General features: G+C 37.1%; 1 protein-coding gene across 1 annotated transcript; it reads right to left on the bottom strand.

Annotated features, from left to right (window-relative positions):
- Nucleotides 1–76,693: 76,693 nt before the first annotated feature.
- On the bottom strand, nucleotides 76,694–249,241 carry LOC150108756 (pikachurin-like). Its single transcript, XM_090390518.1, has 14 exons — nucleotides 249,151–249,241; nucleotides 148,700–148,816; nucleotides 137,789–138,355; nucleotides 131,795–131,990; nucleotides 119,154–119,298; nucleotides 118,569–118,752; nucleotides 114,303–114,428; nucleotides 112,949–113,186; nucleotides 103,431–103,659; nucleotides 95,895–96,075; nucleotides 81,770–81,848; nucleotides 80,771–81,001; nucleotides 79,432–79,535; nucleotides 76,694–76,842 (listed from the first exon to the last, which is right to left on the bottom strand). The coding sequence occupies exons 1-14, from the start codon at nucleotides 249,239–249,241 to the stop codon at nucleotides 76,694–76,696; spliced, it is 2,637 nt and encodes an 878-aa protein (XP_090246644.1).
- Between the last annotated feature and the right edge of the window lie 39,117 nt (nucleotides 249,242–288,358).

The following is a 288,358-nucleotide window of genomic DNA, read 5'->3' as shown; positions in this document are numbered from 1 at the left end:
TAGAATGGGACTGACCTTTTGTATGGAAAATCGTATCAAATTCCTTCGAAGTTTCTGATGCGTTTAACTGCTGCCGAAACTAATGCAGTCCGCTGCTTCAATTTTGCCTCCGAGCTGCTCAGTATGTCGACTCTCTAACCAACAAACTGTGAATATGAACACACTGTAGCTGGTCCGAGACTATGACCATTCGGATTTTCCAAACCTTTACTCCGCCCGCCATGCTAATATACTATACGGTTACGATCTTTTATATGTGGATTCACAGTAAAAAAAAAGCACCATTATTTGAGATCTTGCAGAAATGGCAATAGAAAGTGCTGAACATAAAGCGCGGTTAGTTAGAGAAGATTCTATAGTCGATTTGCTGTTAAAAATGAAGTACATGATTAAGCTATTCAGTTCAGGAATGCAAAAGATTAACGCTTTAACTTCGAATTTCTTTAGTATTAACATACTCACGGAACCACAGTAAGTATTAACATACGGAGAAAATACGGAACCACGATAAACAAGGATGCACGTGACCTATAATGCATCCGTACTATTAATCTATTTATAACATACGCTGCAGTCGTTAAAGAGAGTAATGGATCCGAAAACAAAATAATAGAATTCTTGCACCGTTATATCATTCGTGGATATAGCAATTGTCCATAAAGTATGATTTTGTCTTTTTGATTTCATCTGTCTAGAGCAACGTGAAAGGAAATGCGCCAAAACAACATAATAGGTTATGCATTGTTGCCAACGTGGCTAAAAAGAGACTGCCTGTATTCGCAATATTAAATGTCTAGATGGAAATAATATTCTTCGAGATGCATTTCAGCAGACTGGCTTACTTTTCTTCTTCTCCGTCCTTCTTAGGTCTTAAGCCTGTTTTTTTTTTTTTTTTTTGTGCCAACATTGCAACCCATCTTTCCAGGTTTTTTTGCGGTCTTTCAAATGGGCTTCTAGTACTTGGTTTTCTTTTTCTATTCGTTTAATTAGTGTTTCTCTTTGCCTTCTGTCGATATGCTTTTGCCATATTTTTCCTGTTTGTATTAATAGCTGCAGGGCGCACTTATTTTTGTATATTTCATTTTAAATGTGTTTACTTGCGTTTTTTCTACGCTTGTAGACAATTCTCAAACACCTTTAATTTCCGTCTGACCTTTAGCACTTGTTTCATAGAAGTTAAAAAGGTCTCGTTGCAATATTTAGATTTTTATTCCTCCCCATCGCTCTGTTTGCAAATTCAGAAATCTTGTTGGCCCAAAGCGTTTGCTCTTTTACTTTTATTTTCTGTTGTTCCTTTGGAGTTCATCTTGAATTCATGAATATTTAAAATTCGTCACTTGTCGATTATTTTTCTGTTTATTTTTAGCTTCCACCTGATTTGTTCTCAACTGATCACGAGCGTTTTTTATTATTAATTTTCGTATTTTATTACTGACAAATATGTTGGAAACGAAATACTTGTCTTTGTAAATTATCTTCTGTGTCTGCTGCCATTACTAATGCGTAGCAGATTAGATGTACTGTATTATTATACATTTTTATTTCATTTATCATATTGTCTCTTAGTTCTATTCTTATTTAACATTAAAATGTTGAATGATTTTAATTGTCAATTTTAACGAATCTTTCCCTCTCCCCCCCCGTACTTTTAACTGCATTTATTCGCTGTGGCAAACAATGTAAACGTCACAATTAGAGGAACTCGTGCGTGGTTTATATGCCAATCAGGATAGCCATATCACTCCTTCATGAATCAAAGGCACGTGCGTTTGTTTTCACATGCAAAATGGTGCGCTATGCATGTGTAGAATGTATGATAGAGTAAGCTGCTTGTATCGAAATAACCAACAGAACTCAAAAATGATTTGAACTGCAAGTTGGCTTAGAGTCGTTTAAATGATTTGCACCGATGAATATTTGGAATATCTCATCAGCAGAAGATTGATACTTTCTGCATTATGAACAAATTAAAGTAAACCAGAGAAATGAATAAGTGCATTGGTTGAACTTTTGTTTTTCATTCTTTTATTCTAAAAGACAAACTGCATTGTCAAAATGCTTTTTGTTGCTTTGCAGCCATGGTCTAGTTGCATTCTTCTGTTGAAAGTCCCCAAAAGCAAAGTATTACCATTAATCAGTTTTGCTTCTCCCCTATAATACTGGATAACGTCTGTTAGAGTGTGCCGCAAATCATCCTTCCGAACGTGCTCCTGCAGTTTACTCGCAGTTCCACACCGAAACTCTTAAGATAGGTAAGCTGATTTATATCTCTTCGTCTGCAGTTTTTCCACGTTCTTTATAGAGATGGTGTTCTTAGCCTTATGAATAATCCATTAGTGAGAGATTCCATCAGTAATTCTCCTCTCTTTGATATACCCCAGATAAACGATATAAATGATGCACACCTATCCGAAATGCGCAGAATAGGATCTTTGTTTTTCTCTCCCCATCCAGTTTTTTTTTTCCCAGCACATCTCCTACTTTTGTGCATTTTAGATGTCTTTAAAAACAGGACCTTTTAAAACGACGCATGTGATTTCTATAATGAAAAATACTAAAAGGCTATTCCATCATCTTATTGGTATTTTTATGAAGAATTTTCCCCGTTAATTTGGCAGCATTCATAATGATTAGAAGCGAACTCCGCCAATTGGAAAACCTTTTTTAATAAATTATAATCCAAATCATTCCATCCCTCTCTCAGAAGAAATAAACACAGTTACGAGAGATGTAACGACACAAAACCTTAACAACTCATGAAATAATTCTACAACAGGACACCTCCGGAAATATTACACAAATATTTTGGTTCAGTTGAGGGAAATACACCCCTTAATTATTTGCAGTGAAAGGAAGCATCAATGCAAATCACCCGAACGCAAATTTTGGATGTTTATTCAATATTATTCTTTGCATTTGCTCATTCTGCTCTAGTGGATTTTTCGTAACGAAAATGTTACCAAATCGACTCCAGGGTTGTCAGAAATGCTATGCGCACGCTTATCTTATTGCATATCTTTCCATCCAGCAAACGAAAATTAATTGGCTTATGCAAGATGTTATTGAGAACGTTCCCAGTTACCTCTTTGGGTTTTGTGTGAGTCTAATTTGCAAAAGACCGTAAACCTGTCGTATACGTTGAAGTGCAATAGACAGGGTAAGGATTAGATAATCAGAAAACCTTGTTCTGCATAACGGATACGAAACTTTTCAAAGCATTTCAAGCCTTCACACGGAGGATGGTGGTCTCACACCGATCGATGAAAATCATTTGTCGCCAATATTTTCACAAGATATTCAACATTATACTACAGTGGGATTCGAAAGCCTATTGCTTTGAGAACGAAGACGCTTTCGCTTTGCTTACCGAGGCCAGCCAAGTTCTACTTTTTAATTTATTTATTTTTGCATTTTGTAGCTAAACGGTGAGATTTAAACTGAAATGAGACCAACTTTTAGGGGCTACCAAATTTCCATGACATCCGCCCAGTGAAATTGGAAGCGAAACAAACAAATGGAAAAGGGATGTTCCACGCATGTTGCGAAACGCATCTAACAAGTTCGATGATTCTGGAAACGAACTGTTAATGAACGATGGCTGTTGCCACTCTACGACAGGTTAAGACGGGATTTAGTACCAAAAGCTTATTTGAGCTCGCGCAAGTCCATTCTTAATTGTTGGCTTGTTCAGCACAATTGTGGATGAATTGGTAGCGCATCAGTAGGCTTAGAAGAATGAGACGGAATATCCATGCGATCTGTTTTACGGATGCCAGTTCGTCAGGCATGTAGGGAAGTCTTTAAAATATTCACTATTTTTTTTTGGGGGGGGGGGGATAGTGTCTATCTGCAACATGAGTCGTTATCTTGCAGGTCCGTATTACGGAAAAAAGGTAGCTTGTGATCTGGATTCCTCAGGAGCTAAAAACGAACGACACATCAGAGAAGTTTCATTTTTGTGCACTTTTTTACTTTCTTTTATTGATTATTTCCGAATATTTACGAAAATTAGGCAAATTACATTTATATTTAAGATTTAATTATGAAAAAAATTCTTCTTTTCTGCAATCAGTTTTATTTCCAAAATATGAAACCAAATTTTAGTTGTTGTGTGCAGCAACAGCATTTTAACAAATGTTAAAGATTTCAGCTCGACTAGAACCTCTGTAGCTCAATCGGTTCGAATATACGGCGCAAATAACCTTCATAAGGGCTTTTCATCTGCAGGTGATCTCTCCGGTGATGTCTCCCGAAAAGTCTAATTTTTCACCCTCCAACCAGGGCAGAAGAACGCCCATCAGTTAATAAACCTAGAGGACTGTGAGAATAAGGATTAAACAACTTACTCCATCGGATTTGGTTTCGTAAGCCTGCATGCTGCAGTCAAATCTACCAGTAAACTTAGAAGAGAATCATTAACATAGAAATGAGAAATATTTTAAATATAAAAAATGAGTTTACAATTTCATCCATTGACAATTATTTAATTCTAAATTTCTCGCTTCATCAACCAGTTGCTGAGGACCATTTTGCGCATTTTTAACCTTAAGAAAAAAATATTTTTGATTATTCTTTTTTATTGAGTTCATCCAAGCGCAAGAAATACTTGAGCAGACGTACCTGGTCAAGTATTTCTTGCGTTTAATCATCTCCTTATTTTGTTAGATAAATTCAACAAATCACAACCAACAGATTCTCATAACTACCTGGATACCTTCACGAGCCAAATTAATTTTGTTTTGAATCCCTTCGATTCAGGTAGCAGCCAATAAAAACGTAGGCAAGTTTATTTAATCCCATATGGGGGGGTCTCAACAAAAACTTGTATGACGGGATCGTGACTTTTTCTCCTACAAATGAAGCTGCTTTTAATTAAACCTACAAACTGCTGACAAAAATAATTCTTTAACTTTAAATGCCAACCAGAGTATCCAAATTTTTGTATTTGTTAATTTTTTTTTTAAGTACATTCTTCTTACAATACATTTTGTCGAGTGGGAACACACACACACATCAAAATGAGATTCTCATTTTCAAACGGAGAAAATTAAATTTTTCTTCTCCATTTTTCATTGAAATTTCCCCTTTTTTGAATCAAAAGTTCGATTTCCCAAGATTTGTTTCTAAGAAAATGCTCCAAATTAACGACTTCCATTTTTCCACATTTTGTTTTTGTTTTTCCGATTTTTAACAGAGTTTGAGAATTTCATGACTTAAACTGAGCGGACTTCAACTGAATGACGCAAATGGAATGACATGCGAATTCCCATTCCCATAAGATTAACCAGTATTTCTTTACAATGCACGAGATATCAGCAGTCCCTTGGAGATGCGACCAAACTCGTTCAGCAAAGAAAAGCTCAAAACAAAGAGCAGCGTGATCGCCAATTCCGAGCACTTGCGACAAAATCTTTTAAGGTTATGACGCTGATGATTGATTGATTACTGCTTTTTACTGTTAGTCGCATCAGTTCTCCAGCGAACTTTTGACGCATCTTAAAAACTTCCTTCGCTGCCAATAAATAAAAGAAAATAAAGGAGGTGACACTTAAGTCGAAACTTCACTTGGAAAGACAAATGCTTTCGAAAACGTTTATACCAATCGACGCAGGAATTTATTGACGTTTACTCTAAATAACAATCACCGTAAAATTCTTTTAGGTAGGGGAAGCTCACGTGCGATGTATTCAGTGCCGATTGCAACAATAGCTGGAATCGAACCCAGTCTTGTAGACTGGGAAAAGGAAACTTTGTCCGCTCGACCACTTAGTGTCCAAAATGTCATTCATATATCCAAATGACATTCGATATAATTAACACTATCGCGCGATAGTATAAGAATTAATTCCTGGGATTTCATTACATTTATTTTAATACCTTCCCGCACTGTGGTTAATATAATTAAACCGTGAACATAATTAAACCTCTGTTTAATTATGTTCACGATACGATTGTTTGTGAAGAAACAATTAAATAGAAGTCGTGTCTGTGCTATGGCTGTTATTGCGTTATTAGCTACTACGTTCCATTGCCGACGGACGAGGATCAAGTTATAAGAGCCATTGAAGATTCATCTGAGATGACCGAACAGGGCTGGAAGAGAATTAAGTCCTAATGGTACGACAACAGCACAGTGCAGAAGACGAGGTGACAATTTCGGAATAGATCGGATTATACCAAATGAGTCATTGGTTCGAATATTAACACAAATTTCCTATCGGCAGTTAAATTAGCAGCTCTAACAGATAGATGGCGTGTCTCCGAACTATGATTCCTAAAGTTTATTCGTTTTTAATCTTCGTTTACGGCTATTCCTGTCGTCCGAAATTGATGTCGTTAAAATAATATTTTTTTTCTTTTCATTAACCGTTTTGAATTCTCGTTATTTTGTTACTGAATTTTGTTTTTCGACGTGTCATCTCTGACTTTATTTCCGGATGCTCTTTCAGCTTTTGATTGACAAGAGAGAGAGAGATTCGCCTCTTTTGAGGCGCTCTTTAAACCGAGAAATAAATCAGGTTTTAACGATTCATCGCATTTAACCCAACCAGAAGTTCATAGATTCCGACATTTATACAAGTGGGAGTTTTTGCTCATTTTAAGCAAATAAAATTCTTATTTATAAGAATTATCGATGTCAACCACACTTCGATCTCGCCGATCATTAAATACGCGAACGGTTTCCGCGTGTACAAATGAAATCACCTCGCGGGTGTTGGTTTCTCGACTGCAGAATTTTAAAGATGTGCTCCAATGCCCCAGAGAGACAGACAGAGAGAGATTTTGTTGCTTTCAAATGCCAATGTTTGTTGCGTTTCCTATTACTTTTGAGCATTTATTGGATAATTTTTCTTTAGTCGATATTCTTTAGCATATTTGTTTTCCATTTGATTAAAGATTTTGAAATTCTTTTCGACCAACCTCATTAATTCATTTTTAAAACAGCTTTTTGTGCTGCCTTCTTACATCAAAATGATGAAGAAGACCGCTTAGCAGTTCACTTTAATTTAAATGAAGCGCCTATCAAATCCTCCTCGTGGAATTGCGCGTTTCCTTCGAAGTTATATTTTCGCGTAATAATTCTAATTTTCATTGTTTAACTGAAACCTTTTAGCAACAATTAAAAATCAAATTTTATGCAATATTTGGATTTCTGAAATAAAGCTTCACGTGGCTGCAATTATATGATTGCGAAAACACTCTTAGTAGAAGTAATAGCATTGTAGATTGATGCTCTGACTTTGTATGTGTAGTTTTTTTTTTTTTTTTTTTTTTTTTAGTTCTTAGCCTTTTTCTTTTTCAGCTCACAAAATATGGCAAGCACCCATCAAGAATTTTCAGATATGTTTCTAGACAGTTTCTCTTGTAATATAAAATTTTAATTAGTAAATGAACAATTAATTTATAGCCTTATGGACAGGAAATGCAGGTGCAGCTTCATTTTTAATAAACTTGTTATTACATATTCGTAATCAGATTTTACACTTTCATCGCTTACCTTAAGATCTCCGTATATTATCATAAATAGCTAAGAACATTTCTGAAGCATACATTTCGTTGTTCTCATTTCGATGCCCATAAAATTATAGTGTCCGCGAGGTTAGCCTAGTGGCTTTGCGCTTCGCAACCCTATGCCTGGGGTAGGAGTGTCCTGGGTTCTATTCCAGTCGACGACGTGAGGAGCTTAAGGATCTTCCTCAGCCATAGCCAAGTTAGCCGGTTCTGGGAGTGGACAGCAGGGTTTTTTCTGCCAGTTTATCTAAGGTTTTTCATCCCGCAAGCAGACAAACCGGTTCCGTGAACACACGTCATGGGATATAGTACGGCAAGGAAGGCAACGGGAAACCACTTTGCTCATAATCATCTCCCTAGATGGTGGCGTGCATATAGCTACCCCTAAACAGGCGAAAGGCTGTAACCACAACAACAAAATTACATCGCAAGCTATGACTAAATATTGTGCGACATGTTCAGCACTTGTGATAACTCTTTAAGTCCTCGCTTTGATTACTTATTTTTAAAACGATTCCAAATATGATTCGAAGAGCCTCTTTTGAATAGAAATAAAAGGCTGCTTCTAAGGAATTCAATTTTCGAACTATTATTATTATTAATGACAATAAAAACGAAGATTTCGTTATTAGCTGGACTTTGTGTGATGCTATCAAGGAGACGAGTTCTGGTTTAAGAATCGCTCCACAGCAAATGTTTAGGGAAAGATAGAAAGGATATCGAATTGGACAAATACATGGTGAAAATCCTACCATTTCTGTAAAAGGCAGAGAAATTGGCCTTCTTATTTCAGACGTATTCAAATGTCCCTCGCCTCCTAGGCAGAATTCGAACCGAAGTCTTTCCAACTAAAGAATACGATAAGAATGTGCTTCCGAAACGAAAACGGTCTGCATAACCTTTTGCCCCCCCCCCCTCTCTCTCTCTCTCTCTCTCTCTCTCTCTGGTTGGATGAGAGGACAGCGTAACCGATCTTCAAGCAGTAGACTTGGTTCATATCGCAATGAAGAACAGATATTTGTGAATGATTTTAGGTGATACACAGTTTTTCTCGTCCGCTATGAGCTCACCTTATTGGAAGTCAAAAGCGGCTCGAAATAGTACCATGGGGGGGGGGATTGGATGTTAACCGTTACACGAACACAGTAATAAAATGTAAGATAGATTTTACCACCTTTCGCCCGTAAAATGGACAAAAAATTAGAAATGAACAAAATAGAGGGTTTTTTAAAATTTAATAACAACTAAACAAGACGGCAAAGATTCCTAGCGATGCGCAGATGAAAAATTGCGTGTGTTGTCTTTCTCTCACAAGGAGACAACAGAACACCCCCCCACCCGAGTTTTCGAGCACGCTTCATCATTTCTCCCACAGTTCGAGCACATTAAAACCTCGCCTATCCACGATTTCAGTATTATGCAGCAGCACATATAAAGAGCGATGCGTTTGTGTGCCAATCACATTCAGAAAAAATCCTGAACGAGGCGTTCAGATGATTTGGAAGTTTTACTTTTGATGTAAATTCATCAAAATCTTCATGTGTTCATAAAGTTCAACTAATCATTGTACATTTTCGATAATTTTGACTGCGGTGATTTCAGCTTAAGACATCGAATAGCCTTGTCATTTATGTTTGGCTTTTCGGCTGCATCGCATTTTTCTAATTGATCATCGATCCAAAGTCTGTGCTTCTGACACTACCGTAGGAGGTATTTCCTGTCACCGTAGATGAGAGACTGAAACGATCTCACATCGGCTGATGTGCTGTTTATTCGGTTCCTGACATCGGGAAAAAAAAATCCGGTGCTTCTTGAAATCCTTGGAAATGACTTTGGTCGTAGAACGTCTATTTACGAAAGAAGTTTGCATAAGTCAATGCCAAAATATATATATGGTGGAGTCAACGTCTTAAGACATCGAACGGCCTTATCATTTATGTTTATCTTTTCGTCTGCATCATATAGTTGTAGAAGATGTGCTGAAGAACCGGGGTATCTTCTGCGGTCGTTTCTCCCTTTAGTGATATCCCTCGCGATCCTCTCTAATTCACTGAAAATCTTTGCCCCTTAAATCCTCATGATGGAGGCTGCTTATGTGTTTTTGTAACTACGATGACGTGTAAAGTAGCCTGTAACTGGTGATGCCGTTTTTCTCTACTGAATGTTTAGCCGTAATAATAATATTTCCCGGTTTCCTTGACAATTGGTACAGCATGTGCGAACGTGTTATGTAGCCAAGAATGAAATACGCATAACTCAATGGTACGGTGCTCGCCATTGCTTTCGAACATTCTCTATTCGAATCCGATTTACTCGAACGATATGGGAACTACTCATTCAGTTTGGCGGAAGCAAACGAGAGTGTTAGGAGGAAAAGAAATTGCAAACACGAACAGAAATAGGAAAAAGAAAAGATGTTGTCCGTAAACAGGCAACCATAGAAGGCGCGAAAGCTCTGGCCTGTACATAATCAATACTTCAGCGAGCAGTTTTCTCATTTTAGAAGAAAATCCTAGAAGAGTTTCTAACAATTTTTAGAACGATTATTTAACAAGTTCTCTACAGGCCGCTAACTCAAAGTTTTTATGCATTACGTTACTTACATTTTGCGAAAACAGCAATAAATCTTTGTTACTGGTTTGGTGCTTATTATTTATGTAGCATTCAAAAGAGCCCCCGCTTATTACCACACCGCAACGTTTTATTTCTCTTTTTTTTCTTTCAAAAACTGAGCCTGAACTTTAACAGTTTTCTGTTCATTACTACCCAAGCAATTAAAATAGATTTCCCAATCCCATCAGAAGCAACTTGTCATCGTAATGAGTTTCGGCTTACCCTACTGAACTTTTCAGTCATCAATAAATGCCAGAAAATAAGAATTTCATATCGGTAAACGCGGCCTGTACCCATTAGGTATTGTAACGGTGTCTCGTGAGCTCTCCGCAGAGCTTTCTCATTAATTCGCTCGATCTAAACGAGGGTGACTTGAAAAACGGTGTTCGACTCCCACCTTAATGAGGACGAGAAAGATATCAAAGGACTTTACAGACTGATGTCAGGTATAACGGCGATTATTCATTCTCTTTTGTAACACAATGAATTGGCTACGGCTTGACGTTCACTACAAGGCTAAGCTAATGTGTTAGACATTAGGTGGGAAGCACTGGCAAAACCACGCGAGTAATCCGAAAATTGAGAATGTTTGCCATTTAAAAATAATGAAAGAATAAAACAGAATCTGCTGCATATCTGGTATGAACATCTTTCAATTACTGTCGAGTTTGTCACCGACTCCAGTACGATTATGAAATATAATTCGCTAATTATATGAAAATATACGGTAAATAAAGGTATTAAAATTCTAAATTCATTCCTATAAAGCCCTTGGTCACAACCTCTAGTTTGTGGCAGCCAGAAGGAAATCGTTATGAGTTCCATTCTTGCCACTAGAGAAACTTTACCGAGCCTTTCTTTTTTTACTGTCCCGCTTCCTAGTTAGTCGATCTTGGGCGCCTAGAAAACTCTGTTGAAACGTGGATTTTTAATTATACAATTCAGGAAAAACTGACCGTAGAACTCACACCGTTTCAGATAATAATACGAGTTGGGGTTTAGCATCCTGAAATAACTGAACTGTGCTAACGTACTACAAGTTAACTAACCAACCTCTCATGTATGGGCCCAACCTTAAAAAAAGTGTAAGCTACACATTCGCCCCGATGGCCTTAAGTAATCCCGGCCATGGATTGTCGAAGGCAAAAGACCAACTGCCTGCCAATTTCCAAAATTCATTCTTTTGGGGAATAAAAAGAAGGTGTAGTTTGAAACAAATGTCATAATCTTCCCTTGCATGCGCTGCTCAATGGCCTGTGACGGTGAAGCAACTCGACGTTTTGGTCCTATTCACAGAGTGCATCACGACTGTCAGTCACGTGTGTTATTCTAGCCTGCTTGCTTGTTCTTCCAGATGAAAATCCTAGTTTCGGGACGAAACATCCTCTCTCTTTCATAGGGCACTGGCTAACTTCACCTTCTGTTTAAAAGTCCTAATGAAAGTTCTTTGCATGCTCGACAGTTGTAACCGAGGTCTTTCAAACAAACAGCATCGTTGAAACCGACTTGGGCCACGGAGACTCGAAACAAATGTCTGAGATATCAAAAATGATTTTCCTAAATTCATAGACCACCCTTCTATAGTTCACTGAAGTATTCTCTAGTTAGAACCACCTGGGATTAAATTTTCATAAGGGGGGGGGGGGGGTTCACAGAACATGAGTTTGGCAGGCTTACATAAAAGTAAGGATTTCTCTACGCAAACTCATTTTCATTTTAAAAAACAATCGAGTAGGTCAGAGGAATGCACGCGGTTTGAAGCAGAGGTGGCTCATAAATTTAATTAGATCGTAAATAATAATAATTGTGTGTGTGTGTGTGTGTGTGTGTGTGTGTGTGTGTGTGTGTGTGTGTGTGTGTGTGTGTGTGTGTGTGTGTGTGTGTGTGTGTTAAGGGCTTTCAACTGAAGTTGAATTAATCGTTCTCATACAGAGATAACAGAATTTTTTACTCCCTGAAACCCATCAGTTTTTTTATCCCGCAAATAAGGATAATTGGCCAGAGAACATACGCAGTTAAGAGGCATACATTGGCCTAACCGCTTTAGTAAATGCTTTAACTATAATTACGAATAACTGGATCCATTTGGCAGTTGTTTCAGCCTGTAACTGGCGAATGCAGTTCTGGGATTTAGAAGGTCTTGTAGATAAGCTTATACGTCGGTTAGACACACTCGTAGCTTCTAATTTTTTTAGGAAATGACAAAGTAAACTAGATTATTAATTAAAAAAACTTTACTATATTTCTGCACGAAACGTTTCCCGCTAGGGGCACCGTTTAGAACTCTAGGAACGACTTCTTCTATTGCCATTCTTCAGCCTCATTTGCTTAGTGCGAGTGCCTGCGCGCACACACACACACACACACACACACACACACACACACACACACACACACACACATCATTGTTTTGGGATCCTGAAGATGGCAAACTTTTAATTAAAGTTTTTATAATTAATGTTCTAGTTTACGTTGTCATTTCCTAAAAGATTAGAAGGGAATTAATAAAGGAGTTTATTTCTTTTCCTGTTAATCCTAGAAGGCTGATTTGCACGCATACGATTATCCCAGAAGGACCAACTTATGAAAGCAAGTCACATGACCCACATTTTTTAATACCGTACAACTCATTACGCTTCCTTTTCCTGATAAAAATGCGCTTTTATGATCACAGGTAAACGATTCTTCCTCGTAATGTAAAATGTCTTTCTATATCACGACGAAACAATTCCACTCTTCATTCCATTAAACATGTCAAAAACGAAACCCATAACATAAGGACAGCAGAGATTGCCGCTTTTGAATTTCTCACAAATAATGTTGTATATGCAAATTTGAATGTACAGTATTTTCACCGAAATGAAATATTAAACTGTAGCAAACACATTTCACTATAAAAGTAAATAGGCATCGGGTGGGTCTACGTATGTAAGCTTCGTATGAATATCGAAGAAATAATCAAATTGTAGCAAAAATGGGCTGTTCACAATAGATGCAAAAAAAAAAAAAAAACTGAAAATATCATTAATATTACATCACCATTCCAGTTTTACAAAAAAAAAAAAGAAAAAAGAAAAGAAAAAACTTTCGGTGACCAGGAGGTAGCTTTTAGATTTTATTTTAAAATTCCAAACTGCCTTCTAGGCAAAGTTCTTGTTTGTCCTCTTGGATGGATGCCAAACAGAGACGCATGTAAATGACATCGCAATTTTCATTTATGGCAATTGATTATCAGAAAAGAAGTTGGGTTGGGAAGGAAGAGGAAAACTAGAAACGAGCAGTCTCTTAGAAGTGCGTGTTTGTCCTGCTGCTTCAAATGGCAGTTTTAAGTTTCAAGAAAAAGAAAGCTTTTCTTTCGAGTTCAGAAAAGAAACGCTAAGTGTTTGAAATTCTCCAACTATTATTATAATAGTTACAATTAATTGCAATTATTATTTTAATTAATTGTAACATTATGTTACAATTAATTACTTCCAATTTCTATTAATCCGTTTGGTCAAACAGTTTGTTGGGCAAATGAAACAAAGTTATATATATATATATATATATATATATATATTTGAAGCAGAGTGACGTTGCTGGCTTGATGTGTAGATCAGTGTTTCCATATTTGGTCTGCTAAATTACTCTTACAAAAAACTCCTTTAATTCTATAAACTTAGAAGTTCTTTAGAACACACCTTTTCGTTGAAAGAGAGGTGCTCAGCGACCCATTAGGTTTCAAAATAATAATCCCATTGAATTGTTCCCAAATGAAATATCTCATTTTTGGGCCATGCAGTTAGCGTTAGTTTGAAGTTAGATTACTCTTATTCACAAATAAGAGTTCACAAATAATACTCTATGGAGAGTATTATTTGTTAACTTTTGCTGTTTAGATTAGCAAATGCCAAACTTATACTTTATCCAAGCCAATACTTGTTTAGAATGCTTTTAGATACGTAATACCGTACTTGACGTTTATTTTAACAATCTACTACCAAATTAAAAAAAAATTCTGCTTTTAATGACAAAAATAATAAAATCCTTTCAGCACTGATTCATGTTCATCCAAACGTTTATCACAACAGTAGCTAATAATACTTCCATATACAAGCGTGGCTTTTTTTTTTTTTTTTTTGTAAACTGCACGCGAGTTATTTCTATAGATATTGTTCTTGAGAAACAAGACGTAAGATAAGACATCATCCTTAAAAATTAATGCACAAGAATATTTGGTAGTTGTGACCATCCCAAGCCTTCCGTAGATCGATCTGATATCTCTTGATTACGCCGCTCTCTATGGGGGGGGGGGTAATATAAAAGGGCATTTTCGGTGAAGATCGATTCTATCTTGCTGAAAAAAATGTTTCCTTAAACCAAATACCCAAAGAAAGGAAAGTCATGAAGGGAGGCGGGATAAATAACGATATATATTCTCTGTCATCACAAAATAAACGGCCTATTGAAACAGCATGCTACATTATACATTTAAAAGGCTGCGATCGTCCGACTTGAAAATTCCTTCGAATTCTCTGCTTGCATCCATTTCGACCAAAGCGAACTCGGTCAGAAGGAAAACCTCAATTAAATGCAGTTCGATGCCGATGCGTTAATCATAACCTTTATTCTGTTCGTTTGAATTCTTCATGGAAGAAGATTTTGTTGTTTTAAAAGTTTATTGTGAATTGTTTTGTCAAGAAGAAGACCTAATTATTACAAATACGTGGCTCGAGCTTCCAAACAGAAGACTCTGCACATGGAAATCTGCACAAAACAATAGCAACAGAATAGTCAGATACCAAATTGATTACATCTTAGTCAATCAACGTTTCAGAAGTCGTGTAAGGAGTGTACAGACCTATCCTAGAGTTGATTTTGGTTCGGACCATAATCCACTAGTAGCAGAACTCAGATTGAGACTAAAGAAAATCCAGAAAGCAAAATGGATGAAAAAAAAAACTAAATTTAAAAAACTAAAATAGAAAAAAAATTAAATTAGAACTCAGAAAAATTGCTTGGAACTCCATTGATGACGAACTAAAAGTGAATGAATTATGGAAGAAACTAAAAGAACTATTAAAAATAAGTACAGAAATACTAGGTTATGGTACATCTCACAAGCAGAAGGATTGGATGACTGCTGAGATCTTATCCCTTATAGACCAACGTAGAATGCATAAAGATACTACAAAATATATATATAGAGAGAGATAGAGTCAAAATAAAATAAGCTAGATGAAAGAAAATGTAATGAAAGTGAGGCTCTATAAAAAAAACATGATGACTTCAATCTTCGCAAAAAATTAAAGAATTCTCGGGATTGATGAAAAAACAACACCCCCCCCCCCCTCCTTATACGTAGAACTAATGAAGGTGAGATAATCCCACTGATTTTCCCTTTCAGTCGTTTCCGACCGTAGGTGACTTCGTAGGCATTACCCACAAAGTATTCCTGGTGAGATTTTTACAGGATAGTTCACCATTGCTCCCCCCCCCCCCAATTTTATTCGGGCTTGGGGCCGACATATGGCTGGGACGTATTCATGACTGTAATCCATGTGTAATCCATGTGTATATATGGGGCCGGTTTGCCTGTTCCCGGGGGACGAAAAATCCGAGTTTCCAGGTGAAAAAAAAAACCTACCTCCGTATGAGACTGGTTAACTTGCCTTTTGTCGAAAGAGACCAGATAAAGGTGCTCACGTCATCGACGGGAATCGAACCCAGGTCTTCGTCTATTCTGACTGAACTACGGAGGCTCTAGAGATAATCTATAGATAATCCTAGACACATCTAAAAAAAGAACAAGTTTGGACTGAATACGTTACGACATTTTCTGGTGATAGACAAGACTTAACAAATTCAAGGAATACAATCATAGGCCTATCTTGAAGTCTGAAGTAGTAAAGATCATGAAATTATTAAGAGATGGCAAAGCACGTGGAACGGATAAACTACCAGCAGAAATGATTAAACTAACTAATGATATTAATATTGATAATAATTGTAAAACTATTCAACAGAATTTATGACACTGGTAAACTACCCTCTGACTGGATAAACTCGATCTTCGTTGAGTTCATTGCCTAAAAACCTAATACCAAAACATGTGATGATTTTAGATTGATTAGCCTAATGACAGATTCTCGAAATATTCCTAAAAAATGATTGATAACAGAAATGTGACGATCTCATTAGTGAAGCTCAGTTTGGTTTCAGAAATGGCCCAGGAACAAAGAGAAACACTTTTCTGCTCACTTACGATCTTAGCACAAAGATGCAGAAAAACAACAAACGGACCTTAATATTTGTTTTTATTGATTTTGAAAAGGTCCAGGATGATAAACTCATAAACATCTTAGATCAACTAGGCCTAGATGATGAGGATGTTAGAATCATTAAAATCCTTTACTGGGCCAGACTGCATCTGTCCTAATAGAGAACATCAGGACAAGCAATATCAAAATTGAAAGAGAGATGAGACAAAGATGTCCACTTATGTTTAACATCTGCTCCAAGTACTTCTCAAGACCTTAGAAGGAAGGAAGGAGTAATCATAAACAGCCCATTAATAAATAACGTACACTACGAAGATGCTGCTGCTTTAATTACAACAAATAATCAAGATCTTCAACTACTCTTGGAATGTGTCAATAAAAACAGCACAGAAATGGGCCTAAAAATTAACACACAAAAAACAAAAAAAAACGAAACTTATGATGGTAAGCAACAACCCTTCGATAACAGCTGACGTAATTCTAAATGGAAACAAAATCGAACAAGTGAACAAATCCAAATACCCGGGATCCTGGCTAAATGAAAGTTTGGCCCGTGAAATGGAGATAAGATGAAGAATTGAAATTGCAAGCCAGTCCTCTATTGACATGAAACCCAATTTATGTAGCAACGACTTAAACATTGAAATTCGAGTAGAAATGATAAATGCAACATGCAGTTATTCAGGTTTTACTATGGAGGTGAAACATGGATATTAAAGGCAAATACCATAAAAACGAAAGTGGAAACTTTTAAAATGTGGATATTTAGAAGGATGCACAAGATACGATGGACAGAAAAGGTGAAGAATGAAGACGTACTGAGAAGAATAAACAAAAATCGAGAATTAATCAATATTGTGAAAAGAAGAAAAGCTGCCTGCTTAGGACATCTAATGAGAAACCAAAAATATAACATTCTCCAGGTAATATTAGAAGGTAAAATCAACAGAAAGAAAAAACCTGGAAGAAGAATAAAAATATAAAGACCGAAGTAAATTTGCAAAGGTGTAGCTGAACTCCGTTAGGAAATAGCACTTAAAGAAGAAGATTGTGAATTGATGCGTTTCAATTAATTTGAGAATTCTTTATGGTTCAGGAAGAAGTCGTACTATACATGATAAAATGGATTTTATACTTTGTGCTCTTCTCTCTCTCTCTCTGTGCGTGTGCCACTTGTCTTTCACATTACGACAGAACTGTATCTAATTATTTATGGTTGTATTCTTTTCATTCTCTCTCTCTCTCTAGAAAATGCATTTTATGAGGATAAATCAGAAAGTAGTAGATTTCGATCATTTTCACAGCTCACAGAAGCATGATATTACGGGAGAGGAATTATTTGCAGCATACGAGTCGTATGCTGCAAATAATTCCCGTATGTTGTTAACAATGTCCACTCGAATGAATTTTCTTCAAACGAAATTGTGTTTACGAGCATAAGCCATGTGTAAATGCAGAGTAAACAACGCACCGGAATTACATATTTCATAACCACCACGCTTTTGTATTCAATCATGTTTTATGCAACACCACCGCAATATATACGATAATAATATCTAAAAGATATCGAAATGGAAAAATCAAAATAGAAAACGTCCAGGGATTCATTTTATGCAAAATTATTAAGTAACCTAGGAACATTACTGTACTCGCTAGAGGGCGTGATTTACTGTAAAACATTGCCAGTCTGGAATGTAAATTAACTAGATCTCGTAGATAGATTGCTTACCACACATACAGACAAATTTAAAGATAACCAATATCTGAACAATAAAACACAATCTACTAGAGATACTTTCATGATCCTTAGTCATCTGAATCGACATCTGTAATTACTAGTCGCTTCCTTCACCATTCCGTGTCTTCTTGTAAGGTTGAAGATTTTAGGGAAGCTGCCTTCATCGATGCTTCTCAAAAATGGTAACATAGAGCTATTTAAATCAGACGATCGATGTGATTAAGTATCATCTTTTTTGAAACAACTTTTATCTGACCTGCTCTATAATACTGGGATCAGTAACATGACTTCTGGTGTGTAAAATTGTCAAAAAAAGGCTTGGCTGCTCTGGCGTCACTTTTGAACCGAGTAAAGTGCGAAATTTGACTGTTGAACGTATTTCTATACTTCATCAAGGCAATTATTACCATGGAGATCTAATTACAGTTTAGGAAAGCAGTTGATCGATGTAATGGCTTTGTGCATTTTTACATGGCAAAGGCACGAATTTCTACGTCTTTCTTTCTTTCTGTATAAGAGTATTTTACTCTTTTTTCACCTCAGTGAGATACGAACAGATGTTCGAAGGAAAGATACACGCGTTATGTTTTGGTTTATAAAGAAATAAATTTGAAAATATTACAGATGCCGAAGTTCATATGATAATTTAAAAAACAGCCGAACATACTTTTAAAAAGCTAAGCAAGCTCCATTAAAAAAATAAAGAAAATCCAAGAACGGATAATTTTACTTAAAAAGTCGTAAAAAGATTAAAATCGGTAAGGCATTCGTAATTTGTTTTAGCAGAATGTCAATTATCTGCTTCGTTTACTTATCTCCGACTTACCTGTAGGCTGCTGGATCTTTTTTTATTTATTTATTATTATTATTATTTATTTATTTATTTTTTTTTTTTGAAATTTATAAATGCGGCATCTGTTAAACTTTGGTTAATCTTGTAATTTTTCAATATAAGTTGCGGCATCTCATTTTCTTTAATACAAGCGACGGTTAATTATGCTAATAAAACACGTTGCGAAATCGGTTATTTAATAAGAAAACATTTCTGCAAGCTAATGAGAAAATCTGTCTGTAATTATTTAAATTAGGTAAAGCTGTCGTGGAAAGTTTTTCCGAGTTTCTTGAATAGCGATACTCAACCAGATGAAAATTTAAAATGAGTATGATTAAACTAAGTAGAAAATATTAGATCCGATGATATGGTAATCATTGAGAGACTAATAGTACTAATTCACTCGTGATATTCACCCTAATTGTGTTAATGCGGGCTCCGAGCTTCATCATATTTCATAAGAGAAGGGACCATTCTTTAAAGATGTTTTAAAACCCAAGAGTTCCAGCATGAAATGAAATAGAGGGTTCTTATACTTAATAGTTTTACATTTCTTTCTTTCCAGGAATTTCTAGTGGAATTCTTATTAGATTTTATGAGTTTTCGCTCATCCTGAAGTTTGTGCGTCGAAGTGAAAATCACGTTGTGAGGCCGAAATTGTTTTTATGGCAAACCAGTTCGCGAACGGTTGGAAATCTGTAACAAGCTGATGAGCCATCTACGAAGAAGGATTTAAATCAGCGATGCCGCTCTAGAAACGAAAAGAATATTCCGCTTCAAACTTCCAATAAGAAAAGTTTTTATAAAGGCATACTCTGGTCAAAACACGTTAAGTTCCTGTCGTACAGTGAATTTCGTCGTATTACGAATCACTGCCTTTTTTTTTGTTTTCACTTACGATGCATGTAAAAATTTAATAATGTTTTTAAGGAGCTCTATATAGGTATATGACGTAAATAAAGCACATATTTACGTCAGATACGCAAACGATAAAGTTATTCTTAATATCACAGCTTAAGGAAACAAATACGTTAACCCGTTTAGTCATCAATATCTACACCATTGAAAGTTTTCCAGTTACGGATAAAAAAATAATAATAGTTATAAACAATTTATAATTCACGTAGAAACACACACACACACACACACACACAGAGGTGGGGAGAGGAGAGATATAGCGATCAGCGACAAAATACGAAAACAGCTTATCGGTTGATTCTCTGGCACGTCACGTTGCTATAACCGTCGTATGAGCGAATGCAGCGTCGTATAAATGAGCACTGGCTACAATTAAAAACAGTCGTATCAGTGGATCGTCGTAAAGCGAAGCGAATTCAAGTGCAACTGTCTTTCTTTGAGTCTTCTTGCTGTTTACAGGAATGTGGTGGGGTAGTTTAATTTTTCTCCTGCCTGGTTTTAATTTTGGTAAATCCGTTTGATTCATTTCCTAAAACGTTTGCTCTCCAAGCCAGTCAATCTTAGTTCTTCCTTTTGTTTGCTAACTCATAATAAAAAAAGTTCAAGAAAGCCATTAAGTTATGTATACTTTGATTTGAAGTTTCTTTGGAAAGATGAGCATTTTTATTTATTTATTATTTTTTTTAATATTTAGAAGTTTGGTCCCTACAGACTAGCCTAGATTTATTGTTTTTATACAAGAGGGAAGAACATTTGATAACATTTAGGAGTGGTAACAACAGCTCACAAATTGACTACATTTTGACTAGAAGAAAACATCTTAGGGTTGTGACAAGTTGTAAAGTAATTCCAACAGATCAAGTAGCACAACAACTCCGACTGCTGTGCGCAGACTTTAAAATAAGATCGAAGATAAGAACTTCTGGATGCCATGGGATGAAGACAATTAAGTGTGTTCGCTTAAAAGAGGAGAGTGTGAGGAATCATTTTAGGGAGAGGGTGTTAGAGAGGACTTCGGATGGACTGGAAAGTGTACAAGATTGGTGGAAACATAATTCAAAAGTAATCCTGAGCTGTGCAATCGAGGTGCTTGGTGAGACATCTGGAAAGATTAGAGAGCAGAAGGAGGGTTGGTGGTGGAATAATAATGTACAAGTGGCAGTGACAGCTAAGAGGAAGGCAAAGCAGAAGTGGGATGAGTCAAGACTGGAAGAGGAGACAGAGAGGTGTACAAAGAGAGAAAGCAAGAAGCCAAGAGAGTTGTGGCACAGGAGAAGGCCATGGCATATCAAGATCTGTATGATCAATTAGAAACAAAGGAAGGGCAGAGAAAAATTTACCAACTAGCGAAATGTAGAAATAAAGGCAGCAAAGGACATCTTAAATGTGAGGCAGATCAAAGATGCTGAAGGAAGAGTATTATGGAGGGATGTGGACATAAGAAACAGATGGAAAATATGCTTTGAGGTACTTTTGAATGAGGAAAATGCAAGGACTCACAGAGGAGATGGGCAGCCTTCTGAGGAGATGGTGCAGAACATCAGTAGAATGGAAGTGACGGAGGCCATGAAGATGATGAGGAATGGAAAATCGGTCGGCCCCGAGAGAATTCCTGTGGAGGCATGGAAGGCACTCGGGGAAGAGGGAATTGACCTGCTGTGGGACCTGTTCATGAAAGTTTGCCAACAGGAAAATATACCCGAGGAATGGAGGGAGAGTACTCTTGTTCCCATCTACAAGGGTAAAAGGGATGCACAAGACTGTAAAAATTACAGAGGAATAAAGTTGATGTCCCACACAATGATGATCCTAGAAAGGGTTCTTGATGGTCGATTGAGGAAGGATGTGGAGATTGCAAAGGAACAATTTGGCTTCATGCCTGGTAGATCAACAACAGATGCTATCTTTGGGTTACGACAGATGATGGAAAAATATCGAGAGAAACAAAGGGAGCTACATCTGGTATTTATTGATCTGGAGAAAGCATACGATAGAGTGCCAAGGCAAGAAGTCTGGAGGTGTCTGAGGGAGAAGAAGGTGCCGGAGAAATATGTCAGGTTGTTGCGGGAAATGTACAGAAATGTGAAGACAAGTGTTCGGACCTGTTTGGGACAGACAGAAAGTTTTCAAGTAACAGTTGGCTTGCATCAAGGGTCAGCATTAAGTCCGTTTCTGTTTAATATTGTGATGGAGGTGGTAACAGAGGAGGTGAGAGAAGATGCGCCTTGGACAATGTTGTATGCAGATGACATCTTGCTGTGTGTAGATTCAAGAGAAGAAGCGGGAACTAAACTGGAAAGATGGAGAGAAGTACTGGAAGAGAGAGGTATGAGACTGAGCAGAAGTAAGACAGAGTATACAGAGCGTTGCGCAGTGGACGGTGGCGGCTAGGAGACAGACCTGGAGCTGGATGGAAATGTCATCAGGAAGGTGAGAGACTTAAGATACTTAGGTTCGACAGTGGAAGAAGATGGAGGAGCTGAGAATGAAGTGGGATGCAGGATACAAGCGGGTTGGAGGAACTGGAGTGAGATGGCTGGAGTGTTATGCGATAAGAGGGTACCGATCAATCTGAAAGGCAAAATTTATAGGTTTATAAATTTTGTAAGACAGTAGTGAGGCCAGCTATGACATATGCTATAGAAACTGTGGCCCTGAGGAAAAATAACATCAGCAGGATGGAAGTAGCAGAGATGAGAATGCTTAGGTGGATGTGCGGTGTGACCAGAAAGGATCATCTGAGAAATGACTATGTCAGGGGAACAGTGAAAGTTACGAACTTAGGAGCGAAAATACAGGAGGCAAGGTTGAGATGGTTTGGTCATGTGATGAGGAGGGAGGACAAATATGTGGGAAGAAGGGTCATGCAGATGGATGTGCAAGGAAGGCGGAAGCATGGGTGGCCAAAGAAGAGATGGAGGGAGCTGGTAGAAGAGGACTTGAAGATGAAGAACTTGGATGTGGTGACAGCCCAAGACAGGAAGGTGTGGAGGAGACTAATTAGAAACAGTGACCCCACTTAAGTGGGAGAAGCTGCAGAAGAAGAAGAAGAATAGTTTGTTCATAATTTAATCATCCTGTGATTATAATGCCTCCATAATTAAATTTTTGACCAATTTATTTCCTTCCACTTCCAATTTAGGTTCTTCTGCATCTCTACTTATTGTTTAGTTTTATATCACTAAAGTTTTTCTGTATTGCGTAGTCCTTGCTGTTATGTAGGTTTTCACTCATATTGAAATTTTTTTTATGTAAATAGCATCTGCGTATTTTATATAAGAGTTATACGTTTAGAGATATTCTCGGGTTTTCTGGGATTGATTCTTTTACCACTTCCTTCAGCCATAGAATAAACAAATATATTGGGTACGGACATCCATGCACGACACCTCTGTCGACCAGGCTAACATTTCAGAAGTTTCATATGGTTCACATTTTATTGTTCATTGGTATTTACTCATCTCTTTTATTTTTGTTTAAAAATTCTCAACAACTCATTCCTCCTTATTGAATCAACGCTTCATTAAAGGTTGTGAAGAAGCAACAAAGATTTGTATTCTTTATCTACATCAATTCAACGATGCCGGCCTGGTTGGCCAAGTGGTTAGCGTATCCGCTCTTCAGCCGAAACGCTGCGGGTTCGAATCCCGCCGTGGGCATGGATCTTTGTGATTGTCTGTGAAAGTGGTGGTGGTGGGCGGTAGCTCATGCTTTAATTCGTCTTTGCATAATAATAAAAGTTGTTGTTTCATATTCCTGGATACACTTGAAGATTTCACAAATACCTCCATCCCAGTGAAATCTGAACCTTATCTTTTAGCACCACATTTTTCCCATTTCTCCATGCGCGTTTAGACTCAACGGTCTGTCACAGCTATTGAGCTACTTGGATTCTCTGAAATCCTATCAATCGTACTGTATAGTGTATCATGGATGTCAATTGCGCGTGATTTTCCGACCTGCTTGCATGTTTCGCAGGATTATTTTAGCAGTCCGAAATGTTGGCTCAGTATTCCCCCCCCCCAGCAATTAGGATGAAAACTTATTTGGAAAATTCACATAACAGATAAATAATAAAGGCAGAATATTCTTAAATTTTATATTTATAAACAGTTTCTTTCCCTATCACGGAAAAAATGTAAGAAAAATGTCTTATTTTGTTTTTTGTCATATTTAACAACACAGGTAGATGAATTCTGTAAAAGGCATTTATATTTATGTTGCTGTAATTGACAGATAGTTGTGTTTATTCTACTTTCTCTAAAATTGATAGAAATCTGCGGACACTTTCATACGATGATGTCAGCTGAAAACAGATATTGAAAGGAGAGAGAGAGAGAGAGAAAAGAGTGTGTTGTGTGTGTATGTGAGTGAGTGTGTTTAGACTGACTGAATGAATAAGCATGATGGAGACACATATTCATTCGTTGACAGAGAAGCGAAGTTTGCATAACATTTGCGAGTTTAAAAGAAAGAAAGAAAGAAAGAATGATAATCGCTTGTTTTCCTTACCTTTCGCATGAAAGTGATGATTATTTGCTAGAGAAAGAGAATAAGCTACTTTCAGAATTCGGAAGAAAAGAACAAAGCCGAAGGAAACACGACACAAACATGCAATCATTCACCCCCCCCTCCCCGCTGTTAGTCGAGTAGCTCAACATTAAGTCATGCGGAATCATTAAGGAGAAGATGCGTGTTCCCCGAGCTAAGTGTCTTCTTAAGTTCTTGGTCTTCTTTTTAAAGAAAAGCAAACCGGATGGATGTAATTTAAAGGGAAAGACATTCTCAGCGAACAGAAAGTGAAACGGGATGTCTGTTTGCGTCTTAAGCGAAAAAAGAGTTGAGTTGGTCATTATTTTTCCGATTTTAAAGTTTTATGAGATTTGTATCGTTTAGCATCAGTTCAAATAATAATCATTGCCGAATGGTAACAACAATCCAAGTAGCAGATGTCTTCCTAGTTTAGCACTCTTTTCTATTTGTTATGTTCTTCTCCTTTCACAAAAAATAAATCCCATAAAAAGAATGTTTTGAAACGTGAGGCGTTTCGTTTTCAAGACGCGTTTCCTTTTTGCGTAGGCAGAGGATATCCGTTGGATTTTTGCGTTCATAAATTTTGAATGTTCTTAAAATAAATAAATACCGCACAAATAGTATTTTTTCTTCATTTTTGAGTATGAAAAATGAGTTTTGTAAATTTATCCCCAACTTAACAGCTGTGCGAAAGAATAATTTCCAGACGAAATTACTTCATAAAACGAGCAGGCAAAAACAGGAATTTAATACAAATGTTTACATCGTTCTTAACGGAGGTTCCGCTCTCACAACATGACGTCATCATGAAATATCTGATATATACTTCCAAGGAGTGTACAGAATAAGCACGACATGGTTATGTTTGCATTATTACTAACTTCATATCAACAGTTTTCTTCGAAATTATTTGTCTATTATCATATCTTCATTTCGATCATCTATCACTTCTAACAGCATCAATCCGCCTAGATCTTGATCTTCCTCTGGGTCTGGTTTCCAGTCATCCTAGAAAAAAAGACGCGTTTGCCAACGATTCACCTCCCACTCTTTCGTACTCGTACCCCTTCAGGTTGCCTTTGCTCACACACACACACACTTGAAGGCAAAAAATGTCAAGCCCCCTCCATATCTCCATTGATTCTGTCATTTGTGTTCACTCTTCTAATTTTTCTCGGATATTTGTGGTCCGTCTCGAATCTTTGATGTTATTTCTAACCAAGCTGTCATATGAAGTTAAAATAGATCTAAACACACCCTGTCTTGTGCTCTGCTGATTTAGTCTTTTGGATAATCCGTTTCTTTATTCCGTGTAAATTTATCCAGCCAGCTTTGCATCGTACCACCTTCGTTATCTATTTCCAAATTTAATTTGTCATCCTCACTAAAAATTTTGCCTAATAAATAAACCATGTTACGTGGTAAATGACGAGAACGGTGGATGATTTCCACGTTCTTTCCTCTTAAGTAGAAAAGTTTTTACTTTTCATCTTTGTATTGCTGATTTTTATACCAAATTTATTACAGAAGTTATTCAATTTAGCTAAAGAGTTCTGAGAATTTGTAATGAATTATTTCGGAGTACGTCATCTACATAAAGAAACAAAAAAGAACTAACTACTGGTTTTCTACGGACTAAGTGCCACCTTTGCAGAATGGAGGGTATTAGAACTTTCTGTCTTGCTTACTTTCATTTTTTTTTTCGAAGATGCAACATAATTCACACATTAACATTCTTAAATAAATTTTGGCATTTGTTACAATTCAAGGAAACTAATTAATTTTGGCTCATTGCCTAAAGATCCTTTCAGAAATTTTCCGCAATTCTGTACAAAGTGCGGAGCAGTCATCATCTAGCACAAAACACGTGACTCGACTAGTACTAAGCTATGGTCATTTCCAATCTTGTCCTTCTTTGAGTATGCAACTGTGTATGCCTTTTAAGTGGCTAAATAAAGTTAGCCGAAGCTATCAAAACGGTTATATAAATGTGAAGTTCACGTAAAATGAAATGTATATAAAAACTTAAATATTTAGTTTAATATATAAACTTCATATGATATCTATTACTCCACGTGTTTTAAACCTGAAAATATCCACTGGAATACCATTAACAACCACACAGCAAAACACTACATTTATCTGCAATTGTCTGATCGCCATATCCCAAGATATATTTCAAATATTTAACTGAAATTTGGCACTTTTAAAGTTCCTTAGTAATGTTCTCAATTACTAAATACCAAATTTCTAGAAGGTAATTTCTTCCCCCCCCACACACAAATTTACTGGGTAGAAAGATCATTTTTTTAACATTATATTTAGGAGTGTTTGTGTGAATAACTGCAAGGGGAGTGTGCTTTATTTCCTAATTTTAAAGTTTATTATTTGTTTATTACGCACACTACAATGTACAGTAAAGTACATTGTAGTGTGCGTCATGGAGCGAAGCACAAAACAATGTGAATGACCTTAACGAGCGTGATTACGCTCGCTGCAGCATGTTTGAAATGTAGGCCTTCGCAGAAGGAGACTTTTTGGAAGAATAAAACTGGAGAACGTGTTTAACGAAAGTGTTTCGTGAGCGAATGTCAGATGTGTGAAGAGAATAAGAAGAGTGATAGCGGTGATGCTGTGCGCAGGAAGAGGCCCTCATTGTGGCAACACCAGACTTGGATGGTGCACCACGACAATGCGTAGGCTCACGAGTCGCTCCTCATCCTCTCATCCTTATATGGCAAAACATCCGTTGCGCCCCATCCATCCTATTCTCCCGAGTTAGCCCCAGCAGACTTTTTCCTGTTTCCCAAACTTAAAACCACCTTGAAAGGAGATCGTTTCCAAACCATAGAGGAGATTCAGGAAAATGCGATAAGAGAACTGCGCGCCATCACAAAAAGTGCATTCCAGGAAGCATTTCAACTTCCTGGAACGCACTGTTCCATTGGAAGAAACGTTGAGAACGGTGTATCGCCAGTAGAGGGGACCACTTTGAAAGAGAAATGCTTAAAATGTTGTAAAATGAGCAATAACGTCTTTATAGCAAAGTTCGGTCTTTTTTTGAACACGCCTTGTATGTAGAAGGCGTGTTCGGTCTTTTTCAAAAACGTCCGAACTTGTAGCATTTGTAGAGTTACAAAACAGGTGGTTGTGACAAGCTGAGGAGTCAGCTTTCAGCAGAGCCATGGGATAAGAATTTGAAGGGGGGAGATGTTAGTGGTGCATGGGAGGTGGACAAGAAGTATTTGAAGAAAGCAGCATCTGAAAGTACACCAAGAATCAGAAGTATAAATCAAGTAGTAGTTACAAGAATGAAAAGCTTCATGAAGCAGGAGTTGCACAAAGAAAAGGTTGTGGAGGGATGATAAAGTGGATATGAATCTGATGATTTGGATTAGAAGGTAACTGATGGACAGATATCAAAGAGTAGCGTATGGAGGAACTGATCAGCATACCCATAAGCAGTAGAAGGCGCAGGCAAGAAGAGGGACCGGTATTCTAAGGAAGGTCAAAGCTAATTATGAAAGAAACTAGCTGATGAGGCCAAATGAAATCCTAAGAAGTTCTTTCACTATGTGGCAAGTAAAAGGAGGATTGACTATGGAGGGATAATTTTAAAAAGTCCTTATGGTGGGGAGATAACAGAAACAAACCAAAAAGTTGAATTACTGAGTGAATATTTTGTAGGAGTGTACCATCTAAGTGGTGACATTGCAATGACAGATGCGACATTGACTGATAGGAGAATAGAGGTTGAAGAAATGGAGGTGCGTAAAATATTGAAGAACCCCAATACGAACACAGCCATTGGAGTAGATGGCATATCGCCCCCTATATTACGAGAATGTGCAAGAAAAGTATCAACTTTTCTGACCAAGCTGTTTAATTTAAGCTTCTGTACTGGGAGTGTGCCGTTGGAGCGGAAAGAGGGCAAAATAGTCCCCCATTGCATAAACGACGCTCCAAACAGGAGTAGCAAATTAATTACAGGCCAATCAGCATCTCAGTAGTGGCAGTTAGGGTATTGTAAAAATTGGTGGAAGACTAGATTTAGGCCTGGGTAGATAGGAATAAGATACTCTATAAGGGAAAACGTGGTTTTGTGAAGGGAGGGCTTGCCTTAGTAAGTTGATTACTTGTTATAATCAAGTGCGATGGAGTTGGATGGAAGGGAAATGGCTACTCGGTGATATTTGTAGACTTTACGAAAGCATTGACGAGATTCCACATGGAACTCTATTACATAAATAAATGGGAACAAATGCGGATGGATATGAATCTCATGATTTGGATTGGAAGGTGGCTGATGGACAGATGCCAAAGAGACGTTTATGGAGGAACGGAGTCTAAGAGAAGGCAGGGGTCAATATTTGGTCCTCTGTTGTTTAATATGTACGTCTATCAATGATATCGGGAATGATTTTCCAGGAAATATTCAGATTTGCTGACGATGCTAAACTGGGAAGAGCAATGATAAATGAAGGTGATGCAGAGATCCAGTAGGAAGACTTAAACGGAGTAGCAATATGAACAAAGGCAAACGGCTGCCAGTTTAATGCAGCCAAGTGTAAGGTGATGCACTCTGGGAAGAGAATAGAAGCTGTGTACTATACTGATGGAAATGAACTACAGAAAACTGAAGATGCCAGGGACTCGAGTGCGATTGGACAGGGAGCTGAAGTTTAGAGTGCATATTTCGAAGGAAACCAAAATAGTACATCAAATTACGTGGTTGTTGAAGAACACATTAACGAGCAGTGATAGAAAGGTTATTGCTCCCTTATATAAGACTTATGTCTTATATAGGGAAACAATACAGACTAATATATAGACAACATAGACTAATAAAGCCACATCTGGACTACTGCGCACAGATCTGGACTCCCAGATTCCGTGTAAATGAAGTTCTGGAGAGGATCCAGAGGCGAGCGACAAAGATTGTGGCAGTTCTGTGGAATGCTCCATATGATAATAGATTGATGGTCTGTAGGCGTCAATAATTAGTGGACAGGCGAAAAATAGGCACGACAGAAGCATTTAAGTTATTAAAGGGGTTTTATAGGACTGAAGACTTTTATCAGTACATGGCGAGAACGGAGAGAACAAGGGTCACCAGTGGAAGTTGTATAAGAATTTGGTTAGGAAGGGTATTAGAAGTAGATCTTTTGCTTGGAGGGTGGTGAATGGGTTTCCAGAGGTGGTTGTGGGGGCTTCATAAGTAAATGAGTTTAAGGAGAAGTATGATAGGTATTGTGTGAACGCTGGATCATCCACGATGAGTCTTCTGACTCTATGGAGACACGGTAATAATAATTTATATGCTTAGGAGCTTCAGCTGTAAATTCAAAACAACAAATTCTATTCTTCTGGAAAACAATAATAACGATTATTATTTTCATATTTAATTCTTCTGAATGATAATAAAAGTTTCTATTTCGAGTCTTTCAGTTCAGTAAAACCAAACATAATTCATTGTTAATTTATGCTTTTATCCAATTATTATTTCTGTAAATGTCTTCTGCGCAGCATCGAGCAAAATGCCGCTGTTTTGATTAAGTGTTTCCCAGACGGACGTTTTGGTTTACCCTTTCAAGTTTCTGCGAAATTGAAATCAACATTTTGGAAATCGACTCGCGCCTTCTCCATGCAGTTCTCTTCTGTGTGACTGGCATGCACACATCACTCTGTGGACAAAGATGATTAAATAAATATTTTCACTTTATTTTTTCTAATAAGAAGTCCTAAATGTTCTGCCGTGGCGAAGCAAGAAAAGTCATGTTACAGAGGCGGAATGTTTTCCTATCTAATATGAAACGTACATCAAAGACGGACATTTTCCAGAAGGTTTTATCGATCCCAAAATGTCGCAAAATTATGTTTTAGAAGTTTATTAATTTTTTCCTTTTTAAATACGAGATTGCGTTGCAAAATATTCCTTTGGAAAAAAATAATTTAAAATGGAAGTTTTATCCTATTATCGTTTCTTTGAAGGCATTCCCTCTACGAAGTGAATTGAAGTCTGTCCTGGAAATATTTATTTTTCGTGAATCGAATCGAGCAATTTAAGTAAACAAGATAATTTCGCGACTTGATCATTAGCATTGCGAGAAAGAAAATAAAACCGCTCTGATGTGAAGTTTAATTTAGAAAGAGAGAGAGAAAGAGAGACATGTTTTTTGCTTACCATTAGCGTTCTTGAGGCATCACTTTTCTGCGCATTAATAGCTCGGAAACGGAATGCGCTGCTGTCTCGAGGAAGTGGAAGCCATAACGGTCCAACCAGAGCGGTGCATCGTTCAGTTTTAAGTTCTAACTTAAAACGACAAAACGACTTCGAAGGGTTAGAGGATGTGGAAATACAGTAAAAGACGATAAGGTGACGAACGTGAGTAATGAGGGAGGAAAGGCAGAAGAGTTGCAAATGAGAAAGTACGAAAGTATAGGGGAATAAAATGAAATATAAAAGGAAATTTTAAAAAAAAATATGAATTAAAATTTCATTATTATTTATTTGCAAGAAAACCGCAATGAAACAGAATCTTCAAAACGGTTGAAATATTGATTCTTCAGGTCTTTAAAAGATTCAAATATTTTCTTCAGATTTGTTTCTTAATAGATCTATCTTGGCCTGCAATAATCTGTGAAAAGTGTGAAAGCGGCTTGTTTTCGTTTTATTTTTCTGTTTGTAACTTTCTTAAATCCAATAACTTCTATTATTGTTTCGTTTCGTTTTTATATTGCTAATAAAATATTACATTTCTGTTCATATCGTATGAAATTAAAATAACGTGTTACGTAAATAAAATTAGGTTTTCATATTATAGAATAAAAATCTAAGATTGTCTTCAATTTGCACGCAGAAAATCCCTCGGTGGATGAATTGATCTCTTTTTAAAAGATCAATTTATTACGGATTCAATAATCAATTAATTAATGAATTCATCTTTTTTTGTGTGTGTGCCTCATAGCCCAAGACAAAGCATTTTGGAGCATCCCCCCTTTCGATGAAAACAGTAAAAGTATTCTTCAAACCTAAGCCAAGAAAAATTTTAAAAAATAATGAAAATGCAGCCATTTATAAACGTAAACAACAAAATTCTTCTGTATGCCGACGAACCACGAACAACACTGAATTAATCGAATTCTTTTTTCTCTTTTTAACATTCAATATTCGCAATAAATCTGTCATATGTGGAAATACGTTTCTTTGAACAAAATGTCGAATTTTCTGTCCTGGAAGAAGTTCTCTGGACTAATATTTTCAAATGAATATTTAAATATGTATTTTTTTAAAAATTAATTGATTTATTAAAAATTAAGATTATATCTTTACGGTAATAGAAAGCAACATTTTAAAGTTTAAAAGTAAGCCTTTAATAATTACAGGTCCTGGGCACAGGCTTTGTATTCGTAGGCTTATGAGAGCCGTTGAGTTTTTAAAAGAACAAAAAAAAATCTAAATTCTACGTCACTATATGCTAAATTAATGCGAGAGAACGAAAAATATTTATTTTAATGCTTTAAATCCTGTTAGTGTGGGTTACTCACTCACTCAAGACGTAATTAGACCAACACGTTATTATAAGTGACTTAAAGCATTACGTCATCTATAATAACGTAAAAAAAAGTCCTTTTCGAAAAAAAGTCCTTGGGAATTTCCCCAAGGACTTTTTTCTTGGATGTGATTACTTTGTGAAATTACGTTTCTTTTGCCAGCGGAGTCTTCGTAGTTCAGTCGGTTTCGACGATGCTCTTTGGTTGGAAAGGCCTGGTTCGAATCCCGTCTAGGGACACGAAGAACCTTGATCAGAGCTTAAAGGAATTTGCCAATCTCATACGGAGTTGGAGGGTTTCCTCCGGTCAATTCATTTTTTTCTGTCTCTCAAAACAGACAAAACCATCCCTGTAAATTCCCACGTATCTTCTTCTTCAACTCATCCATCCCTTGATTGGGGATCACGGCGAATTAATGCAGCCAACTCGTCACTCTTCTGATGCATCCCGCATGCCTGTAGTACTGTGTGTTTAGGAGACCGGTTTACTATTTTGAGGGAGACGAAAACCCCGAGTTTTCGGAAGAAAAACCCTCTACCCCAGTGTGAGACTGGCTAACGCAACATTTGACATGCTAAAGGTTCCGAACGTTATGACAGGAAAAGATTGTGATTCGGAGGCTCATATCTGCATACATAAAATCCGTATCCTTAGGGGGATTCAGCAGTAGAATAGCAAGCCGGCTACATTAAATTGCCTAAAACCCTTAATCAGGAGACTAAGCCCGGAAGGGAGAGAATGGATGGTTTTTCAAATCACGTGCCTTTTTGCTATCAGTTGCTTGATACGTGTTAAAGCCTTAATAGATTGTTATTGAAATACTGCGCAGCTTTTTGAATAAAGAAAGTAGCTAGAGAGTTCGCGCACAATATCTGCACTCATGGGGGAGGCATCGTATTTATTACCTTTCTTCGTACTCTTAATTAATCACATGACTGAATGTCCAGATGAATATTTGAATAAGCGGAAATTGAAAATTTGCAAAGATAAATTATTCATAAGATCAGGTAAACACTCTGAGTATCGACGGAATTTATTTTCATCTTTTATTTATTTAGTAATCAAACCCTATAGAATCATATAATCAGATTACCCCATCACTAAAATCGAAAAAGAAAACAGACTTTCATTTTAAAAATTGAAATTTTCTTCAGCAAACAAAAGACGCCAAAGTTGTTTCGCAAACAGCCGATCGAAACTCTGCTTCGTGAGGGAGAGTGCGCCGCAGTTTCTTAGGACACATCCGGAGATGAAAGATAATCGAGACGTAGTAGTCGCCAGCGACTGCCGAATCCCGCTTCGCACAAATATGTTGTAGTAAAAAATACGAGCCGCACGACGATAGCGCTCGGAGAGTACCTTGTAGTCATCCTCTTGATACTCAGATAAAGTTGGCTTCTGAGTGTGGAGAGCTCGATTGGTTCTTCTTCTTTACTTGATAAATCTTCCTCTTCATGACGACACGGAAACGGGTTTCGAATGAAGTCCAGCTTCGACATTCTAAAAAATTGAACAAAGATTTTTGTCAAGGATGTTCCTGTATTTTTTCGATTATATGCTGGAAAATGGGAAATGATGCGATCGTAGAGATTTAAAAACTTTCACTGTTTAACATTTAAGAGCGGTGTTTTCAACTTAGTAGAGAGAAAGAAAGAAGGATTTATTTTAAAGGGAGCTATGCAGGCGTTTCTTGAATGATGTGGGGGATGAGACGCATTTGTTGCAACATTAGTGGCTGTCATAAGTTTTTTTATTATTATTTTGCAACTTCAATCCCCAAATCACACACACGCACACACTTTTTCTTTTTTTTTTTTTTCAATTGAAATTTGAAATCGCTATTCCTGGATGTATCCTTTCTGTTTCGGGAGTATGAGAGCTGATTACATTAAAATCATCGCTGTCATTAATATCTGGATAGGATCTTTAACAGGACTGCAATTTTTTATAGTAGCTGTATTGAACCTACGTAGCTCAATTGGTAAAGATGAATCCTTGGATTCGAAAGACCAGGGCTCGAATCCTGTCTATGATATAAAGAACCTTTATAAGATCTTTTTAATGAAGTGGTGATGCGCAACCTTTCCATCGGTAAACTTGGGTTGTTCGTCCCTACAAAAAGGGAAACGGGCTGCTTGAATACACTGGTCTACAAGCATGAATACTTACCCTAAGAGGATGTGACAGACGAGTCGCGTCCTGCTGCAATAATTCGCTGTAACCCCTAACCAGGGAAATCTAAGGTAATTAAGATAAATCTCTTAGATAAGGTAATTCTTCTACAATCGCTCCGCCTTTAGGGACGGAGCGATTGTAGAAGAAGACGTAGTAGTATTTGTCTTATGCCATCTGAAGTGGCATTATGCATTAAGCTTAATAGCTTGTTGCAGTCTTTTATATAAGTTTATGTATAAATCCAGCGCTTTATTTGTCAAACAGTAGGTTTATATATAAACTTATAGAAATGGCTGCAACAAGCTATATTAGGACTTGTTAGGACGGTATAAACGTAAATAATAATAGAGGACTAAGCTCTGTCGCTACATTTGGTTATACTAGTTTGCAGTGAATTTCTAAGTTATCTGCCCAGCTTGTAGTGTGTACCTTGTTTTGTAGGGAAAAACTCCCACTTCTTTATGAGAGTGACTAACTCATCTTCAGTTGAAAAGCTGTTATAAATGTTCCTCGCGTCTTATGCCTCTAAATGGTTTCCAAATAAAAGGCATCGTTAATATGTTTTATTTATATTCATTATCTGTAAATTTTTTTTTGGAGGTAGATTTCTATTATTTATATTTATTCTAAGATATCTCCACCCCCTTCCAATCTTAATAACGTGAACAAATAAGCTGAAGGGATTATCGTTACCTATTCATGTACAATGGCGAGTATAGAATCACTTGTATCTCCAATGGTTCTTATTTTAGACAAAATGATAGATCAATAGCTTTCAGGATAAAGAAGAATTGCTGTAAGGGCTTTTCGTTAAAAGTGACTTCGTTGTCTCATACAGGGATAGTAGAATTTGTTTTATTCAGAGAAGGGTTTTTACATTCCAGAAAACAGGCAAATTGGGCAGAAGAACTCTTCGAATACTCTTCGCTTCATAACCGTAGTTGCTTCAGCCATAATGCTAATCAAAACAACCCAAATCCTACCTGAATCATTTGCAAAAGATTCGGCGCAATTAAGAAGAGTGATCACCTTTGTGGCGTCACTAAAGTTGGGATTAAACGACTCAGCCTGGACAGGTCATATGCATTTCTTTGTGTGTATCTGGAATTTTACACCACTGTTATCAGGATGTCATTGCTCGTCATGATTGCTTGCCTATTGGGTTATTCAGTAGCATTTAACTGGATAGAAGGTTTTAGTGTCACGTTAGTGTCACTAAAATCTTCTATCCAGCTGTGTGTTAACGAATTCTATTAAAAATATTTGAAAACCATTACCTGACGTCAGCAAGTGTCCTGAAACAAGAAGTGGCACTTGGGACTTTCTCGGCTGCTGACAGGTGTTTCTCGAAATGCAACTTTTGTGTCTCTAAAGCGGAATTCTTGTTATGTTAAGAAAAATGACATCGGCTTTGGACACGCATCACAGAGAGTCATATTCTCCTTGTGATGTGCGTCCAAATGCCGTTCTAGTTTATTAGATTTCATGCTCTCTGTGTACTTCACCTGACACACTACAATCTTCTTTTATTTTTCATTTCTATGCTTGCAAATCCGAAAGCCGATAAATTATTGATCGCACTTGCTAACTCGATTCAAGCTGCGCATTTGTACGTTCAATTACTTGAAATCAAAGTGACTTATTAGATTTCTTTAGTGAAAACAAAACATAAAACCCGAAGGTGAGTAGTGGACTAAAGTGCTTAGTTTCGTCGACAGGTTCTTTGTCAGCACTGGGTTATATCTTACCGTCTACAAATCTACTTTTTGCAGAAGTACGTCACTTCGTTTGTAACTAATGAGAGAGAGAGTTTATGAATAAAAATAATAATGCCTAACACGAACACTACCCCAGTACGAATGTCTTGATTTTATTTAAAATAGCAATACCTGTTTTTTGTTTGTTTGTTTGTTTGTTGATTCTTCTGCCTGAAGTCGGATATTTTCTAAGAAACAGACTGGTAGAGAATATCAGTAGTTTGTTAGAAACGCCCGACATTATTTAACATTTTACTCCACATGATAGTGGAATATTTTCTATACAAACCCATATCTGGTCTAACTGATTAGATGGAGAGTTTCTCTTTGATGGCGTTTACACAGTCAATTTAAATACATTAAAATCATTTACGCAGTGAATATTACTATAAAGTGAGATTATTATTATATATATATATAGATAAATTATAATATATATATATATATATATATATATATATATATATATATATATATATATATATATATAAGTGATAATAGTTAATCATTTATTGTTTATTAATTATAGATGTCAGTTATGTATCATTTATTATTTTAATTTAATTTGGTATTAATTAAAGTGATTAATTATTATGAATCGTTTAATTATTTTATAAATTATTTTATAAAATGGGAATATATATATAAATATTAAATAAACGTACTCGTATAAAATTAAGAATAACACTAGGGGGCGCTGTAATCGACTTTGCATCTGAATTGTTAAGATTCTGGTAGCCATCGCTTGAAAATCGTTCGAATGTCTGTTAAACTCGCAATGAAATATATAAAATATCATTTCAGAGAACATTTTGCGGACAAAACCGACGAACGTGATCTCCTTGGTCATCAAAAACTAATTCTTCGTTTTGGTTTCCTCCAAGGAAATTTCCCGAAGAATAATTTTTCGTCGAAGGCAGTTTTATTTTGCTGCGAAACGTTATTTGCTGGACACCCCTGAGATAAGTTGGGCATTATAACTCCACAATTAGTTTCGGATATTTCTTTTTTCTTTAAAGAGGTGGCTTATTTAGATGTTTTTATCTGGTTAAGGGAGTTATTTGTCTTCATTAAAGGAAAGCTTACGTTTCTGTGGACGATAAACCTCAGAAAATCTGCGCATGCTCGTCTCTTCGCGAAGGAAACAAACACGCAATGAAGTATTTGTATATTAAGCCATTAGCAGTGACCAGTTCAGGTTTGTTGGGGGTTTATTTTAAAGAAAAAAGAAACGAATATGATGACTTGTGAAAGTTCCAAGTAATGCTAATATAATTTGAAAGAATTTCCAAAGAGCAACATAGAATTTAAACATTATAGTAGAACAGTTTGGAATGAAAATATCCATCGATAAAACCAAAACAATGACATTTCAGGAACAAATTATAAGTAAAATAGTTATTAATAATAAAATAATAGAACAGATAAATATTTATCTTGAGTGCATATATCATGTCGAATTAAAAACTTAAAAATCTTTACAGGCTTCATAAACAGAACTCTCCGCGATGATCATAAAAAGCTTAAAAATATACAACACCATCATGAAATGACGGAGAAATTAAACCCAAAAGATAAACGAAAAAAGTGAAACGAGATTCGTGAGGATAACACGAAAGAGACATTATTAGACCAAAAGAGAATGACGAAATCTTAAAAATAAACTAAATAGAGGAAAAACTAAGTAAATACAAAGAAAACTATATAAACATGTAAACCGAACTTTCAACCCCCGATAAACAATTGAACAAATAAAAACCAGAAAAGAGAAGACCGAGTAGACCTCAAAAGAGACTCTTACATTAAAACTATGACCGGAACAGATCATAAATGTCCGTATTTGACGTTATTATGACGAAGATGATCGGATTGTTGTGTCATTATTACAAGATTTAATTCATTTTGAACGTGATGTTTCCCATAGATAAAAATGAACGATTTTCTTAAATAAAAGAGAAGTAATTTTTTCCCCTGAAAAGAAATGTTCAGAAATAGCAGAGAACGTGTTCATAGGAAAATAGTAATAATATTAATAGTATTAATAGTAATAGTACTTGCAGGCTCGTTAATGCTCACAGCCTACCAAGTATTATTGGTTTTCGTAAACGTTTAGCAAGATATTTTGTTGATATAATATGCTATAGATTTATAACAGACAAAATTCAGTAAAAGGTTCCTTTTTTTTTCTCATTATGCTACAAATACCCAAACTGGGAATTTTTGAGATGGTCGGATTATTGCGTGGCACCACGCCATAATTAACCCTCAGTAGCCTGCAAAAATACGACAATGTTTGATGTGCAGTGCGTAGCCTATTTGAAAGTTAGTGATTTTGATTCTCACTCTTTGGTGATTGCTTAAAATTAAAAAGTTGCAATACTCGGCGTTTCACGATCTGGCTCCAGTTAGTGAAAGAGTAAAAGATACCATTCAGGAATAAACTGTTGCCAAGAAACGAACTAATCGTATTTAAAATTAATGAAAATCATTTCCTAAAATTTAACAGCGAACTAAAGGAATATTAAATAATAAAAAGACCGACAGACAAATCGATTAGAGAATAAATACAAGCGATTAAAAACGAGCAGATTTAGTGGTAGCTGCAGTACTTCGTGGATCAGTGTCGCGTGAGGTGGTCCGACGTGATAATTTCCAGAACTTCACGGAGGTGAATAATAATTTTAAAATAAATAATTAAAAATGCATTTTGTGTAAATCGATAATCAACCGAAGCACTTCACTGTGATCAACACCGAGTTCTTAAATACACATTTCTTCACTACTGTTTACTAAATAATAACAGTGAATAGCTCTCTCTCTCTCTCTCTCCCCTCCCCCTTCTGTTTGTAGCTTGTCCTTGCCTTGCAATCTAGGTTAACCGTGTGCTGTGTTTTTTATCGAACACATTTATTCCCTTTAACGACAAAGTTTTGCTGAGGTAGTCGATCGAATATCGACAGTCTTTGTTTGTATTTCGGATAAATCTGGCTGTTATACGTGCTTGCCACATTTTTTGTTATTTGTTGCAAACCACAGGAAAACTCGAGATAGGAGTTTTCCTGTGGTCGGTGGCCATAATGTACTGACCTTCAGGATCTGAGCAGCCCCGAAAAAAAGAAAGAAAGAAAGAAAGAAAGAAAGAAAGATAAATAAAAAGCTGAATAGAATAATAAAGTAAAAAATCTTGAATTAGAGAATTATAAAATAGACTTCGTTTTTAATTACTGTTATGCAATTCAACACAACACTTAGGCTATTCAAAATATTTAATCTTTCCAAACTTCTGCATCTTCTCTGTTCCTCCCCCCTCCATTTCCGTTGACCCAAGTGGAGTAATGAAAGTTGCTTTACAGCTCTCTCAAAATAAAACGACATCATCATCAGAAACCATACACTCGTTGGTATCATTTCTTCAGTTAATCTTTCAATTGCTCCCAGTACAGTCTTAATGATCGTGGGTTATGGAAGGCATTATTCGAAGTGCAATACCAGTAAATTACTTCCGGATCGAAACACCGCAGCTACAGTCGGTAAACTGTGGAATGAAACTTATATTTAATTTTTTTTTTGTTTTATTTATGTTGTCCCCCCCCCCACGTAAATCTAATTCCTATAAATAAAACTTAAATTAAAAAAAAAAATCAGCTTGCTTAAAATTTCGCACATCTCAAAAAGTATTTTTGAGGAATATTATTTGAACTCCTGTAGGGAACCCGAGTATAATATACGACACATCCCTGTAGTATTCACTGACGTATTTAAATAATCCCCGATGTGTTAAAGCAATCGGAGGAGAGCTTTCCCCGTGTCATTTACAGTCTGCCGCCCAATGGCACACACTTGGCGGAACTAGATAAGCTCGAGAGGATGTTGCTCAGCGTCAGAACTAGGTTAATGACAGCAATCAGGAACCAAAGGATTAGTTTGGTGTTACACGTCGTTAAACGAGTCATAAGCTTGTTCATAGTTCTCCGGTTAGGTAAAGCAACCAACCACATTTGCACAAATAATACATTCTATCGCTTCCCTCGAAACCATCCAAAATAAATATTTGCAAGGTGAACATTAATAAACCGATTCAATAATTTTTAAATGAAGGCATTTATGAACTAATGCACTAATGACGTTTACTGGCCAATTCGCTGGACGCCAAAAATATAAGGGTTAGTAAAGATCCACAATTAACTTTCTTTCAAATATAGCTATAGAATCACACATGTATCACGATAAAAATTAAATTTACTATGCAGATAATTTGTCTTACGCATCGTAAGATATCATCAGTACAAACAACACCAACAACGAATTTGAAAACAGAAACATTAGATCTCATGCGTTAAATCTATGTATGCAATCTCTTGTTCGTTAGTTAAAACTATTGGACTGACAATAATTTAAAATAGATTAGTTAAAAATAAAATGCAAGCGATTACGAATTTATTTAATACAGTTGAGAATAACAATTTCCCACTCTTTTGGAATAGTGAGGCAGTTACGATTTAGGTTAGGGGTCGATGAAGTAGGGCTTCAGCACTTTCTTTGTATAAACGTTCATTTTTATATATAGATCTACGTAGCAGTTTGATGTTTTCTCATTGGATCCTCTGACTAGTGTTTTCAATTCCATGTTGTGCCAGGCTACATTTGCGAGGTTTCCAGTGGCGACTCGTGGCTTGAAATCGTAGGGGTGCTGCAACTTTCGAAATATACATACACACTGTAAGTACAGCGTATACGTGTTTGGATAAAATATCAAAATTATGGTAAAAATTTAAAAAAAATTAAACGTGAAAAAATATTGTTTATTATTGATAAAATTATAGTTTGATAGAATACAAAATTACTTAAAAATTACTATAACAAATGTTATGGATTTAATTGTGATGTCCAAATATTTAAAGAGACGGAGTAAACACGATAAGCACTACGAACACTCTACTACTGGCGCAAACGGCATATAAACAACAGTGGAACTGCGCGACGGACAGTGCCGCATTATGCTAATAGCCCGCATCTCACTATGACGTGCATATGCTTGCGCGCGTAGCAATATGACATTGTGGTAAATACAGCGCTGCTAGCGTCCTTCGCCCTCCTAAGTGCTACGAGATGGATTTTTATTATTTTTTATACAAAATAAGAGAATTGTATAGGATTGCTGATTATAAAATTAAATATTACAAGCAAATATTAATAAATATATTTATATATCGAGAAAAATTGGGGGTGCTGCAGTTCCGCAGTGCCTATGCACGAGGCGCCCCTGGAGGTTTCATAAACTGGATTTAGTCTTTGATGTTCAGAGATACGTTTATTGACAGATCTTCCTGTTTGACTATAGTAAGACAAGTTGCACGAACATGGCACTTTGTATACAGCAGGTAGCATTAGTGGTGTGAGTTTGTCTTTTGGAGAAGGTAGCAGGTTATGAATTTGGCTGATGGGTTTATCAATAGCGATGAGTTTATATTTTTTTCATAATTTTTGCCACCAGTTCAGAGATGCCTTATATGGTATAGGAGTCCTGTACTGGGCTGCTGTATAGGAGAGCGGTTAGTTATTATTTTTTTTTGGTGGGGGAGTTATTCTTGGATTATAGTATTTAGTCTTCTTTCATATATGTTCAACCAGAGTGACGGTTATTATCTGTGCATTGTGTGTAGTAAAGATTTATAGAGATATGGTATAGTAATTCACACTAATCAGCACATACGAGTATAAATATTGGCTCAAGTCCACTTATAAAGAAATAGAAAACTTAAATTTTAGTTTGATATCGGATATTAGTTTGATTTCTAGTTGGGTTGGGGAATATCCATAATCACGTAATGTTCTTAGAGAGGGAGAAGAAGGAACGTAGTTTTGTGTCCAGGATAAATAGGGAAGAAAACTCCTCACAATTAACCGAATAAAATTTCGATTTAATCTCCTTTTACAAAACTGAATTCTCATAATATTTCTATGAACACTTTATTGTACGGGAATAAGACTCCATTCTATGAATGAATCTACCCTTATTTGCTTGTTTGGTAAACAAAATTGTCACCGCACACTCAAGAGCCAGAGCATTATGGCCAACCAGACTGCACTATTGGCCAGAAACAGGTTGGTCGTGGCGGTATTATCCTGGTATGTGGATTGTTCTCGTGAACATCACTGGGGTCTACCATCTCCATTGAACTTCAACACGTTGACCACAAATTCTTATAAAGGAATGTTTCGGACCAGGTATTGTCCTACAGGGTAACAACGTAGCCCGATGGGTTTAACTTTTTCCAGACAACGCCCCATGTCAGAAGACTATCACTGTGCACGAATAGTTCCAAGAGCGTATTGAAGCATTCCTTGTGCTCTGCCGGTTGTCGTCAGTGTCTCACTCGGTCGATGATCTCCGAGACGTAATTCTGTCTACTTGGTGCAGAATACCTCAGGATACTTTCCTTGGTCTAGTAGAGTCAATATCAAAAGGGTGCAAACGGTTATCTAGATTATAGGAGACCCGACACACGACTAGGTAGATGGTCACAGCGTCTTGGGTCATGAATATATTTTGAATTCCGAAGCATTAATATGGACAGATCAATATGTTATTAAAAATATTAAAATACATTTACAGTCGGTTACTATAAGAATTTTAGTAGTTATTGTTTATTTATTAATTTAAGCTATTAGACAAAATAAATTACTAATAAATTGTTGCAAACCACAGGAAAACTCGAGTAACTGGTAGTACTTTTCTTAATGAAATTTATGATTTCAGAGAAAAGGGGTTACCTAACATATTCTTTGAAGTAAAAGAGTTACGGTAGTTTGGAATTATGGCCAAAGAAACTAAGATGAAGAAACCAGGATGAAGAATATAAGTTTCCTCGAACGCTCTACAGGTTTTGCAAGACAGGGCGATAATAAAATCAGAGGGATGAAATATATGTTTGGGCTATGGGTAATTTTATAGTTTGTCTACCGTTGAGAATTAAATTAATGATTTAGATGAACCATTAAAATTAATGAACCAACAATCATTAAAAAGGATGGGAAGAGAAGAGCACGTTTCATGTCTGGTTCAGCAAGATAAAAAAAAAAAATCAGAACCAGGGTATGAATTAACTCATTAGCAGCTGCTACCCTCTGAAGTGCATCTTTTGTTGAATGAAATTAAAAAGATTGAGGTTTCAGAAGGATAGAGAAGAATAAGTCTTGTTGGGGAGGTCAATAGCTGGTAGTAAGTAGAGTGAATATAAAGATTCAAGTGAATACAATGAAGAAAATGCTGGAAGACTTCAGGGCTGATTAGGCTTGTGAGTTTATTTAAGAAATCTACGCACAGATATTAGTTAACTCTAATTAATTTTAGGGTCATTAAACCATGGAGGCGTACATCGCTGCTACGAAGCACGATAATGCGTTTCACGTCTACGACCTAAAGATGAAAGCCCAAGTCCGACGAACCGTGCTGTGATGATCAGCTTCAGTCCAACAGAACGCTCCGAGAATGAACTCCTCGACGCTACATTTTGAGAGCGAAAAATAAAGAAAAGAAGAAGGTTATAAGCTCTGAGAAACAAGGAACACTCAGAGAAGTTTACCTTAAGTAGGACGCTATTAACGACTAAATCTCGGTGAGATTTAGTCCTTAAACACTGACGAGCTGTTGAACTTTCTGGGAAGGAAACAGCCAATCTAGTAATTACTGCTGTTAATTCTATCACTTCCATAACTGCTATTAAATATTAATGTAGACAGTTATTAATAAGATTATATAAAGTGGTTTACCTCAACAGAGGCTGTCAGAATTTTCTTAAGAGTCTCAATGATCAATCGATTTTTTTTTTTTTGTTCAACTTGGTAAGAATATAGATTGCAATAATTTCACACAAAAACAATTTCACTAAAATGCGTGTATATTTAAAAAAGAAAAAGATTTATAAAATTTATAGCAAACATATTATGCAGTAGATTATGAGAAGCTATTCAGCTACTCCGATTCTCTTCGAAATATAACTATAGCTTTTCGTTGAACTATATTTTTTGTTCTGAATGGTGGTTATGTGAGCAATAGTTGTCTGTTCAGCTTTCTACGTAAGTAGAAAGCTGAACACCTACGAGGTGTTCAGCTATGAGGTGAACACCTATGTGGTGCTGCTCGAATTCAGTTACTCACGGATGTGGGTTTTCCTTGGTGTGTTTTAGATAAACGCTGCAGATAATGCCTTAGTAGCAAGAGAAGATTATTCGTGTCTTCTGACTTATCGAGTTGGTCTCATAGGATAATGTGTTACAGTACTAAAGGGCAATATCCAGGGCATATATGGTAATCGCTTTCTTCTGCAAGACAGTTCAGCTGTATGTCGTCCGCAAAAGTGGCAGAAATCTGACTCTCAGTCGAAATTCACGAACCTTTTTTTGAAGTATGCTTAATTTTATGCCTCAGCATCCACTACATGTCTACCTCGGGATTTCGTTTTTATTTATTTGTAAGGGAGATCCCATTGGAAGTTGAGTGACATGAATAAGTATGTAGGGAAGGAAATGGACACATGCGTAAAGAGTGAGGCTCGATGTACTGACGTGAGAAGACGTTTTTTTTTATCTTGAATTTGATGGTTTATCATTTCTGTTATTGCAGCTCACATTCTTTTCCAGTTCTGTGTAGGTAATAAAGTATTGGCTAGTGTAGTGGTACTCATTAGGGTTCTTTTCAAAAATGGATGAACTGTAAAATCATTTGGAGGATTCTGAGTCCTTTGGCAGATTCGTTCCGAATCGTAAAGAGAGTTTGCATAGGTTTGATTTGTTTGAAGATGATCCTGAAAGATATTCCATTTTTGAGAGCCTAGACGACACCTGCACTCCATTATTGAGTGATTTATACTTCTTCACCGTGCACATTATACTGATGTGTTATGATGTGTTATAGGTACTTCTTCATCTGGTGCGTTGGATATGTATGTATATATATTATCGGGCTCCCACTGGCTACCGAGCGTGTCCTCCAGGTGACAGATAAGGAGAATTCCTGACTACCATCTGTTGGATATCAGGGCAGCTCTGAATATATTGAATAAAGAGCAGTGAACCAGTGGGTTTGGGACTGGCGATCCCATGTGAAAATATTGCCATTCACCAACACGCGGTGTGCGCCAGCGTGGTGGATTATGGCCCAGTCTTCCAAGATAAATCAAACTGGAATAAAATGGCCCTCGTTCCCCAGAGACCAGATTGTTATGACCTATTGCAACAGGCAGTTAAATATGAAGACAGAAAGTGCTAAGAATATCTGATCACGCTGCCATTGAAAATAGACCTTGCAACTTTAAGCTGTAGGACTTCATTTTCATAAGCTGTGAAGCACGTCTAACTGAAGAGCTAAAGCGACCTGAAATGGAACATTCTTGGACTACATGAAGAAAGACGTAATGGTGAAAAAATTCTTCAGTATAAAAATGGAAATATGCTGTATTATAGAGATCAAGATAAGGAAAGAATCAGTGGAGTTGGATTCATGATTAAAAAAAAAATAATAAAGAACAGCATAATAGAATTTTACAGTAATTCTGATCGAATTACTGTAAAAAGATACTCTCAAGATCATCCAAGTCTATGCACCAACAATACGTCATACTGATGAAGAAATTGAAGACTTGTATTATGATGTATCCCAACTTTACAACAAAGCAAAAAAAAATCATTTCAGAATTGTAATGGATAATTTAATAAGTTCATGAACGTTTACGGGCACTCTCATCTTCTTTTTCGACAATTAAGAAATGGGCTGCAGAGTTTAAACGTAGCCGTACCAGCCTTGAAGATGATCCACGTGAAGGACATCCAAAAAGTGTAACAACACCAGAAATCATTGATCAATTGCAAGATATGGTATTGGATGACTGGCAAGTAAAAGTGCTTGAAATTGCTGAGACTATACACATTTCAAAAGAAAGTGTAGGATGTATTTTGCATGAAGCCTATTAAAAAGCTTGCGCAAGATGGGTGTCGCGCTTGCTCACAGCAGATCAAAAACGCACTCGTATGAAAATCTCTGAACAGTATTTAGAGCGTTTTAACAAGAATAAAACTGATCTTTGCGTCGATTTATTACTATGGATGAGAATTGGATCCACCATGACACACCAGAATCCAGATGGCAGTGAAAGCAATGGACAGAAGTCGGTTGTTCAGCGCCAAAGAAGATGCTCCATTAGCAGGAAAGATCATGGCATCATTGTTTTGGGATGCTGAAGACATTTTGTTTATTAATTATCTTGAAAAGGGTAAAACAATAACCGGAAAATATTATTCCGATCTTTTAACCAGACTAGACGAAAAAATTCGTGAGAAAAGACTGGGTTTGCAGGAAAAAAAATCATCTTTCATCAGGACAATGCACCTGTTCACAAAGGTGTTTTGGCAATGGGAAAATTAAGGGATCTACACTAGGAATTCTGGATCATCCACCATGTTTCCCAGATTTAGCTCCTTCTGACTTCTGTCTCTTCCCAAAACTAAAACTCTTCCTCGCTGGTCAGCGTTTTTCTTCGAATCAAAAGATGATTGCAGCTTTAGAGGGATATTTTGCAGATCTTACTGAGAACCACTACAGGGACGGGATAATGGCGCCGGAGCATTGCTGGAATAAATGTATGAGTCTTAAGGAAGATTATGTTGAAAAATAAAAATAAGTTTGAAATTATAAATTCGTTTTTTCATTGTTAGGCCGAGAACTTTTCAGACCACCCTCTTATATATATATATATTACTCCAAAGCATCAGAGAGAGGAGTACCTATAAAACATCAGTATAATGAGTACAGTGAAGTATAAATCACTAAATTATGGAGGCCAGTGTCGTCTAGGCTCTGAAAATGAAATAACTTTCAGAATCATCTTGTGTGTGTGTGTGTATATATATATATATATATACACAAGAAATTTATTTCTTGACATATCCATATATATATCCACAGCACTATCCAGTACATTTGTTTCCTACGTGCATGGAACTGAGAAGGAATACCTACTTTTGTTTACTTATAAAAGAATTTTGCATACCAAAGGAAAGAAAAGTGAAGGAAAAATCACACTCAAGAATTACTTCAACACACCCAATAAATGCATTCTTATGGGTGGTGAAGCATAACCATAAATGTCACCAGAGTAAGGGGTGAATATGTCTAGAATGGATATATGTGTCTGGAATAATAAGAGGTGCCAAAAGGCAAAGAATTTTCGTAATTTACGAATTGTTAAAGAACAATTTTAAAAATCTTAAAATATTTTCTGATGTTCAGATTCTGAATACAAATAATTATTTCTGATTTATTCGGTGAGTTCAAAGTATTCCACTGCAGTGTTATAATATGTAATTATTACAGTTACACGAATAGAAATAAATTTATCTGAAAATGATAAAGGCAATTTTTTTAAGTGACGTTTTGGAGGAAAAGAGGGTTCTTTTCCCCTCCATAACATAGGGAATGGCTAAATGTTTTTTTCTATTTTTAATTAAAAAAAACTATGACATCCTAAAGACGAACGCTATATGTTTTAATAATTGTTTATCAGTAGTGCGAATTGTCTTTAACTGAATAATAAAATTAGACCGGATATATTGGCCGAAGATTTCAATAGCACATTAAGCCGACTAGTTTCCTAACGCGTCTTTTGAATTTGTATAACGTTTAGCACTCATTTATGTTTTTTCTTGACCTGTTTTAAGCTGTTTTTTATCACCTTATGTATGCCCAGACGAAGCCAACAGTCAAGTTGGCGAAACTAGTCGGCTCAATGTGTTATTAAAATCTTCGGCCAATATACCCGGTCTAATTTTATTATTGAACTAAAGTCGGTGGTCGAAAAAATAGAATGATAATTTACTGAAGTTCGTGTCTCCGCTTCCCGCTCTTGTAGGATATGAACACAGCAATATAATTAATTATCATTAACTATAAAATTAGTTATTTGGCGTAATAATGTACAGGAGTACATCAGTTTCGAATAAAATCATTTTTGCGAACACTTCAGGTATTACGCAAATAACAGCATTCGCAATTTGTAGCTCAATGACAACAATAACTTGGCCAATACCTGTCAATTACATCAACAAGGGAATTAATTATCTATTTCACTATTATTGATAGACGATTATCAACAACGTTGTTCTCTCTACAACGTCCCTATCGTACAGCACGAGCTTTGATTGAGTAAGTTTCCAAATTCGGCTCTTATGGGAAATCGATCTGTGCGAGGCTTTCTGTGATCCTCGGACAAATCATTGAGGAACTATCATAGATTTCTGCAAATATAACCGACCGCTTTTTTATTCATCTTCATTTATTCCTTTTCTTCATGTCATGTGCTTTGTTTGCAACATAATTAAAACTCTCCCTAATAGATCGCTTAATCGCTTCTGAGATTTCTGTGGATAAAGAACACGTGAGCGTCCTATATTTATTCTACTTAAATCTAGGATTAAACAGTAACCCAGATTATTTAAAATACGATAAAAATGTTGTATTATGATGACTAGCGACGTGCGAGAAGAGCGGCCAAGATCTGCGCGCGTCAGATTTTTGATGAAAGATGAACCAACCTGATGTTGGAGCACGCTTGGCTTACAACGATATCGTACCTAATTTAAGACGGGAGTTTTAGACTGTAATAAATTTAGAAGGATAAGTCTTAGAACTCACACAACAAAAATTCTGACACAAATAATTTTGGAGAGAATTAAGAGTAAAATAGAAAAAGAAATGAATGAAGAACAGTTTGGTTTCCGACCCAACAGAAGAACTAGAGAGGCTATAACTTAAGAATTATTGGGGAGAAAACACTAAACCAATGTGGAAAGGAGTTTTGGGGGTTTCTAAATTTTGAAAAGGCATTTCATATTCTATTCTAGAAAATATTGATATTGACTCGTATGATTTGGAAATTTAAAGAGAATGTATTGGACACAAACAGTGTCAGTATGTGTAAATGGAGAGGAAACAGGAGAATTCCCGATGGAGAGAGGAGTTAGACAAGGATGTAAGTTATCATTTAACTTTTATGGTAAACAGATGCTTAGAGAGGCACTTGAGGAGGTAGAAGAAGGAATAAAAATAAATGGAAGAATCATCAATAACTTTAGGTATGCGGATGATGTAGTGGTGATGGCAGAAAGCGAAAATGGATTACAACAAATGGCTCAAATAATTGAAAACTCCTGTAAAGAGTACGAACTAAGGATTAACACAAAGAAACCAAGATAATGATAATGGGAAGAAAAATAGGAGATAATGCAAAGATAAGATGTGGAGGAAAGATTTTAGAAGTGGAAAATTTTCAATATAGCTGGATCTCAGAGTTGGACATTAGAAATAGAATAGGCAAAGCTAAATCGGCATTTATGGAAATGAAGAGAATTTTAATAAATAATAATATTAATGCATTGGAAATGTGGTGTTATAGAAAGATGGAAAAGATTGGCTACACAGAGAGAATATCAAATCAAGAAGTTTTAAGAAGAGTCGGGATGGAAAGAGCACTGCTCAAGAACCTTATGCAAAGAAAGAACAGCTTTGTAGGACATCTTCTGAGAGGTTTCTCAGGACATCTGACAAGAAGCATATTACAAGGGAAAGTTGAGGGGAAGAGAAGACGTGGAAGGCCAACCAAAGAGTGATTTAATGACATCGCGGAATGGACTGGCTTAAGAATGACTCAGGCGACAAACAGACCGAGAGAAATGGAGAAGATCGGCTGTCGCCCTCTTGCTAGAGGATGCTACCGGACGAAGACGACGAAGATCGTACCTAAAAAAGTTTATGCTGTAATTCCCCAGGGCCTGTTTCTCAAAGTATTCCATAAAGAAGTTATCTAAAAGCGGAGAAAGTGGCGAGCCCGTTGCTGGGCCTTCTTTCTGCTCGTGGAATTCGTCTTGAAATTGAAAGACGATGTTGGGTGCAGTTTTCAAATCGCATCGCAGTGTCAGCGGAAAGAGTTCTTGTAGTGATCGTGTAGTTTCTGTTCGATGTGCTGTACACTGGTGAACAGGTTCACCAATTACGTCGTTCAACAATCCATAGGACTACTACAAGAACCATTTCCACCGGACACTGTAATGCAATTTGAAGACTGCGCCAACAATATCGTCTCCCAATTTCATAGAAAAAATTATTCGAAAATATTATTCGGATTATAATTTAACGTTGTCAAAGGCATCGTGTTTTTTTCGGGAGCGACGGATATATTGATAACCGGGATGACTAGAGAACTCAGAGCAGTTTTAAGCTGTTCTGTATGCAAAGAATTATAAGTGTCTGATTGAATTATGTGCATTCGGTCATGCGCATGCGCTCCAGCAGAATGATATTCATTATTACGTTGAAGAATCATTCGTAGATCTATCTTCGTTCTCGTGTTAGGCTCAATGATTTTCGTATAATATTTAACATCGTATTAAAAGTTATAATTTCAGTTTTACTTGCAAGTGAATTGCTTTAATGACCAAATTAGGGAAAACCAAATAACGTCTTTAGTGCAAATGCTGCGATAATCAACTGCGTTGATGTCGTGACGCAGAATGCATTCATTTGAAACCGAAATTAAAAGGATGAATTTTAAAGAATCCCAAATTCCTAATTTTATTAAATTCCCCGCAGCGGAGTTTAGTAAATCTGCATCCTTGCAGTTCGACCGAAGAAAATAATAATAATAATAAATTCATTCGAACATTTTTGGAAGAATTCCAAATATCGAAATTTCGATGAAATTCGTCTGGAATTTAAAAAATAACTCGCATACTGAAGGAGATAAAACGAATCCAATATATTCGTTTCCTTCTGTCGAAAGAAAAAACCAGCTTTCCCTGTGAAATGTTTTGGGTGGGTTTTCTTGTTGAGACAAAGCAAGTCCTCTCTTATAGATGACTGTATAGAAATGCGCCTTCCTAACTGACAGGATGCAACACACGCCCCTGTTAACTTGTCACTTAGAGTTGGGCATGCCTATAAATAATTGTGTTCTCTCTCTCTCTCTCTCTCTCTCTCAGTGTGTGTGTGTGTGTGTCATGAAATATTGCTGCCCTAGTTGTACCAAATGGAAGGAACAGCGAAACATGCCTCGTATTTTGGAGCAAATGTGGAGAACATTTAATAGTACATAAGTAAGTCAGTCGTAGAATAATGTGGGCATGTTCGAAGATGGAGAGAAAATAACTGGTTACCTTTTCAGATATAACATGAAACCGGATAATCAAAAATGTACTTCATTTGAAGTAGGGGGTTTTTATGTTAAGATTTCGATCTTTTCCTTACTTATGTATTTCGCCTTCTTTAACAAATGAAGCGAATCATCATCATGCGTACGTTCGTTCTTATATTTGTTTGGTATACGTATGGCACCCCTATGGCATCTTTCGTTCTCCCTTAACGGATTTGGAAATCTAGCAGTTGGAATTTTCGCTCATATTTAATTTAAATTGGATCATTTTAATCTCAAAATTCTGCAAAGGGATTCGAAATAATAATAAAACAAATTGTATAATACAAGCGGGTTTGCAGTGCATAAGCTAAAAGCGACTTACGGTTAATTCGCAGTAATAATGATGACATCGATATCAACGATGCTATTGAGAAAAGTATCTTTCGGTGATTATCTCGATCATTTCCACGGTTCTTGTTATTATTTTCGTCTACCCTAGACACCTCTAAGAGCCAGTCAGAGACCGTTTGGGTGTCCCTGATTCCTCGAGTGTGTGAAAATTTTACTTTTGTTTTCAAAAAGTCGGTTAGAAACAATTAAACTAAATGGAGCAACATAGTTGCTCCATTTAGTTTAAAGTTTAAAGATAGATCAACATATTTATTGAAGCTTTTATCCTTTTTGTATGGGTTATACTGTTTCTGAAATATAGTTGGGTGTTCTCCTTCTTCGCACTTCAAGGAAAAATGTTTCTCGAACGTCAAATGAACTAAATTAACAAACCGTTTAAATTGCTTCCAAAAAAGTAAAACGAAGTTCGAAGATGAATAAATGACAAAACAGTTCATACAATTGTCCGAACAATTTTCTCTCTCTCTGCAAATTGAGAGAGAGAGAGAGAGCAATATGGAACGGGTTTTGGAGCAGGTAAAAATAAAATATAAAAAAATAAAATGAACAAGTTAAGGAGACAGCTCCAAATGTTATGTATCAAATTAAAACTCGTCGAGCAATTAATAAATTTAGTATGAGTAATATCTACTTGCAAAGTACATCGATCCAGGAATCCTTTTTAACGATTCGCTTTATACAAATGAGGCAGCACATCCGTTGAAAATTTAGTATAAAATCTCTTTTCAAAAGATCTTTTATCCTGTTTGCACAGAAAGCGTATTAGACCAGTTTGTTTACAAAGACAAACATGCTCTGTGACATCCGATGCATTCTTTGTCTCAAAATGGTCTACCCATAAAGGTCTCAGTGCTTGGCAGTGTACTAATAAAAGCAGCTTTACAGACTATTTGGAGAGAAGTTCGTGTCTTAATTGGTGCGGAGTTGTGGAAGCTAATGGCGAGACCAGATTAAGAGTTTCTCAAATGCAGGGAATTCCATGATTGGTTCCTTGTTTCGGACTGATTTTTATTTTTACACTTAATTTTATGTAATCCAATTAATTCGCTAATAATAGACGATTTATAGACACTTGGATAGACGATGATGTCTTTTATTGGCTTCCGGAACAGCTTGTACCAAAGGTTATGTTCCACACACACACACCGCAACCTTTCTTTGAGAAACTCCTATGTGTTCCGAAAAAACGAAGCTTGGTTTATTGGAAACCATTTTAATGGGCAGGTTATCTCTTTATTTATATGCAAATGCATTCTTCGAACTAAAAATATTTCAATTCTTTTAAATCAGCTGTCTTATTCACTTTACTCTCATTGAATAATATGTGCTCTGCTTAACCCAGACATGAGCTTTAGTTTAGAAAAACTTCTCGCTCGGAGCGCGAGTTCAAGTTCTCTAATAAACCGTTTTCCTATTTTCCTGAGCATTCGTTGCCTTTTGTATACGACGAAGTCAGCTTTGTTAATACTAGTAGAACTTGCGCTATCAAGCGGAGAGTTTAAATTAGAAATTTCTATCAAATTTTGTTAAGTCACTTGCAAATGATTTTCAACTTCCTTTACGTTATACACAGATTAAAAACTTATTCAATTAAGCATTTAGCAACTTTAGAAACTCCGTATAAGAGTTTTCCCTCCTTATATTGAAACGTTAGTCTCGGATTGCTCAGGAATTGTATGAAAGTGGGAATCGTTACTTACTGTTGATGAAGCTGAAACTTTAGTCTCAGATTGCTGTTGATGAAGCATCTGTTGATATGTCTCAGGACGTGATGCGTCTTAATCTAATTTTCTTCGCTTTCGAAATTAGATGTTAATTATTGCTGTTTGCTGATAAAAATCGCGACCCAGTGAACAGCAATTTGCTGAATTGTTACGTGCATTGAGATGGCACGAGTTTCATCGCGAGCAGTATACTTACACGCTATTAGTCGAATCTTTTTAGAAATTACTGGTCGGGTCAAACGGAGTCAAGGAATGTAATAATACATAATTTACATAAAATAAGTTTCGGAAGACAACCTGCAGTTGGAGTGGAAATCTCTTTCATCATTTATAACGAGTTCACATAATGGCTTCCTCCCCACCCATTCCCCGGCGAACAGCATGAGCTCGCGTCGAGATTAAAGCACGGTTTTCTACTACAAATTACGCACACTTCTTTATCGTACGTGAGTTCTACTTAAAAGGATATCAGAGCATGCGCATAGGAAATCTCGATACCAAATGACTGAAATAATGCAAATCTTAGATTTGTTTCCATAGCAACCTCTTCTCTGTTGAACAGAATATAGTACAGGTAAGAATTATAAGGAAAGGAAAATAAAAATAGGAAATCACTTATTAATGAAGATATCATTAAGAAATGATTTTATAATCCAAGTTCTCTTGTTTGTTTTGCTATTCTTTGAAATGTTAAGTGCTATTTGACGCTAATTACCACATAGACGTGAGGAGATTAAACAAACCTGTTGTATTCGTTTAAATTAGTTTCAGACTAAGTGATTTCGTAACACCTCTCTTGCCTGGGAAAGACCTTCAAAGTCGTTAGCACCAAGTTTATCGGATCCTTTCCACACACTGCTGAACATGGTCTTAAGATAGAGATAAGATTTTTATCCTCCGTAAAACAGACAAACCAATAAACACACGCGAACAGATCACCTTGGTCTGTTGACTCATCAACATCTTAAACAGATGTTAAGAGAATTTGAAGATGATGATTTAAAATAAGACAAATGAAGTTATTGATCTTAATAGTACGTTAAAAGAAAGAATAACCAATATTATTTCTTTATATATTTCTGCATAAAAATCACCAGTAATCCAGAATTTCTGCTATTTGATATTGATAATGTGAGCTGCACATCTCAGGGTGCGCACACCTTCGTGCGAGCAATAATTCTGTCAGATTATTCTCTCTGTAAGCTCCAGACGAGTTTACTATTGGATTTCATACTATCTGTTTTTTGATGCCATCCATTATGTCGGACGGATGGAACCAAATGCCACGCCACCACACGCGGCGCCGATATGCACCAAATGGTGTAATCTCATAGATTTTGTAACGTTTTGTGTGGTGAGGATTGGCGCATCCAACCCGATATTAAAACGTCGATCAAATCTGGGGGAACCTCGATACCTTCTCCTGTATCGGTCACGAGTAGTACAATCATTATAGCACGATTGCTGCGCCATACTCACGTGAAAAAACAAACACACAAACATCTGAAATAGAAAAAAGTAATAACAAAATAAAGTCAGAACGAAATAATTAAATAATAGTTTTCGCAATGTATCTATGTAAAGCATACGCATGTAGTTTGTTTAATCCTTGGAGAATAATTCTAAGAAATAGAACGTCACGTCCTCCCTATTATTAACCTTATTGCATAAATAAATAAAGACGCCCGCTGCTCTTTTGAACTCTTTTTTTGGAAATGCAGTAGGAAGACAAGTTCCATCATCACGGATCATGCGCAGTATTTTCATAGACGCTCTGTTTTCGAAAAGCAATTGATTTCCCTCAACGAATGTCGTCCATTCGGAAGATTTGTTTTCAAGGAATGGAATTGATGTTTTTCGTGATTACCGTTGCTGCAGTGATCGTTTGGTTTGTAAAGCGCCCTCTTGATCGCTATTCATTCAGAGTTATCTAGTAGAGCGCTGTGAGGGTCCCTTTCTTATTTTGGAAAACAAAGAAGTCTTCATACGTACCACTCAATATGGGGGAGCGATTCCAGGCGATACTTATTTGAAAATGACTTCTACCACTGCTGTCTTGTTCATATCTGTTTTCTTAATATTTATATTTCTTCCTTCTTTGCATCTGTGATACTGTTTTCTTGTACTTCGTTTTTACTCGTTGATGCGACATTTTTTATTTTCATCTGAAATTGTCGTTAATATTATTTTAAAAAATGTTTTATTATTTGGATTAAAATTCATTTTGCTCTGTTTGTTTCGGGCGAATTATGTAATCGCCTAAGCCGGACTTTCCCTCTTCCCTTTATCTGAGGGAGGGGGGGGGGCAGATGAATGGAACTGCATGATCACGTGTGTTTGAAGTTTTCGTAGTCTGTCTGTACTCACTTCTGACTGCATTATTAAGCCACTTCCTCTTCGAACCCTGTTTCTGTACCATCCTATTTCTCTAATGAGAGACAAAAGGTTAATGTTTACGCAACAACGAACGAATGCCGCTCTTGGCATTCCGCTGAATCAAATATCCATTCTGTTGCTGCAGTTTTCTTTTCATTGTACTGCTTGAGGTTTCTCTGTTTCCTGAATACCGCCAATCAAGAACATCACTCTTTCGTCGTGCATGTCATTCAGTGATATTGAGACAATGCAGTCACGATAATCTTACCAGCGAGCATTCTTATGTTTCCTTCCCCCCACCCCATTCACATTCAACGCTGAAATAACCTAAACAAAGTCTTTGCAGTTGTGACAAGATAAACTTGTTCTGCTCCAGAAAAGAAGGGGTATCTACTAATTATTCTCACTCGAATAGACTCGTAATGCATCAGAATCACAATTTTAATATGTTGTTTTATGTAATGATAATCTTAATATATTTGTCTTTTTCAAAATGAAGGTTTTATGCGCTGCATTCTCTTACATTTCGACTACATAATTTCAGCTAAAATAAGGTACACGTGAGAGATTAGATGGATTTCATACATGATCACCTGATAAATTTATCTTTAAGGCACTATTGCAATCCTATTCACCTGATATTTATTGATTTTAAACTTGATAAAAGACAGCTTTTTGGGGAGAGAGAGATGTTCTTTGTAAGGCAGACAGGCAGACGGAAGCTGTAAGAAAAATATGGGAAGAAAAGACAATACCGGATAAGAGTAGCGATCTATAAAACAGTAAGGTGACATCTTGGGGTATGCTACGAAGAAGCGATTTTTCAAACGGAAGCAACAACGCTATGGTAGGAGATAATAAACAGAGAAAGAGTAGGAAATAATAAACCGAGCTAAGAGACAGTCCAGGCTCATGCAAAGAAATGGCACACACCGACATATTTTTGATACATCTAAGATAAATACTTGAATGTTGTTTTTAAGAATCTTCGAAAACCAACGCTGCTATAGAGATGAGGAAGGGGGGGGGGTGGACTAGTTTTCCATTTGTAATAAATTCAAAGTTCAGAATTATTGCAAAGTTGGTTAATATCATTATTCTTCACCGTATTTGAACTGCGTGTTTTCAGACTATTTTTTTGTTAGTTTTTCTATTTCCCAGTGTGAAATAACACTTTTGTTATTATATTATGCGTCAAAGAATATTTTCCCTTTCATCCTGTCCGATGATTGACATTTCCTACTTTCAGTGAGGAAGTTGTCAATGCGCAAGATGTCCATTACGTGTCTTTTCCAATTCTTTGGAAAGTGAATTGTTTTCCGTCGACTCGCATTAATAACAAAGACACAGACTAAAGGAACTTTGAATATGGGCACACGATGCGGTCATATCCGCATACACACTTGTTATGCTTGTCTGAGCCGTCTGGGAGGTTATGAGATTTTGTTGCGTGTCGGAATCTTTCCAGACACCATCAATAAAATATTCTTATTGTCTGGTCGTGAATTAAAAAGCCCTTCTTTGTATGAAACAGCTCACGTCGACTGTATTAAAGATCTAGACAGTTTCATCTTTCCCATTTCCAGTAAAGTTCAAGAGAGGTCAGCGATATTTTGAACTGAGAGTCACACTGGGTTAGGAATATTTCCGCTGTCTTGATTTCTTATATAAATCTTAGGATAAGAATTCATAGATCACCTACGTGATACTGAATATCTATGGGTGGATGAAGGTAAATGAACTGGACAGCGTGTTGGATTTTTCTTGCCTTTTTTATACGTCCACAACAGTTAAGAAATCGCACGGTAAGAAACTTATAAAGATGACGTTCCAGCTCTTAACTTTGCCTATTCAACTGTTTATCTTCGTTTTCTAATGTCATTATGGACTGGAGTCACCATCATCCAGATACACTAGATTATGATTACTGAAACAAAACCTTATACTTTCAGCCAAAGAACGCATCATCTTAATTTTTCTTGCTCATTTCCCCACTGAATTGTCATTTGCTCTGTTTTTAAACTGATAACATCATGACTGGTGCGGAGAACATCGTCGCCAGTTTCTTGTAAAATATTTGGCGAAATGTTGCAGAATCTTAACAAAGTGCACAGTTCTGTTTTATTCAAACCACACTCACCAGAAAGATCTCTTTTTGCGCCTGAAACGTCAGTCGTATTTCGATTTAGGGACAACGTAGTTCATGTTGCCTTTACTTCAATGGGTGTTTGATTGGAATTTCCACAAAAATTCTTTCACGTTTAAGCCACTGGTTACACGGTAAGTATTGAGGGGTACATTTTACATAAACCCGTTTTTCAGAGTTGGAAAACGAACTTATACAAAAGTTTAACTTTTGTAAGTTAAGAAATTTCGTGTAAAATTAGGATTTCATTATATAATAATAAATTATGAAGAAATATTAGATTTTTTATTAATTAATAAAACAAACGAAATAAGATTGCGTATCAAAATACGATAGCCAGAGTGAGCAGGTAACATTTATTGACGATGCCAAAATGCTAATCTAATGTGGTGAGGAACCTGGAATCGATTTAATGTTAACTGTAGGACACTCGCGGAGTATTAAAAGACAATTACGAGCATTGTGGAGTAGCCAACCACCCTGGCTATCCATTTCTTCCCTTATAAACATGTATACTTCTTAGAGAAGTACACATATAGATTTACTTATGTCGATGTAATAAGATCTAAATCGGGTTTAGTTCGGCCTCTAGGGGGGGGGGGATACTTGTGAGCGATAACCGCATGTAGCGCTTGTGTCAATTCTTTTTTTACAGGGTTAGCTGGAATAAATACTTCATCACAGCTGACGAACAAGCGACACAACGTAATAGCGGGTTTGTACAGAGCAACGATTGCAGTTATCAGAGGGTGAATGAGGTTCGCTTATTCCTGCCGCAAAACATATGTGATCTTAAGCGTGCACAGAAGACATACTGGACTCATGATTAAGAAGGAATAATGCGTTTAAGCGTACGAGGACTGACCAGAAATATCCAAGACAGAAGGTTTGTTGTAGAGAAATAGAAGCGCATGCGAGTTACTTCTCCTCCCGAATGTACGACCTCCTCCATTCCACCGATTCTTACTTGGGTTTTTCCCATCTCATAAGGGTGATTGGGAATGGCTCGCAGCTTCAGTTATACATCAGCGATGGCTTGAAATCAATCAGGAGGAGTTTTTCATCTGAAAGTAAGAATAAAAATAAAAAACTTGGCTAAAGCGATCAGCTGGCTGTTGCAACCTTGATACGTTTCCGTGACGGCGTCGCTAAACTCGCAAGAGAACTTGAACTCATCCGTCTCACAATTCGAGACGGAGGAAATATACTCGCTCATCGGATCATTGAAGATTGAATCAAAGTGTAGTGTCACCTTTTCCGGTAGGTGGCGTCAGATGCGGCTGATATTTGAAATGGTTGCTATGGTTAATAGTTTCCCTACAAGAAATTCTCTCTCTCGACTGTTTAAATTAGCCATCGTATATTATCACGTGCCCGTCCGCGCGGTTAGCCTAGTGGCTTTGCGCTTCGCAACCCTATGCCTGGGGAAGGAGTGTCCTGGGTTCGATTCTCGTCGACGACGACGTGAGGAGTTTAAGGATCTTCCTCAGGCATAGCCAAGTTAGCCGGTCTTGGACGTGGGAAGTAGGGTTTTTTCCGCCAGTTTATCTGGCGTTTTTCATCCCGCAAACCGGCCCCGTGAACATACGCCTCTACAGTCAAAAATATATCCTCCTTCCCCAGCGGCAGACCAGGCGACAGGTCGGTTGGGAGTGGTACTAACAAGAAGTCGCATCTAAGTAAGTAACACGCGGACCCTGCATAGAATAACGCGTAGTGGAAGAAGAAGAAGAAGATATTATCACGTGTCCAAAAGAAAAAAAAAGCCAGTATTTAAAAACTCATTCTGTGAAGCGAACGTTCTGAGGAATTGTCGAATTTCAGATAATAGACCGAAGGATTAATTCGCGAAAGGTATTCCGAACATTGAATACATCACTTTGCAGTAGAGTACTCGTCATTAACTTTCAAAATATTTGAAAGAAAGAAAGAAAAAGCCCGATGTTCTTTTCCTTCAATTATTTACAAAATCTTTTTTGTTGCTCTCTGGAGATCAACTAAAAAAACTTTTACTTTTTCAAAACTTTTACTTTTATGATTTTATTAGATTGCATTGGGTTTGAATGTAAGTTGAATTTTATTTTAAATTCGTCTTCATTTATTCCGAGCGTCTCTTTTATTGACTTACGACACTTTAAAAGCAAGAAAGCGACCCTACAAACACTCGCATGTTGTGTGGATTCTGCTGGTCCCTGAAGTTCGCGTTATTTGTTCAACAAACATTATTCGTGCTGCATTCTTAAAAGAATTTATTTTTTCTTTTTGGTCTTGCCCAAAGGAGGCGGTCGCTAAATACTTAGAAAAGCCAAGAAATGAGCAGCTCATTCCACTTCCTTACACACTTAATACATGCTGAAGTCTTCAGACTTTTCTCTTGAGAATTTTGCAATAAAACAGATTTTTTTAAAGTTTTGAATGTAACTGCGTTTTAAAAGGGGCAAAATATTCTTCACAGTGCATCGAAGCGAACCCAAACTTAATTGTTAAGCAAAAACTCTTACTTGTTATGATTTCCAAATATCGTTAACGATTTGATTAAAATCCTTATTTACGAAATAAGGGCGCTTTTCGTTTTATAATCCATTTTATATGACTGATCCAGGAAACAATTACCAGACTATGGGAAACGTGGTATTAAAAATTGTCACGTTCTTGCTTGGTCGGGCTGTGAATAAACAAATGTGTGGGACCTAATTTGATTCGTTTATTGTTCCGTCAGTATGCATCTTATTTCGAGTCTTTTTTCTTGATGAATTTTACTGAAATTCGGTATTTAAATCCTTAAAAATTTCTCAAGCCATCTTGATGCGATTCATTCTGATTATTTGCGGAGACAAAATTTGGTGAAGCAGTTCAAATAATAGCGATGGAAGACCAATTCGTTTTGCGTGGAAGGAATAAATGCAGGGAAGTTTTCCTCGTAAGTCCATTCGTCGGAAGGACGAATTCGGTAACTCAAAGATCAGCGAAAGCAATTGGGAACAGCTGAGACTTTCGGGATTCAGTTAACGTAGCAAATGAAACACTCAAAAGGAATGCATTTCTTAGGGGATATATTTTCGCGCGTGTATAACGACACTGCATTACTCCGTCACGCTGTCCTCTCTGATGAGGCCACTCTCGCGTTTCTTGTAAGATACACGACGAAGTTGTCTAAGTGGAAAGGCACACATTTCGCTAGACCAGAGCGCGATATCTCAAAGCAGAACGTGTCGCGTTCCCGCACTTCACATTACGTGACTTTTCTTCGTGGAAGTTGCATTAACAAGACCTGAACATAATTAATTAAGCAATTCTTATATTGCAAGGATGCTTCTTTCGGAATAACGAAGCCTCACCACGTTATGCACAAGCGAAATTTTACCTCCTTGATTAAAAATATTTCCAAACATGTAGAGGGGCCGTATAGCATGCCATCGGTTCATAGAAACCCTCGTGTACTAAATGCAAGTAATGGAAATAGCTGAGCTGCGAGTGCTCCTTCATATTTGTTACACGACTAAAGGAGCTCGTGTGGGATTTACTGAAAGATATTACAATAAACCACCACACGGATGCCCCTAGTTGGTGACGTTCTGTATCTGTAAGGGGAAAACTCCGTAATTTATCCCTGTTAGTCTATAGAATATATATTTTGTTATTAGATTGTTTCTTGGGCTTCCTGCATAACTTGCAACTGAAGAAGTTATATCCTTGGGCTTCTTATATGTGTCTATCAATCATTACGAACAAGTGTCCGCGTGGTTAGCCTCGTGGCTTTGCGCTTCACAACCATATGCCTGGGGAAGGAGTGTCCGAGGTTCGATTCCCGTCGCCGACGTGAGGAGCTTAAGGATCTGCCATAACCAAGTTAGCCGGTCTTGGGCGTGGAGAGCGGTTTCAAATATCAAACAAATTTCATCCCGCAAAGCAGGCAAACCGGCAGTGAACACACGAATCTACAGTCATAAATACTTAACCCCCCATGAGGGGGGGGCTCAACTCGCCTTAATAGGGACGGGGGGGAAAGGGAGGAAACTCCATATGAATAAATAAATAAATTAAACTCTAACAAGTTGGTTAGTAGAAACTAATTCTTTAAACCCTTAAAGATCATTTATTTACAAAGCTTAAGTTCTCTTGACGAATTCTGTTGCCTTACTCTTAGTCAGATGATTTATTTACTTTGAACTTAAATTTGACTAATTTTCATTTCACAATCCAATCTCAAAACAACATTTTTTTTTATGCGCAAGAAGGACCTTTCACATTTTAATTTTATGAAGGACCTTTTTTCACATTTATCACGAAAAGATTGAATTCCGTAGGAAACATAAGATGGCGGACTGTTCCAGAGGGCAGCAGTGGAAGGGATGAACGAGGAGGAGGAGAAATTTGTTCTGTGAGTTTGGAGGTGCACCTTGCGGGAGTGCTGATTAGTTACTGAACGCGTTTCAACTGGTTTGACAGAGTCAGGATATTATTGATCCTAGTTCTCATCCTGAGAACCTGCCTGAAAGTGAAGGAAATGTATCGGTGAGTGGGGATCCTTGATCAGCCTTTTTCTGTCCAGTATCCGTAGGGAGCTCCTGGGGCACCATCCCAGATATAGGAGCGGTCGGACGGACTTGGGATTTATATAAAGTTAGGAGTTTGGAGTTAAAGTAACGTTTAGAATGAAAAAGAAAACATAATTTTTTCGAAGCAGAGGAGAAAATATTTGTAATGTGTTTGTGTCAAGAGAGAGATGTGAAGTTCCCAAAAAAGATAAATCTCATTATGCTTGGGGATTTGATGTTGTGAAAAGCAAAGCTAGGAAAGATGCGGTTCTTCTTTTTTGTGTGATATAAGACAGAGTTGTTTGACTTGCATTGAAATTGACCAGATTATCCAAATCCCACTGATGAATGTTTTAGAGATTTGTATTTAAGATCGTATTGGTCAGGGCTGTGAAGATTGTTGTGATTTGTGCATTGCCAGGTTTGTCATTAAGGGAGAAACGCAATATGCTGTCATCAGAAAAACTGTGTAGTATGTAAGTCTGCTGGAGTAAGTCATTTATACTTAGAAGGAACAGGATGGGAGAGAACAGAGCCTTGTGGAACCCCTGCATTGGTCGTATACTTAGAAGATAAGCAACCACTCACCATCACTCGAAATGTACCACACAATTACTTTAAACTTCCAACACTATGACTTTTATAGTCAATGCGTCATTGACAATAAATGATGGGTCATCAAGGAAGAAAGATTTCAGCACAGCTGAATCATTCTTATAATAATACTTTATTTTCATCCGTGCTGTTCTAAAACTGTCCATGGTATCATGGTTCCGATCTTTTGTTCTATATTTTATTTATTTATTATATGTTTATTTTTATTTATTTCCTTTGCTTAATACTCATCTGGCAACTACCTTTCAATATGAAAACAAACCCATGTCCAACCCATTCCAAATTGATTCCAAATGGCTACTAATATGAATTCCGCCACTGTCCATCCACAGCACATCTTACCAACATTACCCATCTATATAGACCCAAGCTATGGAAAGGTTTGGTCCTGTGTGGTCGAGTCTAGCACAAAGACCTATTTATCAAATTACCATCATATGGTCTATTATCCTCCGATTCTCCTTTGCAACTGGATTGCCAGTTTCCTCTTGTGTGTCATGTGGATGGTTATCTATCTTCAGAGTTATCCAATAATGGAGTGTCTCAAGTCTATTCTTCTATTTCTCCTATTCATAAATGACCTTCATTATCGAACCTCATCTCAAATCCTCTCTATAATTTTGAATATGATAATACACTCCATTTGCCTTCGTCCTGTTTATTTGACAACCCTTGCAGCATATTTCAAACTGCGATCTTTTATAATCAGTTCCCTAAATATTGGTTTCCTTGCTATATTTCGGTGGGACGATGATAACATTGTCAACTTCACTGCTGCCAATACACAATTCTGACTAATATCATGCAAGAAAGACACACACACACACACACACACACACACACACACACACACACACACACACACACACACACACACACACGTTACCTCTTATAACCTTAAATCTCTTGTTGGACCGACTTACATCACTAGATTCTCGTGGTGTAAGTCCTTGTTTCCACATCCACATCCTTGTTTGTACCCAAAATCTCATAGATGAACTTTTATCCTTTGGAATTCTACCCAGTACTTTCATAGATGCTGTTTTGTCGACCTGGCTGACAAGTCCTCTTTCCCTTAAACTATCAACACAACAGCAGATGTCGGTCCATTCACTGTCCAGGTTGAACCAAACATACTTAACCCACATCCAGTTCTCTGATGCTGTTTAGAAATAGTTTTCTCACACAGCTTTCTCTCAAGGACTTACAACCTTCAGTTGTTCATATCAACAGATTTCTCTTTATTCTTGACTACTTTTCCACACACGGTGCTGACGTGATGTAGATTTTGAAACATCTCGTGTGTTTACGTGAGACTGATATAAACAAACGTTTGATATTTATTTAAAAAAAAAATTGGAAGAGCTTTGCAAATAAATTTTACAAACGTTTTATAAAGAAATAAAATCAACTTCTGAACGCAAAACTCATTCGAGAGAGAGAGAGAGATACCTTCGAAAGATTTGATCAAAGACCAGAAAGAAACAAAGACTGAAAAACGAACAAAAACCAATCCCATCACTTTGTGTTGTTGTCTCTCGAAACTCACGAATATGAAAGTTCGCATTTGTTTGCAGGCAAATATTTATTTTGATCCACCTGCCCGCGGCAATCTGATGCACTTTTGCCTGATTCCCTTTTCGGGGATGTGAACTGCTTGAAGGAATAAAGACGTTTGTTGTTCGATTTAACACGAATTGATTCCACGGATCGTGAAGAGATTCACGTTGTTTGGAAACGGGCAGGCTCACTTCAGATAATTTCTCTTTTGGTTGTAATTTAGACGATGCTTGAGATTTTAAAGGAGTCAGAAATAAGTGAACAGATAGTTTATCGTTGTTTCCCTTTAACAACAAAGAGTTAGAATTTCTAAGAAGTGTCTGAATTCTAAAGGAAATTTGTTGCTAATTTTTCAGTCAGTAACAAATTAGCTTCAAGCGCAGCGCTGCTGATTGAAAAATCAGCAGCACACTGAAGAAAATGAAGAAGGACTTTCGAAAGTGAAGAAAGGCATTTCAGCTTGTTGTTATGTGATTAATATCACGAATGCGATTCTGAAAGAAATAATCAAGTGAATGGAGGGGGAAGATGATGGCGAATATTTCCCGTACCTTTTGAAAATATTACTCGTCTGTCATTTATCTTCGACAGACAGAGTGTCACTCGTAGATAAATGTTCGGCATGTATAACGAAAAACAGAAACCCCGGGATTATATTTCCGGCCCCAAATAGAGGCACGTGCTTTCGAAACAACTTGCTTCCCTTATCTTCTCCAGAAAGAAAAAAAATGTGCTGCTTTTTTATCGGTGAAAAGTGGATTATTCTTAAGAGCCACGCAAAAGTAAATGCAACATAAAATACTTCCACAAATAAAAGCTTTGCTGATAAAATGTTATCTTATAGGAAAATCATACACTGCGTTGCCAAATTATTGGAACACTCGCAACAAAGGAGGAACACATGACACAAATGAAGGATAGCATTTTGTGAGGATGAGCATAAGGTGTATTTTTGAGATTCCGGCACAGTTTATTACGGAGCGTTTTACGAAAACAAAGAGATCAAATGGAAATATCAGAGCAGAAGTTCGTCTGACCACGAATCGTCACGTTAGAATTTAGAGCACGCGGTGTCAAGATGTCTTGAGTGATTGGGATGCAATTTTCTCGCAATGGCTCGCGAGAAAATCTTCTGCACAGTCATGCAGGATGTCAGTGAGCGAACAGATCTTATACATTCTTTGGTTCATGCGAGCCACTGGAATTCCAAATACGAACCTTTCCAGAAAGAAAAAAAATCATAATTTTAATTTTTTTTTTTTTTTTTATGTTGGGCCCATACACCGGAGGTTGGTTGGTCAACCTATAGTACAGTAGTGCCGTGTATGGGTGGTGGGTTGGGAAAGGACGAATTTGTTTACATTTGATTTGAATGACTTTGAATTGTATTCCTTGGGAAACACAGCAGGTGGGAGACTGGTCCACAGTGCAGCAGTTGCAGGGATGAAGGAAGAGGAAAACAAACTTGTTCTGTTTGTTTCTAGGTGTACTGTGAAGGGATGTTGTGCAGCAGCTGCACGTGTTCCAATGAGCTTAGCACTGAGCGGGCGAATTATTGGTGATATTTCCGATGAGCATTTCCCATGGAAATACTTGTAGAACATACTTACTGCGAAGACCACACATCTGTGTGAAAGTGGTGGGGGGAGAGAAAGAGTTGGTAAGGGATGGATCATTGATAAGTCTAATTGCTTTCCTCTGTATTGAGTCGAGCATTTTGAGAGAGCTTTTTGGGGCTCTCTCAAATGGGGCATATGGGGCCCACCCCATATGCGAGAGCAGTATTCAATAGTTGGGCGGATTTCTGACTTGCATAACGTTAATAGCTCTTCGGGGGTGAAGGAACGTCTTGAGCGAAAGAGAAATCTTAGTTTTTTGAGGCTGACGATGCAGTGTTTGAGATATGTTTGATGCGAGGGAGATTCTTAATCTTATTGCTTCAAAGTAAGTCCAGAAAACTTTGTGAGTGACTTATGAGTTGCTTTTGATCACCAAGTTTAAAATACACACAACACACGTTTTCTTTGTGATGTTTTGGATTAGTTTATCTGCAGGACACAACCGTGAAGTCCATTAGCCTACCAAAAATCATAGGGTACATGAAAATACAAACAAAATACGATTCCTCCAATCTTCATCGTCGGGACAGCACATCATTATTTTATGGTGTGTGCCCTCCAGGGGCTTTTTAAATATGGAATTACCTTTTTAGAACTCAATTCTAAAAATGGATTTTATCCTTTACTGATACCTTCATACTTTTAATCACATTTGACCGACATTTCTCTCTCTCTCTCTCTATCTGTCTGTAGAGAGAGAGAGAGAGAGAAATTTTCGTTTTATTATTAGTTTATTTTTCTTTCTGCACTCCATCTCAGTGGCCAAAATATTATAGTTGACACATCTCTAATGCTAAATGGGATTCGCCAGTATCGTGTGAATAAATTTCTGCAAGCGGCTGATGTGTTATAGGTTTTGCAGTTTCTCCTAGAGAGAATCGATGTTTTAAAAATTAATAATAATAGTAGATCCTGGCTATAATAAAGTAAAGTAAATCCAGTTCAATGAGTAAAAGATGACTTATTGAAAAGACTGATTTTAGATATGGTAAACATGATGCCACAGTTGGTCAAATAACCGCGCGACAGCAGCGGAGTGTACTTTGTGCATACACCATTCGTCGGACATTGTCTTCAGTGTGGTAACAGCAACAAAAGATCAGTAAGGAGTTCAGTGCTGTCGAACAAATGAAGCAGTTATAAGCGTGGGCGGCGAAAAAATATTATTATTTGACACTATAAGAGTGGTCGCGCTGATTTCCTGTTAATTCATGCTGACGGAAGGATTGGAGTGTAGCAATCCAACAGTTTTTTACCAAGTGAGAGAGAGAGAGAGAGAGAGAGTCTTGGATACGCTTTCCTCGCACTCTTTAGGTCTCTTGATTTCATTAGAGGAGAGGGCTGAATAGTGCCACCCACCTAAAAACCTTTTCAAGTGGATAAAGTAGATCCTGTTCAATAAACCAAATCAATTAATCCTGACCATTTACTTTCTGGTGTGCGATGGCTCTTCCAAAAGGCGAGCAAGGAAATGGAGCACGCGTCAATTTCCTAACTCAAGGAGGCGACACGAAGCGTATCAAGATTGCTCACGGTGGTCTAAATCGCTAATAGACGGCATCTCTTTATTATTACTAAATTTGCGCTTAAAACGTGCTGTTCTCGTAATCTTTATCTCAATCATTCATTCATTCTCTCTGTCTCTCGTCGTTCTTCATCATCCAAATGCGCTCGTTGTTTATAATTCCAGCCAAGACTGACTGAAGATGAAATCGCCCATCCCGGAACTACGTAGATGGAAAATGATTACTGAATTACTAGTGGATTATTCTCATAATGTAAAACGCTTAAGTTTTCCAAATAACTACCATTTGAGTCATCATAATATTTTATTATTTTTCTCCCGTTCTCCACATCTGCCGTATCTAGTTTCGTCTTTCTTGCGCAATTCTCTTGTAATTCATTGTAAAGTTTTAGATATTTCGCTGGAGCTTCGTCTTAAAGTATTCTTCGTTCCAACGTCGCAAACGAGATGCGAAAATAAACGGAAGGCTAATTGCTACTGACCTTTAACTTTATTGCAATAAATGAGAGTCAATTTCTTGTTCTTTGATGATTATCAGATGAAAAAGCGCGATGCTGTATTACCATATGGATATTTATTCTTTAAAAGTGGGGAAATTTCTGTTCTTTTCTCTATACAAATAAGATCTTAAGAAAGTTTACGAAGGCCTGACACCATCGGTTTAGTTTTACTTTCTTTTCATTATTGTTTTTCCTCTGATATGATAATCTGCAATTCGGAGATCTCGTGGGTGATCTCTTTACACTGAACTTTTCTAACCAGCGTGAAACAAGTATTCGTTTTTTCTGTCCAAATAGCGAAGTAAATCTAACATTCACTCCTCTTATATGTGATGCAAAAATGCAAACTGCCATCTATGAGTCAAAAGCTGAACCATTATACCTACTTGGACAGATGAAGGTAGGCAAAGCTGCTAAGTGGAAATAATAAAATAACAGGAGGTTGACGACGTCAGCAAATCAAATCTAATAAAACAGCTCCATTCCAAATTGGAAAATAACTGAATTCGATTCTCGTCGTCACAACAGGAATATGAAACTTTTCGATCGAAGGCGATTTCATACGGAGGCAGCAGTTTTTTTTTTTTTTTTTTCCCTGCGTACAGGCAAATTGGCCACCAGAACACAAGCAATTTACAGTCAGAAATACTGTTTGTGGAACGGTAGGCGGCGCTGTGTATTGATGGCAGTACCGTGCAGATGGACGATTAAGTAAAGGAGGCAACGAGTTGCAGTGGAGGGGTGTGCCCTCCCGCAATAAGCACTCGGAGGTGTCCTGCAATAATAATCACTGAACACGTGTTTTCTGCGAAGTGATTTTGGTTTAATTTCTTGGCTCGCAGAGAAGATTTATTAGTTTTGAAAAATTAAGGTATCGTTTTACAGAGAATCGTGTTTGTAGTTGTGAAATATTGTGGGGGGCGTTAAGGTATAGGAGGAGTTGTAAAAGGCAAAAATCAGGAATGAGTGGATAAGAATCGGATACTGTAAAGAAGGCAGCACGGTTTAATGAAGGGGAGGTTATGCCCCGGTAATTTACTTACTTCTCGTGAAACAGTCAGTTGAATAACGGGAATGGCTGCAAGATGACACCACTCGACTTTGTAAAGGCATTTGACAGCGCACCACGCGGAACTCTGTTATGTAAATCGAAGCAATGGGTTTGGATATGAAGCTGATGAGTGGATAAAATGTGGTTAATGGACAGAAATTAGAGAGTAGCTTAGGAAGAAACAGAATCGATAAAAAGGCTTGTGATTAATGGCGTGGTTCTGTAGTCGGGGGATACTGCTATTTGACTTGCACATTAATGGCGTAGGATATGATCCGAGGAGATAGATTCATTGCTTGTTGCTGATGCGAAACTGGGGAGAGCTACAGTTAATAAGTTTGATGCAGATATCTGGCAGAACGATTTCTATGGCAAAGAATGGGCCGTCAGTTTAATGTGGCAAAGCGTGAGGTTATATTTGGGGATGAAAAGATTACCAACTCTGTACCGCATCATTGATGGAAATGGGCCGAAAGAAATTAACGAGGTCAGGGATTTGGGGACACTAGTGGATTAACTTTCTTGGATTATATTGCAGAAGTGGATAAAATAGCTCACAGGGTTACCCGATTATCTAAAAACACACTGCGGTAAAACACACGACCCCACCCGAACTATTTTGCATAAAACCCGAAATTCTTGGTAATGGGAAGGAGGCGGAAAGACTCCAGAGGGGAGTGGAATCTGTTGTCACAGTCAGTCGCGAGTATTTCGTCAGTGAACGAGTTTATTGAAAACTATGACGGGTATGACAGGTGCGCGTGATGATCAGTATTTGATTTTCCAAATGTTAGTGGATCTTTTGCGCTGAATCTATGAACTCCGTGTAGGTTCTCCAATAGTAATAATAATAATAACAACATTAATAATTATTACAATCGTAGAATCACAGGAGAGAGAGAGCAGCCAAAACAGTTCCTTAAAGCCCAGCAGGAACGAATGCTTTTCTTTTTAGTGGAATTCTATTTCGGATGTCTAAACGAGCCGAGTGAGAGCGATGCGTAGAATTAGCCGGCGGTATTCGACATCGGCGGGAAAACGATGCTGCAGCCGTTCGTTAACTGGGTTGATTATTTCGGTGAATTTATGGCGGATTTACGTTAATAAGTTGAGCTAACGGGGTTGCGGTTCGGCTAAATTGGTGCCTGCATTAAATTGTAATCAAGATCGCGATTAGAAAAACGACGATGTTTGAAATGTGACGCACAATTGTTTTTTCTGTGACGCCATAAACCTTAATTTATTGAGGGAAAAAACAATAGTTTACGTATAACAGTTTCCTCTTTTAATATATTTGCAAATTTTGAAAGTTTCGTAGTGACGAGGTCGACAACATTTTGCTAGACGGATGAAATATTTCTTAATCAAGCGAATCTTAAGACGATGAACAAAATACGCCGCCCACAGCTCCTTTACGTAAACAAGAATCCAATAACGCAATCACGTTATCGTGCTAAGGACTAAGTCACAACGTTGTTCCGCGTGATCACAACATTAAGGTGTCTTCTTTGTTAATGTATAAGATCTCGACGTCTCCAAACCTCCGCATCGTCCCATGAAAAATACAGGGGGATTGACGAAATTCGCTGCTCTTGTGGCATTTGCTACGTAGGCCAAACGGGAAGGTCTGGGGAGATTCGCATGTCCGAACACGTAAAAGACATCGAGAAAAGAAGACAGCATCGATCAGGATTAGCCTCCCATACAACTCACAGGGGCCATTAAATAGTTTGGCAAGAAACAAAAATGTCTTATATTGATCATAATTGTTTTATAAGACGGTTTAGAGAAACTTCGGAAATGCTATGCCCCCCCCCCCCCACACACACACACGATGTAATAAAAACCAAGGCTTTACTCAAAGTTCAAACAGCTGCGGACCTGTGACATGACACGAGTGCCACAGAACGTCATGGCAACAATTAACATTGTTCCAACAAAGTAATTAAAAGAACGGTTTTTTTTTTTGTTTGTTACGTATTTGTATGCGCCAAATGTGAAGCTCTGATAACATCTGCTTTGTGTAATTGTTTTTTTTCTGGTCTTTTTTTATAAAAGTTTTGGAATTCTTTATGATGTAAGCCCGAGAATTTACGAAACTTGTTGGGTTATAGTGTTTATTTTATTAAAATTGTTATATGTTAAGAAATGTGTGGTCTCAATACTATCGAAAATTAACCGAAGAATTGCTACACCAGAGGAACTTTTGCATTCATATATTTTTTCCTGCCATCGTCTTATTATTGTATTACTTAAAAGACGTAATTCCAAATGTACTGCATTTAACATAACTAACTAGGAACTTGATTAAAAAAAATGATCCTTCCTTACCAAATATATAATGTGAACAAATATTTAAATTTTTTTTATTTCATTAAACGATAGTCCTTTTGAATTGATGCATAATTAACGATGTTGACCATTGGGTTTTGTTGCTTTGTCATTGTTATAAAAATGATAGAAAATGTAATTGTTTTTAGATAATTTAACTATTGTTGCACTTCGTGATATAAAATAACTTTATTTTTTTCTATTTTATTTATTTGAAATTTTGCCAAAACAACAGAGAAGGATTTATTAATTACATTTCCTTAACTGGAATGTTTCAAAAATTCAGCAAGTAATAGTAAGTTGTACGTTTGAAATGAGAAGTGTCAAAAGCAAATCGGATATCACACTCCATTTACAGTTTTAATATCCATGAACTAATAGCTTATTGTAAATAAAAATATAGAGTTATAGTCACTTGATTTTGAAGCTTTAGTTGTTAATTTACTTCACTTCAAGCAGAAATTTAATTAACTTCGAAATTGACAGAAACAAGCCACACGAGCCAGTATTCGTGTACGACACTAATGGAATTAAATCTCAAACGCTTAGCAGTTAACGATTGAAATAAATCGTCTGCCATGTTATACGCAACAAAATAGTATTTTTTTTTATTTTGTTTTATGCTTCAAGCATGAAGAGACTTTCACGTGAAGGCTTAAAAGGATATGATTTAAAAATCGGTTTTAGAAGGATTCTGTTTTTCGTAGAATAGGATAATTTTCTGATCTTTGATTACTGATATTAAACTGACATCTTAAAGGCATTGTCTAAGGCGGCCATCACAATAAATCTTCCGGTCCCTCCTTTTTTAAATATATCAGGGGGGAAATCGTTCTCACTATGGTTAGATGCATCTCCCGTACATGAAAACAATTCGAACATGAGGAAGCTTATTTAGAAAGGAACTGAGAATATTTTGCCAGCCCTTCGCTAGATCCATCTCATTTTTTTATATTTACACCTATTACTATTCTCATAGATTCCTTCTTGCTTTTTTATTTGGTTATGTATTCGAGTTTAAGTCCTAAACACTCTTCAATAGTTTTAATCCGATGGACAGAATCCTGCTTGGAACGTAACCTCGACAATTGTGAAGGGTAGTCTGAATCTTGAAGGTTCACACTTATGGAGATTTATAATAGCTAACCTCTTAGATGAAGACGATTGGACTCGCTGCGTAGTTCAATTCGTTACGTGTTTGAACCGTGTGAGTCGCCGTGTATTTTTTCTGTCATCTCAATTCGCACCTGTAATAAATCTTCTTCTGACGACTTTCGTGCCTTACGATATGACCCACATATCGTACCTGCCATCGACTCAGAAATCTTTATGCAGATATCCGTAAACCTCCCTCACGTAGCGTATATGCAAAAGAATTGGTGACGTGCGTCACCACGTGTTCTAGGCAACTATTTAAGAACGCTGCTGGTCAGTAATCGCCAACAGCGTTGATCCCAATGGGGAAAACCAGAGGATCTTTTTGAGTTTTGAACAAAGGACTTATTGTGAGTGCCCTTCTGGCTGGAGCCACGATTTTGACAACAGCAGAGCTGACTGGTTTCTCGAAAGGTGACATATCGCGGTTGTTTAATCGGTGGAAAAATAACCAACATTGATTGTCTCAGAGGGGTAACTGTGGTCCTAACAGGGTCTGTCAGGAACGAGGTATGCGTAGGAATCGAAGAGGATCGGTATTAAATGTGTTCAACAGGATCCGTCCAACACGGTATTAAATAAAAGTTTCTAATTCAGTGGCCGGAATGCGTATTTTTCTTTTCTTATTATAAATTTCATTTCAGCATCTCCAAAACGTCTTCATTTCTGCTGTCCAAGAGATGCGCTTCTTCTCAAATGCACCAAAATCCTTCTACTTATCCTTCTTGTTTACTGCCCATCGTTCTGCTCCATAGAGATAAGTAGAAAAATTAAAATAAGTCGACCAAATTATCGATCTAGGTTTTTCTTATTTCTCTTTATTAATATGCTTTTCATTTCATTAAACGGTCCATTCTCCTCCAAATCTCTTTTGCATCTTCTGTGATTTAAATAAGTGGAGGATTCAACGTGTTCTATAATTTGATTTTCTACTTTGATTTTTAACTTCGGTGTTTAATTTTTCTCTGCTTTCTGTCATAATTTCAGAGAAAGTTTTTGGAATTTGGTGCAAGGACTTATATTTTACTCGATGTTTATTTTGCTCTGTTAATTTTTGCAAGTCATCCTCTTATGTCATTCTTGTGCGTTCTTTTCTTTATTAATTTCTTCATTTCTTTTGGAGAATCACATGCTTTGTCATAAAACAAACATCTTTTGACATTTTTAAGCTTCTTTCTCGTGTCATTCTGATACTGTATCTTCTTCATGTAGCTTCCTCGGTGAGAGGGTGCAGCACTACGTCCTTCCAGTTCTCTCTGTTGGTGGCTTTCCTTTTTGTTTCTGCATAGCCATGTGATCCTGTCCATGATCTTATATCTCTTCAAGCCATGTCCTTCGTTTTTTGCCTCTTGATCCTTTTCCCATAATTTTTCTTTCTAAAACTGTTAGTATCCTTTGTACTGCTGAACCTCTCAGTACATGTCCTGCCAATCTCATCTTTCTCCGGATCATTTCCTGTAATAAAGATCTCTGTGTCTCATTCTCTGTAGGACATCTGTATTTGTCACATGCTCTGTCCATGGGATTTTCAAAGCCCTCCTATAGCACCTCATTTCAAATGGCATTATCTGTTGCCTTACTCTCTTCTTGAATATCCAGGTCTCACTTCCATACGTCAAAATTGACCACACCAATGTTCTTACCATTCTTTTCTTTGTCTCGATACTCACAGAACTTCTGAGCAGGTCTTTATATTTCCAGAATGCATTTTTTCCAGTTTCATTTTGTTGACAAAACCCAATTAGCCTCTCAACTCCGTAATGCTAATTGAGCTTATAACACAAACAACGAAATAATGAGCAAACAACGGAAAAGTTTCGTTTATAGAATATCAAGAAAAAAAAAACAAATCACTAGTCTACTATGGTCAAAGACATGCAGTTTTGCAAAAACTTTTATAGCTGTACCGTTTCAAATGAATCTTTTCTGATTTTTCTATAAATATGCTTTGCATTTCACTGTTTTCTGGATGTTTGCCTCAGAAAGGCTTAAAAATAAATCAGAAAGTCCAGAATTTATTTCAAAAACTTCCCAACAATTGGAATAATTTAAGAATATAGGATTAACATGTAATTTTATTTTCTCAATAAAAGTTGTCAGCGCTTTTAATGAACAAATCTAGTCTCTATAAAAACTAATGGAAAATACTAAATAAACATGAACATGAAATAAGTTATGCAAAGTCAGTTCTTCACTTAGGTTATACATAAATACATTAACATTTACATACAGTTTTAGTTTTGCTTCATAAAATTAAAAATACTCAGCAAAACGTTTGCAGAATTCTGTTTTAAAATATTTTCTTTTTCCCCCTCAATTTTACTAATATTAACATTCTTTTGCCACACCAGGCGACAAATATTTAAATATGTTCCAGGCTGCACTTCTTTTTCATGTTGAAGATTGTCATTGGCTATTTATGTACAGTCAGCGTTTTGCTGATGTTATAATTTTGATTGTGACGTAACACAATAAACACTCAAAAGACAAAGTTAAATAAAAAAAAATGATCATTAGTTTACAATGCTCTTTCCTTTTTCCAATATAATTCTAAGTCTACAATCACGGAAGACAAGAATAGAGATCACGAGCTCAAATTTCAATATGGCGGATTACATGATAATTTCATTTTCAATCTGTACAAGAAACAATCTTTACAGGTTAGATTAAATCATACAATATTAAACCAATAAAGAAATACCGGATGCATTTGACTATAAATTTCAAAGAATTATTGTAATTTTCGTTTAAATTTGGGAGACATTTCACTATTATAATGGACATTAGTTGAAAATATAATTAAGCCTAAAAACCTCTTAGTATGAAAACTCATTCTTGTAGCGAATAAAAACATATATTTATTTATCATTGCTATAGCAGAATTCAAAATGTTCACTTGATGTTATTGAATGACGAGATTAAATGTGCACTAACAGATTAACATGGGTTTCTTTTATTAACTGCTCCGACATTATCACAAAATACCCCAAATGGTATTCACTTTGATCTCAGTAACACGTATGAACGATGGAGAGGAACAGTGCTAAGCGGGTGTGGAAAAATATGAACTTTTATGACTGCTATTCTCTCCATGAACAAATGAAACTCATTTTAAGTTCTTAGAAGAGGAAATGAAGACAAAATTTGCAGAACTGATATGCAATTTTAGTTGTTCTTCGAGATATTGTGAAACTTTACCTGAAAAACATTTAGTTATTCGAATTAAAAAAAAAACTTGAAACGATCTTCTAGTTGACGTTCACATACAAATGAGTAGAAACAGTACAGACTTGCGAGTGGGGGATGGGTAGAAGGATGCAGAAACAGGCAGGCTAATACAATTACCAGTGAAAGACGTAGATGTGCAGTGGCAATACTTTGGAACTTCGTTTCCCCCGTTTTTGCTACATTTACACAGATTACTCGAAAAGTTTATTTTGCAAAAATAATTTTGGGATATTTAACAAAAACGTACATTTTAATGTTCGTATTTTGAGGAGTTTTTCTTTTGAAATACATATTTCAACAGTTTCAATTGATTAAGTAAATTTACATGGTTCCTATTCTAATTATTAATAGTGAAAATTATAAAAAAAAGAACATTTTTTTTAAAACTTGGTGACAACAGATCGGTGTGTGCGTGTGTGTGTGTGTGTGTGTGTGTGCGCGCTCATTACAAACAAACAACTTCCCGAAGTTAACAAAAGGGATCGCTTGGTATAACATTCAACACTGCCATAGGTCATATTTAGGGAAACTAAACATTTAAACGCACAATCGTAACAACCAACCGGAGCGTTTATAGGAAACATTTTCAGAAATATTGTGATATCTACAAAAAGACTATTTGAAGAGTCGTCAAACACCCAATAAAACAAACAAGAAACACGTAGTTAGGGTGACGTATATCTAGTGATGTTAATATTTCCTCTACAGGTCCCTGAACCGATTCAGGTCACAGTACAGTTGGGTCCCTTGAAGTTGCATGATTCCCCCGTTCCTGCCTTGCGGAAGGAGGTCGTCTGCCGTTAATATAAAACGCGAATCTGTTGCTGCTCCGTTGGAGTGCTAGAGGCAGGGTCGAATGTTGATTCCTGTGTTGGCCTCGCTCACCAAGCGCACGCGAAAGTCTGATGCCAGAGTGAGGCTCGTGAGGCATCCAAGCAGTCCTGAGAGGTTGGCCGTCACAGGATGACGCACTATACGTGGAACACCCCCTAAAGAAGAAGAAAACATCATTAAACGTTATAAAATAAGTTGCGATTTATTTTATCATTTGTATTTCAGTTAATACTATACTCATAAGCCAAAACATTATAACCACCTGGTTTGTTTTCGACCAACAACACCGAATGGTTGGCCAGTGGTGCTGGTAAGACGTAATTCTCATGGATCCCCTCATCACCTATAAAATACACCTGAGGTGACGCGAAAGAGTTCCATCTGTCTCTGAGTTATGTAATACTTAGCCCACCGATATTCAAACTTCCAGCTGAAAGTGACTGTTAAAACCTTTTATGATACATCGGTAAAAATCATAAATCGAAAAATAAACGTTCCTACAAGTTATCCACTCGTATTTCTGCTTAAATAATCGAACTCTATAATCGCTCTTTAAAGTGAAGTTTTGCTACCATCAGAAAGTGGGAGGGGAATATCGGTGGGCTAAGTATTACATAACTCAGAGACAGATGGAACTCTTTCGCGTCACCTCAGGCTTTTACTAAGCAAGATGGAAATTGTCTTCGTATCAAGAATTCTTCCTATCAAGAATTGAGCATATTTCGGCGTCACTTGTCTTTCCATCTTGTAACTGGCCTTCCAGTCTCTCTCTCTCTCTCTGGTCTATATTCATCCACTTCTTTTGGTAGCAGATATCTTTCTATCTTCTACAAATGCTCTTTCCTTTTCTCTCTGAATTCCTTGATCTAATTCTTTGTATCCTTTAACCGTTCTTTAAAATCTCATTTCCGCTTCCTTTAATTCACGTTTCCTTTTGACATGTTTCTAAACCATATAATACTACAGCGGCCATTACTTTATAAAATTTAAGCTTGATTTTGTTTTCTTATGTGAACTCTTTAAAAAAAACGAAAATGTCACAAAAGAAGGGTATTTAGTTTATAATATCAGTTCATTCATAAAGAAAATTTTCAACTCAATACGGTTATGGTGTTTTATTGCTCAAATCTGTTGATTTTTTCCCCCATTCACCTATCATAGAAACGTGATAACACGTGCATAACTTACTTTGCCATCTCTGCAAAGCTTAAATAATAAATAGCAAAATAAATAAGTATTAAGTGCCTAAGAAAAAACGACCAGAAAGTTATTTATTGTTATGAGCCTTGCAAAAAAATCATTTATCTTTGTAAAGCCATTTGGAAGAGAGCATTAAAAATAACAAGCAGATTGCTATTGCTTGCCAGATTTCTACTGCTGAGGGAGAAATTTGTGTGTTTGATACAATTCATCATGGAACCCTCATTGGAAATAAACACGACTTTTTCGCCATTGTTATAACACATTTAAGGCGCATGCCCGACATATTGTTGATGCATTGCTCTTTTCATTGGATTTGAAGTGACTTATCAAAATGCAAACTGTTGCTTGCGTTTATCTTTTTAACTGCAGTTCAATGCAAAGCCACATTAACAAAACTTACTATTCATGAAGATGCTGTCTTATTTTAACGTCGTTTTAAGAACATAACTCATTTTTATGTGTGTGTTTGAAAGAAAGATAAAAGATAGACAATCAGGAGGAACATTTTGATCGATAGTGCACATGAAATTGTTTATGGCGAAGTTTAAGCTAAAATGCTGACTGCTAAATGAAGTCCTTGCATTTATTGTGAATTACGAAGACTTTGCTTCATCCAAATGGAAGCACGTGAAAAACATAGTATGGATTATCGTGAAGTGGTACTTTACTGTGAGATGTTCTCCGTAAAGATTTTTTTAATTTCCTAATAAATAAACATTGTGTGAAGAGATTGAATGGTTTTTTACGAAAAAAGAAAAGCTCTGAGTTGAGGCAGTAAAAATAAATTGCTTTTTTTTAAAGTAATAAATTGTCCTTTTTTAGTCTTAACTGGGTCTGCGTAATCTCTACTTTTCAGTAGCTCAGTGAGTACAGACGAAGACCTTTGGTCGGAGAGACCTGGGTTCGATCCCCTCAGTGACACGAGGAACCTTTATCTGGTCGCTTTTGACGAAAGGTGAGTTAGCCGGTCTCATATGAGGCAGAGGGTTTTTCGTCCCCCAGAACAGGTAAACCGGCCCCGTGAACACACACGGATTAGAGTCATGAATACGTCCCGGCCGTATGCCGGTCCCGAGCCCGGATAAGATTGGGGAGGGGGGGGGGAAGCAATGGTGAACTATCCTGTAAAAGAACAGTTTGTGGGCAATGCCTACAAAGTCACCTACGGTCGGAAACGACCGAAAGGGGAAAACCACCACCACAATCTCTACCCCTCCCACACACAGCCTCTCAATCGAACTATACTGAACTATTGTACGTTATAAGCTGCATCAGTTTGGAAGACTTTGATATTGGATTATCTTGTGATGATAATTTTCTATTTCTAAATATCCGATCCAATTATTTTGTGTTTATTTATACAATATGAGGACGTTAAACTTTTAATAAATGTAATCAGGTGGTCATTTGAAATTAATTTTTAAAACGCACGTAATTTAAGGATATTTTACATTCATAAACTCAGACTGTTCATTATTAAGAGAAGAAAATGGGTGCACACGAATTACAAGAGAAAACGAAACGATTGGAAATCGCATTACCTAGATACAGGCCTCCATTAACATTCAGCTCCTTCAGCGGGCCTGGAGAGAAGCCAGACATTACTGGACCATTGTCGACATGAATCGAACCGTGCCGAGATATCCTACAAATATAGACATGAGTTATTGGTAAACTTTTCATAAGACAATGAATCTGTTATTTACATAACGGACTTATTGTTTACGGTTGAGAGCATCATCATCCCAGAAAGATAAAATAACGCATGTAACAAATGGTAAACGAATTGTCAGTTTATCAATGCAGTTAATTTGCGTATTGTAATTAACTTCCCTTTTCCATCGCATGAACTACTCCCAACCAAAGTTAATGACAGACAGAGTCTCCGTTTCGGCCAACAGAGATACAAAATATACAGGAATGTTAATTGTTGACATAATACTGATTCAGATGCTGGGTAGCATTGACCTGAACAGTAATTAACGCATGATGCCAGCGCCGCAGTCCTCTTGGCTCAGGAACCGGACTGAAACTACTCCATATAACCAACATAATCAACTTATATTTAGTTCGTTCTCAACTGCCTAATGGATTAGTGGAATTCCTGTTTCAACCGTTAGTTTGCAGTATATTACGTAGTGTGAAACCTATTGCTATCACTTTAAGGTAGATATCGCGGGTAGCATAACTGAAAGCAAGGTGCCAGAATTTGAAAGGGTTCAACGTTCCGTTTCATTTCTTCCTAGTCTGGGTTTTTTCGGTTTTTGTCATCCGTCTAGGCAAGTAAACCGGGTCAGAACATGTAATTAACAGGATACCAGCTTCGCAGTATTAATTGTAATTCACAATTAAAACCAAACCAAATGCTTCCCCTTAAGCAAATGATATCTACCACCCTTTCTGACTTGAAAGGATCCGATTTTAAACGCGCAAGCTTTTCTTCAAATCTCCATCTTCGGTCTCAAGTATTAATTCTTCAAAACCTTTTAATGGCAGCTGAGAACCACTCACTAAGGTAAGTTTATTGGACCGGTCAATGAGTTTACGTTTGAATGGATGAAATACTTAGAGAATAATTTCTGAGAGAGGAGTGGGATCCATTCAAATTGCTTAAGGTTGTTTTTATCAGATTTTTAAACCCCCCCCCTCCTCTCTCTGTCTCTCTCCCCTGTCACAAAGTTCCACATTTGTAAAATAACAAATTTCTGATCTGTCACCCGCTCCCAAAGTACCGTCATTTATGAAACGAAATCGAGATGTCGTTTTTTTTTGTCAAATTTTGTCACTCATTTGTCAAAACCACAAAGGTAGCAGCATAATCTCTTAGTTTTAAAAGCAATCTTATCACAAGGCACTTGTTATTTTGTTACGACGACTCACCTCAATACTTTAAGATTGTGCCACTGACCATCGTCCAGCCTGGTGATGCCGTACTGGATGTTGGCGTCACCCGAGCCCAAGTTGTAATGCAGTTCCAAGTAGCCATTCCTCAATAACACAGCGAAATAATCACCCGAAGACGTCATTTCTCTGTTTCCTGTGAACAAAATAAGGCCATTGGGAGCTAAGGAGCGGAATTGAAGCTGTACTTCAAGATGTTTTCCTTGCATTCTGTTTTTTTTTAAAAGAAAACTTTTATTAGGGAAGAGAAAACGAACAGCACTGTAACAATAAACAACACAGATACAATGTAGAACCACACGAATTTGTTTCACTGTAATCTGCTATTAATAATTATAATGATAATTATGAATCATGATAGAAATGTGGTTTCCTTAACTATTACAACTCCACAGTGGCTAAAGATTATCGGATAAGTGTAGAATAACCTCAAAGATTATTCTACATTTGCCTCAAAGAAAAGTGTAGAATAATAATAAAAACTGGTTATGCATTTGCATGAGTCTTTTATTAAATTTCGGACGCATAAACGGGGTCGTTAGATTCCAGCTAATTACAGAAATTCCAAAATTTTCAAGTAAGGCAATCAAACATTGCATGCTGGTTTTTCCTGTCGTGACGAGCCTTATAAATTAATTTTATTTTAGAGAGAATTAAATGTCTTATCGAGCATTTAATTAGATTTATATAAAGCCACGTTACTTTTCTCTTTAGCTCGCTATGCTTAAATTGAAACGTAGCTGCTCATAAATCGAATTAAACGCTCTAATAAATCCGGTCTGCGAAATCTGTCGTATGAATTTTCCCAGGATGGGATGTCTATTTTAGCTGAGAAATCCTATCATCCCAGTGTGGGATCGGCTAATTTACTTTTAAGAAGCTCAAGGAAAAAAGACACCTTAAATGTTTTCAATATTTTTCACCTTAAAGCGCTTAGAACAAGCTATGGCGTGGAAAAAGAAACGCAACTCGACTTACCTGCTTAAAATTTCCTCTTCGGCAAAATGTAAATAGCTAGAACCAGAAAACATCGGCTCAGAAACCATATCGAGCACCGCTGTAAAGAAAATTAATGGAGTGTTTATGCTTTTCGCGAATTCTAATATGGCCATTAACTAAAACTTCACATTCCGTAAATTGCATCAAGTAAATGGACAAAATAACTACTGAGAGAAATCCGTCAGTTAATTCAATAAACAAAACAGAATTAATAATCACACGATGGAAGATATATCTCAAAGAAATCCTTATTTCCTCAATTAAACCACAAATTCTCCTTAGACTATCGTAAAACACATTATATTAGACCATCGAGAATCCATTTTAGGCGAGCAACTAATTTCGAAGCAAATAAGATTAGCACTCCATAAAGCACACCCCGATAACAACTTCGTGACTAAACTGCATATTTTAGCTTACGATATTAATTTTAGTTTTTGTAAGTGCAATTAACGCAAGAGTCGACGATAAAATAAGCGTTAAAAAATCTTGAAAAGCGAGGCATGGTGGGATCTTCATCGAATGTAAGATGAAATCCGATTTTACGAAACGTTTATGATCCGAGAAAATATAAATGAAACTAAATTAGCCTGCTCGTCGAACCCGATTTCCTGCCCGATTTTGCTTAACTTAGAATAAAATATTTATTTGAGAGAGCTTCATCGATTCAATGTTTGAAGAGCTATTCGAGGAAGGGATTAATTTTTAAGGTAGAAACTGCTCAAGTTCATCGTAGATCGATTTGAGAAGAGCGTGCAGGTGTCGCCTCTCTATTGTTAATTAACGAAATGAAGAAGATACTTCTTCTTTTGAGGAAGCAAAGAAATGCGCACGGAAAGAAATCTTGACAAATCTGCATTTTTCTGGGAATTTTTGAATTGTGGAGTGTGGCTCAGTAGCACGTGGATCACTGTTAGTATAAATAATTAGGGACAGTGGCTAGACATCCTCCTCGCGTCCGTTTCGTATTTTGTGAGATGAAACGATGAACCGAGTCAGGTAAAGATGAGGCCCGTGGGTGACTGTTGTATGTCGTGCCGCGGGGATGGTGGACCACGAGGTGCCTGTAGATTCAGAAAACGATCGCTTAAGTGGAACGGGACAAAATAAAACTGTTTCCTGACTAACATTTCTGCTTAAAAATTCAATAAAGTAAACCCTCTGTTATTCTCCAAAGGAAGCAAGTAGTTCGAACCAGCTTTCTGAGGACCCATCGGCAGCCACGATGGTGAGTCCAAGCTGTCAACCAACTTTCCAGGAAAGTATGGCGGATAACTGCTGTCATCTCCTGGGTCTACATCATAACGCTCGTATTATTTTCTTTTCAGTCGACTGTTTGAGATGCGAGAATTAAAACCCGAGTGTCTGTGAGGGGGAGAAAAACCTGCATGCGTTTGCCAAAGATCGACTAAGTCGGAACTGGCAGAAGAAGCGCTATGGAAGCAAACCCCATTTCCCCAGGACTACACGTGCACTCATAAGCTTGAAAGTATTAATAAAAGTCTATTCTACGATTGCTTAAAAAATGTGGCGGCTACCAAAGCAGTTCCCATTCGTTCGAAACTTACTAAAAGGACATGAAAGAACTTCGAAATAAAACGAGTCCCTTTACTTATGAAAATGCTAAAGTTTCGTTTTTCTTTGGTTTTTTACCATGGAAACATTTTCCCCTCCCCAACTGCATCAGTACCTTGGCCTGAAGGTTGATTTCTTTAAAAATGGGGATACAATTTCCTAGCCTAGGCGAACCCCAAGAAACAACAAAATTAGAACTTGACGAATTTCACTGCATAATAAAAACCAGGCACATGGCAGCTAGCAGTTGACTTCTTTTGTAAACGTTTCCTTGTCACAAAGAGTAACGAGGTGCACAAAATATATTTCTTTATCTCATTTCTTGAGTTTTTTGTTTTTTGTTTTTACTTTAGAGGTTTCATTAACTTATTTTAACCGAATATCTAACAACTCATAGAACTGTGGTCAAAGATTACTTGGTATTGTTCACCGTGTTAAGTATCGATTTCCCAATCGATCAGCCTTTATATACAGCACGTGAATGTAATTAAATAGTTCCGAATCCAAAACACAAAGCACGCGACCTCAAGCGGACAAACTTTTTCACCCACAGAAAGTTCTGATGCATACGTTTTGCTTTGTGCGTTTTCACTGCGGACATGACGTAACAATGGGAAAAAACAATTGGGATGTCTACAACAGTATGAGGTGAGGTCGATTTTTATCGAAATATTTTTATTTTTTCTGAAAAGATGATAATGAATACCTGGTAATCCCTACTCTTCCCCTCGACGTAGTTCCTTCATAATCTGATGAATGGAGATTGTGCCATTGCTGTTAGAAATGTTTGCAAAATATTCGTTTTGAATTCGAAAAAAGTCACCTTTTTTGGAATCGTGATGATGCCATCGAATCCTCTATTTGGTGTCAACTTCATCATCATCATCATCATCATGCGTATCAAGGATTTAGGCCTAGCATGGCCTGTTCCTATTAGAAGTCATCGCTGAATCCTTTAAGAGGACGTCCTGGTTTTCTTTTTCCTAATGGCTTGTACTTTAAGGCTTGCTTTGGTAATCTTTCTGTTTTCATTCTTTGAACGTGTTCCATCCATCTATGTTTATATTTTTTAATTTTTTCTATTACTGGTTCTTAGTTTAATTCTTTTTTTTTTTTTTCAGAATAATTTCTTCGTTTCTTTTGTGATAAAATAGGGTATACTTTGCAGTTTTTCTCATAAACTTCATTTCTGCTGTTGTTAATCTTTGTTTGTCTTTTTGTTTTTTTTTTGTCCAGATTTCGCTTCCATACATTAAGACCGGTAGGGCTAATGCATTGTATACTTTTAGCCTGGTTTGTTTTTGAACTCGGTTTGTTTTAAATATTGAGTTAATTACACCTGTTATTTTTAAATATTTCGCAATTTTTACATTTATATCTTTTTCATTTTCATTTGGTGTCAACTTTAGGTTTGAAAAAAAAAGTCCAAAGGTTTCGAACACGCACAATAATAACTTTAAAAAAAAGAAAGTTATCTCCACCCTACAAACAAGATCTTTCTCGTTTGAAGCAGAGTGCAGTTTTACAAATAAAATACACTTTCGCTGACCAATTCAGAAATGGCTGTTTTAAGCAGCTGACCGTTACAAAAGCAGTCACCGACTGGGACGTACTCTGCTCCTCTAGCGTTTGGTCTCCAGTTTGCATCCTCATTAGCCATTTACGAATTATTTATCTGCAAAAGAAAAGCAAATAGATTTAGCGAATCCATAGATTTCCCACTGGGAAATTTTGAATCTTTCATGCATAGTAGTTCTATAAACTGCAAGTACTTTTTTTTGCACAGCATTTCTAAGAAACTTGATCGTCACTCTACCTAAGAAGTTCCATGGCATGTGGAAATATATCCGATACGTCGCAACGCATTTGAGCTGAATAGGATTGTTGGATTTTGAGAACGTAAAGCGCGAAAGAGGAAAAAAGCATGAAGCGGAAAGAAAGATGTCATATATTTGGTTCAGTGTTTTGTTTTATGTAATCTCCCGAGTTCCGATATTGTTCCGGTATTAAATGCATTTCTCACGAGGTTCGCTTTTTCAGATGCTGATCTTAAAACATATGGAACTTTACCGATTCCCTTTTATCCTGGTCATTCATCTCTTTAAGGTTGTTGTTTCCTCGAAATCCCATCGCATACGAGGCAGAGGAAACATTTCAAACCAACGAATTCGGAAATGTTTCAAAATCTTTAGACGGTATTACGAGCCTGTTGCTTTCATCGTTCACTTTTAGGCTTAACATTAATGCGAATTATGAGGATTTTAAATAGCTATTATTATTATATTTCTTATTAAATATTATAATAATTATCAAAGTATACGATATAAGTAGACTAAGCCGAGACCGTTGAGATCATTCACTACTTCTGTGGAATTATCCTGACCAGCTAACGTAGTGCCCGAGAAGTTTTGACGACATCCGATATCGTATTTGAATCGACGAACCTCCTCCAACAAAGCCGAATAGTTGTTTTCCCTCAGAAATGCAAATAACGCATCTCATTCGTATAAAAAACGGTTTCATTTAATAGAGTTTTATGCGACTTTCCACAAGAAAAGTTGTGACCCTATAGTAGGTGAGATAATCGGCCTGCTGTAGAGAGGGCAAACACGGAATTGAGCAAGCCCACTTCAGGCACGCGATAAACACGCAGTTGCTTCATATCAGATAAGGGTTTTTACAAAACATTTAAAGAGTTTTTCCAGTGTCTCCTGCCACAGTGGGATTACAGTCGGAGATCGAGCACGCTGCCCAACCAGGTTGGCAGCGTGCTCGATCTCGATTTCCCACAGAAATGAGGAATCGTTTCTGTGGGGAAAAGGAACCATTCTTTTCATTAACCAGTAGGATTTAGATTATATTTGTATTCATTAAAATTCTTTATACTCCATTCAGTATAGGAAGGAAAAACTTTTACCGCGAGCATATCAATAAAATGTCGAACTTCCGTATTTACTTTAATTCGTTCTTCATAAAACTGGTGATTGGTTTCCTCCGCATCTTCTTTTCCTCGTTTTATTTCTTTATGGATTCTCTTCCCCCCCATCTCTCTCTCTCACTCTCTCTCTTGTCTTCTATTTTCTTAGTGTATGCCTAGCGCACGCATACATTGGTGAGAGAAAGAGACGAAAAGGTATTTCTCTATTAAGAGGATTAACATTTCTCTTTGTAATTGAACAGAGCATTTCTTGGTCTCATAGAACGAAGAAAAGCACCACGTACATAATAAATGGATTTCATTAGCATGCGTGTTATGTTTGCATGCCTGAAATACGTGCTTTTAAGATTATCGAGATGATTCTGCTAAGAGGAGGAAGCATTACCTATATCAACAGCTTTTGTCGTAACCCTCCCCCGCATCGCGAATTCCTTTTGAAGTCCTGAATATTAAAAGATAATTAAATAATTTAGGCGTTTCTAAGACCTTCATAAATTCCTTCATCGAAATGAAGATAAAAAAAAAAAGAACTTCGACTGAGGGAATGTTTGCTTGGAATTTGAAAGATTTGCTTACATTTCAGACTTCTGCTCACGCTCCTCTGCCTCAACAAATTTAACCTGTTCTGAGAAGACATTAAGCTATTCGAGTAGAGAAAACGCACGTAGGAGATTCTTTTCAATCGTAATAATATTAATGGAACGCCTCTCAAAGTTAGTAGTGTTTGTTTTCTTTAATTGCAGTTCCTTTTGTTTGCATTTAATAAAATGCACTTGATCGTGATTTTTTAAACAAAGGCAAGAATTATTCCATCGTTATAACGATAACAGTGGATCATCCGAACTGCTTTCAAGAAGAGCACGCTTGGCAAACAATCAAATATTCTCTTCTTATAGATTTATAGCCATAAGCGTAACCTGTTCAAAAGTTATAAAACTGCAAGGGTACTGCTTACCGGACACCGTCTACTAACATGCAAGTTGTACAATAATGAAAAAGGGAAAAACATACTGTGCAGGAAAACAAAGATTGATTGATATCCGCCACTTACTTTAGTGACAACAGCGATTCTTAGATGGAGGTTATACTCCATCAACGATAAATTTTACATGGATGAAAGAAGTTTGTGTCCCTCTTCCTAGGCAACAGTAATTTGGCTTCGGCTGGCTTTGATTTGAATTCCACTGGGATTTGTTGAGCTCTCCTGCAGTGGAACTTAAACGTATCTTCCATAGAATGATTTCGGCTGCAGCTACATTGAATTCTAGGAAACCGACACATCGCAATGTAGAAGTGTATTTTAAAACTTCTGGATTCACTCATTAATTCAAGTAGGACTATTCTTCGTCTCACCCTGTTTCAAGTGGTTGTCTGCAGAATTATTTACATTTCATTCTAGCGTTGAGCTGCCGCCTGAGTGATTGCGATTTGCTTATGAGGAGCATCCCTCCCGATACAAGTGGGATTTTTAAATAAGATTCAAACTGTAGCGCGTTGTGGAAGTTATAGTAAGAAATCCCTGTTTTCACAAAGATAGGAAAGCAGTCATTTGGTTGGTTTCCTGCCTGCGCGATCTTACTGTTTTACATCACTTCAGATTCTAGTCAAGATAAAACTCTCCTTCGTTGTTTAACAATAACTTTTTCAGCATGAATATGTTACAGCGCAGCTTCCTCATCATCTCTTTCTCCTTTCCTCTCCGGACGCTGTTCCTCATCCGAACAACTGCTAATCCTCTACGAATTCAACATCCATCCTGAAATGGGTCAACGTCTGGGAAGATTCTCTTGAACGCTGCTCTCGAATCCGTTCAACAGAGAGCAGCTTTCTGGCACATACGTTCCCGCACGAGCATTTGTGTTGCGACAAGTTAAGAAAGGTCACGAGGCATGTTATCTACTGTTTGCGCATGTTCTCCATCCTGTGTCTTCTGCAAAGGTAAATCCTCGAATTTCCACGAGGTAAAATCCATGGCGATGGTTAAGACAGTCCAACTGAAGATGAAAAAGCCATTTTTACATTTTCATCGCCCAGATGGGATTCAGTGCGTGTGTCCGCCTTGAGGGAGGAGGAAGGATGAGTAGACTAAGTGATTGGGACATTAATAAGGAATGAGTTGCGATAATACGTGCGTGTTGCAATGAGGATCAATTACTGCACGCGGTTCACACCTTTTAGTCTTGGGAAAGTTATGAACGGGAATGGAATTTGATAAACGGAGGATTGTTTCAAATTAATGGGAATTCACCTGGAAATTGAAACGGTTCGGACATTGTGAAGGGGAAAAAAGATTTTAGTTCGCCCTAGTCTTGCAATAAATTTTAGGATTCGAAGAGTTCTTCGCATTTAAAAGTAAAAAGGGATTGTGCTAACAGGAAACTTGGGAAATGGTCCTCGCAGGTGTAAATTGTTTCTCTCGCATTCTTGGTGATATTTTTCAACGGTTTGCTTATTTCATTTCCTATAAGTTGGGAGTCAAAAAAGGTACAACGACATTCCGTTCTTTTCGATTGTTATTTCCGGAATTTCATTTTCATTCCGCACAAAAAAGAACAAATGAACCCATTCTTGCTATTTCCGTTTCTTCGTTTATTTATTTGCACTGATAAACTTCTGAGAGCTTTTCGAAGTCACATCGAAGTAAAACTAACCAAACAGAAGTAAAATAATCTTTGCGGTTATTATTATTCTAAAAAAAATGAAAGCTGCTGTTTGTAAGCACACCGAAAAGCAAAAATAGGAACGTTTTAACCTGTTGTAATCCGTGAAGAGGCTGAAGTACTCGACGAAACAGCAAAACCTCCAGCAAGAACTTATTCCTCGGGTTGACTTCAGAAATGGCTTCATGAAGTGATGCTAGACTACGGGTGGACGAGAAATTTAAATACTCCACGTGTCTGACATCGGGAGGGGTTGGAAGATTCAACCAATAGCAGAAGAGCTTTTAGTAGAGACCAGAATAATACGTAAGAGAAATTTCTTTTAGGAATGGTAAAAGTTCACCGAAAGTTTTGAGAAAAACGACGCGAATTGTGGCAATTCCAACTTGGCGCAATTTGCGATATGCAAGAGAAAACATTTGCAGCGTACCTGCTGTTTAGAGGAACTCCCTCATGCGTTAGCCACAGAGATCGATACCTTTACAGTGAAAACGGGAAGCAGCAAACATTTTTTAACGTCACTATCATGGACGGTCGCTGCCTCTTTCCTTCCTATCAGCTTCGGGAGTTTTTTTTTTGTTTTGTTAATTCGTTTCTTTCGGTGTTTGTTTTGGACTATTTCCAAGGCTTCTTACTGTGATTACGTTAACGTACCAATTTTTATATCACTGCACCGTGACTATTTGAATTCCCCGTATAACAATGAAGGAAATATCAGTAGTTATTAGTCACATTGCCATGGCGTAAACTTTGTTCGGTAAACAAACTAGAATTTCTAATTGAGGTCAGTATTTCCTGAGGAAAAAAAGCAGGGTCGTCTATATCCACTTGATACATCACTGTTTGTCATTTTTCACTCGATGTGAAGTGATTTATCGTGCCTAATATCATAAAATATGATGGACTAGTGATGGACTATTTGAAGCAATGAGACGCTGTGCATTTTTTCTTCAAGAAAAAAAAATCTGAATTGATAAGCTAATGGCTTACATATCAGATGTTGCCAAATCGAGTTCTGTGGCGATCAGATTTTTATTTATAATATATTTTCATTATTACTCTAATCACTGCGTATAATAAAAGTTTCTTTTATCGACTAAGGCGGATGTGACGTCACGCTTCCGTGTTTCATAGCAACAGTGGATTCTGTTCATGAGCAGTTTCCGATGTTATTCAAAACAGGACGTCGATAACTTAAGTTATTTACGGGTATATTTAGTTATTTTTTACTCGAAGACTGATGATTGCAAGTAATTTACATAGAATCGAAACCTGTCAAGTCTAAGTTAGTAATGCTGATTTCAAAGATAATACACTTTTTTTTTAAAGACAATCTTATTTTGTCTTTAAATAGCTCATCTCTTTCTTATGTGATTGAGCATAGCTGTAAATATTTATCAGTTTCAATTTTTTTTAAAAAAAACCAATAGCAATCTGCCATGTTAACACGCTAGTATTTTCGGAACTACCTTTACATCTCTTTTATATGCTGGTGAAATCTTTCCTTCTGATATTCGGTCACTGGACCAACATACTTACAGAAATACACTTTTCCGGCGCAAGAAATGAACCTTCTCGCTCATATTCGCATTTATTTTTTCCAGTTTTCTGGAGCATAATTTCAAGTGTACTTTGGAAATCGGGATCTTTTGGTTCCGAAGAAATTTTTCTTACATTTTGGAAATTAATCATCAGATGCATCAAATACACGTGCTGCCCAACCACATATCACAATCTGATTGGCCGTCAGTAAGTTCCGATCTGAATCCGCTGGACTTCCAATTGTGGTCGGGGCTTGAGAGAGGAGCCTGCAAGAAATAGCATCGCCAAGCTAAAGGTGGATTTGGAGCGAGCAGTAGCAGCGATTTCGTCGGATGTTGTGCATGCCGCCATCGATACGTGGTCTCGCAGACTTCGGGTGTGCGTTAAGGCAATTCGAACATCGAGTGCTGCTACATGCAGTTATACACGTGCGTGGTTTGTGTGTGCTGAAAGCTGTAAATGATTTACTGATATATTAATGGTTTATACGCTGTTCATGTTATAGTAGTATTTATGGCTATTGTTCAACTAATCTTTATTCATTTCTTAGAAGGGGTAGCAAAATACTTTATTTAGATATATTCATGGACGATTAATTTTGAGACTGAAAAGAGAGATTCTTGTATCGCTGCTTTCTTTTGCACCCTTTCTACTAATCCCTATTATACCTGATGAGACGACGGGCTCTTCTCCCCAGGTCTAGAATGTTCTTCTGTGGTACCATTTTTACAATCAAATCCAAATTGTGAGCGGTATAAGCGTGTGGGTGAGCTGAGGGTATCGCATAAGAAGAAATTTTCTACTTTACGGATCGAACAGTACTTTTCATGCTACTTCAATTCTCCAATGAGCAGGAGGTTAGGATGATGGCTTGACATGGGATGATGAAATTCATCTACCACGTAAAAACATTTCAAAAGCACATCTGAACATGCAGACTGTTGGTACACCCACTCGACAGAGGCTGATGGAACATTCCGTAATAAACCGATTATCTAATTTGGCAGTATTGAGCACGTGTTATGTGTGTAATGCATTTAAAAACAACTTTTAAATATTAATAAAAATAAAAATAATGGGAGAGAATGAATGATAAGGAGAAGAAAAGCTAAGAAATATATATATAATAAAAAACGATTTCAAAACTGATACAAAATGCCCAAAATAAACGATCCATACGCAAAAATTCCGATTCATTTATTGTTCAAGAATATAACGAGAAATGTTCTACTTCGAAATGCATCTCTTTAGGGTTGTGTGCTGTCATTCCCGATAATTTTTCGTCGAAAATCGTCTAAAACAAGGTTTACGCACAAACTTTGTTAACGGCTCCTTTCATGCATACAATGAATATTAAACTAAGTTATGCGTACATTCTGTACAGGAAGAGCGTTCAATTATTCACACTACATTAACAAATAGCTTGCTTGGTGTTCGGATTAAATCACGTAATTAGCTTACTGCGATGACGCATCTGCACGACGATGTGATTCTACTGCGTTATAACTACGAAGGTAGTCGCTCGGTGATCATTCATTCGCAGCGCTAAGTTTCGTATCGTTTGAAGTTCGTTTGCTTCGCAATATTCTCAACAAAGAATTCTATTTCTTTATAGTTTTCGAAATATTGGGTTGGGGGATCGACGTTGAGTGGACATTAAAGAGAACGAATACCGCTGGGTCTGTTGTGTAACTGTAGGGGGCGCCAGATGACAGAGCGGCGCTGGTATTTCTAATACGACGTATTTCATAGTGAAAACAGCTGCGCGGTTAGAAGCGAGGGGGACAGCGAAACCATCTCGTTAAAAATAAACGATATTTTTGGAACGCAGCACGCGTGCCAAAAAATTAGTTGGGTCATTAATTGCACGTTTTTTTCGCGTGTGTCTGCTTTTTTAAGAAAACCCTTTCTTTTCAACTGTCGCGCGTAATTCTAGTTCTTAACAAAGAAGAGTAAACAGATATTCCGGTGGCTGAAACAAACATTTCAAATATCGTAGTGGATGCATCGATATTCCGATATAAAGATCGATCCTTTCTGGAAAATACATTTTTCCTGTACTTTTTTAAACGAGAGGGCGCAACTGTTCGATGACGAGAAGGCACTTCGTAACAATCGTCAAGGTGCGATTCTCTCCTATTTTAGGGGGAAAATATTTTGAGAAGGGTTTAATTTTTATAGCAAAGTGCAGAATAAAAGAAGATTAAGCTCATGTCTGAATCGGCTGTGAAACTTTTTTTTTCCTATCTAGTGGCAGAGTTTTTAGCACGTGAAAATTGAGAGGCAATTCTGCTCCACGTTTACTTGCTAAAATGACAACTGCAGAATTACCTCAGTTCACGTGATATTTTCCTCGACTCCATCCATCGCCAAGTCCTTCAAAATACGGAGGCGCCATCTTTCGACATTTATTCGATGAATTCCATGAAATCCCACTCCACACGCAATTTTTCCAGAAATGAAATAGGGCTTCAGTCTATTTTTCTTTATTTGTTTCCCGCAGTTAGCGGTCGTCATTTTAGCCTTCTTTCGTCGACTTTTAGATGCTACTTTGTTTATGGTATTTCTTTGGAGACTTGCACCGATCGGGATCGGATTAGTGAAACTGCTCGTTGCCAAGTTAAAACAAGCTTCTTCCGTGCTATCTACTGAATGCGATGTCGCCATTATTCATTTGATCACGTGGATTTCGTTCATTCTGCCTATTTAAATACAGAAAATACTAATTCACTTCTGCGCAAATCAGTCGGAGTATCTCGATTGGCTTCGTCGAAATAATTTTATATTACTGAGAGTAAAGGAATTGAAGATTGCATCGACAAAACAAGTCCAAGAAAATCGTTTATGAGGGAGGGGAAGAGAAGAACTGTTCGAGAAAAAGACCAAAAAAGTCGAAGAGACTAAACAACGTACGTCATGAGGGGGAAATGTGGTCTTAACGTTTGTGAGGCCGATTTGCTTTTGAAACTGCTATCAGGAAAGACATCTTCAAGGAAAAAACTTTATCCTGGATGAATTGGAATACGAAACCCAAAAAGCTGTTGTGATGGTGTCACAACATTATGGAAATAAGAGACGATCTGATATGAATTTCATCTAATGTATCTATCAATCACAGTTGGCCTTCTGCGTTCACTCAATCTCAAGCTAATTTTGCAATCGGTTTAGTGTTATCTTCGCGAATTTCCATTCCCAACTCACACGCTTTCACTTTATTTTCCAGTCTCAACATCCTATTTCATCTTGTTGTCCAGTTTTATTCCCTCTTCTTTTGAATATTTGTTTTCTGCACTTTTTTTACTTCTCCACGATGAGTTTTCCTCTTTTCTTCAGAAAATGCAAATTCTTCGCTCTTCACATTTTTTTTTTTGCTGCACTTTGCGTCTAAAATGTAAGATTTTCCCCTTTAATTTGATATCTAAAACGATTAAACGATGACAGCATTAAATGAATATTTGAGCATTAAAATCTTTGTCATTTTCACAATCTGATCAGAATCCTTGTACTATTTTATTTTCCAGAATTCGTCAGATGCTCAGCTTTTGCAAATAATATTTGTTATTTTAATTATTAAAATAAAGTAAAGCGGAAATAAAATATAAAATCCATTTAACGGGGATTATTGGCGGGATAGCTTTTCATTAAAAAATGCAAACGTGTTATGTTTAGAACGAAAATAACGAAAAAGTACTACACAATCAACTACGATGTATCCAAGCAGAGTAGCCTAAGTATCCATCCGCCTTTTGTTTGAAAGATCTAGGTTCGAATCCGGTCTAGAAGGCAGGCACAAAAAACTGTATAAGAGATGTTCAGTTTAAGGGAGGTTAACTCTCAAAGAGGTGGAAAGTTTTTTGCCACTCGCAAATGCGGGTGTTTATCCCGGAACACCAGCGATTCCAACATAATCCCAAAGGTCTCTTTTGTCTTAGTTGCTTTGAAAGTGAACAATAACCACAGCGTAATTAAACCTGCATCATATTTGTTTATTGCGCTTAAAAATCAGACAAATGATGACATATTTTTCTGCTGTTTTTTTTCCTTTTCTTTTCCCCCTTCTTGGATAATTTTTGGTTTCCGTCACCCGCAAACAATATAGCTTCAGGTCATTTTTTTTCTTCGTACGTTGCGATATCGTTGTTCTTAGACCAGCGCTTCGGAAGCATCCCTAGCAGCATTGTACATCTGCGCTTTTTCATTTTTTCCCCTTAGGATAAAGAACACGGTGCCAGTGCGACTTATTTCTCGCACTACAACACAAATTTGCTGAGGATGTGAGGGATTTCTTTTAACTTTTTTTCCCCCGGACATGTCTTTCTGCGACATGTGGAAGCAATTTCGTGTCCAACTATGATATTTTCTCTTGCTGCACGTGTTTCTCCACCCATCCGTCCATCAGTAGCGAGGTTATCAGCGATACGAAATTTCACATAACGTTACCACCGTGTGCAAGGTTTTTTTTCTCTCCTCGGACACAACCTTACAAAGATTTTGACATAGGAAAAGAATAAGTCAGAATCATAAATATCCTAAATAATTCTTTGGCTGCTCTATTTTGTGACTCACATTCCCGGCTGCGTAGCCATGCTTTTACTGTGAACTCTTATAAATTTGCATCGATATTGACACCTAAATAATTGGTTGTCATCGAACGCACAATAATCTAACGAGATATTTTGTGTTGAGAGGAACGAAATGGTAGTAAAATTATATTGAGAAAGATATGCGGAAAAAGTGTGGCAGTCATCTGAAATTTCGTATTCATCTCGTACTAGTTCTTATTTTTAAATTTGCCTTTTATAAGCATCGTCAGCAGACACAATTCGAGATATTCTGACCGAAGTTATTTCTGTAATTTACTATGGAATAACATGGATAGTAATACGTTTGTTTCCAACTTATTGCATATTCCAATAAGTTCCAATAACGGCGCTCGTTTCATGAATGTGCTAATTGAAATAAGGTATAAAGTTTCGTGATGAATTGCCAACATCATTTATTCTAGTTTTCCATTACATTTCCCGTCATCCTTTGCTTCTAATGAGAATAAGTAAAGATCTTCCTTCCTTTTATTTTTTTTCCAAAACGAAAGTTGAAAACAGAATCTACATGTCAATTTTCCTCAACAAGATATGAAGTACAAAATAAATAAATAAAAACGACAACATGCGAGAAAACGATATGCAATAGATTGAGATGACTTCCTATATTAAAAAATAAGTTTTAAAAATCTGGCTAGGTTAAAAAATATAGCAAATAATCAGAATTTAAACTGACTTCATTGTTATGTTTTTATTGCAAAGGACAATTTTCTGTTCACAAATCGTTTTTATATTTTTGAACACATTTTACGATTAAAATTTATTTATTATGACGAGTGCGTTCCTACCTTTCTCGCAATTGGTGCCCGTGTATCCTAGTAAACAATGACAGTAAAAAGAATCAAATTTCGGGAAGCAGGTGCCGCCATGCGTGCAAGGGTTGTCTAGGCACGGGTGATTGCAGTTGACGATATTTACTCCAGACAGCGCCTGTTCCAGCAACTTTACAGGTCTTCCATTAATCGATACCTATTTTGAAAAAAGATTGTATATTGGACATCTTTTAAGAGCCCTCTTAACGGCGATAGAAAAGCACTACAAATATATTCATAGTTAAGATATACCAGGAAAAAAAAAACTGAGGAGAATTTGAAAGAAAGTAATTAATTTTTTGACGTATGAGTATTCTCATAACGCAGGCTATGACGTACTTTCATAAAAGGAAAGAAATGTTTTTCGTCGACCTATCTTTTTTATGTTTATACGAGACCTTTACCGTAACTTCTTAAGGTATGTAAAGTTTCTTTAGAATAATAATAAGTGAAGTTAATGGCATGGTTTTTTCTTTAAAAATTTCCCCATCCTCTCTTTCATCATCCGCTTAGTCAGCTGCAGGCGAAGATACATCACCTCTCCATTGTCTGGCTAGATGAGTGTAGACTTAAACAGTCTAAAATAATATTTTTTCCGTTGCTTTTAGACATTTACGTGATACACATAGCACATTGCTGTGTATCACTTACACAGCATCTGGTAAGCATCTGGCGTGAGCTTTATTAAGCTAAAGGGATGACCGACAGAGTAATAATATGCGCTGTCTGTTAACATCTTCCTGAAACTATATTACAGTTATTATAATAATAATAATAGGAGGTAAAATGTATATGGATGAGGGATGGGTTGATTACGCTCTACTGCAGTCATGTGACATTCTTTTCAGTTCTATTAAATAAGTCATTTTGCCTCTTTACAAAGCTTTAATGCGATCGCACCTGGATTAAAGTGCGCAATTTTGATCTCCTGGTTTCGTAGCCATAAAAACAAAGCTGTGGAAAGGGCGAAAGGAAGAGTTGGAAAGATCACAACGGGATTATGGAATGCTCAAGGCGACCAAAATTAAAGTATCCCAGTTTAAAGTCTTGTGGAGCGCTATTCAGTGATCTAAATGCTGCAAACCACTTTCTTTTTCTCTCAGATGTCGCACGAGGTATTCCTGAAGGTGTCGCAGCATTTGGATCACTGGATGGTGCTCGCTCCAGAAGGCCTTAAACAGAGAGAGTCTTCAATTGTGATCGCTCTGTGGATTATGGGGGGGGGGCAGATTGAGATTGTCTCGATATACTGATGTCCCTGCTAGTGTCTTTGCAGACACTAGAAGAGAGAGAGAGAGAGAGAGAGAGAGAGAGAGAGAGAGAGAGAGAGAGAGAGAGAGAGAGAGCTGGATGATGTGATAGAAGCTTCCTAATGAGTGTTATAAGATATTATCTTTTTCCTTATAAGGAAGGCGAAGACAGAGAGAACACGGTGACACTCAAGTTTATGCGCGTTTAAGGAAGGAATAAGATGGACCGAGACGTTTCTTTCACGGGGGAGTCCGTGATGGAACAGTTTGAAGTGATGAGTGGATTTTGTGCGATTGAGTTTAAGAGAAGGTATGACCTTCTTAAACCGGCGTAAGTGATATGACCTCCTTCGATGACCTCCCCGGAGGTCTGATAATGATCCACAGTTTTATTATAGCAGAGCAGTGTTGAAATCAAATCCTACAGAATATATTAAAATGTAAAAGGAAAAGGTTTTCGCTGTTCTCTCTTTCTTTAAAGAAACGAGAGTTTCATTTAAGAAAAAAAATGCCTATTTTTTATCGTTTATTTATTGAAAGATGGTGGTGGTGGTAGTTTTTTCTTTCTCTCCGACAAAATACGCCGTTGAATATGCATGAAGAAAGATAAAGAAACGAAAAAAATATAGAAATAAAATCCAGGGCATTAGTGACGCATAAAGTAATCACTAAGACATTCACTCACGTCTACTCTTTGCATCCTGTGAAGAAAATATTTGAAAAAATGTTTGCACTTATTGAGATATAAAAGCAAAAATACACAAAGGATCAGAAATAATTAAGTGTTTAATCTTCTTTCTTCGAGTTTCTGGTAGTCATCTTATCACTTCGTGAGTAAAAGAAAAGAGTTAATTGTCTTTGCAATCACCTGAAACATTACATCGCTAGCAGTAATAAGATTAAAGAGTGGTATTGTTTAGCGAAGTTAATGGAACTAATATAATTGTTTCACGGAGGAAAATTTTACGTCTAATTGCTGCAAAACGTTTTCTTATTCAGCAAAGAATGCTCGCAATAATGAGCCTTTCGGTTTGTTGGGATTGCGAGTAAAGTTGGGCCTTACTGGCTGATTCTACTTTTCACCGCAAGATATTGAAATCGATAATTAATTAAAAACAGAATACTGTTTCCCTGTTCGGAGTCGCTGCAAACCGATATTCAGGTAATTACTACGGCACTTTGCCGTAATGGCTTCCTGTTTGCGAAAACAATGTGAATTGGGAAAAACTTTGTCGATTCGAGTGTGGCATCGGCAAAGCAATGACAAGACTACAAGAAGATACTTTTCTTCGATGCAAAAATACGTGAAGTCTGTGGGATGAACAGGAAATTTGAAGAAACATCTGCCATTATGAAAATACTGTGAGTAAGAAGCAGTTTTGATGGCCAAAATAAATGCTCCCTTGATTTTTCAAGGGTTTAATGAAGGTGCACCGTGCTAACCTTTCCTGTATGAAAAGCAGACTTCGGCGCGCATAACCGGCTAGAATATTTTTCCTTCTTTTTTTGCAATCAAAAATTAAAATTCTATAGGAATCGCGTTTCCAAAGTGTATTTCCTTCACTAACTCTGACAATGCACCTACTAATTGAAAGTGGATCGCATATCTGTGGTATAAATTCCGCTCAAAAGTAAACCGTTTGGAAGTCATGTTGAACATCTTGCTAACGAACGAGGTCGGGTCCTGCTGACGTTGTTGATATTAAATGGTGAAGAATCTTGACCATGGATTTTCATTCAGAGGTAAGTTAGCCACTCTTGTATGTAAATAACAGGATTATTTTCTCTCTGAAGTGACATTTTTTCCCCACCGGAAATTCAGTTTTTTTTTGTTCCCCTCAAACAGGCAAACCCCCAGAAGAACATACTCAATTAACTCTCATAATTCACTGACGCTACATCTTTAGTTTCTTCGAGGGTAATTAAAAAAAAAAAATGTTGTTCACGTACTGACGTAGCAAGTTGTGGATAGCACCAGTCGACTCATGTTACAAAAGTCCAGCTGTTTGTTGTTTCATTTTTCATTTTTTTTTTTTTCAGGTGCATTTCCAGAACTTTTGAAAATAACATTAAAAATCGAAAACTTTAAATTGTCATCGTGAATTGCTATAAAACGAGTAAGAAATAATTATAATAATTATTACATTTCGTATCATTGCAAATTGAAACAGAACTGTTTAGGACTTTTGCGCTGTCGACAGTTTATTTCCCTCGTAGCCTATAATTCTGTATCGCTTCGAATCGTTCTGTCTAATTTTAATAATCAATGTTATTTTAATAATCAATGTTATTATATATTTTCCCAAAAGAGTCTAAATGTGAATGGCAGATTCACCAACCAAACTGATTTTGCTTCGCTTTTAATCAAGATTTGGGTATTTGAACATCGAAAGGATCGTGATCGAGTGAAATGTTCATGGAAATAAAGCGAAAACAAACAGAAACCCAACGAGAAGTGGCGTCACGTAACACCGAGGTAAACAGAAGTTTAGATTCAGAGTGAGAAAAAAAAGGAAGCTTTTTGTTTCAAGTGTGCGGAGACGATAAGAGTCAAACGATGTTCCTGTTGTCAAAGCATAAAGGCGTCGGCATTAATATAAACGCAATTTATTTTCTTGTTTCGGTATTCTTTAATGATCGAATAAATGTGGGTCCGAATCTCTAAAGGTAAGATATGATGTTAATCAGATTTCGAAAGCGTCTTGTATTAAAGGGTTCTTGGTTTGCGCGCTTCTAAGGAATTTATTGCTCTCCTTTACCTTTATGAAACAGTAAATTTATTCCATTGAGTATCCTTGAACAGCTACTTATTACGAGCAAAAGCCCTTGGGATTATGCAGAAGTACTTCGTTTCCGCTGTCACCGAAATTGTATCTTTGCGTGTCGAATATCACGCGAAATATCCCTCCCGTTCACGAGAGATAAAAAAAAAAAAAAATCGATAGACTTGTTAGGAGTGGGACAGTGTTGATGACAACCGCTCAACGATCAAAATGGCATCTGTTACGATGGCGGAGCTTCTTTTACGGCGCAGGTCAAAAGGGAAATACATGCGGAGCGTTTTCATTTTAGATTGAACTTGTTTTTTTAAATGATTCCGTAGCAAGCAACGTACACGTGACTTCGTTCATTTCTTTATTTTCATTTTTTAAACGATCGCATAACATTCTTCCGTTGATTCGGTAAGCGATTCTATAATGTTGTGAAATATTTGCCTTAAGAAAAAATGCGCCAGCGCCGACTAGCGCTGTACTTCGTACAGGAGTTTATTTTAAGGAATTTCAAATTCTTAAAGAAAAACAAAATAATTTCAGTTTCACTTTTTCGAGGGTAAAGATGTTCAATGCGTTTTGGGGGGAAAGCACGTATTTTGTTATCAGTAAACGATACGAGCAAAAATAAATATCCAAATAAATGACCATTTTCTTCGAAGTTTATTATTAAGCAAACATGAAATATTCAAGTAGAAGTGTAAAGCATTGGATTTTCAGTTTGAAGTCAGAAAGAATAAAAAAAAACATCAAAAGCGACAATGCTGTCCCTCTCTATATAATAAAATAGTTTCGCAATATGCTTCCTTGTTTCTATGGCAATGATACGTTAAGTGCGTCATGTTTCTTAATATAACAATGAAGGTTTTTTTCGACAATGTCCCTGTAGCTCTGTGAAATGTCGTTTGTCGTTTGAAACGTCGCATACTGCTAGACCGCCAGATGAAAGACCATTGTACGTTAGATTATACTCTCCCACTACAGGAACATTTGTAGACTTTTTTCCAGCTGGTTTACTAAATTACTCGATCATTGTCACAGGAAATAGGGTTTTCCTTGCTGAAACTAAGGTTTTAACAACAGCGCATTATATATACGAGTATCCCCGATATACGAATATATCTTTGGGTACCCCATCGTATATATTATCTTGTTCTAGAGACCAAACATAGTTTTAAATTCCATCTCAAGTTTCTACAAGTTTAGTTCCTGACAATAAATTATAATAAAAGCAATATTCTGATTTTCATCCTTATTTTATGACACTTCCCATAATGCCATGCGTTATATGAAAGGCGTCGTATAACAAGAACGTGTGTTTCTGTAACCGATTTGATGGTACACAATAAAGTAAAATTTATTACAAATCTGACTTTCGTATCCTCAAAGATTTAGACCGCTTTCTTTTACTCTTCGCGACTGGTCGTCTCAATCCGGGCATGGAAAGCGATCTTCTACTCTTTCGAAGATAATTTCACAAAAGACTTTTTACGTTTCAAAATTTCCCGAAATGTAAAGATTATCGAATTTGAATAAACTAACAAAGGATTTGTGCTTCGTTGCTTAAAGCTTTTTTTTTTTGTTTGTTTTATCCAAAGAGAAAGAAAGGGTGTTTGATCCCATTCGCTTTAAGTGCTTTCTCGTAATCCTGTTACTTATTTTATCGCGCATTTCTTGTATTAAAAGATTCTGCGTTTTTTGTACAACAGAAGGTTTTAATATTACTTTCATTAACCCTCCAAAAAAGAAGCGAAAGTAAATTGTCTTGTTCTCGATTTAAATGTAGTCATACCACAAGAAGTCTTGAGATTAATATGCCATTATACGTAAGTATTTTGCTTGTCTGCTGAAAAATAAGTATTTCTTTCTTTTCGTTGTCTTTTTCAAAAATAATGCTTTTCTCGGTGTCAGCTGGTGATTTGGTAAACCATAAACGCAATCTTTAAATAGTAAAAACAGATCAGAGGTGATTGGAATCGACTGCGTAACGAATTTTCATAAAAAAAAAGGATGGACCCAGGAATTATCACGTGGTCTGGGAAAGAGAGCAGTGTCAGAGCTTGGGATGTCATAAAAATGTGTTCTAAACAGATTACAATACCATCGTAATGATGCGCAATTATCTAGAACGACTTTTAACGCAAGAGGTTTTAGAGACGAACAAAAGAAGGTTTATCGATTTTTATGAATAAGAATAGAATGATCAATACGGTTAAAAAGTCAGTTAACATTCTTGCATGTATTGCATTACTATTACTAGTTCCTTTTGCAACATATAATTTTGTTTCTATTCAAATTAATTTTACTATTTAAACATTTTGTTTAAACCAAAATGTTTTCTTAAACTCAAAAATTGAATTTGAAAGTCGATATGAGGAAGCTCATTTAATTTGTTCAACTCTGCACGTAAGATAAACACAAGTTCCTAAGCATAGGTGGCGCGTGTGCAATTATAATAATAAAAACATTGAAGTAAACAGCACACGAACTAGAAAAGTCGGCTGGCTAATTAAGCCAGAAAAAACGACGATCTCACGTCACCCAACCGTGCCAAGTTGATTAAACAAAAATGCTCTTAAATAACAATGAAAAAAATTGAAGTTTTCCAATTGTTGGCCAGACTTGCCTAAAAAGTTTCCGTTAATTTAATTTTTTGAAGTCTGTCTTATGCTTTTGCTTTACTGGCAATTCGAATTATTTGTAGTTCGAGTGTTCCGTTGCTTTTTTCCGCGGCTAGAGCGATGTTCGGAGTGGATTTTTATCAACGCATCCTGTCTTTATTTTCTTTATGAATAAAATATTTACACCTAGATAAGAAGGTCTTCTATTCTTCCACTAGAAAAAAGTAACTGTTTTTCTTTATTGGTTTGGTGGCCATCGTGCTTAGTGCACCGTTTGCATTTTTTATGCAACTTGCAGCGAGTATCGTTTATTTCTTAGGTCTTCATTTTATTTGATTCTGAAACACGCCATGCAATTTTATTACCACATAATCGCAAAATGAGGTTTTATTATCGAAAAAAGCGTTTTCGATTACCAAAACAGACATTACGAAGAATGTCAACTGCAGTATTGTGTGTTTATTACTTTTCTTTTCGTTCTGCAGTTAATTCTAATTCTTTTCTGTATGCATCGACGGAAAATGATTGTATAAATTTTAAAGGCTTTTCGATGATAATTTCTTAACTATTACGAAGTCTCTTGGTCGCTAAGTGTCCTTCTCCAAAACCTATTCAAAAACAAGCCCTCATGTTAAGAATGCATTCATGTTATCGCTGGCTAATTTAAAAAAGAAAAAAAAAATTTTTATGGAACAGTCCGTAAAAATGGCGCATTATAAACAATCACATAAAAATAACCAATTTCAAAACAAAATATATTCATAAAAATGTATTTATTAAATACTTTGAATGGATGCAAATAAATTAACTTAATGTTATTTAATTACAATTATAATGGTTTCGATAAAGCCGAGAATGAAACAGCCTTACCCTCTGAATGCAACCGGTGAACAAGGAAGTTACGGCAGCCTCTTGCGCCACGTCATTCAGATGAGGAATTCCACCGACGTAGAGATTAAGTGGCACAGAGAGTTGAGTAAACGCTCCCTTCGATTCCGCCTTCACTGGAGGTTGATCGTTCACTTGTAACAAGGCTTCTCTTCCTGTTCGGGTAATGACGAGAACGTGCCATTCTTCCACCGCCACCGGCGCTACGCTTCTACGAATAGAAACCAGATCGCTTTAGAGAAACCAAAACCGCTGGGAGGGGCGCATAACAAGACGCCGCTCATTAATTTTAGGCGGTCCTCGCGTAAGCGTTTGCTAACACAAAACAAATATAAACACATCTGCATAGAAGAGAGTGCGAATTGTGCTTATTGAAACAGTTCCTTCTTTATTTGTATAATTCCAGCCCGTAATCTATCCGCATACTACTGTAGACTCGAACAAGAGCGATGATTCGGTCTCTTCGTATCACTTAAGAATCTGAAGAATTTAGGTATGTAGGGCTGAGCTATTCTCTCTCTCGCTCTCTCTCTCTCTGTCACCGTAGCACAATTTATGAGTTCAGCACATTTCTGCTTTTGACCTTTTCATGGGGATGTTAATAAAAGACCCACATTTTTCTCATAATCGATTTCAATGCATAAACTAAAGCTGAAAGAAGTTTCCAACTAAAAAAGAGGCTTATATTATAATTATTGGTAAACTATATTATTCAAAATAATTAATTACTCAATTTAGTTATGGTTAGCAAACTCCTTCCGACTAAAAATGATCTGTTGACAGCATCTTTCGAATGACAGCAGAAGATTATGATGAGCAAGCAGAATCTATGGCTGCCATGGGAACATGGAAACATGACGTCACATTTTGTCTTAATAAACAAAACAAAAAAAATTAATAATAAATAATAAATAGACATTTAATATAAATACTGTAAGTCGATGGACGAAATTCACGATTATTGTCAGACTTCTTGAATAATGTCCAATTGACTTTACTTTCATCATCAGAAATCTCCTTTTCTTATTTTATAAATATAATCTACAAATACTTTTTCGTGTAGAATGACCGAGTTGACTACTATAAAAATCTCTTCTTATTTATCCGAACTTTTTTTTCTCTTATGAGAGCACGTTCGATAGTATTCCGAAAAAAGGAAATCTCCCAGTATAAATAAAATATATTTACAAGGATCAGTAGGCAACTGGAGATCTTTAAGTCACTTCCGTTCGGCGATTTTGTGTCTACGATAAAAAAAAAAAAAAAAGATGCTTTGTGGTAGAGTTCTGGTTGACGAGTGAAATAGTGCAGTCAGCAGATGCCACATTTCAAACTTGCAATCTTCTAAGTGGAATTAATAGTGATAGAAGGTTGTTATTAGAATTAAAATCATTTGGATTATTAGCGATAACTTTAGAATTATTTAAACATTATTAATGCCAAAACAGAGAGTTAGTTATGATTATTATTAAACAGAGTTCACCCGATGGATCAACAGTTAAGCCTATAATGCACATTAGCACTTTGATACATTTTTTGTTTCGCTCAGCTAAATAGAAAGATGAGCCTTCCTTCACTTGAGAAGACCTTAAAGTTACCGGGAAAAAAAAATTCAACCATCCCCTAAAAAGACAGAAACGATGTTCGAAACAGAGCTATGGTTCATTTAAGAAAGAGTTTTCTACATTAGTTTCCGTGACCAGAACTCGGAGAAAACGGATTAAATCAGCTCTTCTGCGAGAGTTTCTTCAGAGAACAGCGTTCGATCTTCTCTCCGAAACGGTTCCAGACGCACTGAAACTCTTAATAAAGTACAAATAAAAGGCGAGTACACGAGCTTTAACGTAGCATTCGTGTTTGTGAACTAGTACAATATCAAATAACTCGAGCAGCGGCAGACTGGCGAACAAAATAGGCCCAGGAGAATGAACCCATTATTCCATATTCTAATGGATGCTTTTTTTTTACGCTACTTCACGCTTCAGTGAATTAAAAAAAAAAACATGGCAGATATTTAGTTTCATGATGGGTTCAGATATTTAGGCACGATTGGGAAATTCCCAGTAACCTTCTGGGCCATTTCGCCTCTGAACTCGTGCAACTAATATCATATCTCGTCTCATCTACCCTTTACCCTCTTTTACCTCGCGGTGTCGAGGGTTTATTAATCATCGGACCTCAAACCGTTCACAGGATAAGGTGGTCAGCACTACGCCCCGGTGTATCCTCTGTGCTGTAGGGTTGAGTTCTCAAGGCCGGTTTGCCTGCTTTGCGGGATGAAAAATCCCAGGATAAACTGGGGGGGGAACCCTACTGTCATCCGCCCAAGAACGGATAACTTGGCTATGGCTGAGGAAGATCTTTAAGCTCCTTACGTCACCGACGAGAATCGAACCTAGGACACTCCTTCCCCAGGCCAAGTTGGTTGCGAAGCGCACAGCCACGTGCGGACTATACTGTATATATATATATTTATTTTTTTCCCCCAATTCTATTGATCAACTGGAAGAAAAAGGTTCGCCTCTTTAAGGTGAAGTTCGAATATCACAAGGAAAACAACTTCATTGTTTGAATGTCTGGACTGAAGAAAAATTACGATTTCTGCGTAATCCTGTTCTTTCATTTATCAGAATTTTGAAACGACAGACAGCAAATAAATACAAAGGAAAGAGGCAAATAAATGGAACTGCAGCTGATCAAAGAAGGAACCCATTCTGTAATGTTTTTTCTTCTGCATCGATACTCTTCTCAACTCACGAAAAATAAGGTTATCAGCATGTGACGTCATCTGGAGGCCCGCTAATTACCTAACGATTCACGTCGAATCTCCTGGCTAACGTTACCTGCATGCTACTGAAACGGTTTACAGAAATGCATCGCAGAGTCGAGGTTGGCATTTTCAAGGAATCTAAATGAGTCTGTCGACGAGGCCTAATCTTATTACCTGCGTTCCACTCTTTGTAGCGAACGCTTGTTTCGTTCCCTTCGAGCACATGATGGATGACTTCCTCTCTTCAAATTTCCCCATCGATAGCGAAGAGCTTTCTACTTTTACCAACGCGCTTCCTCGTATTACCTTTATTAACTGACTTTAAACCATCCCTCCATAGTTTGGCTGATGACAGGACGCTTCATTCGTCTTTGTCGTTTGACAAATGCAGCGTTCGAACATCGAAGGTGTTCCGTAACCAGTTGCATTTATAAACGCTGATCTCCTGGCCATTCTTCGGTGTGGCGAGGATAGGCTGGACACGTTTAGTGTTAGCAAAGTTTTTGTATGACAAATCTCGCTGCGCATCTTCTAACTTTGCTAATACCTAGATCTCCAGACAAAATTGTATATTTTGGGCTGACTTATTCCTCTAGAACAGAGGTTCCCAAAGTGGGCGGTGGCCCGAAAAAGTTTGGCAACCTATGCTCTAGAACACCATTACATTCAGAAGCTTGTTTTTACTCAAAACACTGTTCTACAAGCACACTGTATTCACGTGTGGAGTGGTGCGCCGAACATTTCCCTAAAAATGCAGCTATATCGATGATATGCTCGAGAGAGAGAGAGAGAGAGGTAACACACAAAATTCCAATTCCTTCTAAGACATTTTTGTTCTGCATTTTCAATTACTAAGGAATCGGACAGACGCTGTTCTACTGAATAGGTTTTCATCTTCTTCCCAGCGTCTAAAACCGTTTGGTTTTAGGAGAACACACACTTACAGGCATCTTAAAAGTCTTCTTTATGCTGTTCATCCAAAGACTATAATCTACTGCTAATCAATAACTACTACTAGAACTGCAGCCGAAGCAATTAAGCCAGTGTATGGTGTGTGTAAAATGCTCGTGTTTGTGTGTTCTTCTGGCCTTTTCGCTGTTTTGCTGGAAAGGAAATCCTTACTTCCGCCGTGCGAGACAGGCAAACTCACCTTCGTATGAAAAAAAGTTCTGCAAACCCTAGACGGGATTGAATCCGGATCTTTCAAACCAAAAGGCACAGAACCACATCTGCAGTTTACTGTTCACATGACCGTTCGTGACCATGATGCGCTTCGATTTTCCGACCTTTATTTGGCTGAATTAATATTAAAATTAAGTAAAAAAAGCATGGAATAAAGTTTAAGATAGTAATCAAAATACGAACAAGTTTCTTTTCAAATTTAACTTCATAAAACGCTTTTGACAACAACGCAGTCTGAAGATGACTAATTTTAATGAAGAAAAGAATACGTCTAACCTCATCTTTGTAAACGGAGCCTGTTACAATTTTAACCAATTGTAACACGAGAAATTGGTCTGCAGTCGTCCACCGTATCGAGTAGGCGTTATGATAACAGTGTAATAGCGTGGATAATTGACTTCTCCTTGATTCATCGTTCATGTTAGTCCTAAATGTGCGATGTCGGTCTGTAGGGTAGGAACAGCCTGATTATGGAAATAACTCATCCCTAAAGAAAGAACTAACGAGTATGACTTTGAATCAAGAAGGAGTATCATGGTGGAACAAGAAGCATCCTAGTTAATTCTCGGAATGCACTTATCAGAATTGTCCAAAGTGTTAATAAACGAAACAGAATTGAGCTCCATACGATGACCGACAGTACAGAATGCCAACTCATTCACAGAAGTTGTCTTTCGGTGTCCAAGACAGCGTAATATTGAAGAATCCGATGAACTCGATTCTTGTGGAGCCTTTAGTAGATCACAGCAGATAATAATTCGATCACGTTTCTTATGTCCTAACAAGGCAGAAATTAATAAAAAAAAGTTTCGTTGGCAGTATTAATGGTATTCTCGTGATAATTAAGTAATACCTTTTGTAAACTATTATGCGGCCTGTTCTTTAGAGTGTTATATTCGCGATTAAGGGCTTTGTGTTCACCGCTGTCAGCGGCATAAGAAAGCGGCAGGTGTTGTTGAAAACGGTAATTCAGAGAGTTGAGTAACCAAGGTAACGGAGATTGTTTCCGCAAGCGTGAAAGACATTGAAGTTTCCTAGAGAACGATGTGGTACAAGGTAACGGACGAAGAACACACCTAACAAGCTAACTAGTTCGCCGGTTCTCGTGGCCATAATTAAATGCTGTGAGGATGATCGGAAGACAGGTAACGTCCCAAGACTCTGCGTGAAGGAATATGCATATGTAGGGTGTCTCTAACTATGTAAATATCGCCACGTGATAGCCCTTCAAAATAAACAACGTCAAAGCTTCACGTTTAATGGAAATCAATGGGTGTTTAAGTCTAGTCCAATGTTTCTTGAACTACGTGCTGTGGCATAAAGGTTTGCCCCGCTAACAGCTGAAGTGTTATGATGGACAGCCGGTTTATATTCTGAATGATATGCTAAGGTCAGATTTAATGCCTCCGAATGAAAGTCAAAAGTTGTGATTCAGATTTTAACTCTTTAGACGTGAGTCTAAAACTATAGTTGTATTTATGTTGAATTCACTTTCATGTTACTCACTTGTTTTATTGTATTGCTCTAATTCCTGATCTGTTCTGTATTGTTTTCCTAATTCTCATCTCTTATTGGATCGTCCTACCTCATTTATTCCATTGGATTGTCCTAATTTCTCATTTGTTCTACTCTACTGTCCTAATTCCTGATCTGTTCAATTTTATTGTTCTACCGCAATAAAAGTAGGTTGAGTTTTCTCATTTGTTTGCTAGTGTGCGACACTTGTCTATAAATATCAACTTTAAGGACCGAAATTTCCTTAAAGCAGCCATCAGCAACATTTCCAGTAAACAAAGTAATTCAAGTGCTGGAAATTATTAAAATCAACGTTTTATAATTAAAGAGATGGTAGAAGACCCAAGAATTACATATGAATACTTGCCGTTGGGATTTGACAGAGGATTAGGAATGAGATGGGGATCACTGAATTCATCCCATTCTGCGATTCTCATAGAAGATCAGAAAGAAAATTTGCAATAAACTTTGAAGAGTTTTATTTTCTTCCTCTTTTACCTTGCGGTGTCAAGGATTTTCTATATTTATCCGCTACCGTATCGAGGATGAGGTGGGTTGGCCTCCCGGTGTGTTTGATGTCAGTCTCTGCAGATGCATGTGTTCGCGGGCTGGTTTTCCTATCTGAGGGACGAAAACCCCCAGTATCCGGGTGAAAAAAAAAGCTACCTCCGTATGAGACTAGCTAACTCACCTTTAGTCGAAAGAGACCAGATAAAGGTTCCTCGCGTCACTGACGGGAATCGAACCCAGGTCTTTCCGACCAAAGGGCTTCGTAACTGAGCTATGGAGACCCCAGATTTTTATTTTATTTATTTATTTTTCAGTGGGAAGAAGAGAACTTATTATGCTTTCTTCATGCTCTCAGAGGTGAATTCCACTGACAGAACAATTTGACGTCATCAGTTCAAATAAAGAATGCATGACGTGAGAATTTATAGGCGAAAAAAATCATGCGCAGTGGAAGTGCTTTACTGGTGATTATAAATATCAGGAGATAGTTTGAGTGGAAATTCGTGGATCAGATAATAGAATTTAAAAAGTGCATTAATATTGTAAATTTTATTGCAGTCACTAATGTTAATGATTTTAGAACTCTAAGGGCATTCATTCAACGATCTTCATCCAACATGTAACCGTATTGAAAATAAATCTCCACAATTTAGTGAAAAGCGAAACTTCTTCTTCCCGTTACCCCTACTTGAAGATTGCGCTACAATTTGCGCGTATCTTTTCTCAATATCACCTTGCATATCGGGGTATTCGTTTTCTAAATAAAAATGAAAACAATATAGGCTTTAAATTTATCGGAACGTCTTGTGCAACTGTATGAAGAATTCAGACATGAAGAAATATTGGTGCACTCATTATTAAGGCAATATCAGTTTTATTGTGTGTGTGTGTGTGTGTGTGTGTGTGTGTGTGTGTGTGTGTGTGTGTGTGTGTGTGTGTGTGTGTGTGTGTGTGTGTGTGTGTGTGTGTGTGTGTGTGTGTGTGTGTGTGTGTGTGAAAGAGAGAGAGAGAGAGAGAGAGAGAGAGATTTTTATTTGGAAGGTTACGAGACGAAAAAATTAATTAAATGACATATCCGAGGTTGCTGATCCCGCGCTTAGACATACCGGTGATTTCATTAATGTTTCTGGGAGCTGTAGGGGTGTGTCACACTCATACATAATTCACTGTCTAATCTTATTACTCTACGCGTAAAAACTTTTGTCATTTGATCTTACAAACTCAAGAATAATTTTTCTTAATAAATGATTACGCGCTACCTTAATAACACCTTTATTCTCTTTCCTTGCATTTCATAGAGACGAGAGGAAATTTCTAAAACTTCTTTGAAAAACAGATAAATATTTATGTTAAAATCATGAAACTTTCTCCGTTATTTCTTTCCTGCGATAAGCAGTTTTCAAACCTGTACGGTTGGATTAAAATGAGAATTGCTACTCGCATTGTGTCCCACTCATGAATGTTAATGAATATTACAAGTGAGAACTTAAACGATTTAAGAATTAACTTTTCACCTGCCTCTTTAGATAAACGGACTTTATTGCATTAATGTATAGAACTTAACACATTAAAACATGTCTTCATTCTAAGAAACGATATGGGATGTAATATCCCTTAACTTAAACATCTCTTCATTCTTTTTTCATTGATGTGCTTTGACTTTTAAACATCGTAGAAGGGCATAAAATTACTTGAATTTTTAAAATAAGTTCAAATGAGCTATTTAATTAGTCTAATTCGTGCGTAAGGCAAAATAAAGTGGAGTCTGTTTATTTGGAAGCCACTTTGTTGTATTTCTTCAAATGTTATTAAAAGCAAATCTTCATCTGAGCGTAGCAATGCAGCACGGTCATCCCACACTAATGAAGTTTCGAAGGGTTAGGATTAGTACTAATTAGGAGTGCCAAGGTACTGTTGGTTATTGGAAAATCTCGAATTCAGGTGATTTAACCAACATGTTTTCAATGAAATATAACGTACGATAATTAGGAGTGTTTAAGTTTTGTTTCACATTCGGGAAAACTGCCACAAAATTTTGAAGTGTTAAAACTTGCTTTTGGAGTAGAACAATGAGAAGAAATAGAACACTGATTGGTTTAGCAAGTAACATCTGAAGTGCATGCTGGATTTCTCTACCTTTCTCTACCATGACAATGCTTCCGCTCATTCGGCTTTCACTGTGCAGGAATTTCTGACCAAGAAGGGTACTACGCTGACCACAGGATATGAGGCCTTGGTTTTTTTCTTCTCCCCCTCCCAAAAAAAAAAAAAAAACTCAAGTTGGTATCATAACAGTTTGGAAAAAAAATGGACTTTAATTGCCAACTTCCAAACACAAGACTCCGCAGTTTTTTGTTTGTTTTTCTTTTTCATGAGGAAACTTAGCTGGGGTAACTTTATCAAGTGGCAAGGAAAACGCACATTATGGGACAGCAGGTAAATATCATTATTAGAGAAATTTATAAGCCGACCTGGTTTGACTGAATGGATTGCATACTCGACTCGCTCTCCAACCAGCAGGTTGTGGACTTGAATCCCACCATGGGCACGGATGCTTATAAAAGTCGGCTCTGAAGAAGCTTGCATAGCTCCTTGAATTTATGAGGCTTGTCTCAAATAACGAATAAATACAGAAAAATTATCATCAATAGACTTACTATCTACAAAACTAATCGTTAGGTTAAATCAGCAAATTCACAATCTTTCCCACCTCGATCAACTCCTGAAAGCACCTTCTTAACTTTCTCTCAGACGTTCTACAGAACACAGAATTCAAAAAGTTTTAGAGAACGTTACATTTAAACGAATCACAAAAGGAAGTAAAAGAAAATGCTAGAATACGTTATTCTGAAAGAAGTAACGTATGCATTAGCAATGCTTTTATCGTTAATTCTTTCCAGCAAATACAAAGAGATAAATGAAGAAACAAAATTATTATTTTAATTATGTTTCCTGTTACTGACGTCCGTAGTTCATTTTTAAAGAACATTTTAAGATCGGATTTTTTTTGTGATTGTACAAACAAACAAACTTAAGATTTCTTAAACAAACTTAAGAAATCGAAGGTTCCCCAATAAAAGATCTCCGTAAATCCACAGTTAAAACTTGGAGACAGAAGATGTAAATGAAATCAAAATTAATTAAAGGCTACAGATTAAATCGCCTGTCTTGCGCACAACAAAACGTTGATATCAAGTTAGGGTGTTTTTGCTTTCAAAGTTCATTCTATTAGCATTCACGATGAAGAACAGTTTTATTAAAACGCTTCTAAAGAAAGTTCAGAATTGATAATTCTACAAATAAATGTATAACACTCGGAATACTTATTAAACAACAACCGTACTAATCGGCTTGCGCTTTTTAGTCCAAAACGGATGACTCGAGTGTCAATCACAAACATTATTCAGTATAAAAGTGGTTAAGTGGTAAAAGTTTGCAGTCGAGGTTAATATTTTAATTAACCTCGACTGCAAATTCAGACAAGTTGAATGAATACAAGTCAATGAATGATTTAAATATACACCTGAGAACTGTAGTCCCTGATCCAAGATCGAAACGCACTTCCACGTGTCCGTGAATCAGGTTTATAGTGAAAAAATCTCCGCTGGCGTTATTTTTGCAGCCATTGTAGAGAAGAAGGCCCTCGGGGGAGAGGGGCTTAAATATCATTACGACTTCCGTGTAAGAAAGGCTCGAACTAGCCATGCCTGGAAACTGAAGAAAGGAGGAGCCATTGAAGGAAGGAACGACAATGTCGATAGCTAAATCGAAAAGGGAAAAAAAAAAAAATATAAGAAGTAATAAGATATATTTGAAAAGAAACATTTTAACATGAAAAATATCAGTAAAAGCGCATGTTTTACAGTTCTAAAAGCACTAGTTCTCGTGCGTATCCCAAATATGAATAATTTTGATGAGTTTCAGATTAAAAAGGTGAAATGCATTTATTTGACACACATTCAGGAGATAGAAATAAGAAAATGCAGAAGGGTGAGTCACGCAAAGAAAATATTATCAAGTCGAATTTGAAGTTGGTTAATTTAAATGGATATTAGATAGTTCGCATTTGTTTTGATAGGTTTAGAGGAACTTGAGGGAGAGCGAGAGAAAAACTATACGTGTAATATCAACGCCTTCTTCGCATGTGCGAAAATGCATATGAACATATCTGAAAAAATTGCACGCAGCAGAAACTGAATGTCTCTTTAACAGGAGTGAAAGCTTTCGCTATTTGGGATTGCGCCAGCAGCAACTGCGTAATGTCTGTTAACTGCACGTGTAGCTCTGTCCGGTCTTCTTGCTTAGAGAAATGAAAATCTCAAGTTTTCGAGAGGGAAAAAAAGCCCTTTCCTCTCCGTATGAAACTGGTTAACTCACTTCCAGATACAAAATTACGTATACTTTGCGCCCTTGACAGGAGGTGAGCCGATTTCTTGTAGTGTTTCAGATGCTATTCTTGGCATTTTGGCTCCGAGATGAGTCAAAAGTTGTTAGATGATCCCGGAATCTACGATAGTGACAAAACACGAAACTTTTAAGTTTCAAATTGAATGATTTGGAAAAATCTTTAAATTTTTACTGCCAACCTGTTTACTGGAGCCTGAAGCGGCTTGAAAAAGTTCCGTTTCTAGAGCAGGATTTCCTGAATATCTAGGCATTAGCCTACCTGGTATACTACAGGCTATCAACCTTTAATCTGCCTTTCAGTAAGACTCCACTCATTTTTTCCATTCTACCATCTGAAGTTCAGTTGGTAGAATAGCGTGTGAATACCAGAATTCCATCTGATCGTTGATAAGTTTCCTCTAAATGCCGATTTGACCGATCTACAACCTTTACTTAAAAATAATAGCGATCGAAAATCGATTTTTACGTACCGTTTTGGCATTTTTCTCCTCCGAATCCCAGAGGACACAAACAAGCACCCCTACCAGGTCCCGTAGTGATGCACTGTCCTCCATTGTCGCAAGTGATGGTATTGCAGATGTCGGAGCTGCATTCCTCTGCAACAAGAAGAAGAAATAATAAGAAATGACATCGTTGGTTACCAAATTAAAATGTATTTAGCTCTGTTTCGATAACAAATAGATAGATAGATAGATAGATAAAGAAGGGGGGGTGGCATTTTTAAATGCATTTTTTATGATAAGATTATTTATTTCACAGAAGTTTTTCTTGCTATAATATGAATGAATTAATATTAAAAAAGCAAAATAATAATAAAAAAGGGTACTGCAGTATTTTAAAATTTTCGTTCTTTTATATTCTTTCTCTTAAAAAGTATCTACTTTATAATTTCATCCCTTCATCGATTAAAATGATAACTTTCACCTTAACCAGAAATAAGTCCTTAAGAAGTATTTCGTGCAAATCGAAATCTGTTAACATATAAACTTGCTGCGGCATATTGTCGGTTAATCGACTTCACTATTACTAAAAAGAATTTGACCCGAGGAAATACAGCAGCTGCACTTTCATCTGTAATGACTGAACCTTCAACCTGCATAAATTAAATTCACAGACGAAGCCTGTCGATTTAATTTATGAAGACTATTAGGTTGACACCATCTACCTCCTGACCTCTACTCTCAATGGAGCCTCGTGTGCTTCCAGAGCACTGTGTTCTGGTTTTAATCGACCACAGATGCTCTTGGCCTTCGATCTGATGTTCCCGTCCACTTCAACATGCCTCTGGTACTTACCTTCAATCTAAAGTATTAGAAACCGCATTATAAGTGGTTCTGATGTCATTGGACACTCACTTGCAGCCAGAAGAGGTTATTGCATAATAGATTCCTTTATCTTGATTTTATTTGCTCTTATACTTGGTATTACCTGCCATAAAATGCATCTAATAACTGTTATCCTTTCAACTATTCTTCAAGAGTCTTCATTATCTAAAGTTTTACTTTCAGGCAATTAAACTTGATTTTTTTCTTTTTTTATTTTTGGACTTTTTTTTTTTTCAAGAATACGTTTGCTGACAGTTTTGAGTGATTTTATTCATCCATTAGCGTTGCATTTAGCTGCTAAATGCATTTATTCATTACTCTGTCGAACACTACACTCGAGTAAATAAACTAAACCAATTTCTGGAATATAATTTCATTTAGTTCCAATTAATTTATAATAATGCGTAGCATGAAAGCTGAGCGGAAATGACGTTGACCTCGTATAACCAACCTGTAAGGCTGATTGTTTATTCTAAATTTTATTTTAAAGAGAATACTGGTCAACAATGTACCTGAATATATTTTTAAAGATAAAAACGATTGTCATACTTATTTAACTTTGAAATTAGCTACCTCAAGGATTTGAGTATTGTTTTTGATTACTTAGTGATCTCATCTGATTTCCCTTTCAATTTCCGTTTCCCGTCCGTAGGTGACTTCTTATGCATTGCCCACAAAGTATTACTGGTGAGATTTTTACAGAGTAGGTCACCATTGCTTTCCCAACCCTCCTAATTTTATCCGGGCTCGGGACTGACATATGGCTGGGACGTATTCATGAATGTAATCCACGTGTGTTCACGGGGTCAGTTTGCCTGTTCTGGGGACGAAAAACCCCCTACCTCCGTATGAGACCTGCTAACTTACCGTTAGTCGAAAGAGAGACCAGATTAAGTTCCTCACGTCACTGACGGGAATCGAACCCAGGTCTTTCCGACGAAGGGGCGTCGTCTATACCGACGGAGCTACTGAGGGTTCGACTAGTTAGCGTTGAACTTAATAATAGTATGAGATGGGAGATAATGTGGAAAACTGAATAACCAATGAATACACATCGCAATAGAAAACAGATGGAATAAAACATAAGAAAAAAACCTACGAATTTAAAAAAAAAGATCAAAACTAAAAAAATCATAACCAGCTGCCAGCTACGTGTTAGCTGAACGACGGTGTACTGACCGTTTCGATAATTTCGTCATCAGATTACAGACAGTGAAATCTAATTACGAGAGTATCGTGTAGATTATGAGAGGTCACGATGTTATTTGGGGGTTTGAGAGTAAGCGGAAGTAATTAATGTTATTTATTAGGCGAGTTATAGGGGGGGAAGAGGGGTGTTCATTCGCGTAATGGCCAGAGATTACGAGCAAGTAATTTGCTTCCATTTTCTTAAAAATCAGTAACTCTCTCTCTACTTCGGGGATATGCTTTAATTTTGTGGCATGTAACCAGTGGTATGCTGGTAATTGTTTAACCTGTTCTTTGAAAAAAAAAAAAACACGTGTGTATACTGCGTATATTTATTGTTGTAAGTTTGACTGATTTTCAACAATCTCGAATACGAGTTTCCCAAAATGAAAAGAATATTCATTTCTTTATTGTAATTTCTATGCAGCCAAATGAGCGCTTTATTCCGTTGCCAATCCGTGGTTGAGATTCAACCATGATGTGACAAACGGAGTTGAGTTGAATTCCAGTCCATTCTTTTGCTAATAAATTTTAAGACTGCACATTTTCGATACGTTACGTTGAAATGAAGGAACACACGATTTTGGACAGAATGGATAGCACAGTCTTAGCTGTTGTGCATATTACCGAAGCAGAAGATATCTTTAAGACATGGGATTTCTTGGTTTAAGGAAGTGGCTAACTACGATTATTTGTACACATTAATAAATTGTATTAATATGACCGAAGAGTCATACAGTACAAACGATAGAAAAAATAAGTTTGTTGCATACTTTTGTATTTATGTAATGACCTCATCCGTTAGGGTCAATTTTAAAAATTGATGGATTGTGCTTTCTCATATTCGGTAGTGGATTGTAATCTGCGTCTGATGGTGTTCAAAAAAACAAAATAGTTTTAGTGTGACATTCTCGTTACCAATATATCATGTGACATCATGGACGCATCTACCATAATAAGAAATCCCAGTGAAGAAGTTCTGAAAGTTGGCTGCTAATGTTTTGTCCCACAGGGCAAATGGGACAGCAAAACCCGTTCGTAAATATTTTCATTTAAAAAAGATGACTGAGATAAAACTAAACGTCCATTATATTAAGATGATTATATTTTAATGCCAGCCTGGTTGGCCGAGTGGTTAGCGCACCGGCTCTCCAATCAACAGGCTTCGAGTTCGCATCCCGCCTTGGGCATTGATGTTTGTGATTCCTTTCAGGTGGGAGATGAATTTCAAGAAGCGGGGCAGTGTGAGACTATCGCCCCTTTAATTGGAAGCCTGAAGCGACGAGAAAAAAGTCCCATGTTTGGTCTCTAGAACAGGGTTTCCGGATATATGTAAAAATATATGCAAGTGATAAAAATAACAAACAAATCCTTAGATCACCCACTCTACAAAATGGATTATGGGTTTGCTAATAACCTTTCGTGTTTTTGATGTTTATGAGATTATTGGTGTATGTTGGAAAACTCACAGCTAGTAATATGCTCGTCTCACGGTACTTGTTGCTTCGATCACAATTTCGACTAACACAGTCCAGCTTACGTAGCAGTGAGTACTGGAACTAGCTTCGGTTCTGTCATGAGATGAATTCGTGAAACTGTCTGAAAGTTGGAAGAACCACAAAGGCGATTTTGTTGAGAAACAAAATTTAATAAAAAATTCAAGGAAAGTATTCCTTAGAGCTCACTTAAATAATTTAAGTGAGCTCTAACTATTACTACCATTATAATATTATCAACAATGCGATAGCATGGATTCCTGACAAAACGACTTCTCATTTATATAATGTTCAAGTATAATATATCATAGGTTTATCGGCCGATAAACTAAACGTCCATAAACATTTTAATATTTTTTATTTTGCTTTATCTCCAGTGTTTAATATTAATGTCATCACTAATAGCGTGACATCACTATTAATTTCCCGGTTTTTTTAATTATAACCAAATTAAAATGGATCTATTGTAGATTAAATGACATCAAAATTAATGTTATTTATGAACATTTAAGCTATTTTATTAATAGTTTAAACAGTGCAACTAAACTTAATGTAGACTACATTAATATAATTAGCGCTGGTCGATCTTCCTCCGATTATTGCAAATAATGAGAGGAAGATCAGACATTGTTTTGGGTTAATCATAAATGAGCCATTAAAACATGTAACTAGATTTCCACTCTATTTAAAAATCATTCGGGAGGAATAACAAAAGTTTAATAATCACCAATATCAAGCCCATCTATCGCATCTCCACGAAGACCGAAGTTGTAGATTTTGCCGTTAACCTGAAGATGGCGTACACACCCTTTGAAACCAATTTTGCTCTGTGTACGATTTTTCACAAGACTGATATTAGGGGATCCTCCGAGATAAAATGGCAATCGAAAGGTAATCCTGGAATATGCACCCTAGACAACGACAAACACAAATGATTGGGGGGAACACTACAAATGTTTGATTAATGAAACTAAATGTGCTTCGAAGTTAAATTTATTTGAAACTGAAGCATTTCGGCTATTGAACGATGGTATGATTATGACAGCGATCATTAATTATTAATATTATATAAAGAAACTGCCGAAAATGAAGTTTTTATATTTAAAATGTGCAAGAAAGGGAATAAAACATGTAATGGTTCTGCATTATACCAATCCTAAATATTTTAGATTATTTGAAACGTAAGCATGCGTCGCATCTATGACATGATATTTACTATCAACATGATAGTAGAATCTCGGTAATACAGTATGAAATAAATAGCGAGTGAATTTTAATATGACAGTCACTGGAAATCCAACGCGTTGATCACCTGCGACCTTCCTTGTATCTGCTGGCCGTTGTTCAGTTTCATCCAGGAATTCCAACCATCTCTGTGAACGAGAGCTTTATTCCAGGAATGCAAGGAGACCGGCTGGTCGCTGCGCAGGATTCCTTCTCCTGTACCGCAATCAAATCTATCAAAGAAGATTAAGAAAAAGGCACAGATGGTTTAAGGAATGATAAAGAAATAGATTATTATTTATTACAGAAATAAGAGATTTGGGTGTAAAGAAATTAGGAGTCAACGAGAATTGAAAAGAAATCAAAACTAAGTTTTAAACTAAGCAGACGCATTAGTTTATAATATGTAAAATGTTTTATTTTATTTCCTATTATATATTATTACATACCATATAATCATAAAATAATGAGTAAAAGTATTAATGTGGATGCTATTTAATCTGTTTATATTCATCAAAGTTATCCAGGTTGGGATATTGAAGCAAATATTCATTAAAGCAAATAATTTGTTTAAATAGTAACTTTGTTACTTAGCAGGGTAAGCAGTTTTTATATTTAATGCTATGAAATCGAAATATTTTCAACAATGCCACGGAATGTTTCCTAGAACTCCCATTATTTACTTCAAAATAAAAATAAAAAATAAACTTCGAAACCAATAATTCACAGTATAATATAAAAATCACGCTGGTCAACTAAGCACTAATAATTTAAAAATATTCACCACGTCGAAATAAAGGTACGAAAACCAATTATTGATACTTTTGCAGAGGCGCATCCCAACAGAGGTCCACTTCATACAAATGGGATTGCGAACAATTGTAAAATTTATACAGCCATGTTCAGGGAGTTAATTTTTTTCGAAATTAAAAGATAAAATAAAGTTGTCCTAAAATATCACGGTCTGGAAAACTGGAGAAAAATTTTAACTAAGTAATATTAGAGACCACTTCTTATTACTTTCCTTACATAGAGAGCTCTTTCTCAATAATGGAGGATCTTGCGCTACCAATTACGACTCATTTATGGCCGTGGAAATAAGTGCAAAACAAGAATAGAAAGTCAACAGAACGTGCACTGCTTGGAAAGAAGTCAACGGACACCGTAGTGCGAGGAACAAACAGACACGGCGCCTACCTTAATAGGACCTCCTCGTAGAATTGCTGCCACAACACGACGGGTGCCTTCCACAAGCTTACGACAGCGATCGATGGGAGTTTTGGATTATTCTTCCTGTGGGCCCGCAATAAGGTCCTGGACTGTTTGGGGGGACGGACGTTCCTCGACCTCACCCGAAGCTTCAGTTCATCCCACAGATGTTCAATAGGGTTGAGATCTGTGGAGGGCAGTCAAATGTGGTGACGTTTATGTCCACAAACCACGCAGTTTCAGCAGCAGCCTTACGACAGTGCATCGTGTTGCGAAAAGAAACAGTTTTGTAGAAACGCCACAAAGTAGGAAGCATTTCGTTGTCGAGGATGTTCAGGTTCCTCTCGGGATTCAATGTTTGTGGCACCGCAAACAGAGGTCGCAGGGAAAACACGACCATACCTTCACACCGCCGCCTACAAAAATCATAGCTGGGGTTATGCACTCTGTTACCGGACATCCGCCACACTCGCATCTGTCCATCTGATCGGAAGAGGGTGTACGGTGATTCGTCGCTCCGTAACACAGCTTTCACGTTCCACTGTACACACTCTTTGCACCACTGAAGACGGCGCTGCATGTTGGTTCTGGTAATACGGGCTGGCATATTGCTGTCCTGCTATAGAAACCCATGCTCTGAACTTCGGTTCCGAATGTTTTGGTGCAGCTTCGTGTTCCAGTCGATGCCTGGAAATTCCAATTCAACGTGTCTGCCGACGAATGGCGGATTTTCCATGTTATCCTTCGTAGCACCTTACGGTCAAGTCCGGTGAGTCGTCCATTGCGGGTAGCACTTGCATTTGACTCCCTGTGCTTCCATCTCGGTATGGTATCACTAACCTGAGATCATCCAACTTGTGAACAATTGCCGAAGAGACAGCATGGCATCCTATCGTAACGTCTCTTTCAAAACCCTTCGATTGCATTCTCGCAGCCATTTCACCCGGACCCGGTTCCACTGACCTGCGAGTATCCCATTCCTCCACTTTCAGTTAATTTCGAAACTTGCTCTCGGAAAAAGGAAAACTTTTATTTCATTCGATTAATTGGTTTATTCTGGGTTGTTCAATTAAAAAAAGATAAAGACGACAAATTAAGTTTATTGCTCTTAAATAAGTTTAGTGATTGGTAATAAGGAAGAACTAAGTGTGGAAGTCTTTATATACTGAGATTTCATGATTGCTACAATTCATCATCAAAGTATTTTGGTTGTTTTGTTTTCTATTTCCACAGTCGATGGGCGGCTGAAACTGAACGCGACCCTTCCTTCATTTCCCGAATGCAAGAACACGGGCAGCTGCTAGTGAACATCCATAGATCGTTCAACACCCCTCGCGAACTAGTTTTTATTATCATCCTTCATCATTTTCTCTACGTTTTGAAACAGCATCCTTTCCATCCCAATTGCGTGTAGACCACGGAGTATAATCCGCGACGGTTCAAGAAAGACATTAGAAATTCCTTTCTTTTCACTAAGCAGTTGCCCCCCCCCCCCCACGGGACTGTCGTGTTACAGGTGTTGAGATCTCTAGTTTGTCTGTTGATATAATACACACACACACACACACACACACATACACACAAAATGTTAAATAAACACGTGTCAATTTATTTAACTGTAATGTTACTCGTAATTATTAATGATTAATTTTAACTATTAAAATGTATAATTATTAAAAGGATGTGGCATGAGAGTTAAGTAGGGGAACACCAGAGAAGAAAACAATTGGGAACCACTATACCAAACGTTCAGTTTTGTTAACTAGGATAAACATACGCATTTAAAATAATTTTCTTCAGAACACTTTCAACGATGCTGAATTTAATTCCGACGAAGATGAAAAACTTCCTTCAACCTCTTCCGGTTTGTCTTCCACTGAGAAACACATTTCCTGTCATTTTGACTTCTGGTTGCTCTAAAAGACGAGGCAATTTGAGTCCATTTATTTAACAGCAATCTTCTTCCGGAAGCCAGAAGATAAAACGGAAGGTGGAAGACGATGGCTCTTAAAAGTCGCTTATGCCGCGTGACAATAAGTGTCAAGTTTCAGCTGAGAAGCACAACGATGTACTCCACCGCCTATTCAGAATTTTAATTACAGCCATCTTTTAAGATCCGCCACCAACAAAAGGATACAGAAGTATTATCTAAAGTACAAGTTTGGTTTATACAAAGAAGAGCCTTAAGAAGGCGACACGGCTATGAGGCACTAATCTCACTTTATAACTTATCACGTGACACGCCGAGAGTCAGCAGCAGAGGCGTTGGAAGCTCTCAAGTTACAAATGGTATGAGAGGTGCCTTGGGATGCCCGCAGAATTTTTCCTGTTAAGAGAGAGAGAAAAAGAAAAAACATATCGTTGAGTTGTTCATAACATAAAAATATCTTCTTCATCTCGTTGATAGAACGAGCAGATAAACAGAACGAGCCAACGTTACATTTTACAGGTGATAAAGGAACAACTTGGGACCTTCCGTATTAACGTTGAATGATGTTAAGAAAAAAATTGCGATATGAATCTTCCAAAGCTCAGTCACGTGGGTACAGACTGTATTACGCACAGACTCCTTACAATTACAGTACGAAATCGAGTTAGGAATTGCGTTGAATGAGTGATATTAGTGGGAGGAAAGAAACTGCTTAAAATATCAAACAACATTCGAGTGTTATTTCCCAAACTAACTTCTTAAAAGAGTTTCCAGGAAAGATCACTCAAGTAGTTTAATGAAAGGAAAGAAATATATTCCGCTTCATCACGTGTTTACGTGAATTAGCGTAATCTACTTCGCGACTGAGTAGAAGTTTTAGACGTCATTAGGATAATATCTAAGATGGTCTGTTTTGCATGCTGTTCGTATTTATTGTGGATTTAAATCCCGTATTAGGGAATATTATGAATGCTTTATGTTCTTGTTGATCAAGGCTGAAGCTTGGAAAAAAACAAAGAAGATAAGTTTCCTCTCTCTCTCTCTTATTAGGACCTTTTATCAACAATTTGTCGATTGATTGACAGCAAGACGTCGCAGTTTCTAGGATGAAAAACGTTTTATCTTCCAGTGAATTCATTTTTGCTTGTGCGAATCCATTAAAATGTGCCTCTCATTTTACCTCTTTTTTTTTTCGAGTGTGCTATAAAGAGATTCCATCGGAATCTCTTTATAGCACACTAAGACGAATTGAAAGGTTTTTAATATACTTGGTTAAAAAGTAAAATATACTTGCCAAGAAATTATATTCTTGTTTTTATGCTCTATCCAAGCGAGTAGTGTCCCATAATGTAAAGGACACATTTTTTCGATGTGTATAATGCTATGCATTATGGGAAAGATCATTACTGATTTCGATCTTTATTGAAGACTCATTCAGTAGGAGCCAGACCCCGGATGATATCAGGGTCGAATTAATGCATAAATAATAAAGCAAATGATGTAAACGCATCGGTCTCTGTACGCAAGTAGCTTAGTCGTGAAGATACTTCACGCCCTTACTTTGTTTGCTTACACCCGGATGAAGGATTAAACATTACTTAAGTTCTTGGCAAGTATAATTCACTGGAAAGACCTGGATTCAAATTCTTTCTACGTATAATGTAACATTGAAATTTTCAATTGAAAATGTGTTAGCTGGTCTTATATGGAGGGCGGTAAGATTTTTCGCCGCAACAAATCAGACAGCCCCGCAGAAGAATACACGAGCGAGTGTCATTAGGTGGCAAACGAACGAGTTCATCGCCCGATGTGAGCTCATCATCTCATTAAGCAATCCCTGCTGGATCCCTCTGATTTTTTCATCCTACAAACAGAAAAACCGACCTGCAAAAATATTCAGCGAAATTCAGCCATGGACATTGGGTGCATCTGCAAGAACTGGAGGTCTAGTTGAGTCTTTTAAGAGATCGGGAACCCTGATCTAAAGAACAGCTTCAATTAAAACGATAACTGGTAAGTTAAGGAACATAAACTAAGAAACCGGAATAACAAACAAAGAAAAAAAGTCCAGGAATGTGTTATTTTAATTCTCTGTCCCTACCACTTTTTCCCAATATTGTACTATATTGCCAATATATAGGCAACTGTAGTGGCACCGTACTAAAATTAATCATAACATCCTATCCTATCCTAATTCCTCTCCTAATTTACGCTCACGCGTAGACATTTTACCGTGTACGCATTCGGAACCGAAATCCTACGGAATAGGTTGGTTACGCCTTATTCCTGGAGTTGCTCTATGTCTGTAGAAGCGTGTGTTCACGGGCCGATTTACTTGTTCTGGGGGATACGAAAAACCCGAGTTTCAGGGTGAAAACCCTACTTTCGTATGATACCGGCTGACTCACCTTTCGTCGAAAGAAACCAGATAAAGGTTTATCACGTCACTGAAGGGAATCGAACCCAGGTCTTTCCGACCCAAGGGAACGTTCCTCAGTCTATACTGACTGAGCTACAGAGGCTCAATCGTAATATACATTATGCAAATCCATAAATGAAAGGTTGTCAAAATATTGCACACGTGGGTGAGCTGAAGTTCGATCATCAACAAACCTTGTTTTACAGACCAAACGATTCTTTTTTTCGCAAACCATTTCAGTCATCAAAAATGTCAGGGCGGTGTTTTCACACCAGGCAATAAAAATCATCGACCATCTAAAACACAAGAAAGCATCTTTATCTGTTTAAAGACAAATATTTCTTTGACAGGGTTTTACGTTCCTTAAAAGTAGAAGCGACACAAAAATTTTGTTTCAATCCCGTGCATCCGAATTTATCAAAAAGCCCTTTATTTTGTTCAAAGGAGAAAAAACGAATCCGTTGATTTGGAAATCCACTCTTAGGAGCTGTTTAATTTGTAACAACACCAACAAAAGTTTTCAAGAAGACACCTGACGGGAGTTATTTATTTTTTAACTGACAATCTGGTGATCTTATTCTGCTTTCTCTTAGATAAGGCGTTTGAAAGAAAGTGGGATGAAAAAGTTATAAAGTAAATGCCAGCCTTTTTTTTTTTTTCGGTTACTCCCGAAATAAGACACCGGGAGGATGTGAACTCATTTCAAGCGCGCTGGATTCATAGTTTTCTTTGGTTTATTGTACGTCATTTTGGTTTTTGTATACTCTCTTATTTCACGGACCACTGACGATTGTATACGTAGGCCGTAGATCCAAAGTATTATTATTATTTTTTATTATTTTCCCAGCCGTGACCTTCCAGGCTAAATTCTCTACGCCATCGAAACGAGATGTTTAAGTGCTTCCGACCTACCGTACGACAGCGTAGATAATTAGGAAAGCGACTTATTCGCTGCAAGTAGTTATTTTCAGCCTGCGGTAAGAATTATAATAATTTAAATGAGACATGATTTAAACAGGGGGATAATATTATCTCCGTGTTTAAATTCTATTAATTCAGAATAAATGGTAAATATGATTTTGCTCTTATACAGGTGTGTAACGTTTGTTTCTTTAAAAAATCATAAATAGTTGGATGAATTTTGTAGCAACTTGGTAAAAACTGTTCCAATATAAGACGCGTTAAATTATATATAAATACGCCTCCACTTAAAATGTAGTGGATATCAATTGGAGTCATGTAGTTTCCAGTAGATGTGTGCATGCAGTGGATATTAAGCGGGTAAAACCTTAGTTGAGATTATGTAAAAGCAGCTAAAGTGGTGAGGCGAGGTGAGTATGTAATGCCTATAAACTGCGTGTGTTCCTTGACCGATTTGTATGTTTTGCAGGATTGGAGGCGAAAGAATTCATCCGATTTCTGTATCAGACTAGTTAATTCGCCTTTAGTTGAAAAGCACTTAGTCTTGGTAGTCGGTTCTCCGAACAAAGAGCATCGTCACAACCTACTACTGCGCTACGGAGTCGAGACTAGAATTGTTTTCCGAGATGCTGTACGCTTAAGATATAGAGATCATTAAGTTCTTATTACAATTAATGCCGTTTTTTCACTGTGTTTACAGACAACGGAGAATGCTCATTGACAAGTGTTTAACGAGAATGGAAAACATTCGCTGAGGGACTCATTTTGGTTTATAAAAAAGTAATCACATTTAGCAAACCTTATGATGTTAGTCTCCAAAGAGTTAAACGCAGGGAACCAATCTCTGATCACTCAATAGTCTAGCAGTGTAATATACACCATCTACTAATAATTGTCCAGGCATTTTAGCAATTTACAATTGATAAGAGCAGGCGAAGCCTAATATCGGGTATGTCCAGCTTTGGCTTTGATCACCTCCTGCACCCTTTGATGGAGGCTTTCCATCAAAGTACGGCAGACATCAGGTGGAATTTGTCTCCATTCCTCCATCAAAGCAACACTGAGTTAAGCGACAGATCGAGGACGTGCTACTCTGGACCTCAATCGCCGCTCCAATTCGTTCCACGGGTGTTCGATGGGGTCGAGACTCTGCGCAGGCAGTCGTTTAACACCCATCTCTTCACACTATTCCATAACAGTTGCAGCTTTGCGGCATGGAGCATTGTTTTCTTGATAGTAACGGGGGTCCTTTCCATGAAAACTCCACAGTGTAGGCAGCACCTGATTATCCAGAATATCAAGGAACTGAGCTGAGCTGCCTTCGTGGAACCACGGACAACGACCGGTGGTCTCACTCCAAACCAGCTGAATGCCCCCCCCCCCACACACACACCACTACTCCTCCACTGTCAAACTTTACTGTGGGTACAACGCACTGTGGAGGCAGCGTTCACCAGGCTGCCTCCACACCCTCACGCTAACATCAGACTGGAAACAGTTGAACCTTGATTCATCGCTCCAAATTACCGTTTCCCACTGGTCAATTGTTCAGTTCACACGCTCTTTAAACCAGACCAGAAAGCCACCTTGTTCGTTGTTGTGATGTTCGGCTTGTGTGCCGCTGCTCTTCCGTGAATGAAACCCAGTAAATAGAGTTCTTTTTCGTACAGCATTACTCCTCACCATGGTGTTACTGGCGCTCTGGAACTCATCACGGATGGTCTGTGCCGATTATAACAGTTTTGCGTGCACACCCATTTTAACACCTCCTGTCCCTGTCAGTCATTTTCGGCGGCCGTCCTTTTCCTGCACTAGTGATGCCAGAACGTCTCCATTTGTTGATCACATCGTCAACCGTTGATTTAGGATGCTCCAGTTGAGCGGCAATGGCACGTATGGATATTCCACCAATGTGACAGCCCACGATGACGCCTCTCTCGAAGTCACCGAGTTCACGTCGTGTTGTCATCCCACCAATATTCAACTGCTGCGATGAAATACCGCTTCCTGCTATTTGTACACCGGTTTTATATAATTAAAAAACCTGGAATGGTCCATAACTTCAAATAATAGGGGTGTCCGTACAATTGAATATTGGTAGACAGTGTCCTTCCACATGGTGTGCGGTGTTCATTGGAGGTATGGTGCAAAGTTAGTCTGGGATTATAATTATATGTTTGGTTAATTGGGTTTTTTTTAAAAAAAAAAAAAAAAAGAAAAAATTCAGTTTGTTTGACAATTAATGTTTTCCAGTCACTTGATTTTCCACTGACTTCGTCCACATTTCGTCTCTATTTATTAAGAAAGTTTAAATCTTTCACAGCAATCCCGGCCCTCTCTTTAACCATTGGATTGTTGGTTCGAATCTCGGTATGGGTGTTTGTCAAAACATACTCTGCACGACCATGATAGCCCTTTGAGTTTAGAGGGCTTGATTGTAAGAATTAAAAAAAAAATTCTTGAAGCCTTTTTTTTTTTGTTGTTGTTTGTTTGTTTTTATGAATGAACCAAAAGCGACGCTCGCGTATTTATCACAACGTTGCCTTGTCTTTTTATGCCTTTTATAAGTTCTGATAACCACGTGTTGCAATCTACAATCACGCAAATCACGGGTTATATTTCGCTGTTTTAAATGAAATGGCCACGTTAGTAAAAGACGCTGGTGGATGAACGCACCGGAATCATCTCTCGTGCTATTTTAGAGTTGCAAGAGTATACTGCATTTGAATTAAATATTAAAAGGATAAACTACTTTGATATCCCTCTGAAATATACAACAACAGTGGAATGAGTTGCCATTCTTTGATTTAAATAAAATTCTCCTGAGTTTTGATTCGATACGTAAGAATACCAGTTTTAATGTCTGTCATCGTACTGTTCCAATTTCAAAGAACATCTTTCGATTCTGTTTTTATTTTCAGATTTGGAAGTTACGCTACAAAATTATTAAGGAGCCTTTAAGGAATTTCGTTTCTATTTATTAAAGTTTACATTACCTTCGTAGTTCGACACGATGAGTCATAAAACACATCGTGTCGAACAAACCCCCTCCCCTACTTAGTTTCTTCGTAAAAGGTAAGAAACTCCACACAAATCCGTCAGCCTCGAGTGGTTAATGGAACAGATGCATTTTCCTATTTAAGAGTGTGTGTGAGACAAAACATTCTACGCTGCCCGGATAAAAACGAGGACGCCACCCTGCAATCAAATGGGAAGGTGAATAGACGAATCAGAGATAAAAATGCAAAAGGATGTGAAAAAAACATCAGATTTCGCGATACTGTTAAATCGCGAACCAAAAGAATCGTACTATTTTTTATTTTTATATTTTTTTTCAGGATAACGATATTGTTGCTTCGTAGGCTTAATAGCAAACGCTTATGACCGACGCTGTATTACTAGCAATCCCATCACTAAACTTCTTATCATTGAGACTAAAGAAGCGGGAGGTGACAGTCCTACGAACTCTCTCTAACCACTGTGAACGTCTCGCTTTAAAGAGTTGGCTTGCGAATCCCGCCGCTGATCCCATGACCTCCGAGGACACATTACGAACGGCCACATGCCAAGCATCATTTGAGAAAATGAAAGATTTTTGAAAAGAAAAGATAAGATAAGAAAGACAGACAGTTAGATATTGCCTTGGACCCACTTCGCAACTTGTATCAGCATAACGATAAATTTGGAAAACCCTCTTTTATTTTCCCTTTATATTCGTTATGACGTATTCTACCACCTCGACAATCAACCGTATGAGTTTATTGTTTTCTCATTTGAGAATGGACATGCGCAGTATTCACATGCATCTCGGCTGCCGAACAAACGTTTTCGTAACAATACTTACAAAAATAGACAAACTCACGTAAATTTAAAAACGAAATTTTATTTTATCAGTTTGCTTTATAAGCTTAAAATTAAAAACGATTCTTTTTATTTTTATTGATTTGCTTAATAAAATACAACAGCTTGCTCTGTCCATGCCATTTATTACGACAGCTTGACATATAGACAAAGAAAACAAACAATAATGTCGGTTATTTTTAAAAAAATACAAACTAAACTTCTTTTTTTTTCAAATTTTACTCGAAGAATGATGCTCTAACTAATTTTCATCACCCGAATATTTATCTATTTTTAGAGAATAGAAAAAAAAGTGTCTAAGAAACTTATGACAACGAATGAGTATGTTACGTGCATTGTCGTTAGTCAAAGCCTACTAAAGTTCCATTCAAAACTTGAGACAGTTCCTATTATTTTAATTTGTTTTAAGACTTTAATGATCGGGAGATGCGATACCATCTGTCGCCAACACCAGACCTCGTCCGCAGTATGATTAATAGCCATTATCTCTAATTCTCGTAGCTGTTATCGTCGTATATCAATATAATTACGGTGTTCTTGTCGAAGTTGAATGAATTCTGTATTAATATATAAAACTTTTTTACTGTCCTGTAATACATCTGTCTTGATAACGTTAAACCTCATTTAATATGCTGCAATTGAGCAAATCTGACAGCGGATAAAAAGAGAGGACACGATAATAGAGGGATTTAAAAATGTAAGGAGAAAACGCGTCGAATGTCTACTGATTTATAAGAAGAAGCACCCGAACATCACATTTTGATAAATGAACGTCAGGATTTGTGAGTGTGGAAAGATTGTACCTGAGAAGACAGAGATTTTTCATAAATCACAGTCTCTTACACACGAAAAGGTTGAAGTTTATAGACGTTGCCATTGGCTGAGCAGAATTTAGATGAATTGTATGCTGTGTTAACTGTAGAGTCCAAATCTAGCATTTGTCACGCTGTTTCAGAGAACAGGATGGTAACACACTGGACTATGGAAATCAACTTAAGTTATATTGTACATAATAATGAAATTAGCATTAATTAAATGAAATTAAGATAACTATTGGAAATCCATAAAATCTAACCGACAGTATCTGTATGGGGAAACATTGAATGATGGCGAAGCTAAAATGCAATTTTAAATGACATAAATTATTTATTTCTGTATTATTAAAAGCCATGTCAATATCGGAAGCACACACACACGCATTCACCAGAGCTCAGTCGGTTACGATGACGCGTTTAGTTGGAAAGACCTGGGTTAAAATCCTATTTAGGACTCGAAGAACCTTTATCGGGGCTTTTTGTAATGAAAAGCGGTCTCGTTGTAGCAGAGTTTTACCCCACTGAAAAGGGTAACAAAACAACAACAAAAAAGGAATAATGAGTAGTTCAAAGACAAAACCAGCGTTTGTTGTATAAGAAGACGAATATATATTAAAAAAAAACAAATAAACTGTGTATAAAATTTAATTTCCTAACCGTCAATGGAGTATATGGGCACGTGTCATTCTTACTTCGTTTTCAAAATGACAGGTGACATCATTTTCCGGGAAAAAAAGCTATTTATTAAGTTAATGTTTTTTCCGAGTAACAGAGCGATGTAAGAACAATCGTTCTAATCGCTTCCGTCTGCAGCAGAGATCAGCACTCCGATGTCCCACTTTTATTCATTACCATAATGAGTAAACATGTCATAATGACTTTGTATAACGAAGATGGACAACGCGCACATTAGCCTGTTGCCGGGCTTTGCATAACAACAAAATAGAGCTAATGAAAGCCTGGAGTTAGGAACTAATAAACTACAACATAAGATGAGCGAAACGCACGCATACGATAGGCTAAGAAACCCACCGTAATTTGATTTATGAAAACGAAAGCTACACGAGGAGAGTTCATTTGGTATCCTCAGATCTCATTAGAGAAAAATCCGGTTGCAGTACAAAATTGCTAGAATGAACGAAAAACATGCGTACAAGATGGAAATGAGTTTGTTGGAATACCTAACAGACCTCGTGTCAGTTGTAAACATTAATTTATCAAATGTGCCTTTCTCAATTATCCCGTTACATAATTCATTGTGATGTCATCGAGATCATCTTATTCTTGCTCAAAAGCAGCTGTGAAAGCTTCCTTTCAGATCTCATCTTTGCAATACAAGTTGTGAAATCCCATCGTTTGACATATTATTGAAATAGCATTAAAATTCATTAATAAGCCATACTGGTGAAACTACAGACGGAATTTTAATTAACCGATCTCACATTAGAGAGAATTGGAGCTGCCTAATTCTTCGAAAGGATCTTAAACTCCAGCGGCAGTTCTTTTTGCACTTCGGCGAGCAATTTTATAATCGAAAGAATAAAACAGAACGTCTGTGGGTTGTACACACTTACCTCATTTCGAGAAATCCTCCATTGAGTATAACAGCCGTGTAGTCGCCCTGCAGATCATTCTTCTCCCCACTGTACAACAGAATCCCCTCGAAAGTTTCGGGTCTGAAATCCAGTTCGAGTCTCATCGACTGTTGGGCGTCTTTTAAAATAGGAAAGCAGAGGTAGGATTCTCCGAGAAATCGCGGAACCTTCAGAGCTGTAAGAAGCGTTACGATTTCGAGTTATTTCTTAACTGTCCACAAAAGTACTCTAATAAGATTAAGACTTAGTACAGGAATGACATGTTGGAAGAGAAGAATTCGGTCGTGTTTCAATCTTTTCAGTTTTAGAGCATTCTGATTTAGTTAGTCGAACTTGGAAGTGCAAAAGGAGTGGAACCTGCAGTTAGCAGAAATTTTAAATTACAGCGCAGATTGTTATATTTTTGTTTTCACGTGACACTCCCATCCACGAATGGTTGTAAGCCTGTAGTATATTAGTGCAGTGGGTGGCTAATGATTTTTCCAATTTTAATTTTTTGCATTTCTTTTTCTGCGTTTCATAATGAAATAAATGCTGAACTGAGGTCTTAAGCAATTGAGTTTTAAAAAGAAATTAAAACTTAGCTGTTATAAACTTCCGTAAGACTTAAATGGATGTGTTGCCTTCAGGTAAAGTTCTTTAAACTTAATTACGATGCTCAATTTTTATAATTTAGGTTTGATTTATTAAACACTAATTCCATTTCGGTGTACTTTATTAATTAATTGCAGTTTCTGTTGTTTTCCATTTATTTCAAGGCAGATTATTTCTCACTGGGGGGGGGGGGCAGACTGTTTTTAACTTTCCCTATGCGAGATAAAAAAAGTCTTCGGCTGTTTTTATAAATTTTTATTATGAATATATTTTTAAACATTCGAGTAGAGTATGAAAATTGTTTCACAGGGAAAATTGAGTGAAATAAAGCAGACTTAAGAACGAACAATTTTGGCAAAAAAAAGACTATTAATACTCCCCACCCATCACACCGCCTCAACTGAGTTTTTCTGTACAGAATCGATTAATGAAAAGTATATCATTAATGTAATATTGATAGAGCTTTAACAAATGCGCATAATTTTGATCACATTACTAAAAAATAACTCCCGCAAGCGATCGGGAGCTGATACGCATCTTTATCGGAGTCGGCATGTTACTGAAGTTTTATAAATCCTGTATTAAGCGTGCACACATGAAATCTTTATAAAATAAGCCTTCCAGTCTGTAATGTGAATTGAAAACTGCTTAAAAGAAGCTGTCAGAACGTTATTCAGAAATTTTCTTCATGGAAAAGTATTAAGTTACTGAAGGAGAACGTCCTCCTTCTATGTGCGCGAACACAAAGGGAGGGACACTTAAGGTAAAGACGTTTTTAACGCCTGCTTCGACACAAAACGCAACTTCGAAAATTTCTAAATATCGATAGAACATACGAAGGGAGGTTCTGGAAAGTTGTGATAAACACCTAGAACAAAAATAATATTAAAGCAATTGATATAATCACAAGAAAATACAATTAGTAGCTTGCATTTTCATATCCGCATTCGTTCTTTCTTGTGGGTACATCTGTTCCTTTAATTCCATTTTTGTTCTAGGTGTTTATCAGAACTTTCCAGACCCACCCCCCTGGGGTATTATATACATGGTACAGAATTTTATAGTCATCCTTGCAGGTAATAAAATAATAGCTACTAAAAAAAAAAAAAAAAAAAAAACGAGTTATCCCCTAAAAGTATACCAATTGGAATACGGAACATATTATTGGTTGGTTGCCCTTAAAATTTGGAAGAGGAATGAAAGATAATTTAAAATATCATTTTAAATTTAAATATAAAATATATTTAAAATATGATTTTAAAACGTTTATCTCTCTCTCTCTAAATCGATATTGTTTCCAAATGCACGTATAACTTTATAAGTCACATACACTATTGAAAATGAAAAACATAAAATGTCTAAACATGCGTTAAATAAAATGCTTTTTTACATTCTTCAACACCCATCTCCTGAGATGAATCTAGATAAAATATTTTTTCCTTTCAGTATTTCTTTAGTCTCGCGAATTTTTTTTCCAGGTTCCTATTTTGGCTTTCAAACTCAAACCAAATACAAAATTGTACTCATTTCGACATCGTTTACTTCCAGGGCACATCAATTTCTCTACCGAAAGCGATACAATACCAAATTAAATAGCTACTGGAAAATGGTGGACTCACCAAGCTCTCAATTTGCATCGAATATGAAAGCAAATTGGCAATGCGATTAGGGATTTCAATCCTGCGAGTCCCAAAAGTTTCTGCACCACCTGGATCGCGAGAATCATCGACTTTTATCTTCGATCGCTGGGATTAGAAGATCCTCGTAACCATCCGTATAGTCCTCACCCGACTTCCATATATTTGACCCGAAGCGCAAATCAAAAATGCATTCAAGACTTCTTGGAGAGCTGGTCAGAAGCATTAAAATGTTGGTAAAGAATTCGCGCTGTTTCTTCAAGATTTCGATGAAACATTTATCACAATATGCGAACACAACGTACAAAATACTCAAGAATGTTTTAAAATTGCTTTTGCATATTCTATTTGTTACTTTTTTTAAAAAAAAAATGTTTGTGGTGGGAGGCGTGCGTGTGTGAAAATGTGGAATTTCTTTCAAACCCAACAAAAGATGATGATCACGTTACAAACGCAGAGCCAGATCCTGAGAGGGCAACATGTGAAAAAGAAAACAGTCGAAGATACGAACGACAACAAAAAATATCATAGGAAGGAAAAATTATAGAACCGCAAACGGTAAAAATAAACATGGAAGTAAATAATCGAAATAAAAGACGATAAATCCCAAAGCGAAAACAGAACGATGATAACAATAGACAACGTAAATTAATGTCAACAGTTGTGACTGCGTGATAGCTCTTCTACGATCGTTTGCTTTCTAATTGAGTTGCGTGCAAACAAAAGAAACGTTTTTAAATCCAAATACTGATAATGTTTATCTTCTGCGACACCGCTTGGATGGGACAAACGAGGTTTCCAAGTATTATTTTTGAAAGAAGATAATGATTTTATAAATATATGATGTAAACAAGGGCGGCTCGTGCATAGGCTGCGAACTGCAGCACCCCCAATTTTGCTCGATATATTCATATATTTATTAATTTATTTATATTTGCTTGTAATATTTAATTTTATCATCAACAATCGAATACAATTCTCTTATTTTGTTAAAAAAATAATAAAAATCCATCTTGTAGCACTTCGGAGGGCGAAGGACGCAAGCAGCACTGTATTTACCGCAGTGTCATATTGTTACGCGCGCAAGCATATGCACGTCATAGCGAGCTATAGTCCGATCACACAAGCGAGAGCTGTCGTTGGCAAACTGCCAAGAAGAGTCAATTCATGTTGAAGGGGAGAAAGAAAGAAGGCGATGTACGAAGTGGTCACCAACACGCGAAATCACGTGCTTTATACGTAAAATGTTGTAACTGTTATACAAGCAAAATAGTGACCACTTTGAAACAACAATAAAAGAGAAGTTAATTTTCCGACGTGTAACAATAAACAACTCATCCCACAAGACGGATTGATTACCCTATTATCGGAATGGATTGTCCTTCTTTTGACATGCGCAGAAGTGTCGAAGGGTCTCGTATCTGTGGGCGTACAGTATTAGCGTAATGCGGCACTGTCCGTCGCGCAGTTCCACTGATGTTTATTGCGCCAGTAGTGGAGTGTTCGTAGTGCTTATAGTGTTTACTCCGTCTCTTTAAATATTTGAACTTTACAATTAAAGGATTTAATTGTAATGTCCAAAAATTGTAAATCCATTCCTTTAATTGAATTAAAGGAATGGATTTTATTTTTAAGTAAATTTGAATTATACTAAACTGTATAATTTTATCAATAATAAACAATAATTTTTCACGTTTAATTTTTTTTAAACAATTTTACCATAATTTTGATATTTTATCCAAACACGAATACACTGTACTTACAGTGTGTATGTAAATTTCGAAAGTTGCAGCACCCCCACGATTTCAAGCCACGAGCCGCCATTGGATATAAATATATATTTTACATCATATTTATAAATTTATATCGTATTTGTAATTATATGATATTTTATAAAAGTATGATTTTATTAATTTGAAGATTGACGTAATCAATAAATAAAATTAATTGTTAATTAATTATTAACCTTAATTAATTATGTTAAATATTGATTATTTGGGGACTCCCTCCCCCCCCCTTCTAAAAAAAAGAAATAATTCATCAAAATTTTCACTTGTAACGAAGTAGCGGTACTGACCAAAACGTTTTAGGAACGACTGATTTATCCACAAAGATTAATAAAGAAAAAAGATCTAAAAAACAAAGAACTGAACTACTGTACAGCAAAACATACAGTTTTTTTTTTTTTAAATCCACAGCTTCATTGTTATTTCAGAATAAGGAACAAAATGCGTGTTTTCGAGTGGTAAAGAAGTGAGGTGAATTCATTTTATGCAAAGGGATGGAAATTGAAATTAGACTGAAGGAGCTAAGGCCAAGTATATGATGTCCGTTGATTGCGTGTTTTCTCTGGCTGATGTCCTTGTTTTGCCGAATGCAAAATCCGAGTCCACAGCAGGGGGAGAAAAAAACTGCTCCTCCGTATGAGATCAACTAAACTTAAAATATTCTTGGCATCCTGGTTCGAACCTAATCTTTTCGAAACCAGACAAGTTTATGCGATATGTCTTCATGTCCTCATCAATGCGATACGGAGGCACTTACAGACAGGAGAAAATAAACTCGTCCAGAACTAATCCGTCTATAGAAGGAAAGAAACGTTGCTTGATATCTTCGAAATAAACAAATAATATCTCAAATAAAATTTTTTAGAACCGGGTTAGGCTGCATTCCACCTGGGACTACAAACTATGGACAAAGGAACACCGAACCAGCCTAGTCGCTTAAAGTTGAAGATTCAGGAACTAAAAGAGTCGCCTATTCCGATGGCACAGTCCCCAAGACCACGGATAAGGAGACAGTAGCAGAAGTTTGTGAATCCATCATATATAGGGTGACCATTGACAGAAGTAATGCAATGGTTCTGGACATATTCGATCCCTTGCCTTACTGTGCACCGTAACAAACCGACAAAATTGGCGCACCGAAATCTTCCTGATGGAAGCATCACCGAAGATGTATAAAATGACGTCTATAGAACGAACACTCCAATAGATTAATGGGTTGGAATTCCTGGAAGTTATTTCCTATGGAATCAATGTCAAGGGAAATAGGGATATTTTTGCAAGCTATAGGAAGTGCTAACAGGATCCCTAAAACTCCATTTTTTTATGGTACAACTAGAAAAACCGTCCATAAAACAATACTATTACATACGAGTGTTCCCAATGAGTAAAACTGACCACTGAATACATCTGAAAATGACGTATGTACAGAAACGTGTCGAATTCATTTTCATTGTTTGCGTAATAATGGCTTAATCGCGCATGGAATAAATTTATTTACATCGGAAACACGATGGAGTATTGGGATCTAAATAATGGATCATCTGACATACGTGATATTCAGCGATCTCTTGTGAATTTCATGCTTTTCTTTTCCTTCGGACATTATTCATTTCTCTGACTCATAGCTACGGAGCTACTTTACCAGTATTAGCTCTACTTTCTGACCCAAAGGATGCGAGTTCGAATCTCAATGCTGGCATGGATGTTTGTGAAAGCGTATTAGGACAAATGTTTTCCTCTACAGTAAGAGAAGACTATCAATCTGCTCAATGAAAGCCAGAAATGGGTTTAAAAAATCATCCTATTCTACCTATAGAGCCTCGGACAAGCTATACACCCAACGTATGTGCTAAATGAGGTTTACAACCTTCAGTGGGTGGAATTCACATACTTTTTTATTGTGTACATATTTTATCTTTCTATCCGATAATTAAAGCAACTAATACTTTACTTACTTTTCTCGCAGTACGTCCCACTGTGCCCAAATGGACAGGAACACCTGCGCGAACCAACCACGCAAGTGCCGCCATTCTGACAGCTGTTATCCGTGCAAGAGATGCTGTTCGACCTACTGGGCAGTGTCGTGATGGTGACTGTGTTGATGGGTTCAAAGGTATCGTAGGATTGCTCGGACAAGGGAGGAGTACTAGAGGTTGATTCCGAACTCGCAACTTGTCGTCTAACTGACTGTAAATGATGTGCTGAGGAAGGGCTTTCCAACCGTCTGGAAATACGATACGCCATTCGTTTATCCGAGTCGTCTGTGATTCTGTCACTGCTGAAAAAGTTAGTAAAAAACTCCATGTCATCCATAGCGTCAGTTCCGTCAATCTTGTACCAGTATCTTTTCCTTCCCCTCATCAAATAATGTGGTTTGAGTTTATAAATCATTCGCCCACTTGGTTTTCTCCCTCTTGATAGATAAAGGATTCTTCCGTGGTTTTCTTTATCAATCCATTCCTCGCTGTCCGACGTATTACTGACCATGCTTGAATTTTCCAAATCGGCAAATCTGGAATTCTCTGTAAAAAAAAAAAAAAAAAGATTATTTGTATTACAACATATTATAACAAATGAAAGCATGCTTAGACACGTGCGCGCTGCTAAAATTAGGAGTGGTGCTATTGTTGCAATCATTGTTCGTAAACGTCATTTCTGTATAATGCAACAATGTAACGCGTGAAATATATAATAATATTATTATTATCCTTTGGCGTGCGCCCAGTGACAGGATTTGATCATTTTAAATTGAGATGCAAAGTTTCATTACCGCTGCATTATGAATGAATTATATTCTATGTTGCTATTTTTAACATTCGACTTTAGTTATGACCATTCAGGAAATGTGATTGAAGATTATTTTTATCGACATATTTTTCTTTTTTTAACGTGAACTTCTATTCTGATATTCCCAATGGAGTTATTGTCATATGTCATTCAATAGCGCGCAGGAGAATGTATAACTAACTGGAATATTCAATTAAGCTCCTGCCTATGAAGTGCTCGTCTGTCATTTTGTGGCATTCATTTTCCTACCGACTCTCCATTCTTATTGTAGGAAATTAAAAGTCAGGGATTCTTTTTTTTCCAACTCGGAAGTTATCAATCATAATTTGTTGAATAAAATACGGAGTAGGCAGATGTCGTTAGTAATTTCCTCGCTATTAAACGTTATTCGATAATAGTTTACAAAATACTTCGTGTTTAAGTCAAATCGTTCGCTATGACAGGTAAGCGCCCTTAATTAATTCCCCCCGCTGTTTTCAGACAGGTGAGTTTACATTCGCGGTAAGTCTTGAAGGCAGACAGAAAAGAAGACGTGGAAATTATTGAGACAGCAACAGCTGTCATCCTTTGTGACGGTTGATGTTGCGAGTGACGGATGGTAACTTCGGCGGTGATCAAAAATACGGGAAGCATAAAGTTATGCTCAAACGCATTACTGGCGACCGAGTTTTTTTATGGAGTATCGAGCTGTCAGAGAAAGTGACAAATCACTGCAAAAATGAAGAAAACAGCGTGTTTCTAATGTTTCGGATCCGTCGCACATTCTTGGAAAGTTTGTTTCTTTGTCGGACATCTTTAAAAAGAGCCACGATCGCACAGAAAGAACACTTCTGAGTTTGACGTCCGTATTGTACGAATTCGGTTGCTGAATGTTTTAATTTATTTGGTTCGGTTGCAAGTTGTTTGCGAGTGTTAACGAAAAGTACGATAAAGCTACCTTGTCAACGAAGATCTCGTCTTGCATCATTCGACACCATTTTTCAGGTGGCACATGCGCTTTTTTATATCATCTAATAGCAGCAGCATTTTTTTTAATTTTCAGAACAGTCTCCATTGTTTGCGAGTGTTAACGAAAAGTACGATAAAGCTACCTTGTCAACGAAGATCTCGTCTTGCATCATTCGACACCATTTTTCAGGTGGCACATGCGCTTTTTTATATCATCTAATAGCAGCAGCATTTTTTTTAATTTTCAGAACAGTCTCCATTGTTTAAGAGACATTAACTAATCGGAGCCATTCACACGTGATTATTTGGTTACTGACTCCACGCCATCCATTAGTTGAACTTCCATTCTTTGTCCCACAGATTTTCAGTTACTGAGAAGTGGACAATAACCGTGAACTTTTTCGTGAGCAAAGTTTCCAGTAGTATCTCTGTGCTCCTTTAGCATCAGGAGATTTAACGTGTGGGAAAATACTCCAATCACCACCCATCCACGTTGCTACCTAGTTGCATAAGCCGTTGATTCATTCCCAAATCGGGACAATTCCATGAGTCCCGCGTCGGAAATCTTGTTCCGCAGCGGCTTGGTTTTACAAGAGAGAAATGTAAATCGGTGAAATCGAATGCACGGTTTTTCTATTTAAAGTATGATATTTATTTGAAGTTAGATTTACACGAAGCCAAATTCCTTTGCGGGAACTCAGCTTAACGCGTTAATGAGAGATCTTAACGTGAACATCGAACATGAGAAATTGAATAAACAGCTCATCAAAAGCATGCGTGTGAGCAAGTGCTTAAAAGAAAGAAGGAACTGCTGTTATTTATTATTACTACTATTTATTGTTTTTAAATCAATTAATTACTGTACATCTATTCCTGAACACTAATAGTATTTCATCGTACTGGACCGAAACACGTGATATATGAGCATGCTCTATGACTCGTTCCTGTATTTAGAATTTAAGTGTTGTTACTAGTGTCCGTCTTCTGCCTGAAAGATTGAGCGAAATATTTAGGAGTAATAAATTACGTTTAGTTTTCCTCTACATGCGTGAAGCTGTTACTCAAAACATATGGTCTGTCTAACGCGCATGTCTCTATTAAACAACTAGGAAAGAGAGAGAGAGAGAACCCTGTTGATAAGAAGCTGTGGAGGTGGCGTAAAATAGCGTACAGACGCTATTCTGAATGAAAGGGATGAAGAGTTGGTTTGGTAGGTTGTTGGAACTTTCTCTTCCAAGCACCCGAGCAAGAAGACACTTTCCGTTACGTTGCATCATTCTGTAGAGACGATATCTTTCCATTTTTCCATTTCAAAGAGATGGGTTCAAATCCCGTTTAGAATGCTAAGAACTTTACAGAGAATTTTTTAATCTCTCAAAGGAAGCAAATCTGCCTAAGAAAACGGACGTTAACAAATATAATCCACTATCTGAGTTGCTTCAGCCGTAATTCCATGCAAGAAATCAATCAACTTGCAGTGGCACGTGTACTGTCTTCAAAGCTCTCGTATGCACTTTGACCCATTATCGGATTGAACTCCAGTGTCTCTCTCTCTCTCTCTCTCTCTGCATTTGCTTGCCTTTCTTTGAATAGCAAGCCAACACGTGACCCGATGCTGAAATGGTTGATTTCGCGGATGATGCAACACCTCTCCACCTGGCCGCTCGGCGTATAATATAAATGGTCGCTAAAAATTTAGAGGAATGGATATTCCTTGCCAGGGATGGTTAAAGATGATAATATTTCAGCGCTCAATTCCAACATACCTCGCCCTGCTTTCTTTCACTTTCTGTTTACATCCGGATTACCGTCGGTGTAATTTGATATTCTCATGAATGGGTGATGCTTTAAATAAAGGTTTATCATGATTTCTCCGAAACTAAGAGAGGCAGGAGCCATCCATAAAGGATTTAGTCCGTTATGAATAAATTTCTTTTTATCTACTGTGCATTGCTGTACTAAAAAGCAATCCGTTTTAAAGTTTGCTAACGTGCATAAATATTTATCTCGCTCTTACAATTTCAAATTTCTGGTGATTTTACAAACCGCATATCTACTTCGTGAAAGTCCATTAGTGGATTCGTGCATCGTTCCTAAAGTATATCTTTATTCAAAATAGGTGTAGCGCATGTTTATTAAATGGGACCGAAAGGAAATTATGTTTCTTTCACCATTCATAATCTTGTTGCGTTACATCTTTGATTGATTGTCTAAGTTGAATTTCGTTAGGCAGGATTCTGTGGAATGAGGACATGATGAGGACAAATTCTGTATTATGTCCTCATGCATACAAATTGTGTTGCATCTGGAATTTGAAATAGCTTATCATTAATTACTCATCTAGTTTCATGAAATTCACGTGTTTCACATTATCACGAGGAATAAGCGAATAAAGTAAAAAATAAAACAAAACAGAAATCAGATTACAAACAGATAACGTTAACTATTAAAATATTTGAATACAGAAATAACAATGGAAAGCGCGCATGCGCTGTGAAGGCATTTGCTGGTTCGTGGTCTTCTGTAAACTACTGGCAACCGCGTGCAGTGCGTGTCGTGGTTAATAAGAAAAGATCACACTTGATTTAAAATCATCCCTTGTTTCTTGTGGAACTGTTGACGGTCTTTTAACAACTTTTTGACTTCTCTTGGGAAAATCTGTCATTTTTGTAGTGCATTTCAGCTTGTTATCAATAGCACTTGATGTTTCGTTTCGGTTGTATGCACTGCCAGTCCTGATTTATATTTGTAGCAAAACCCATGGCACCTGCGGGTTTTGCTACATTAGCAGGCCAGCAAGTCTGAACAATCAAGGACGTGAAGAACGAAAGAAAATACAAATCAGGACTGGCAGCACATACAAATGAAACGAAACATCAAATATTATGGCAGCAAACTGAAATGATCTACAAATATTTCAGATTTTTCTCAAGAAGGTTCAAGGAGTCAGATGAAATGATAAAACACTCTCCACAGTGTACTAAGAAACAAGGAATGTTTATCTTTATGGCTATTTATCCTATTTTTGCTTAGGAGTGCCCCTTTTATAATATCATTGGATTTTTACTCAGCTTTTAGGACATTACTGGGCTTAATATAGACAGATATATGAAGAATAATTCGGACATACCTTTGTAAGATGTCCGAATCATTCCTCCTTTGCTGGCTGTCTTCTTATTCAGCAGCATCCCGGCGTATCGAGATTCACCTGCTGTTAAAGGAAGGAAGGGTGATTGAAAGAAAGGGGGGGGGGGGGCTGGAAAATGTGAGGGTAGAGAGATGTGGAAGAAGGCAAGGGGTATGTGAACCTTTTGAAGAACCCTGTTTTTTTATATTATTATTAAAGGTGGGCAGAGAGTACTTTAGAAATAATTGGGGAAGGAGAAAGATAAGATGAGATAAGTCCGGGAGGGAGTACTTTGGGAGGGGTGGGGTGAAAATAAAAGATTTTTGGGGAAGCGGAAGGGTAAAATGGGATAAGATCATGGGTGGGAATAACGAGGTGTTAGCCGTTTCCACAGTGCTTCGGAGCTCGTGGGGGAAGTGCCTCCACGAGTATAAACAAAAATAAGCTAAATAGTCATAAAAGTAATATTTGCTTAGAGGAGCAACGTGGGAGTTTTCCCAAAAATAATACCGACAAGGAATGATTTTACAGCAAGTCTTGTTTTCTCTCATTAAAAATGGCACGCGCGTCCTTTTCGGTGACTCGGAGAGGACCGCGAACCAGCAAATGCCTTCACAGCACATGCGTACTTTCTAATGTTATTCCAGTTTTCAAATATCTCATAATGAACGTTATATTTGCAACATGATGTCCTAAAAAGAACAGGAGTAGAATACGGCAATATCTGTTGCCGATATTTGTACCGCATAAAACAGTTGCCATTTGAAACCGCTTATTATTAATTATGTCTCGATGGTTACTCAACAGAGTACGTGAAACAATAAACTCGAATGAGTTATCCCTAAAATTTGTTAAACTTGTCAACGAAAGTTCTACGCGATCTTCTCAAAAACTGTAAGGATATGTGACTAGAACAAGAGAACGAGGAAGAAAACCAGCATTAAAAGAAGGAATTAAAGTAAAAAAAAATAGGGGGAAAATAACTGAATGAAAAACTCGAATTAATATAGGTTAACATTTTCATATTATTTACGTTCATAAAAATATGACAAAAGAAACAGAAATGCTGAAAAACAACGAAAGTGAAAGGAAGGAAGAAAATATCTTCTTCTTCTTCTTCGCAGTGCATGTACGGCCTTGGGCTCCCATTTTTGGGTTTCATAACTCCCGACGCGGTGGGGTGGGTCGTTACCCCACGCTCAACCATGCGTAATTGTCTGTGAAGCGTTGTGTTCTTAAGACCGGTTTGCCTGTTTGCGGGAGGAAAACCCCCAGGATAAACGGGGGAGAAAAACCCTGCAGTCCACGCCCAATACCGGCTAACTTGGTCTGAGAAAGATCCTCGCGTCAGCGACAAGAATCGAACGCAGCTGACTGTGCGGACAGAAAGAAAATATAACGTGAATAAATCTAAGGCAACCTATAAGGAGGGGGGGGGAGAGAACCTCGTATTATGGATGGTTTTATAGAATATAGTGGTGATTATCATTTTATGGCCAACACTGCGAGAAATTTCTGATAAAAATGAACTTATACTGAAATTATCCAAGCACATATGAAGCAGGACGATCAAATTGATCAAATAGTAAACACGCTGGCCAAAGAAAAGAATGAACAATGGAAGCATGAGAAATGGAAAATATTCCGCTATGTTTTAATACTTTGGATCGTTGTAAGGAGGCAAATTAGTGCGATCTACGAAGAGATCTTTGTTTTCAGATGATGAACGTTAGAACAACAGCCTGCAGCCACCGATCAAAGAGTCCGGTAAGTGGTGCACTTCCACACTACGATGGAACTCGTAGCACTCTGTAAACACTGTCAAACCAAAAGCTGCCAACCGTTACAGGAAGGTTTGACGTTCCTTATCTCGTGAAAAGAATAAAAGGAAGACTTCCATTTCCGTGCGGATTTGCAACGCCAACTGTAAGTGCTAATTCGTGTTTTCTGATCAGATAAGAAAAAACTGAGAAATGTGAGGAACGAAGTTGGCAATAGGAAGAGATGAGAAAAGATGAACAGTTTATCCGAGTAGTCTCCATATTCGAGGAGATCTGAGTAAGAAATGTGCATTAGAAAATATAAGGAATTCTAAGAAATATACATCAGGAGGATAACGGAAATTGCAAGATGGCGTACATTTATTTGAAAATGGATTCCTTTTCAATGGTCCCAAAAATATAAAATTCATTCAGTTTATTAATACAGTGCAAATGAGGGTAGTGGAACATCTCAGTCCTATTAATGTCTTCTACGCATGGGAGTTGATTTTAACACCGGTAAACAATATAAGAAAGAAAAGTTTTATCGAGGTTAGCTCCGTTCGGATTTCATTTTAAGAAGACGCGCCAGAAATGTTTAGAATATTTCTATAAAGTCGTAAACTACTCTGAAATTAGATTTTTCCATTCCGAGGGATATAAAAATAAAACAAATTAAACATATTAAATCCTACTGCTTTAAACACATCCACAAAATATTTAGAAATACACAAGCCAGCAAATGATCATCAAGCAAAAGCCTAAAAAGGTTCCAATAGCGAATTGAGCGATTCAAAGCCTTTCTCTTCATTGTGGACCTTTGGACGTCCAATGGGGATGCGTTAAAATAAAGCTTTAAAGTAGCATGCAAATCATTTACTCATGTCTTCATTACAATTCTCAGAACGTGGAAATTGCTATTCCCATGCTGATCCTTTACAAAGTAAAGGATCAGCATGGGAATAACAATCAATATAAAATTGCATTTGTTAATTTTTATATGCAGCTAAATGGCTTTTGGGAAAATAGTTGCACGATGATGTTCGGTTATAAATTATGTTGTAGAGGAACTCTTGGCATTCGTATTTCAGACATGTGCCTTTAATTTCATGGTGAGATAGATTTCTTGTAGGGGGGCGAGTTCGAGGTGACACGAATAAAAATAAATACATCTATAATAAATAAAGAAAAATGACTGACACAACTCTGAGATACGACAATAATTTTTCAAAAAGAAGGATCATCGTAAAGATCCATAAAATATTTATTCGATCTTACTTTTGCGCTTGAAAGTCTTGTCTTGGGAAACTGAAGCGCATCTCAAAAACCTTAATTAAACCGACCATGGAGACAGAGGAAATATACACCCAACACACATCGATGGTTGTTCAGGAAAGGGAGCTAAGACATTTTCTTTCTTCCTTCTCCACCAAAAATACTAAAGGAATGTGAAATCTGAAGAATTATAGGAATACAGGAAGTCAGAAAGTGATGCACGTTCGAAGACCTTTTTTGACACACCCAACTGTGGCGAACTCTGATATGCCAAACATTTGAAGTTCTTTTGAATGCCTAAAAGACGGTCGACATGTATGGCATCAGTTTTCTGCAACTACACCTGTGAAATAACCAACGGTGTAATTCACTGTAGGACTTTATGGCATTGCACAGAAAACTCAGAACTCGATCAATCTCCAACATTATTATGCAGAGAATTAAAAATAGCTTTGTAAAGTAACTTTAAATTTGACCAGAGCGAGACACAGTTGCATGCTGTTAACTATTTGTTAGGATCGTGGCAAATACTTTATTTAATAAATACATAAATATTAGCACATACTAAAATGATTAGCAAATATTTTTATTCTTTAAAAGCTTTCTACTTCTATAATGAAATGTGTTAACGCAAAAAACATTCTACACATCCTTTTCTATACAACATTTTTTTTGTAAAGAAATGATTTTAGTTATCACTTAGTTCTGAGGGAAATGGCACAGTTGAACGCGCGTTATTATAAATCTTATTAAAAGAAAGATTTGCAAGCATTTTGACAGCGAAAAGAAAGAGTACTGTTGCTGCGCGAGTTTAATATTTTATAATAAACCGGAAGTACTGTCATAGCGTACTCTTGATTCCCAAAATAGATAAATACACTTAGTATTAGTATTTTTGTTGTCCTTGAGAGAGAGCTTTCTTAATGCATCAAAATGAAAGTAAGTACAGCTCTGAGTATGTCATCATACTTAATGACTGATCTCGTTCGGAGACTCATCCATTAATGTTTTCTAAATAAATTTCGAGATTAGTCTCTTAAACCGTTCATTTGCAGTGATTTATTTGCTTTTCCGTCGAATTTAAACTAAAATAAAGCGCATGAAATAATGATTGATGTTTTTTTCTTTCCTTTAGAGAAACATGCAAAATGGTTCAATGCTGTTTGTAATCTGTTACTTTGAATAGCTCACCAGTGCACAGGAGTTCTTATATTAGTAATTCATTTTCCATCTCTTATATCAGTAATTTTCAGTATTTCTAAGCTGGACAATAGCTTTACAACCGAAATCCGACGCAGCACCCAACATAACACAATATTCATTCCACATTAGCCTTCTTTTTTTAATTTTTTATTTTTAGGAACAATACTCACAGATTATTCCTTGAGTATTTAATCTCACAAATATTCAAACATTATTAATGTTTCTTTCTTTTTTTATCCAACGTATCCACTGCAATGGCTCTACTTCTATTGTTTAGCACTACTACAAGCTTATTAGCATGCACTTAGCGTGACATCGCATTGACACATATACTCTCTATTTTATTATCTCATTACGCTCTCTTTCCAGTACATGCAGATGTTGAGTGTAGAGATGCTAATAAGACATTATCGTTAATGTTTCTCTTCATGTATAAGACAAATGAAGAGCAAGAGGAGATTAATGTTAATTAGTTAGTTATGATTATTAACGAAGAATGTAAAACTTGTTTTAATGTCAAATGATATAAGATATTATGCATAAAATAATATTGAATCTTATTGAAAAAAATTGAAAATTAAAAATTATTGAAAAAAATTGAAGAACAAAATTACTGAAAAAAATTGAAAAATAAAATTCTTAAAAATATAGAAAAATAAAATTCTTGAAAAAAAAAAAAACTATTCATTTGATTAAACCAAATAGAAATTACAATTGCATCAGGACATTTAACCAGTAATTAATATGAATATTCATAAGAAACATTTCATGTAGAATCCCTTATAATAATTACAATCACATTCAAAATGCCGCCTGATAAATTCTACTTTTTCTGTCTTTTTACGAGATGCATACATCCTGCCATTGTAACTAGTCTTATCATTTGCGATTGGAAAGAATTAGCATTTCGACGAGGCAACTCTTATCCCGACCAAGACGAATGTGCTTATGCTTAGCTGTGTGTGTGTGTGTGTATTACCCGCCAGAAACAAATACCATCTTCATGCGAAACTAATTAATCCTCATTTAGTAGGAAAGTCCTTGAATGTTCCTCGCATTCCAAACGGAAACTATTCTAATCAAGGATGATAGAGCAGTTGGCTTCGTCTTTTTTTTTTTTCAACCATTCAGTGTCAGTAGAATAAAAATATTCTATCTCGGTTTATCTCATCATCAAAGATCTCCAGGGTATCAGGGGGAGACTCAGCGAGGGATGCCGTGGATCACCCACACCTGCTCTTCAACTCATTCGCGTTAAATGCACTCGGCACTTCAACGGGCAAACTCGCTGCTCTGTGAAGGAAAAATCCATCTCTTCCTTAACCGTGCATAAAATTAAGGATCCCTACGTTCTCTCCACTTTCAATATAACGAAAAATTGCATCCGTTGATAACTTATAACACCCTTTCAGCAGTTTTTGACGGACCTCCATCATATCGTACCTATTTCCTGTTCACCAGGTCTCTGCAGTAATATTTTTGGTATCTTCTTTGCGCCATTTCACAGCTTCGATGTACTATTATTACCATAAAAACGGCAACGTTCCTCGTACATGTTATGCTTTTAAAATCATTAGCAAGCATTTCAACATCAAGAACGAGAAATATTGTAGAACGTGCAATTAATAAAGAAGCGCAAGAAAATAAGACTATATTTGCAATTTAAATCGGCAAAATTGAGTAAAAATTGTCCTTTCGCATCATTGATATCAGTTCAGCTTATAATGAATTAAAAAGTTTAGTTGAGGACGCAAATTTTGCCTTACCAATGCAGCTGTAGCCATTATCATGAAGAGTGTATCCTTCGTTGCACGAGCATTCGTAGGTCCCATCATGAAGGTCAAAACAAAGGTGTTGGCACGGGTTATCTTGTCTGCACTCGCCTGCAAGTAAAGAAATAGTGTGTCTTACACCATTTTGTATAAACGTGTATGTCATGTTTGACCCCATTGTTTTAACAGATCAAAAAATATAGCATGATATACCTTGTATATTGAGCATATATATATATATATATATATATGTGTGTGTGTGTGTGTGTGTGTGTGTGTGTGTGTATATCCATCTATCATCCATCAGTGGTTCTAACAGGCACTTAAGCGCCTTCCAAGTGTCCTTGGATTTCCTCACCTTAATACGAGGATAAGACGGTTATCCGTATGCCTTTAAGTATCTTGTCTGTAAATTGCGTGTGTTCTACTGGTTTTCCTGTTCTGTGGGACGAAAAACCCGAGTTTCTGGGAGGAAACCTTCTACCACCGTATGAGACTCACCTGTAGTCGAAAGAGACCAGTGATGTGAGGATTTTTCCGAGGTCTTTCCGACCAAAGGGCTTCGTCTGTACCGCCTGAGCAACGGAGGCTCCTCTATATATACGCATTTCAATATTTTGATTTGATTATTTCTCCAATGACAGATGATGTCAATGAATAATAAATTGTGTTTTCACTGAAAAAGCTTGATGTCCGACATTTTTTTTTCTAAAAAAGTGTTTATGATATTCATTTACAGTATATTTTTATAAACTGAACTTTTAATAATTATGTTTCTTTTTTTCTTTCAGTATTCTACATACATTCGCTTTACGTTCGGTTCGTAAAACAGTGTGACGTCACCAAGTGGTGCGGCATCGTAATGATAACGCCATTAAAAGAAGCTCACTAAAAAGTCGTGATACAATCCCTTCTGAATTTCTGTCGTTCACGACGTTTAATCACTAGCGTAGCACAAACAGAAAAGAATAATAATGATAATGTTTTCCACAATTAGTTGTTACTTGTCCTATCATAATTTTTGTGCTTGTTCAGTAAATGGCTTTAGGAATCAGCAGAACGACCGATGAAACGTAATTTATTGTAAATGGCACGTAAACTTCAGGGGGTTTCAAAAATGAGTTGAACCTCTTAAAAGAAATGGGTCTTTCAAGAGGTTCAACTGATTTTTTTTTTCTTTTGAACGAATGAAAAAAAGCGAAGAACAGAACTTCAGTTGAAAGTGATCTGCAATCTCGTCACTGTCGAGAAATGAAGAAACAGCGAGTAAAATAAAAAAGTGCTTAAGTTTGAAATTATCGACCATTAACTGTACGAGAAATAACCAAAGTAAGTTGGAAATCCCAAAGGCTCTTCAAGATCTGAACAGGAAGAGCCTTTCAGCTGAGTTCGTGCGATGCCTGCTTAGCAACGAAAAAAATCGCTCAAAGAAAAAAAAACAAAAAAGGAAAAACACTGCGAATATAGCAGCACCCACATTCGCCAGATTGGCTTTTTTCTTTTTCTTTAAAGGAAGCTCAGGAAGATTTGTTTTTTTCTCCTTTTTTTTCTTTAAAGGAAGCTCAGGAAAATTGTGAAAGTGTTTACAATTTGATAACTTCGAAGTCATTAAAGAAAAATCGACGAAGATATTTTTGGAGATTCCCTAAAACGAATCCAACAGTAGCAGAGACGATGGAACTTGTGGATTCAATGAACAAACTGTGAATCTTTAAGATTGCTTGTCCAATTACATCAATTTGGACGCTTTTTTTTGAATATTTCCTGCATTTGTATTTTTGACGCAATTCGTTTTGTGCGTGTAATTTTAATAAATACTTAATAATTTCTATGACTAAACAGAAAAAGAAATTTCTCCGGAATTTTTACAATACAAATTACAGAACTCTCTCGGATAGTACGTATGCTTAAACGCATTCAGTCCCACCACTAATTGAGCAATTTCACTTTCTTGCTAATAACCATATTCTTCTCTGACGACTTCTTAATTCTGAGACGAGTCCTCACAGTTCTGATAACCGAACTCGTTCTCCAAAACGATTTAATTGACAGATGCGCGAACTGTCTGCTAAAAGCTGCATCAGCAGATAATTGGTTACTTTTAGTTTCTCGTGCGTTACATTTTACGATCTCATTTTCCATACGCAGAGTCAATAAAATAGTCTTAGTATACACCTATTTAAAACAGAAATTGATTTTTTGTTCAAGAAGTTGGGATTGATTTTTTTTTTATTTACAAGAAATCTCTCGTTTAAACTGAAGTTTAGCTATCAAGTTACATTAGAGGATTCTCGAAGTAATAGAAGTATGGCTATCTAAGAACAGAATATCGGTCAAACTCCACTAGGTAAACACAAGACTCTGCGCTCAAAATCGATCTCAGGAAGAGGAATTCTGTTGCCGTTTCATTGATCATTTTAGCCACAGCGCGCCATTTATATAAAATGACTGCAATCAACGTGGATTTTGTAGGAGATTTATCTCACCTCTTTCACCCGGAAACTTTTCGATGAAATATTTCCGTGATGGACCACATGCCGGTAATGTTTACATTATTTCACTCTTTGATTAGCACGCTTCTTTATGAAGCATTTCCAGTAAAATACTCCTCGAACTCATAGCATTCGTAAATTCCATTTGGAGATTTTGCATTTCACTTAGCGCAAAAAAATACCTTTTTGGTGCATAAAATATCGATTCTTTAGAGACGCTGATGAAATCTGAGTCTTGAAAGATGTTTCAGGCTTCCGATCAGAGAAGTGTATCAAAGTCTTGAAGGATAACTGAAATTAAGTTAGTTCCTTCTTACACATTTACAGGATTATTTTAAAAAAATATATATTTTTTGCTATGAAAGTAGTACTCAAAATTCAGCTACTGCATTCCACATTAGGTCCATAATTAAAAAACAACAATTTTTTTTGTGCAAGACTTTTCATTCGAAGCAATAATCGGAGAGAAATTTGGAGTTCTGATTAATTTTCGTTTAACGCCTCTCATTCACTGCTCAGTTCCATCACGAGAATTCCTTTTTAGCAAAAGAAATATTTCTAAAAACATTATTCGTTAATTGAAAATTCCAAAAACAAAACCGGTGTTTTCACTAATATAAAAATAAGCGACGACAACACTCGTAGTATTGTTTTTTTTTTTTCATAATTATGCTAAATTAAAGAGAAATTTAAAGGAAAGTAATGCAAATGATCCATAAGTTATACAGCGCAAAGAGAAGGCAAATAAATAAAGTGTAAAATATATATTAAAAAAGTAAAGAATCCGGAACAATTTTGAATGTTCCCCTGTGGTTACAAAGGGATTTAGAAAGTATTTTTGCGGGCTTATACGTGATCTGAAGAAAAGGAACTACTTAATAATTCCGCAAGCAAGTAAACAGGATTCGAATCTATCCAATTTATTTAATGTCATAATAAATGAGGAGACAACTGATAACTTTGGAATTGGGATGATGCGCCTTCTCGAGTAACATACAGATGTACGTCAGGTTTCATAAATCCACTGGGATCATTTTCAATGAACTGCTTAAACTGGAAATGGTACCTTGCGATTAGCCATTTGCAAGGATTATATCAATTCTTAGGGGAAGTCCACAGAATAAAGGGAAAGTAGTAGGGTAGGTACTAATAACCAGAGCAAGATCAGATAAGGAATCGTGACGTGATTGGTTGTTCATCTCATCACGTCATTGTCTGTGTGACGTCATGGGTTTGGAATGTTTAGAATTTCTCTGGGGGGAATATCTGTCAATGATTTCAGTTCTTGTGTTTTGGTTCACGTATGGAATTATGGGTGATGGTAGAGATAAGGATTCGTGTCGTGATTGGTGGGACACATTTAACCACATCAAGATCAAGATAAGATAAGGAATGGTGATGTGAATGTTTGTCGTTATCACATGAAGATAAGTGACGTTATTGTTTTGAATGGAAAGAAAGAAAGATATATTAGCGGATAAGGAATCATGTCGTCATTGGTGGGACACTCTTAACCAGATCAAGATCAAGATAAGGAATCGTGACGTGGATATGTGTTATTATAGAGTTTGGAATGTTTGGAATTTCGCTGGGGGCCCCCCTTCTGTCAGGGACATTGCACGGTGTGTAGGGTTCACATGTAGTTTTGTGGTTATTTTTTAGAGATAAGAATCGTGACGTTATGTGTTTGGAAATTTCTGGGGAACATATGTCTGTCTGTAATATCATGTGGTGTTTTGGTTTGGCTATGGAATTGTGGGCGATGTTTTTGAGATAAGATATCTTGGAATTTTCCAGGGTGACACACACACACACACATCCATCATTGTCATCATGTTTTGTCTTTGGTTGTCTATAGATGTCTGTACTAATTTTCCAATACAGTTTGGGTATTTTTTCTTGTTAAAAGACTATGGGAATTCTTGTATACTAGAGTCTAGTGGTGCCAGCTTTTAGGGTTTTCTGAATAATTTAATTATATGCTGGCATCCCTCAAACACTTTTTTCCCATAGCTCATAAATATTATATTCTATATTCATATTCTAAAGACTATGGGAATTCTTTCTAGAAATTCTAATGATAATTTAAATTCGTGTCTTTCCAGAATGGCTCTTATAAATGCAAATATTCCAAAATAGTTTAATTTTATATCCACAGCACAACACAAACGCTCACACAGAACAATATTTCTGTAAGTAACCACAAAATATAGTTGACTACATCGTTTAGATTTCCACCCGTTTGGTTCTGTTCGTTTTCTTGGAGACAACTCATTAATTTCCGGTCTTAGTTTTTGACCTCTATCACACTATGGAAGTGTTTGTATTAATCACATCCTGTAATATATGAGTTGGGGTATGGTTCAAAGGGTATCATTTTCCCACCGTTGGAAGTTTCGCAAACACTTACATATGACTAAGTGATTAGCATTCACATGATTGTCAGGACACATATCCTAAAATTATTCATTCCTGATAAAGGATTTTATACACTTATTGTTTTCAAGTAGATAGTTTCAAGTAGGCTTGTTTCTTTGTTTGTTTACATTTTGTGTAGCTAGGAAACTGGAATTTATTTCAAACGAATATTAGCTCTGTAATATATATACTTTGTTAATTTCTATGTTACCTTTTATTTGACTGTAATATTATTAACAAATTGTATTTACTGAATCTAACATACAGAAATTAAATAAAGTGACAAAGACAGTATTTTTTTTCTTATTCTTCTGATTTCACATTTGTGCTGATGTTTGTAGTTTATGATTTCCCACTGGTGCTCACATATAATTTACATGATTTTTCTCCATGTGACATTTCAAAACACGATTACATAGTTTTTACATAGTTCAATTACGTAAAACTCATTTCCGTTAGTCACCTCCAACTGATACTGATAACTTTGGAGTTAAAAAAATAACACTTTTTTTCCTCCAAAGTTATCAGTATCAGTTTGAGGTGACATCACTAAAAGATATCCGCAAATGATAGCTCACTCATCTCCACTAGCCTGAGCAGACATCTTCTGAAGGAGAGTGGGAGAATAGGGGGATTATGGGATTAGGGAGTGGGGTGGTGGAGCATTGCAGGGAAGACCTCTGTCACCCTCTTGACTACCTTTTCACTATGAGACACAGAGATAAGATTTACACTATGATGTCTCACATCAACATCATATCCAACAGCATGTAGAAACATGTCTGTGAATCATCTGCATGAAAGCTTTATTTTGGAAGTAACAGTCAGGGTTAAGGGTCAGGTAAACAGTACTATAAGGAAAAACAAATGAGTCAAGTGTCTTTGCAGTTACAGCAAATTCGTTCAGGCAGTGCAGCTATCATATTGTGTTGCAGTGTTTTGTGTCCAGGAAAGTAAAGTAAAATAATGGGCGAGTCACAAAAGTCATTGAAATTTTCATTCTCCAGGAAAATAGCATGAGACAAAATTATTCACATAGCTCTAAAAGGATGGAAACCAATTATTATTTTAGAAGACACATGCATTGTGATGTATTTATCCGGAACCCCTTGGGAAAAGATATGCAGGAAGTGGTCTGATATCCTCAGCTACTTGCAAAGAAGAGTTGACTACAAAATGGACCACGGTGATTGTTATATTCTGAAATGCCAAGATGGGGAACAAATACTTGATGATACAGGAGCTGATGGAAGTAAAGTTTTTTCTATTAGTTGTGATGAAGCTGAGAGATTTTCAACAAAAATGTATGACATTGATAATCATTTACTATTTTTGGAAACTGAATTACCAGCTATTCATATCATGGGAAAAATTATCGCTAATCATTTAAATTCATCAATGGTAAAATTAGACTTTCAAGATTTTATCCAATTCGATAAAGATTCTTTATTTTGGGACATTTACGAACATTTTGTGAAAACAGTTTTTGTATAATTGTTGACAAAAGAATACACAGAATGTTTAGGGAGGCATGGTGTCATTTCCAGATTGACACAATATCAAATGTATGGCAGTGTGGTTACCATAGTAACTGCTCTAAAAACTCTTTTGTGTGACCAGCTATTTTGATGTAATGTAACCAAGAAACAGTGAGTAAAGAAAATTTTTTTATTGAACTTTTTGGAAAATGTTAAGAGTGTAAACTAAATATTGTGAAATATTTTAGGTAATTACATGTTTCGAATTTTTCTCTGTGAATATACTTGTAAATAGTATTTCAGCAAAATAAAATATGCATTTGTAAACTTAAATGAACAAAGATGTGTACTTTTGCTTTTTGTGTTTATCCACATTCAGTTATTCTGATTAGATTTTTTTATTTTTTATTCACTTATTCTGATTAGATTTTGATATTTAAATCTATAACTTTATACCTTAATGCATTCTGGTTAATTATTGTAAAAAATCACTACTGTGAAATTAATGTCAGGGATGGGGGGGAAAAGTGGTGAAAACTGATATCCATGTAATTGATTATTTTAGAAATTGTCTAATGCTACCTATTGACATTGTTTGAGTTATCTGGAAACAATTCGCTCACATAATCGAAAATCCGAACTGTTAGAATTTGGTTGTTTTACACAGAGAGAGAGAGAGAGAGCAGCTAATTAACCCAAAACATGACTTAAACTCTCAAAGTTTGGTATAGAAAACATATTTGTACTCTCCAGATAACACAAATACAAATTGTACCTTTCCACACACAAAGTAAGATAAAAACACACCAACAGTATATCCAACAGCATGCAAAAACATGCTGTTGAGTCATCTGTACAAAAGGTTAATTTTTGAAGGAACAGTCAGGGTAGGGCATACTAAGGGTAAACAGTACTATAAGAAAAAACCATAGAGTCGAGTGACTTTGGACTTAAGGTAATTGTTCATCCACTGCAGCTCTTGTATTGTGTTTGGTAATGTAAAAATAATGGGTGAGCCATAAAATTCTTTGAAAGTTTCTTTGTGGAAATTTCTAATTGTTCAGAATATTGTAACATAAAGTTAACATAAAATATAGGAACAGAGCAAATAATCAGTGAAATATTAATAATTATAATAAATAACTATTTATTTGTGGTGCCAAATGAAGTCATGCAAGAGAATGATGGAAAATGAATAGGCAAAATCTGCAGTGGGTGAAAAATACGAATTTTCGGTTATCATTGGTATAATTGACGTACAATTTCTTTCGAATAAGACTCCAAATTTATTTCCTAAAGAAATTTGTATTTCTGATGGAATTATTGTAAGATATGCATTGAATTCACCTTGTAGTTTTTAATGTCACCACTTGGGTGACATTAAAGTCCTATCTAGGTGGAGCGCCCTCTAAGGGCAGTAGTAGGTGGCCTTAATGTAAGGTGGGACCTCTGGTGATGAGTGTTTCCCAAATCTTCGGAAGCTTAATGCAACCGTATTTATTAAGATTTGGTTGGTTTCTGAGAGCTGCTGCTGCTTCTAAGAAAAGTCTCTCTTTCTTGAATTTGCTGCGGTGGAGCATGGCGGTTTTCTTCCATGATACTCTGTGGGTGGTGTCCAAAACATGGTCAGCCAAGCCTGACTGGCCATAGTTATGTTTACATATGTAAGATTTGGGTTCCTCCAGGCGGATGGATGCTGATCTGCCTGTCTGTCCAAAGTATGGCAGCCTACAGGAACAATTCTATTAAATTCTATTTTAATTCTTTTTGAGTGTTGTAAAAAAATCCATTAAGCCTCCAACATGATGTCCTCACAGCACTTAAGCCTCTACACACGAATTAACAAGGTTAATAGGGAGGCCTGTTTTTGATTTAAATGAAATTGGATCCCAAAACGTGAAAACATAACGTATACTTTTAAATGCTTTTGGAAACATAACGAAAGATTCTGTGCTTTTAATAATGTTCAGAAATATGTGCATTGGTTTCAAAAAAATAAATATGCAACCCTTAATTTTACTAGAGTAATAAATTACCAATGATCACCAAATGAAAATTAACTTTCAGATGAGAGTCACATTGCGAAAAACCACATTATGGCAATTCCACAAGCATGGGAAGAAGCTTTGAACAACACTGAAAATTTAACAATAAGAAGATTAAGGAACAAAAAAAAAATAGATTCTATTTTTCACTTTATTTATTTTCTGAGTTATTTTCAGTAAATACAATTTGTAAATAATATTTCACTCAAATAAAATGTGTAAATTTAAATGAACGAATTGGGTGTTGTTGATGCGTTATACAAATATAAGTAAGACCATAAAATTTTTTTCCTTGTGAAATTTCATGCCACAAACTAACCAGAGACCTTTTTTTTGATACTCTGCTCAGTGAAACTGTATCAACTCTTGGAAACCAAAATGGGTATTAAATTAATGGGCAGAATTTTAGTGGAGAATATTTCACCTGAAAAGTGACAAAAAATAAAACGGTATCGTAGCATGCAGATAAAAAGTGAATCAACATGCATATATCAAAATATACTCGCCATTGGACGAGAAAAATCAAAAATATTAACGAACTTAATAGCCAGACTTGTGCTTCATTTAAATGATACCAAATGATGAAAGCAATTATGTGCATGAATTTCAAAACTTTGAAAAAGCCGATGAATTTCTTGTTTGCTGTGATCATAAATATTTATTTGAGGGTAAACTTTTTTTTTCTTTACAATTTTTCTTTCCTTTTTTCTGTGCTAATTTTCTTTGAAATAAGAATAAATAATTATTTATTTGTATTGGAGAGAATATCTAATATAATAATTGTGTTAATATATATATATATATATATTAAATATATATATATTAAATATATATATATTAAATATATATATATATATTAAATATATATATATATATATTAAATAAATATATATATATTTAATGAATCTTATATATTATAAGATTCATTAAATACAATTTGTTAATAATATTACAGTCAAATAAAAGGTAACATAGAAATTAACAAAGTATTTATATTACAGAGCTAATATTCGTTTGAAATAAATTCCAGTTTTCTCGCTACACAAAATGTAAACAAACAAACAAACAAGCCTACTTGAAACAATCTACTTGAAAACAATAAGTGTATAAAATCCTTAATCAGGAATGAATAATTTTAGGATATGAGTCCTGACAATCATGTGAATGCTAATCACTTAGTCATATGTAAGTGTTTGCGAAACTTCCAACGGCGGGAAAATGATACCCTTTGAACAATACCCCAACTCATATATTACAGGATGTGATTAATACAAACACTTCCATAGTGTGATAGAGGTCAAAAACTAAGACCGGAAATTAATGAGTTATCTCCAAGAAAACGAACAGAACCAAACAGGTGGAAATCTAAACGATGTAGTCAACTATATTTTGTGGTTACTTACAGAAATATTGTTCTGTGTGAGCGTTTGTGTTGTGCTGTGGATATAAAATTAAACTATTTTGGAATATTTGCGTTTATAAGAGCCATTCTGGAAAGACTGTAATTTAAATTAGCATTAGAATTTCTAGAAAGAATTCACATAGTCTTTAGAATATGAATATAGAATATAATATTTATGAGCTATGGGAAAAATGTGTTTGAGGGATGCCAGCATATAATTAAATTATTCAGAAAACCCTAAACGCTGGCACCACTAGACTCTAGTATACAAGAATTCCCATAGTCTTTTAACAAGAAAAAATACCCAAACTGTATTGGAAAATTACTACAGACATCTATAGACAACCAAAGACAAAACATGATGACAATGATGGATGTGTGTGTGTGTGTCACCCTGGAAAATTCCAAGATATCTTATCTCAAAAACATCGCCCACAATTCCATAGCCAAACCAAAACACCACATGATATTACAGACAGACATATGTTCCCCAGAAATTTCCAAACACATAACGTCACGATTCTTATCTCTAAAAAATACCCACAAAACTACATGTGAACCCAACACACCGTGCAATGTCCCTGACAGAAGGGGGGCCCCCAGCGAAATTCCAAACATTCCAAACTCTATAATAACACATATCCACGTCACGATTCCTTATCTTGATCTTGATCTGGTTAAGAGTGTCCCAGCAATGACGACATGATTCCTTATCCAATAACATATCTTCCTTTCTTTCCATTCAAAACAATAACGTCACTTATCTTCATGTGATAACAACAAACATTCACATCACCATTCCTTATCTTATCTTGATCTTGATGTGGTTAAATGTGTCCCACCAAGCACGCCACGAATCCTTATCTCTACCATCACCCATAATTCCATACGCGAACCAAAACACAAGAACTGAAATCATTGACAGATATACCCCTAGAGAAATTCCAAACATTCCAAACCCATGACGTCACACATGCACAATGACGTCATCAGATGAACAACCAATCACGTCACGATTCCTTATCTGATCTTGATCTTGATCTGGTTATTAGTGCCTACTCTGCTACTAGGGAGGCATGAGAGACCATCGCATCTTCTGCTTCTTAGTTTTATGGACAAAGTAATGGAAAATTAAAATGGAAAACATGACAGGAATCACGATGAACAAGAACGGTATGGTTTCATTAAGAGGAGGTCGATCGTGATAAATATTTTTTGTGAAGAGACGAAGAGGGAAATAGACCGAGTTAATGGGATTCAACATCACATCCGTTTACTTCGATTTACTGAAAGCTTTTGGTGCGTTCGCATGCGAAGCCGTTGATTAAAATGCGCCCAATAACTGTTGATGATCACCTGCTGAGATGAGTAGGAAATGTCTTGTTAGACAAAATAGAGAAAGTAGTATTTAGGAAGGATTAGCTTATTAATATTTTAGAGGAGAGAGAGCGAGCGAAGGTCTCCAGGGTTAGGCATTACGGCCTTGGTTTTAATCTATACAACTTATTTCCATTCAGATCGTTGATAAAATTTATTTCTTTGCAGATGATGTGAAGTAGGAAGAATAGTCAGTGGTTCGAATGACTTCAGGTTCGACGGGTTTATTTTAAACGAGAGGGAGTGAAATGCACGTGAACATGCGGAAATATATGTGATCTGAAGAGAAGGAATTAGATGGATATGAGGTGATTTTTGTATACGAATCTTACTCACGAAAGATTGTGACTAAGGCTTATATAATCCGTCAATCCTGCTCAAGAGACCAATCCGAAACGTTTCTTATTATTTCTGGGCCACAACAAACAGGGCGGTGATCTGACAATGAGTGTTGAACGTCATCTGCCACCTAAACTCATTCGAATCTTCAATCTATTCATTGCAAGGCGTTATCCACTCGGCCAACCAGGGCGACATGAATTGACAGGCGTTAAAAATATTGAATGAATACAAGCACTTGGGAATCTTAGTTAATGGAGAATTTAACTACCTTACCGGTCATTACAGATCAAATACTCATCCTCATACACTTCGTATCCATCACATATTTCAATGTAATATCAATGGTATTACAATTTTAATATGCACTTCGCATCCGTGATAACCTTGACGTCTATGGCCGATAGTGTGGTTCATGTTAATAAGACAAAGTAGTATATAGTAGGGATAATTAAAAGAAGCGCAACTTATAGGAGAAATTTATGGCATTTTTATATAAGTATGTGGTTCCCGCCAATAATGGACAGTGCTCATAATTTTGGTAACTCAAGAAATAAATAATGTTAAAATCGAAGATAATCAGAGAAGAATTGCATCGTGATAGTTGTGAGAATGTTATATATATATATATATATATATATATATATATATATATCGAACCACAATGAAAGCTATTATTAGAAAATGATGAAGACGAGAAATATTTCATTGAAATAATTACTTTATTTAAAATATTGCATATAATGATTATCCAATTTAGACATTTTGAACTTATCTAATAGTGCATAATAAAATTTTTATTATTTGGTTCATCAATCGGAAGATTGGTGGGTTGGAGGAGCAATGCTTCTTTACTGGGAAGGAATGATTGCAGAAAAATGTAGTTTCCTGTTGCCTTTCTTGCCCAACGTCAAGCATTTTAGATCCGTATGATAGGTATGTTCACGGGGACAGTCCGCCTGTTTTCAGGGATGAAAAACCCGAATTTCAGAGCGAGGAAATCCTCCACCTTCATACGACACCGGCTCTCACATTCAGCTTAAAAGGTCCGATCGAGCTTCTTCGCATCATAGACGCCATTCGAACCCAGATCTTTCCAACCATGGAATTCCGTCGTAACCAACAGAGCTACGTAAGGTCTGTAAATAAAAATAAAAACATATATAAAATAAACAGATGTGGAAGAATGAAAGAGCTGTCAGTGTGAATTCGTGCAAATCAGTCTACAGTTGGAATGATGGTGTCGTGTGCTGCTCGAAATTTTGCTAGCACTGAGTTAGTCGGTCTTCGACTGGTAATTAATTACCCTCTAGGTGATTTTTCTCTTTACAAACATAAAACCAAACTCTTGATAGTAATTATAAAATCATGGTATAAAATAATATTTTGTAATTCGTACTTGGAATTTATACTTTTCCCACAGTACACGTGCTTGGTGAAAGTCCTTTAACGGATGGCCATTAATGAAAATAATGTGGTGAACTATTCAAAGCAGGCAGAATATGATTCCAGATAGCTTATCTCTGTTACAGTTTTCAGAGATACTGTTGAAGAGTGTCACTTGGATGCATCAAGTGAAGTTTGTGTGCTTTAGTCTTCATTTTAAAACTGCGCACGCGACTCATTGTTAGTTACTTCATCATCATCATCATTATCTTTTCAAGGATTTAGGTACAGAGCAGCTTGTTCAGAAGTAATCTAATATTGAATTCCATCCTCTTGCTGCCCCCAAGTATATTTATGTATGTCTTTATGTTTATAGAAAGACTTCATTATTTTTAGGCTATTTTAAGCTACAAAATGAAGCTACAAAACGGAAGAAGGTATAGTTAGTGGGATAGAATGTGTAGGTTATAGTGTGTTTAGGAGGGACAGAGAGAATAAAATGGGGGGGGTATTATTGATGATAGCTGATGAACTGCAGCCAAGGAGAATTGAAATTGTATTGCAGGATAGTGAAAGGAGCTCATTTGAGGCTATTTGGTGTGAGATTGACACTGGCAGAATAAAATATACAGTTGGGTGCTGCTATAGACCAGGTGATGGAATACATGGTGGAGATAGTATGCATAGGGAAATTGATGAAATGAGTGGAAGGAAGGTAATTATTATGGGGGATTTCAACTATGGTAACATTGATTGGAAGGAGGAGAGGACACATGTGAGGAAGGAAAAGGATTTTATTCAATTATTAAGGGATAACTATCTGAGACAGCATGTAATTGAAAATACTAGGGGTGTGGAGTGCTTGACCTGGTAATAGCATCTGAGAATTTGACCATGTTGCCACCTATTGGTGAGAGTGATCATAAGGTCTTGACCTGGGAAGTGGCTAAAGGTGTGGAATTTTCGATTAAGACAGGGTATATGTGGAATTACCGTGCTGGCAAGTATGACAAGCTTAGGAGATTGCTTGGATCAGTGCCATGGCATGTACAACTGCAAGGGCTGGACGTCGATAGAGCATGGGAAGTGGTCAAGGAGCATTTACAGGAGGTAATGGCTGATTGTATACCTAGGGTCCGAATAGTTAAAACAAGTAGGGATTAAATGGATGAATAACACCATTAAGCTTGAGCTGCAAAAAAAGAAACAACTCTGGAGGGAATTTAAAGAAAGGGGTGACCTGCAGGCACACGAACGGTATGAAGTGCAGGCCAGAAGGGTATTGAGTGTGGTAAAAACAGCAAAAGCGGACTATGAAAGGAAACTAGCTTTGCAAGCAAAAGAGAATCCAAAACAGTTCTTTCAATATGCTGCAAGCAAGAAAAAAACTGTACACGGTAAAATGATTTTAAGGAATGACGATGGTAAGGAGGTCACTGAATCAGTCGATATAGTGGAGTTACTGAGCGCCCACTTTGCAAAAGCATATCATCCAGGTGGTGACATTGAAAAAGTGAAGGAACCATTAATTTATACGGGAATAGTGATGAATGAAGTGGAGGTGACTAGTCCATTACAGAACCTTAATGTGAATACATCTGTGGGATTGGATGGTATACCGGCACGGGTCTTGCGTGAAGCAGCTAAAGAATTATCAGTGCCCTTGACCATGTTGTTTAATCTGAGTCTCAGGTCTGGCTTAGTCCCGAAGGTGTGGAAAGAGGGGAAAATAGTTTCACTACATAAAGGAGGATCCAAGACTACGGTTGCAAATTACCGTCCGATCAGCATATCAGGAGTCGTTGTCAAGGTTTTAGAGAAAGTAGTCAAGGGAAAAATACAGGAATGGATTGATGAAAACGAGATACTGTACAGGGGACAGCATGACTTTGTGAAGGATCATGCTGTCCCCTGTAGATCATGCTTCAGTAACTTGCTCGAGTTTTATAACAAGGTGACGGCTGAACTGGATAAGGGAATGGGTTTACAGCTGGACCTGGCAAAAGCGTTTGACAGGATACCACATGGAATACTAATCCGTAAACTACAACATATGGGAATGGATATAGGGTTGGTGAGGTGGATAGGTGGTTGGTTGATGGAGAGATATCAAAGAGTAGTTTATTCAGGAGTAGAGTCCAAAAGACGGCCTGTGACTAGTGGTGTGCCGCAGGGTTCTGTTCTTGGACCACTGCTGTTTAATCTGTTCATTAACGATATAGGGAAGGATCTAAGTGGAACAATTCATTTGTTCGCTGATGATGCAAAGTTGGGTAGGGCAATAGTGAATGCAGAAGATGTCAAAGTCTTGCAGGATGACTTAGATAGATTGGAGTTCTCGGCTAAGGAGAATGGATGTCAATTTAATGTGACAAAATGTAAGGTTATGCATTTTGGTGTGAAAAGATTAGCAGCAGTATACCACATTGGTGGAACTGTACTCCAAGAGATTGATGAGGCCAGGGACTTGGGAGTGTTGGTGGATAGGGAGATGAAGTTTAGGGGGCACACTGCAAAAGTAGATAAATCAGCTCATCAACTCACTTGGTTGTTGAAAAATACCTTGACGAGCAGAGACAAGCAAGTTATTGTACCTCTGTACCGAGCCTTGATAAGACCTCATCTCGACTACTGTGCCCAGATTTGGTCACCTCGGTTCCTTCTTGATGGGGAGGAGGTGGAGATGATCCAGAGGCGAGTGACTAAGATGATAGTAGGTCTATGGAATGAACCTTATGAGAACAGGTTGAAGATTTGTGGGTTGCAGAAACTAGTTGATAGGCGGAGGAGGGGAGATATGATCGAGACATTCAAATTGCTAAAGGAATTCTATAGGATTAATTCAGAGGATATTTTTGAGATTAGGACTGGTGGTGGGAGAACTAGGGGACACCTATGGAAGCTGGGCAAGAGTGTGGTTAGCAGGGGTGTTAGAGCTGGGTTCTTTACTTTTAGAGTGGTAAATGAGTCTGTTGTGGGTGCTATGACGGTGAACGAGTTCAAGACAAGGTATGATAGATACTGTGAGAATGTAATCGCATAGTTATGTGGACATGATGTTTAGGGCCTCCTAAACTTAAGCTGCCAGAGTCTGTTGTGGGTGCTATGACGGTGAACGAGTTCAAGACAAGGTATGATAGATACTGTGAGAATATAATCGCATAGTTGTGTGGACATGATGTTTAGGGCCTCCCTCGATGAGTCTAAGGACTCCTGGAGTCGCCCGAAATAATAATAATAATAAATAATAATAATAAAAATTGATCAATTTTTTACCATTCCTGTTTAGAACATGTTCTCCGTATATTCCTATATTATTATTAATTTTCGTGTTTCCAATTCTTGCATTTAAGAGTCCTGCTAAAATTAAATAAACATTTTTATTTATTGTAATGAAGAGCCAGAGGCTTCAATTCGGCGACATAAACTTATTTAAGTTAAGGGATGTTACATCCCATATCGTTTCTTAGCCGAATAAGAAACTCAAAGAGTTTCATGCCGAATATAGTATAAACTATATAAAGTTCGGGGATTCCAAGCGTAAGCAAATACCTGGATACTGCTGCAACTAACCCTTAAGGTAGGGCAAGCTGAGGCGACTCATAGCAAAGGTGGAGCAAGATCCGATCACTATTCTTGATATTTACCCATAATGTGAACTTAACTCCTAGGAGCTGTATTATTGTTCAACATTATGAGAGAAGGTCACTACCAGACCAGTTTCGACCTTTTTTGAGGTCTCACCAGTGAGTAGGTAGACCATGTTAATACCAAGTTTGTAGCGAACAGAACTTACATCCCTTCTATGAGAATTGCCAAGGGGTGTCCTATTAAAGTATTAATTATAATGAAGAGCCAAACGCTTGGACTCGCCGAACTTTATATATTTACTATATTCGGCATGAAACTCTTTGAGTTTCTTATTCGGCTAAGAAACAATATGGGATGTAATATCCCTTAACTTAAACATTTTTATTTATTTTATTGTATATGTTTTGTAGCTGATAGGATAATATTGATTAATAAAAATCAATATCATTCTGTTCTCTTCCTTCTTCTGGGGCATATAATCCAATTATTGTTAAACAACCTTTTTCTATTTTTTATTCCAGTTTCAATTATTTGTTCATTCCATGATTGATAATATTTAACTGTTTTGAAAGGGAATGATGAATCCAAATCATAACACCTGCTTGTGCTCTTGGGTCTTTGTCGACCCCACTGTATATCACATTAAAATGTTCGGTTCTCATGGTTCCTTTTAATTTCTTTTTTGTTTCACTGATTGCTGCTATTTTAAAATTTCTTTCATTTAATAATTGGTCTAATTCTATTTCTTTATATGCTATTCCTCTTACATTCCAGTTTGCTATGTGTATTATATTTTATCGTTTCCATTTTCGTTTTACCTTTCCAGGATCGTTTTCAATAGATTAATTTCGATTTTCTTTGTCTATCAGCTTCGAAGTACAATAATGTTCTCTTTTGTTGGTCACTTGCCGTACTAAATTCAAAGTTTCCGTGGTTTACGCCCGTTATCTTGAATTTCTGGCAAAAATTTGTACATGAAGGAATATTATCCCTAAATTTTGAACTATGTGAACGCGAAAACTTACAAAACTGAACTTATCGAGGCTTATCGAAATAATGTGTTTAGTTTAAAACTTTGCATCGCTATGCAACAGTGCCTTTAAGTAACATCATGGAGTTCTTCGTGCAATTATTTACAGTAAATTTTAGAAAAGGAACAATCAGTTGCATTAGCTCAAAAGAGAGTGCTTTTCCAGTGTAATATTTGAAACAAAATTGACTTTCTAAGTGTTTTGAAGAAAGGAAAAAAAAACGGTGTCAGAATAGAGGCTTATTTCGCAACGCAGAGGAATCTATTGAGTAGGCATTCATTCAAGTACCTACTCAATCGATTCCAGATTTTAATGTTCATTTAAAACTTATCCAGGATTAAACAACACTAAATGATGAATTCAGAACAACTGATTACACGGTATCAATATGTTTCGTTTTTTCTTTAGTACCTCATCAAGGAATGGTATTTACAAATACCCAACGTGTCCCTTAAAGCGTTAGGCGAATAGCCAAGATAACTTAGTTATACAAACACCTAATTCATGTTCTGATACAGCGGTTAATCCGATCTACATGGTCTGCTTATGTTTGTTAATTGCGTATTCTTTGGCCGATTTGTCTCTCGTATAGATGAAAATCCAGAATATCCAGTAGGACAACCCTGTTGCTGTATTAGACTGACTAACTTCAGTTGAAAAGCCTTTTGCGTACTAAAGGATTGGGATCCAGATCGATGTCATCACCAAGAATATTCATCTCCTTATAGTTCTGAAGTGCATTGATACACACTTAGAATGACGAAACGCGTTGTTTGCTACACATTAACCTCCCCTGAGGGAAAGTATTATCTAAGTGAGAACGAATGCTCCCATTATCCATACTGGATTCAACAGCTATTCCTAAGTTGGAATTAACTTGAGGGATGACGAAATATTTTTATACCCACAAAAAAAGGAACCATCTTCGATTTAAAATGAACATTTCAGCGATGCAAGATTTTTTTCGTGGAGGAGAGGGGGGGAGTCTGAAAAGATAATAAATCATGTTTAATCGTATGTATACTTAGTATACATACGAATAAAAGGAAGCAGAAGATAACGCACCAGATGTTTCTGTATTATGCATCGAGCTCATTTCTGTCTATTATTGCAAAACCTTGATTATTGCATAGTAGCAGTTTGTTGCCATGGTTACTGGAGCGATGTTTAAGTTTTTGATTCTGAAAGTTTGTGGTTCTTCATTTACGTTTTTAATATCGTGCATTATAAGGAGCAACAAATGTTCTTTGGATTACATTTGAAGAATTTAAATTTCTACTTTTTTCCTGTTTCCACTAAATTTATATGCAAGGAAATGTGGGGTACGCATTACATAAACAACAAATGATGATGTTTTCAAGAGTTCGAAAAAAATAACGACGTAAATAGGAATAACAAACTCACTTTCAGAATGATGAAATAGCTAATACTTAAAACACTAAATAGAATTCCTGAAGTGAATACTCACTTCAATTTTTGTTACTGGAATAAATAATACCCTCGGAAAAAACAATTCTTAGTCATATTTTGTGTTCTACGTAAGAGCACCAAACAATTACGGCTGAAATGATTTCATTCTGGTTTGAAATAAATCCTGTTTTATTAAAGCAGTAGAAGAGAGAGAGAGAGAGATTAAACCAAAAGTAGACATGACTAGGAGATGCAGGTCATTGATTATTGCAAAGTGGTTTCTTTAAAATTCGTTTGTGAAATTGATCACACACTAATGGATCACACGCAAGTATTCTTTTCCCTTTCACTAGAGGAAGAACAGAAAGTAAAATCAATTTGTGTCTAAGAGTGGCACAGTGTTTCAAACGCCATCATAATTAAACAAGTCTAAACTTGTCCGCACTTGTTTAGGGTTTCGTATAGTTGAAGGAGAAACATGTCAACCTGCTGACCGCATTGTTTGTGAAACTTCTCAGATCGGAGGAGGTAAAACGATTTGAAATGTGTATGAATGCTCTTGAGGAGGCGAAAAGTGTTCAATTTAAAGAAAACCGGAATTAACTATCGTGGGAAAGATGCAAAAGTATCAGAAAGTTTAGTCAGCGAAGACTATTCAAGCTGTTGCACGCCAGCATGCGCTGTTGATCGAGTTAATTTCCCCGAACGAGAAAACAGAGACAGAATTACAGTCACCGATTCTGCAAATTCAGAAGTGTGAGTTTGCTTTTAAAAAATCAAGAAGTTTATGAACCTTTTTTTTAAAAAAAAGTATCAGGAAAATCAAAAATTACGTTGGAAAACGCCATTCTAGATGTAATAAAAAATAAACTGGCTTTACTTTATAATTTACACCCTACAGTCTCCTATAATAATCATTTGTTCGATAATCCCATTCAAGAACGTCTACAAACATATTCTAGCGATTAAACATGGAACTTCTTCAATCCGCCTCAAATAAACAGAGTGGCGATTTCGCAGATTTTTTTTGTGCAGTAGAAGTAAACTTGAACTTCTGTACGAACTGTATTAGAGATGCGCTTGGCGTAACGTTTTGGACTAATACGAACAATATCCCAGCTGTGATCTTGGAAAAACTGGTTTACTCCTCAGCCTTCTTGGTAATTAATTAACGCATGTATATTCTAGCATGTATATTGTATTCTAGCATGTATATTAATGCATGTATATTGTATCTGTATAAAATATTATACAGATACAAAATAAGTGGAAAAAGAAGAATCGGAAGACCAAGAAAGAGATGGCATGAGACCGGAACAGGCCACATGGCCTAAATTCCATGTTAGGAAGAAGAAGAGAAGAAGAAGATATTCTAGCGAAATTTCAAGCTTATGACGTGAAATATTTCTTGAATAGTTACGAACAAAGGTATCTAAGGTTATGACGAGTTAGAGCACGTGACAGTATTTGAATGTTGTCGTGCTAGTTTATCGTATTGCGATTCTTACCGAGCTCGCCTATAGAAAGTGCATTATTCTAAGGGGAATCGATTTTAGCAACACCACAAGAAAATCACTTAACAAGTTCGTATTTTTTTCTACGAATTTTTGTTCGCTCGCTTTGCTGTGGAAGAGAACACGAAATTGATTACCACGTGTATTTTAACTGAAATAAAAGATAATGGGCTACACATTACATATGAAATGCATAAAAGAAAGGATAGATTTCACTTGTAGAAATGCACAGAGAGGCTTGCAGGAATATTTCTAGTTTTGACCGGATAGTGTCATTTGATAGCACACAAATGCAATGCACTTCTTCGTAATGATGCCAAGGACCTTTACCAATGAACTCTTTACTTTATCATATTTTCTTTTCATCCTCGAGGGGTTAAAAAAAAGAACGTTTAAGCTGTTCTGTACTGGAAATACAACAAGAAGATATCCCCAGTGCCGCCATCGAAGGCAATACAAATGAATACTTATAATAAGCTGATTATTATGTCAGCAAATATTCGCATTTCCTTTACCATCCGCAAATTTTAAGCAGCCGAAGCTTAAATTCTTCCGAAGTTTTGTTTTACTTTCAAATAAAATAGAGTTTAGTTTCCAAAATGGAATTTAACTTTCGTTGGTTCTTTACTTCCATTATTCCTGGAGGACTGCAGGAACATGTTTCCTGATCGAAATCTTTTCTTCGGCGAGGAATTATAAAGCCGTTTATAGTTTTTCTCCGCTCTCACCTCCACGGAAAAAAACGAAATAAAAAAGCATGCGTATTGAAAAGTTCTGGCACTTTGCGTCAAAAGTTGACTGGGTTATTAAGGTTCTTTAGAAACAGCAAGAATTCGGAGCTGTTATAACGAGTTGGAGCGTTTGTATGGGTACTCTGGAGACGGCTTCTTGCTAGAAGGAAAGCAACCTCATTACAGCACCACTCCACAGAGAACGCAAAAAAAACGGGGGAAAGCAAAAAGTTATAAATAAAATACCAATGGCCAGGAATGTCGGGGATATGAATGTAACGTTGCTGGAGTTATCCGATAAGTAATCGTATATCTCACTGGCTGTTATTGATAGCGGGAAATAATGACGCGTTTTCGGCCTACAATCAGATGGGGGCGGTTCCTATAGGTTACGTAACGACGAATAAAAATAAAATTTTATCTAACTACCCTTTAAATGCAATGTCTTTGCATTTGAGCCAAGAGACGGTTTTAAAAGAGCTTCACTTCGGACTGCTTTTAATTCCATTTCAGTAATGATATCAAAGAGCTGATAAATAACCGATGATTTTCTCTGCTGCTTCTATATTTAATGTAAAGTATAAGCAAGTTCAAACAACATCTGGACTGGTGCACTTCGATGCTAACCGTGCGCGCGTTATTATGACAAACATTTCTGTGCGGCCGAAAGTTAAGCCTTCCGCTGCTGCGTGCTGTCTTTGCTGCGATGAGACAACCGAGCCGAATGTGCTTTGTTGATTGACAATGTTTATGTTGGGGGAAAGTGGTTGTTGTTTGGACACGAGCTTTTGCGTCGATTTATAAAAGGGAAGGAACAAAGAACAACCTCAGTCGAAAGCGATTCGTGGTCTAAACGACCATCAACATCTACAATAGCGAAAGCATTGAAAGGAAGAAAAACAGTACGGAATTTAATGTGAGATAATCAACGATGAACAGAACTCTAGAGATAGTATAAAAGTTGGAGTATTCAAGGAGAAACGAGAGACTTAGAAAATAAACTCCAATTCTCTTTTTATTTGTGCAATTATCAATCTGGATGATTCCGTGAACAGAGCCTCGTAACGAGCTACTGTCGCAAGGATCGATATATATATAATAAAAAGAAACATGAAATAAAAAATAATAATTGAAGTTTTCCCTGCCAATATCACAGCAATAAAAGTAATGCAGTAGTCGGTTTTCGACATACAAACGATTGAAGAAAGAACTAACTTATCGTAACTCTTATTTTGGCTGTTCTTTTCAGCAGACTTACATGAAGAAAACATTTCTACAGAGAATCACAGACTTCTTACGAAAATAAATGAGTTATTTGGACTTATTATTGGAATCGTATTATTCTCGATATCAACAGGTAGAAGTGTAAGCATCTACACGAGTCTCCAGAGACATTACTGTGTTGCCATTAACCTAACCAACACACCCAGCTGAGTATTTCAAAGGGGAATTGTTCGCACGGTGAATAAAACATCTGCTGTCCCCGTCTTTGTTCTACACAATGGAAACTGCGACTTTACCCCTGTATAAATCACTCTGAACATACTTAAAATTCCGAGCGATGTTGCAATTGTGCGCATCCCAAGCGCGCTTTTCGCATTGTTTTAGTACTACATGCTTTCCACGGTAGTAAATTAAAACTTCAGCTTATTAATAAAGCTGTCCGAAAATAGGAAAATGCAGCGAATATTATGCTTATAACGGTAGGGAACGAAAGGGGAGAAATGTTCGGTTGGTTTTGCTTCATACCATCGATTCGGTAGTTTAGAGCATATTAACGCCCTACAGTAAGGTTGTTATCAAACTCTGTCTTACGACCATTGCAACGCCAATTTCGATTCCGTTTTAACAGACTGACGATCAAGGAAGGTCCAAGTAGACGTTTTGTTTTCCTAAAGGAATTGTGGTGGCCTACATTTATTAATTGTGTGTTCATTTTCGTCTTGAATATTACCTCGTGTAGTGATCTGTGTTCATTTTCCTGTTAAATTAGAGTTTATATAAACTATTTTGGTCTCCATATTTAATTTATTTATTATTCATATGGAGTTTCCTTCCTTTTCCCCCCCGTCCCTATTGGGGCGAGTTGAGCCTCCCTCATGGGGAGTTAAGTATTTATGGCTTTAGATCCGTGTGTATTCACGGGGCCGGTTTGCCTGCTTGCGGGAGGGAAAACCCCAGGATAAACTGGGGAAAAACCTTGCTGTTCACGCTCAAGACCGGCTAACTTGGCTATGGCTGAGGAAGATCCTTAAGCTCCTCACGTCGTCGACGAGAACAGAACCTAGGACACCCCTTCCCCAGACATAGGGTTGCGAAGCGCAAAACCACTCGGCTAACCGCGCGGACGGTTAGTTAATTAATATTCGATTAGGGAAAACAACTGGAACTGGCAATAGCTGTGAAACATACCTGTAAAATATTCTTGTGACATCTATAACTGCGAAATATACCCAACCATACCGCAATTTATACACCTGTAAACATACCTGCAACCTGCGTACCTAATAAACGCATATGTTTTTTGACTTCTGAAAAATTATCAACAAATCGAAGGAATGAATATTTAGTTCTCTTGTAATTCCTCTGTTCATAATTCCTCGTTAAAGTTCGTAGGCACAGTTACAAAAATTACAGATGTTTGCGCTACAAGTGAAAAGACCTGGATTCGAATCCTACCTTGGAATCCAAGAAGTGTTGTATGGACACAAAAAAACTGAAGGTTTTTCATCCTTCAAAACAGACAAAGATGACACGCGTTAAAAGACACAATCTATGATTACCCAATTACTGCAGATATTCAGGATCACACGAATATCTGCAGAAATTCCGAACCACGTGAATTAACCGCATAGTAACTGGCACATGAAGTTATTGTCAATGAATGACTAAGCCTAGCAGATGATATTTCGAAAAGCATAGCCAAGATCTGCCACAATCTTCGGGATATTGGTAAGGATCGATGCTATTCATTTCAAGTATTCATTATTGAAACTTACATGATAAATATATTATACTAAACTCTCTCATAATCAAAAGTGAAATATACCCTCTGTCCAAAAAGTAACCGAACTTTTCGAAAATAGAAGAAACTCGTGGCGCCACCTGTTGTATCCTTTTGCTGTCGAAAGCGGCAACTTCATTAGTGTTGTGTCAACTGTTTATGACATTTGGTTCACCAGAAACCGAGTTATAGTGCCAAGAGTGACAGTGTGTTTTGACAAACGGTCGGTCGTCACGATATTCAAAATCAGTTGATTTTGAAATCCCCCAATTCATCTTCAATCAATCTCACGGACGATTTCGGGTTTTCTTTGATGAAATCAACACTTTTTGGATGTTAACTTCGCTCATTCCAGTTTTTGGACGGCCCGGCTTTTCGTCGTCCTCAAGCATCTCACGACCACTTTGAAATTGCTTAAACCACTAGCAAACTTGAGTACGGGATAAGCATTCATCAGCGTATGCTTTTTGAAGCATTTGATGCGTTTCGGTAAAACGTTTACCAAGTTTAACACAAAAGTCAATCGCAGCTGTCAGTTTGAAACTCATTTTCCGACCGTTCGTCAAAACAGGCTGTCACTCTTGGCACTATAACTCCGCTTATAATGAAATAAATGTCATAAATAGTCGACACAACATTAATGAAGGTTGCCGCTTTCGACAACAAAAAGATACAACAGGTGACGTCACTAGTTTCTTCTATTTTCGAAACGTTCGCTTTCTTTTTGGACAGAGGGTTAAGTGTCTCTCATTATTGGTCTTTGTCATATTCCATGAAAAGTCCGTGTTTGCGTTGAGTAGTACCAGTCTGTCTGCAAACCTTAAGCCCATAAGGTTGTAACTTAGCAAGTGGACGATTAGAATATCTGAGTGATTCCCTGTCGATGCCCTTTTTCGATAACCTGCTGTACCTCCACTCCTCTTGAGATCTTACCGACATCAGGAAAGCTTTTCATACCCAACAGGTGTCAGTTCATTCTAGCCGCTAGCACGTCTGTTACAATATAAGGTTGAGTATGTTAGCGAATCTACGATCGTGTGGAGAACTGTAAATTTACGACCGCAGAATACGGCCATAAACTATGGTTTCTCCACCCTGATGAACGTGAATTTCGTTGTTGTCACGGACGATCATCAACAAATCGCAATCAAGACGAGTTATTACTGCGAAGAATCCTTTTTGTCTCGGAGCCTCCCAGTTATCAAACTTAGGCCTTCGTCTGTTTCATATGCTTGCAGAAAGATACAGAATGTGACAATGTTTCTCCTTGTAATAAAAAGATAAAAATACCTAAGATATATTACAGCATCCCAAAGCTTATCTCTTCCCGGTGTGAAGTATGCACTCATTAACGTGGGTCTCACCAACCTTTTGTTAAGAAAACCAATCAGAATTTTTTTCTTCTTCTCCGTGAATTGGATGGGAGATTTGAAATACGAGGGTGGCTGAAAAGTTCTCGGCCTCGACCATAGATAGCAACACTGTCGGTACGATTTGTTTTTAAGTTGGTACATCTGTCGTAAGCATCCATGCGAATTTGCAAGTCATTCTATCAAGGAGTTTGTTTTATACAGCTGTCTGATGAAGCAAAAGTGTTGTGCTTTCAAATGGATGAAACTGAGTATCGTGCGGTTATAAAATTCTTCGTAAAACAAGGTTCAACGACAAACGAAATTCATTCGAAGTTCATAAACGTTTATAGGCACTCTTCTCAAAGTGTGTGAAATTTCTGAGACTATAGACATTTCAAAAAACACGTGTAGGGTATATTTTGCACGAAGAATTGCAAATGAAAAAGCTTTGAGCAAGATGGGTGGTGTGCTTGCTCACAGCAGATCAAAAATGCACTGGCATGAAAATCTCTGAAAGTGCTTGGAGCATTTTAACAAGAATAAAACTGATTTTGTGCGTCGAGTTTTTACTGTGGATGAGACTTGGAATCACCATCACACACCAGAATCCAAACAGCAGTCAAAACAGTGGACAGAAGCGGTTGTTCAGTGCCAAAGAAGACAAACACGGTTCCATCAGCAGGAAAGGTCATGACATCGGTGTTTTGGGATGCTAAAGGCATTTTGTTTATTAATTATCTTGAAAAGGGTAAACAATAACTGGGGAATATATTATTCTGATCTTTTAGCCAGACTAGACGAAAAAATTCGTGAGAAAAGACCCGGTTTGTAGAAGAAAAAAATCATCTTTCATCAGGACAAGGTGATTGCAGCTGTAGAGGGGTATTTTGGAGATCTTATTGAGAACCACTACGGGGACGGGAACATCGCTGGAATAAATGTATTAGTTGAACAATAAAAATAATTTTTAAATTATAAATTCGTTTTTTCATTGTTAGGTCGAGAACTTTTCAGACCACCCTGGTATAAGAGAAAGCGTTTGTTTTGACTCTTCGTGTGTGTGTGTGAGCAGTGATCTTCCCAAGTTTGTTCATTAGCAGAACGACATCAGACTTTCCCAGAAATATTGATATAATACCGCTTTATGGCCAAATATTTCAAGACTGGGTTTCGGTTGTGTTAGTTTATGGAGCCACCGCGCACTGCCACGAAGTCCTTATTTTACTTACCAGTACAAAAGACTGTAACATCAATCTAGAAACGATGGGTGTATCTTAATTAAACTGCTAAAGATCAATTTATAGGTGGGTCGTCCTAGTTAAGACACCACGAGATATAATGTTCCCCATTTTGTTTTCTCCTAATGTAATTCGCAAAAGGAATCATTAGCCATGATCTCTTAGAATTAGTCGATGACCTGATACTTTCGCCTGTTTGTATTTAATTTCATGTTTCTTTATTTGTCCCATTCCATTCTTATTCTTATGTCCATTAGAGTCTCAGGTCATACAGTTCTAATGACTGCAATAGTAAATTTTCATAAAAGTCAAATGCACAATTCCAATGTGTCTACTGAAGCTACGATAGACCAGATTTACGGGATGCGCTAAGTTTCCAGGAAGAAATAAACCCCTTCCAGCTTCATATGAAACCGGCTAACTCACCTTAAAATGAATTAGGAGAAGAACCTCCTAATGGAGTTTCTTTCGTCTAATGATTGACGTCAGTACAGGATGACTGACATTCTAGTTAATGGAGTTTATTGGTTTAATGCAATCAGTGGATAATTTATTAGAGGATGGCTCAGTGGCACAAACAGTGGGACTTGTTCTGTGTTTCTGGACACAGGCCTCACTTTTTTTTCGTCCAAACAAATATTATTTGTTTTTTATTTTGTGTGGGTTTCCCTCCTTTTCCTCCGCCGTCCCTTAGGACAGGTTGAGCCCTCCTAATGAGGGATTAAGTATGTATTTAATGACTGTAGATCCGTGTGTTTGCCTGTTATGAAGAACGAAGAAAACGAGTTTCCGAGAGAAAAATCCCTCTACCTCCGTATGAGACCAGCTAACTCACCTTTAGTCGAAAGAGACCACATAAAGGTTCCTCACGTCTTGAACGGGAATCGAACCCAGGCCTTTTCGACCAAAGGGCTTCGTTTATACCGACTGAGCTGCGGAGGCTCTGTCCAAACAAATGATTCAAAGCAATCTTGGAGCGCCCAATAATAACGGTAGCTCATCGAATTATTGCAACAAAAACTACCTTTACATGCAGACTACGGAGAGATGTTTTCGAGTTTACAATTCCTGTTTGGAGCAAGCTTTAAGAATCAGAAATTGAGATTCGAATGTACACTTTCATTCAGTTTACTGAAAACACAAATTTCGTGTAATGAGAATGTCGTCAGATGTCGAATGATAAACATTGATACAATTAATATGGTGAATATTTCAAAGGTTCTGCGGATTGTGAAATTTATTTATTGGACGAAGGGAACTGTTCAGTAACGATAGGCTTCGTTTGAGTAGAAACTAATCAATTGCATCGGCAAATATGATAAATGCCTCTCTTGCAAGAGCGAGAACTTAAGCACGAGGATGGGCAGAGTATAAATAGAACACCATTAGATTCAGTTGAGAACGCCCGAGTTGAAAATTAAAGGGAACCCTTTGTTAATGATTGTATGATGCGCATCGGGACATTGTGTGCGTCGCAGGGGATACCACTCGATAATTAAAAATTATGTAATCGCTGTTGGCTTGTTTAGTTACTGGAGAGGGAATTTCAATATTAAATCAAAAGAGAACTACTTCCTCGGATGTTTACAGGGCTGCGCTAAACCACAGACAGTTCTAAACAAGAAATACTTGACTTTATGCTAGCGCTAGGGATATCATTAATAAGTTTCGCTAATTTGAGCTTCTGATCGATAGCACAGATCCGACAGAATGAGACTAACAGAAGCAGGGCACCTTTCTGAATTTCAATATGGAAGTTATGGAATTTGTAGATGAAATAAAAAGCAAAGGTGAAATTATGTTACTGGTGAGTAGCAAAAATAAAAAAAAAAACATTCTGTCAGAATTTTTCATTTATTGATAATTGTGACTCCATTATTGAATATGGTGCGATAGTAAACTCAGCAGTTCAACCTCACAAGCGATTCCGATTACAACGGAGGACTTTACAAACAGATCGAATGGGCCACTAAAAATAAATGCCTATTAATGAGAAGGAGACTGGACATTTTCTTGATATTGAATTATGGAATTGATATTTGGCTCGTAGAAGACTCTTCTAAATGTGTTAGGTATCTGTTTCTTTTTTCACCAGCACGTAAACCATGTCACACATTAATTAACACTTATTAAGAAGTTTTTGGATGTGATTATGGCACGTGATGACTACTCTAGAATGTAAAATGAAGGAACTTGATTTTTCCAAGAGGAATTATAAGAATATGAAGTAACGTTTAATGGAACTAAATTGGACGAAGATATTGAGAGGACCAAACGATAACGAAACAGAAAAGTGTTCGAGGAAATTGTGCTAACAGTTTCGTACAACTTAGAACCCATCACTTTAGGAACAATCGAAAATGGATGAAGGGAAAAATAATGAAGTATCTCGGGACACCGCTGGAAAATTCGGAGAGATTTGTTTATGCATTACGACAGTTATAAATGCGTTTTTAATGATACTACTGAATATCAAAGCAGATTATAAGCACTTCTAGCTACGAGAGACCGAAGAGGGAAGTAACGAATTATACAACATCAAAAAGGAAAGATGTATTGAATAAAACTGACAAACTAAATGAAGATCGATAACACTTAATGTTTTATTTATTATTTTTTAAAATTTAATTTTTTATGCAGGAAAAGGCGCTGTTTGAAACGAAGATGGTAATCTATTTAATAGAGGGAAAGAAATTAGTTAGGTTTCAGGCATCGACGGGAACCCATTTAGTTAACTTTAATGAGGAAGACTTCAAAGGTTTCAGAACGTTCAAAGGAAGATCGAGAAGGGAATATTTGAAGGGAAGTCTAAATTTGAAGGAATATTAAATCACGGGAGGTCATTTTCGAGTACTTGCGGTGCTTAAGGTGATTTAGTGGGGGGTATTTCATTGGTTTGAGAAACGAAAATCAAAACTAAACCGCATAATGAAAAACAGTTCATTAGTAGGGGAAAATCCACTCGTATTATAATCCATTAAATATTATAATCAGAAAAGAGGAACAAAATTTTCTAAACAAAGCAAAGCAGTCAGAAATTGCAAACAGATTCTTTAACTTATACTGCAGAAACTGATAACAAAGTTGTAAATTATTCTCTTCTACGAAACGATGTTTAATCTTCATTCACAGTCCTGCTTTAAAGTTTGTCTAAGATCAAGTGCAAAGGAAAGCAAATGAGTTGATGTCCGAAAGGAGCTTCTACTCTTCTCGTCGAAGGAGTGTCTCTCTTATGAGGAAAGAATTCAACATCGCAAACCATAAAGACAAGCGAACAACAGGATAAAATGGATAAAGCTATTAAGGGAACGAATAAATTAAATTATTCTTTTTTGAGTGTCTTTTGTAATCGCGTGCAAGGTGAAGCAGTTTTAAGCTAACGAAGGTAAGCAAATGTTCTCTTAATGAAAGAGAGTCATTCTCCGCAATAAACTTTCGGAAAGTACTGTAAAAGCAGATATTTTAAATTAATTTAAAACAACCTTAAACTCGTTATAATGCTTTTATCGTGTTTTACACTTGGCCATAACACTGGACGTTTTTTTTTCCTTTTATCTCCCATCCGCGAAAGGTTGTAAGCCTGCATGCAGTAATACTACGAAGAGGAAAAATTTTTTTTATTAATTATTGTTACCAGTTTTATTCATTTTTTACATAATTATACGAATCCATCATCATTATCGTCGTGGATATTTTGCTCTTAAGAATTCCACTTTATTCTGACGTCGGTGCTACGAGGGGGTTTTCCAAAAATTAAGGCAACACGTTTTTCTAGAGGATGTTTAATAACAGGGAGGGTTGAAATCATACACCAAGAAATAAGTGAACGTGCACTATTTCTTCACAAAGCCTCCAAATTTATTCACACGCTTGTCCCAGTGATAGATCGGTTTGTCAGCACTGAAGCAGTCCGTGCCCGCACCCAGTAACCAACATCGCATCGCCTGATGAACTTCCTCATCCGTAGTAAAATGCCTTCCGGAAAATGTTTCTCGAGGTTTCTCAAATGGAAGTCCGAAGGTCTCGGGTGTAGGGAAAACGTGGCAGAGGTTCCCGACGATTACAGCGCAACCACTCAGGAGTGGTGTGTGCAGTGTGTAGTGTGCAGTGTGCATCAAAATCACGCCGCTTGTTAGGAGTCCTGGTCGAATGTTGCCTCGAATGTTGGCTTTCAACGTTGCACAGTAAAGCTCTGCTTTGATTGTTCCTTCCTTCAGCAAAACGTCCGCCAACAGAACACCTTGGCCTTCCCCGAACATGTCGCCATGACTTTTCCCGGAACAGTTCTGAATTTTTTGCGCACAGAAGATTGTGGATGTTTCCAGGTCATTGAGTTTTCTTTGCTCTTTGGGGTGAGGTGATGAGTCCACGTTTCGTCTCCTGTGACCAGGCGAGCGAGAAAATCCTCGCCTTTGTCGTTGTATCGTAACAGATTCTCGAGAGACAACCCCGTGTATGTTGCTTTGTGCTGCTCTGGCAATTGTCGGGGCACCCAACAGGAGCACGCCTTTTGAAAGCCAAGGGCATCGTGAACAACTTCGTAAACAGTGGGCTAACTCAAGTTCGCTGCTTGTGCAATTTCACGCAGTTTCACTCGGCGATCTTCAAGAACGATGCCCTTAATCGCGAAATGTCTTCTGTCTTGCTCGATGAGGCTTGCCCGCCCGACGTCGATCTTCAGTGTCACCACGGCCCGCTTTAAATTCATTGCACCAAAAACACACCCGCTTTTTGACATCCCCTTTTCTCCATAAGCAGCAACCAGCTCACGTTGAATGCTACTCGGTGAAGCGCCTCTTGCTTGGAAAACACCTTCACGGGCACCTGTTTTCGACTACACTTCATGACAGCCGAAATAATTCCGTTATTTTGCTAATGGAATTGGCTCTGAGGCGACAGTAGCGGCACACTGCAATCGGCCTTTTTGAGCGTTATTTACAGGTCTACCTGTTCATTATGTTTTATCTCATTGCCTTTCACCATTATTAATAAAAAAATGTGTTACCTTACTTTTCGGAAACCCCATCGCATACAAACGTTACTTCTTTGCGCTGAACCGTGCAGATACTAAAATGCATCAATACAACAGCATCACTCCGTAAATGAAAGATATGGTGGAAGGCAATTTTTTTTTTTTTTTGTTAGAATTGAAAAGTTGGGATAAAATATTTATCAACGCGAAATAGAAACATTTGGATGAATGAATTGGAAGAGGCAATCGATGCAGTTGTAATTCCCATTTTATTTTGTGGTAGGAATTCGAGAACATTCCAATGTTGCAAATATTCAGAAAACAAACTTAAGATTCATGCAGTGATTTGCACTTCTTTACAAAGACACACAACTAAGGAATTATCAACCTGTAATTTGAACTATAGTAAAGTATATAATACTATAATAAAAATTTCAAATTCTGAAGATGGACAGGAATAGCAAGAGAAAAATTCAAAATCTCATTTTTCGCGTGAGTTCCATCACACAGATCAATACTAAATGCACACACACATTAACAAACATTTATTTTGTGATAATCTGAATTCAAATCCACCTAAAGATAATCATAAACATACACCAATATCTGTACACCAACAAACTGTGTGTGTGTGTGTGTGTGTGCGCGCGCGCGCCATAACATGACACACACACATGTTTATTCTTCAACAAAGAACAGACTGAGATCTTTCAGCACCTACTGACTTTAGCAACCGGTAGGCAGCCTGCCTGTCTCTATGTACAGCCATCCCCAGTAGCTGAGCTCATGGTGTGATGGCTTAAAGTACTGGAAAGACAGTAAATGGCAGAAAACTGTCTCTATCTCGTGATTTTGACCACTGACAATTGTATAAACGGATGTATCTGCAAAAAAGACCTACACAATTTTTTTCTAGCCAGAAGAAAAACAAAAAATCCTTCAAAAAACATCGGAAACGAATTAAATGCCTTTATTCTAGATGGCAATATGATGAGAACCGGAAACGTTACCACAGGTCTACTAGACATTTTAAGAGTAATAGTTTGACAGTGTTCGAGATGGATTTAAATTCATTGCCTCATAAATAAAAATGAATTTAATCCAAGTCGCTTGCTGAAAATAAGAACGAAGTGTCGTCGATATGAAATTCTTATTTCTAACGAATCGCCATTTAAATAGGATTTCGTTCTGTTATATTAAAGGATTCAGTAAAGGAAATGTCCTTGCATCGTTCGTTGGCATCCTCTTTTTATATCACTTATTGTTGTATTAACTACTATTTGTTATTATTATTCTTAAGAAACGATGCTTATTTTACGAATGCGACCCCCCTTCAAATGAATAATTTGTCTATATTGCGCAAGCATGGGAAGAATAGATTGCTTTGGAATAAGTGGAAGTGCTGCCCTCTTTGATTTTTTGCCTTCATTCTTGGCAAAATGCAATTTGACCAAAAAGTTCGCGAAGGAGAAGAATCACGTGATTAAAAACTTTACTCCGATAACAGCCTCATTTGAGCGAATCTGTTTCATCATCTTTTGCTCTTTTCTTACAGAATATGAGAAGCTTTTTACCAGTAATTCCTATTTTGTCCACAGATGGCGCATTTGAAACTTATTTCAGCGATTTTTATATTTTCACGAACTTAACACGCGAACAGATGTTCCTAATGCGTTCAAAAAAATTGAAAACTGAAATGATAAAAAAGGAACTTCCCATTAAACGTGTTAAGTGGGGGGCGTATTTCCCAAATACCAAGAATAGACACTTGTCTAGTAATTTGAGTTTAAGCTCTCTCGAGTAACGCGAGTTTGATACTCTTTGAATCCTTCACGTGAGCAAATAAGCGATCGCACGACAATCTCAGAAAGGTGCATTTTAATAGCATTCTTGTGCAGTGACGTCATTCATTATCAAAACAATTGAATAGAAAAGTCCTTTCAGAATCTAAAAAGCCTCTTTTTTCGCATTCAAGTACTTGAGACAATTTTAGACACTTTTTACTTCGAATTCTTAAAATGGTATGTTGCAATTTTCCTGTATAACCTTTCGTTTGCTTCTTTATACTTCTTTGTCTCAAAATTCACGCAAGAAGTAATTTTGATAGAAAACACAGGTTTTTAATTAAATATTGTAATTTCTTATTGATTCATAAAGTATACAGTAGGGTTATGCATGGAATAGCATATCGGGTAAATGGCCTCCACGGCTTTGCTGGCACATACGCACTCTTTTGTCGAAATTTTCCATGACTGTTTTGCATAAATGTGGCTGAATTTCGTTGATACAGCGCTCAATTTCCTTCTTCAAGGAGGAAATTGAGCCTGAGCACATGATCTGGGCGACCAATTCTGATCACCAAAACGGGAAATTACACGACCAGGAAATGACTCATGCAGTAATTGAATTGTTTCTCGGGCTGTATGGCATGTGGAACCGTCTTGTTGAAACCACATGTCGTCCACATCCATATCTTGCAATTTAGGCACAAAAAACTGGATTATCATGTCGCGATAGCGAGCACCGTTAACTGTTATTGCCTTACCAGCCGCATTTTTGAAGAAGAATGGACCGATGATGCCTCCAGCCCAAAATCCGCACCAAACAGTGACACGTTGTGGACGCATTTGTTTCTCAACAATCACTCGCTCGTGGATTTTCTGAACCCCAAATGCGACAATTTTGTCGATTAACGAAGCCATCAAGATGAAAATGAGCCTCATCGCCGAAGATGATTTTGTTCGAAAAATAAGCATCCACGTGTTGTTGTTCCATAATCCATTCAACGAACTCTCTTCGCTGTGTGTGGTCAGTAAGCTTCAGTTCTTGAGTCAATTGAACTTTGTAAGCATAATGATGCAAATCTTTCGTGAGAATACGCTGCAGAGAGCTTCTCGAAATGCCCAATTCAAGACCACGGTGCCGAATTGATGTTCCTGGACTCTCAGCAACACTCTCACGAACTGCTTCGATATTTTCTGTTGAACGACTAGTTGAAGCACGGCCAGAGTGTATAAGATCACTAATTGATCCAGTTTCCTTGAATTTTTTAATTAATCTTTTCACATTTGATGAAGTTAAATCACTATTCCGACCATATTTTGTACGAAAATTGCAAACTGTAGCTGCCAAACCTTCATTAATTTTAAAATATTGCTCAACAATGAAAATGAGTTGTTCTTTCGTGTAGCCCTCTATTTTTAATAACCCTGAACTGTCAGCTGTCACGCTGTCTTTTTTTTCTCGTTGGCAACACTTTACCGTCCAAATGGCGCTAAATTTAAATCTTGCGTGAATTAGGGTGTCCCAAAATTCACGCAAGATAAAAATCTCAAATTTCAAATCTTTTCTGAAATTTCAAATCCTTTTTCCTAAACAATATATAGAAATCTCTCATAACTTCCTGAGAGGTTAGTGATTTTGTAGATAAGATATTTCTTGACAACTGTAAGCAACCCATTTAAAATATGCGATGCTAATGCAATAAAGTTTAAAATATAATAATTTTCAGAATTTATAAATGAACTGCAGGAGACCGGAGATTAGCTGCTTCTCTTTCGTAATTATTGAAAATATGCCCAGAGATCAACGCATATCTTTATACGCAGAAATCTCGTAGAATGGTTGTCATAACCCTTTATAAACAACGTGGTAATTCACTCGATAGGAACTGCAAGTTGAATGCAACATGCGTTCAATGGCATGCGTCCAGAAATACATGCAGCGAAGATGCCTTCCACACAGCTCGCCCGAACATTAGGTCCTACTTCGTAACATAATGTCAGACATCACTCTCACAATCCTTTTGCAAGGCTTGTACATGCTGGTTCCATTGAGTTTCTTTCCGAAGAAGCAGTTTTTCCCTTTAGAAATTATTCTCCCCACCCTTTTTTTTAACACTTTCATTGCCAAGCTGAAAATTGGAATTTCGTGTAGTGGTCAATTTTTTTTATTTTTTTATTTAGTTAGCGACGTCAACGCGATAACGTGTGATCGGCCGTCTGGTGAGAACTCGCATCGCGCGATATCGCGTGATTGGCAATGAACATGTTAAACAATGAAAGGACATCGTCTTGACCGACTAAATTACGAAAGGTTTTTTAATACGCGCTTCTTATATCCTGCAAGGGGGGGGGGTAATTCTTCCAATTCTCGGCAGGCTTTTCTGCAAGATTGAATGGAACTGAATAACATTTAATTTGATCAAAAATGAAAGACCTTGGAAACACAACTTACATCTTTAAAGTCCACATTCAAGGCATTAAAGAATCCCTCTTACTGGCTTGAATGCGACCTTAGAATCCGAAATAAGCCGACTAGAAACGGAACTGCGATATTGGGAACCCCTCAGAACAGCAAAACTGAAGTAAGAATTAAACCTCACGTCAGAGCTTAAAGGAATGCGATCGATGCGACTCTTTATTAATTAAATTCTGAGAGAAAAAACAGTTCAGTTCCGGGAACAAAGCTCCCCCCCCCCGCATATCTTCGAAGGCTTGCATTTTAGTCTTTCTTGAAACGCACCTTTGATTACGCGCAAACATACTTCGCTCTGTTCCGCTGATCAGCAACACCTCCTGTCAATTTAATCTGCATCCCGAACAAGGGAAGCAATTGAATATTTTACTTCTAAAACAGGCGGGGGGGGGGGTTAAGAAAGGAAGAGAAATCTGTAGTAATTATATTTCATTTCGCATCTTCCGAAGCGATTATTATTATTATTATTATAACTAATTCCGTTAAGTTAACTTCATAGGTCGAAACATTAACGTGCGCAGATGTAAGCAACACACACACACACACACGTAATTTATTAAAGTTTTGTCGCTCTCCTTCTTGTAATCCTTGCAGCTGTTCGTGTTAGACGCTACAAGATCGATGCGCTGCAGAACAGGAAGCTACAAAAATGCAGCCACTCGCTTATAAATTACCCAACGAATAAAGAAAGTATTTAATAGGTAGGAAGTGTGTTAGCGTCAGAATGGATGAATGCAGCAAGTGGAACAATAGAAGCGAATGGAATTGCCAAGTGTGGCTGTCTGCTAAATGAATGTAGGTGAATATCAAAGCACTCTCTTCGCCCACGCGCTTATATATTTGTAATACGATGTAATGAAGCACAGTGCGCAGAAACAAAAGATGACGAGTGAAACGGGCGCTTCGTACTTATTTGCTTGATACTTGGTAAGAATAGTGCACGAGCGGGTTATTTTTAAAGCAAATATACGTAATGATTAGCTAGAGTGTGCCCAAGTTTCGTAGATGTTTTAAATAATATCATAATAAGGCACAGGAGAGCTGTTATATCGGAAGCTGAAGTAATGGCGCTGAACCGAAAGATAAAATTAGTGTAATTTGTAGAAATATCAAAGTGTGCATCTCGTGGGATTTGCCTTATCGGATATTTTTAAACAATCGGTCGCTACTCTATGATTTGAGCAGATAGAATTCTCTAGATAAATGATACAACGTAGTTTTCATAATGAAAGATTGCGTAATAAGAAAACCCTGGTGTGCAACACATGAACCATAAAATCAAAGAAATTGTGTTTTGTTGATTTGAAAATAAATTGTTGGGAGAATTCCAAAACGACAATAGTTGAGTAGAAGGATGAAGGAATGTTAACAATGGGAATTAAGTTGCAGCTCTCATTGTCGTTTGGTAATAAAACGTATTCTTTTAATATTCAACAACTGCGTGTAATAGTTTTCATTTAAATGACAGCAGCTTATAAAAAGAAAACTGGTCGCACTCCTAGGATCCGAATATTCTGCAAATAGTGGTAATATTCACATTATTCATTCACTTCGCTCTTTCATAATATCGTTGTTTGTACACCATTACCAAGAATAGTGTAACCTCCGATCTGATAACGTGAACTTTCATCAAATCGATTAAATCGCAGCTGTGAAGTTTATGAAATTCCGCAAAAATGATCTCCGTCCGATCTGGAAAGTACTCGAGCGGGCAATCGTCCGTGTAAGAAGCAATCGGTAACCGATCGGGGTAAAAAGAACCATCGCAACAGAACGAAGCGTATCGTCGAGGAGAGTAGGAATTTACGGACGGAATTACTTTCACCACACAAAAATTTCTTTTCTCTTCCCACCCCCGAAGTAGTTACGAAAGAAACATCGCATCAAAAAAAACTAATTTTATCTTTCTATTAAAATATAAACTTCGCTAATAAAGAACGCGGCATCAGAGAACGAATCGTTTTCCCAACACATTTCTTTGGAATTTTCTGGGTGCGTCATTCCCCCTGGTAGTTCTTATGTTGTCCTACTACTAAGACGTGTAAGGGAGGGGGGGAGGAAAAGGAGGGAAGCTGGTCCCACTTAGAGATATATACAGGGTGGCCATAAAATAACTTTCCCTCGTTGGAGGCAGCTGTAGCTAAAACCAATGAACGGAATGAGACCCCATTTTATGTTGACACTTTGGAAGGCATGGGGAGATGATTTCCGCGAAAAAAAAAGATTTAGTACCAAAAGTCGCCGATAGGGGAAATTCTGGCGCTGGCGGAGCCGAAAACAAGCGGATAATTACATTAAAGGGATAAAATGGAATAATAACATTTAGACGGTGTAAGCGACAGCCGCGTCACTCATTCCAGCTCGATATGTGGCGCGTTACAATGATGATGATAATAATAATAATAATTAAACTAAAGCAACAACTTGCGAGAGACCCAAAAATTAATGTAGTGATTGAACTCACAGGAAATAATGTTTTATTCATCAGAATCAGGGTCCCCTGAATCACATGCACGATTTTCAATGTGCTGACCTTTCTTGCACTTCTTTCCTCCTCTAACTCCCAGTGATTCACTTTCTTCAAACTTCTTAATCATAGCTCAGTGCTACAGCTGGTATAGGATCTGTACGCAGGTTATGAAGCCTACTAAATTTCCGAAGGGCCGCTACAGCATTGCACTGTTTAGGGTAAAACAGTGAATAAAACTTCTACGTGAGGCAAGGTAGGACGCATGTCGAGCACAATTCGTCAGTCATTCGAATAACTGCCTGAACGTTCCCAATCCCTTTTTAAGTGGAATTGGTGGCGCTGCTGTTACGTACGCGCAGTAAAATTTGCATAATCCTTTTTACCCGAATTTACTGCAAATATTTGACTGCTTTCGGCTCCGCCAACGCAAAAATTTCCCTTATTGGCGACTTTTGGTACTAAATGTTTTTTTCGCGGAAATCATCTCCCCGTGCCTTCCAAAGCGTCAACATAAAATGTGGTCTCATTCCGTTCATTGGTTTTAGCTTGGGAAAGGTATTTTATGGCCACTTTATAAAGTGGGGTAAGTAGCGACCACATGAGACATTCCGTTTAACCAATCTGAAGAACGAGAACATTCTACAGTACTTGTTCATTTGGTTGAGCAGAAGCGCGCATCGCGCATGCGCAGTATCTGTAATGCACACTCGGTGAGCGTGCATTACAGATACATTTACAAATCTAATTACATTACTAGTGAGCACGGGTTGTAGTTATTCGCATTATTGAAGGCTACGAGAAGAGTATTTTGCCACTCGGTTGCATTTCTTCTTTCTTCGCTTTGTATGTTTTGTGGAAAAAAAGATAAAAACGGAGCCTCCCTCCGTAGCTCAGTCCGTATAGACGAAGCCCATTGGTCGGAAAGACCTGGGTTCGATTCCCGTCAGTGACGTGTGGAACTTTTATCTGGTCTCTTTCGACGAAAGGTGAGTTAGCCGGGCTCATGCGGGGGTAGGGGTTTTTTCGTTCAGGTTTTTTCAGTCACGAAACTCAGGTTTTTCGTTCCCCAAAGCAGGAAAACCGGCCGGTGAACACACGCTTCTACAGACATAGGGCGAACCACCTTATTCTCGATACGGTAGCGCTTAAATGTAGAAGAAGCCTCGACACCATAAGGAGGGAAAGAATAAGAAGAAAAATAAAAACACGAGTTTCCTAGGGGGGGGGAGGGCAGGCTCTTCCATCATCGTATGAGACTCGCTAAATCACCTTTCTCGAACATTTTTGTAAATCGTGTTCTGAAAGGGGTTACATTTTTTCCAACCCACGAGTGCATGTTGTAGTGAGTTCAAACCAATTGCTTCCCAAGCAACTGAGAAGTATTTCGATAATCCCGTGCAAAGGCATATTATTAAACATTATTATTTTCACTCTAAGTAATTTTTGGATCGTCGTTTTTTGTTTTTGATGAGCTTTGCAAAATTTTACAAATTGAATTAATACAGAAAATAGGGAAGGATCTCGAATTCGAAATATCGATTCGAAAAGAGCGAATCGAGATATTTCAACAAGAGTCTCAAACCGCGATAACAAATATCTCGTCTTTCTGATCGTGGAAAAAAATATTCAAGTTCTTAAGAAAGAAATGCGACAGAGATTTTCTCTCTAAAACCCACTTTCTTTACTCTTAAAATGATCTCGGTTAATTCCGCACTAATCCCAGACAATTAATCATTTCTCTTCGAAACAGTCTCGTTTTTATTTCTGCATGTTGAGCTTTGAAGATTTCCTGATGTGAAGGCCGTCCCGCGTATAAGATCGCCTTAATTACTTGAAGATCCACGTCGGGTTGTATCAGTTTAGGATTTTCTCCGAAGTCAGTTGAAAAATGTGTTCTCTTCTGATCTAGTTTACAATAATCCCGCTCAAGTTGCAAAAATCCTTTAAGTGATTTCCACAAGAGGGATTACTGCGCTTTGTCGAACCATATTACCAACTGCTGCTCGTGTTATCTCGAAGCGCTTAAGTACCGGACGGACTACAAGCTTTCTTTCTACAAAACCGACTCCACAGGAATCGCTTCCTGTTCTTTACACGAAACATCTCAGAACGATCTCTTGTTCTTTTCTTGTAACTTAAGAGTCTGAAGTTTGACAGAAACGATGTTCCGGAAAATATGTATGTTAATTTTTTGCACTCTTTTATGTGAATTTTGATTGGTTGTTTTAGATCACACCAGAATAATTAAGGCCAGACGTGATCATCGTGTCTGCAAATGCTCTGAATTCATGCTGTGCGTGAAGAAAAAAAGAATTTTTGGAAGAGAAGACGTCTTACTACTTCTACGTGAGATACTCGTCTTTAGATGAACAAACCCGAAACAAACGAGACTGCTACGGAAATCAAACCTAGCTCTCTCCGACCACGTGACAACGCTCCTCTGTAGCGTCCATTGTGTTACGGAGGAGCCGGAAGTTCATGGCTTACAAGAAACATATCTATAAGTCGCTGCTGATAATCTCTACAATTTCCGAGTCTTCCTAATTTAGAGAAAAGGCTGCATGAAAAATCACATTCAAGAAGGAGCAATCTTCAGAGATACAGTTCCTAACACCACGGTCTTAAGTGTTAAGCCAAAGAAGGTAGAATCAGCACTTTCGGCAATAGATGGAGATCGCGAAAATGCAGAAAAGAAGTTGAGCAGTGGAATGAAAACAAAACTGAATCGTATATGCGAACAAAAAATATATTTGTGACAAAATTTTATTTATGGGCATGTTAAAGGTGAGACCAAACACGGAACTTTTTCAAGCCACTTCAGGCCTCCAGTAAGTGACTCGGTGGTCTCACAAACAAACTCTAAAACAACATCCGTGAACAAAACTCGGTGAGTTTTTCTTATCCTGATTTCTTAATGAATACCTCCTTTAAAAGACGACTTCGTGTCATCTTACATGCGTCTCCGCCTAGGACATGAGTAGTGCTGAAGTGACAGAACTCTGTAAAGCAAAAAGCAAGCCAGAAACATGCGCACTGGCAGAAATAGCGGACTATACAGAGAGGATTAAACCATCCTATCGGAGCATTAATTATATTTTTAAGAATTCAAGTTGTTTGGCTGTGACAACACCGGTCATTTAGTCTAACACATTGAACGAGACCGAAATGAGATAAGTTACTTCTCTTTGATAATAACAAACAAGTTTAAAAATGAAAAAACATCATCCGCTATTGAAAAACGCGGATATTTTCTTTCTGCTTTTGACTGCACTTGCCAGATGAGTCAGAGGAAAATGATCGATCATCGTCTCTTTGTGGCTTCAACCACTTCATCATTTCTGTAAGGAAATTCCAAACGTTTCCCATCGCTCGACTTCTTCATCCTAAGATTATTTCGTTCCGACTGTTTAGCACTCAGAAATTCTTCTTGGCGTATAATATCCGTATATACATACACTGAGCCCATAATGTTACGTCGACCGTAACATTATTTCCCCAGGAAAGTTGATAATCAACATCTTACTAGCAGAATGCACTTCGTAAAATCGGCCTGTTTTCTTCTTCAAAGGAGCATTTTGTGTGCATGTTGACAAAATGTTTGTACTGATATGAGACACTTTTACCCTATGCCTTTGTTTTTGTCTACTGACAGGAGACATTTCTTTGTCTCATATGTCAGCACCCTGTTTTTGTGCACTGACAGGAGATATTTTTGTCCAATCTCTTTGTTTTTGTGTACCGAAATGAGATATTTTGTCCTACATCTTTGTTTTTGTACACGAACACGAGATAAGTTTCCCTTCCTCCTTGTTTGGGGTCCTCACCTGATACATTTCTTTGTTCCACGTTTTTTTGTGCACTCTGAAGTAAGATATTTTGTCTCTGTTCTTATATATCGACATGAGTCATATTTTTGTCCTACGTCTTACTTTTAGTATTGACGTAGAACGTTTTCCCCTTATCAGATAAGGAAAATATCGCACATGGTCCGGTCATTTTGTTTTCAAGAAGTGATGTAACAAAATGAAATGTTTACCATCTTTAAAGTACATCGTACCGATAGCATGCTTTAAAGTTTCTGACAATGACGAGGATTGGATTACCCTAACGGAAATAATAGAAATACGTGTAAAAACGTCAGATTATTATGCTTCAGTATCATATTTTGTCCTTTCTACGATGAAGGACATAATTATATTTTGTCCTTCATCCTAGTCATTACAACTGACTAATGAGATAAAGAACAACTGCATGCGTTAATCTGTTAAATCCTTTATTGCCCAGATGCATCAGAAAGATAAAATCTTGCGACATTAATTTCTTACCATAGTAAGAAACTAAGGTCTTCTCCTCCCCCTGGGGTAAAATTAAATTAAATATAAAATTAAGGAGTTTATCAAAACTTCGCATGTCGCATTTACCTTCTGACAGGTTAATAAAATAAAAGAGTGCTTAATACTAAAAACTAAAGTATTAAAACTACTGATTAATACTAAAACCAAGTAAATTTTAATGTTGATTATTTTTTGCAGCTTGTCGTAGTTATCTGTAGTGGTTGCAATTATTTCTTGGTAGTGGTAGCTAACAAACCTCATCTCCCACGTGAATCTCTCCTCATGAATCAGGTGTGAAGTACGAGGCTGTTAACCAGCCAAACCGTTTATCCAATCCAATGCTCTAAAATGTTTTATGAATGTTCATATGTGAAGAGTTTAAAAAAAAACGAAAATGCACTATCTCTCTATGGTGCAAAATGGTGATTTCAAGTCGTTATTCATGATTTGCGACATATGAAAAAAATTTTATCACGTTCAGATAAATACATGCACGCAAAACATGAAACGCACTATTACTAGAACTATCTCGGGCGCGTGCACCATGAACGTGTATAATACATCCTAGATGTCCGCGTTTATTTTATATGTAATCTGCATTAAAAAAATTACATCTTTCATAAGATTAACGACATTTGAAATTGATATGACTTACAATCGAATTAACTTTACTGACTATATAGAGGTCTCATGAATAGAATTTCAAATTTAATTATAATAAACAGCCGTTTATTGAAAAAAAAAATATCAGCCAAAATATTCTACTTGAGTGCCTTTATTTCCTGTTACACCTACTTGAGTCGTTATAGGAAAATGAGCGTTGCTTCCTGGAAGATAAACCAGCCACAGAACACACAAAGGACTATGGAGGTAGGAAACCGCTCTAGCGGTTGATGAGAATAGTTCTGTCCTAGGACTACTGTTATAGGCTTTATTTCTGCTGGTAGAATTAACATAAAAATGAAATGAATACAACAATTCTTTATAAATCAACTCAAGTTTTAATTATGTTTACCGAAATGCGCCTAAAAAAAGTCACCCTTTGCTTCGTTATTGAAATACTGGCTTCATTGTGTACAAATAAGATTATTGCGTCATGAGAAGAAATGTGCCGCTTTAATCTTCTCATGCTAATGCATCGAAAAAATAAATATATTTTCTGTAGAAATCAAAATGAAAGCATTCTCTGTAGTCGATCTACGACTGTGTAGTTATTAGAACAACGATGTGCTACGAGATGGGCGATACAGATACCGGCTCCTCAAACAGATTAACAAACACGTAAAAAAATTACAATATTTCTCCGAAGTGATCTTCGAAATGACAAACTCTTATAAATCATTCGATACGCATGTTTCAATCTGGGACTAGAAGCTTAAAAATTTATGAATTATTCAATTTACTAGAGCTTCACTTGACTGGAAAAAAAGGGTTTAACATCTGAGTCATACTTTTTATCCGCTCTGATAGACTTACATTTCTCGTAAATAAATCTATTCAGCCTTTAAAGCCAGAACGCATCAATGTAACTGCTGAATCTAATTTACTGCAAATGGATGTGTTTAACGTCACACAATTAAACTCGCGCCAATCTAGTTCCATTAATCTTAATTTGTCTACATAAACATTAACATTTCCTACTAGATCTGTTGGTCAGTTACTCACGTGGCTTCCATAGTTTGTTACAATCGGTAATTAAAATAAGAGAGAGGCACCAATATAATCATCATTCTCATTTTAACCTTTCGCTCAGATATCTTGCCAGGGCATGGAATTTACAGCTCGTGCAATCATGCGGAAGTGTGTTTTGCTTAGCCTGTGGTTATCATTAGTTAATCAAAGAGAAAAATGTCAAGAGAAATGGTTAGTGTATTAAATTAGCTGTGAACTATTTATTCTAATTAAACAGAAACTGATTTAAATAAGAAAGAAAAGCGTAATACATAAACGGAATAAACAGTTATATAGTTATACAGAAAATTAAAATTGAAAGTAACCGATACATTTCTGTCATCCGTTTAAAATGTAAAACTCCCTTTAATGAGACTCCACTTATAAAATGCAAGCATCTGAAGAGCAAAAATGAAGCAGGAGCAACACGTCCCCAAAGCCTTCATTACTGCCTTATAGGAAATGGATGATTACTACGAATACAATAGGCGACGATCCAAAAGAATGGATCGAAAATAAAATGCAAAATAATACGTAGTGATTGTTTTATTACGTAATCCCACATCAATTAGATTAAAATGCTCTTGTAGTGTCCACAGGGTGAACGCTAAGAATAACTAAGCGCTTCTAATTTCCGTAAAAATTGCGAATAAGAATGGAAGAAAAGGGACGAATAAAGACATGATTGGTAAGTTCGGATTCAAACTATGAAAGGTTGTCGGTTAGTTATTACATTCATTAAATTTAGACAAGTGGAATTTGTTTAGATGACAATTCGAGAAACGCAGTCTAATCTGCAGAAGGACATTTCTATCGAATGCATGCGGCTGAAAGCGATGGTGGGAATGATCACGTGATCACTTTCAGCTGGGAAATGATTAAGTCGACTTTCGATAGAATTGATGATGCTAAGTTTCAGGGGCACCCACCCAAACAGGGAATAGTGTTGGATGGTACGGAGTGGGTTGGAGAAGATGTTAAGTTCCGACTGAAAGAGCAAACTTGAATAATGAAACGTGCGCGAGACGTTCATAACAGATCGCTAATCCTACTACAGATATAAATATTACTATCACTAACCATAAATGAAAAGGTATTTTATGAGAAATTTGAGAGAGGGTCCAGTCATCCAAGCTAATGAGATTCCCCTCGGTGGAGAATGATTTGAAGAATCGTGTTTAAAAATCTGCCCCATCAATGTTTGTTTCGTAACTTCCACAGACCTGTAAACAACAATCAACCGACAGTGCTTTGCCTGATTCGTTTTTTTTTTTCAGTTTTTCACCGCTTCTCTCCACGTTCTCGCGGTGTTTGTTTCCCCCTTTTGTCGTTTCTCTTGTAGATTTCTCGATCCATCATTAAGCATGGATTTTTCCATTTCTAATTGTGCGCAATTATCTTGCTTCTTTCTTAATCCATGCGTATTTTTTTTTATCTTTTATTGCAATAATCCAACATTTTATTATTCTTTATGTTACGTAAGATTTTAATGATCTTTTCTCCGATTCATATCATAGATGACCTATCCAGGACTCGTTTTTTGGATTTGTCAACTAAATACGATTATTTTTATTAAATACAATTATTACATAAGGAGACTTAAGAAGATAAGAAAAATAGCGTGTTTATTTTTCTGCATATATTATATTATATTATAGATATATAGAAACTGCATATATTACAGATAATGTAACTGTCGGTTTTTTTTTATTTCTTTGGGACAAAAAAGTATGACGTAATGGGATGTAATGGGATCTTCATTTTCCTTATATTCTTATTATTTCAATACTTTGCTGTTTCTCAGTAATTCCTTCTGGTATTTTGCCATTCATTTTCTTTATAATTAGTTTCCTCTGCCGCTTCTTTAATGACATCTCTCACTTTCCTCATATGCATTTACTAATTTCGATATACATCCAAACAGCCTTAAAATTTATCGCATTTTTTCCTATTCTTAGCGTTCATATTATTTTATTTCTTGCGATGACGCCTTACTGAGTTTTATTATAATTACTAATTTTCTCTGTGTTCTGTGGCCAGCTTTCATCCAATTTTCTCTATTGTGCTCCTTTCTAAGGCATCGTCTATCGCTTCCTCTTCCTTTGTATCTCTCTTCCTGTATTCTCCGCGTATAAATTTCTTTTTCAGATTTTCTTTGACCTCGTATAAATTATACAACACTCCATCTATCGGGCTATTATTTTTATGATAATAGAAGGAGCGCTTCGTCGAGCTAAATCTGCACATGCTAAACACGTATGCTAATTCGTTTTATCGTCAAACATTCTCCCCCCCCCCCTTGTCCCTTCGGTGTTCTCTCTCGCTAGGAGCTCGTCGCACGTAATGCATAAGAACATTGATTGAAATTAAAAAAAAAAAACTTCGCGACTGCTGTTTAAGCACAAACATCGTTTGAAATTTTCAACACAGACGCGCGCGCGCGCATAGAGAGAAAGAGAGAGCTTTTCTGTTTAAAAAGTAAACATGGCTGCTCATCATATTAATATTTGCTTTTACTTTTGGCTATTAAGTAACTGAAGTTGAAATATTGAAGTCTGTCACTGGAAGCACCGAGCGGAGACCAACGGAGTACGATCAGTATTTCCAAAATGATTGAAATTTCAGAAGGCACCCAATGTTTGTTTCCATATTTCTGAGTTATCCTTATAATGCTTCCGTCATTTGGAATTCCGGTCCGAATATTATTGGGGAGGTTGGATTCAAACTCAGAGCTTTTGGAAGTACTGGCTTATGATTGACCTACGATGACTCGCCTCTTTCGTTCTTGACGACCACATAACATCACTAATTACCTGTCGGATCTCGAAAGCATTTTGACGCAGTTTTCTGCTGAAAAACAACTCGGAGTTTTGCAATATTTTACATCACTCCCACCCGAAAATGATTGCAAACCTACAGTACATTTTGTACCGTAGACAAGTTACTGATTTTTGCTTTTTTATTTTATTATTTATGTACTGTACGTAGTCTGGAATCCTCGCTCCAGAGAGACCACACATGGAACTTTTTTAGAAGCCACTTGAGGCCTCCAGTAAGCGCAGCAGTGGTCTGACACCGGGCAATGAAATTCATCTCCCATCTAAAGACGATCAGCAGCATCCATGCCTGCCGCGGGATTCGAGCTGCAGCCGGTTGGTTGGAGAGCGGATATGCTAATCATTCGGTCAACCAAACTGGCACATTACCTGAGTCTCGCTTAGGGACGTGATGGAAAACGTTTATGGTTCCTTGACTGGAGTCAATCCATATTCCAGGAGGAACATCTCCTATCAATGATGTTGCTATTTAAAATTACGGCCGAATTCCTGGGAAATAAAAACTCTTCCGCCTCCCTATAAGGCTCATTGACGGCACGGTGTGAATGTTGCAAAAACATATTTTTTTAATCTCGCTCTCACACACGCGAGATCGCGACGGCTATAGGAAATCGATACCTTAGGCAGGGGTCAAGCGGAAAGAAGGTAATCTGTTACTTTTTTTTTTTTTTGAAAAGCTAAAGATTGCAGTCTTTTAGGAATACCTCATGAGCAAGGCAGTTCCACTGAATAGAGTTAAATAGAATGAAAATGGGAGTAGCAGATTCGTTGAGTCAGAAATTCAACCGTAAAAGGATGTTGGGCAGCTGCGCTGTTATTGTAAGGGTTAACCGAAATGTGAGCATGATGGTTGCCATCTCTGCTGAAGAGCACTCGTTGAAATATTTATAGGAGAGAGAGACCCAGTGCGAAAAATTAACCGTCTAGGAGATTATCATAAAATATACTTGTAAGCAAATCCTCTTATATACATCGCTATATTATTTGCAAATTATTGTACATCAGCACATGAAATATTGTAAACCTATTGCCTTTAATGAAAGTAAAATATTTTTTTAAACGAAAGAAAGAAAATGACACCTCACAGCAGCTATTCCAAGTGTGACATAATTACAGCAGTCATAATAACGCTTCCATTAGACTGCGTCATCCACAAGCGATCGCATCGTTACGGTAAAAAAGCTGCAGCTACTAATGTTATTACGGACTTGTGAGTGCGATGGAAACATTAACGCCGGGTTAAAAAAAAAACAGAACTGCTACGCTAAGCTGCACCGGCATCATGAAAAGGTTACTACCATTCATAATTAAAGAGCCTCGTGCATTTGTTGCGTACTTCAATTACTTTGCATCATTGGGTTCGCAAGGTTAGCCTCGTTTTGTGCTGATATGATTTTCTACTAACCGAAAATACAGGTTATTTCTCGCATTTCTACTAACATTTACCCCCCCCCCTTTTCCCAGATAAAATAATACCTAAGAAGGGGCGACATGAGAACGCTACCATGGTTGGTCACAAAACCTATCTTAATGTATGTGGGAGTGCTGGCATTTTCTTAAGGAGAATAATATGATGAAGACACTGACAATGAAATGAAAGAATTTATAACACTAATGTGTGCGTGCGTGTGTGTGTGTGTGTGTGTGTGTGTGTGTGTGTGTGTGTGTGTGTGTGTGTGTGTGTGTGTGTGTGTGTGTGTGTGTGTGTGTGTGTGTGTGGTGTCACAAATTCGGGATGGACACAGAGGTGGAGAACAACGGAATATCGAGGTAACAACACCCTTTGATCAGAGAAAGTTGTTGCATATTCTTATTAATTTCTAGTTAATTTATTTCTAGTTTAATTTATTTTCAATGTTGCACACGAGGAAGTGTCAACAACATGGACAGCAAAAACACTTCGCATTTTGTTTCAAATTTGCAGTTCAGTGAAATACACAGATCTTCACGGCCTATTAGGTGGCCTTTATTGATACCATCACCACCTTGCTTGCTGGTGGCCCGAAGTGGCATACTGCAATGCTTGGTTTTGTTTCCAACTTCTGTCATTCCAGTCATCTAACATGCCACGCGAGTGATAGATACCCTTCTCATAATGTCACGTCAAAATTCTGGAGCCTCGCCGATCTTCGAAGGTAGAGCAGTAAAGCATTCCTCGTGCTGGTGTGTACCCAGATAGCGTAGGGGTCCGAACCAGATAGAAACGCTTTTGGGAGGGTTCTCAGTCAGCTGCCACATCGTTGCCTTCTACACTGCCAGATCGTGGCTGGAGGGAGGGCGAGTAGTGTGGCATTTTCAAATGCACATTACAACATAGAAAACGGATGCCGTCTTTCTGTCTCTCTATCTAAGAGATTTTCTCCTCCCATCGCATGTTTCCCCTACTTTTTTCTCTTCGCATCTTAAAAATCATTATTACAAAATAAACTCGAAGTGATTATTGGCGAAGTCTCCTTCGTATTCGCTTTACCGATTTTAGTGGCACAAACGCAAACTGCATCATTTCCTACTCGCATCCGAACCTGATCTAATTTCACTGAACCTTCCGTTACTCTCACACGCAATCCGTCTTAACGGAACAATCTGCTTGATTCATTCCATTGCATAATGCGATGTAACATTCATTCCTTTCCAGGGGAAGCTTATCTTGAAGATCCCCTTATTGATCTTCTATGGCTTCAGGTTTCCTTACCTCGTTATGTCTCTCTTTCGCTTGTCTTCACTATTCCCCGATTCTGAAAATCATTCCGACCACTTTGACTTCTCATCGCTGAAGATTATTTCCTACAATCCAACAGTCACGTGACTTTTCATATCCGCAACCCGAGTGGTTCTCTTTGTTTCTCCAATCCCAGCGTTGATCTAAATGCATTTTTATTTTGTGCCGACTACAACACAGGACAACTCTATTCACCCACCCACCCACCCACACGCTGCATCTTTTCTTAACCAGGTCTCGATCCAAATACACATCGCCCAGTGGGAAGGATTCAGAGATTTTTTATTACTACTTTTCACCGTCAGACTGTTATTTCCATTCCTATACCCAAATCCTTCTTTTAATTAACTAAGAAATTAATGAACTTCTTCATTTACGAGTCCCTTTGATAATGCTCAGCTTAACAGTTAAGACAAGATGTCGCTTCTAAAGCTGACCTAGCCTTTCGTGGCACGATGTGTTCGTTTGGGGACTTCCTCGCTCCTCCACCGTCCCTTAGGACTGGTTGAGCCCTCCTAATGAGGGATTAAATATGTGTTTTATGACTGTAGATCCGTGTGTGTTCACGGGCCGGTTTGTCTGTTTTTAGGGACGAAAAATCCGAGTTTCCGGATGGAAAAATCCCCTACCTCCGTATGATACCAGCTGACGCACCTTTACTCGAAATTAAAGGTGAGTCAGTCGGTCTAAAGTCGAAATTAAAGATACGGCTCCTCACGTCACTGACGGAAATCGAACCCAGGTCTTTCGAACAAAGGGCTTCGTCTCCTGGCATGATGACTCTCCGAAACACTTTGTTCCCTTTTCGCTAAAGAGTTACTTTTCATCTGTTCAATAATTAATGTTGTAAAAATCCAGGATCTCTTCCACCTTGAAATAATTCTCTCACATTTGGAGTTGTTCAGCAGAACTATCATCTGCCATTTTTCGTCGATAACACGAGCAAAAGCTGCCTAACATTATTTTGCAAGTTGAACTTCTGACCCCCCGAACTGTTTTACTCCGTTTGTCTTTCTTTGCTTGGTTCTGTGGAATGGCCTTTCTTATGGCGCACTCCCCAAGACCTTCGGCTCTTCAAAGATAAAATATCATCTCAACAGATTACTATTCTTCTGATCCCTTCCCACACGTGACTTTTGCCAGAAGCGTTTTGCTAGTATGGAAGCAAAAAAAGAAGAAAAAGCCAACATTTCTGATGTTATATTTTTATTTTGTGAAAATTTGTTCCAAAATAAAAACATTACTTTCATTCCTAATTGGTGTTTCATCTAACAATCTTAGAGCAAAAACTTCTCGAGTATCGTTTTTAGAACTGTGTGTTCTGCGCCGAAAAAAAGAAGAAATAAAAATTCTTGAGTGAAGTAAAAGTTCGAAGAGAGCTTTCGCTTTCTGAACGTGGTAGTTTTCTGGAGTGCTGAAATATGGCCTACTTTATTTTTTCTTGCTTTTCTAAAGAGCACCTGTGAGAGTCGTTTAAAATAACTATTTTATTTGGGAAGTTGTATGAATTGGTGATATTTCTTACTTCACTTCAACAGAACCTTTTTTTTGTTCAGAAAACGATTCGCAGTTATAATAATTACTCCGCGCCAGTGCAGTAATATCGTTCATTAATCCAGATCCGAAAACTGGACGATGAGAATTATTATTATTGTTCTACTGAACTGTTATTATTGTGTTGTCATTTCTTTTATTTCCTCGTGATTTGAAATGATAACAATGATATTTGTTTCTCATTTTTCAGGTAATTGGAGATCATTTTTATTGGCAAAATGATCCAAAGTAATATTAATAATTCCGATCTGTCTCGATGAAATTTAGCATTTCCGATTGTTATTAAAAATGGTTGAGTCGTTTTAGCTGAATAGTTTAATTGCGAAATTCGCAAAAACAAAATTATTCCTACACTACATTACAGAAAACGAATGTAAATTCAACTGTTGTATAATCAATAGTTTCTCGTACCACAAAAATGGTATACGACGTCTACAACAATCATTTCCGCACATTATTATTGTTGTTGTAATTCGAAAATCATCACACGTTATTGTCGCTATTGTTGATTCTGCTGCTGTTTTAATTCAAAGAACTGGATTTCACAGGAATCCAATTTCTATTTCCTTCCAGTTGGTCTTCAAATGGGTCCAATGAATAAACTGCGCGTTCCATATATTCTGACGTAATTTGCGCTTGAAAGCAGATATTTGGAACGCGCATCTTGCAGCTGAGCTACTACGGTCACCTCGGATTCAAACCCGGGTCTTTCCATCTAAATTGCGCCGGAAAAAATCGTATAAAACATTTGGTTCAGCTGAATTATAAAAATGAAATCTTTAATTAATTTAAAACGTGCTTATTAGGCAGAGAAGAACACGTAAATCTAATTAAAGTAGCATTTTTTCCTTGGAAATAAACCGGAACAGAACACAGATGGCGAATGAGGTTCAGCAAAATATTGTTATTTACAAAAAGGAACTTCGCTGTTAGAGAGAAAGATTTACAAATAAAATATCAAAAAAGTAATCTTCAGACCAAATGAAAGTTAAAATTGTGAAACTTGAATCCCTTTCATTAGAAAATAGAAATATGAATAATAATCCAAAATAAATAAATTCAGCGAGATTCACGAGGAGGGTCATCATGTTTCGTAATCCTTGGCTATTTTCTAAAAGTGGGTATTTGTTTATCTTCAGTTTCTTTATCTTCGTCGCTTCGCAGGTCAGCTGCATAAGAGAAATTCCACGGCAAGCAGTTCGGGGCAAACCCACCATCAGCGAACGTTGAGAGATGCGGGGGTATTCACAAAGCAAAAACGCATGCGGTGTGTGCTTGCATAATTCACACTTATACTTCAAAATTTATACTTTGCGAGTGAGTTGCGCAAAACACGCGTAAAAATTCACGTTTCCTTCCTTTTTTATTATTATTTTTTTTTCATATTTGCTTCTTTCTGTAGCGCACTCTAACGGCAAATGATAAAATCCTATTTAGCTTCATTGTTGATCACGCGAGATTGTTTTATTATTATTTCTGCTGGCGCTTATTTCTGATGGAGTCAAAAGATCCATTGTTCCCAGTTTGAATTTAGTTCTATTCTTGCTCATATCGGGATCGTATTACGGACCATCACAGATTTTAGTCAAATCAGTTTTTGAAATGGATTAGAGTCATGATTCAGGCAGTAGTGTTGGGAGTTTGTGAGTGTTTATATTTCAACCGCTTTATAGATCTGTTAATATTTCAGAACCAGATATAAGAAAAAGTAGAAACTTCTTCGTCCGAACTCGCCAAATTCAAATAGAAATATTTTTATTTATTTTTTATAAGTGCTTTGTTTACTAAATGCCCACAAGCATTTTGCTGACGAAAATTCATTCTTCAATGTCGTGATTGACACAGTCAGGAAACCATTCAATGGTTTCCTGACTGTGTATCAGATAACTAAACTGATAAATTAAGGGAACTATCATTCGAAATGGTGACCGAGACTCTTCCATTCAAGAAGCGAAGGCTATTACTCCTTTATAACACGCTCGTACTCTAATTGGCCCGTGTAAGACATCATGTGATCGTATTGATTAATGCGTCTAATCTGGTGGGCTCATTCGGTGGTTTAAAAGAAGGAACACAATAGAACAGTCTTCTTTTCAAAAGTCTTCTCGATTTTTGAAGTCGCTTTTGTCTAATCGAGCGTTCTCGACTAGACAGAAACTAGAAGTTTTAAAGAAATCCGACCAGATGATCGCCCAACATCCACACCCGACGTACAAAACGATGCAGAGAATGGTTCGGATGAATTTATGTTCTGTTTCGCCTGCATTTCCAGTAATAAACGCAAACTCGCATTAATATATAATGTTTTCATCTATGAAGTGCTTCGAATACAACAAGAAAACATCTTACAACGATAAAAATTATTATTCTTATAAGAGTTTATCAAATATAAGTTAAATAATTCATCATTTGTTTATTGATAGCAACGAACTTGACGCGTGAATTTTTTTCCCATTTGTCAAATTAAATATTTATTTCCAAAAATTAAGATTTAGTGAGCGTTCTCCAGTGAAGACTAATCACATTTATTGTTACAACAATGGTGTGTTTTGTCCGTTACGTGCATACCGTCTGTTATTAATCTGTATGCATTTCGTGAGGAAGAGAATTGAAATGAAAATCAAAATTCTAAATCAAAAACAAGTTGCTTATTGAAAAATAAGTTTAAGAAAATATAAGTAGCAAATTTTTATTATTTATTTATTTATTGAATTATTATTTATTTATTGATTATTATTATTTTTTTGAATTATTATTTATTTATTTATATTATTATTTTTTATTATTATTATTATTATTATTATTATTTCTTCTTTTTTTATTTTGAATTTCCCAAAGTGTATGCGACATCAGAGTTGTATATGTTATAACACGTGAGCGAACAAAAACTGGAATACTTAATACGCAATTCAAATTTGCAACCATTACATTGTTCTAAAAGAGCATCCACCGCTACTTTTACTTGTTCAGAACTAAATGTTACTAGTTCAAGTTTAATAGGACAACACTGCAATTTTTCTATGTTTGGCCTGCCTGTCTACTGTATGATGAAGAGAAAGCGAGTAACCTTAAGTCACGTGCTCTACTCTTATCAGCTGCGAGCAGCTTGAACGAGAGTTAACTTTGTCATACATATGGGAAGCTGTTTTTCCTTGCGTACTAACATGACAACAGGCTGTTGTTATTGTTTTTTAATTTTTCCGCAACCATAAGATCAGTAGAGCAATGTACTTTGCTCCACACATCGTGCTCCTGAACTCTGCAGGTTCAGAGAGCTTTTCAAACTGCAGTTTTCCAGTTTAAACGTAACCAACTTTTTATAAACAGGAGTTCCAGTGAACACCTAGAAAATGTCTATATTTTTGACGATATTCCAACAAGTAGAAAAGAGATGTATTACGCATGTAACTGTTTTTAATTTGTTTATTATAGTAATCGCGTTTAATTGTGTCATTTACATTTTGGATTATCTATGGATTAAATCTAAAATTTTATAGCTAAATAATTAATGCGTTAATGATCTTAGCTTCGCAAATACAGGATGTAAAATGTTGCTCATTTTCTTCATAAATATGCGATCCACATATCTCTAACATGCTGCAGTCGAAAGCCGATTGTTCTAAAGCATTGCTGGGCAACAATGAAACAAGTGGTCGCCTGTTTAATTGTTGACAACGCAAATTATAAATTGAGAGATCGAAGCAAAAGTTTTTTTTCCTTAATGGAAACTGAAGATCGCATACTTCTTAGTCAAGTAAACAAGGAAGCCATTTTATTATATAGAGAGACCCGCTTCGTTCTCTTTATGACCAGTTGATATAATTCCAAAACTTCAACAAGTATCGATATTTGCTGCTAAGTCGTGTTTCCTTGTTCAGTATTGAGATAAATCATAAGAAGCGGGCCACATCTTTCCGAAATACTCAGTTTTAGTAAAGGCGAATTTGTTTTTCTTTTTGTGAATTATTTTCCACTTTCTTACATCCACACTTTTATTTGCGAGTGTGTTGATTATGAACGATGATTTTTGCTATGCCTAACAGTGGACTCATCTGCATTTCTTCTTATGTTATGTGATTTTCTTTTAAATTTGTTTGTACTTTCTCGTGTTATTTAGATATTTAACATTTCATTTCATCTAGTGTTCTATTTTCGACACCACACATGTACCTAATTAATTCTACATCCCTTTTCTCGATGGCATGCTAATATCTTAGGTTTATTAAATCTTAAACGTCCGGTTAATTCTCTCGTATAATAATATTTATTCAACGTCGATTTATTTCGCTATTATTCGAGACGTTTAATTGTGTCATTTCGACATTTGCCTGGGGAGGTTAATAAGCATCGGATTGCTCATTAATCTCCGGCAAATGAATGCATCGAATAAACACCGAAATGCAAACTCTCCGACATATTAAACAAATGCAGCGTTTCCAAATAAACTTTGTCTCGACAATAATACGACGCCATTCTTACACGATCCGTTATTGAGAGGTTGTTATGACGTCATTCAAATAACCAAACAGGCTCGGGAATAGAAAGTCGATGGATTTCTAAACCATCGAAACGTACGCAAAGATACGAACCCGAGTTATGCACGAAATGAAAACGTATCACAGAGCAAGTCCTCACCTGCGCTTTCACTTCTGGCTTTGTGTCGCTGTACGCTTTATTCGACCGACACGTTCATCTGCTTTGCCTTCCGTCACTCGTGACAACTTTATTGATTTTGCGTGTTTCTGCGACTCTGCTGGGCCCGTGCATCCACGCCTGCAGTGAATTATTCGCGTTGCTCGTATCCCGAATTCTTCTGGGTCGGAGGTAATACGCTTAAATCTTCTTTATGGAAAAGGACGTGCCATCTTTTTTTGTTCGAGGATGAGAGAAGGCCGTCGCTTTTTTTTCTTTAACGCCAGGCGAACCTTTTCCTAACAGCCAACTACAGCGCATCAGCAAAATGGACCGGTTTTATATTCTCGTGGCATTACTAGCAGAAAAGTAAATCTTGCGCGATACCAATGTAAGCACGTGGTAGCAGCTCATTTTTGTGCATTTATAAACACGCCATTGTTACTTAAATGCCTAACACTTGAAAATAACGGTGATAAAAGCAAAATTTTGAGAATCGCATTATCAGACACAAAGCATATTTTCAACGTAAACCATTGGCAAAGAGATCTTTGAGCGATTTTCTATTAGATTCACCTTCTTTATTAAATAGTGTTAAAATGATAAAAATAAAAGATAAATTATTGTTGCTATTATTATTATCATTATTAGTTTCGTTTTTCAACAATACGCAAGCAACTAATTATATTAATGTTTCCATTAATTTTATTTTATTTATTATTTTTGTCTGTATGCATGTATCAAGTTCATGCTGTAGGATTATAATGACGTTTGATAGCGTCTTTTTCAAATCTTTCCACTCATCTCAATTTTGGGCTAAATTTGACCATTTTAGTGACCAACTATTCGAAAGAACAGAATATTAGATGTCACAAACAATAATATATAAACTGAATCCACAACAAATAAGTTAAAAACAGTCGTCTGACTCCATCTACTGCTAATGGATGATGTCACTATATCAGTGGTATTGCATTCTTTGTCGATTAACTGAAGACTAAATTGATTGTTTAATCCAACAACAACGAAGACATATTCTTAACCAACAAAAGTATATTATGAAAAGGTTGATTTTTAAAATGAAAGTGTAGGCTTTGTCATAAAAAATAATTAATACTAAATTAAATATAACCCCTAGATCTTCTCCTACAGTCTTTGGACACCACCATAACACTGAATCCAGACTTGCTGGATTCAGTGTTATGGTGGTGTCCAAAATGAGAATCAAATGTCATTCGATAACAATTTCCCTTTTTTAAAAAATCGTTGTCATAAATGTCACTCAAGTGAAAAAAAATGTGATTACATAACAGAATGGTGTAGTTTGATACAAGGTGTTACGAATATTAAAACCTATGTTTATGTCTAAAAGAGACGTCGATTTCAAATAATCGGAATATTTAGAATAGGCTTACTAAGATATTTCCTCAGAATACATAAAAACTAAGATTTTTATTTGGTGTCACTTCGCTCATTGCTCAGTTTATTGGATGCTTAAAATGGCCTGAAAAAAGATCGCGTTGGGTTTAAATGCCCGGATTATCTGACTGTTATTCATCTACGGAATTGTTGTGCTATGGGTGGGATAAGAAAAGATTGTAACGAGGGCTCACAATCCTTCGTGGATGACTCCACCCCCCCCCACACACACACAACCTTCAGATTAATCAAAAATTAAAAAAAAAAACATATTTAATAAAAATGATCAAATAAGATATCAAAGATAATCCTTAAATATAATTGACGGAAAAAATTATAAGAATTATAATCAATTTGTTATTCCTAAGGAAAAGGAGTTCCAATAATTTATTTTATTTTATTATTCATAACTTCATTAATATGTTTCGTGTTTATTTTTTATCACATCTCAGATTATTCTTGTATGCAAAGAAAGCCAAACCAAGAGTCCCAAAAGGCAACTCTTATTTCACCGCACTATAATATGATTAATAATTATTCTGCGGATAATTTTAAAGCTGATTTTCATTAAACTATGAGAAAAAAGCGTAGAAATATGCAACAACAGCTATTAGATGTCTTCAGCCACCGAGTTTCAGTAATTTTTGTCATCAAGAGAAATCGTTTTCCTCGTTTTATGTTCCAAACACAAAAACGAATCTTTTGGTGAAATTATTACCCCGATATCAATGCTTCGATATTCATCACTTTACAAAGCGCTGAACGTAGTTCCCATGCGATCCATTCATAAACCAATGTCACCGAGGAAATACTTTTCCCCAATGTAAGAAGCAAAGGACGATGGCTGAGCCGTCTTTTACCAAGTTGCGCTTTCTGCAGTTCTTGTTAATATTAAAATAAAGAAAGGCTTTAGGTGTTGCGTATAAACCAAGGTCGTTTTATAAAGAAAGTGACAGTGATGGATGAACATAGCAAAAGAAATTAAACTTCTTATAAAATCAGCTCGGACCGTTCCAAATTACAGCTCCCGATCCACTTTAGACTTCTTAAGTAGAAACGGGAAAAAAAAAAATTTATTCTTTTATGAAAACTCGGTGGCAACTTTATAAATAGATTTCATCCCTTTAATCTAGAAATATTGCGCTCGCAGGCGCGCGCGCACACACACACACACACACACACACACACACAGAACACAAGTATGAAGCTATATTCGTATAGTTTCCAAACCATATGGATAGAGTAAATAAATAAGAGACTTTTCGAATAACACTCTGGAGTATCAGTGTTACTTGAATTTCGACAATGCTGGTTGGCCTATCAAACACGTTCTTTCAGATGAAGAACGCGTGACTGCAAGAATGACAACCAAGTAGTGACGTGCAAGAGTGGATGCGATTAGTCGTTTTGCATTCGCTCACAGTCTGTAAAGGAAGCGAGCGAAGATGACGAACGCACTCAAGGCGATTGCCAAAATGACCTGCGGATTCGTTTACCACCGGAATTGGTGTTGCTTTGGAGATATTTGAAAGGAAGGGGACGCGATTTGAAGGCATTACGACGAAAGTCGGTTGTTTTCGAAAGAAAGAGTTTGATTTTGGACTGATGATGCTTCGTTTTTATTTCCTTTTTCTTTTATTTATTTTCTTTATATTTTTCAAGAGTTCGAAATGTTCTAAACAAGGAAATGGGTTTTTTTGCTCTTTCCTCATGATGGATTTGATTATTTTGTAATTGCTTTGCCGCAAAATTTCACTTGTAAAAAGATCACGTGGCAAAGAAAATTATTAACATTTCTTGGCAAGCTTTTAATGTGCAATCGAAATGGAGAGCGCACGAGGAGAAAACGGAGACGTTGTCGACTCCACTAATACAATGTATAGGCAATATGTTTATTGTCAGTTTGAAGAGAAAATAGCACGCGACTTTGAGCCAAAAAGAAAAGAATAACGCGTGCTTTTTGTATTGCTGCTACAATCACTCGAAATTGAGTTTTACGGATGCATATTTCATATTGTTATTCTGAAAGAAATTCCATTTCTCTTCTAAGCTCTCTCTGGACGGATTTCCATTTTGGTATGCAAAACAAATGGATTGTTGGAGTAAGCAGAGGCTATTTCGAACTCATTTTTTAAATAAAAAAACATCACGGTTGATGCTTCTATTGAATTTTCAGTTTTTGTTTTCTTTCGTCTTTTAAGATAATGAAAAGGTCTTGAAAAACATTTAAAAAGGGATCAAATTCGGCTTGGAAATTATTTCAAAAGTTATAAACTACAGGGAAAGGGAGAATCCTTAGAATTTCAACATCCCATTATTGTATCAAAAATGATATTTGTTTCTTAAAATAGTTTGCAAAAATTACGTCCAGCGCGCGTCCTCCACCTTCCCACGTGAAATATATGCGAATATATTGGACGTTTCGTCGTTGTCATCAAATAACATATTCGATATGCTCCCGCGCAAATACAGAAACAAAAGCGTTTGCTTATGTTTGTGTATTAAGACACCTATCCTGCACCATAACGCTAGACCACCAGAAGAAAGACTATTGTAGGTCAGATTCAGTTGCAGCTCAGAGGAACGTTTTTCTAGGAGAACCTTTCTTCAGCTGTTTCCCGAGTTTGTCGATCTCTGCCACAAGCAAATGGGATTTTTTTTCTTCTCCAAAGAAACTCGCCACGTTAATAACAAAAAAACAATTGTAGAACTCACACTATTACAGACGCAATACGAGTGTTTAGATCACGTGATGGCAATAGTAATAACCTGCAGTATTCTCTCTCTCTTGGCCATCAGCTTCCAGTGACGGTTTAGGATGAAGACCGTTTCCCCTCCACACTTAACACAAGCTAATTAAGACGACATAAAATCCAACTCTTCCCTTTGAGGGGGAAGGGATAAAAAGGGGTTTGAGGGTTATTATGTTGCGTTTTAGTGCAGTGTACCTTTCTTAAGACTGCTTTTTCACGAAAGATCTTTTCCCGGTGGAATTTTCATTAAATTTATGAGTGTGACTTATATTCGTTTCCATTGTATTTCTTATTTAAAATCCATTATCGTTACTGTCTTTGTCTTATTTTTCTTCTTTGTGTTCGACATAAACAAATGGATCGCAACTGCAAGATATAATTCAGAATTTGATTTATTCTGTTAATATTAAAATCTCCAGACGGTTCGAAGAATAATCATTTTTCATTCTTGAAGAAACGCATTTCTCGGTACTCCTTACAAAAATAAATAAACAAGCGCGTAAATAAAAATAGTAAGTAAATAATTTATTTTGATGATAAGTCACGTCGCTAAGCCTCACATTAATTTCGTGTTAATTCTGTGAGTGTCTCGAAAATATTGCGTAAAGCGCGGTTATTATGAGAGCTACAATTCAAACGCACTTCAACGTAATTCAGCTGGGATGGTTTGATATGCACGTGCAAAATACTTTTGCGGGGTTTACCAATGAACATTTTTTTTATTTCTCTCGGAAAAACACTTTTATTTTACTTGTAATATATAACTCAATATTTTAAAATAATTGACATCTTTTCTAAACTTATAACACATGCCCACACTGCACAACAACTTGCCTCATAACCTAAAACTGTTACAGAACAAAGAATGGAAATTGTATCGACCTGATTACTAGAACAGAAGTACCACATCCCAATCCCCATCATAAAAAAACAAAATCTACAATAACCAAAGTCTACACTCCATCCAAAAGAAGGAGGAGGTACGAAACAATATGTAGAAGGAATTACAGACCAACAGTGTCGTATTTGGGCTACAGGTGGTGTCATTTTTGTTGAAGAGTTGGTGGTGATTGTATTTGTTGGGGAACACTTCATGAGGAAGTTTATTCCAGAGAACAGAGATGGTTGAAATTAATGAAGAAGAGCAGTCAAGATGTTTGCAGTTGGACCGAAAAGGGATTTTACTGCTCGTGTTTTGACAGACCCAACACAACGAAGAAACGATGGATATTAGTTTAGTAGAGCAGTGTCCATCGAAGCAATAAAGGAAAGACAGATGAAAAAGTGCATCTGTGTGATAGAAGTTGACGTGAGTCCGTGAAGGAAAGGTCATCTATGAGCCGAATTGTTCTTAGCTGGACAGCTTCGAGATTTTACGGCAAACACGTGAACAGTTGTTAGGAAGAGCGGATTTGTACAAAGTTAGCAGCTAGGTGCGCGAAAAGTAGCCTCCTTAAATGGAAAAGACAATTCAGTTTTTAAGAGATTGAGGGAACTATTTAAGTGGTGTGTTTATACCAGAAATATGTTAGTAATGTCAGTCCAAGGAGAAAATGTGATCCTTTCTGGGAATGTGTTTTTACTGAGGGTAAGAATAGGTTTCGCGAGAAAATGGGGAAGGCTGAGTTTTGTTAGCATTGAAGGTGAGCAGATTATCCTAGACCCATCGAAGAATAGTATGGAGATCAGTTTGAGCAACTTGCTGCAGACGGTCTTGAAGTTTGGAATGCTTGAGCACTGCATGGTTTGTCGAATAAGTAGGAAGAATGAAGTCTACTGTTGTCAACGGAGCTGTGGACAGGATTAGTGATGACAGAGAATCGATCGTTTACGTACACGAGAAAGACAGCACGTCATAGAATAAGGCCTCGAGGCAATCTGGCATTGGTAGCGACGCTCGAAGAGATGGAACCATCCGCTATGACATGCATCGAACGACTGGAGAGAAAGTTGGCTACCCAATTACAGTGGGTAGCAGGTACACCAAGAATAGCAGATTACTGAACAGACCTCGATTCTAGATAGGATCACGTGCTCTGAAAATGTCAAGAGCCATTCATCTGAACCTTTCCAAGTAAGGATATCCGTGTCTAATCTTGAATCTTGTGGTAGGCGTTGCAGGCTAAGACAATAGCCGTGGATAGAGAGTGGGAAAATCCCCATTTGTGATCGTTGATCAATTGGTAGTAGGAAAATTGACTGTGGTGACTTCTTTATTCTGGATCGAATGAGGCTTAGTACAGCTTCGAAATGGGCTTTCACTGCTTGGACATTTCGTCATATATTTTTCATTTATCGTTTGAATGTCCTTTCATAATAAAAACCTTCACTTCAAGATTAAAATAATTCTTAATGGCACAGAATGTAATTTCATTCCAAGTTGCACACACCGAACTATCTTTAAGGCCAATTACAACCTGAAGTGAATTACATTCATTTTATCGTAGCTCAATCGGTATCGACAATGCCCTTTGGTTGAAAAGTCCTGGGTTGGAATCCCATCTAGGAAGCGAATAATCTTTATCACGGCTTTTTTATTCATGGTGAATTAGCCTCCGGAAGGAAGAAGTTTACGTCTTTGAAATTCGGGTTTTTCCTTGTGTGTGTGTGTGTGTGTGTGTGTGTGTGTGTGTGTGTGTGTGTGTGTGTGTGTGTGTTGTTGCAATAAGAAGATTTTACGCAGGTAAAATCTTCTTATTGCAACAAGATGTACTGAAATTTAGAAACGTCATATTCGTATCATTCTATGAACATAAAATGTCTTTGAAGAAAATAAACTACTGTTTTGGGAAAAATTATTATTATTATTATGGCACTGTTATTGTTTTATATATTATTTTAGCTAAATATTACGATTGTATTAAAAGAATGGCATTGTTATTACAGTAGGTACACGAGAGGCTCTGTTTTATGAAAAAAAAAAAAACGCGTTTTGTTCCGTTTTGCAACTAAAAAGCTTAAAGCGGCTGCAAAAACTTGCCTCGAAATGATTCACCCAAAAGTGCGTATCGCAGATTTCCCTCAGGTTTCTGTTTACATGCCGCGTGCATTAATTTCGGTATTTTGTGCGGGCATAAACTAGAAACAAAAACGCTTCCTTTTTATAAAGTTTTCATTAATTCGTGACCCTCGCGTGAGTTAAACAGAATTTTCCTGGAGGCGAATTGTTTAAATTTTTTGGTTACTTCTCTCGAATTTAAAAGTGTCGGAAAGATGGTAGTTGGCGCGCGGGGAACTTAAAATTAATCCGGTTTCTTTCACGTCTGGAAGAGGAGAAAATCTTTCTAAATAAAACAGAGCAGATCCTTGGGGATTCTTTCTTTCCTTCCCAGGAAGAGGAATTCCAACTGCTAACTATATTAAATATCCCAGCGCTTTCTCTCTTAACTTACTTCGTCTTAGTTTTGCATTCTGTGCCACAGAAGAGTTTTAATCTCGAAGGTGAAGGTTTTATAATGAAATCCTGCGGAAGACGCTTTCGGTGAACACGAAACATTAAATCAGATGAATATTAATCGTTCTTGGCGTTATAGTTTCACTTGGCGCATTCTTGGAAACATTTCAATGCACTTTTTTTAACTTTAAGATTTTTTTCTTTCCATCCCGTGTTTCCACTTTCTATTTAACAGTTTGTTTCGGGGGAGATTTGAAAAGCTTCCGCGGAATGATTACTTTGTACATCATCCAAACACTCATAAACTATCTCGACCTATCTTGTTACGTTCGTTACGAAAAGACGCTTCGGAGCGCTTGTTTGAGATCTGATAAGACGCCTTCTGAAACAATTTTGTGGTTCGGCATATTAAATCTTGTCGTGTGGTATTACAAGCTGACGAAATTCGCTTTGCTCGAGCTCTCGAACTCTACCGGCAGAAAAGAGGACTTTCAGTAGACGTGTTTATTTTTAACCATCGTGTTTGTGTGTGTGTGTGTGTGTGTGGGTGTGTACTAAAAACCTACTTGCAACATCCTTTTGTATATATTGTTTCTTTGCCTGTGACCTCATAACCGAAGGAAAATACTGGCGTTTATTTAAATGCATAGAAACCTCCTCTGACACGACAGAATTGAAATCGTTCAAATAGAAAGCAGAAGCAAATGTTTTTCACTTAGTTACGGGCAGAGTGTGGGACAAATTACCTGCGATTCTTTACTTTCAACATTTCATTGAAAGAAATGTTTTATTCGGACTGACTGCCACAACACGCTACAGATTTTCCACAGATGCGTTGAATGGAAAACAATTCTTCCGGAGTTAATAATTGTAACTCGACCGAAAAAGGTTGGGGATTCTTCCAGAAACATGCACGAACTCTACACGTTACCCACGAATCACTCCTGTTTCCTAATAGTTTTGATAGTTATGTTCCACTAATTCCTCATAAAATGCTAAAATAGTTTGGGTCTATCTCTACCAAGACATTTCCTTGCAATAATAATACCTCGTTTCACGCAAAAACACCAATAATTGCAAACTGTCTTTGGTAGAAAATCGAAACTCGATGGACGAGGAGTGTGTGTTCCTACGGTGTATGCCACGCAATCTAACTGAAAATAAATCATTCCTTCACTCCTGTAAAATTCAAATAGTTCTTGATTTGGTTTTACTTCGAATATTCTACTTAGAAAAATTAGTAAAATTAGACAATTATACCCGAATCGATCCTAGTTGGTACCTCACTTCTTAATCTCATCTTCCTCTTACGTTTGGATGCAATACCCTGTCAATGTCATTTAACCTGGCTTTACAGAAACGTATTTAATGCGTACATAGCACGGATATGCCTATCTTCATAATGGCGTCGTCGCTACCGACTGCGCTACGGAGGCTCTTTATTTACAACGTAAAATTTAAATTAGATATTTAATATTTCATCTTATTATTAAAACATGTCGAAAGTTACAGAAAACTGGAGACTAATTCTCAAGTAATTTAAAAAAAAAACGTAATGAATAATACATGTAAACAGTTCGGTAAATATATTATTATTATTATTCGTGACATCTCCAAGGAGTCCGAAGACTCATCGCGGGAGGACACCCACCATACAACCGTTTCCACCACTACACCGAACTTCCACTACCAATCATCTCCATCAACGCCATCTACCATAACTAGTATTTTTTTGTCTGTAAATTGTTTTGTCCGCATACACACAACTCGGCTCTTGTTCTCAAGAGCCGAGTTGTTTGTATGTGGGATGAAAAACCCGAGTTTCCGGGAGAAAGAAATCCTACTACCTCCGTATGAGATCGGCTAACTCACCTTCGATTGAAAAAGTCCAGATAAAGATTCCTCCCGTCGCGACGAGAATCGAACTTAGGCCTATTCCAATCGAAGGGCGCAACGTCCTGTCGTTCTTCCAATTGCGCTACGGAAGCGCTTATATGCGCTTATGTGCTACTATTAATTACATTATTAGTCTACAGCTACAGAATACTTAAAAAGTTAAATTGGAGAATTCTTATGTCAGCCCCCCCCCTCCTCAAGATAAAGGAGCATCCAGTTTACAGCGAAGTTAAGCTGAAACTTACGAATCATTTTTCATACATTAACAACCACTGTTGCTATGCCAATACAAACTCAAGAATGGTTTTAAAGTTTCGATTTAATACCGTGTTGTCCGAAGTCCATCCTTTTTCCCTCGCACTCCACAAACCAGGAGGGAATCTCTAAACCACTCTTATTCACTTATTATGTAAATTGCGCGACCTTCGCATACCGAAGTTTCAATTCACAGAAATCTGAACGATGCAAGTTAAACTCGAGATTTTGTGTTGGATGATGTTCGGGTTGCGATCCTTCGATGGGAATCTAAGGACGCGAAGATCGGCATGGAACGTTCTGGCACAAAGTTCTACAGAAATAGGAAGAACACACGCAGTCGTCTTCAGCAATATTCCATCCCTTTCCATCAGCATATGCAATGAATGTTTCTTTTTTTTTCATATCTCATAATGACGTTAGTTAATCTGTAGTTAATCTCGAATTAACTGTGCTCCAGATGTACAAAATCATTGATGATTAGTACAAATGCATTTCACTAGAAGTAGATTAACGAAAAGTCAAGCTTCGTCGCCACAAACACATTCAATCGCTATTATATCTTGGTCGTTATATCTTGCTCGACCATATGGTTTGACACCTTGCTGACAAACTACACCACTTGGAAAGAAGTCAACGGACCCCATAGTGTGAGGAACAAACAGCCCGCCTTAATAAGATGTAGGACCTCCTTTCGCTGCGATGATTGCAGTAATCCTACGGGGCATATTTTCCACAAGCGTGCGATAGCGATCAATGGGAGGTTTGGACCATTCTTACTCCAGGCAGGTAACGAGGACTGCTGTGGGGTGACGTCACTTGTCCACATCAGACACTCCAGTTCATCTCGCAGATGTTCAATAGGGTTGAGATCAGGGCTTTGTAGCGGAGAGGCCAGTCGAGTGTGGTGACGTTCATGTCCGCAAACCACGCAGTTACAACAGCAGCCTTATAACACGGCGCAATGTTTTGCTGAAGGAGACAATGGTCAGTTCCGTAGAAACGCCACAAAGCAGGAAGCGTGCATCGCATTGTCCAGAATGTTCAGATATCTCTCGGAGATCATTGTTCGTGGCACCATGAACAGAGGTCAGAGGCCAAACCATCGCACTGCCACCTCCGAATTTCATAGTTGGTATTACGCACTCTAGCAAGAGACGTTCTTCGGCCATCCGCCACACCCGTCCATCTGCTCAGTAAAGGGTGTGGTGTGATTCGTCGCTCCATAACACAGCTTTCCAAGCTTCCGCGTCCAACTGTACGCGCTCTTTGCATCACTCAGGACGACGCTGCATGTTGGTTCGGGTAATGGGGCTTACAATGGAAATCCACGTTGTGAGCCTTGGTTCTGAGTTTTAGGGCAGATTCGTATTCCAGTCGATGCCCGGTATGCCGCTGAATGCCAGTTTTTACATATTATCCTTAGTAGCACATTATGGTCACGTTCGATGAGTGTGGTGGGCGTCCACTGCGGGTAGCATTTGTAGTTGACTCGCTGAGCTTCCATCTCAGTAAATTATCACTGGCTATTGAACTGGGATGGCCCCATTTGTCAACAATTTGCTGAACAGGTTAATTTGCCATCATATCCCAACGGCTCTTTCGAACTACGTCGGTTTCCTTCTCGCACCAGTTACACTGACCTGGGAGGATCGCTTCCTCCAATTTATACCCGCTACAAACACATGATTTGTACGATGTTACATGTTACGATGCGCCTTGCCTTTTGAATGTCTGTTGACTTCTTTCCAAGCAGTGTATATTGCAAACTGTAATTGAGAAAAATGAGAATGTCTGTAAAAATTCTGCAACGTATTGTACTAAAATCTCTTTGTCCCTACTTTGATTTCAGAGCAAAGTTTAATCCCAGGAACTTGTATTTACCTTCTTAAACTTATTCTCTTAACTCAAATGCGAATTGAAATTATTTGGTGTGGGTTTCCTTCACTTTTATGTTTCGATTTCATTATAACGTGTGTGGGAACTTCTCCCAACCCTTGCGTTTCCATTTTAGTTATTTGGGCATACGAAGATTGTGAACACCGTACACAGTCTTAGAAAAGACAGTCTCGTGTTCTTTGATAATAGATTTCTTGTTCCATTCTCTTTCTATTCATATGTCCTTAAAGGTCGTCTTAGATTCACTTTTTCATGTGAAAGATTCAACTTATTCAGATATATGCGACTGCTTCTACACACACTGCACTACTCTTTGTCGTTTGCCCTTTAAATAAATGTTCTTTGGAGAACATTTGGTTATTTGACAAGGCAGAAGGGGATTTCCAGTGACAAGACTTCGTTTACAGTTGACAAGTTCTTTCTGGATGATCTTTCTTAGATATTTCTGCACTGAACTGTTTCAATTTGATGGGACCAAAACGGAAATCGTTTCCAACATTTGAAGAAATTCGCTCTCAAGAATATTCAAATTCTTATAAAAAGCTTTTCAGGTTTTTAGCAGTTGTATTTCACTTCTTCAGTTCTTTCTAGTCGTTTACCCTTTTGATAGCCTTTATCTCTTGAAAACAGCTTTTCGTGCTTCCACTGCACTTTTATTACAACTTCAATATAAATAAACGCTTATATAAAGAAAATCGGGAACTTTGCCGCGTCGTCCGACTTGAAATAGAAGTGATGGACTAAAATTATCCCTTTTATGGGAAATAGTACTTCTCCACAAGTTCTGGAAATAGTTATTTTTTATAATTAATTAATGATTTCTTGTTAATATTATTTCATTAGAACCTAATGTATTTATACCATGTCACTCTATAAATCTGCTGGTTTCTGTTTTGGTTGTCTAATTTGAACGCCATATTGAAGATGCCTTTGATACAGAGGCTAAAATGCTATACTGATAATAAAAATTAAGTATAATCCGTATTATGTTTAATTACTAATGTTTTTTTCTACTACTAGAGTGAATTATATTGAGCCAATTTTGATTCTAATAGTTTATGCAACTGCCTATTCTCAAGAACTTTACCTGGCACAAATATACACAGAAGAAAAGATTCGACAAAAACAAAAAGCATTAGGAACATAATAACAGCCATCGCTCTTGGCATTGTTTAGCGCGTGGTAGTTTTGAGCGTTGTTTTGTGCGTAGTCTCGTTTTCGCTGTAGTGATAAGTTGTAACTGAAGTTCACATTCGGACAGTCTGAGGACTGAGTATTACTTCCTGATTCTAGTAGTTTTCTTTCAGTATCACGATAACACCAGTGTCATATTCTCCAACGCGTTCCACTTTACTATGTGTCTAGTATATTATTTGTCACTTGAATATGGAGAGTTTAATACATGACTAGATAGTGCTGAGGCCCTGGAGATATCTCCCTTCGCGATGTCTCTAATGTGTTCCTCTACAAGCTACTCTATGGATTTTTCTGTTTTTATGGGACATTCGCAATCACACCACCTGCGATATACACTTGGGTACGTCAGGCTGCCATATTTCGGTTTCACTGGATGAAGTAAAGGATCGCAGTGATTCTGATTTTGTCTTTTTGAGAATTTTTTCTTTCTTAGTTGTAATGAACCGATACACGAAGAGTGAGATCTCCTCTTATCTCGATGTTATCAATTTCATGGCGAGTTCTGTGAATGGAAGAAATTTCTGGTGACAATTTTTGACACACACACACACACACACACACACACACACACACACACACACACACACACACACACACACACACACACACACACACACACACACACACACACACACAATTACATTAACTAAATTAAGCGATCTTACCGTTTTTACCTACCCTCTCAATTAGTGTATAAAAAACGAAAACACAAAACGACTCTAAATATTTTAAAGCAAGCATTACATCTTCCGTTTTATGCTAAAATAATACACGAATATGAATAAATACGACATCATATAAGCTGACTGGACTTTGTTTTTCCTTTTACATCCGTTTTATCATTCACCTCTCTCTCTCTCTCTCTCTCTCTCATCTTTTTGTAGGCTTCTCATTATCAGTCTATTCTCTGAATGTAATCTTGCCCTCGTGAACACACTTATAATTCCGCTTCATAATTACCTCCTGTATTCCTTGAATGATGTAGCGATCAGTGATTAATCTAAAGACGTTCCTCCATTAACCACTTGAACTGACGCTAAACTCAGTTGCATTCGAGTACCACTTCTCGAATCCTCCAGGAGGATTCTTGATCACTCACAAGCAAGCGATTGAAGAGAGCAAATGTTTATTTGACGAGGTGCTCCAAAGTGCTTCGAAACATCAACCTGGAATGGTGGTATCGCCTGAAATTTCCAGTCGATGAATGCGGTGTTCAAAGAATATCAAACAATCACTGCAGATAAATCCCAAATCCTGCATGTTCATATGCTGAAAAGTCGGAACATGACGCAAAGAAATTATTTCCATATAAACAGGCTTTCAAGAGATCGTTTCCATAACGACCTTGTTGTCTAAAGGAACAGAACGAATCCTAACGCAGATCATGCGACCTTAGAATGCTAATTCCTGAGATCTCAGAACGTTTCAAACTGGTCGACCCACTCATGTGATACTCTTTTAGGCGAATGTGTCATTTACTGAGTCCTCTTAACTTTGCCGGCAACCTCAGCAGAAAGTTTGGTTGGCAATTCCCATTCTGCTCTTCTGCCAAAATTACTATTTCAGACAATAACGAATACTCAAAGTTAACTATGAATTAATCAATTAACTTAACTACGAGCTAATCAAGTAGCTATGAACTAACTAATCAACTATAAACCAACTATTAAATAATTATTAAATATAGACTAAATTGACTAACTACGAAGGAGTCGAGTAATTGAGCTACGAATTGATCAACTAACTATGACCAACGCACTACGAACTAATCAGCCAGTTATGAGCTATTAATACGTTAACTATGAAATAATTATTAATAACTTAGCAATGAACTAAATTAAATGAATAGGAACTAATGAACTCAGTTAACTACGAAGTAATCAACTATAACCTAACTATTAATCAGATAACTAACTATGAAATAACTATTAATAAATAAGCTAGCTATGAACTAAATTAACTAACTACGAACTAGTCAGCTAATTTTGCTACGAAGTAATTAACTTAATGAAATTAATCCAAACAAGCCGAATTTTCGTCCAGTTTTTGGTTTGATTTTTGTTGCAGTTCGCGATAATTTTGGTTTTTGGTTTACTATTTTCGAGGATTTAGTTCACTATTTCGGTTTAGTGCTGCGTGTGGTACCTGTCTCTACGAAGTTGATTAATAGTGTTGTGCATTTTTAACAGTGCAAACAAGTTGACATTCCTAGCGTTTTATTCATTTTTTGTTGCTATAAAATGGATACATCGCCAAGAAAGCGCTCAAAAACAAATACTCTTCCTCAGCACAGATCCATAACTCAAATACAAATTGCCAATGAGTGTGAAAAAGGAAGATACTCAAGATCGTTTACTACTTAGTTAAAGCAAAATGAATCCAAGATTGTCTTCTGTAGACTTAAGTAGACTCTTAGCAACTAGTGGGATTAATGTTTCTGACATGACAATCTGTCGAAGACTGTTGGAAGCGTGAAGGACTGCTCACAGACCAAAAAAAAGAAACACCTGTTGACGAAGGAAAAAAGGCTGCAGTGGGCAAAAGTGTGCAACGATTGGACTAATTAGGAATAATTTGTTCGCTACTAAACTATGAATCAACGCGCTACAAACTAATCAGCTAACCATGAACTATTAATAAGTTAGCAGTGAACTAAATTAACTACGAGATAGTCAACTAAATTGACGGAGTACGAACTAGTCAACCTACTATGAACTAACTAATCGATAAACTACGAAACTAATCAGTTATCCATGAACTATTAATACATTAACTGTGAAACAACCATTAATAAACTAGAAGTGAAATAAATTAACTACCTCCGAACTGGTCAACTATGAACTGACTAACTAATCAATAACTATCAACTAATTAGCTAACTATTAATACGTTTACTATGAAATAAATATTAGCAGATTACGATGATCTAAATGAACTACGGACTAATCAGTTAACTATGAACTAACTATTAATGCGTCAACTATGAAACAACTAAATTAATTAACTATGAAATAATCAACTAAATTAACTAACTACAAACTAATCAACTATGAACAATTATTAATAAGTTAATTAACTATGAATTAACTACAAACTCCTTAATAAGATAACTATGAACTAATTACTCTGCATACGTTCGTTAGTTTGCCGTACTTCGTGGTTCATGGTTAACTACAACCATGGTTAACCATGTGGTTAGGCTTTCCACATGGTTAACCATGTGGAAAGGTTTATGTGCTCGTCACACATGTTGAATTGGATTTTAACGGTATTGGTAAGAAAATAACTATTTATTACTTAAAAAGCTAATAGTTTGCTGGTATTATACTCAGCATCTTCAGAGCACACAAAGTTTGTTACAAATGCGAGACAACCACAATCCGGTGTAACAGTGGGGCTAGTATAAGTAATTGCAGCGTGCAACACAAGACTAAAGTCCTAATGCGGCGCCATCTAAAGTTATAAAAACAAAAACAAACAAACAAACAAAAACACAATAGTTCAAAGTTTTGAAAAATGCTAGTCCAAATAGTAGTCTTTGAAAGATTTGAAAAAGAGTAGTCCAAAGTTTTGAAAAAAAAAAAAAAAACGTGGGATATACAACCTGCCTCCAGCAATAGCCAATAATATTCGGTTAGACGTGGCCAATATCCTAATCCATTCTAAGCCTCCTAAAAATAATATCCCACATAAGAATATCATGGCTCTAAAAGAGCTACGCAATAATAACCACATTACAATAACCAAACCAGACAAAGAAAACGCGACTGTAGTGATGGATACAACAGAATATGAAAGCAAAATGCATACACTGCTCCAAGACCGGGCTACATATCAAATCATAGATCGAGATCCCACCAATACACAAAAATACACAAACAAGGTACACCTTTGCGTCCTATTGTAGATAGTATAAAGTCCTACATATAAACTAGCCAAATATTTAGCAAAATTACTAATCACTTACACAAACAATTCTCCCCCTTTTGTTAAAAATTCTACCCACCTAAAAAGTATTTTAGAAAATCGCACTTTAAATAGTTCAGACCTAATGGTGAGTTTTGATATCACCTCATTATTCACTAATGTACCACTGATTGAAACACTTAACTTACTAAATTCACAATTTCCCCCAGATATATTTCAGCTATTTAAATTCACAGTACAGGCAGGTTGTTTTACATGGAAAGGGAAAATATACAAACAATTAGATGGGACAGCTATGGGTTCACCCCTTTCCCCCCCCCCCCCCTTAGCCAACTTCTACATTGAACATCTGGAAAAATTAGCTATCAACACAGCCACTCTCAAACCTAGTCTCTGGCTACGCTATGTTGACGATGTGTTTGCTATTTGGCCACATGGCCCAGACACACTGAACACATTTTCAGTGCATCTAAATAGCCAGCACCCTAAAATCCACTTCACAATGGAACTAGAAGCTAATGACTATCTACCCTTCTTCCTGGACACACTGATCACACGTCTTCCAGGAGGTTCCTTATCATTCTCGGTTTATAGAAAACCCACACATACAGGGAGATACTTACACAAACAATCACACCATCACCCTTCTCAACAATATGGTATCTTGAAAACACTAACCCATAGAGCAATCTGTTCCAATGACATTGCTCTCACTGCTGAACTTTCTCACCTACGTCACACCTTCTTGACCAATGGCTATAACCCTCATAAGATAGATAAAATACTAAATGCTACCTAAAAAATCCCCCCCACTATCTACCACAGAAGACTACAACAAAACTCTCACCATCCCATACATTAAAGGCACATCTCAAAAGATATCTAGGGTGCTTAACAAACACCAGCTGCGCACCGTATTTAAACCTTTTGTGAAATTGGCAACTCTCATCCGTTCACCTAACGACAGATTCATTCCTTTATCACATCGAGGAGTCTATGAAGTGCCCTGTTCTTGCCATCCAGCCTACTATGAACAGGCAGGAAGAACTGTGGACATCCTCCTCAGTGAACACAAAAAATATATCCGGCACTTTGGATACCCCTGCACGCAGGATCAATTGGAAAGAAACAAAAGTAATGCACAGAAGCTTCTACAGAGAGGCTTTTCTGGAATCAACAGAAGCCTTAAAACATACTCCAAACCTTAAGAAGTATGGCTGTATAAATCTACCAAAGATTTGGGAGACAGTCATCCTACGACCAAATTCATTTTATTTCAAAACTTTGGCCTAGTATTTTTCAAAACTTCGGAGTACTGTTTTTTTTTTAACTTAGATGGAGCCTAATTAGGACTTTAGTCTTGTGGTTGTCTCGCTGTTGTAACAAATTTTGTGTGCTCTGAAGATGGATATAATACCAGCGAAATATTAGCTTTTAAGTTAATAAACAGTTATTTTCTTATCCATCTGTATTCGCATCAATACCGTTAAATCCAATTCAGCAATAATACTTTGCTTTGTTTGTTGTTGGCGGAATATATTTTTAATAATTCTAAACATGGTTTCTTTCATGTTCATTGTCTGTATATAAAAGAAACTGAAGAAAAGAAGCGAGAACGTTTATAAACTTGCCTTGGCACATAAAATTGGCTAAACGTAGATGAATTAACTGAATATAACTAAAACAAGATCATATTTAGTAGCTGACATTCGGTTTACACTTCAGGATTTTAGCATATGGTAGATAGCTAACTACAGTGAGTAGGGCGTTGATGTTTGTTTTTCGAGTGTATAAATTGTGTGAAATGAAAACAAAATATCCGATTTTGTTGCGGGCTTCTTAATACTGTGAAAGGAGTCGAATTTGCAAATCACGACAACAACAACAACATAAAAAAAGTTACTGGTGATCATAATATTCGGAAGAAAATGTCATGTGAAGGACATTCCTTCTATTTTATCTTCCCTACCTTTTTAAAAACATAAGTAGAATGAACTCGAAACGATGACTGGTGAATTATGTTTCCCATCAGAAAACTCCACCCACCGTTGTGTGAGTCGGTCTTCTCTCCCTTTACGCGTTGAAATCCTTTGCCCTCACGGACACATAACTTGGCTCCATAGAAACCTGATTCATGGCATGATACGATGGGTTAATCATGTCTGCATCGTCTGCTTTGTTATGTGTGCGTATGTTCTCTACATTTCATCCAAAGGACAGACAAATCGGTCAGAAACACGCGCGACGAAGAGACATAACAGACACCGGCGTCACACGCTTAGCTGTCTTGATCGTATTTCTAAAATAACAACTCGCCAGCTCTGTGTGACCAGTTTGTTCGTTTTGAAGGACACCATATCTGCACGTCTGTGAGAAAGACTCGACTCCGTGTGAAAGTGCCTAACTTGACATCAGTTGTAAAGCCTCTATAAAAGCCATCTCCTTCCAGGCGTGATTCTGAACTTTCGTCTTTCCAATCACGTGGCATTCAACACTCCCGGGTCAACTAAAGGCACTCTCAAATAGAGTCACCCTAGAAAGAATTCTTTCGTTCTCAACGTGACATCCACTGGGACTCTGTTCTTCTGAACTATTAATCTACAATTCTTCTGGCGCGCATGTTATTATCGGCTAAGCCGCTGAAAATCGTGCACCCACCGAGACAAAAGCTGAGTTCAAAAAGTAAATCAACGCCGAGAAAGAACTCGTTCTAGAGCAAGTCATTAATTTCCTTCTCGTTATAAAATATTTTCCCCATAGTTAGCGTTATGAAACTGAAGGCACATTTATTTAAAGCTTGTTATAATGAAGTTCTCACAAAAAGCGCCGCTCATTATAACGGATTTTACTTCGTCTACCGCTAAGTAATTTGAACTGCCGTAACTTCTTTTCCCGGATCATCTGAGTAATAACTTCATTACAGCGTAAGCTGCTTTCTTTGACGGCATTAGGTCATGTTCTGAACGCTTTTCTGTACTGCAAGGCTGACCTCAATATCGTTGCATTTTCGACGTATACCGAAAGGCTCATATAATGTTATTTATATTATTATTATCTTTTATAATAAATGATATTGCAAGCCAGTATTTGATTTCACCACATGGATGGAGAACTTGATTTCGTTTTTGCATCTTACGAAAACTGATGTTAAACCGCATTTTGTGAAACTAGTTTTGCTTTAAAAAAGACGCCTTTGTCGCGATAAGCGGTCGTGTCATTGCTTAAACAAGACTTACCTTGGTGGAATGTTGCATTTCTGGGAAGTCAATGGAAACTAATACAACACTGCCGTACAATTATCTTTTTTTGAGAAGATAAAGGCTTACGGGTCGAACAGAAATATTTGTAATGAAGTTTCTCATACAACAAGTAGCTAGTGGTAAAGATGTTCGTCATGTTGACTTACGCTAAATTCACATGTGTGCCTAATCTCGTTTTAAGTTGGATATAATGTTCAATCCTGTGAAAAAGATTGCTATAAATGCTTTAATATAGATTCGGCAAGTAAGAGTGGGCTTGCATACAGTAAAAATCGTTATAACAATTTCTGGCAGTCATGACTGGTTTGATTGTGTTTGTTGAATTAATAATGAGGCAATCTGAGTTATAAAAGAAATTCTCTGATTCTTTAAGAAGCTCCTTAAGGATTTCATCACATTGTAAATTACTATACAACACAACGGAATTCCCTAAAAGCTGTGCGTATGCAATACTAAGCATTTAAGTTGTGTTTTATACTTCTTTGTGTTAGCGGAATGTTAGCTAGTTTACGTCATATAATTCCTAATCCTGTAAATCAAATATCGATCACAGTTCTTCCGCCAATAAAAGAGTTCTACGGTGAATAAGGATGATGTCAAACCCAAATAATTTTATACAATTTGCATTCATGCATTAGTCGACGTTCTCAAGGTGCATCCATTGCGATATTGATAAGACGCATGCGCTCTCAGATGAAATCGTGAGTTCCGCTTTATCCTATGCGAAACAGATAAATGGTCTGAGAACACCAACCCGAGACAAACAGAATACTTGATGGTCTTCCTAATCTTAGTTGTTTCTGCGTTAATCCAAAACAATCGACAACTTCTGCATCACTTGGTGCGTGGTCTGTAATTTGTTATGTTACAGCCGAAGCAACCAATCAGCTAATGCTATGAGACTGGTGTACTGTATTATGCCTGAGAACGAAAATGAAAAAAAAAAAAAAAAAAGTGATTCATTTAGTTACATAAAATTCACGGATGACTCAGAGAATCGTTTGCTATTCGCTGAAATCTGCTCTCCAAATATGCTCAGTTTTGCGTCAACACCACTTATAAACGCATTCAGTGAAACTAATTAAGAAATATCATTTAAAAATGGTAATAAGGATATTTATTGTTATACTGAAGAGTACTTATCTTAGTAACAATTTTTATTCGAAAAAGAAAGATATTTTGGTGAGTTTAATAACAACAGGGATTCATACTTCGACTGTTTTCGCGAACATGTCAAGGTATATCAGGATGGACAAACCCGAAATAAACATATTGCGATTTACTAAAAGGTGAACGCCAATGAGTACAATTAAGGGGTGGTTCCGAAACGGGGAAAGAAAACGATGTCATGTTTATTTTAATTTTCAATCAACAATTCGTTTCGAAAAGACGCTCCAAATTTTCCTCCTTTTTCTAAAGGGCTGATGATATTACGACATAATTGACTACGCAAAATTCTTTTCACACATACGTTGAACATCACACACAGCGAAATGAAAAGAAGAAAGTCGTTTTATTTTCTTTTTTTTCGCTCGGGATAGAAACTGCACGTCATAATTCAGCAATGGAGTAGAAATTACAGACTTGGAATTTTCTTCTTTTTTTAACATTAACGAAGTATTCCAAGGATATTGTTAAAGATGAGGCAGAAGAATAAACATAAGATAATAAAATGACAAATTAATCTTAAGAATGAGTAATGAATCTAAAGGGAAGATGAATGAGAAGTTTAACTATACCTTGTCATAAATAAAACCATAAATAATCAAGTTGTCACTTAAAAATAAACCACACATCGCAACATTAAAGAGAAGTAAAAATAATAATAAAGATGAAGACAAAAATTACAGTGGTCAGTTAAAATTGGACCGCTAGTGTTTTGACGGGGGGGGGGAGCTTTCAAAGGCTGAACAGTGGTTTCGCCAATCAGGTGCGTGATATGGCGGAGATTTTTATTTTCCATAATAATGCGATTTATGTCCGTTTAAGGCGGGGATTTCGATAGTAACTGTGGAGAGTTTTATGCAAAAAGGTTCTTTTTAAGTGTTGTTAATTTGTGTTTGATAGCAAAGCCGGGGGATACGAGATAATAAATCATTACCGGTTCATGTAATAAGATGTTTGTCACGACATGCTAAAATGGATTATGCAGCTTGAATTGTCAGATATCGTATAAGGGCGGACTGGTCGATACGCATCGCTTTAATAAACAGAAGCATCGTGTAAAAACAGATCCCAATATGTTGCACAGCGTGGTTTCCATAGTGTAGCAGGTGTTCTTGAACTCCAGTGCTGCCGCTTTAGAAGTGTGTGGTCGCATGTGCGTAATCACCACGTATTCGGTGTTATTTGCTAGTAACATACGTGGAAGAAAACACCAAGGAAAGGACGGCATGGGGCGAGTGTTTTTCTAATTCTTCTTTCTTTTTGATGCTGTGCATTATAGCTCGATGGGATTGCGTCTCCTCCTCTGATCAATTACAAAAACATTACGGGGAACCTTGAATGCGCGCGTAAAATTTGATTAGATTTTAAAGAAATTAAAACTGCTCCAAATTAGATTTTGATGAAACAACAAACTCTTCTGAATTTGATTACATTTTGATTAAACTTCTCCAAAGTATTTGGATTTTAATGAAACTACAAATTCCAAATTGAATCAGATTTAATGAAGCCACAGACTGTTCCAAATTGGATGAGGTTTTGATGGAACTGCTCCAAATCATCAGATTGATGTGCATGAGATTTCCATAAAATGGCTGAAGACAGAAGGACTACAAAAGGCCATCGCTGGAAGATGAATAAGCATCGTGTGAGCAAAGTGGGTGGAATAGCTTTTTTTGCAAGGAGAGCGGCGGGTATTTGGGATGCATTTCCTGACAGTGCGGTGACAGTGTCACCGCACTTTAAGTCAAGGTATGATGAGCTGCGCGTGTGAGACAGACCGCTCGCAAAGAGTCTTTTGACTCCATGGAGGTTTAACGATAAAAATTATATTAGATTTTGATAAAACTACCAATTCCAAATTGGATTCGATTTCAATGAATTTACGAAGTGTTTCAAAAAAGAAGTTTCACCACCAGAGAGTAGCTTCGTAGTTCTTGGATGCAAATTTAAATAAAATTATATAGCCTTCTCTCTCTCTCTCTTTCTCTCTCTCTCTCTCTCTCTCTCTCTCTCTCTCTCTCTCTCTCTCTCTCTCTCTCTCTCTCCTCTCACTCACTCATATACGTCATACAGATACTTCTCTGAGAAGTATAATTCTGGTTGCTCAAGGCTTGATGGTACCTGGTTCCGTTAGTGAAACGTCATTCAACTCCAGATGCCCTCCATTCTAAAATGCGCATCAGAATCTGAATTATGTTCTTAGTCTTCAAATTCGTAACACACACACACTACAAAACGTGATTTCTTCTACATCAGGAAAATCTCCTAATTTAGAGAAGTCATGTTTTGCAGTGTGTGTGTGTGTGTGTTACAAATTTATTATGATTAGATGCACTAGCTTCTCTGACGAAATATTAGTGCATCTAATCATGCAATGCACTAGATTATTGTTCCATCTTGAAAACAACAACCTGAGCAATGTAATAAATACGCATTCAGCATTTTCAATTGACAAACGATGCATGCATTAGGAATAACTAACTAACTGAGCAATTGAAACTGCGACACTTGTTTGTCTTAGCGACTTCAAGTGAGGAGTTGAAACTGTTCTAATTGCACGTGAATGGAAAATGGATTTGAGGCAACTGAATTGTTTGTTGATTGAGTCATGCAGTTTTCGTTGACAGCCAAATCCATAATTCGCCCTTTGCGCTTGTCCTGTGCAGTCTCTTGATGTTACATTTCCCGGTATAATGAAATATTTGCACCAGCAGTCTGTCTGCTATGCTGGCAGTTCAGATTGCCAATCACTTTTGACACCGTTTTTGAAAACGCTGAAGTATCATTCCTTATATCTCGCTAACTCTGTTGCATTTGAGAGACAGAAACTTGAATAAAAATGATGGAAGTGTATACTTAATCTCTACTAACTGCTCACCATTAGCTAATCTTCTTATTCAAGTTGTTTTCATCGTTCTTCAAGTTCCTCTCAAGGTTTTTAAGTAGACCAAGTGGAACGTTTAAGAAATTCAATTTTAATATGAAATACCAAAGACGCATTTTAAAGTTTTCCACATACCAATATATAAGAACTGAATGTCATTTAAGCCACCAGAAAAGAAACAATGAGTTGGATCTCTGGGAAATGGCCAGAGATCCAACTTTCAAATCTTCACTATTGTTGGTGCATCCATTAGTCTTATTTAAGGAGCTTCCGATGTAACGACAATGACGTTTGCTTATAAGCCTAGGATTCATGTCCCATCAATGAGGTGAAGAATCCTTACAAAAGGTTTCTTCTAAAAGTGAATTGATCTGCCTCATACGGAGGTGGCAGAGCTCTTCGGGGATTTCGTGTGTTTCATTCTGCAAGACCCAAAGCTAGAGATGTTTGCCAAACATGTTAATCCTACGCAGACCCCTCCATGTGGGGCACCTGTTCGTGGTGGAGGTGACCTCCCAGTGATGGTACTGGCCCTTTTTCATTCTTCCTCTTTTTCTTTGCTTTCTTCCCATATTCTTGGCTCTGCTTCTCCTGAGTCTGTTTCACTATCCTTTTTTCCAGACCACCATCATTGGGATCCAACGCCTACCGCCGTGTTTGCCGTGCTGTGCGACCCATGGACATCCGGAAAGGGGCATCCTGATAGTCTTGCACTACTTTGGCCCTTGCTTCAGCAAGACGGGCGGTCCTGGATGGTCCAGCCAGTATCAATCGGCTAGAGGGCTTGCCTGCAAGAGTCAACGGTGTTGCAGTAAGTCTCTCACCCCATGGTTCTGGGTCGGGATCCTAGACCTGCTGTAGTGCCGGTATAGCATCCAGGGTAGCCCTGGCGTTCCACTCCTGAGCGCGCACAGTCTTTGCTTGCCAGAAAATGGGCATCCATGTGTGGCTCCGTGGTGGGTGGGGAGCTCTGGTGCCAAACTGAAAACTCCTTAAATATGAATCCTTCATCCTCAAATGTTTCAGGGACCTTAACAAAGTCCCAACCAAGTACTAATACCGTAGATACAGCATATGGAAACAGAAGTAAGAAACAAAAGATATCGGATACTAACATAAATGTACCAAACATTTTAATCATTCATGCAACAGGTGAAAACCCAATTGGGAAAGTGTCACCCTTCTTTATACAAAAAGGTTTAGAAGGACTGGCAGGACCTTCCAAAACTGTTAAGAAATTGCGTTCTGGTGATATCCTCGTGGAAAAATGTGCAAACAACATTCTGAGAAACTACTGAGAGCAACGACAATGGTTGGAATACAAACTGCAGTAACACCTCACAGAACACTCAATTCCAGTAGAGGAGTGATATTCTTAATGGGATCTCCTTGATGTTCCTATGAGGAGATATGTTCAGAACTTAAAGATCAAGGAGTGACAGGTGTGAGGCTCATCCTGATGCGTAGGGATAGTCGCCTCGTTCCAACCAAGAACATCATCCTCACTTTTAATACACCTAGGCCTCCGACATCTGTAAAAGCAGGGTATCTCAGCTGTCCTACATCCCTAACCCGCTGAGATGCTTTAAATGTCAAAGATATGGACATGCCCAAACTGCCTGTCGTGGTTCTACTACCTGTGCTCAATGTGGTAATAAAGAACATGAAAATAAATCTTGCTGTGCAAAAAAAGATAAATGTGTCAACTGTCAGGAAGATCATCCCGCTTACTCTCGTGCAGTCAGAAATGGAAAGATGAAAAAGAGATACAAAATATTAAAACAGAACAAAACGTAACCTATCAGAATGCACCTGTTCTGAGATCCTCTTATGTTGAAAAAGAAACAATTAAAAAGTGCCAACAGCAACTCAAACATGTATGTCTATTCCATCATCTGATAATTTCACCATACCTCAACTTTATGATCGCAAGTGCTTCTCTGTTGAGCACATTAATCACAACACCTATGGCCTTACTCCACTTCAAAAATGGTCCCAGTCAATGAGAACTCACTTGTCAAAAACTTATAGCGGAGATATCACTCAAAGATAAACCACCAGACACTCGCGCAGAAAAAATGGATACCTCGGTACCGATTGAAAGCAAACTAAACCTACCAACTGACCCTAACCCATTTGATGTTTTGAACACTCTACCACAGTAAGAGATGGACATTGGCCGTCCATACTTCCCTAAAACAGCGGATAAATATAAATCTGACAAAGGTAAGTCCTCAACCTTCCAAAACCAGACAAGTCAATAAAATCAAGACAATAGGAAAATTTTTACAATGAAACTGTCGTAAGATTCGTCAGAATATCGATGATATCAAGATGTTGTTGCAGAAACACAAACCTTTCTGTTTCTGTCTACAGGAAACGTACTTAAGACCCAATGAGGACCCTACCTTTAGTAATTTCACTGTTGTACGTAAGGACAGAATCTGGAGGTGGTCCTGCTCATGGAGGAGTAGCTATCCTAGTGGGCAGTCATATTCCTTTCCACCATGTCCAGCTTAATACTACTCTGGAAGCAGTAGCAATTCGGCTCTCTGTGGGATTCCTTATTACAGTATGTTCAATTTATTTACCACCAAATGCTGAGTTAAATGAAATTGATCTTGATAATCTTATCTTGCAACTGCCTGAACCCATATTTTTGATGGGTGAATTTAATGGCCACAGTACTCTGTGGGATAGTGCCAACACTAACAGACGAGGTCGAATCATTGAAAGAGTCCTTGATAATAATAACCTCTCCCTTTTAAATAATAAAGTTAATACTTTCTTTCATATGCCTACCCGTTCATATTCTGCAATTTATCTTACAATCTTCTCCCCTTCCATTCTTCCACTGCTCACACGGGACGTTGAAGAGAACATATACGGAAGCGATCACTTCCCTGTTCTATGCACAATGGCCTCACAAGAACCATGTTCACTCACACGAATACCTATACGGAAAATGGACCAGGCTGATTGAAATAGTTTTTCTCATCTTGCAAAATTTCATGCTAATACTATCAGCCAAACATCTATCAATGAAGCGGTAAAGTATAGAACATTGTCCAGGCAGCAACAGCCTCCATCCCGAAAACATCATCTCGGTTTCCATTCTGCCCAAAGCGTTGGTGGAACCCTGAATGTCAGACAGCCAAAAAAGATCAACACAAAACATGGGGAATATTTCGTAGATACCCCACCACATTAAACCTAATTGCTTTCAAGCGTTCTCGAGCCAACGCACGTTATGTGAGACGTCAGAGTCAAAAACAATCATGGATCCAATTTACTACATCAATTAATCAAGTGACCAGTCCAAAACTTGTGTGGGATAAAATCCGTAAAATGAAAGGCAGATATAGTACACATTGTTTGTCCACCTTAGACTATAATGGAAGTGTTCTTGCTGATCCCAAAGCTATTGCAGATACTTTGGGAGAAACGTTTGCTAAAATCTCAGCAAGAACTTCGTATTCTCCGGAATTTTTAATACTGAAAGAGCAGCAAGAGAAACAAAGGCTTAATTTTTCTACTGACATTCTTCAGCCATATAATCAGCCATTTGTCAAGGAGGAACTAAAAAGAGCTCTCCTATAATCTCACCCTAGTGCAGTAGGACCTGATGACATCCATTATGAAATGATACATCCACCGTTATCCTCTTTGGATCTTCTTCTCTTATTATACAATAGAATACTTGCAGAGGAAGAGTTTCCAAATTTTTCGCGTAAGTTAATTGTCATTGCTATCCCAAAACCAGAAAAAGATCCAACACAAGCAAATAATCATCGACCCATTGCTCTGACCAGCTGTCTTTGTAAGATACTAGAAAAAATGGTTAATGCCAGACTTCTCTGGTATTTAGAAAGCAACAGTCTTCTTTCCAATACACAATGTGGTTTCCGTAGACATCGATCAACTTTAGACCATTTAGTTCGGTTTGAAACTTGTATAAGAGATGCATTTCTGAAACAAGAACATCTTGACTCTGTTTTTTTTTAATTGGAAAAAGCTTATGACACAACCTGGAGATATGGCATATTAAAAGACCTCTATAACCTAGGTCTCAAAGGACACCTCCCTGTATTTATTAAAAACTTTCTGTCCAGACGAACTTTCCAAGTCAGAGTGAGAAGTATGGTATCTCGACCATATCTTCAAGAACAAGGTGTTCCCCAAGGCTCTGTTTTAAAGTGTAACCCTTTTTGCTATTAGAATCAACTCAATTACTGAACAGCTTCCTCCCACTGTAGACAATGCTCTATATGTTGATGAATTCACAATTTACTGTCACTCACGTAACATGAGAGTAATTGAAAGACAACTTCAGCAAGCAATTGATCATGTTTCTCTGTGGGCTCTTAATAATGGTTTTAGGTTTTCAACAGAAAAAAAGTGTCTGCGTACACTTCTTCGAAAACGCACTCGTCACCCAGATCCTGAATTAAGAATGGATCATACTGTTATTCCAGTACCTACAGAGACCAAGTTCTTGGGACTCATATTGGACAGAAAACTTACATTTCTAGTACAGATTCATCAACTAAGAGAAAAGTCCAAAAAAACTTTGAACCTCCTTCGCACTCTATCCACTACTGGGTGGGGTGCTGATCGAGCTTAATTCCTCCATCTTTATCGTGCACTTATACGTTCAAAGCTGGATTACGGGTCCCAAGTTCATGGTTCGGCAAGACAGAGTTACCTACGAGGGTTGGATTCCATCCATCATCAGGGTATACGGATAGCTTCTGGTGCCTTTCGCACCTCACCCACTCCAAGCCTCTATGTAGAAGCAAATGAACCGGCTCTATCACTTCGACGAAAACAGTTGTCTCTTAATTACGCCCTAAAAATAAAATCTCTCCCAGATCACCCCACATGGAATAGTATCTTCTCTCTGCATTGGGAAGCTCAATATCACATACATCAAACTGCTATACATCCTTTTGGTATGCGTTTTAAAGAAACTATGCAAGCTGTTAGTATAAATGTTGACAACATTAGCTACACTAAACATAACAGCATTCCTCCATGGCAAGTTTGCACACCATCCTGCAACCTCTCACTTTGTCAGCTACAGAAATCTTATAACCCATCATCCATCTACCTGCAGTTGTCTAACACAGCACACTTTTATTTCTTACCCATCTATACTGATAGTTCAAGAACTAACACCTCTGTTGGCTGTGTTTCCTGACATTATTATCTCAAATCAGATCCACCACACTGCAGTAATTATACTGCAAAGTTACATGCCATTCAACTTGCACTTGTCCATATAAAAGACAACTACTACCAAAAGTGTATAATTTACACAGACTCACTGAGCTCTTTACAGGCTATCTCCTCTCCTATGTATAGTCCACATCCAGTACTTTATGAGGTGCTACACCTGTTTCATAAAATGAAAATCCTTAATTTTGATGTTCGGTTCTGCTGGATTCCCAGCTACATCGGAATTAAGGGAAATGGGGCTGCAGATGCAGCTGCTAAATCAGCTCATACCTTCTCCACATTCTATCTGACAGTTCCATATACAGACTACAGACAACTTATAAGATCAAAGCTAATCGCTCAGTGGGAGTTAACATTGCAGAAAACATTGACAAAACAAATTATATGACATTAAACCTGAAAATAAGCACTGGCATTCAAGTCAACGTACAAAGAGAAGGGTGGAGGTTGTCCCTGCTAGGCTCCACATAGTCACAGTCGCCATACGCATTCTCATTTACTGAGAGCTGATGTCCCTCCTATATGTGAAAAATTCAGCACACATCTCACTATTCATCATATTCTGGTAGATTGTCAAATATTTACATGAGAGGGGACTGAAATTTTCACCTATCTAACCAAGCCTATCTAATCTACACTTAGGGAAATGCTAGCAGACTCAGGCAAATTGCACGATGTTTTTCATTTTTAGAAAGAATAGTTTGGTACAGACACATTTGACTGTAAATTTGCTTATATGTAAACACTGTATGGCTTAACTTAACTTTTATACATACATATTATTCATTAGTTTACATTTTGACCAATTATGTATTACTGTAGGCCTTGATCTTGTATTTGTGTCACCCTGTTGTAATTTTGTTAATGTATAAATACCACAATGCTAAACTTAATTTTTATGCATATATCTTCTTCTTCTGCAGCTTCTCCCACTTAAATGGGGTCACTGTTGATGATGAGTCTCCTCTACATCCTCCTGTCTTGGGCTGTCACCACATCCAAGTTCTTCATCCTCAAGTCCTCTTCTACCAGCTCCCTCCATCTCTTCTTTGGCCGCCCACGCTTCCTCCTTCTTTGCACATCCATCTGCATGACCGTTCTTCCCACATATTCGTCCTCCTTTCTCATCACATGACCAAACCATCTCAACCCTTGCCTCCTGTATTTTCGCTCCTAATTTCGTAACTTTCACTGTTCCCCTGACATAGCCATTTCTCAGACGATCCTTTCTGGTCACACTGCACATTCACCTAAGCATTCTCATCTCTGCTACTTCTATCCTACTGATGTTATTTTTCCTCAGGGCCACAGTTTCCATAGCATACGTCATAGCTGGCCTTACTACTGTCCTATAGATTTTGCCTTTCAGATTGATCCGCACCCTCTTATCGCATAACACTCCAGCCATCTCAATCCAGTTTCTCCAACCCACTTGTATCCTGCATCTCACTTCCTTCTCAGATCCTCCATCTTCTTCCACTGCTCAACCTAAGTATCTAAAGTCTCTCACCTTCCTGATGACATTTCCTTCCAGCTCCAGATCTGTCTCCTGCCGCAGCCCACTTCGCAATACATATACTCTGTCTTACTTCTGCTCAGTCTCATACCTCTCTCTTCCAGTACTTTTCTCCATCTTTCCAGTTTAGTTCCCGCTTCTTCTCTTGAATCTGCACACAGCAAGATGTCATCTGCATACAACATTGTCCAAGGCGCATCTTCTCTCACCTCCTCCGTCACGACCTCCATCACAATGTTAAACAGAAACGGACTTAATGCTGACCCTTGATGCAAGCCAATTGTTACTTGAAAACTTTTTGTCTGTCCCAGACAGGTCTGAACACTTGTCTTCACATTTCTGTACATCTCCCACACCAACCCGACATATTTCTCCGGAACCTTCTTCTCCCTCAGACACCTCCAGCCTTCTTGCCTTGGCACTCTATCGTACGCTTTCTCCAGATCACTAAATGCCAGATATAGCTGCCATTGTTTCTCTCGAAACTTTTCCATCATCTGCCGTAACCCAAAGATAGCATCTGTTGTTGATCTACCAGTCATGAAGCCAAATTGTTCCTTTGCAATCTCCACCTCCTTCCTCAATCTTCCATCAAGAACCCTTTCTAGGATTTTCATTGTGTGGGACATCAACTTTATTCCTCTGTAATTTTTACAGTCTTGTGCATCCCCTTTACCCTTGTAGATGGGACAAGAGTACTCTCCCTCCATTCCTCGGGTATATTTTCCTGTTGGCAAACTTTCACGACAGGTTCCACAGCAGATCAATTCTTTCTTTCCCCAGTGCCTTCCATGCCTCCACTGGAATCCTGTCGGGGCCCACCGATTTTCCATTCCTCATCCTCTTCATGGCCTTCGTCACTTCCACTCTACTGATGTTCTGCACCATCCCCTCAGAAGGCTTCCCATCTTCTCTTTGAGTCCTTGCATTTTCCTCATTCAAAAGTCCCTCAAAGTATATTGTCCATCTGTTTCTTATGTCCACATCCCTCCATAATACTCTTCCTTCAGCGTCTTTGATCTGCCTCACATGTACGATATCCTTTGCTGCTTTATTTCTACATTTCGCTAGTTGGTAAATTTTTCTCTGTCCTTCCTTTTATGCATACATGCTGTATGATAATTCCTTTCTGACTCATTATGTATTAGTATATAATAATAACATTTGTTGTAATCTTACTATATGTAGATACTGCTTTCCTTGACTTGTTTTGTATATGCATATGTTAACCTGTACTGTTATCTATTTATGTACTGCTGAAACCTCTGCAGTAATTTTGTTTATATGTAGATACTGCATTGCTTAACATAAATTTTGTGTATGCATCTTATTTACTAGTTTATTTTTCGACTAATCTTCTATTGCTGTAGGACACCTTGCCTATTTGTTTACCTTCTAGTAGTAATGCTGTTCATATGTATTCTAAATTCTGTTTCTACTGCATTGCTAAATTTAATTTTCACCATGCATATTGTACAGTAATCCCTTTTTGCCTATTTTTGTACTGCTGTAAAAGCATCTGTTATAATTTTACATATATATGTAGATCTCCTTGGCTTGGTGTTGCGTATTTTGTGTATTAACTTATATTGCTAACTATTTTTGTACAACTGTAATAACCTCTGACCTTGTGTGTTGCTGTGCCCTCTGCAGCAATTTTGTTTACTTAGAGATGCTGCTTTGTGGAACTAGATTTTTGTACAGACATTTTGTTTACAATTTTCTGTTTATGCATAGTTGTGACCTTGAGTATGGCACAGTATGACCTGTGTTGTCGTTGTGCCAAATAAACTATAAACCTAACCTAACCTAACCTATGCAGATAGTATTAACAGCCCTATTGCAGCTTCAATTAGGTTTCTATGAAGCCAACCTACATTACCATGACTGGCCACTAAGCCTAACAGCCTAAGGGGAAGACGATGCGAAATCCAGTGGTTAATCTTGTTTCTCTGTTGTTCTTTGTTACTTAAAATTTAATATTCTCAATCGTTTGAATTTTCCGTGATACCGTCCGTTTGTCATGTTTCTGATTCATCTTTACAAAGCATCTAGGTAAAAATTCCTTTTTTCTTAGAAATATTCGTTCTTTTCTGTTCCTCTTTCATAATCTGTTTCCATCTGCCTCGTTTAGTTTCACCCTGTCCAGCTTTTACAATCATTTTAATTTTCGAAATTACATTCTAAATAAGCGGTTTTTCGTATACTTTATCTTATATCTGTTTACTTTACGAAACTCGAATTGTATCACTTTTATCTCCTCATCGTGTTCGATATGTTCTCAATTTGAATTCTTTCTCTTAAGCCTTGCGTGGAACAAAAATATCGGCTCCAATCGCGTCGACTACTCTTAACTGTTTCAATGTTTCTTATGACTCCATCACTTCTGTCATAGAGAGAGTCTTGAGTTTTTTATTGTTAATCTAGTTGTCTTCATTTATTTTCCTTAGCTTGTTATTTTTGTTTTATTTATTCCTCATGGATATACTTTGAATTACGATTTACATAATTTACAGAACTTTTGAAAAGATTGCAGAAGACCTTTTAGTACGTTCCTTTGACATGTTGACGATGCTTTTGTGGTTGGCCGAGTGGACAGAGCTTTCCTTCTCTGTCCAGTAAGCCGTGAGGGTTTGTGGATGTCTTTAGTGGGCGAATCTGAAATTCCTAAACCCTAATCCAATATAAATAATAAAAATCTGCTGGGAAAAAACATGTTCGCATTTAATATCGAAACATTTTTCTATATTAAATGTATTTTTCTTTGACATTTATTGTGCGCTTCGCATTTCCCCACGTTTTACGTTATTTCTTTTGCTAGCATTTTTAAAACGTTTTTCATTTTGTGCAGTTGACGCTGCGTAGTTCTTTCCGAGGTTATCTGATTTTCCACGATGTAATACATTCGAATACTGAAGAACAGCTTCTTAAACTGTGCGGTTAAGAAACATTGATCCTACGGAAGAGCATACAGAGATTTTTAGATTAAATAAAGCCTTCGAAAAAAACTTCAGTGAATAGGGAGAGGACTGTTTTTATTGCTTATTTCTATAACAGTTATGTTACTTCATTATTTATTTATGTATTACATGATTTCTTCCTTAAAATATTTTGCAGATAAATTTTCATGATCCTTTTCCGATCACTTTCAGGAAAGTTTCTATGGGATGTTTTTTTTTTTTTTGAGATTTTGATCTGGTACTGCCGGAATAGTTGACAGAAATAGTGAACTCGCTCTGCAACTAAGAGAATGCAGATTTGAACTGCATGGAAACATGGAAATGTAGTGAGTGTAAGAAAAACCCTTTATGTTGTAGGCTATTGATTTTCCTCGTCAGATGTGAGACTACCTTGTTACCACGCTGCTTATTGGAAGCCTCAAGTGGCTTGCAGAATTTGCATATTTTAGTCTCTATAGTATGATATACTCGAATTATATACCTCTTAGCCTTCTCACCGTACTGTGTAAGTCAAGAGCATTTTGCCAATGGGATTCACCGTAAAAAATGCTCGCTCATGTAAGATTTTCATGCTAAAAATCCTCGCACGACAGCGAAATTTAACGATAAAGGAGTACATTCTTTCCTGACACGACCATAGTTCACTTTACGGTAATCTATAAGTAATGCAATTCTCCCACTCAATCTATTTGTCCGGAGGGCACGGCGATATTTTTCTTTCACTTGAAAAGACGGATTGGAATCCTGTTCAGGATACAAGTGGAAATCCCGGTTGATTTTACATCCCGCAAAACAAGCACATCAGAATGGGAGGATAAGAGAGGTAGAAGGACTCGGAGCGAGTCTCAGTTGTTAGTCATTGGATTTCAAACTATAGTCTAATGACCAAATGTAAATGACGTTTTCAGACGGCTGCGTAGTTGACAGCGTAAATCCATTAGCTTTTTCGGCGATCATAAGGGCTTTATAATGTTAATGGATACCGTTATCTCTCTCTCTCTCTCTCTCTCGTTTATGAATTCGACATTTTCAAGTTCCTAATTGGATCTGTAATCTCTTGAAATCGCGACATCTCTTCAAATGACTGTTTTGATATCGGTGTGTGTGTGTGTGTGTGCATGCATAAATTTCTTAAACATGGAATATTGGATAAGATTACATAACTCTACACATCTTTCATTAAAAAAGAATAACAGCAATTAATACTGTATAATAAGTTGCGTAAATGTTAGTAACGAAATCACTAATGTGATATACGTGATTATCAACTTTCTTTTTAAACGAAAAAAAAATGTTAACTCTCGGTACTGGATGAAAGCGAAATCAAACTTCTCCTTAAAACGAAATTTAAAAAGTCACACTAATTGGTTGCTAAACTAACGAACTGCCAGTTTTCATTTTTTTCGAAAATTTGAATTAGAGGAGGGGGGGGTTGCAGAATTAGGAAATTGGAAACTGGGTACAGAAAATCATTCAGTTTACACAGCAGATAGAACGCAAAGTTAAAATTATTTATTCTGTTATAAAATCTCATTCTGGAAGGTACGGAAATAACAGACTTTTATCAGCCCAGATACTTTATTCATTTTAAGGACGTCTACTAATCTTAGAAAGTTGTAACACTTAATCGTTAACTGATGCGAGTTTTAATGTTTTAAACACGTTTAAAAATATTTTTTCAGACCTTGTTTGATTGAAATTTTAGCCGAAGCAACGAAGGCTTAATGTGACTATTGGTTATGTGTTTCATGCAAGTTTGCCTATTTTAAGGGATTTAATGTCCGAGTTCTAAAAGGAAAACACTTCTCCTCCGTAGGAAACCCAGCTGACTTACCTTTTGTTGGAAAGTGTTCAATAATATTCCCAGTACTCTGCCTAATTTATTAAAAGAATTTAATTAATAGCATAAAGAATATCTGGCATGGTGTGCAGTTTTGAACTATAAAGAACTTTTTAAAAAAAATAAGTATAAATTGAAGTTTAAGTGTAATAGCGTGCAAATTAAAGTACTGTCAGATTTCTCAGATGTGCCAACCAATCTCATTATTCAGGTAAGCTAGAAAATGATGCAAAACCGTCATAAAATTATTTATTTATCTCTTCAAACTAAATTGGAGCTTTCTCTTTCGATCTATTTCTCTTTCTTTCTTTTTTTAGGTAGTATTTTGAAAATATTAGATGATTCGAGCAATGATTTCCTCATTAATGGCTTTGGCATAATAATAATAATAATAATAATAATAATAATAATAATAATAATTCATAAATAAAATACAAAGCTTGGAAATGAGAAAGTGTAGATGTTAAAGGCATAAAAGTGAAAAAGTTAAAAACAAAGAAGACCTTATAATGCCTTAGTATTCTGCGATACGTTATACAAATTGGTTTAACATTTATCAATTCCCGTTTGTTTGACTTCATATTTTATTAATTCATTTGACAATCAAGTGTAAAGCGGCAATATCTTTATACTCGAGTGATTTTGTCAAAGTCTATACGTTGAGTGACAGCAAATTCACAGAATAAAAAAGTACTAGTGACACTCTTAATATTTATTTACGGGGAAAATATTAAACTGTCATTAGCACTTTGACACACGTTCACTACAAGCACGACAAAATTAACACATCAAAAGTATCTTTTTTCTGTTATAATAATTTGCTGCAGTCGCGTACTTCAATTATATCCGTTGTATCACGCTAAATATTTAAGCAACAAATTGTTTTGGCATCCAAGCAGCTCTCATTACGAAATAAAAAATTACAGCGCATCTTTGGAATGGAGGGTGAAAAATAGCATTCTTAACAACGTTCAATACATTTTATATGTTGAATAGCTCTTGTTCAATTTCTAACCTTAAAAACACACCCTCTACTGTAACTCTTTGTAACTAATAAAAACTAAGACGGCTTCCTTAAAAAAAAGTTCAATTTTTCTGCACAAAGCAAGCGAGCATCGTTCTTAGGATAAGAACATCTCGCTCTTCTATAAAAAGTGGCCGGTAATTTGCAACATCAGTGGTTATCCGCAGAGTAAACATTTACTCTACATTTTTAAAGTTGAGTTCTTCGTAGCCACATGGTTTTCCATAAGTTACCTTGCATCTGAAGTGGAATCATTGCCACCTGTTCACGTCTTTTATACAGAACAGCTTTAGCATGAGCGTTGAATGGATGTTTTAGGAATTATTTTAACACACATAACACACACACGCACACACATATATTTGCTTTTTTGTGCGTTATTTTGCAGTTGCTCTTACTCTGCATTTTATTTGCCAAATATGGGTTTTTATAATCATGTTGGAATATACAAATAGAATCCATGGAATATTTTTCGGTCTTCCCTCCAAACTTGTTGCTGTTCCGTCGTTCCACGAATTTTATTACCTCCGGCGTAGAGTGCGAATGTGGAGCCCAGCTGCACAAAAATTAATGAGCGGACACAGATTTTTCCTTGCCTTAGCTTCTCAAATGTTGGCCAGTAATGATCTTTTCAACTGACCAAATAAATGGAGTCGATGCGAAGTCAATGATGATTTGAACGAGGGTGATAAAGAGCGGCCTTTCACCCGTGGCATTGAAGATGTTTTGAACTGGATCGGCTGCGTGACCAAGTGATATTATGATCTGGAATCTCCAGAATGCAGCAAATACCGCAATATTACAAATATTGCTGGTCTAGTTGGCAAAGCTAACACTCGGCCAGCTCACACCAACAGGTCGAATCCCTTGTGTATGGGCATGGATGTCTGTAAAAGCTCCGTGGACGAACTTTCATAGCTCCTTGAGTTTATAAGACTTGTTCCTTTCGTTTTTAAATATTGATGTTTCTTTGAAATGGCAGCACACATAAGCAACCTATTGCTATTGGTTCGGCATTTGGAAGAGCTGTCTGTTATGCAGTAAACTGGTCAAAACAATTCCTTCCTGTGCTGAATGTTGAGAGACTTTATTATTCCAAAAGGATGTCAAACTTTCTTTTCGAGCTCATGTGCTTATGGTGGAAATGTAATGGCAGACTCAGAATTCATCACCTACGAGATGACAACATCATGTAAAAATTCATCGCTATGATGTTGAATAGTCCAGGCTGATAGAAGCTGAACACGTGTCGCATATTAAGGCTTCTTCTTAGCACCTTCGTTGAAAGAATCTTCATCACTACCAGCAGATTCCAAAGAATACACGCGCGGTTGCTCGCGTGCACTACATATTCAGTATAAACGCTACAGAGACTAAATATTAATGTCGATAGATCTAGATAGAAGAAAAACTAAACAATTATAAACAAAAATGGATTGAACATGTAAACTGAATGGCCAACACACGACATCCTAAACAATTACTAAAATATAAGCCAATTGGAAAGAGAAGGCAGGGTAGACCTCAAAAAGGATATTGGATGGATAATGAGACCGGAACAGACGAATTTATTATGTAATTAATACTACTTAATTACGTAATTAATGTTATGATGATGATGATAGATCTAAAAATTTGCAGTCTATCTATATTTGATTTTCATTATAGAAAAAAATACGTCAGTCTTAATTCAGTTCGTTTGGAAATGAATCCCCCAGATGAAGTTTAATATTTTCTTTTTCTTCTTTTTAAATGGAAGTGGTTACTTTCAATAAACCGATACAGAAAATCTTGAACTTTCAATCTCTCTTGAAAAACATTGTCACTTATGAAATGTTCAGACACCTCCATTTTTATTTTATTTTTTGTTCGTCTTTATCGCGTGCTATTCCATTTTCCATTCTTGGCACGTAGTCATTGCAGAAAGATGTTAGTAGCGAGCGAGTAAAAGTGTCTCCCTCAAAAGCAATATCGTTGGCCTAGAAAATACAAGAAATGTGTGCATCAAAGAGAAAGAATGGTGCAAAGTAGCAGAGACCATCTCGTATATAAATCGCCATCTCACAATCTCCAATAATACTTACGTCACATGTCTCAGGACTATTTATATCCGGTAACGTATCAGTTTAAAAACCAGGGAGGGAAAAAATGATGCGATGTCTTTTCTGCTAACAAAAAAAGCTACACCACTATTCATGCCAATTCGTTGATATATGTTAGGGTCGTTATGCATGAATTGTCTCTGCACATTCCATTTGTTTTAAAGTTAAACGTTAATACATACATTTCAAAGAATGCGCTATCTCTAAAAGCTTTGTCGCAGGTCTTTCATATTTCATTTTTAAGTCACTTTTTTCAGTCAAAGTGGAGAATGTAAAATATCTTAATTCGCAATTTTACGAATCAAATAGCAGTGATAGCCATTAGATGGCCTATATGTTTGAGCACGGTGTTAGCAACGTCAATATGAGTTATATATATATATAGGTAAAATTTATAAGTTCTGCATTACTTCATTCTTGGCATCTTAAGGGTCTTGCCCCCACTGACGAGACCTTAATAAAGGTCGAAACCGGTTGGAATCTTGAGTTATGAATTGCAATGCTGTATCCCATGAAGTTAACTGAGGCACGGCTGTTGCTGTTACCCCTCAAATGATATATGAGCAAATGAACGATTCTTCTCGGTGGTGGGGTGAGCCTGTCATGGGGTAGAGCTAACGCTGAGAGTTCTTCTCAGTGGCAGTGTGCGCCTGTTACTGAGGGGAACAACGCTGAGTTTTTGGAGTTTGACCTCCACTTGAAGATTCGATAAAGGTCGAAACCGGTCTGGGTGGTGGCCCCTCCCTTAATGCATAGCATCATACATGTCCGCAAGGAGATGTGCTTTGCATTATGGTAGATAATAAGGAAAAGTGATCAGATCTTACTCCACCTTTACCACGAACACCTGAATAGTTCAGGCGCAAACTTGACTTACTTATCTGTTTGCTTACTTGAGAAAAAGGATTAAAACCAAGTTTATAAAATTACTTGGTATCTTTAACGTATAGTATACCAAGGTAAAAAAAACTTTCTATATATATATATATATATATAAGCTGCGGATTCAGAAGTAGTCAGAAACGATGGCTTCAAATTAATCTGCCTGCCGGCTCCTCTCTGAACTAGTGGAATTCGACATGCAGGTATTTACTATTGATGCTAACTTGCTGATCAGCGATACGTCCTAATGCAATTTAACTTTTAAGATTTCATTCTGAGGTGAAACAAAATGAAAATGAATCTTAAAAATTCCTTTTTAGACGATATTTAATACTATGCAAGTGTGTTTCTTTTCAGAAAATTTCAGTTTGTATTGTTTTTCACAATATATTTTACGAATGTTATCTTGTTCGCATTTGTAAACAATGCTGACAAGCTAACATTCATTTCTAACTATAATAACAGAATAATAATAAGAAAAAGTTTAAGAGTAGTAGGCTAATAACTGAATCTCAATTTTATAATGCATTTACAAGCATCCCGCAAAAAAACGAATGCTATTTAATGAGTAAGCTTTTCTCCAAATAAGGCGAAAGGTTTTCTTCTTCTTTTTTTTAATTTGTGGGGAGTCTGGAGTCTCAGTAGAAATCAAACTGGACGGAGAACACACTAAAGTAATAAATATAATAGACTGGCTTTGTGATCTTAGTTAGTTGCCTCTTGGTGATCCTGGGTATCAGTAGAGAACACTTTTCCTATAGAACACTACCTGTAACCGAGAAATCAACAAAGCAAAGTGACATGCACATGAATCCCTTCACTAACTACAGCAAATGATATTTGGAAACACTAATAGAAATATCACATTACTTATAGGAAGACAATATCATGTATATATATATATACATATATATATACATATATGTATACATATATGTATATATGTATATATATATACATATATGTATATATATATATATGTATTTATATATATGTATATATATATATATATATATATATATATGTATTTATATATATATATATATATATATGTGTATTTATATATATATATATATATATATTTATATATATATATATATATATATATATATATATATAAATCGGTTAATATATATAATATATATATGTATATTTAAAATCAGTTAATAATATATATATATTTAAATCAGTTACTGAACTGCTTACAGAAAAACGAAATATGAAAAACACTTTCGGCCTTCGACCCTCTAAAGTTAGCCTGACCTTTTAAAATCAGCGAAATCAACATATCTATTGGGGCACGACGATATCACAACACTACCACAAACGCAGTACCAGTAACGCTAATGCCAATAACCACCAAAAAATGATAACCGATGACACTACCTCCAGCCTTAATATTCACAAATTACCTTTTCTAAATGAAAATAAATAAATAAGAAGAACTATAATAACAAGGAAATCAATAGATTACACGTCGAACACGAAAACAACAGAAATAACGCAGTAACAGAAACGATAATACCGAGAACCACAAAAATATGTAAATGTATGTATTGGTAAGTTTAACTTTCTTTGCGTTTCTGTTTTATTTACAACATCATTTAAGCATAAAATTGCACTAATTTCATACTCTAACAAATTTAAAACAAATAAATAATAAGTAAGTAAAAATGAAATATATTCCAAGCCATTTCGCTGTGAAACTTCTTTGAAAGTCAGTACCGTAATTGAGCAGAATGCGAAAACTTACGTTCGAAGCGCTCGTGATTTGTGAGGCGTATAAATAATCGGTTCGCAGTTGGCGTATTTTATAAGCATTTCTGGTTTGGACCCTTCGTTTCTCCGTGATGATAAGTAGAACTTGCGTTAAAAACGGCCTTATTAATGTTGCTCTCTCTCTCTCTCGCTATCTCTCTTTCTCTATCTATCTCTTTCGTAATAATGTCGCCACTCCCTCGAGCCCTGTATTTCATCCTGGGAATTAAACAACAAATTAAAGCACTGTCCTGGGAAGTATTTAATCTCCGATTAATTAACGGCGAATATTCGTAAATTAAGATTCATCCAACAAGACGAAGTGATATTTCTTTTCGACCAATCATGTTCTCATAGATGTTAATGCACAGTTGTCCCGAACTCGTTAAAATATGACGCTCGATGTAATGCGCATGCGTCATGTTTTGTAACGGACGATAAAAAAATTTAGCAAGGTATCGGGAAAACTTGTAACAATATTAAGCAGTCACGCGCTTATGACTCAACAAATAAAATATCTCTTGGACAAAGTGGCGCGATAAATTATTCAAAAAGTAGAATGATTTCATGCCTTTTAGTCGAAAAAGGATTTTTTTTAATCTCGTTTGGATCTCGTCATGAGGTGAAAAATACTTATAAGAGCTTTTGTTATTGAGTTTGAAAGTGAGTGAGACCATTTCGTAAGGAGGTTGTAGGATTTGTCTTCTGCAAAATAGACAAACTGTAACAGATTATGAATATAGGAATCATCGCCGTATCCGAATAAAAATTAAGTTTGGACAGGAGAAGTACTTAGACTTAAACGGTCGCTTGGCCTAATGAATGATGCTAGGTTTGTAAAAAGATCTTCTTAGTGACCAAGGGAGTTTGATCACCAACAAGAGACTTCTGGTAGGCTTTTTCATCTAAATCTTGAAGAGTGAGTCAAAGGCCTCGATGTGGCTTATTTTTATGATTCTCATTTTTATGAACCTTAGAACACAATGTATACAAATAAGTACTGATTAGGTTCAGGAAATATCGCCTCTTACCTAATACGCTGAGAAATGCGCGCCTCATCCTGGGAGAGGACCAAAGGTGAACACCGGCTACCCACCGATTTTCAAAAGGTAAAAGAGTGCCACATTTACAGAATAAAAACGCATTAGATTTTTTAATTTTATAAAACTGTGCCCATATTATAGCCGAGTAGTCAAAGCAATGATTATAAAATCGGTGACTGAAATACGATAATAAAAGAAAAAACGCGTTCAACGTAAACGGTGTTGTTTTATTCGGTCCGCATATTTTGTGAAATGTTCTGCAACTGTCACCGGAAATATTTATATAAAATGTATTTGCATTTTAATATATTTTCGTTTCTATTTATGTTTATTTATTTGTTTATATTTGGCAGTATCAGAAGTGTAGCTAATTACATTAACTTATATGCATTTTAGTACTGGATTTTTGTTAATCCAGTCATGTGTCGATTCAAATCAGGGCTGCAGTTTCACATTTCCAGTCTGATATTTAAATCGGTAATTTCAGACTCATACCCACTGTTTATAAAAACCTAAAAGATTTATTTTCTTTCTTACATTATTTGTTCAGTCTTTTAATATTTAAAAAGGTAAACCTAAATAATGTATTCATTTAAGTTCCAATAAAAAATGTTATCATAGCGCATTACATTAAATTTGGGTGAACTTACTGTACTATCAACCTACATCAGGTGGTGAAAGCGAAACGAAAATATTTTAAATTAACGAACGGATAATGGAAATCACATTTCGTTTCAGTCCAGCATTCGTACATCTTAAAATCTCGTGCGTGCATATTAGCATACTAAAGAATGAAAGCATACAGCTATGTCATACAACTAGATAAAAATAAACACACGTTATTACCATTTTTATTTTATTTATGCAACATAAAATTACAGCCCTCGAAATCGATGCTTTCCTGCAATAATCGTGTACTTGCTGGGAAGCCACCTTTCGTTATCTTGTGTTTAAGGTTTTCCCAGGGAATTGCTTTATTTAGGAAGTTCTCTACGGGGAAGTATAAACATATTTTTGATATTTGCATTAGGAAATTACTTCATATAAAACACTTATGTCAACTTGCTCTCTCTCTCTCTCTCTCTCTCTCTCTCTCTCTCTCTCTCTCTCTCTCTCTCTCTCTCTCTCTCTCTCTGTACTGTTTTTCAATGCAGTTGCCAACAGCATTCTCTAACCAGTTATGACCATTGAACAGAAAATATAATAATAAATATTACATCTAATGAGGGTGCACTCCCCAAATTATTTTGGTAAATAAACTTTACGAAATGTCTGACTTTAGGATTGACTTTAATAAACATAGCACGCTGTATTTGCTATCTGTTTTAAGGAACTCCCCATAAGTCAAAATACGTGTCCACAGTTATCATCTGAACTGGTGCGACCAACAGTCGCATAAAAGATATAAAAATAAAAACGAAACGGGAGCTTTCATTTTTTTTTATTTTCCAAATAAGTTCAAGCGCCAAGTTAGTTGTATTGTACATACTAAAAATGTCCTTTCTTAGAAAAGCACCCTATCGAAGTTCATTCCCTAAGGTACAAATATTATGAGAGCATGACAAACATCACTGGTAGAATCGAGCAATGCCTGATTGTAAAATTATCATTATCTAGCTATATTTTAGTTCCCCAACAGTTCGCTATCAGGAAGCAAATAACAGACATTGTGAAAATATGCAAACAAAATGCAAATAACTATAGCGAGTGACTTACCTTTCCAGACAAGCAGCACAGTTGGAAGTTTTTAAATATAAATATTACCTGCCTCGCTTACCTTGAAAAGCAGCTTCAAATGACACTAAAGTCTGAACACGTTTCCTAGCATCACCGCGATCATGGAACCACGCCACTGATACAAGGAACATGATGTACAAGTTAATCGCGAGCGAGATCATCCAAGCCATGTTGTGTCCGCCAACTTCTTGGGCTGCAACTGATTTCTGAGGCTGCACTTTTCACCACAGCTCGTATCTTAAAGTCCTTCCACCATCATGCAAGCAAAGGACACTCGGTCGAGCGAGAATTGCGTCCACATCTGTGCAGGAACAAAATATCCCAGTTACTGCAAATCCGGAAGAAGTCTCTTCTCTACCAGGTGTAATACTGCGTTGCTGGCGAACGTGCCATTTACCCCGACAGGAGCAGCTGCAGTGCACGAGCTTCCTAACAGACGATTGTTGAGTACGTGCGTCTGCGTGAGAAAGGAACGGATCGATCTATTATTACCTGTAGGGGGAGCTGTTGATATACTGAAATATGATATATGGCTGTCACAATGGTCAAAAGAGATAATAAATAAAGTCAGTTACGGAAGGCAGCTTGGGCGAAATGACTACGGAGAACACATGTGTTCCAAAATATCTTCATTTATTATTCTGTTCCGGGGTTTCTTAGTTTTCCGGTGTCGTTTACGATCTAGGAATTAATTAGTTAAATTCCACAGGAATGTATCACACTAATTGGACATTTGAGCAATGCAAGACGTATTTAAGCGTGAATGAGTTACTGAAGCTCAGAGCATGTTCTTTGAGAGTAACATTGATTCCGACACTGCTGTTGTAAGTGATGCTCCATTAGGAGCATCAGTTATAGCATCGTTTCTTCAACTGAAAATCCCTTGCTGTTGGTGTCAGTATGCAGTATGTATAGTAACGAGACTCTTCTATTCTCTCTCACTCCCTTTGATAAAATATACATATTGCGTGTGTGTGTGTGTGTGTGAGAGAGAGAGAGAGAGAATGTTATTAGTACATGTTTTATCCAAAGAAGGTTTTCTCATAGTGAGCAGAACTAACTAGAAAAAAACACTTCAGTATTTTATCGTTGACTACTACTACTGCTGCTATAGTTAACAAATTCTATCCAGCTAATCATTATCCATTAGGTTAATTTGTTCTGCAAACTAATTAACTAACTGGCCGTTGAAGTGTCATTTCGGTTCGTTTACAGTTACATGAATATATATATATAATATCGTATTTTGTTATACTTACTTTTATCCACCTGCTGTGAAATTACTGGATCCAAGGAGAGCTGTTCAAATTAATCATTAGTTATTATAAATAAATGAACGAAAATGCTACTGATGTTTTCCCTCATTAATAATTCACACGGGTTTCGTACATATTTTAAATAGGTATGAAATGCATGTATGCATCTTATTAGTTTATGTTTTATTCAAAATCACTTTTAATGAGGTGGTTGTCATTATCACACCTTCTTGAAGTTTCAAATCTCCTTGTGAGAGGCTGCTCAACAGAACACTATACAAATGATCTACTGTCAGCACTACGTCATCTACTACCAACTGCAGTCATTTTGTCTGTTAATTTTGCTTGTGTTAATGTTGCTTAATAAAGCATAAACTGTGTGTTCTACGGCAGTTTGTGTTTTCGGCAGTTCCGAAAACTCAAGGGAGAAAACCTTGAGTTTTCGGAAGAGAAAGGCGTATAAGGTCACGTGACGCTTCTATCGAAAAAGTCATGTTCTTCGCGTCATGATGAGACTCGAACCAACGTCTCTTCTAACCGAAGGGTGCATGTCTCGTCGTTCTTCCACCTGCTCTACGACAAAATAATAATAAAAATGTTAATAATTTTTGAATCCATAAAAGCATCGCACGTATTTTTTCAAGTCTTTCCGTGAAAGCTGGAAAATGTAACTCGCCAGTGGTATTGATGAATGGCATTTCATGAAGTAGCGAATTCATTAAAAATAGCTCATTTTGATCAAAAAGTTTTGATCAATTTTTATCAGACTGATTAAAAAAAGCTCATTCTTTTAGTCAATGAACCAAGCTGTACACAAAGAAATACTCCGATTATTTATGTTACTGGTTTCGATGTCCGGGCTGAAAACAGTTACGCCAACCACTCTTCTAGCTAGACAGGGTTCCAGGAATCCTTATAAGTCATTGCTAGATCGAGAAGAGAAATTTCATCTGGTTTGGAGAAATCACCAAAAATAATGGGAGGTGCACTGAAATCTTTTTGGTGAGATGAAACACGAACTATGTTTCGGTTGCAATGAAGATGACTGGATCGTCCTCATTCCAATGGAAAATGCAATAACGATCGGTCGTGGACTGGAAATCTTCACGCTTGAAATGTTTGAGCACTGTAAAGTTTGTCGAATGACAAGGAAGAATCGAGTGTGCTATGATCTGCAAAAGATCTGAGAAAGGCATTTATATATAAGATGAAGGTGTGTGTGTGTGGGGGGGGGGGTGATAGAGTATAGGGCGGAACATTACTGTATTGGTAGAGAAAGCTGAAGAGACAAAGCCATTTTCCTTAACAGTGAACAGCCAGAGAAGAAGCTGGCCACTCGGTCACAAGAAGTAGAAGACAACAGGACGTCTTTGTCGGGTCCAGTCAAATATCTAGAAACATCTCCAGCGACTGCGGAAGTTTCTCGAATCCTTCCATGGCACGTATTCCGGAGTTAATGTACTAGAATCCCTGTAGACTGAGGTGAGGAGTGGTGAAATCTGCATTGGTGCTCCCTGAATGAACTTCCTTCAAAAACTAGTGAACTTCTAAATTGTTAAGGAGTTAACTGTTAATTCTCCCTATTATTTTTAAGAGAGAGGGGTGAAATTGTGATTGGGTTGCGAATTTTTATCTCCCTTATTTGAATAGACTAAACATTGGCTACTTCTATGTTATTGTCTTACTTCCATATTCGATGTTTCGTCGTTCTGAAACAAAGTTTTGAGCACACGAGAGAGTACTCAAAAATAATACATAACTTAAACGATAAAAGATGGGTCATTTGACAACAAAGTCCTCAGATAACAAGTCGGTTCTGGTATATGCCATTCTAAAAATAAATTAAAACGACAAAGCTAGAAGAGGTATCCAAAGCAACTATAATATTTCTAGTGTGATCTACTTTCTTAGTCACTGAATACTTACGACGCAGATGTTTTATAAACTAGAGCAAGGGTGTTCAACCCGTCGATCGCGAAGTGATTTTTGGTCGATATCTTGCATCCTTACTTACAAATTTAATTAAAACTGAAAACATAATATTTTATTTATCATTATTTTGTATTATTTTTAATTCGCTTTAAGTGTATTGCTATTGTTTATTTATTTTTCGTTAAAATTGCCAAATCAGTAATTTTCTTATACGTCCGAGTAAATGAATTAATTTGGATCAGTGGAAGTCAAACAGCGAGCCGAGTGAATACGATTATAAGCAAAGTGTAAAAACTCGATTGAAGCTTAAATATTAAATATTCCAAAGCACATTACATCGATTGTTTACTTAGATTAAGTCTCATGTGAATATTGTAAAAAAATAAACTTTGTTTGTCTCGGTATAGTTCGTATTATCTGTTTTTGTAAATAACTCTTTTGAAGCTGTGTATACTGCTTTAATAAGAATATGTTATAGTGTTAAAAACAAAGGCAATGGTTTTGTCTCCGAAGCTGTACATGGCGGCATTAGAAAGATTGTTGTTGAAACTTGTATGTATGAGAAAGGCTTGCAGGCTCTAAGTGTAAACATCTCCGAAGTCAGTCAGAAAGAGTTCAAACAACTTTCCGATGGCTGGCAACTTACAATCAAAAGAAAGCGGAGGAGAACAAAAGGTGTGCCGAACTTGAAACTTAAGATGAAAGATTCATACCGATTCTTTGGGAGTTGCCAAACTTCATGCGAGGTCTCAGAGGAGGCCTAATAAAAATGGACTGAAGCAAGCAGAAGAGGTCCCGGTTCCAGAATTGTTGTCAGACAAGAGGCCTTCCAGTCCAGAGTCGCCGTCAGAGAGACTGCCCTGATCCACGTTACTTGAGAGAGGAGTTTCCCGCTTCCAGAAAAAGAGCTTCTCGGTTCGAGACGTAGCTAGAGAGAGACTACTTCTAGGCTGCAGACAAGGTTTCAAATTGCAAAGGAAGCGTTCCAATTGCCGGAGAAAAGTTTCCAGGCCAGATTAATGTCAGACATTCACCAGTGTGTTGCGTTTTCATTACAATTTGATGAATCAAACGATTTAACTAATATTGCTCAGTTAATGGTATTTATTTGCATGGTATTTCAAGATTATTCAAGTAAAGAACTTTTGAAAAGTATACCATTATTTGGAAGGACTAGGGGAGAAGACATTTTTCGGCATTTGATGAATTTGTGAAACAACACAAACTTCCACTTTTTAAACTTGTGTCTAATACTACTGATGGTGCTCCTGCAATGATAGGTAGTAAATCAGGCTTCATTTCATTATGTAAAAACGATGACAAATATCCAGATTTTTTAACGTACCACAGAATTATTCACCAACAAGTACTGTGTAGTAAAAGATTAAACACAAAAGTTGTTTTGGATATTACATTTAAAATTGTAAATTCTGTTCGAGGAAAAGCCCTGCAACGGCGGTTATTTAAATTACAGGCAGATGATGACAGGGAACTTCTGTTGTACAATAATGTTCTCTGTCTCAGCAAAAGTCAATTTTTAGAAAAAATTCTTGTATTAATTAACGATATAAAAATTTTCTTGAAACAAAAGGAGATATTTTTTATCCACAATTGAGTGATAAAAGATGGTTGTTACACTTATCATTTTAGTAGATTTCTGTACGAAATTAAGCAATTTAAATTTAGAGTTACAAGGTAGAGATAAAAATTTAATTGACATGTTAAGTTCAATAAAAACTTTCCAACAATACTTGCTTTTATTAAATAAAAATATAAATGACCGCGAATTTAGACATCTCCCATATTTATTAAAATTTTTTGAACAAAATCAAGAAATGTTTCGCTATGATTTAAAAGAATTTATTCGTGAAATAGAATTAGTTGAGGAAGAAATAAATTCAAGATTTAAAGATTTTAATAAAACTGAAATGATTGTATCTTTTATCAATAATCCATTTCAAGAAAACCTGAACATCACAGAAATTTCAAATAAAATTAGTGGGCTGTTTGATATAAATCAAGCTGAAGTAGAACTTGAGATGATAAACATTCAGAATAGTTTACGTTTAAAATCAATAAAGAATGAAGTCATTTGGAAGTATGCACATGAAAAATTCCCAATATTAACTGATATCGCGCGAAAAATTCTGTTGTGTTTTGGATCGACATACTTGTCAGAATCCGCTTTTTCAAATATGACCGTCATAAAAAATTCAATTAAGAAACCAAATTACAAATGATCATTTGGATGATTGTCTGCGATTGGCCACTTCTTCATATCAACTTGACTAGGAAAATATTGCGAGGTCCAAACAATGCCAAATTTCACATTAACTTTTTTCTGTTTTTTTTAATCAACCAGCATTTCCTGTAACTTGTGAGTTTGTAATCAATCTGTTGTTTTTCTAACTTTGGTTTTCCAAAATAGAGAAATAAATATTTTATTCCAATATATATATTTGTTTGTTGTATTAAAATATTTTTGTATTTAAAACTTTTAAATACACAAATAACGTTTTTAGTTGTGTATTTTTTAGTTGTTTATTTGTGCGTAATCAGATATCAGGTTGGGGGAACGTGATCTTTATAAGAGAGTAGATCGCCGAATAACGTTTTATAGAAAAGGAGTAAAAAAAGGTTGAACACCACTGAACTAGAGGATTAGTCCCGACGATTTCGCTCCGGTGTCTTAACACTGAAGCTAGCACACCGATGAGAAGTGTGAACTAATGTATTTGCATATATTACGAGGGGGAGGTTGGAAAGTTATTAAAAGCAAGTAGAACAAAAATGATCTTAAAGCAACTGATGTAAGAAAGAATATATTATGAGGGTAACTTATATTCTTATATTCTCGTATGTTCTTTCTTGTGGTTCTATCAGTTGCTTTAATATCATTTTTGTTCTAGGTGTTTATCAGAATTTTCCAGACCACCCCCTCGTATGTGGTGCTAACATTCTCATAAACAACTGTTGATGTGGGTGACACTCTGCTGTCAGTAATACTTATCCGGTGATTCTACTAACCATATAAATTATACCAAACTGTTATTTACAGAGCAGTTTATGAATTACGAAAAATCTCACCCAATAGAGTCCTCATTACTCTTTGCTGGTACAGTAAACAGTAGTCAAGAAAAGAATATTACGTTTATCTCCATAATTTAATCGATTGCCTCAGTAACAAATCTCCATGTTTATGCAGCGATATTTAATTATTCTCAATGGAGACGTGCCGATCTCTCTAGAGATTTTAAATTAAATATTTTAATTATTTATGTATATTATGTTTGTTTTCTTAACAACTAATTTACATAAAATTGAATAATAGGGGTTGTGCACATAATTTACATCATATTAGAATCCGAGTAGATCGGCAGACATTGTTACAGTATCAACAACTTTTTGTCAGTAAGCTTATTAATTCCTTTGTATTGTTAAATGCTTTTAAAACAGCCGTTAAAAGATTATTTTTAACAATCAGGAGAAAATGGAGAGAGAGCCAAAACAAAATAAATAAATAAATAAATAAATAAATTTCTGTAACTTAATTAAATCTTGCTTCATTTATGAAGTACTCGCAATAAATTCTCTCTCTGCATTTTTGAATAGGATGTAGAGTTTTCAGGTCTTTCTTGCGTTTGTATTTTTTAAGCTTGTCACCGTCAGGACATAACGTTCTGCTGCTAATCGTTGAAATCTAGCAGATGCCAAAATAACTTAAACCTGCTTTTCTAGCTCGTTTAGAAACAGAGCAAATTTGCGTTGCGTACAATGGCCAGAGAAAATGCTAGTCGACATTTCCATTTGTCGCATTTCAGAGATAGCGGGAAATAAGGCAGTATTTCCTGAGAATTGCGTCCATCAGCTTTTCGTTTATTGCCATAGTTCCTGTCCACCCAGATAACGGTTAATTAAAAGGCACACGCCGAATTTCTGTGTCGCGCGAGCCTCACCGACCCTTATCAAAACCTTTTTAATTTCTCCTCGCTATCTTCCGAGAACCCGGAAATATGAATAATTGCCAGAAAATGGCATTTTCTCTTTCATTTTCTTCGGACTATTAATTATTTTCTTTGCCACTCTGACTTCATTTAATTCGAAATATTTGCGATTATTTATTTCGAGTGACTTTTTTGGTTCAACTTTTAACTCTTAAATGCGGCGTTTATTCGCAAAAGAGAGCGACATGCGCAAGTAATTCTCACAGTAAAAATCTTTATTACTTCAGGTTGCAGTAGTACAGAACATTATTTTGTCATTTAATTACATTCGCGATACGTCAGAGAGTTCATAGCGAATGGCTTTTATGTTATGGTAACACTTCACTTAAAAAAATGGATACGCACCATTTAACTTTTATTTTTCGACTTTAGATTAAAGTAACGCACTTTACTGGTGATAGAAAAAGAGAAATTTTAAAGAAATAGCTATTTAAGTCATGCAATTTAAAGACTCCGGTCCATTGTTAAACCTATCCACGTAGTTTCTTTAAGCATAGGAAGGAAAACGTGTTAACGGAGATATTCCAGCCTGTAAAGTATCTATTTCTTTACTAATTTAGGTGCGCCACTCAAGTAATTGGGATTTAGTACACGAAGATAAGGATTGTTGAAGTGAAGAGGTGGAATTAGCCAGTTTCATAGGCATCAGGGTCACACACACACACACACACACACACACACACACACACACACACACACACACACACACACACACACACACACACACACACACACACACACACACACACACACACACACACAAATAATAATAATAATACACATAATTCAGTTGCCTTAGGCATAACCTCAGACCTCGTAATTCCAACTAATCGAAGAGCAGAATCGGAAACTGTTGTCTATGAAGACCATCAGAGGTCGCTGTAATCGTCGAAAATCTTCAGACTCTTTCAAGGAAAATTTACGCATTCATCCTAATGACGTTTTTTTCTTAAAAACATCAATGTATTTAGTATTTAATAAGTATTTAATAGCTATTTAGTTATTAAGTTAATTTATTTATTGTTTTAACGATTAATTTTTCAATCTTACTTTCAGATTCTAAAATTTCGAACATTCTAATATTCGAATCTGACTTAGACGATACCCTCTGGTATTGTCGAATCCGCATAGGACACGAAGAACCTTCATGTGGGGTTTTCTTTGAAGGTGAGTTGTCCAGTGTCATAAGCAAGTGCCAAGGTTTTCTTCTCTCAGAAAGTCAGGTTTTTCGTCTCGCAAAACAGGCAAACCGGTCCGATGAACACACGCAATTTACAACTATAGAAGCCCGTGGGACTATGGATTAATAACCCAATTCCATCAGATCTGACTTACATAGCACGATGTCGATCAACACGCGAATGTACAACAGAACAGAATATGCATACCAAGCACTTTTTTAGTGGGGTGGGGGAAGAAGTTCGTAACTGGTTAGTAAATCTTCTTTTGCACAATCCTTTCCGAATAAACTAACTCGCAAGTAACAACGGATTTTGTAATTTTTTTTCTTTCAAATTGTATCGAGTATTAGAAGCCGCCTAAGAATAGAAACTTCTGCTACTGGGTAATAGGAGTCCTATCGTTATCCGGTAAGATAAAAACATCTGAAGAGACTGAATGAACTTCTAAGAATGAAACAATTATCTTTACGACAGAGAATTTCTGAGATCTCGCTTAAATTGTCCGTATAAGAGTTTAGAAGAAAGAAAAATCTATAACACGTACAGAACATTTTAAGCAAGAAATCTGAAAGAAAAGAAATGCGTTTCAGACACAGTTACTTTCGACTAATAGGTATGAAACATCAAAGAAAGCTATTTCTTCAATCTAGCAAGTTAAGAAGAACCACTTCGCAGAAACAAAAAAAAAACGACACGAGGTTTCCGATGTGAGAAAAAACACACAGAATGCACTTCTACTTAGAAAAAAAGGATAAAAATAATAGATAATGTTTCTGAAATATGTCACCTCGCTTGCAATGTGCTAAGTGTTTTTGAAGAGAATAAAAATTGGAGTCATGCCGCGTGAAGTCAAGGAATAATGAAAGTGACTGTAATAAGTTTTTTGTCTTTAAACAAAAAACATTCGGTTTTTAATTGTTTTCCTTATTATTTTTCTACATCGGAATTTTTTTTTTCAAATTACGCCTTTTAATTAATTTTGTAATCAACGTTTTAAAGTATCATTATTATTTGTATATCAAAGCCATTTTAGTGCCCAAGGCAAATACCTCAACTGCGCACTCTGGTGTCATTTAAAATTGTAGTGAGTATTTATTTCTGTAAAAAATATAACTTCCGTGCATTTTCAGACTGAATTGTAAGTCATAGATCCTAGATCCAAAGACAGAAGGATTTAATTTTTTTGAAGAATTGGCTTATATATATTGAAGCATCGTAGGTTCTGTTAATATGAATTTAATATAAATAAAGCAACATCGATGACTTTAAGGAACTTGAGTTATTTTTTACAGGGAGGTATAACATGATATTGTAAATACTTTTTAAAGAAGCCTTCCATAACTATGAACCTTAATCATAAATTTTGAAGCATGTCTTTTCTATTTTTTTTTAAATAATTATTTTGAAATATGCTGATTTATTAGGTGGAAAACGTAGGTAGTCTGAGAGAAACATAATATAACTGACTTTTTGTATTCATATAAACAACATTGGCCATATCTAAATAAGTTCCTGCAAATATTGTCAGATTTAAGACTAATTGTGTTATGTCATTTATTCATTTTGTAAACACGAAGGGTCGCGTGTGTGTGAAATTGGTGATGAGACTTCTGTCAATGTCATTTGCTGAGCATACAAACGAGCATGCCAGGCTTTTTTAATGATACCTCACTTCCTGGTACAATGTTTTCCCTCATTTCCGGACCTTTTCAAGAGAGGTTAATTTAGCCAATCTTATAGTGATATCTCATCGCCTATTCTACCACTGCTATGCAGCTCCGTCGTCATCGATGATGCCTTTGTTTGGAAACACCTGGATTCGAATCTCGTCTAGGACACGAAGAACTTTTTTAAAGCTTTTCTTCAACCGAAAATGAGTTAACTGGTCTGATACAGCGTTGGCAGGATTTCACTTTTGGGAAACGCGAGTTTTCCTACTAAACAGACAAACCGTCCAGATGAACACACACACACACACACACACACACACAGTTAACCGACTATATACATTAGGCCTTATAGACATAGTTGTTTCAGATGTAATTTTAAAAAAAACACACAGATGGCGCTGCAAACTAATTCTAACTTACTAACCTGCTAGGTTTCATCTAACGAACACGTTTTTGTGTGGCTTCGTTTATTTAAAGAAACATGCCTAAGAAAGCGTCAAAAGTGGAGTGATGCTGAGTATTTTCCTTTCTTCGGGATTCTGTTGTGAATTCGAGTTCTTCTTGCAACTACAAACGTTAGGCATCTATTGTACTTGAAGGATTTAAAGGGTCTGGCTGATTCCTTGCATTTGGATGTTTAAAATTAGTGTGGAGGCAACTAAGACTAAGAAACGAGTGCAGTTTCAATTTATATATTTAAAGAGTGGTTCGCCTGATTTGCAGACGTAATTGGAATAAACCAAAAGTTTGTGAAATAAAAATATCCTCCTCTTACGTCTGAGGGTAGCTAACTGCAACTACAGTTGCAATTAGCTACTCTCAGAGAAAGCATTATTTACCTCCTTGAAAAGATTTGAATATTTGAACGGGTGGACAAATATTGATGATTCTTGCATAATCAGATGAAGTTATACTTAGATTTGGGGGTCATAATACTTAGCACTCTAGCAGAATGGCACCCTCCATAGTCACCGGAAATACTGTCGTGAGCTTTTTGCTGTAAGAAATAAATTGCACTAACGATCTTCTAAAAATAGGATACCATATTTTCACTTGTTCTGACTGTCGTCGTCTGTATATGAAAGAAGAGTTCCCATTCTCAAAGTATACTGATAATAATGCTAAAACTTTGCGAATGAAAAGGTCCGTAATTGTTCAGCGAACGTTAGCAGGTTACTTCGATTACTTGGTGTTTTCTGCTTAGCTAAACATTAAGAAACCCTTAAGAAACAAGTTAGGAAATGTATATACAAATTGCTATTGTAGGCGTGACTGCGATATTAAGATGCGTTATGTAACGAACGTAACAAAATAAACACAAAAGGAAGATTGGGGTGAGATTACGTCCGCTGAGCGTGATTAATATCCTGGAGAGAAAATTAAAATCACCGCCAGCAGATAAAGACAGGTGAAGTAATTGGCACCGGCGCAATGGAAATTGTGTTTTGGTATTCATTTACGTAAAGTGGTAGTTAATATCCCATTACAAAAAAAAATGGTGTTTTTGTCAAACATTATCAGAATTGTTGGACAACTTTTCCCCAATTCTTAATTTTATTAAAATGAATTCATTTGTTTCATTCGCTCGTCTCTCCAACAACAAGAAAAAATAATAATCAAAGAGAAATAAGGGGGTTAATTCGGCTGATGCTGTTTTAAAGAAGGCCGTCCAGAATAAACTTGAAAACAATATTTGGATAAGCCAAACTTACATCTCGGTGAAAGGCAAAACGTATAACACTTTAGAGGTTGGTTACAACTTGACAGAGAACGCAGCAGTCATAAACTACACCCTTCTATTGCCGAATTTTCATATGGAAGTTGGAAGATAGTGTTACCGAAAATTGATTTAAGGAAGCGCCATGTTTGCACATATTTTATAACAAACCCCCCAACACTGAGAAGTAACAGAAATGCAAAATTGTGGCTTCGTTGATTGGGATGTTCACAGGTGGAGATAGTTCGTAGTTGAAAAGGCCATCAAGAGAGCATCAGAGGAATTGTTTTCGAGTTTCTTCTTCTGAACAAAAAAATAAAGTGAGCACCCAAAGGAAGTATTTCCAAAATCAAGATGGCGACTAAGATTACGGGGAAATAGAATTTCTCATGGGCTTTCCTGTACAAATACTTTTTCCACCATTTTTTTCGTCTTCTCGATTACTACTAAATGATCTGTATTTTTGAAAATATAAACTTCCAGATACGCGGTATGCTATGTTAATAAATTTATTTTTATTTCTAAAACTTACGACGAAATGCTGAGAAAACATCATTTGAGAATACCGTAAATATTCTCGAATTTGAAAACAGCAACAAATTTCAGCTATTTTTGAATTCAAAATAATTTTGGTTGTTCTCCAATTATAGGAGGAGGAGGAGAAAAGTTGTTTTCCTCCAACAATTGTGCTCCGTCATCTTACTGGCAGGTCATAAGAGACAAATACGAGCCTAATAATAGAAAAATAACCAACCATTGCAGTCGGGATGTAATAACATTCTCCTCCTTCTCATACACTGATATTCCTTCTTCTTCTACGAAAATGGCTAACAAAAAACTCTGTTCCTTTCACTTAATACCAAAAATACTCATCTTGCTAATGTCAGCGAATTAGATACTCAGAAAAGCCTAAACTACTTGCGTTGCGTAAAAAAGCGACTTGCGCCAGTCAGAGTGAAACCGCAGATGTCAAAGCTCTCAGAAATGTCTTCTCTGCAAACCTTAGAGACATTCCTGTAGCTGCCCCTACCTCCCTGGTGATTTCCATCCTGCCCAGCGTTGATGCGGACATTGTGCTGCTCGGCGCTGCCATCTCACCTCTATTCTAATGCCAGACTGCTGATGGCATTCCTTAGACGGAAAGGCATTTCGTGGTCACCCACATCAAGATACAGAATACCGTCGTTCCCAATACAAACATTAGTGAATGTTAGCGCAGTCAGTGGAAAGATAAGATCGACAGAGAAAGAAAAAAAATCGTTCTTAATATATACGGTGTTTCTGTGCGTATTGTATTATCGATTACAACGCATTTAGTTAAACAGGATAATTGCAATATTATAGGTTGCCATCTGGTTATTAATAACGTATCCATATCGTAATACGATCAATAACATGAAACAAAAATGGAAAAATCATCTCGATGTGATAAATATGCTGCCTTTCATTAGTAAGTTTCATTATTTCTTAAACTAATACAGTATTTAATAAAGTAGCGTATTGAAATTGTAGAGTATTTATGTAGAATAAATTCCTATAATTCACGGCGTTCTATTTCTCTATACTGTATACTATAAACACCACGTCACGTCTGAATCACCATCCATTTCGCACCCAGTATGGGTGCGAAATGGATGGTGATTCAGACGTGTAAAACATCGATTACGGATATTTTGCGGCTACCTCCCAACTTTACTTCAATCAATGAAGTCTCATTGATACTGACGATTCACATAATATCCACATTAAGCAATATTAACATCCACAATCTGATAAGTCACTTACCAATAACAAATTCTGCAAAAATAAATCCCTTCGCTATACTAATCACTAAAATTACAAATAGGAATATTTCCTTCGAACATTTCGGTTTGCATCAATTCCAACTTTATATACTGAAACAGGCAAAAACGTTTGTGTAATAGTTGCTCACTTGCTCGAGCTGACAGGTTACGCAGTGTTGTTTGTGTAAATTAAACGTTCTGGGAAATATCAGGTCTGCTCAGAGTAAATTATAAAAAGCGATCCTAGTAGACATTATGGAGAGCCTCCGTTAGTTCAGTCAGTATAGACGAATCCGTTTGGTCGTAAAGACCTGGGTTCGACTCCCGTCCAAGACGTGAGAAGCTTTAGCTGGTCTCTTTCGACTAAAGGTGGGTTAGCTGGTCACATACGAATGTAGAGGTTTGTTCATCGGGAAACTCGGGTTTTTCGTTCCCCAGAACAGGCAAACCATCCCCGTGAAGATGCATCTACAGACATAGGACACGCCGGGAGGCATAGGGCGAACCATATCCTCGAGACTGTCGCGGTAGTGATGTCCACAGCTAAAGAACCTCAATGGTTGGTGAATAAGCTTAAGACAAGACAAGCAGACATTATGGACTGTTTGCATTACTTATCACTGCTAAAAAGCAACAAAATAAAAACTAGTTCATCGTCTTTCAATCCCTTTATAGAAAGATTTTCCTTTTATAATGCATGCCTTCCGCCTACCTACCATTGTTTTCATTTTCAAATGCCCGCTTTCCCCATGTCAGCCATATCAGAGACAAATTGAGAACTTTTCATTCCCATTCGTCAATTTCTTTTTGTGGGTGCTACAAATGTGATGTGAAAATCTAGGAGAAGCTTTCAGTAGAGCAGACCACTGAGTAGCTTTGCTTCTTGCATTCTCACCTAGACGGGGTCTATTATTTTGCGCGCCCACCCACACACACATACACTGTTCCTTTAATTCATCTGTGTTCGCTGGGTGAGAAACCCAACTTTCTCATGAGAAGTAAAAGTCTGATACTCCCGCGTGATGTGAGAAATGGGAGGGTAATAAGTGCGCGATACGAGAATGACATTAATATTCTTCGATTTCTTATAATCAGGTATGGAAATGTTTCTAAATTATCGCAATAGACTTTTAAGAACTTATCGATTATATCTTGAATGTCTCTTTGCATTAATAGGAATCACACCATCCTAAGTTTGTTCATATTTTGCTTCCTCTTCCCAACAAGGTGAGAATAACACTGATGTCCATGTTTGCTAATAATTCATTTACCTTTGAATATCGGAACAGTATAACAATGAGAGCCTTTTTTGAGGGTGTGCAGCTTCCCATACACAAAAACGTATCCCTTTTTTGTCCTTCTTCAGAACACTACTTTGGAATTTTTTTTCTCAAAACATGAACGACCCTTTGCCTCTTGGACTTTAGCTTTCAGACGTGTAAACACATCGATTACGGATATTTTGCAGCCACCTCCCAATTTTACTTCAATGAATGAAGTCGCATTGATACTGATGTTTGATATTATCCACATACTTGTTAAATATTTAGTATTTATGCACAGGATAATGCGTTTGCACAGAATAGTCTGCTTCTCTATTATTTGTTATGGAAAGACAGCAAATCGAGGACTTAAAAAACATCTGACAAAAGAGAAATGCAGTCGAATTTTAAAAATTGCAAAAAGAACGATGAATAAAGTGACAACAAAGGACTACGAATTCTAATTGTCATTAAAAATAAATATAAATAAATAACAAATTGTAATATTTAATTTAGAAATAACGCAATTCCTCATAGTTAAGAAACTTGAAAGAATCAGCTACAGAAATATGATCTTGGATTCCATTGAACTGACGGTACTTCGGAAACAAAGCTAGTAAATAGGGATGCCAATTCAAGTGGCATCCCTATTTACAACTGGAGGAACTCTGTTTTGTTTGCTTTTATACGAAAACGTGTTATATTGCAAAATCAATAATCCAGTCCTGTGAAGGATTGAAGCTTTAACTTGGATAAAAATTTAGAAAGCGCAGAATGCGTGTTTTCCACTAATAAATCAAACCAACAAAGTGCATACATTTGCGCATATAACCTTTAATTACTCTCATAAAATATGAAGCAATATTCTTTTTTCCCTATAGAGTACTTGATCGGTTTATGACTTTCCACTTATCTTAGCCTGAAAGCGATTCGATAAAAACACGTTACAATAAATGGAAATAAAGTTATTTGTTACTCTTAATTGAATTTGCAATTGTTTTATTAAATTACAGTCCATTAAAATAGTTAATTATCTATAATTAGTACAAATAATGATTCTCCCTAGAGATCGGGTATTCCCAAGGTGTTTTTCCAATGTTTGGAGTTTCTAAATTTGCATTGCCGCTTAGATACGGGAATTCTATGAAACTATAAGCACCTCATCTGTAACTGGTTTACCACTCCACTAACACACCATTCTTTCTTTCTTCGTCTTATTTTGAACAAGAAAAATAATTATTCTTGTGAACAAGAAATGCAATTTAAAACTCGCTTTTTCGACAGATAGACTAGTCACAATTCCTTAAATTCTTTACCAGAATAGTGTGAAATGTTCTGGAAAACAAGAGAATTCTCCAGATTATAGAAAGGGCCATCATATTTTGAACCGTTAAAAAATCATTTTAGAAAAGCAAAATTTCCATCATCAAGAATTCGAAGAATTCTTGATGAAGACAGTTGGTCACTAAACACAGATAGAGAGAAGGCGAGTGATTTCTTCTTGCACATCAAGTGAATCAATAGTTAGTCTGATTATTTCTCTCAGTTCAAGCAATGGCGGAACAAAAATAGAGCCCTTAACTTGATAAATCTAAAATAAATCTAACTGGGTAAAATTTAGGAAAAATATTCAATATGAACGAAAGTCGATGATTCGCTTTCAGAGTTTAATTGACCTACCCTATCATATCCTTGCTTGCATCGTAGATGCTGACTGGGCTATCAAATGAATAAAAAGAAATATAATTACCTAATGCATTTTTATTCCTTAAAGTTGCCTAGAAAAATATAAACTCTACATAGAAAATGCACAGCTGCATTGTGAATAAACATCCCAAGGCAGCAGACCTGGTTAAGATGGAATTTTATTTGAACTGCTTTGATACTTCGACGAGAAGATTAGTTTCTAATTAGCATTTGCGAAAATCAAAGGCTAATTAAATATCCCACTGATTAAAAAGTTCAATCGTTGATAATTATTTGCTGGGTGATATAAATGGAGCTGAATGTGAAAATTCTCGAAAAGGGAAAAATACAACCGTGTTAATAATGCTCCAACTTTCGTAGATTTCTTTCAGAATTTCACTTAACTAGTAGAGCAAAGAGCAAAGTTCCATCAGGCACCTTTCTTCATTTAGGCGAAGAATCCCGTCGTACCCTGAAGTGAATTGTGATTTTTCTCCGAAGCATCAGATTTTGAAATTGCATGTCGCGGTTAGTAAACTTAACATTTTTTTAATCTAAGAGTAAAATTAATGTGCAATGTTTAAGCAGGGTTGTGGGTTACAGAAGAGGGAGGGGAGGGGGTACCCCGATCGTATCTAACCCTCAGCCATTCACAGTGGCTAATGATTTGATAATCTTCTTCAGCGATCAAACATCGAACATGCGAATCGAAAGTGTATTTGAGTTATGTGCGAATAGTTTGACAAACATCTGACATGAAACCTGAAAAAAATAAATAAGAATAAAGCATATATCTATCTATCTATCTATATAAATAGCACCCAACCATAATAACCTGCATGTGTTCAACATCTATATACCACAACAGGATGCTCTGGCATTACAAATCCTGGATTTCATTCAAAACCACCTTTCTAGTATAGACCAAGAACATATCATAATAGCTGGAGGCTCTTTAATTGCACTCTTGACCAAGAAAAAGACAGACTTCAGTGTGGTGAACATCATAGCCAATTAATAAGCAAACTTCAAACACTGGTAAACGATAATGAACACATCGACGTCTTTCGGCATCAACATCCTGATAGGAAATCCTACACATGGAGGTCAGCAATCACAGCGACAAATAAGCCACTCTACCAAGCACGACTGGACAGATACTACATTTCCAAACACACCTTGCCTCTAGTTAGAAACATCTCACACATCCCTTCCTACATTGCAGATCGTTGCTTCGTCAAGCTGCAACTTTCATTATTTTGGGAAGCATCCAAATCAGGAAGTGCCTATTGGATCTTCAACAATATTCTCCTGAAAGATCCAGCTTATATAACAAACACTCAGGCTTTAATTACCAACCTCACTCACTCGAAAGTTGATACAGAACCAATGAAAACATGGTGGCCCACTTAAAATCACTAATAAAATCCTTTACGCAGATCTACAGTCACCAGAAAAATCAACAGAGGAATATTAGAATCCGGCAACTTGAAGAACAGCTCAAGTATCTCCCAAGAAAAAAGCCCTGAACATCATTCTGCCTTCCAAGCCATGCAAAGACAGGCAGAATTATCAGCAAAAGTTGCCCTACTTAGATCGCGGCATACACAAATAAATCTTTCAGACGCCCCCACAAAATATTTTTTCTCTTTGGAAAAAAAATGCCAGGCAGTAAATTCCATCTCTGCTATCAGACTTCAAGATGACAGCATCACAGAAGATCCAAGAAAAATCACCTCTGAAATCCTACAATACTACAAGAATGCATACAGTAGTACAGGAACATCCCATCATGCCATTCACGAAATACTGAAAGAAACAAAAAAAATCTCTGCAACAGATCGGAACCACTTAGAAAAGAAAATCACGCTAGATGAACTGAAAACCGCATGCACATCTTTGCCAAAAAACAAATCTCCTGGCCTTGATGGCCTCACGTCAGAATTTTTCCAAGTCTTCTGGAATCAACTCGGACCACTTATCCTCAAAACACTGCAAGAAGCCTACATCAATGGCCTCCCACAATCCGTCACGACCTCAGTAGCACGACTGATACCAAAGAAGGGAGACCACACGGATATCCGGAACTGGCGTCCAATCTCCCTAATTAATACCGATTGCAAAATAATTTCGAAAGTTATAGCAAACCGAATAAAGTCAACACTGTCCGAAGTTATTGGCCAACATCAAACGTACTCTGTCCCAGGAAGATCAATACATGATAACCTCCATTTAATAAGAGATTTCATCCACATCGCAAACAGCCAACATGAAGACCTAGCTCTCGTCAGCCTTGATCAGGAGAAGGCTTTCGACAGGGTAGAGCACGAGTACCTATATGAAGTTCTAAAGGCATTTGGCTATGGTCCTCTCATCATTGAAACAGTGCAATTGCTTTACAGAGATGCACACTTCTGTTTAAAAATCAACAACAGGCTCACTCGCACTTTGTCATACTCTCGAGGGATCAAGCAAGGATGTCCCCTCTCCGGTCAATTATACACACTGGCCATAGAACCCTTCTTAAAAAGAGTACACGACACCATCATCTCCAAATGAACCAGAATAATAAAGCCACATCAAAAAATTACCTTATCCGCATATGCAGATGGCGTCACTGTAATAGTACGAAATGAAGAAGAATGGACAGTAACCGAAGAAGCACACAGACTATATGCACAAGCTTCAGGGGCCAAATTAAATTCTGCCAAAACCACGGGCTTTGGTCTGGGGGGGGGGGGTGGGGGGGGGGGGGGGTGGGGGGGGGGGGGGGTGGGGGGGGGGGGGGGTGGGGGGGGGGGGGGGTGGGGGGGGGGGGGGGTGGGGGGGGGGGGGGGTGGGGGGGGGGGGGGGTGGGGGGGGGGGGGGGTGGGGGGGGGGGGGGGTGGGGGGGGGGGGGGGTGGGGGGGGGGGGGGGTGGGGGGGGGGGGGGGTGGGGGGGGGGGGGGGTGGGGGGGGGGGGGGGTGGGGGGGGGGGGGGGTGGGGGGGGGGGGGGGTGGGGGGGGGGGGGGGTGGGGGGGGGGGGGGGTGGGGGGGGGGGGGGGTGGGGGGGGGGGGGGGTGGGGGGGGGGGGGGGTGGGGGGGGGGGGGGGTGGGGGGGGGGGGGGGTGGGGGGGGGGGGGGGTGGGGGGGGGGGGGGGTGGGGGGGGGGGGGGGTGGGGGGGGGGGGGGGTGGGGGGGGGGGGGGGTGGGGGGGGGGGGGGGTGGGGGGGGGGGGGGGTGGGGGGGTGGGGGAGGCCATTGATGTAGGCTTCTTGCAGTGTTTCGATGAGAAGTGGTCCGAGTTGATTCCAGAAGACTTGGAAAAACTCTGACGTGAGACCATCAAGGCCAGGAGATTTGTTCTTTGGCAAGGATGTGCATGCAGTTTTCAGTTCATCTAGCGTGATTTTCTTTTCTAAGTGGTTCCGATCTGTTGCAGAGATTTTTTTTGTTTCTTTCAGTATTTCGTGAATGGCATGATGGGATGTTCCTGCAGTGCTGTATGCATTCTTGTAGTATTGTAGGATTTCAGAGGTGATTTTTCTTGGATCTTCTGTGATGCTGTCATCTTGACATCTGATAGCAGAGATGGAATTTGCTGCCTGGCATTTTTTTTCCAAAGAGAAAAAAATATTTTGTGGGGGCGTCTGAAAGATTTATTTGTGTATGCGGCGATCTAAGTAGGGCACCTTTTGACGATAATTCTGCCTGTCTTTGCATGGCTTGGAAGGCAGAATGATGTTCAGGGCTTTCTTCTGGGAGATACTTGCGCTGTTCTTCAAGTTGTCTGATTCTAATGTTCTTCTGTTGATTTTTCTGGTGACTGTAGATCTGCGTAAAGGATTTTATTCGTGATTTTAGGTGGGGCCACCATGTTTTCAGTGGTTCTGTATCCACTTTCGAGTGAGTGAGGTTGGTTATTAAAGCCTGAGTGTTTATTATATAATCTGGATCTTTCAGGAGAGTATTGTTGAAGATCCAGTAGGCACTTCCTGATTTGGATGCTTCCAAGGATAATGAAAGTTGCAGCTTGACGAAACAATGATCTGAAATGTAGGAAGGGATGTGTGAGATGTTTCTGTCTAGAGGCAAGGTATGTTTGGAAATGTAGTATCTGTCCAGTCGTGCTTGGTAGAGTGGCCTATTTGTCGCTGTGATTGCTGACCTCCATGTGTAGGATTTCTTATCAGGATGTTGATGCCGGAAGACGTCGATGTGTTCATTATCGTTTACCAGTGTTTGAAGTTTGTTTATTAATTGGCTACGATGTTCAGCACACTGAAGTCTGTCTTTTTCTTGGTCAAGAGTGCAATTAAAGTCTCCCGCTATTATGACATGTTCTTGGTCTATACTAGACAGATGGTTTTGAACGAAATCCAGGATTTGTGATGCCAGAGCATCCTGCTGTGGTATGTAGATGTTGAACACATGCAGGGTATTATGGTTGGGTGCTATTATGTGAGCATACAAGGCATATCCTGGTATATAGATAGATAGATAGATATAGATAGATAGATAGATCTATATATATATATATATATATTGGAAGAACTGGCCTTATACCATGCACCATTGTCCTGCCATACAACTTCATGGATCGGGAGTCAGCATTGGAATTCACCAAAACAGCGCTCTAAAAGTAGAAATAATCGATACCTTTCCTGGGTGTGCAATATATGCACTCATTACAACTCAGACAGGAAAGAAAATATATATCATTAACATATACATCCCACAAAATGACCAGCTTGCAGTGCAGGTACTGGAGTTTGTGCGAAACCACCTCAGCAAGGTCAATGACCACATCATACTGGCAGGGGATTTCAACTGCACTCTGGATCCTGCAATGGACAGACAGCAATGCCAAGAACATCGACACTCACCAGTTCAGCTTCTCCAGGATGTAATAAATGACTTCGAGCTGACTGACACCTTCAGACACTTGCACCCACATGAAAAAATGTTCTCCTGGAGAGCCAAAGGTGGTCCTACCAGTGTCTTATACCAGGCACGGCTGGACAGATACTACACATCGATGCACACAATACCCTACATCAGGAGAGTCATATACCATCCATCTCATGCATCAGACCATGATTCCATCCTTCTTAACATTTGCTTTCCTGGACACACCAGATACAAAGGAGGAGCATACTGGATATTTAACAACAGCCTACTAAAGGATACAGAATATCTCAGAACCTCTAAAATCTATATCGAAACTCTCATCAGAGATATACCTACTTCACAATCAATTTCCGAGTGGTGGTCACTTTTTAAATCCAAAGTTAAGGTATTCACCCAAAAATATAGTCACCGAAGAAATTTGAACAAGCATTCAGCCCTTAAAAATTTGCAACAACAACAGCAATTGCATCATCCAGAATCTGAGGAATACCAGTCCCTAGAAGCCACCATACGCTCACACTTAGAGCACTCTGCAAGAGGAGCACTAATGAGAGCACGACGCAAACATATTAACTTCGCAGATGCCCCTACAAAGTATTTCTTTTCACTAGAAAAACGCCAACAAGAGTGCACCACTATATCTGCTATTAAAACAGATAATGGAAACATCATAGAAAATCATGACGAAATCCTCTTATATACCTTGCAGTACTACAAAAATTTGTACCAAGCCAACCCAACATCTATGGAGGCCACGAATAAAATTCTCTCCGATGTGAAAAGACTCTCACTAACAACAAGGAGTCACACAGAACTCCCTATCACGTTACACGATCTGAAAACTGCCTGCACCTCCTTACCTAAAGATAAATCTCCTGGCATAGACGGGCTCACCACTGAATTTTATCAGTCCTTCTGGGAACAGCTTGGACCTATCCTCTACGGAGTATTTGTCGAAGCGAATACCAATGGCTTTCCACTCAATATTACAACATCAGTTATCAAACTCATTCCAAAGAAAGGAGACGCAACGAAACTAGGAAACTGGAGACCCATCTCTATAACAAACACCGACTGCAAAATTATATCCAAAGCCATTGCCAACAAACTTAAACCCGCTCTGAGCGAAATAATAAATAGGCATCAGAGCTATTCCATCCCTGGAAGATCTATCCACGAAAACTTACATTTCATAAGGGATCTCATAAGCATAGCGAACAACAACAGTGAAACAATGGGTCTTGTAACACTAGACCAAGAAAAAGCTTTCGACCGCGTTGAACACCTTTACCTCTTCAACTGCTTGAAAGCATTTGGCTTTGGCTCAGGCATCATTCACTCTATTAAAATGTTGTATGCCAAGGCACAGTTTTGCATGAAAATAAACAACAGGCTTACCATAACTGCACCATACAGCAGAGGTATTAAACAAGGCTGTCCACTCTCCGGTCCTCTCTACACAATTGCCATCGAACCCTTTCTGTGTAGACTCAGCATGCTGCTCAAAGCATGCCGCCCTAAACTTCCCTACCAAACCATAACCCTGACAGCATATGCTGATGATGTTACAATCATAGCCCGCAAAGAAGAGGACTTTCATAACATACAAATGGCATACCAACAATATCAGGCAGCCTCAGGAGCCAAACTAAACACACATAAAACCATAGGACTGTAGTGTGGCAAATGGAAAAACCGAACCGATTCCCCAATGTCTGGTACCTGGTCCACAGAGGGAAACAAATACCTGGGGAGTTACCTAGGAAACACACCCTCTTATGTGGATAAGAACTGGGAAACACTAAACAAGCGTTTCAAGCACGTTCTAGGAAAGTGGGCAGCAATACGAGCCTCTGCCTCCACAAGAGGGAGAACAATAATCGTTAACCAAATAGCCACCAGTGTCGTTTGGCATACACTAAAGATCCTTACGCCACCAGTTCAATTCATCAAACAAATAAAGTCAACCATATATCGATTCATATGGAATAAAACAAACTGGCTTTCCTACTCCCAGCTATGTACTTCTCTCAAAGATGGAGGACAAAAGTTAGTCTCCATTGACAACAGGATAACAACGTTCCGCGCTCGATTTCTCATAAATGCCCTACAACAGGAAATATCACACAAGTGCACCACTGAGTATATTTTCACTTCTGCCACTAGAGGTCTCTCTCTCTCCACCACCTTAAGAATGACAACAGCTCAAGTTCCTGTAAATTTAACAAACTTCTACAAAGACGCCCTTCGACGATGGAAGAAGCTAAACCTCCAGCACACAGTGAAGACAGCATCCCTACCTGAAATCCTCATGGAACCCATCTTTCACAATACGATGGTAAGAAGCCCGATCACTCAGAAAGAATTTTTCTTTCCTCCATGGAGCTGGCGAAACGTGAGGATCTTGGGTGACATTCTTTCTCCAAGCCTCACCTGGCGCTTTCCAAATTCGCTCGAAAACCTGGAATATGGGAATGAGTCTGAGCAGATAGACACCGTAAAGGCCGCTTTTCAAGCAGCTATGCCTGATAGCATAACAGAAGTGGGGCTTATTTCTCCAAACTCAGAAGTTTTGGCGCCTATCTTTCTGATAAAAACCAATAACTCATGGGAGAAACTTACACCCAGCAACACCAACAAGATCTACAGCACCCTAACACAACAGTCAAACCAAAGCACTTTGATGGAAAATCCTGCATCATCTGATCAAACACTATTTCAATGGGATCTACCATATCGCCCAAGAGCCATCAAACCTGACGCAGATATTCAGTGGAGAATGTGGCATAATATATTACCTACTCCTACTATATTACGAAAATTTAACTCAAACGTCTCAGATAACTGCCTCTTCTGCTACCAATTAGGAACGGTCCGGCATGTCTACTTGGAATGCCCAGTCAAAACTAAATTAATCAGTTTGACTCGGGAAACGGCAGCTCTTACCTGTGGTAATCTTCATAAAGAAGAGGAATATTTCAATCTCGTCCATGTGGAGCCAAATAACCATTCATTCTGCAATTACCTTTTCATCACCGCAAAAGCGGTAATATACAACTTCTACCTCAGACATACAAGACCAGACAGCACAGCAACTTCACAGAGAGAGGCAACTGACCAACTCACTGCAGCCTTCCAACAAAAGGTGAGATGTCGGATCCTACACGAACATCACCACCATAGGCAAAACAACACCTTAGATCTTTTCCACCAAGAATGGAATCCACGGAATCAACTCCTGGCTGAGCAGGGCGACTGCATTATAATCCACTTTCCAGCATAGAAGTGACACCTTTCCCCCCCCCCCAAAAAAAAAAAAAAAAAAAAGAAAGGGGGAAGAAAGAAGGACTGTTGTGCTTAACAGTGCGAAAGTTAATCAGCTGGCACTCTGATGTTAATAGATAATATTGTGCAATAGTAACTTCTATGTTCTTCCACATTTATGTTCTTATGTTAAAATAAGATCTTATGTTATCATGTTAAAATAGCTCTTAATGGCGTTAATTTATTTAATAAAAAAAAAAAAAAAAAAAATGTAATTAGCCTTATAAGTGACTTCGATGTAACATACCTCAACAAGAGTATGAGCATGTAACCTCTCTGTCTGACTGCAGAGAACCAAAAACCGGTTAATCCTGTATATAAGATTGCTATGTTTACAATAAAAAAAAAAATATATATATATAGATCTATCTATATAGATATATAGATAGATCTATATATCTGTATATATATATATGTGTGTGTGTGTGTGTGTGTGTGTGTGTGTGTGTGTGTGTGTGTGTGTGTGTGTGTGTGTGTGATATAGGTAACCTGTGTAGCTCAGTGGATGTGGCGCTTAGCCGCACGAAGGACGACTTGGTTTCGATTCTAGTCGGCGACTAGAGGAAATTTTTCTAAGCCTTTTTTCGACCGGTTCCCGAGTTAGTCGATCTCTGGCACAGGCAAGCGGGTTTTTCGTCCCGTAAACTCAAGAAAATCGACCGTAGAACCCACATTATTTCAGACATTAAATATATTGTGTTATGGTTAGGGACCACGAGATGGCGGCACATTTGAGCCGTCTCTCTTCACTGAGTACCGCTTAATTAGTGATAGCCTTGGGCCATCTATCTCTGATTGGTACCAGTGGAGATTGAACTGCCCACTCAGTCTCCAAAAGTTAGATAGGGCTAAATGGCCTCGCCTACTCCCGTATACGGGAATAAAAAGGCGTTAGCTGATTTTTATATATATAAATATATATATATTTATATATATATATTAGGATAACCAAGTTATTTTATAAACTTGGTTATTTTAACTCCTAATCCCAAGTATGCAAACAATTAAGTTTGCGTCTGAAACAAAGTTCAAGTCTAAAGATGGTGCAACACTAGGGCAACTCATTGTAAAGGTGGGTAATGCTCTGATCACTATTCTTAGTATTTTCCCATAATGTAAACACATCTCACTAGAAGATGTATACTGTACTGCAATGCATTATGGGTGGGGTCACTACCCAGACCGGTTTCAACCTTTTTTGAGGTCTTCTCAGTGAGTAGCTAGACCCTAAATACCAAGGTTATAGTAATACGGAACTTTATCACTGGGTAGTGACCCCATCCATAATGCATTGCAGTACAGTATACATCTTCTAGTGAGATGTGCGTTACATTATGGGAAAATACTAACAACAGTGATCAAAACTTTATCCACCTTTACAATGAGTTGCCCTGGTGTTGCACCATCTTTAGACTTGAACTTTGTTTCAGGCGCAAACTTAATTATTTGCATACTTGGGATTAGGAGTTAAATAACCACGCTTATAAAATAACTTGGTTATCCTAATATAGAATATCCCCAAGTTAAAAATTTATTACATACATATATATATTATTCTCGTGTTGTCATCCAGCAGGTGATTCTGTCAAAATACAAGAGCGATCAATAAGAGGATGAAACATTTTTTACAAAGGTGCTATAAAGTAAGACTTTAAGGAAATACTCTGAATCTAATTTCTTGAAGTTGTCATGCAAAAATCTGGATGAAAAGAGCACAAAGACTTTTGTGCGCTTCGAGATAGTATTCACGAAGTGGAGTTAAATCCTGGAGTGCTTTAGTTATCATTCTGTGCAAAAGAAAATCCAACGACATGCGCATAAATGTAATATTATTTTTACCTGCCTTTAGCAATTATGCAAAGTAGGTTAGCATCATTATTATAAGCTCTGCCCTTATAAACACTTCTGCTCTGGTTGGGCTTCGTAGATTTCTATGAAATCATTGGGAATCTCAACTTAAAATGTTGATTCGTTTCAGTTTAAATTGCAATTTAAAGCGAAAGCTTCAAGTACTAAATTCTACAAAATAATAACGCATGATGTGCCACAATGTTAAGTATTAAGTTTAGTAGATACCCGAAAGCGTGTAATTGTTCTGATAATGATGACGTCAATGTTCACGAGTACTATCGCATTTCCGTTAAGTGATTTGATCATATTAATCCAAAGTCGATTAATCGTAGTGGATTATAAAAAAAAAACGATTGTGATGGGTGCATTAGAAGGGCATAAGGCATACACGACTCTGTTTTCCTGTTATGCTTTCAACAGTTCTGTTAAGACTACACCATTAGGACTAATATTTTAAATCTTAATGCTCGGGCTATGAGGCAGCTGTGCATAAAGAGAAAGAGAGAATAAAGGAAGGAAAGAGAATCAGAGGTAGGCATCTGAATCAGAGTTAATCAACTAACTCCCCATCCTGAAATGGGCGGTTCGGAAGTTGTTGCTCAAACATTTCTAAATCCAAGTTCCTCTCTGACCATCCTCTTAATTCAGGTTTTACCCTTTCTGGACATTCGGGTCCCAGATCGTCAAACTATTCTAGCTTTGTCCGTTGCATTCTGGTCACTTTAGACGGGCTCATAATTTCCTAATGGCTTTGGCTATCTTTTATTGTGTGTAGTTAAGCTAGTTTGTCTGTTTGCAGGATAAAATAGTAAAATACCGGATTTTTTTTTACTCCTCATTATAAACTAACTAACTCGTTTTCGCATGAAAAAGCCCTATTGCATACAAATATTCCTTTGTTCCAACCAAAGGATTCATCGTCCTGTTCTTCCGACTATTCTACAAGGAAGAGGGATGTGGGATTATAATCATCTTCTAAATTCTTGATTATGCTACATGATGCGTACTATACCTAAAAAACATTATCTAACTTTGTCACCTTTTTTTTCCAACTGCACACACAAACATAACGTACTAAAATTAATCTCCTTTTCTGTTATACAAGACATATTACTTAGCTATTGACATTTGACGTCACTGGACACCGTATGGTCGCTCTCGTATACCTCATAGGATTTGGAGAATGAAGCCTTTTACTAGAAGGGTCGCAGACATCCTTTCCAGAAAGTACGACAGTAACCAACACCCGTACCCATAGCGAGATTCGAATTCGCGGCTCTCGGCTGGTGAGAGGATACGCTAACCACTCGGCCAACCAGACCGGTCACGACATATTAGGAAGGATTATTTTTAAACAAAAAATTGAACATATTCCAGAAGCTGTGGTTGTTATGGATGTGTTGCGTTCTTCTCTCAATCTAAGATGCACGCACTGTTAAAATACGCATATTTTCTTCATGTATTGAGTTGAAGGAATCACTTGGCTTTCGGTTCGTCATTAGAAAGATATTCACGTAATATTGCACCAATTTGCAAATTAAGCACTGCGTTAGGAGGAAAAAACGAATCAATACTCGAACTGATGAAATTTGAAACGGGAAGAAAACTACTTCTCTTTAATTAATGTGCTTTCACAATAGTACTCGTGTCATTCGAAACTTGAATGGCTAAAAGACTTCGGAAATAGTAGTTCTGATAACTTTCAATAGATGTCGCCAAGTAGTGACATAACTGGTAAAGAAAGAAATCATCAGCCTAATTAACGTGCGTACATTTTTCTTTGGAGCAAAAAACCTTGTAATAACCCACCACATCGCGATATTTTAACGACGGGCCTAACTACTGGGTTCTAACAAGCATTTTGTGCTTCTGTCAACGACATATGCAACTTCGCCCGGTTGCGAGAGGTTAACGAGACGGAAAAAAACGGTAATTTATTTTGCATTCTTCGAAAAAAAGATTTGGGTTTTGTTCACCGTACGGAATAGCATTAAAAAGATCTCGAATGGAGACAATTTAATCTTCACGTGGTACACAATTGCTCACGCTACTGACTTCCGCTATTCCAATTGTTAGGATTTAAAAGTGTTTTCGAAATCAAAATCCAAGAACCACGTTCTGAAAGCATTTTGGTATTGTTGGGTATTTTCGTACGCATCGTTAGGAAGTAATTCGTTCGTCTCAGTCATCAAATTCCAGCGATTCCATCCTTAAACTTCGGGTTTTCGCCTCTCAAAATAATGAAGTCAAACATGAACAAATAAAGGGGTATGTCAGTAACAGCTATCACACACCATAGTTGCTTTTCTTCGTCTAAACATACGTTTGAATGTTATGCAAATAGCTTAATAAAAGCCGAAAGAGGTTATGTTTAGAAAAAATAAATACCGAATTGCAAGTAAAAGATTAATAGAGCCTGGTAACAATATACGGAGTTGTTGCAAGGTTCAAAATCTCCAGACTACAGTCTCGGGACACGCTAAACCACATTCAAGTATTGTGCGATATTTTATCGCTGAAGTAATAAGGGAGATGGCAACAGCTGTTCTTAGAATAAAACGAACATTCTTATACTTCTGACGTTCCTCATCTGTAGTAGGAAATATCAAATAACTGTGCGGATCACTTTTAAAGGATTTTGTCATAGTTTACATAATAAGCTGGTTTATTTATATATACGAAAAATATCCACATGAAATGTCAACAACACTTTATAGAACGAATTCAGTTCCGATTTTATTGCAGTATTGTTAAAAATGTAATAAATGAAAAAAAAAAAAAAAGGAATTATAAGATAGGCCGAAACGGCAAAAAATAAGATTTCGTGTATTTTATGTGGCAACGTTGTTTTTACGGACTTTGTGATTTCTTCTTATGTTTCCGGTTCCTCGTTTTTTATCCATAGAATAGTCCTTGACGGTTTTCGAAAAGGTACGCGCGTTAATTTAACCCGAAGTCTTGCTGCGAGGCAGAATGATTTAGTTCATCTGCCACTTAAGACCAATATTATTCGGATTAATTATAATGATTAAAGATTCATGTCAGTAACGAAAGTTGTTGTTACTTCATGCGATTAAGTTTCCTTGAATGGCATACAAATAAAAAAAAAATCTTTCTTGCAGCCTTCGTTAAGCAGTATTAATAAATTCGCTTACCCATAGGAGGGAAAAAATGTAATTTTGAAATATTTTAATTTTCAAGGGTCATTTGGGAACTTCAAAAATGCCAGCGAGTTAACAGTAAATGGATTGGGATGAATTGATGTGGAGAGAAGTTGGTGATAATTTAGTTAAAGGGAATGTTGCAAGGTTAGATGAGAACTAACATTTTGTTTTTTTTTTAGAAAAAGAGGAAGAAATTTAGTGAAATTGCTCAAAGTGAAGTATGCCATCATGTCCGTTGATTGTGAATAAGTTAAATAAACAAAGAGCAGGAAGCAAGTCTAAAAACCTACTGGAACAATTATTAAGTATGGGGGCTGTACGATTTTTTAAAAAGAGAGATTGAGTTGAGTTTATATGCAAAGTGGGGGGGGATTAAAGCCAATTTGCGGATAACGACAATGCAATCCAGGTAAATATACGTACTATGTTGTTAAACAAGTCGAGAAGCCAGGCGATTAATAGGCTTGATGCAGGACTTCACAGTACTGATTTACTGTACCGCCAGACCACATAGTCGAGCGATAAACAGATCAGCCTCAAATCCTGAAGTTAGCAAACAACGTGGTGTCGTCAGATTTCTGAAACAGAAGAAATCAAAGCCGTTTTGATATTCAGAGACGAACGCAATGCGATGAACCAAACGAAAGTGTACAAAGGGTTGGAAGGGGTCGAAAGAGAACCTCAAATCTGCTCTTCTCAGTAAATGAAGAGGGATGCCGGTGCAATATTTTGTTTTGCATGTTAGCATTGCTGGAATCGTTTTAGACGATGGAATTCTTCCACAACTACCCCACGCTTTGACCTTTATTCCCCTGATAGTATGAGAAATCTTTTCAGCGCTCTACAAGTGCAAATGAACGGAAACTCAGGCTCTTCCTCTCGCAAAAGGGGTGAATTGCTTCCGGGTCTGCCATAAGGTAATATGTTTCCAAAGGTCCAATTCTTAGCCCACCCATGGTGAATAAAATAAAATACGGCATTGAAAGATTACGTTAAAAAAATACTAAAGTTTTCTACTTTTTTTAACCTATCGTAGAAGTTAGCAAAAAATAAATTGCCTTTACCTTTTTATTTACCTTCGTGTATAAAACGATTTTTTTCCCGCGGAACTGCCATGCGATAGACATAACATGACGACTTCTGACATTTACGGCATTTTTATGCTGATATAAAGATTGATTCCGATGTGCGTGGTTTATCTGGATTGATTTTTGTAGGAGAATAATACGAGCTTTTTGAATATCAAGAACATAATCTGATAAAAGCTTTCTCGATGCGGAGAGTACGAAGCCTGATTTTAAAAAGGTTTGCCGGATGATTGACAATGCGTTCTTCGTCAAACGGAATCCCACGGCTTACTTATTTCGCCAACTCGGAAGGTGCATTCAAGTTCTGTTTTACATTACAATCGGAAAATTCTTTTTAAATTAAATTTCTAAATTTTTACCTTATGTGTAAACAATATCGTTCCTTTCCGTATTAAATATAAACCTTTCTTGTCGCCCCACGTCAATAAAAATTTTATTGTCTAACAAAATATATTTCTTAGCTGCTGAGGTGGAAAAATAAAATATAATAGAATCTAGTTATTTCGACAAGCAGGCTACTAGATAAACTATTCCAAGTGATGTAATTTGCACTAGTACGTGACAGAAACTGGAAAAAATGAATATATTACTTCAAACAAATACGGAAATAATTGGAGGCAAGCATAAAAAAAAGAGTGCATTCTTGTATGCTGACGTCATTCATCATTAGAGCAGTTGAAGCTAGAACAGTAGAAATAAACAATTGATTCATTGTTATCAGCAAATGTAATTTTATGTATACAAGAATGGTTGGGTAGATGGCGTAACAGTGCCATTCAAACCAAATCACGGTTTGAATCTTGTCGCTGAGGTGAATCCTAAGGTAAATTTTGCTTAATAAAAGGACTGTTTAAACTTGTTAACAGGTCTCGTATGGAGGTGGAGATGATGAAAAAGTCTGTTTTAAAAAAATGCTGGTCCTTTATTAGATAGTCTGAATTAGGAGTAGAAGTACCGTATTTTCCTATGTATAAGATGCACTTTTTTACCTTAAAAATGGAGTGCGTCTTATATAATGAAGGTAAAGATTGTTTCCTCTTTTCAAAGTCATACGCACTCCCTTTTATGTTCCAAGATCTTTGTAGGCGGTTAATGGTGCAATCAAATTGATGCGTGACCTTCACGTGACTTCTAACGCACCATTGGCTAAGAACGGGGAGCCCCTATTCGAGTTCCATAATATCTTATCCGAGTAATCAGTTACCGATCTTTATCAGGATTGAGTTGGCGTGTTGAGATATTTTGTGATCAGTTTGATATTTCCCCGTAGACTTTAGTGATGGAAAAGAACAGGCGACATTCATATTCTTCAAGTTACAAATTGCAGGTCGTAAAATATGCGGAAGAACACGGGAATAGGGAAGCTGAAAGACATTTTGGACCTCCGCCTACAGAAAAAGTTTTTTTTAGGTTTTTTCCAGAAAATTGTATTAAATTTCTTGGGTGCGTCTTATACATAGGAGCGTCTTATACACCGGAAAATACGGTAGTCAAATGACAGGGGGAGTGGACTGTGTGTGTGTGTGCCTGGAACTGCCTGGGTAAAATCTGAATTAGGTTTCTTACACTTGAAGTGTAAGGAAAAAATGGAATAACTAGATGAATAACCTAGGACGGGAATATAACTGATAGCGAGGGAGGGTCGAGTACTAATTCCAAAGCAGCAGACCTCCCTCCACGCGCGTATTGAACCAGAACTGAAATAAATGGATAATTTTTAGCAAAACTCCTAAATATATCAAACCGGAATAAATCCATCCCACCAGCGAGATCCTATTACGTATTTATCACGCGCAAACTATTAAATAAAATTTTAATGCCATGTTTTTACTTCTAAACATAATTATAAATCGTTGTGATAGAATATATGTTGCTTCATTTTTATAGACAGAAAAGAAGCCATCTGGATCCCGGGCCATCCCGGGACCTTATTTACAAGCAAAATTAAGAGTGTATGATAGTTTGGCATTTTAACTACTGATGAAGAATTTTGGTCAAAATGAAGTTTCGATGCTGTTACTTAAAAACAAAAGCACTCCCCCCCCCCCGACATAATACTCATACTTCACGGGAGTTGATAGTTTCGAAGTTGATGCATGCTTTTGCTCCTTAGCGCCTCCTATGACAAATGAAAGTGTCGTTTCCCTTTTGTTCCAAACTCGTTGGATTTCAATCTCGAAACGTATTCAGTTTTTATGGACGTTTTCTTCTACTCGACTATTCTCTGGTATCGCCACATCAATAAACCACACAAATTGTTGTTCGGCTGCAGTGGCGGCTGTCATATTATGTTCAGGACGTCCGTTGGTTTACATTTTCAACTCGTCCACTTGCACTTTTATTTTTCCATAACTTTTGACTGCGTGTGTTCCCAATGAGAAAACTGGGAAACCAGATTTCCTACACAAACCCCAGCGTAGCTTTTCCTGCCTTTGTTTATAGTCTGCATGAGCAATCTTGATGCAAGAACTAATTAGTCCATCGTCTCTTCTTTATCTTTGCACAGCCTGCATTTGCTGTCGTGAAGGATCTTTTTAATTTGCGTGTGGTGATTGTATTCGTTCGTAGCGTCTGTTCCTGAGCAGAGACCTGATCAATCTTTGAAGGGGTGGTTTATGCTTCCACCTTCTGATGTTTTTACTACGTTTGAAACCTTGTACTGCTTTTATTTTTATTTTTTTTATTCGCCTTCGACTGGTAGGTTCATGCCGTTGTCGCCATCTATGTTTGGTTGACATGAAATATCCACATTTATGTCTATACGAGGATGTATAAGTAACATCTAATGATCTAACCTTTTTTACGTGTGTGCCAACACTCGGTAGTAGAACTCTCAAAAGAAAAAGTAATAATAAATGGTATCTTGAGTTTTTCTTCGTAATCTAGAAGAAAAGTTATAAGAAATAATGGAGTGTCAGCCATGAAGCCACCTCCCTGAAAAAGATGAACGTCTGTGTCTAATCAATGAATGACAGAAAGTCTTAACACGAAAGTAAAGTAATGCGATGAATAAACGGACTTCTAAACTGCTACTTTTATCAATCTGATTTTCTCATAAATGCGAAATTCAAGAAGACACGAACCGCTTCTCTTTTCTGATATTTCGGGTAGAAAATATGTGAAATGGCCTTCATCAGCAGGTTTTATTTATTTTTTAGCGTGTGATGCATTCATTTCGTATGGTGATTCAACGGTCGTGAGCTCCTTTTACGGGGAGGTACGGCACCACCTCAACCCCCCCCCCTATTTTTATCCGGGCTCGGGACCGGCATAGCTGACAATTCAGACCTAGGTTTGTGTGTGTATCCGTGTGTGTGTTCACAGGACCGGTTTGCCTGCTTGCGGGATGAAAACCCCCCGGATAATCTTTGGAAAAAACCCTACTGTCACGCCCAAGACTGGCTAACTTGGCTATGGCTGAGGAAGCTCATTAAGCTCCCCGCGTCATCGACGGGAATCGAATCTAGGAGACTCCTTCCCCAGGCATAGCCACTAGGCTAACCGCGCGGACAGCATATGACGACACAAGTCGTGAGTCCTCCTTTTACGGGGAAGTACGGTACCATCTCCATTCTCCGCCTAATTTTATCCGGGATAGGGACGGCATAACTGGCGAATCAGGCTTATGGCTGGGTCATTCCTGACTGTATGACAGATAAAATTACATTACATGCGTTCACGGAGTCGGTTTGCCTGTTCTGGGGGACAAAAAACCCGAGTTTCCGCGTGAAAACAAACGCCTACCTCCGTATGAGACCGACTAACTCACCTTTAGTCGAAAGAGACCAGATAAAGGTTCCTCACGTCACTGACAGGAATCGAACCTAGGTCTTTCCGACTAAAGGGCTTCGTCTATACCGACTGACGGAGGCTCTTATTCATCAGCAGGTTAGAGAATCTGTGCATTTGTATTAACATTAAAACAGAATTATACAGTTGTTACTGCAGGAGTAGTTAAAAAAAAAAATAATAATAATAATAATAATAATAGTTATTATTAGTAGCACTCTGTATCGCATAACGACCCTTACTCTACTTAATCCACTGTCTAAACACTATGAAATCCACCATTCAAACTATGTCATATACCGTCCACTAATAGTATTCTTCTGCTAATTGCGTGTGTTCTTTGACGATTTGCTTGTATGCTGAATCAAAAACCCTGCCACTTCCGTATGAGAATAACTACCTCACCATCACCTGAAAAGCTCACGCACGAGCTTTTATAAAAGCTCTTATAAGTATTATTCTCGCCACGAGGAGAATTGAATTCACGCCGTTTCTAATCGAAGGTTCCTTTCGACTGCTCTGTGGAGTTAAAGTAAAATTTATGTACAATGATTATCTAAGGTGGCAGTGTTGCACGTGCTAATATTGCGTGTCTGTGTATAAACACGTATGGAAAAAAGTAATAAACAAGGTGAGAGGGAGAAAATAGGCTGAATGAATTTACACAAGCCTTCTTATGCGCTGATGAATTTCCTACTACAAAGCGGTTTCAGCCATTGTAGGGATCTCTCAATGTACACTTCACCGGCTGTAAATTTTTCTCCCAGCATTGAGTTAGTCGGTCTCAGGCCACAGCTAAGAGATTAGTTTCCCTCAGGGTGTCCAGATTTTCTCCTGACAAAACATATATATATATATATATATATATATATATATATATATATATAATGTATAAACTGATGATGAATGCATCTGGTTTTATTTACATCACATCCAGGTATAAATATAAATCTAGGTAATTTGTAGAATTCATCCCAAGAAATATAAATCCATCATCATCTTTGAAACTCGTGTTTCCTGGTAAAAGACCGATGATAGTAATAATAATTAGAAGTTGAACTTATTTTACATGTTTGTTTCCGAAGCAGTTTTTTTAAGTTTATTTCATTGGCACAGCTTACAATGTTCGTCATTTTTAAACATAAAAATAAACAGTTGTTTAAAATAATCTGACGACCCTTTCGTAATGTTTTATATACATTAAGTTTACTCGTGCGAATGTATTTTCCTAGCACGGTTTCAGCTGATTGACAGCTAATGGAGTTCCCACCCCAAATAAATAAGATTGAAGAGCTGCGCGAAATGTTTTGTTGTTTTTTTTTTAATGCAGCCACGGGTCGCATTCAGACACACCCACCAACTCGTATGACGTCAATGTTGGCGTACATACCTTCATTATCTACAGGTTACCATGTAAATTATAAAAGTACGTTGTGTTTAGTTTTGTAAACCATAAAAGATCGCGTAAACCACGAATGGTCGCAATTTGTACAATATTACAGGCCCTTTAATGACTACATAATGATCAGATACATTAATTATTCATTAGTAATCGCATCGATGCGAGTTTAACATTTTAAAACCATCAGTAGCAGTTGTGATTTCCTACATACGAAAACTGCTGCTGCTGCTAGTGTTAAATCTTGCCCTTGAATTACCTTCGTTGGTATTTTCATGCATTTTAGTGTTATAGTAGATAAAGTGGTCAACCGGAAAAGAACAGTTGGTTACTGCTGCCATCTAGCGAACTGAAGCTATATTGAAAGTTAATTATCTCACAAACGACAACTTCATATACGGAATGAATATTTCTAGGAAAATAGCGTTCATTCTTTAATACCACGTCGACCAGTCTTCCTCCAGGAGAGGTCGTGAATTATACTAATTCTTAAATTGCCTTCACTGACATTAGCATGACTACCAAGCATCTGCTTTGATAATAATCACTCTGTTCGTGAATAATAGACAACAAAATAAAAAATAATAAATAATAAAAAACTGCTAGCCTGGAAAGAGAGATAGAAAGAAATACAGACAGTTATTAAGAGATTGTGTCTATGCTTTATGTGATAGTTATATACTTTAATATACTTAGGGCGTCTCAGTGCTGAGGCCCTGAATGACGGATACTTTTTAACGTACTTTAAAACAATAATCTTATTCCATCGAGACGTCGTCTACTCTTCTGCTACTGACAGCCATTCAGTCAGCGAATGGCTGTCAGAAGCATACAACATTATGTCGATAAAATGCGCGTGTCATCACATCCGTTTGTGTATGCTTTGCTGGAGAAGGAGCCTCATCCCAAGTTGGAAAAAAATACCCCAAAATTCTAAAATTAGAAATCCAGAAACTAAAAGACGATTGCAATTGTCTTTTGCAAAGAAGTGAATCTTCTGATCCACTCCGGATAAACGTACTTTTCCCCGATTGCTGCATTTAATAACGTCCTGATGCTTATATTTTTCTCAGATTTTATTTGGACAAAGCGCAGTGCTGTTCAACCAAATGCACATCTGCAATCCCTACACTTGCTTCTAAATCTATAAAAACATAAAAGACAGGACCAGTCAACGTTCACGCACAATCCAGCTCTAATTCCATCGACTGTTTCTTCTCCCTTTCATTAATCCCAATTACCTTCTTTCTTTGGAGCTTTTCTCCTTCGGGTTTCCCCAAAGACTACAAGCTTAGCGCGTCAAAAAAGCAAATAAATATGTTTTCTCTCCTGGTGGTATTAATATACAAAAAAGAATTGCCATTGGAAAGTGATATTGTTTTCCACAAAGGATGCTAATTCTGCTGAAAATGTTTTTTAAATCCTTTTTATCGTAAATTCATAACTAAATTGTTATCACAAGAAAACAGTAAGCTACCACAGAACTATTTATTGAAAATTATTAAAACTTAACAGATTAAAAATTCATCAGTACCAATCACATTAATGGATTTCTGATGATCGTTGTGTGTGTGTGTGTGTGTGTGTGTGTGTGTGTGTGTGTGTGTGTGTGTGTGTGTGTGTGTGTGTAGCTGAATATTTTTGGACTCCGACATAATTTGAAAACAACACTAAAGATGGAATTAGAAATAACTTAAATGGACGGCTGCGTTACTCATTTAAATACACATCATAGAACGAAATGTTATTCGATATTTCTCAGTGTAATTGGCGGATATCGAAACTGTTTTGTTATAAACCGCTGAGATATTATTCTGTTGCGAAACATAATTATGTTATATTTATCAGATGCAAATCTGGACTAAAATAGTACTTCCACTTACCACCTTGTACAACCCTAGAGACAGCTACTTAGTCCTTGAAAGACGTTAATTTTGCTATTCTTATTTTTTTCTTAAAGATAGCAAAATTCTAGTCATCAATGCTCTGTATGTACATCATAGATCTGAACATCAAGATTTTATTCACACTAGCAGTTAGCATGCAGAACTCTCTCTCTCTCTCTCTCTCTCTCTCTCTCTCTCTCTTTCTCTTCATCAGCAGGTGAAACGGAGCTTCGATATCCCGTCATGCTTTTTCTTTCTTTCTTTCTTTCTTTTTTCTTCTTTTTCTCTCTTTTTCCATCTCCTCTTCCAAATGCAGTTTCGATAATGTATATTTAACAAAGCCATTCGTCCTACCTCGTGCACCTAACCTGAAAGGGACAATAAAAAGAGAGCACAAAGTACGTCTCCGTTCTGTTCTCTATTTAGGAACGTCGCGGGCAACACGGAAAATCCTGACTGAATAGTCATATTGGCCGAGAGGTAGAGAGAGAGAGAGAGAGAGAGAGAGAGAGAGAGACTTTGATCTCAGACACAACTATGGTTTCGAATTCCACTGTAGCGCAGATCTTTGTAAAGGTCTTTAGGTAGTCATTCACTGGTGTGAGATCCACCAGCCCTTTTAATGGAGGCCCCAACTGCTGGTGAGGAAGAAACATGGCTCACGCTCGGTCTGCAGATGTAGTGGGGTGTTACATTTGGACTAACTTCAAAGCGAACCTCACCCGGTATATAATAGTTAAATAACTACTAACAGTTAGCACTAGCCAACCACGATGCAGTGGTTGCTAACGTACTGTTACTCGGTTGAATTCAATCGCATTTCTGATACACGTGACAACACAACCAATTGGTTCCAGAGATCTGTGGAACATAAGTTTCTTATGTAATTGGAATATGAGTAATGTAAAATCATTTTATTTTTCACAGTATAAACTAAAACTAATATAAAGTTGACAATTTAGTGTTTTCCGCATATTTTAAAAACCTATCTTTCTCCTCTAATCTTTATAAACTTTCCTTTTAAGTCTTACAAGAGAAAAACTTTCATTTTCAATTAGCTGGAACGCTTTTAATTTTTTATATAAAAGCTGATGTTCCTCTTTTTTCTTTTTTCGAGTGAACTTCGAGTTAATCAATAAATGAGTAATGAAAACAACAAAAACAACGACAATATTCGACTATGCCAATCTGATCCATGCGATTTAAGTATTTTAGTGATGATGGTTTAAGCATAATTTAAAAGATGATCGAGCTCTTTTGATATCATCAATGCTAGACCAGCATTCTTCAGTTTTCTTAAAAAGGACTTAAAAATCCTTAAAGTCAACCTGACAAGACTTGAGATGTTGGTAAGTGCTGGTAGA

Source organism: Typopeltis vanoorti, chromosome 3 (genome assembly GCF_054136105.1).
Source record: "Typopeltis vanoorti isolate ZY-2024b chromosome 3, IOZ_Tvanoo_1.0, whole genome shotgun sequence".
NCBI lineage: Eukaryota > Metazoa > Arthropoda > Arachnida > Uropygi > Thelyphonidae > Typopeltis > Typopeltis vanoorti.
Note: the sequence above shows the minus strand (reverse complement) of the source record. Positions and strands in the feature narration are given on the sequence as shown.

Excerpts from the sequence above, each read along its gene's own strand:
- LOC150108756 (XM_090390518.1), bottom strand. The coding sequence starts at position 249,241 with ATGTTCCTTGTATCAGTGGCGTGGTTCCATGATCGCGGTGATGCTAGG. Across the intron at positions 148,817-249,150 it reads ATTTGAAGCTGCTTTTCAAG|GCGAGTGCAGACAAGATAAC; the intron begins GTAAGCGAGGCA and ends CTTTACTTGCAG. Across the intron at positions 138,356-148,699 it reads TAATGGCTACAGCTGCATTG|AGAATTCCAGATTTGCCGAT; the intron begins GTAAGGCAAAAT and ends TTTTTTTTACAG.